This window comes from Heloderma suspectum, chromosome 5, assembly GCF_057233095.1.
Source record: "Heloderma suspectum isolate Gila_16-S chromosome 5, 16-S_ref, whole genome shotgun sequence".
Taxonomy (NCBI): Eukaryota; Metazoa; Chordata; class Lepidosauria; order Squamata; family Helodermatidae; genus Heloderma; species Heloderma suspectum.
Genome location: NC_139462.1, coordinates 62,705,987 through 62,994,344, shown reverse-complemented (window position 1 = coordinate 62,994,344; position 288,358 = coordinate 62,705,987). Strand labels below are relative to the sequence as shown.

General features: G+C 41.9%; 1 protein-coding gene and 1 non-coding gene across 5 annotated transcripts; both read left to right on the top strand.

The window, feature by feature from the left end:
* The first annotated feature begins 85,818 nt into the window (after positions 1-85,818).
* Positions 85,819-85,890, top strand: TRNAA-GGC (transfer RNA alanine (anticodon GGC)). The gene has a single exon. It is a non-coding gene; the product is annotated as a tRNA-Ala (tRNA).
* A 28,748-nt stretch (positions 85,891-114,638) lies between these two features.
* On the top strand, positions 114,639-271,890 carry TTC29 (tetratricopeptide repeat domain 29). 4 transcript variants are annotated; one of them, XM_084860273.1, is made up of 13 exons: positions 114,693-114,880; positions 128,168-128,209; positions 131,189-131,283; positions 133,515-133,598; positions 151,030-151,253; positions 163,779-163,964; positions 180,622-180,834; positions 182,511-182,596; positions 217,328-217,419; positions 225,298-225,421; positions 228,053-228,284; positions 270,412-270,474; positions 270,722-271,890. In XM_084860273.1, exons 3-12 carry the CDS (start codon positions 131,195-131,197, stop codon positions 270,447-270,449), a joined length of 1,368 nt encoding a protein of 455 aa, XP_084716399.1. In that variant the 5' UTR covers positions 114,693-114,880; positions 128,168-128,209; positions 131,189-131,194; the 3' UTR covers positions 270,450-270,474; positions 270,722-271,890. The 4 variants fall into 4 exon arrangements, with proteins under 4 accessions (XP_084716400.1, XP_084716397.1, XP_084716399.1 ...); XM_084860274.1 differs by lacking the exons at positions 270,412-270,474; positions 270,722-271,890 and having other exon boundaries at positions 114,639-114,880; positions 228,129-228,631; XM_084860271.1 differs by lacking the exons at positions 270,412-270,474; positions 270,722-271,890 and having other exon boundaries at positions 114,659-114,880; positions 228,053-228,631.
* The last annotated feature ends 16,468 nt before the right edge of the window (positions 271,891-288,358 follow it).

The following is a 288,358-nucleotide window of genomic DNA, read 5'->3' as shown; positions in this document are numbered from 1 at the left end:
GTTAATACAATGTTACTTCTCTCCACCCACCCCACCCCCGCCTGACGTTTGCTCTGACTATTATGACATTATACAAAAGAACAGGATGAGCATTTGCTAGGCAAATATCACCCACCCACCCTAAAAGTGGTCTCTGAACTCTTCAAATATTAATTTCATTGAACAGATGTATTCTTTACCAGTTGGACTGCAAGTAAAAACAGTGTAATTCCGCTGTTTTTGTAGCTCAGATGCATCACAGGGTTTTGAATGACCAAATAATCACAGTATGATACAGACAATATAGGAACATGTATGGATGTAATACACAATGGTGTTTTTTTAAGGTTCTAGGATCTGAGCCTATGCTAATTGATCAGGAAGCCCTACCTATAATCACAGATACATGGGAATAAGAGGAAGGATTTCAGAGAGCAGAAATTAGTAATGATCAGTTGATGAATTTTAACATTGGTCCAACCATTTTGAGATGAACAGCTCCATCACATATGCACTCACACAGTCATATTCTGTGCCAGTTCCTGGAATGGTATGCTGGGTGTTGCTGAATGGTAAGTAGGTAGGTCCTGGTATGCTCAACCTGGAGGGCCACATTATGTGTGGGTGGAGACATGGGGACTGCTACTTCAGTATCTTGTAGGTCTAGGGTCTCTTACATGGTGCTTGTGAGCACCAATGTGCTTGCAGACATCTCTCTTGGCACCTACCAGGCTCCCTGCGCCTCCTGATTTTTATTTCTTAAGGGGTATGTGTGTGTGTATGTATGCATATGTATGTGTGTATATATATATATATATATATATATATATATATATATATATATATATTAACTGGGAGGCTGGCATGTTGCAAATCAAAGGGCTGCCCTCCAGCACTATCTTTATTGGGGTTCATAAGAGTGGTTTTGTGATTTGGAGCTCAGAACCCACCTCTACCTTGTACTTGGGTTCTTGGGCAAGTGACTTTTCGTCTCACCAGTTTGTCTTCTGGGAAATGAGTGTTTTGCGGCTGGCCATGCCCACCACAGCAGCCATCTTATGAACAGGCAAGCCCCCATGGCAGCCATTTTGTGAGATCACCCATGACACACTCTCAAAATTCCAATTGTGCCCGCCAACCCAAAATGTTGGTAATCTTTCGAGGCACATGGCTGCTGGTACAGCTGCAGGCAACAGGGTCAATGGCCCATGGATTGTAGGGCACTGCTATCCATTCAACAGCCATCTGCCTGCATGGTGCTGAAGTAGCAGCCCCCTGCTGCTTCATGATGCTCTCCTGTAAAGGGCTCAGGTTCCCCTCCACCTTTCAGTGGCAATCAGCAGTGGAAGCTGGTAATCCACCAATAAACCACTGCCTCTGTCACTGCTGTACGTACCTAGGCCCTGCTGAAGTCTAAAATTGGGATGGAGCAGGAGGTGATAAGGAGGAGGTGGAATGTGTTCAAAGAGTGCTAGGGTTTCTTTTGATATTTTGATACTTGAAAATGTTTGCTTGTGAAGTCATGGGTGAGGAGACATATTCACTCAGAGTTCATCAAACATTTCCTGTGTTTCAGGCTACAGATGGCAGTATATTAAGAGAATCTATACCAAATGGATAAGCAAATATTCAAACATAGCAAACCAATGTATATAATATATAAATTGCGAATACAGCATAGTTTATTACAAACCTAGCCAGCACAGTAAGAAGCAGAGACATCACCTAGCTGACAAAGGTCCGTATAATCAAAGCTATGGTTTTCCCAGTAGCAACGTATGGCTGTGAGAGCTGGACTATAAGGAAGGCTGAGCGAGCGCCGAAGAATTGATGCTTTCGAACTGTGGTGCTGGAGAAGACTCTTACGAGTCCCCTGGACTGCGAGGAGGTCAAATCAGTCCATCCTAAAGGAAATCAACCCTGACTGCTCATTGGAAGGACAGATACTGAAGCTGAAGCTCAAATATTTTGGCCACCTAATGCGAAGAGAAAACTCTCTGGAAAAGACCCTGATGCTGGGAAAGACTGAAGGCAAAAGGAGAAGAGGACGGCAGAGGACAAGATGGCTAGATAGCATCACTGATGCAATGAATATGGACTTGAGCATGCTCCAGGAGAGAGCACAGGACAGGAAGGCCTGGCGTGCTATGGTCCATGGGGTCACGAAGAGTTGGACACGACTGAACGACTGAACAACAAGTAACTAAAGGGCATATTTATTAGTCATGTAAAATGAATAAGAAATAGAAATACATGTACATACATTTTGGGATATTAACCTTTCATTTCAGAAGTTGATGAGAGAATGTCATAAAAAAGGCATTAGCTAAAAAGGACATTAGCTAAAAAAAATGACTGGAAAAAAATAAAAACATTCTTAAAGAAAATCTTCAGTTATTCGATTCCATCAGATCTGTGCTGACTTCTCTGAACATGCACTAACATGACAAAAATGGTGATTTGGTATCTCATCAGTCTTATAATATAAGGTGAGTGCTGCTAGAATTTTGTATGTGCAATATTGGAAGCAGGCGAGGAATTTTCATTGAGGACTTTAACATGTGGGGAGGAGATATATACATACATTCTCTGCTGTTTTATTGTATTTATTCGTGTCAGCCTTTTAAAATGGTTATGTTGTTGTTTTAATTTTTATTGTTAATTGCTTTGGGCTCATTGAGAAAAGGTGGGATATCAATGTTTAAAATAAATAAATAAATAAATAAATAGCCCTTTCCACAGTCCTGACAACACACACACACAGACACACACACACAGGGAGGGAGATGCTATTAGACATGGGAGGGAAGTTCCCATTGGTGTCACAGCAGGGGAGAAAAGGGTTAAAGTTCCCTTCTCCACACACTGGGCCGATATACATTGCGCCCGCCATCACAATGAATTCGGTGTCCCATCGGGTTAAACGCTCTCGCAATAAAACATGATTATTCACACTCACCCATTTTCCCCGTTGCCATGCTTCATCGAATGCGCAAGCTCGGTTCACACTTGAGCGCTGTGCTGTTTTCCTGCGTACACTTGTCTGATCTTGGATGCTAAGCGGGGTCGGCCCCGGCCCCCAGTCAGTAGTTGGATGGGCGACCGCCTGGGAATCAGGCTTCCTGCACTGAGCAGGGGGTTGTTCTATCCCTTCAAATGAAATTAAGTTTTACCTCCTCCTATCCCCCACTCTGGATGTGTATTTTAAATTATCCTCGCAGACTTGGGGCTTCCCCACAATGTTTTTTTTTCTAATTCAGGCATGATCTTCAAAGCTTCGAGGTTGTGAAGCTTCATTGGAAGAGAAAAAGGCAATAAGTGTAGATCCAGCCACTGTGTCCTAATGAAAATTTACACGTGCACACACACACACACACTGAACACTTTGGTGTTTTTTTTTAAGAATCCTGATGTGGCTGCTAAAATTGCATTTAATGTCACAACTAGTCATAGTTTGCATTCTATAATATTATTCCTACTCAGCTCACACAGATAATGATAATTCCATGAAACTCCTATATCAAACACCATTTCTGTTAAGCTTTCTGAGGATAGGAGGACAAACAGAGAAAACCCCTACAAAGATGCATACATCACTTGTTTTCATTAAGCTTTGGTATAGGTTCTTACGTAGTCGTTCTGTGTATTCATCTGATAGCACTGTATTTGTTTGTTTGTTTGTTTACTGTATTTTTATCCCACTCCTCAGCCAAAAAAGACTCCCAGAGTGTCTTACAATCAGGGAACAAAGAAGACAGTCCCTGCCCACAGGCTTACAATCTAAAAAAGACACGGCACACAAGGAAAAGGCAATGAGGGGGGAAGAGGGAGAAAAAAGAATTAGGTAGACTGTCAGCAGGGCTGGCGGGAAGGCCCTATTCCCCCCTCTCATCTCCCAAAGGAGGGGCAGTCCAACTGGAGCAGCCCCTGATGTTCCCTTTGCCCACTCCCTTGCTCCTTCTTCTTGCCCACAGGGCCATGGATGTTAGTTAGCCCTGTGGGGCGGGGAGTCCAACTGGAGCAGACCCTGATGTTCTATTTAGCTAGAATATAACACCTCTTCAAGCAAAGCTTTTCGTTTGCTGTTGAAAGACCAAAAGCAAGTAAGATGCAATAGGGATGAATAACCCCAGTAAAATAAACTCCATGGTTGTTGTTTTACTTGAGAGGATGGCAAAATATATAGAAACCTGACCCAATATATTATCTGATGTGTCTTCTCAGTGTTAATGAAAATAACTGATTTATGCAACCTACACAGCTGGAGATAATTTATGCTAGACAGTTAACCAAGTTGCAAATCAATTAACACTAAGGTATTTGAATAATGGACTCTGGGAAAAATAGAATGACGATGGGAAATGCTGACATAATTACAACCAGAGCACTGCAGAGAGTGCTGCTTTTCATAAAGCTTCCAGTTCTAAAGGTTACTATGAAATGTATTCAAGCACTGCAAGTCATGTTCACTATCAGATCAGTTTCAGTAGCTTTATAGACCCCCGATGCTATTATAGCTTTCAACAGGAACTTGATATATATATTTTTAAAGAAGCATATGGTGAGCTCTGTTCCTATAATAGACTTTAGATACTAGACAGTGTATAAATATAGAACCTGGCAGTTCATGTTCATTGAAATATAAATTGTGATTCACCAGGTGTATTTCTCCTCTGTCCTGGGGCTCTCACAAGTCATTCAGTTTCATCTCATGTTCCTGTGATTAAATCAATTTACTCTCTTGGCTAATGCTTTGCTAAGATAGCTTGCTTCCATCCATCATGGCATGTGCAATGAACAATGATCCAGGGATGTCTCACTGCCCCAAGATTTAGATTCCTGTATGATTTTTATTTTGTGTAAATCTTTGTAGGTTCCTATGGACTCTGAGTTGGATCACATACATTTGGGGTGGGGCTGAAGAGAACAGTACTGCACAATATGCTGCTGAGTGTTATATTTTTAAAAAAAAGATAGGTAAAGCAAAAGCACACAGTAAGCAGAGTGCCTTCTTTGTCTAGAAGACTCAAGGTAGCCTGTTCAATATGAGATGCGGATAATAAGTATCACACAGTTGCATCATATGCATCATTATCATTTGGAGACAATGTTAGGTATTGTGCATCTTTAAAGAGAACGTTTTAACAAGACAAGAGTCATATATGCCCCTCATTAAGGGTGGATTTGCATGCGCATATGATATGATAAAGTCCACAGCTTTCTGCATGCAACCGTAGAGCCCTGCTCAAGAATTCAAAAGAGCATGTGAGGGCCCCCTACGTCTCTTGGTGCCCCTCCCCTTAGTTCAGATTTTGCCATGTTGAACCAGCAAGGACTGAACAGGAGTTCTACTCACATTCACTTGAAGGTGAGTAGAACATTCTGCACAATTGTGGACCCTGGGGTTCCAGATCACATGGCAAGTTCTACTCATGTTCAACTGAATGTGAGTAGAACTCCTGTTCAAACTTTGCTGGTTCAATACAGCAAGGTCTGAACTGGGGGTGGGGTGGGGACACACACACAAGAAGATGTGGGGGGGGCAGTAGGCACAGCCTCATCCTAGTACACACTTTAAACCATCACATGTTCTCTTGAATGTCTGAACAGGGCTTAGGGCTCCCTTTCATGCTTGCAAGTGTGTGACTGAAAGGGTTATTCCGCCATTTTCAGGAATATACAAAGGGATGCCAAAGGACTGTTTTTGCATGGTATAGTGTTCCTATATATGTTCCCTTCAGACATGTAGCCATATGTGTATGGACAGACAGACTGAGTTAAGGTTGATTCAAGCTAGCCAGATTAATGCCGAAGGCTACTTTGCATTGATTTGATATGATCCCGTCTCACATGCTTAGAATATTTCTTACATGAGCATCTCATATGTTTTCTTTCCCCCTGGGCATCTTCCAAAGTTCCCATATTAGAAAAATAAGTTTTGGTCTGTAAATACAGGGTTATACTGGACCAGTACCTGGTGATGTATGTTCTTGCTTGGCCATCCACTTTTAGGAGATCATAATGCGCTCTACGTGGGGTTACCCTTGAAGACGGTTCGGAAGCTGCAGCTGGTACAGAACGCGGCGGCTCGCCTGATTAAAGGCAGCCGCCGGCGAGATCACATCACACCAGTGCTGAAGGAGTTGCACTGGTTACCAGTTGTTTTCCGGGCCAAATTCAAGGTGTTGGTTTTGACCTTTAAAACCCTATATGGTTCCGGCCCAGCCTATCTTAAGGAGTGCCTCCAGCAACACCAGACAGGCCGCTTAACAAGATCAGCCTCAGATGGCCTTCTCTCTGTCCCATCAGCCAGGACAGCTAGACTGGTGGGGACGAGGGAGAGGGCCTTCTCTGTGGTGGCCCCCACTCTGTGGAACTCCCTCCCTAGGGAACTCCGTCATGCCCCCTCTTTAATGAGCTTCCGTCGTGCATTAAAAATGTGGCTGTTCAGGCAGGCATTTGGGGTGGGTATTTAAAAAAAAAAAAATGGTAAAATTTTGTTTTAAATTGTTTTATGGTGGGTTGTACATCGCCCAGAGTGGCTGGGTGACCAGTCAGATGGGCGATTAATAAATTTAATAAATAAATAAATAAATAATTTCACATGAATTGTACATTAGTGTGTTGCAATAATGCCACATTTTAAAAAGCATTTTTCATTGAGACACCAGGCTTATTGTGTGCATTTTGTTGACAGGTCAAAACTGCATGCCTTCTAAACTCATTTCCACCAGAATTCAGTGCTGCATGCTGTACATGTCAAGGTGCCAAAGCTCACCACTTAATCTTATGCTGTTGCCTCCAAAATTAAGATCTGCCCATCTGGAGTATAGGGGAGCATTCCCCACCTTTGTAGCCAAAGCAGTCACTGAAATCTTTAACACAGGCCCATTCTCCAAGGTTCTCCTGCAAAAGGAAACAGGAAAAGGTTTGGAGCAGACTGCTCATTAGTTTATTCACAAAGTAATTTATAGTGCCTCTGATTCTGTCACTTTGACTGTCCTGCTAGCCTTGGTGTCAGCTTCCCGGGGCTAGGGTGGCCAGCTGTCCTACTTTACACAGGACAGTCCTCTATTTTGGAGAGCTGGCAGAGGACAGTTCTCTATGTGAGGGTGTCCTCTCTTTGATGGGCTACCCAGCCCAAGCCTGACTTAAAGTCAAAGAACCAGAAGGAGGAAATGCAGCAGGGGCCTTGAAGCACCTGGGCAGCAAACGGGGCAGCAAGCACACAGCTCACCTGGTCAGTCTTGTCCACTATTGTGAGATGCCTTGTACTTCTAAATGTGCACATATACATATACAGTCAGGGCCAGAAATATCGGAACAAGGATAACTGTTTTGGCAGCTGGCCTCTGTACACCACCACATTGACGTTGAAAGGAAACACACCCAGATGGGAGTGAAGTCAGGACTTTCAGCTGTAATTCAAGGGGTGTGACAAAAGTGGGGCACTAACCATTCAGGAAGGACAGCCAGTGGCATACATGCACACCCATCGTTGGTGGCTCATAAGTAATGGAACAAATGGCTGACAAGCAGCTGCATGGCCAGGTGTGGCCTGTTTCCTGGGTACCCCATGACCAATCAAGCAGAGAAAAGGCCTGGAGGTGGTTCTGAGTGTTACATTTGCATTTGGTAGCTGTTCACTGGAACTCCCAACATGAGGTCCAAAGAGGCGACCATATGAGTGAAGGAGGCCATCATTAGGCTGAGGAAACAAAATAAACCCATCTGAGAGATAGCAAAAACAGGGGGAGTGGCCAATACAAGAGTTTGGAACATCCTGAAAAAGAAGGAATTAACTGGCAAGCTCAGCAACAGCAAAAGGCCTGGCAGACCACAGAAGACAACTAAAGTGGATGACCGCAGAATGCTGCTCATGGTGAAGAGGAAGCCTTTCACAACATCTAGCCAGGTCAAGAACACTCTTGAGGAGGTAGGCATGTCATTGTCAACATCTAAAGTCAAGAGACGGCTTTATGAATGTAAATACAGAGGCTTCACAACAAGGTGCAAACCACTGGTAATGCTCAAGAACAGACAGGCCAGATTAGCCTTTGCCAGCAAACACCTAAAAAAGCCTGCCCAGTTCTGGAATAAGATTCTTTGGACTGATGAAACCAAGATTAACTTGTACCAGAATGATGGGAAGAGAAAAGTATGGTGAAGGAAAGGAACAGCTCATGATCCAAAGCATACCACATCATCTGTCAAACATGGTGAAGGCAGTGTTATATGACATGAACATCTATGGCTGCCAATGGAACCGGGTCACTGGTGTTTATTGATGACCTGACTGCTGATCAAAGCAGCAGGATGAATTCTGAAGTGTATAGGGCTATACTTTCTGCTCAGATTCAGCCGAATGCTACCAAACTGAGAGGACGCCGCTTCATATTGCAGATGGAGCATGACCCAAAACATACAGCAAAAGCTACCCAAGAGTTTCTCAAGGCAAAGAAATGGGATGTCCTTCAATGGCCAAGTCAGTCACCTGATCTCAGCCCAATAGGGCATGCTTTTTACTTCCTGAAGACAAGACTGAAGGCAGAAAGACCCACAACAAGCAGCAGCTGAAGGCAGCTGCAGTAAAAGCCTGGCAAAGCATCTCGGGGGAGGAAACTCAGCATTTGGTCATGTCCATGGGTTCCAGACTTCAGGCAGTCATTGACTGCAAAGGATTTTCAACCAGGTATTAAAGGCGACCCTTAAATTTGAAATGATGTTGGTTAGTTCCATTACTTATGAGCCACCAACGACGGGTGTGTGTGTATGCCATTGGCTGTCCTTCCTGAATGGATAGTGCCCCACTTTTGTCACACCCCTTGAATTACAGCTGAAAGTCCTGACTTTGCTCCCATCTGGGTGTGTTTCCTTTCATCTTCAATGTGGTGGTATACAGAGGCCAACTGCCAAAACGGTTATCCTTGTTCCAATATTTCTGGCCCTGACTGTAAATGTGCACATGTAAATTTTATTCAGATAGGTGTCCTCTTTTTTGGTGATACAATTCGTCTTTTTTGACAATGCGTAAGCCGCCACCCTATTCCCCTTTGCCTTCTAGATGCAATCCTGTAGAACCCAACCATTCTGAGCTTCTTGGTTGTCTTGGTGGTGAAAGATCAAGTTTGTTTGTTTACTTACAGCATTTATACCCTGCCTTTTAGCCAAAGAAACTCCCAGAGAAGTTTACAAAGGTTTGTAGCATGACAGTCTCTGCCCTCAGACTTACAATCTAAATTTCAGACATGACACACAAGGAATACAGGATAGAGGGGGCAGGGAGGGAAGAGAGAATTAAAAATGTAAAGGAAGAAGAAGCCTATTCAAATAGATGGTGATCCTGCTAGCTTACTTCCTCTTCCTCTCCTGCCCACGGGGAAGTTGGTTCAAGTGGTGTCTGTGAGGGGAGAAGGAGCCCAGCCCTTGTTTGGTGAAGCAGCAGCAGGCGGAGAAGATGATGATGACCCAGTCTCATAAATTTCCCCACAAACTGCCTTGCTGGTTCCCTCCTTATATAAAGAAATGACTTGGCTGTGCTACAGCTTCTGTTTCAAAGGAACGTACAGTTGGTTAAACGGCCTTTGTGAACAGTACTCTCAGTCTGACATTCTTCAGGGCTGGCCCTGTCATTTGGCTTTGTGAGGCAGCTGCCTCAGGCAGCAGATGCTGGGGGGCGGGGGTGGCAACAAGACGTTGGGGGGCAGAGCTGTGTGTTTCATGCAGCCAGCCCTGCTCCCCTAAGCTATCCTGCTGTCTTCTGGTGTGGTGAAGGGCACTGTCTCCTCCCCAGTTTTGAAGTAAAATTCAGCTGCCAGCCTGGTTGGCTTCTGTTCGTGGAATGGGAGGGCAGCACCCTGTTGTTCTTTGCCTGAGGCAACAAAGTATCTTGTGCCAACCCTGACTGTCATAAAGGATTCTCAAGCTGTAACAATGACTTTGAGCTCTGATTATGTAGCACAAGAGAGTATTACGGGATTGCAAAGACTCACCATTTCTATAATAATTTTGGACATTACTATGGGATTGCTTTACAGTCTCTTCTGACAGCATTGTATTGTCTAATCTGACAGGTGGAAATGTGAGCCTTAGGACTATTAAAATGGATTTTCTATTATGTCTGGTATGTGTAGCAAGGCCCTTGGTGAATGGAAGTCCTAATACAATCTGAAAGCTTACAATTTTCAATAGCTTTCAGCATTTCCCCTGGCTGCCCCTTGGTGAGGAGGTCTGTTGATTATACATATGGGTTGCAGTAGTAGACATTTGGGTCTGAGACTTTAATCTGCCTGTAAGATACATGCTGCATTTCTTTATTTATCTTGGAGTAGTTCCTTTCCATAGTATTTAGATGGCTGGTGAGAAGCAATAAAGCAGACAATCATTGCAGTATATACATACCATACTAGATGGAAGACACTTCCATGAAAAACACTTGTTTTTATGTACTTTCAGTGTCTGCATGAGGACACCATTGGGTATTATTATGCATGTTCAAATGCTATACTGAAAAAAAGGAGGATTAGAGTATTGGCAGAAGAGATATCTCCAATAGGAGAAGGCATGTTTTTAAAAGTGCAACAGGGCACAGGAACAGGAAAATATGCATCCACCAAATAAAGTAGTCGATTTCCACATTTCTAAGGACCATGTTTCAAATTAAAAACATCCTTCTTTCGTATATGCTGCATTAGCCATATTTGTGTTTTTAAAAAATGCATTAGGGCCAAAAAGGCATTCATGCAGCCTGATGCTAGGGTGCCATTTTGGCACCAATTAAGTTGACCCAGGCTAGGCAGGATTCTGTACAGATTCCAGGGAAGGACAGGATCATGGCCTCGCTATTAATGAAGATAACCTGGCATGCATCCCTTGCCTGGAGATTTAAGAAGTGCAGCAACAAGAAAATAGAAGAACTTTATAGGAAGTGAAGCAAAAACGCAGATCTTCAAAACTGTGGGATTTTATTTTATTTTGTTTTGTTTGGGGTCAGCTGTCATGCATTCTGATTAAGCAACCAGACTTTTGAACCTACATGGTGTCCTGCTGTGGCTCTAGCAAATGTTTTGTTGATCTCAGACAAAACGGGCACCCTCAGCTCCCATCCCAGGCAGCCACAATAAGAAAATTAAATTAAAAAGATAATTCTGAAATTGCCCAAACTGCCCCCACTCCTAATTGCAAAAATAAAACATTACCTCAATGAAAGCAATTTCCCTTTATATTCACTCTGGGTTCAGCTCAATTTTCCATGTGTTTTAAGTATGGTCTCAACCCTTATGCCCCTTCATGGATCACTACCTTGTTGTAGCGAAGGGGCTTGTGTAACTCAGTGAAGCCATAAGCTATGCCGTGCAGGGCCACCCAAGATGAACAGGTCATGGTGGAGAGTTCTGACAAAATGTGGTCCACTGGAGAAGGAAATGGCAACCCACTCCAGGATTCTTACCAAGAAAACCCCATAGAACGTATCACAAGGCTAAAAGAGATGACGCCGGAAGATGAGCCCCTCAGATAGGAAGGTGTCCAATATACTACTGGGGAAGAGCAGAGGGTATTTCCAAGTAGTGCCAGAAAGAGTGAAGCAGCTGGGCCAAAGCCAAAAGGACACTCAGCTGTGGATGTGTCTGGTGGTGAAAAGAAAATCCGATGCTGTAAAGAACAATATTGTTTAGGAACCTGGAATGTAAGATCACTGAATCAAGGTAAGCTGGAGGTGGTCAAACATGAGATGGCAAGATTGAACATCGACATCTTGGGAATCAGCGAACTAAAATGGACAAGCATGGGCGCATTTAATTCAGGTGACCATCATATCTGCTACTGTGGGCAAGAATCCCTTAGAAGAAATGGAGTAGCACTCATAGTCAATAAAAGGGTGGGAAAAGCAGTACTGGGGTACAATCTCAAAAACGATAGAATGATCTCAGGACGAATCCAAGGCAAACCATTCAACATCACAGTAATTCAAGTCTATGCCCCAACCACTGAGGCCAAAGAAGCTGAGATTGATTGGTTCTATGAAGACCTACAACACCTTCTAGAACTAACACCAAAAAAAGATGTCCTTTTCATCAGAGGGGATTGGAATGCTAAAGTAGGAAGTCAAGAAATCACTGGGATAACAGGCAAGCATGGCCTTGGTGTACAAAATGAAGCAGGACAAAGGCTAATAGAGTTTTGCCAAGAGAACATGCTGCTCATAGCAAACACTCTTTTTCAACAGCACAAGAGGCGACTCTACACGTGGACATCACCAGATGGTCAGTATCGAAATCAGATTGATTATGTCCTTTGCAGCCAAAGATGGAGAAGCTCTATACAGTCAGTCAAAACAAGACCTGGAGCTGACTGTGGCTCAGATCATGAGCTTCTTGTTGCAAAATTTCGGCTTAAATTGAAGAACGTAGGGAAAACCACTAAACCATTCAGGTATGACCTAAATCATATCCCTTATGAATATACAGTGGAGGTGAGGAATAGATTTCAGGGATTAGACCTGATAGACAGATTGCCTGAGGAACTATGGACGGAGGTCCATAACATTGTTCAGGAGGCAGCAACGAAATCCATCCCAAAGAAAAAGAAATGCAAGAAAGCAAAGTGGCTGTCTGATGAGGCTTTACAAGTAGCTGAGGAAAGAAGGTGAGCGAAAAGCAAGGGAGAACGGGGAAGATATATCCAACTGAATGCAGAGTTCCAGAGAATAGCAAGGAGAGACAAGAAGGCCTTCTTAAATGAACAATGCAAAGAAATCGAGGAAAACAACAGAATGGGAAAGACTAGAGATCTTTTCAAGAAAATCGGAGATCTCAAGGGAACGTTTTGTGCAAAGATGGGCATGATAAAGGACAAAGAAGGCAGGGACCTAACAGAGGCAGATGAGATTAAGAAGAGGTGGCAAGAATACACAGAAGAACTATACAGGAAAGATCTTAATGTCCCTGATAGCCATGATAGTGCAGTCACTGAACTTGAGCCGGACATCCTAGAGAGTGAAGTCAAGTGGGCCTTAGGAAGCATTAGTAACAACAAAGCTAGTGGAGATGACAGTATTCCAGCTGAGCTATTTAAAATCCTAAAAGATGATGCTGTTAAAGTGCTGCACTCAATATGGCAACAAATTTGGAACACTCAACAGTGGCCGCAAGACTGGAAAAGGTCAGTTTACATTCCAATTCCAAAGAAAGGCAATGCCAAAGAGTGTTCAAATTACCGTACAATTGCTCTCATTTCACATGGCAGCAAGGTTATGCTCAAAATCCTACAAGCTAGGCTTCAGCAGTATGTGAACCGAGAACTACCGGAAGTACAAGCTGGGTTTCGAAAAGGCAGAGGAACTAGAGATCAAATCGCCAACATTCGCTGGATCATGGAGAAAGCAAGAGATTTCCAGAAAAACATCTATTTCTGCTTCATTGACAACACTAAAGCCTTTGATTGCGTGGATCACAACAAACTGTGGCAAATTCTGAAAGAGATGGGAGTACGAGACCACCTTACCTGTCTCCTGAGAAACCTGTACGAGGGTCAAGAAGCAACAGTAAGAACCGGACAACGACCAACCGATTGGTTCAAAATTGGGAAAGGAGTACAACAAGGCTGTATATTGTTGCCCTGCTTATTTAACTTATATGCAGAGTACATCATGAGAAAAGCCGGGTTGGATGAATCACAGGTCGGAATTAAGATTGCTGGGAGAATTATCAACAACCGCAGATACACAGACGATACCACCCCAATGGCAGAAAGTGAAGAGGATCTAAAGAGCCTCTTGTTGAGGGTGAAAGTGGAGAGTGCAAAAGCTGGTTTGAAACTCAACATTAAAAAAACGAAGATCATTTTTTCTGGCCCCATCACTTCCTGGCATATAGAAGGGGAAGAAATGGAAGCAGTGACAGATTTTATTTTCTTGGGCTCCAAGATCACCACAGACGGTGACTGTAGCCATGAAATTAAAAGACACTTGCTCCTTGGGAGGAAAGCTATGGCAAACCTAGACAGCATAGTAAGAAACAGAGACATCACCTTGCCGACAAAGGTTCGTATAATCAAAGCTATGGTTTTCCCAGTAGTAACGTATGGCTGTGAGAGCTGGACTATAAGAAAGGCCGAGAGCTGAAGAATTGATGCTTTTGAATTGTGGTGCTGGAGAAGACTCTTACGAGTCCCCTGGACTGCAAGGAGGTCAAATCAGTCCATCCTAAAAGAAATCAACCCTGAGTGCTCCTTGGAAGGACAGATACTGAAGCTGAAGCTCAAATATTTTGGCCACCTAATGCAAAGAGAAAACTCCCTGGAAAAGACCCTGATGCTGGGAAAGATTGAAGGCAAAAAGAGAAGGGGACAGCAGAGGATGAGATGGCTAGATAGCATCACCAATGCAATGAATATGAACTTGAGCACACTCCGGGAGAGAGTAGAGGACAGGAAGGCTTGGCGTGCTATTGTCCATGGGGTCACGAAGAGTCGGACACGACTTAATGACTGAACAACAACCCTTATGGGTCTCATGAGGATCATAGTCATTATTTTAAGCAAGAGTTGCCAGAGTTCCTTATTTCAAAGGTCTGCCCTTTTATTCCAGTTGATCACAATCCCATAGAACATACTGGATGAGCCCTATTTCCATCACTTCACCATGCTTCAATGGAATATAATGGAGTTCCAAAACTCTTGCATATCCCCCATTTTTGGAAATGTTCGCTGGGCAGCCCTTGTGTTCAAATAACACCACTATCCATATTTCCAGATATTTTCCCCTTCAAGAAATAGATGTGTGCCCCTTTAGCATCTGTGTTCTGATAATATACCCATTTTGCCCACTTTACTTCATCCAGGCAATAATAAAATCCAATCCATGCAGCCTTGAGAATGTCCATGTCCTAACCTACACTGAGAAGTTTGGTTTGCAGTGAACATTCATCCCGCTGCTCATTTTATTTTAGAGGTGAAGATTACTCCAAAGAAAGGGCAATGAATGAAGCAGCGTTGTTAAAGTCACAGAGTACCATTCCACGAGACCCTGTTTTTAAACCTGAACTGCTAGCATTTTTTACATTTGTATTTCTTTAAAAAAGAAAGAAAGAAACTTGGGAAAGAAACCATCAAAGATGCTTAAAAAAAAAATCAAACCAAAGGTTTAAAAGGCATCCCATCTTGTTTTACTTTTGAGAGGTGTGTGTGTGTTTGAGTGAGAGAGGCTGGATCTACACTTACCGCCTTTCTTCGCTTCCAGTTAAGTTTCACCACCCGCCTTTCACACTACGCAGTACCCGCCACAAATTGGAACCGGAATTTCCCACTTCTGTGCTCCCGCTTTCAATACCCTAATATCCCAGTATTTCCCCTTAATGTGCTCTGATTTTCCTCCTTCGCTACCGTATCCAGTCGTAGTCCCCTCCCTGTCAGGGTGGAAACTGAGCCCATAGAGCCCCAGAGCAGTTCTGATTCTGAGGAAGAACAGCAGTCTGGGGGAGAGGAGCTCGCTCATCTCTCACAAGCACAGCAGCTGGCAGTGATTCCTCCTGCCAGCATTCCTGGGAGAGATAGTGACCCTGGCAGTGAGAGAGTGCTGGAGAGGGGCTTGCTGGACGCTCGGCGCAGACGCAGGGAACGACGACAGATGGAGGGCGCCGAAAGGAGGCGCTCCGCTCGTTTGGCGCTAAAACAACAGTCGCGTCCCAAGGACCCAAGGGAAAGAGGGAGGATCTCTCCATAGCCCATACGTTCAGAGTCTTCCCGCGGTTCTCCTTCAAACAGGGACCAACTGCCTTACCTGGAGCTTAGGCTACTCTGCTATCTTTCCCCAGTGCTGTTCCTTGCTCAGTTGCTAGTGTTTAGTATCTGAAAGAGTCATAAAGGAATAAAGCCTTGGAAAGAATCCTCATCATCTGTGTCCTGAGTTGGCTATTGGAGGGGACTGCAAGAGGCAGCTAGGGAGCTCTTGTCACTCCCCTGCCTGTCCATATACAGCGGTGTTTGTATTTCCCTCCTGTCCAATCACAGCTCTCGACGGCCCCATGTCTTCTTCTGGCTACTGATCGCATAGCTTCCTCAGCAGCCCCCATTTCCTCAGCAACAAGCAAAGGACTGGATGTGCGCACGCTTGTCTGATCTCGGAAGCTAAGCAGGGTTGGCCTCGGTCAGTAGTTGGATGGGTGACCGCCTGGGTATCAGGCTTCCTGCACTAAGCAGGGGGTTATTCTATCCCTTCAAATGAGATTAAGTTTTACCTCCTCCTATCCCCCACTCCAGATGTGTGTGTTTTTAATTAAGGCGTTATCCTCACAGAATCGGGGCTTCTCTGTGATGTTTTTTTTTTCTAATTCAGGCATGATCTTCGAAGATTCGAAGTTGTGAAGCTTCACAACTTTGAATCTTCAAAGATCATGCCTGAATTAGAAAGAAGAAAAAACATCGCGGAGAAGCCCCAATTCTGTGAGGATAACGCCTTAATTTTAGTATCTCTAGTAGATACAGACTAAAGCTGTAAGAGGTTGGATAAAACTAATTTACTTTTTATACTGATTATCATAAAAATAACAAAAGCAGTTCTTTGGTAAAATGATAGAACAATTTGTTTCAAAACTTGATTTCATACTATGCTATTCAAATAAGCTCATTAAAATTCTTGTGCCAAGAAAAGCCATTAAAGTTAATCAGCTGCATTGTATATTTTTCTGCAGAATGAGATTTCCTGAAATTCATCTTTCCTACATAACTGTGCTCATCTTCCATTATAGATACTCATCACTGCATATATACACTTATAACACACCAGTATATTCATTTTCAGAAAACATGGCTTCTTAACAAATGTCAAGTTTGGGGTGTGGAGAAAACTCCTTGTGGTGTGAGACAATATCTCTTTCACGAATTCTTTTGTCTTCAAAGTAGTTTACGCAGTGGGTTGAAACGCTCACATACAGAAGAGCTGACAGCAAATTAAAACTGTAAAACATAGTGCATGCAACCCGTTCCATTTCAAGATATTGCCTCAAATATTAAAGCAGATTTCCTTACCCAAATGAGGAACTCATGAAATGTTCATGGATATGTCATGAGTATTTATTCTAGGAAACATGCCCATAGTCCAGGACCCCTCTGGAGTTCATGTGAAATTCTGTTTTGTTTTATTCCCTATATTTTTCTACCTTTAAATATTGTAAATCAAAACACTCACCAGATCCAAAACCTATCAGATCTTCGAATTCTTCAGGAAGACCCCCTACCGTGTTCTCTGAATTTTTAACCTGTTTGGTGTCTCATATGACAGGTATTTTTTTCTTAACCTGGACATAAGCTTGCATGCAGGCTGTCAGCTTTTTAAGAATCCCATCATTCCAAAGTAACTTCAGAGTTTCTAATTTATCTGATTTCTGTTTGCTTTAAGTGCTCAAGCATGAATAAAGAAAGAGCCACGCCTCTTGTAGTACAATGAATAAATATGAATTCTTCTCTCCTGCAAGGTAGTCTTAAACAGATTTGTTTGCAGCTATTTTCCTCTCTGCGTTTAAGTTATGAAACAATCCATGTCTTTTTCCGGGTTGCTGTATGCACTCCCTCTAGTGATAACTATGTATAAACACTGTTGCTTTGTGTGTGGGAAATGGAATTTCCCAGGTGGCCCACAAACCATTTAATGAAGTGTATAGCCAAACATTTCATTACAACATATTGTGCACTTTTACCTTTAATAACTACATTCCTCATCCAGAAGGTCTCCATAGTTTTCAGAAATGAATTACACTAGTATTATTTCTACTGGAATGTGGGGTTTTTTTCCCTCTCACTGCTAAGAATGATACTTTACTAAACTATTGTACTGATTATCAAATGTGTTGGCCTCTGACACCACTAGTGTTTCAATCAAACCACTTTATGTGAGCATCTTCTAATCTAAAATCATCCGAAAATTATTAGTCTAGTGTTATTTTGTTGGAGCATTTCCTCAGCTCTGCATTGAACAAGCAGGAATAGTTGGGGCGTGGGATGGTAAAATATTAGAATGAAGGCAAAACAAAGTATTTCAAAAATATTTCACCCAGACAGGCTCTTTGCATGGCATTGAGAGATTAGCCAATGGGTTTCCTTCCTTTCTGGAAATTATCATCATATTCTGCTCTTGTTCCAATACTTTCCAAATTGTCCCCTGGTAACTCTCCATGATGATGCTGTCAAGGTGATGCATGCCATATGCCAGCAAATTTGGAAAACACAAGAATGGCCAACAGATTGGAAAAAAATCAACTTATATCCCCATACCAAAAAAAGGAAGCACCAAAGAATGTTCAAACTATCAAACAGTGGCACTTATTTCACATGCCAGTAAGGTAATGCTCAAGATCTTGCAAGGGAGACTCCAGCAATTCATGGAACGAGAATTGCCAGATGTACAAGCTGGGTTTAGAAAAGGCAGAGGAACTAGAGAGAAAATTGCCAATATCCGCTGGATAATGGAGAAAGCCAGGGAGTTTCAGAAAAACATCTATTTCTGTTTTACTGACTATTCTAAAGCCTTTGACTGTGTGGATCATCACAAATTGTGGCAAATTCTTGGTGGTATAGGGATACCAAGTCATCTTGTCTGCCTCCTGAGGAAGCTGTATAACGACCAAGTAGCAACGGTAAGAGCAGACTACGGAACAACGGACTGGTTTAAGATTGGGAAAGGAGTACGGCAGGGTTGTATACTCTCACCCTACCTATTCAACCTGTACGCAGAACACATCATGCAACGTGCTGGGCTTGATGAAGCCAATGCTGGAGTTAAAATCGCTGGAAGAAACATTAACAGTCTCAGATATGCAGATGATACCACTTTGATGGCTGAAAGCGAGGAGGAGCTGAGGAACCTTATGACGAAGGTGAAAGAAGAAAGTGCAAAAGCTGGGTTGCAGTTAAACCTCAAAAAAGCCAAGATTATGGCACCAGCTTGATTGATAACTGGCAAATAGAGGGAGAAAACGTGGAGGCAGTGACAGACTTTGTCTTTCTAGGCTCAAAGATTACTGCAGATGCTGACTGCAGCCAGGAAATCAGAAGACATTTACTTCTTGGGAGGAGAGCAATGACAAATCTTGATAAAATAGTTAAGAGCAGAGACGTCACACTGATAACAAAGGTCTGCATAGTTAAAGCAATGGTATTACCTGTAGTAACCTATGGCTGCGAGAGCTGGACCATAAGGAAGGCTGAGCCAAGGAAGATAGATGCTTTTGAACTGTGGTGCTGGAGGAAAATTCTAAGAGTGCCTTGGACTGCAAGAAGATCAAACCAGTCCATACTCCAGGAAAGAAAGCCAGACTGCTCACTTGAGGGAATATTAAAGGCAAAACTGAAGTACTTTGGCCACATAATGAGAAGACAGGATACCCTGGAGAAGATGCTGATGCTAGGGAAAGTGGAAGGCAAAAGGAAGAGGGGCCGACCAAGGGCAAGGTGGATGGATGATATTCTGGAGGTGACGGGCTCAACCTTGGGGGAGCTGGGGGTGGTGACGGCCGACAGGAAGCTCTGGCGTGGGCTGGTCCATGAAGTCACGAAGAGTCGGAGGCGACTGACCGAATAAACAACAACAACTATCTATAGTCATTTATGTCTACTTCCTCCTCTCCATCTCTTCTTCCATCTTTGCCTCCTTCTGTAGGAAGTCTTCTATCAGGGTGAATTGTCACATTCACCCATTGACTATACTGCTGCCATTTTTCACGTGGCACGCTCTCCCTCCTCAGAGCAGTTTTGCAATTATTTTTAAACTCTACAAGTGGCAGCCACTTCAGTCTGTTAGAGCGAACACAAAAAAGGAGTCTTATCGCACCTTAATAGGCCCAGAGTCAGCACCCAGCACCCTTGGGCACCTGCCATAGTCCCAGTGCCCAGCAGGACCCACTCTGGGCAGAACCAGCAAGGGCAAATAGCAATTTTAATTCCCTCCAAGGTAGAGTCACTCCAGAGCATTCTGGGAAATTTAAACACCAGGGCACTGTGGGAAATTTACCTGCTGCTGCTTCCACCAGGTAAGCATACAACCATTGACTTTGCAGAGGGCCCACTGTGGCCACTTTGCTGAAGGCCTCCTCAGTCAGCTATGCTGGCTTGAACATGCTGGAAGTTGTAGGCCTTTTCTCTGTCTAACCGTGCATAGGACTGCACCTTTACTGCAGCGTAAGCTTACTGTAGCATAAGCTGTTACAATAAAACTATTAGTCTTTAAGGTTCCACAAGGCTTTTTAGTGTGTGTGTGTGTGTGTGTGCGCGCGCGCGCTAAATAAGGTGATGAACACATATTTAAATGAATAAATGTACATCTGGCAAGTTTAAGAATAATCAAAATGTGGTCAGGCTGCCTGACTCACGGTAAAGGGCAAGAGTGACAGCGGAACCAGCATTTGCCCATATGTATGTCACCATATGTATGTCATTTCAGTTGCAAGCTCAAGAGGAAGCCAAGTTTACAGAGTGGCTGAGAGACACTAAAGGAGAAGATGGATGAAACATCCTAAGGATGGACATATATATATATACACACACACACACATTCTAATGCATGTTGGGAGTAGCGATGCTCAAACATTTAGTTCAGCCTGAAATTAAGTTTGGTCTGAATCGATCTGATTCATGCTTCCTGGACTAATACACGGATCAGAACACAGCCTTCCTACAGTTTGAGAAATTTGTGATACAGTTTTCTGCTCAAAAAACATACCAATATGTGTATAAAAACGCATATTTTATATGAAAATGTATACAAAAAATGTGTACAAAAATGTGTCTTTTGTGAAAAATATGTTTAAAATAATGCAAATGTGCAATGTAGAAATGCGACAGAACAGACATGAATTAATTCATGTGAAAATGACATGGACCAGAAATAGACTGGTCCATCCATCTCTAGTTGGAAATGAATTAAAGGAACAAACATTTGCTGAATTTTTCAGCATTTGCTTTCAGAATAGAGAATGTGTGTTCAAACCATTTCAAGGATATTTAGAATGGCTGTCTGTCTTCAACCCAAGGTCTCAAGCTTGGGTGTTTGATTTTTGTTTTTTGTCTTTGGTATGTGCAGCTAATAAATAATTAATAGGTGGGAAATGTCCAGAAGATATTGAATGGCAGCATGACTAAGACAGATGTATGAAAATCACTTGGTATGTTCAGCTCCAGATTAACCAATCCTGAGGCCACTGGAGGATTCTGACCTTTGTTTCCATAGTGGTGAATGTGAGGTCAGAGCTGCTGCTTCCCACCAATGCCTATCCTTTTGTGCTCAGAGAACATCCACCCTCATTGCTAAAGCACATAAAGTAGGAGACTCACCAACTATGGCCAACCGATTAGGCCATAAGGGGAAAAAAAGTGTTTCTGAAAAAGATCTTCTCCCAGTGATTTATGCGTACTACTGTATTATATGTCAATCTCAGTTTGCACACTCCACTCCAGCTGTAGTCATGCTTAAAAATGTTCTGACTAGTTGCACAGAATGAAGATGGTGATGTGCATGCAGACATGTACTCCATGAAAGTAATGCAATGTGGACAGACAACATTTACATTTGGACAAGTGTTCATACATCCAGTTTATGCCTGCAGTTTCTAATCTGGCATGATACATACATAAATATCTTTATTTGGATTGGGACAGCGATATTTGATTATTTGACATTTTAGTTGCACAGGTATAGATCAAGTTGTAAATTTGTCAACACATCTGCTATCGTGGTTATATATTTTAACTTTTCTTATTAGTAGGGATGGGAGAACCTGCGATTTTCAAGCTCACTTAAATTCTCCAAAAATCACTTCAAATATCATTTTGGTTCAGTCCCATTTTTGTTTTCAACCTGTTTCTTGGCTTATTCAAATGGGGGAAACGTACATTTCAAATGGGAAAAGTGCACATTTCTGTGCATATGCATTTTTCGAACGTGAACACAAATTCAGGAATTTGCAAAAAATTATCTGAAAAAAGCACTCCTGCTTGCGTTCACATTTGGGATTGCAAATGATGCATTCACATAACAGAAATAAAATTCTCACACATCCTTCTTATTATCCAGCTGCTTTGCCCCCTGGCATAATAACATATACCAGGAAGGAACACTGAGAAGAAAGAAATACAAAAATACTCCTTCTGGATCTGGTTCTTGATGAGCTTACTAACCAATGAAGCCTTCTGAATGAGAGATGTCTTTGCTATTATGTCAGCTTACTGGCTGCAGTCTCTACAGAACAAAGGTCGAGGTAGCTTTGTATTCATGTTAAGAAACAGCCAGTTGCTGCTTGACAAACATATGGATTTGCAAAAATTCTACAAGAGCATCAAAAGTGGATAATGACTTGTTATTTGATAGACAGGTGGAAAAACTGACCTATAGGCTTCTGAACATGTCTTGCTGCCAAAGAGGAGGAGAAACATCTTTTTAAAATCTTCAAGATACACATTGCTCCTTTGTATTGTTTATTAATTCTCTAAACAACTGGTCTTCAACTGTGGTTGGGACCCACAAGTGGGTTGCAGTCTGACCTAAGCTATGTCACACCAGTGGTACTATAATATTTGCTTTTTCAAAAATTGAGAAAGAGAGATGTAGAAAGAGAAAGATCAGGAGGTGAGGAAGGAGAAAGAAAGAGAGAGTGGGAGCATGTCTACATTACACATTTATACCAGTTCTATAATTGTTTAAGTTCATGACTTCCCCCTCTAAAATCCTTGTAATTACATCTTTGTGCAGGTACTAAGAATTCTCTGTTAAAGATCTCTAACCCCCTCCTCACAAACTCCAGTTCCCATGATTCCCTAGGGAGAAGGAATGATGTTTACAGTGAAGGTAGACTCTGATAGAGGAAGAGGAGGAACATATATGTAAAAAAAAAAAAATTAAACTGGGTCCCATGTTGTAGGCTGGGGTTGTTGGCTGGCGTTCCAGGACTAAAAACGTTTAAGACTACAGTTCTATCCCCACTTATTCATTAGACTCAGTTCTTTGGTTCTTGCATCAATTAAATGCTTTGAGTTACTGGGCATGTACTACACTTGCTTTTTGCCTGTTCGGTAAGAATTCAAAGAAGGTCAGTGTTACCAGACCATTCCTTTGCGAAGCACTGTTTATATTGCAACTTTGATTGTGAGAACATTTATTTCTCTATTTTTAAAAAATAAATGGGGTAATGTCATAGTTGAAACTATTTCATGTCGTTTCCTCCTACATCGTACATTTGCATGCAACAATTGAGAGAATATTTTATCTTTCCTACAAAATCAGAAATAATAGATGTATTTCCCATGTTAGAATTCTGTCCTTGGGGCATTGCAGTTATTCTGAGTGTACTGCTTCTGGCAGATACTTGAAAAGGAAATCTCTACTGTGTGCATATAGGCACAGCAGCAGCTATGACTCTGGTCTCTACCTTGAGGTATTTACTCTGTCCGAAGAGGTTTGAAGTTTGGCTTATCCATTAAGGCCAAATTTTCACAATCTACTAGCAACGAATCAGTGGAAGAGCTGCCATTTTCCTAAATGAGTCTTGGACTGGACAGGATCTGGGATTTGAATAAGAGAAGGGGAAAATGTTGGGATCTTTTGGAGCCAATTGTACACAAACATCATGGTGTGGAAGTTGAAAACCCATCACTTTATTTCATTCCAAATATTTGGACTATGGATGTCAGAGAAATCCATTTGGGCAGTGGGGTTTGACAGGCTCGGCCCCCTAGGCTCAGCCCCCCACACTTTGTTTCAGTTCCTGCTGCAGCGCTCAACTTGATCTGTAGCGAGTCAGGCCAGTTTGCAGATTTTCTGGGAATTTGTGCATTTGGGGATGGGGAGGTTCTGCCATTTCTGAGCACGTTTTGCATATTATAACCAAATTTGTATAATTAGTGCAAATTCAGCTGTGATTTGCACAAACACTGCCGTAATTTGTGCAAATTCCTCAGAAATTTGCACACATTGCAGAACTTTCCAAAACAAATGCACAAAAAAGTTCTTGGGAGCCGAGCTGCAGGAATTTGGGGAACAGACCACAGCTCGGCTCACAGATGCAAAGCAAGTCATACACACTATGGAACTCCATTGAGCCAAAAAAGAATCAAATTTCCCAGCGACAGACATCCCTAATTTGGACAAATATTAACCGTTTCATAGGTTAATATTTGTCCATTTAAAAATATATATATTTGCTCATTTAAAAAAATATATTTATATCCCACCTCTCTTTCATGATGGAACTCAAGGCAGCTTACATGGGGGTCCCCAGGCAGTTCCCCGACCAGGTACTGACCAAACCCAGACCTGCTTACCTCCACCAAGGTGACTGCACCATGTGCCCTCCAACTATGGCCTCGGACCATTTTACTTTTAGATGTATTGTGAAATGCAACTTGCTGTTTATCATGTCTATCACTCTTATTGTGTTCAGAATGTTTTCAAAGCCTTCTTGATCCTTTTCCTAGCAAATCTGTAGGGTATATCATTCTAATTTTTGAGACAGTGAGCAGAGAGTGAGAGATAACGCTTTGCTCAGGGCTATCCAATAAACCTTTGGCTGAACTGGGGCTTGAATCTGACTCTTTTAGGCGTAGCAGTCCCTCTAGACCTCACTGGCTACCTTTCATTTTCTTATATTGGATAGTATTGCACTTCACTTTCCCTAGAGGCATGTTCTGCTGGACTGCCAATGCCTGGGTTTGAAAGGTGCTCTTGGGCCTTTAATAGCTGAATGCAATGGGGAAGTTCATTTCACGCGGCATCTGCCAACACTGTGACAAGTTGCCGCATCCACTGAACGTCTCCCTTCTGCACAGGTTTTCAAACCTCTTTGGGTTAGGACCTGTCCAGCCTGCAGCTGAAGTAATGCATGAGTCAGTTCCATGGGAAAAGGTGTTACTCGATGCAGTGGAACATACGAAGCTGCCCTATAACAGGTCAGCCTATTGGTCAATCTAGCTCAGTACTGACAACACTGACCGACAGCATCTCTCCAGTGTCCCAGACAGGGCTTTTCCCCAGTGCTACCTGGGAAACGGAACCCAGGATGCTTCTCATGCAGAGCATCAGGGCCAGCCCTGTCACTAAGCAAGATGGGGTGGCTGCCTCAGGCAGCTGATCTGGGATGTCAAGAAAGGGCAGCACATTGTTAGTTGTTTAATTTGGCACTGTTGCATTTTTACTGCCAGGGAAGTGGAAGAGGTATTTGTGGGATTTTCTGCCTCAGGGGATAACTTAGCTGGCCTTGGGTACCGCTTGCCTTGATTTGGGTGCGGGGAGAGCAATATGTCGCTCTGTCGCAGGCACCGAAATGTCTCGTGCCAGCCCTGACCACTGAGCAACGGACCCTCCCCAAACGATGGCCCTTCCTTGTGCAAGTGGCTTTCCTGCAGGAAATGACACAACTGTGACTCCCTCAGCCAGCTGCTATTCTCCTACTATCAGGCCTGCTGTGGGAAGATTTCAGTTTCACAGCATTTAAACTGCTATGTACAGTGGCTGGAGAACATAAGAAAAGCCATGCTGGATCAGACCAAAGTCCATCTAGTCTTGCATTCTGCTTACACGGTGGCCAACTACCTGTCTGCAGGAAACCTACAAGCAGGACATGAGTGCAACAGTACCCTCCTGTCCATGTTCCCCAGCAACTGATGTACAGAGCCATACTGTCTCTGATACTGGAGGCAGCATATAGCCATCAGGACTAGTAGCCGTTGACAGCCTTCTGCTCCAGGAGAAAGGGCTGTCCTTTCTGCCAGCAAAACAGACTGTTGCACTTGGCTTGATTTGGGGCTGGGAGGGAGATGGATATCATTCTCATCGCTCTCAGAGGCCAGCACAAGTACCACACTAGCCAATAGGCTACATTCAACAGCCCTCCAGATTTGATCTACAGAGTCTCTCCAACCCTCCAAAGCAGATTTGGCGGGGGGGGGGGGGCTGTGAAGTGGGGGGAGACCCTGCTCCAATGGCAAATGCCATTCCATCAGGAGATGGACACAAATGGATTTCACCCAATGAAAGCACTTCTTCACAGGTCAAAGACTCACTGCTTGGTAAACTACAGAGAGACCCGTGTATGTATAACTGTTGCAGGATGGAAGCCTCTGTTTTTATTCAACACACTTGCAGATGAGTGTAGAAGAAAATGTTGAAGTGCAGGCGCTCGTCGTGACAGTCCCCATAGCCACGCCTCCAAGGACAGTCCAAAAATGCAGGCAGCTCTGTTGATCCCTATCAACAAACCAGTTCTAGGAGTTTTCATCTGCTAGGAACAGGTCTTTTGTAAAGCGAGTGGGTCTTAATTTCCCATTTAAGACCAAACCACCCAAAATACTTTGCATTACAACTGGGAATATATTGTTGCTGGGAAATTTCATTTCTCCTCAGCTACTGTGAGGATGGCAACTCATGGAGTACAGGGAGACTGGGGGGGGGGCAGATGATGTTATCCTTGGTAACAAAAAAGTGTCATCCCTGCATCCCTGTGAGCCCTGGCTCCATGCACCCCTTTACTTGTACCCCAAGTGTTTTTCTTTCCTGTTGTGATGGGGGCACTAATTGCTATGCCAATGAGACTAAAAGTTATCTACATTTTATTTTATACCATCTAAAATGTACTTCCTTGTGAAAGTAAAGCCGCCCTGTTGCATCAGCTTCAGAGCAAAACAGCAAGTTTCCCTTTTTAAAGTGTAACTCCCCCCCCAAAAAAACTCTATCACCCCTCCAAAAAAGAAGAAGAAAAAGAAGTGTAACAGAAGGAATGATCTTAAGAGTTACATCACTCAAACAGTGCTCCAAAGCAAGGGAGAAGCTCAAACACAATTTTTGCACCTCTGGCTTTCAGAACTCAGTTGGATGTAATGTCTACATCAAGGAACTGACAGAATGAAGCTAACTGGTGTGAAAAAACCACTCCTTCTGAAGAAGCTTCTAAATACCAGTTGTCTAAATCTATTGATAAGCATGGATGCATTATTAATGAAGCCTGCAGCTTTGCCTGGTGCTGCTCAGATGGTTCAAGCATTTAGTAGGAACTATTTCTGTGAAGTGTTGCACAGAATAATGGCGGTGTCTGTCTTAAATCGAACAAATGACTGCAGCAAGCTCTTGGGAGGCTCTGAGCAAGCAGATGCTTTCCACGTGAAAGGCAGTGGGGTACCACCTGCTGTAGGCAGGCAGGCAGGAGCAGGCCACTGGAATATTATTGACTCGTTAATAATTCAAGGCAACAGGAACCCTAGCACTACAAGCATCGCACTGCCCCTTCATCATGGGCTTTTCATCACCCTAATGAGCGACTTGCAGTATTAGATGCTAAAATATCTTCCAGCACTCCCCAAAGACTGGGATTCACACTGCCACAGTAGCAAATAAAAAGTCCATAGTGGATGCAACAAGAAATGTCATGGGCTCCAGAAAGAAAGAAGGCACCCATGGGTTAAACCATTCTGACACAGTATAACTTCAGTATGTATTATATTTTGTGAATCTGCTAGGCAAGAACAACATTTTTGTCACTTTTTGGTATTTATTACAGCATAGAATTAGGTGCTGTTGTTTTTAATGATCCATTTCTCAAACTAGATTTCATTTTATAAAGACAGTATGCCAGTGGGACTTTCAAGTCCACCCTTCCTACAGATAATCACACAGTAGAAGCAACAGTTAACCAGATCCAAACCCCATCCCTGCATGTATAACTCTGGGGGAAGATAGCTTAGTCTGTAGTAATCAAAGCTCTTAATAGCCGAATTGCTGGGTGTTGTGTTGCCAAAGCTATCGTGCTTTCATTCCTGATGGACTACTCTGGAACATGAAATGACTTTCAAGAAGTCAACGCGGAGAACGTTTATTCCTTATGTGCACTCATCTGGTTAGCATGGGCTTCTTGCTCATAGCTCCTTGTCTTACAAGAAGATTGCCAAACATCCCCTTTTATAGAGCCTCCAAGAAGGAAAACATGGAGAGCCTATCCAGTCACTTGGTTATAAAGCCTTAGCCTTAACAAGAGTGACACATTGAATATTTTGGCAATGGAATCTGACTCCAGCTTTGAAATCCCCAGCTTATGTTGTAAAAACATGACAACATTCTGCTACTGCCTTCAGATCCCAGTTCTGAAGGGAACTGAATTCACCTTGCATGTTCTTTGGAAGGGTGAGTCAGTGCTAATCAGTTTACTACACTCAATATCTAAGGCCCTCCTCCAGGTACCTCCTCCGAGGGAGGCTTGGAAGGTGGCCACAAGGGAAAGGGCCTTTTCGGTGGTGGTCCACCAATTCTGGAATGAGGCCCAACAAGGCCCGCCTGGTGTCAACATTGTTATCTTTTCAGCACCAGGTTAAGGCCTTCCTCTTCTCTCAGGCATTTTGCAGCCTGTGGTGAGGTTTTAATCAGGTCCTAGTTTTTTCTTACTGTTGCTTGTTTAAAATTGCTTAGATATGTCTGTGCTCACACCCACAGTGTGAGTACTGTCTGTTTATATGTTTGTATGTAAACAGTTTTTATACTTTGTATAATGCTTATTTTTAAGGTTTTTAGTCTTTGTAAACTGCTTCGGCTATTGGGCAGTACAGAAATGTAATAAATGACATAAAATTGCTAAGGCAAACAAGAGATCAACTTTAGCAATAGCCTGGAAGAAACTTGCATTCATTAGCTTATTAGAAATGCCTAGATCTGCCTTCCCCAACCTGGGGCCCTCCAGATGTCTTGGGCTGCTATTCGTATCACTCTTAGCCAGCATGGTCTGACTAGTAACGATGTAGGATGCCCCCATCTGGAGAGCACCAGGTTGGGGAAGGCTGGTCTAGATAATTGTCCTTAAAAACAGCTCTCAACTTTCACACAACCTGCAAATACACAGATGTTTGTTCAGAAAGAAAATTTGCTTTCCCCATTTCTCTTTTCCTCTTGCATATGTCATTAATCAGCAAGCACCACCACCCCAGCCACGGATATCATCAAATGGTGAGTCTGCTCTCTTCTTCAAACTCCCAAATGCTTTCTCCTCCACACAGACACACTCACAAAACAGATATATCAACTAACCGTTTGAAAGCTCCTCTCAGAACAAAATCAAACTGGAAAGCATCCCATATTTGTAGGTGCTCTTTTTTTTCCAGCAAAGCCCAGCTCATTCCAGCTTTTCCTGAACTGATTCCTTGCAGCACTGAAACTGCCAAAACCTTGCACTGTATCTGATATTGCTAACTATTAAAAGGGGGTGAAAATATGAGAGCGTACAGCTTTGCCCAGCAATACTTGGAACTCCCAAAGGCTGCTACCCAGTATTAAGACGGGAGAGACTTACTTGTGATATTCAAAACAAAATCGACAGGGTCTTTATTCATGTCACTCTCCATCTTTACTCACTGACAAGCCACCATTATCCACCTATACAGCAACAGGATAATACTTGTCCCTTCCCCACATGATTCCAGTGTGAGGTGGCTTTGTCCCCACCCCTGAAGGAACCAAGAACCTAATGGGTGGAACTGGCTCAACTGGCAGGAAAAGGTAGCCAATAGGGAAGAGCAAAGTTGAGCGTGCACTTGCTCCTCCCTTACTTGCCTCTGTGCAAAGCAAAATGGTGGGTGGGGGGAAGCTGTTTCCTGGGTATGAGCCTTGTAGAGCCAGCAGAGGCACAGCTGAGACAAAGAAGAATGGGTGAGCTGTGGCTGAGGACCAGTGGCAAGAAGAGCAGGGGTATGAGTTGGTCCTCTCCTCCGGAGGAGGGACCACATTCTGGCTAGAGGGCAGATGTGATCAAGGGGAAGCAACTGCATTGTGTCCTGGGGATTGATCCTGGGACAGGAGAAGGGCCATGCTCAGTATGTGAGGGCCTTGGGCTGTAAGGGCCCAGCTGGGCCTTTCGAGCCATATCTTCCATTTTGGAAGTGGGGATGAGACGGGGAGGGCCCAGTAGTAGGCAGTGGTTATTTGCCACTGCAATTGTGGGGGCAGGGTATATTGGCTCCATATTTGTACCCTCCATGCATAGTTGGCTGCACAGGACCACTATTCAAAGGTAAATAAAGTGCTAGAAGGAGAAGTGGAGAGATATAAACAGAACAACAAACCACACACCCCTCCTCAATCTTCTTATGCTTAACAGGAAGCCCTAGGTTTGGGTTTTTGGAGCAATGCATGAATAGGGTGGGATACGGGAAGAAAGGCAGGCAGCCCTCCAAGGAACGTGCCAAAGGAAAATATGGCAAGGCTCCTAGGCCTTCCCCCCCGCCAAAGGCTCCCCCTCAGTCATCTTTGTTGGAGGAAAAGGGTGATGGGGTTTAACTGAGGGCCTTGCTGGTCAGAGTGTTTTTGTAGCACAGTGTTTGAGGAATAACGTCTTGTTCATATGGCCTGGCACGTCTTGATCCTCAAGGAAGACATTGCTTGAAGACTGGGGCTTAAAGACAAAGGGACTGCGTGGGTGCAAGAAAACAATGTTGTAAGTAAGCAAAATATGTGAGAATGTAATGTTTACTGCTTACATGGTGCAGGCATTAAACCCAGGGGCCTTAACTTACTATTTCAATGCTTTTTGGCATATGAGTGAATGTATACGTGGCTTAACTTCTCTCTTAAATCAAAGAGTTTAAAATAAAGAATTCATACTGTTTTTACATTTCATTGTATTTTTAGGTTGTTGACATCAGTCTGACATGATAGTGCTGTGACAGCTGCTAGCAGAGCTTCCTTCTTTAGGGAGATTGCTTGTTAACAGCCCATGATAGTCAGGTGATGTTTCCTCAATGGTTAGAAGGTAATAGTTGGGAAATCGGTGAAGGTTGTTTTAGAACATGTTTAGACAGAAGAAATGGCTGGGAATACTGGGAATTATAGAGCTTTCTCCTGTTTAAACATGCGTAGTATTTCTCCTAGGGATGTCAGAGAAATCTGCAATGGAATCAAATGAGGTCAGATTTCTATGAATTCGATCTGCAGATTCCACAGTGGACTGGCTTTTCCTGAGTCGCATGGATTACACAGACTTGTGGACTGTTTGAGGGGTTTTTTACTTTCCAAAATTTTACACACATTTAATTGTAGAAAAATACATAAAACAAAACAAAACACTGTCAGAAAATGTGCATTTCCCCCATAGGCTAAAGCATGAAAATGTGATTTTGGGGGTGGATTTGTGTGATGGGGAGGGTTGCACATTTGAGCAAATTTGGGAAATGGGAAAAAATATGATTCCTTCAATGAGTGGGTGATGGAATGAAAGGCATCTGACAATCAATGAAAGGCAGAAAGGACGGATTTTACAAAATCTGTACATCCCTAATTGCACCCTAAGTCTTTTTGAATAAAACAGTTATCAGAACTTGGAGAAGGTGACTAATTGGTGGGATTGTAGTGCTGATATGAGGGGTATGTATATGAAACAGTGTTTTTTGCAGTCTGGAACAGACAGAAAAGCAAAGAGAATGAAGAAGAGTATTTGTCTCTTTCTGTCCATCTAGTCCAGCATTCTGTTCACACAGTGCCCAACCAGCTGTCGACCAGGAACCCACAAGCAGGACATGAGTGCAACAGCACCTTCCCACCCATGTTCCCCAGCAACTGGTGTACATAGGCTCACTGCCTCTGGTACTGGAGGTAGCACATAGCCATCAAGACTAATAGCCACTGATAGCCTTCTCCTCCAGGAATTTGTCTAACCCCCTTTTAAAGCCATCCAAATTGGTGGCCATCACTATATCCTGTGGTAGAGAATTCCATAGTTTAACTATGCACTGTGTGGAGAAGTATCTTTCTTTTATCTGTTCTAAATCTCCCACCAATCAGCTTCATTGAATGATGCCAAGTTCTAGTATTGTGAGAGAGGGAGAAAAATGTATCCCTATCCACATTCTCCACATCATGCATAATTTTATACACCACTATCACATTTCACCTTACCTCCTTTTTTTCAAGCTAAAAAATCCCAGCTGTTGGAACCTGCCCTCATAGGGCACTTGCTCTAGCCCCTTGATCATTTTAGTTGCCCTTTTCTGCACCTTCTCTACAGTGTCCTTTTTTAGGTGTGGTGACCAGAACTTTACACAGTATTCTAAGTGTGGTTACACCATAGATTTGTATAAAGGCAGTTTGATATTGGCAGTTTTATTTTCAGTTCCTTTTCTAAAGACCCTTACGAGTCCCCTGGACTGCAAGGAGGTCAAATCAGTCCATCCTAAAGGAAATCAACCCTGAGTGCTCATTGGAAGGACAGATACTGAAGCTGAAGCTGAAATATTTTGGCCACCGAATGCGAAGAGAAAACTCTCTGGAAAAGACTGAAGAAAAGCTGGGAAAGACTGAAGGCAAAAGGAGAAGGGGACGACAGAGGATGAGATGGCTAGATAGCATCACCGATGCAATGAATATGAACTTGAGCACACTCTGGGAGAGAGCGCAAGACAGGAAGGCCTGGCGTGCTATGGTCCATGGGGTCACGAAGAGTCGGACACGACTGAACGACTGAACAACAACAACACTTTGAACCCCATTCACCATTTGGATGCCCATTCTCCCAGTTTGGAGAGATCCTTTTGGAGATCCTCACAATCTCTTTTTGTTTTAACCACCCTAAATAATTTGGCATCATCGGCAAACTTGGCCACTTCACTGCTGACTCCTAATTCCAAAGCATTTATGAACAAGTCGAAAAGCATTGGTCCCAATACAGATCCCTGTGGGACACCACTATATATATATCCCTCCATTGGGAGAATTTACCATTTATTCCTACTCTCTGCTTTGTTTTTTAATCAGTTATTGATCCATAAGAGGACTTCTCCTCTTATTCCATGATAGCTAGGTTTGCTCTGGAGTTTTTGGAGAGGGACTTTGTCAAAAGCCTTTTGGAAGTCCAAGTAGACAATGTCTACCAGATCACCCCTTTCTACACATCTGTTGACATGTGGTAGTGGATCTGCTGCTTTTTACAAATTGTCTGACTGCAATACACACCTGGTATAGCAGCCAGAATAAACAATCACAAAAGGGAGCTGTTAACCCAGCAAAGGTCCAGAGGAGATTGAGGGCGTTATATACACACTGCCAGCAACTCCTCTTCCTTGTCCTCTGCTGGTTCATTACTTTCAGCTGGCTCCTTATCCTCCTGAGTAGACCCTTTCCCCTGAGTAGCTCTCTCCTCCCAAGAAGGCCCTGATGACAGAGCCAAACTGGCGCTCTCTGGTGATTCTGACTTTCCAAATGAGTCTGGTGCTGGAGGCCCGGGAGGCAAGAGAGGCGAGTTGGGGATCAAGGCAGAACTTGGGATAGGCTCAAAGGGATTATTGGAGGGGCCAAGTAAGGCATATCTTTGACTGAGACCTCAGGATGCCTTTAGTCTGCTGTAGGTCCCTCCAGGTCTTCTGTGGGAGTGGGGTTTTCTGCAGAATCCTAAGCCTCTTTCTCTGAAGGAATCTCTCCAGAATCTGATCAGATGGAACCTTGATACAAGCACGTTCTCTTTGCCTCCACTTGTGCTCTCTTGTATATTTGCAGAGAAAGTAGATATTATGAAAACTCTGTACGTCATTGCAGTACTCTCTCCTCCAACTCCCCCCCCAAACCCAGATACCACCGCATTGGAAAAGGTGGGGATAATGCAACAATAGACAAGCACTTGTGTACACTAGTGTTTTGTATGTTATTCTTAGTATATGTTAATTGACTCATCATTGCAATGATGTCTGTGTTATCACCCAACACCATTTTGTGAATGGCAACTGTTAAGGTTATTATTGCTGTCTGTATTTTTTTGCCTTTCAATTTCCTCTGACAATACAGTTTACATTCCTACTCCTCACTCCCAGTGCAGTTATGTTTGGATTATTATAGGCAGTGGATTACAGCAATTAACTGCAATACGTGGTCTGGCAGATCTTATCAGTCAGGCTGTGTGAAGCTTAAGCATGTAGTAGTAGTAGTAGTAGTGTATTGATGAGTAACCAAGGATCCCTTACACTCTGGGTGATTCCAGAGTGTGGGACAATAAAGAACCTCTCCCTCCAATACACACATTTCCCTGTGACAGCTTCACAAACTTAATCTGTTCTTCCCTCCATATGTCTCCATATGTAGACTTAAACTATTCCATCTGTAGTATTATTCAATAAGTCTCTCAGAAAAATGTTTTACTGCTGAAGGTGACTGGTCAATAAAACCATTGGCTTGGATCTATATAGGTTCGCATTCCGTCACAACATTTTTACTAGCGAAATCAGAGTCTTCCCTACCTCCGCTTTCTAAAGAAAGAGCAGGTGCATTTTAAGCATATCTTTAAAAAGTTTGCGATTTTGGCGTCTTAGGGTGCAAGAGCCATGAAATGAACCATAAATGAGAAACATCAAAAGTAACTTCGAAAGATTTTTTAAATATTAAAATGATGAATCACAGGCCAAATTAACAAGTAAAGGAATCCACCTATAATGAAATCTTTTTTTCCAACATAACACTTCATTATAAAGGGAGTTTTTCTATAATAGTAGCAAGTGTAATTACATTTTTATATATAATTAGGACATTATTATCATTTCACCATATCAAAGTTCATTATAAGACATCTCCAATGCATTTTTCATAGAGCAAAAATAAAAAGAGAACTGGGGTCCTTCAATTAGATAGTATAAGGACATCCACAGAGACTGAAGAAAGCTGATCAAACAGCTTAGCCCAAAAGGGACCAGGTAGGCTGCTCATTGCTTTTAAGGCACAGAGAAGTTGCATTTTTACATTTCCTGCTTCCTTATTAATTATATTTTTCACCTCACTCATACTTTAGTTTATTCTTTGGAATAAACTATGTTTTAAAAGTTGTCTGGAGCCAAACATTGGCAGGCCACAACTCATTAGCTTTGAAAAGAGGAAATGTTGATATGGTGGGTATAATGGCCTATTTTCATCAGTGTTAGAAACCTGTCAAGTCTGCATGTTTACTCAGAAGTAAGTCCCACTGTGTTCAATTCAGTACTCCCAGGTACGTGTGTGTAGGATGTCCTTTGAGCCTTTTAGGTGTTATCAAAGATGAATCTGGTAGTTTGGGCTTGATCAGAATTTTTCTTGATATATTTGGGGGAAAATATTATTTTTACAGATGTTAAATTTTAAGCCAGGTTTGCTTAGAGAATGGCCTTTGCATTGTACAATTACATATACAACCCCACTTGTTAATAGAATGGTATAAAAATAAGGCTGTGGATTTCCAGACTGTAAAGGCTTGTTTGCGCCATTTTTTTTTTTAAACCATTGTTCTACAGAGGAGCAAAGTAACGCACAACATTTTACTATTAATTAATTACATTAATACAAAAATATGACTACAAATTACTAAGTATATAATTACAAAATCCAAAGTTGGGAAAAATCTTTCTTAGGACCAACCAAACGCCACAAAAGATTGTGCAAGTTTTAAGAGTTCAGAATTTTTCATCAGGTGGTGGTGGGGGGGTTGTTTTTGTTTTTTTAAAAAAAACATGCTGCAGACCTCATGGCCACAACATCTGGCCTTTTCTGTTCTTCTCCCATCCCCAGGTTGTTGTTGTTGCTGTTACCGTAAAGCACACAAAACCTTGTACCTTCTTGTCTGGTGTTTTGGTTGGTCCTAAGAAAGGTATTGCCCAACTGTGGATGTTGGAATTTTTCCCCTCATGGACAAGTGTGCCTATCTTTGTTTTTGGTATCTTTGAGAGGGCACTTGAGTTCCCTGAAAGAACCTGACCCTATCCCAGGACATTCTGCTGCCTGAGGCAGAGCAGCAAATGCACCCCGCCCCGAGCCTAAGCGGTGCATTTTACCCAAAGCCAGTTAAGTTATTTTTGCACCTGAGGCAAAAAGTCCCACAAGCACTTCACTCCCTCCCTGGCAGTGAAAATACAGTAATAATAAATTAAATAACCGACCATTTACAACACCCCAAATCAGCTGCCTGAGGCGTTTGCCTCACACTGTCTAACAGCAGGACCATCCCTACCATGATAACAATGTTACTGAACCTAAAAATACCAGCTACCCTATCAAGAGTTTATTCTCATGATGCTCAGTGAGGTCATTCTTGATGTGGAGGCGTGTCTGCACTGGGGAAGTGTGAAAGACACAGCTTACAAGGGCCCTTGAGGACTAGGAGGTACTGTCTGGCTCTGGGACCCAAAGGAAGTAATAAGGCACGGTGGCAATGGCAGAGTCAGTCACCTGGAGTTGGGAAGTCAAAGGTTAGACAGGACAAATGAGCAAAACGGGCTGTGACTGAGATACAGAAGAAGGTGAGAAAAAAGAGCCAAGAATAAGGAGAATCCCCTCCACTGTCAGGAGTGATGAATGTGGATGGAGGTTAAAAGGGCTGCTGTGTACCTGCCTCTAGGGATGGGGGAGAACTTTGGTTCACATTTTAAGGCAAACTTACCTGAACCAATCTACAAACTGAAACTCATCAAAGCATGCACCTCTCTGAATTTTGCAAAGGAGTTCTCCGATTAAAAACAAAACAGAACATGCACACAACATTGCTTACATTGGGCGAAAGTGCACAGAAAAATATGTAAGTGAAAATAACACTAAAAATGCATTATATGAGAAAAATTGCTTGCAAAAACTGTTCTTATTAGGAAAAGTTGTGCACAAAAAGGCATGTATTGGGAGTAATGTACACAAACATGGATTCAAGTTTTCATGCAAACATCAAAAAATTGTCAAAGTTCAGGATGAATTGAACTTAAGACTGGAAAAATGAGAAATGGAGAGAAAAGAAAATGGGCAAATTTGTTCATCCCTATCTGCCTGCTTCTGGAGGCATCTCCCTTTGCTGGAGCTCATTGGCCTGATCTTTTCCATACTCTCTCTAGCATGGTTAGGATGTATCTCCTTTGCTTTTTCCAAAGAAACAAGATGACAATTACAGCTCACTGTTGTTCAACCCCCCCTTTATTTATTTATTTATTTATTTCTATACCGCCCAATAGCCAAAGCTCTCTGGGCGGTTCACAAAAATTAAATCCAAGCAACACACAATAAAACAATTTAAAATATACAGAACATTAAAACCACAATATAATAATACAACCACAATAAAACCTAGCAGCAGTGCAGGAGTTTAAAATATAGATTTAAAACAGCAAAGATAAAAATTTAGAAAGCTAAAATGCTAAAATGCCTGGGAAAATAAAAAGGTCTTCACCTGGCACCGAAAGGAATATAATGTAGGCGCCAAGTGAACCTCACTAGGGAGTTCATTCCAGAGCCGGGGTGCCACAGCAGAAAAAGCCCTCCTCCTAGTAGCCACCCGCCTCACTTCCTTTGGCAGGGGCTCACAGAGAAGGGCCGCTGATGATGATCTTAAGGTCCGGGCAGGCACATATGGGAGGAGGCGATCCTTCAGGTAACCTGGCCCCAAGCCGTTAAGGGCTTTGAATGTTAACACCAGCACTTTGAATCAGGCCCGGAAATGGACTGGCAGCCAGTGCAGCTGGAAAAGTACTGGCATAATATGAGCTCGCAGGCCAGTCCCTGTTAACAATCTTGCTGCCCTATTTTGGACCAGCTGAAGTTTCCGGACCATTTTCAAAGGCAGCCCCACGTATAATGCATTGCAGTAATCCGGACGAGAAGTTATCAGAGCATGGATAACTGTAGCAAGGCTATCTCTGTCCAGATAAGGGTGTAGTTGGTATACCAGCCTAAGCTGATAAAAAGTGCTCCGTGCCACTGAGTTCACCTGTGCCTCAAGTGACAGTTCTGGATCCAAGAGCACTCCCAAACTATGAACCTGATCCTTTAGGGGGAGTGCAACCCCCTCCAGAACAGGTTGAATATCACCTAGCCGGGCAGACGAACCACCCACTAACAGTACCTCCGTCTTGTCTGGATTGAGTATTAGCCCTCATCCAGTACATTACCGTGCCCAGGCACTGATTCAGAACAGTCACTGCCTCACCTGGTTTTGATGTAAAAGAGAGGTAGAGCTGGGTGTCATCTGCATATTGATGGCACCTCAGCCCACACCTCCGGATAACCTCCCCTAGCGGTTTCATGTAGGTGTTAAACAGCATGGGTGATAAAATAGAGCCCTGTGGAACCCCATGGCACAATTGCCATGGCACAGAGCAGTAATCCCCCAGCACCACCTTCTGGAATCAGCCATCCAAGTAGGAGCGGAACCACTGTAGTGCAGTGCCTCCTACTCCCAACCCAGACAACCTATCCAGAAGGATACCATGGTCGATGGTATCGAAAGCCGCTGAGAGGTCCAGGAGAATCAACAGGGTCGCACTCCCCCTGTCCCTCTCCCGGCAGAGGTCATCCCACAGGGCGACCAAGGCAGTTTCCGTTCCAAAACCAGGCCTGAAGCCCGATTGAAATGGATCTAGATAATCCGTTTCATTCAACAGTGCCTGGAGCTGTCGAACAACCACCCGCTCAAGCACCTTGCCCAGGAAGGGGATGTTGGCCACTGGTCTATAATTGTTAACATCCTCTGGGTCCAGGTTAGACTTTTTCAGGAGTGGTCTAATTACTGCCTCTTTTAAAGCAGCAGGCACCACTCCCTCTCTCAAGGAGGAATTTACAACCTCCTGGACCCAGCCGGACAACCCCTCCTTGTTTGATTTAATAAGCCATGAAGGGCAAGGGTCAAGCACACAAGTGGTCGATCGGACTTGGCCAAGCACCTTGTCCACATCCTCAGGCCTCAGTAACTGAAATTCATCCAATAAAACTGGACCAGACGGTGCTCTGAACACCTCTACCAATGGAACTGCATTAATGGTGGTGTCCAATTCATGACGAATCTGAGCGACTTTATCCTCAAAGTGCCGTGCAAACTCGTCACAGCGTGCTACCGAGGGTTCCACCGTCTCTCTCCCTGGCCCAGAATGTAACAGGCCGCGAACCACTCGGAAAAGCTCCGCCGGATGACACTGAGAAGATGCAATGCTGGTGGAAAAGAACTGTCTCTTTGCCACCCTCACTGCCACAGAGTAGGCTCGATAGTGGGCTCTTACCTGTGTTCGGTCAGACTCAGCACGGGTTTTCCTCCACCTGCGTTCTAGCCATCTCCCCTCTTGCTTCATTGCCCTCAGCTCAGGTGTATACCAAGGAGCTGGCCGGGCTCTGCTCAGAGGGAGAGGGCACTTCGGCGCGATCGTGTCAACCGCCCGAGTCATCTCTTCATTCCACAGAGCGACCTGGGCTTCGACAGGAGCACCAGCCATACCAGCAGGAAAATCCCCCAGAGCCCTCTGGAATCCATCAGAATCCATTAATCTCTGGGGGCGGACCATTTTAATAGGTCCCCCACCCTTGCAGAGGGGAAAGGCCACCAGGAGTCTAAACCTCAGCAGGAAGTGATCTGACCATGACAAAGGGACAGATGTTAAGTCCTCCACTTTCAGAACACCATCCTCCTGCCCAGTCGAGAAAACCAGATCAAGTGTGTGTCCTTTTGTATGCGTTGGGCTGATGACATGTTGGGACAGCCCCATGGTTGTCATGGCGGCCATGAAGTCCTGAGCCGCCCCGGATACAGCGGCCTCGGCATGGAAGTTGAGATCCCCCAGGACCATCATCCTAGGGGTCCTCAACACCAAGTCTGAGACCACCTCCGTCAGCTCAGGCAGGGAGTCTGATGGGCAGCGGGGTGGGCGGTACACCAACAGAATCCCCAATCTGTCCCGGGTACCCAACACAAGGTACAAACACTCAAGATCTGCGCTCGAATGAGCAGGAAGCCTGGACAGGGAGATTGAATTCCTATAGACCACGGCAACCCCCCCTCCCCGACCCTCAAGTCGGTGTTGGTGCTGCACCGAGTACCCAGGAGGGCACAGCTGGGAGAGAGTGACCCCTCCCAGTTCCCCCACCCAGGTCTCAGTAATACATGCCAGGTCAGCCCCGTCATCCACAATCAAATCATGGATGAGGGAGATTTTATTTTGGACCGACCTGGCATTCAGCAGCAGCACCACCAGACCCAAGGGCAGACTGGTAAGGCTGCCAGGAACCTCTTTTTTTCCTCTTCCATGCCCTGTAATTGCTGCAGGTACCCATTATTTGATACTTAATGGGGCAGTGGTGAGAAGGAGTTGTTTCATGTTCTGTCTGTCTGCCTGACTACCTACTTTTCTCCTTCCTTGAGTCATTACAATATGTGTGTGTTGATTTATTGCCCAGTCTTCTTCATCTGTTTCGTTTGTCAATGTATGGCAGGTCCACCACCAGGGAGAACAGCTATTGGCCAAAATCTAGGGAAGACATTCTGTGACTGCCGCTTAATAAATGTTGTGGGAAATTGGAGCATGTACTATCCAGCTCTGGGTCAACATCCCTCTGTTGAGACTGGCTGTTCTGCCTGAAGCCCACCAACTGGGGCATGATTACTCATCCTTCCCATAGCAACTGTGAGTGATTCATCAAGAAGTCAACTAAGAGGACACTTGAATTCTTCCGTACCTCAAACATTTTAATGAAGACATGCACTATGAGCAGTGCAGCTCAATTTTGGTCATAAACATTTTCAAATTCTGATATCAGACAACTCAAATTCTGTTATTCTGTTAAAACCTTTATCCTGAATATTTGGGAACCAGCTCCAGTCATTTTCACAGAACATTTTCTATGTTGTGTTCAAGATCACATCATGCATTATTCAAAGGTGCCAAAGCTTCAGCTGTATCTGTTTTAATCCAATTGCAAATAGGGTGGCCATGAGCAGAATCCAACAGGATGCTTATGCCTCCGCCGATTCCCATCTGCAAGCAGCACCCACCGCTTTAGAAAGGATATTTAGCACTTCCAGGGAGCTCCACCAACCTGTCCGAATCCAGAACCAAGCATTTCAACTTGTTTGGGGGCTTCCTCTGAGAAGCGTTAATTCTCTATTGTGCAAGCAGTGGATCCTGCTTGCGCAACGGAATCAGCGAAGCGCAAAAGAATAGGCAGGGGCATAAGCGCCCTGTTACGTTCTGCCCATCATGTCTTAATTTACAGAGGACAATCCTCGGTTTGAAGTTCTGTCAGAGGACAGTGTTCTGTTTGAAGGCATCCTCTATTTGAAGGGCTGTCCAGTCCAAGTCTGGGTTCAAGATAAAGAACCATAAGAAGGCAGAGCTCTGCCCATAACCAGCTACCACCTGGACAGCAGACTGAGCAGGCGCACAGGTTACCTGGTCACTGTCTACCTCACTATGGTGAGATGTATTATATTTTTATTTAAATGAGAGTAATTATTTCCAAATGTGCATCTACAGGTATAAATTAGTATATGCAGATGTTATGCAGATCTGTGTCTTCTGTCCTCTTTTTTTGGCAATGCCTTTTGCAGTGCTTGCAACCCTAGTTACAAGTTCTTAGCAAGGGATATGGATGTTTTTGGCAAGTGGAAGGAGAGGGATGTGGGAGATGTGGAAGTGGAGAAACAGAGAAGCATGGATAAAACTTTCTAGAAATCCTGTGCAGTAGATTTCTGAGCATTTCTCAGATATTTTCAACAGACCTCCAAGCTTTTTCTGCACAATCATGAGGAACTGAAATCTAATCATTTACAGCAAATGCTATGATTATCAGGGTCTGCATGCATATCACCAGATATTGGCAATACTGCATTTATTTATTTATTTTGCTGCATGGGGCAACTGTTACCCTCTCACTTTCATTGCAAAGGCTGCTCTTTCCAGATATGCATATGAAGAGCCTCTTTTACTGGGGCTAAAACCCATTGAACTCAATGGGACTTATTTTTTAGTAGACAGGGATAGGATTGTGCTGCAAAGTTGCAGCTGCACTGAACCATCAGAAAGTTGATGGAGCAATTCAGTGGCAAGAACGGCAGTGAATATGAAAAAAATTCAGCACAGCACCTGACCCTGAAAAATCTAAAGTAGACTATGGACAATTGCAAGGAGAGTTCGTTGCATGGACATAAGAGTAGGGATGGGAGAGAGTTTTGATTTGTCTGCATTTTTAAGTAAACACACACTTTCCAAACTAATATCCACATTGGAATGCATATCCTTTGGTTTACATACTTCTCCAAATTTTGTGATGCAGCTCAAATATTGCATACAAAAATGTGCATATTAAGGGAAAGTGTATACAAAATGCATATATTAGGGAAAGTTGTATACAAAAATGCAAGGGAAATTGTTACAAAATGCATGTAAGGGTAAAGTAAATATGAAAATTAATGTGAGTTTTCACACTTTTTTTTTAAGATTGCAGACTGATGGAAAAATGGTACAAGGCAGGTTTATGATTGAATATGTGTGAAACTGACATGGACTAGAAATAGTTATTCCACTATCCCTACATAAATGTATATCAGAATACACATTTGCAAGTGACATTCATTAGGCCTTGTTCAGTACATCTGACCCCGGCCATTACCACCTCTGCTGGCAACCTGTAATGGTTATTCTCCTCTGGATCTGCATGTGGATCTGGATCAGATTAGTTGTGTGCAGTATCCTTTCACACAAGGGTACCTAGATTAAGCCCTGTGTGTGTTTTTCATTTCAGTCCCCCTTTGGCAATGTAACTGAGAAGTTTCCCAGTGTATATACTGCAAGCAGTGCTGCTTCTAACCAAGTCATTCACGTAAAAAATTTGCACCTGAGAGCAAGGCTGTTATCAAGCAGTCCAAGCCCCCCAAAGCATTGAGCGAGAGGTGGCTGACTCCCTAAAACCTTTGCTTATTATCACCTTATGCCTAATTATTAGTGATCGTGGAGTTGAGCTGCCAGACATTTTTTAATTCTTTACTCAAGTTCTCTGAACCACTGTGGCAGTGTTGTTTAGATTAAAGTTATTCATTTGCACACAGATGCTCTAGAACAATGTGATGATCTGTGGTTAACACCTAGCAACTTGCTCTCCTGACAAGGATGGAAGTTAAATTATGAAGCCAACGTGAGCTTTGAAGAATTTCTCTTTTCTTGTTGTTTTAATTTAATTTGTATTCCCCTGTTTCATCTGCTCATCCATCCAGCACAATCTGCATCATTATTAACCACACCATATTTCTAAGAAAAGAGTCTGAAAAGTAAGACATCTGCATTCGAACATTAATATATTCAAAGGTTTTTTGCTTTCATCTTCCAGGCATTAACACTATGTAAGTGCGATGTAGCTATGATTTGCAGCATCAGTGAATTAGCCACAAGGTGTAGGGGTGGGGACGGGGACGAGAAAGGTACTTAGTGGCAAAAGAGGGGGGGTGATTGTCATGGTGGTGGTAGTGGGAAAGATAAAAATAGTCAGGGCATTATGTAAAAAGCTGACTTTTATTTATAAATAGAGCCCTTTTTGCCTATTGCTGCTGTGCACCTTGATTTCTAATTGCTAGCACAATTTTAAGGCACTCAGGCAAGCCTCCAGCAGTGAGCTGAAGGTGTGTTTGTGCTGTTATGCCCTCTGGCTTGGCTGCCAGCCTATTCCCTTAGATCAGAGCCAGAAGGCAGACTGTTTTCGAATACCGATCACCTCACCCAGACCTAATCCTTTGAGTTCTCTTTGGCATCTATTCCTTCTGCCAGTTTCCTCTTCTGTTCCTCTCTTTTCTTCTGAAGTTGACAACAAAGACATCCTCAGGGCCCTCCTTAGATGTAAGACCACTCTTGATGTTGTTACAGTGTGTGTGTTTTTGTACCCTAAAGTTGTGCTACTTTTATATTCAGCTAGCACAATATTTGCACACCAGAAGATAAAGAAAATGTGAATAAGTTATATAGAAACAATAGTTTTTCTTTTTAATTTGCACACACCATGGTCATTGGGACAGAAACCCCTTTTGCTTCCTCTGACGTTCATCTCCATACCTGATCAAGAACCTTGAAGGTATCTTTAAAACATACAGAGAGACACACAAACTATGTTATGTGGCTTATATACCTTAAATTGGCCTGTGCTGCCACTTTTAATTTTAAAATGATGGCTGCACGGGATGTGGATGAATATGGAATTTCTATGAAGCACAAAACTTTTGAACGCTTCCTGTCCTCTGTGATAGTGAGTTTTAAAAGGGAAATCTCCAAAGAGCTAATTAGTAGACAAGTAGAGCTCAGACTGAACAAAGCTGAAAAGATAGCAGATAACTAAAAGGACCTGGCCATAGCTGACAAAAATCAAAGTACTGACAGAGAGCTGGTGGTAACCTTGGGCTGGTAACTGACAGGGACAATAAAAAAAACAGCCTCCGAGTGTGGCGGAGAGTGACAGCCTCACCACAGGCTCTCTAAAGAACATGAAACCTCCACCAAAAAAGAAGAGATAATCTTCTGACGGACGATATCATAGACCTCAGCCATCCCAGTGTAATTCTGGAAGAACTAAGCTCCTTTATACGATACCTTTCCATACAGTGATATGAATCAAGGCAGAAAATGTGCAATAGCATGACCTTAAAGATCATTAATGTATGGTCATTAATGTGAGCAAGAGGTTTTGTGTGCGCGCGTGTGTGCGCACGTGTGTGTTTGTGTGTGTGTGTGAAAGGAATTGGAAATGTTTGTCAATTGGAAATGTTTGTCAACTGGAAATGTCCCATCCTATTTTTACTGTCTTTTTTCTTAGCAATATCATTCATGTGCCATGTTTGGGCAGCAAGGGTAGGCAGAGAGGAGTTCTTGTTGCCTCCTCCACAAACTATGGAACTCCTTCTCCAGGCAATTAACCAAGGACAAGGCTGAGAATCTTTTGGAAGTATTGTGAGTCTAACACCCTTCTCTTCAGGCTGGCTTTTGGCAACTGGAGATAAGCTGGCTTTTTTTAAAGCAGTTATGATTTTAGGCTGTTCAGTTGGATTTTAACAGGTTTTTCATCTGATGTTTCATAGTTATGTTCTGATTATACTACATTCCAGGTTTCAAGTTTTCAAAACCTACCTGAGGCTCACAGATAATTCTCTTCATTCCTGCAGCTTCTGGACCCAAAGCAGATATGTTCACTTCTGCATCCTTCCTCTTTTATTGCTAAATGTGTGCTGCACTGAGCAGTCACATCACTAAACTGGTCCTCTCTGCATTGTGTTCACTCTATAATTGTGACCACTCTGTGTAGTCCTCTATGGTCTGGTGGTTTCTCCACTTTGGCACCTCTACTCTACTGCAGTGTTTTCTTACTACATTACCTGAGTCCTTTACACCGGTCCAGATACCTTTACCTTCCAACATCTGGAGTGTATTTATTATGGAGTAAACAGAGAAAATTATAGAGTCTGTAGGAGTCTTCATTTATAGTACACATACACATTATAATTCAAAACTCCTTATTACAGATACCCCTGTAGCAGCTTTGTTTGAATTAAATGTATTGTCCACCTTGTGCTTTTGTGGTCAAGTGGAATATAAATTGAAATAAATGAATGCCCTTTCCTAGTAATGGTTCACTGAGTCCTTTGCAACTATAATTCACATTATGTTGGATATGAGATATTAACTATGTATCGTGTGTGTGCTCATGCAGATGCTAGAGAGAGGTGAGGGTAAGCAAATAACACAGTGAAAGGCATTAATTATTTGTATATAACTTTTTGTGTAACGAAAAATAGGAACATGTTGCTTATGATAGACTAGCTACTCTTTTGTGTCTTGAAAGTGGGCTGAGGCTGCTTTCCCTAAAAAGGCTGAGGTTACCCCTAAGCAAATCATCAACCCTGAGAGGATGATATTCACGGAAGCACTGTTTCTATCTTTTATTATGTGCCAATAATGTAAAGCCTTTGAAATCAGACCATTTTGTCCCACCGATCCATTTCCTGAAAAGTTAAGGGGCAGGGAGTGGGGAGGGGGAGGAACGAGCAACACATACAATGGGTGAGAAACTGAAGGAACCATAAACAGACAAGCTTTTTTCCTCGTGAACACTGACTGAGCAAACTCATGCATTCCAAGCCACTTCTGTATTGAGCTGAGAAGAGTTTGCCCATTACTATCAGACAAGTGAGGTTCTCCTATAAGAAGTGGTGACTAGGGAGCTTTGGAATGATGGGTCCCTCCCCAGGATCTAAGCCACGTAGTCCCTCTGACAGCCATTCCCGATGCTACTGATTTACCTTGAGCACCTAGGTGAGCATCAGATAGCTGGGTAATGGTAGGAGGCAACTTTTACTCTGAGCTTCTACGTTTCAGTGATTGGCCCAAAGTAGCACGGCGCAGGCAAACTAGGATGCCACCAGGGTGACTCTCTAGGCAGTAGCTGAAGTGTCGGAGTCATTCCTGAGATTCGGTTCCCTTCTCCTGTCATCTGATCCTTGGGGAGTTATTCCCACACCACAGGTCATGCTGTCTACTTCAGGAATGAGGCAGCTATAGCAGGAAGCTCAGGCAGAACAGCTTTTTCCTTCATAAAGGAAAAGGTGGGCTTCCTGACTCTCAGGAACTAGAAGTCTCTGCCCACTTGGATCTAATGAGCTGTGCAAAGAGTGAGTAGAATAGGGGTAGAGCTAACTCTTTGTCAGTTGCTGGCATCTAACAATTCGGAAAGCTCTCTGTGAAGTGGGAGCCTCCTTGGCTTATTATAGCCTTGGTCAACCTGGTGCCTTCCCAGAAGTGTTGGACTGCCAATAGCTGGCAGGGGATTGTGGGAGTTGTAGTCCCGCACATCTGGGGGGGCACCAGGTTGGGGGAGCTGGTCTATGAGCTCAGATAATGACCTCCAGTGCAATCCTATAAATGTCTATTCAGACATAAGGCCCATTGCAAAATAAGCCTTTGTGAAGTATCCTCTCAAATATGGCTGGGCAGGAAAACATCTGCCAGGGTTTATTCTTCCACCTGAGTCTCTGTACCAGAAAGCTCCACAAGAAAACAAATCCAGCTTGACCCTACCTTATTGCCTTTCAAATTCTCTGGAAGATCTGCAAAATAATAAACTATTTCTCCTCTTTGCCTTCCTGGAGGAATGTTCACCATCCCCTACCCTAAGTTTGGGAGGTTTTATATTGTAGTCTTGTATTTTTTATTATTTTTGTTATTTAATTTATTTTGTGAGCTGCCCAGATAATATTTTGCCATGGGGGTGGCCTATAATAGATAATAAATTATTTGGGATCCCCAGATCAATCAGATGGATGGGTTGAGCAGGTTCTAGACCAGACTGAGCCTCCTAACTTCACCCCCCCCCTCAAAAAACACCTAATCCTCCCCTACTTATTGTTCCTGGAGCATTTATTTATTTATTTATTTATTTATTTAATTTATTTATTAATTGCCCATCTGGCTGGTCACCCAGCAATATCTCCTTCCTGTTGCATGTCAGAGCTCTGGGGTGTCTGGTCTTTGCCTCAGAGCACACACTGACAGGACCTGGCAAGGCTCAGGCTCTGTACAGTCAGGTTCCCAAAGCTGGCTGCCAGCCCGAGTGGGCTTGAAGATGACGGTGTAGGCCAAAACAGAAGGGGTCAGGTTCCAAGGCTGCAGTCAGAGAGGGCAGAAACAGGTGCAAAGTCACACCGGACAGCAGCTGAGTCTAGGGATGTCAGAGAATCCGCAACAGAATAAAATGAATTCTGAATTCTATGAATCTGACTCACAGATTCTGCAGTGAACCAGTTTTCCCAAGTCGCATGGATTACACGGAGTTGCGGGCCATTTTTTAAAAAAACTTGTTGGAATTTTATGAAAATTTAGTCAGAAAAATATGTAAAATTAAAAAACACCAGCCAAAAATGCACATTTCCCCCATAGGCTAAAGTATAAAATGCGCATTGAGAGCCAGTGTGGTATAGTGGTGAGAGTGTCGGACTGGGAGCTGGGAGATCTGGGTTCTAGTCCCCATTCAGCCATGGAAGCTCACTGGGTGACTTTGGGCCAGTCACAGACTCTCAGCCCAACCTACCTCAAAGGGTTGTTGTTGTGAGGATAAAATGGAGAGGAGGAGAATAATGTAAGCTGCCTTGGGTTCCTTGAAAGAGGAAAAAGGCGGGATATAAATGTATAAATAAATAAATAAATTTTGAGCGGATGTGCACATTTGGGGAGTGGGGTTTGTGCATTTTGGAGGGACTTGCACAATTCCACAAGTGCAAATTTGTGCAAATTCAGGAAATTAGAAAAAATCCAATTCCACCAATGAGCAGACAACGGAACAAAAGTCACCTGATAATCCATGAAACACAGACAGAACAGATTTTACAAAATCCCTACATCCCTAGCTAAGTCTAGAATAGTAATCAAGGATAGGGAGTACTTAGGCAGATGGTATCCTCAATCCAGGATACTCGGTTGCCCTATTATTAGGCAAAGTGAGTTGGCTGCCTCAAGCAGCTGGTTTGAATGTTATGAAAAGGCAGCCAAATGTTAGTTATTTAATGTATTATGACTGCATTTTTATTGCTACGGAGGGGGAGAGGTACTTGAGCAATTTCCTGCCTCGGGCACCAAAATAATTTGACCTTGGGTTTTATGTACTTTGATGTGGGGCGGGAGAGGGGGCACCATTTGGCTGCTCTGCATCAGGCAGTAAAATGACCTGGACCAGCCCTGTTTCACACAAGAGACAAGTTGCTCAAGCTGAGAATCAAATTCTGTGACTAGGGTTTTAGAAGGCCTGGTGGGCAGGGACAGGCCCTCCAAGTCAGAATAAGCTGAAGCTGAACCCTGACAAGACCGAGGTACTTTTGGTGGAAGACAAGAGGAGGCTGGGGGATGTTGACCTGGTGTTGACTGGGGTATGGCTACCCTTGAAAGACCAGGTCTGCAGCCTAGGGGTCATTTAGATTCCCAGCTGTCCATGGAGGCTCAGGTGCCAGCTGTGAGCTGGACAGCGCTGTATCAACTCCATCTGATACGGCGGCTGCACCCCTTCCTTCCCAACCATCTGCTCCCATTGGTAGTACATGCCCTGGTCTCCTCTGATTTAGACTACTGTAATGCGCTCTACGTGGGGTTACCCTTGAAGATGGTTCAGAAGCTGCAGCTGGTACAGAACGCGGCAGCTCGCCTGATTAAAGGCAGCCACCGGCAAGATCACATCACTCCAGTGTTGAAGGAGTTGCACTGGTTACCAGTTGTTTTCCAGGCCAAATTCAAGGTGTTGGTTTTGACCTTTAAAACCCTATATGGTTCCAGCCCAGTCTACCTCAAGGAGCGCCTCCAGCAACACCAGACAGGCCGCTCAACAAGATCAGCCTCGGATGGCCTTCTCTGTGTCCCATCAGCCAGGACAGCTAGGCTGGTGAGGACGAGGGAGCGGGCCTTCTCTGTGGTGGCCCCCACTCTGTGGAACTCCCTCCCTAGGGAATTCCGCCATGCCCCCTCTTTAATGAGCTTCCACCACGCATTAAAAACATGGTTGTTCAGGCAGGCATTTGGGGTGGGTTAGGGTATTTGTAGAAATGTGATGTTTTTAATGTAGTATTTTATTGTTTTAAATTGTTCTTGTACATCGCCCAGAGTGGCTGGGTGACCAGCCAGATGGGCGATTAATAAATTAAATACATACATACATACATACATAATAAGCACACTGAGGCCCAGTTTGAGGCATGCACGCCTCCAGGGCTATTCGTACAGTCCAACCTCAATAGGGTGGGAAGAAAAGGAACTGAATGCCCTCCTGACTACCACTCTATGGGTCCCTGGGGAAGGGCTGTGGCTCAGTGCTAGTGCCCCTGCTTTGCACGCAAAGAGTCCTGGGTTCAGTCCCTGGCAAGTCTGAATCCCTGGAGCGCTGCTGCCCCAGTGCCAGCTCCAAGCTTTGGAGGGCCCTCAGGCAAGACACCCTCGGTGAGCCCACCTTCTTACCAACATTGTCGCCATCTGCTGTTCCTCCTCCTTGCTGTTACTACCTGCTTGTTTGCCAGGCAGGCAGACAATGAACCAATAGGCAGTGGCATCGACTGCTCCTCCTTCCTTCACACCGCCACCATTGTATGGGCCGGAGCAAGAGAAGGGTGAACAAGCAGGTTGCGAAAGTGTGGAGGAGGAGCGGGTCCAGGGCACGCTTGTCAGCAAGGCCCTTGCTGGGGTGTGGGCCCTCGGCAGGTGCCCGAGCCTGGTGACTCTCGATGCCAGCCCTGGCTGCCAGTCCATATAGACCATACTGGGCTAGGCGGACTACTGCCCTAACTCGGTATAAGGTATATGCCGCCAGAAAGGCAAATCCTCAGAGAAAGGGCGGTAAAACATTCAGCGTGGAAATTGTGAGTGAATCAGCCCACAGGCTGTGAGTGAGTCAGCCGGTAAACAGTAGGGCTTCAGCAAGGAAAGAGGGGCCCTATACCAGGTTTCAGTGGCTTGTGACGAAGTCTGTTTCTTATCAGTTTCAAGCAAGAACTGCCCATCAGAGAGCAGTGCTCAATGCCTGCTGGAAAAATGAAATAATATAAAGGGTACCCTGTGCATGATCTTATTTTATGTTTTGTCTTTACATTATGATGGGAGAGACATCATGATATACTTTGTTCTCTCTCTGCCTGTTTTCGGAGAGTTCAGCTGAAGATAGATAGATAGATAGATAGATAGATAGATAGATAGATAGATAGCCCCAGCATTTCTAAACCTAGTGAGGATAATGTTGTGAACTAATTAGCACTTATGCTATGCAGTTTGCTCACAGTCAAGAGTAACGAGATGCAATATGAAATGTTGGATAACTAGGAAATTTCTAGGATACTTTTTTCAGACTTACCGTCAGCAAGGCTATCCATGTAAATATATTCTATCAGGTCTGGGCATTAGCCATCACCATGATCCTGCCCCCAGCTTGTCAGTATAACAACTTGTAGCAATGTTGGCCAGAAAAAAGCATAGGATCTCACTTCCTTTAATTATTGCCAGGGTTGTTTATTCACTGAAAACCAAAGAGTGTGTGTGTGTGTGTGTGTGTGCGAGAGAGAGAGAGAGAGAGAGAGAGAGAGAGGGGACTTTCAATTTAAATTCAATACTTGGGCAAGAAAAGACTGAGAGCATGATTTCTGATATTTCAGAGTTCCCTTAGTATAACTACAGCTTAATAGCTAGGAATCAAACCAATTAAATTAAGTAATCATCCATTTTTGCCTTTGTATGGTATTTTAAAGTCAAAAGTTGTCTTCCATTTGCCAACTTTGAGAACGAAATTCAGAAAAACCAGTTATTAGATTTTTGGGCAGTTATTATTTTCTGCAGTTAGGTATGCCATTAATCACCATGTTGATATTCATTCATTTGCTATGCAGTACCTTGTGCTTTGACAATGGGAGTGGGGAGAAGGTTGTGATTTATTCAGTGTATCTTCTCACATTTCCCTCACAGCAATATACTTTCAGTGGAGTCAAAGCTGCTGACTGTAATCAAGTGACAGAGTAAGCTACATAGGTTTGTGAAGCTTGGAGAATTTCAGCAAGCTCGGACATCTCTGGTTTCCCTATCCCTACTCCAGATGAGGGTCAATGCTGGTCCCAAGACATTTTGCTGCCCAAAGCAGAATCCAAATGCTCCCCATTTCCCTGGCTAGGGCCAGTACTTGCTGCACCATTCAGACATCAATTCCTGCCTGTATCTCTGTCTATACACACACACACACACACACACACACGTGCATGGTGCCACCCAAAGCAGGTTGCTTTACTGTGCTTCATGGCAGGGCCAACCCTGACTAGAATTGTAGTCTGGTCATTTCGGGCAGTATTCAACAGTGACATTCCTCAAAGTCAAACAGCACCAGCGGAGCTCTGCTGAATCTTTCCATTGTGCAAGTGGTTGCCCATTACTCTTGCCCAACCAGCTGTGCAAAGCAGTTGCTCAATGCATTGCACAATGATTGCAAGCAGTTGTGTAGCCCAAGCAGAATGTGCAACTGGTTGCACAATCTGAGTGGCACAAGCAGAATGAAAAATTGCTTGTGCATCCACACTTACGCAAACATAACTTTAGTTGGATTCTTCTCTTGTGCATAGTTTCAGAACCTAGTTTCCATTAGGGCAATGTCATTTGTGCTAACAGAATGACACAAAAGGATACTGCCCTTTATGTAGACACAGTGCACCTTCTAGTATTTTTCGTTGTGCTGCTCCATCAAAAACAGCAGTAACAACTCTGTTCTCTCAGTTTTGCACTGATGTGCCAAACCATTCAACTTGACTTGGCAGTAATAAGGGTTTACTTTTTCCCACGGCTAAAATATTTGGCAACTTTACACGCTATTGTATCTGCTCTGTCACATCCATTCTTAAGAAAGGTGTTTTAACTCACCAAGGTTTCAGTCCATGCCCTCAAATTCTTGAAGTCCTTGAGAGACATGGCATACATTTTAGCCTTGAACTTTGCAGATATATTTGTGTCAGGGGAAAAACAGATGATCTTCCTCATTATGAACTGCACTACCCATTATCCCCTTCATGGATCACTGCCTTGTTGTGGTGAAGGGGCTTGTGTAACTCAGTGAAACCATAAGCTATGCCGTGCAGGGCCACCCAAGACAGATAGGTCATGGCGGAGAGTTCTGACAAAATGTGGTCCACTGGAGAAGGAAATGGCAACCCACTCCAGGATTCTTGCCAAGAAAACCCCATGGAACGTATCGCAAGGCTAAAAGATATGACGCCGGAAGATGTGCCCCTCAGGTCAGAAGGTGTCCAATATATTACTGGGCAAGAGCAGAGGGGATTTCCAAGTAGCGCCAGAAAGAGTGAAGCGGCTGGGCCAAAGCCGAAAGGACACTCAGCTGTGGATGTGTCTGGTGGTGAAAAGAAAATCCGATGCTGTAAAGAACAATATTGTTTAGGAACCTGGAATGTCAGATCAATGAATCAAGGTACGCTGGAGGTGGTCAAACATGAGATGGCAAGATTGAACATCGACATCTTGGGAATCAGCGAACTAAAATGGACAAGCATGGGCAAATTTAATTCAGGTGACCATCATATCTACCACTGTGGGCAAGAATCCCTTAGAAGAAATGGAGTAGCACTCATAGTCAATAAAAGGGTGGGAAAAGCAGTACTGGCGTACAATCTTAAAAACGACAGAATGATCTCAGTACGAATCCAAGGCAAACCATTCAACATCACAGTAATTCAAGTCTATGCCCCAACCACTGAGGCCAAAGAAGCTGAGGTTGATCGGTTCTATGAAGACCTACAGCACCTCCTAGAACTAACACCAAAAAAAGATGTCTTTTTCATCATAGGGGGTTGGAATGCTAAAGTAGGAAGACAAGAAATCACCGGGATAACAGGCAAGCATGGCCTTGGTGTACAAAATGAAGCAGGACAAAGGCTAATCGAGTTTTGCCTAGAGAACACGCTGATCATAGCAAACACTCTTTTCCAACAGCACAAGAGGCAACTCTACACATGCACATCACCAGATGGTCAATATCGAAATCAGATTGATTATGTCCTTTGCAGCCAAAGATGGAGAAGCTCCATACAGTCAGTAAAAACAAGATCTAGAGCTGACTGTGGCTCAGACCATGAGCTTCTTATCGCAAAATTTTGGCTTAAATTGAAGAATGTAGGGAAAACCACTAAACCATTCAGGTATGACCTAAATCATATGAATATACAGTGGAGGTGAGGAATAGATTTCAGGGATTAGACCTGATAGAGTGCCTGAGGAACTATGGACAGAGGTCCGTAACATTGTTCAGGAGGCAGCAACTCAAACAATCCCAAAGAAAAAGAAATGCAAGAAAGCCAAGTGGCTGTCTGATGAGGCTTTACAAGTAGCTGACGAAAGAAGGGAAGCAAAAAGCAAGGGAGAAAGGGGAAGATATATCCAACTGAATGCAGAGTTCCAGAGAATAGCAAGGAGAGACAAGAAGGCCTTCTTAAATGAACAATGCAAAGAAATTGAGGAAAATAATAGAATGGGAAAGACTAGAGATCTTTTCAAGAAAATTGGAGATATCAAGGGACCGTTTTGTGTAAAGACGGGCATGATCAAGGACAAAGAAGGCAGGGACCTAACAGAAGCAGATGAGATGAAGAAGAGGTGGAAAGAATACACAGAAGAACTATACAGGAAAGATCTGAATGTCCCTGATAGCAATGATAGTGCGGTCACTGAACTTGACCCGGACATCTTAGAGAGTGAAGTCAAGTGGGCCTTAGGAAGCATTAGTAACAACAAAGCTAGCGGAGATGACAGTATTCCAGCTGAGCTATTTAAAATCCTAAAAGATGATGCTGTTAAAGTGCTGCACTCAATATGCCAACAAATTTGGAACACTCAATAGTGGCCACAAGACTGGAAAAGGTCAGTTTACATTCCAATTCCATAGAAGGGCAATGCCAAAGTGTGTTCAAACTACCGTACAATTGCGCTCATTTCACATGCCAGCAAGGTTATGCTCAAAATCCTACAAGCTAGGCTTCAGTAGGGATGTACGAAAGTCACTTACCTTTTCACGGATTGATTCGCGGTGGGAGGGGAGGCGCTCCGTCCCTCCCCCTGGAATTCTCTATGGGGGGGAGGCGATCCGGTCCTCCCCCCCGGAATCCTGCCCTGTCTAGCCAGGCTGCCGTGATAGGCTACGTGAGTATTTACGTAGCCTATCATGGCAGGCAAAAAAAAAAAGGCATACGCAAATGACGGCGGCTACAGCGGCCGCCATTTGCATTCCCTATTTTTCACCATTTGAACCTATGTAAATATTTACGTAGGCTATTACGGTGAAAAAAAGGGGGAACTCAAATAGCATAGTGGGCGCTATTTGCGTTCCTTTTTTTTCCCGCCGTAATAGCTTACGTAAATATTTATGTAGGCTAAAACGGTGGGGGGGGGAAAGGAATGCAAATAGCGCCCACTACTCTATTTGCGTTCCCTTTTTTTTTTCCTCCCGTAATAGCCTACGTAAATATTTACATAGGCTAAAAGGGCGAAAAATAGGGAATGCAAATGGCACCCACTACACTATTTGCGTTCCCCTTTTTTTTTTGCCGTAATACCCTATGTAAATATTTACGTAGGCTAAAACGGCGAAAAATAGGGAATGCAAATGGCAGCTGCCGTAGCCACCGCCATTTGCGTACGCCTTTTTTGGTGGTTTTTTGCTTGGCTTGCCGTGATAGGCTAAGTAAATACTTATGTAGCCTATCACGGCAAAGACCAGGATGTAAATGGCGGCCGCGGCTGCCAGTCGAAAGACCAGCCACCGCTGCCGGAGCCACTGCCATCCGGAACATCTGCCCCAGGTAAGCTTCATCCCAGGGGGAATCCGCGGGGCGGGGGCGGGGGGGCAGGCCGATCCACCACGGATTTCGGGGGGCCGAATGCACTGGCATTTGGCCTCACCGAGATCCATGGCGGAATTCTCCGCCATCTCTAGGCTTCAGCAGTATGTGAACCGAGAACTACCGGAAGTACAAGTTGGATTTCGAAGAGGCAGAGGAACTAGAGATCAAATCGCCAACATTCGCTGGATCATGGAGAAAGCAAGAGAATTCCAGAAAAACGTCTATTTCTGCTTCATTGACTACGCAAAAGCCTTTGATTGTGTGGATCACAACAAACTCTGGGAAATTCTTAAAGAGATGGGAGTACCAGACCATCTTACCTGTCTCCTGAGAAACCTGTATGAGGGTCAAGAAGCAACAGTAAGAACCGGACATGGAACAACCGATTGGTTCAAAACTGGGAAAGGAGTATGACAAGGCTGCATATTGTCGCCCTGCTTATTTAACTTATATGCAGAGGACATTATGAGAAATGCCAGGTTGGATGAATCACAGGTTGGAATTAAGATTGCCGGGAGAATTATCAACAACCTCCGATATGCAGACGATACCACCCTAATGGCAGAAAGTGAAGAGGATCTAAAGAGCCTCTTGTTGAGGGTGAAAGTGGAGAGTGCAAAAGCTGGTTTGAAACTCAACATTAAAAAAACCAAGATCATGGCATCTGGCCCCATCACTTCCTGGCATATAGAAAGGGAAGAAATGGAAGCAGTGACAGATTTTATTTTCTTGGGCTCCAAGATCCCCGCAGACGGTGACTGTCGCCATGAAATTAAAAGACGCTCCTTGGGAGGAAAGCTATGGCAAACCTCGACAGCATAGTCAGAAGCAGAGACATCACCTTGCCGACAAAGGTTTGTATAATCAAAGCTATGGTTTTCCCAGTAGTAACGTATGGCTGTGAGAGCTGGACTATAAGAAAGGCTGAGTGCCAAAGAATTGATGCGTTTGAACTGTGGTGCTGGAGAAGACTCTTACGAGTCCCCTGGACTGCAAGGAGGTCAAATCAGTCCATCCTAAAGGAAATCAACCCTGAGTGCTCATTGGAAGGACAGAGACTGAAGCTGAAGCTCAAATATTTTGGCCACCTAATGCGAAGAGAAAACTCTCTGGAAAAGACCCTGATGCTGGGAAAGATTGAAGGCAAAAGGAGAAGGGGACGGCAGAGGATGAGATGGCTAGATAGCATCACCGATGCAATGAATATGAACTTGAGCACACCCCAGGAGAGAGCAGAGGACAGGAAGGCCTGGCGTGCTATGGTCCATGGGGTCACGAAGAGTCAGACACACCTTAACGACTGAACAACAACAGCAACAACAACAACTACCCATTATATGAGAAAGTTCAGAAGTTCAGACTGTATCCTTTATTGACCAGCTGGGAAACCTCTTGACAACACTAAGTATCTGGTCGAAGGTAGTGTGGGTTATTATACAGTTATCCCAGAATTATACAGCACCTAAACAAAGGGTGAAATTTCTTATAGTAGCTAATTTTGTAATAGTTGTACTTTGCAATTACCAAACTGATGGTATGTTTTATCACTGTAGTTAGACTTCGTAACTTAGATTTACTCTCCTTTAATACTCCGGACCAATTTACTATATTGTCATTTGGTTTTATGTAATTATGTGTTTGGATATTGCGTAACTTGCATTTAGTAGTATTTTGTAAATTTGTGTTTTGTATAATGTTATATGTTGCTGAGATTTCTGTTCATTTTATTTAAGTTTTAGGAATGGCCTCTTTCTAGCAAGACCAGCACTAGCAGCCAGAACACCAGGCACATTGGGGCAGAGGACTCAACACCTTTGCCACTCCACTGCATTTCCCCTTTGCTGCTGCCACTGCTTTCTTCCATCATATTCTGAGCATTTCTACATGAGGCTTTTATTGTGCACTCATGATTGGTCACTCGCGGTTTTTTGCGGGCCCTTTACACAATGTCATCAACCTTCAGGGCCCCTCCCATCCCTTCTGGTGATCATAAGAGCTTAATTCTCTATGATGAAAATGCGATATTCTGGTGAAATTCTGGAGTCATGCTATATTGCAGTGCCTTATATAGAACTTGCCCAGAAAGAAAAATAAACAGATGAAACCATGTGAAAAGAAGCCAATCTTAATCCCGCAAGGAATCTGGAAGCAGAAGCCTGGGTAAGGGTGCTGGATTTTAGCCTGGTGTAGACATGCTCTCCGTCTCTTCCCATTTCTGTTCCACTTCATAGCTTTGTGAGATGCTTCAATGCCACTCTGCTTGGCCTAGTGGAACCTATCTAGTTTGCTTTGAAAACTAGATCATATCCCCAGATTGCAATACTAAAAAACCAGCCCCCTGAATTCTTATATGACAGTGCTAAGGATCCTGGAAATTGACCTTAAGGGCATTTCATGTCATATACTTCTGAAGTGCTGTATTTGTCATGCCAAGCTGCTAATACTTTTTAAAAGTATCTATAAAAATACCTTAGGGCCAAAGGAGGTGAGACACCATTGATGCAATTAGCAATTGAAGATTAAATTGCCGGTGTGGGTATTGGGGGATCTGGACTGGAACCACAGTGGGGGCAAAGGTAGAAGACTCCCTACCTCCCACATCAGGGTCCTGATCTGGATCAGGCCTCCAGGCCTGCAATTTAATTTTAAAATGCCACAGTTGCTGATTGTATGAGTGGAGTCTCATCTCGCTTGGCCCTTAGTCCCACCAGGGCTCAGATAAAACTGGGGTTAGACCTTCTGAGCTTGAGGCTGTATTTCTAATATTGTGCATTTAACCTAAACAGTGACTTAGAAATGACATCCTTTTTCTTAGACCTTAAGATGAGTTTTTAAAAAGACAGGGACAGCTCTCAGTTTGTGTAATGAATTTTTATTTTGTATGTGCTCATAGAGTCTGAGAAGCATATTTTATAAATCAAAAAGTAAGACATACAATTGTGTATAGTGCAGTCAAAGAGAATGTGTTATGAAAGCATACACTTAACTGTATCTAATTCAAAGACCAAAATCCCACAGCTTACCACAGGAAATATGAAATGAAAGGGGAAATACTAAACCAGACACATTTAAATGTCCAGCACTCCCCTGCCCCCCAGTCCCTGAAAAAGTGTTTATTTCAGCAAAATTTCAAGGTAAAAATAATGGGCTAAATTTATCCTTGGTATCATTGTCAATGGAGTGACACCAAGAATGAATTTAGCCCATATTTGCTGCAATCAATATTTCTTTGTCACAGCAACTCTGATCTAATGCATAGGAAAGCATAATTCTTATATGCCGCTGGGCTGAATAATGGGCTAGAAGACTCGTGGATGTTTGTCTCTCTCATCTACTTCTGAAAGTTTATCAATCCATTAATCTAACTCCCCAATATCCTTGAAGCTTTTGCCAGCCAGAAACATATTAGTAATCTTTCCCAGCAGGGCTGGTTCTACCATTAGACAAAATGAGGCCGCCACCTCAGGTGGTAGATGCTGGGGTAGGCAGTATCAGCACACCCATCCATTTCTATGTAGTAAAACACAGAAGATCCATCCAATTCTAAGAGCATGTGTTATAAAATCTATTCCCTTGGAACAATTTTTAAATATGCCTGACGTGAAAAATACATTACCCTGAAATTTAACACTGCCTCACACTTTGGTAAATCCAGCAACATACAATTGGTGGGCATATGCTCAGTTATACAATATTTCTAAATGCTTATAGCCACATCATGCATTACATTGTACACATACTAATGAGAACATACATAGACCAACACCCCATAGTGCATAGAAAAACAACAGGTTCACCAGCATGTGAACTAACCATAAATGAGTGGGACAAATTGAACTATACAGCTGACCTCCGAAAGTGTTCGTTCATGCTTGGGCTTAAATCTGCCAGTCAGGGCTCCCACCGTCCCAATTTACTCTGCTGGTGATGGTGTATTGTTTTTATGAGTGGTCACTTACATGTGTAACTTAAAGAGTGTATTTATATGATGTTGTTCACTATTTTGATAGCTATGTTTGGTTGAGGTCAAATACAGAAAGAAGTAGCACAGATGGAGGATAAGCGTACACTGCTAGTCCAAAGCATAACTTTCATGTTCCGAATCTGTATACTGGAGATTCACAAGAAGGGATAGATATCACTAGCCTGTCTCCAGCTTGTGATTGGCCTTGTAACTCTCAATAGACTGTCCTGAGGCACCTGTGGTTTGACCCAGCATGCCCATTCTTATCTGTTGGGTTTGCTTGTTTTTTAAAACTAAATGGATCCCTCTATGAAAATTATGGATAACCTAAGAAGAGGTATTCCCATGAATATAGGAGAAGTAAGAGGAGCTGGGGAGCCATCCTGCAATTTTAGTCTCTCCTTTCCTCGCCTCTTGCCATAGCTACAAATGGTTTATTTAAAGACCCTTTAGACTGGCAGTGACAGCCGGCAACAGCTAAGCTGAGTACACATGCATTGCACCCCTATTGCTAATGAGGTGAAATCCAATTTCTATCAATCCTCTGAGCATTCAGAAACCTTTCCCTCCCATATTGCTATAAAAATAAAAGCCAGCAAGATGTGACACACACTACTTTCCCACAGATGGGTAAAGCAAAAATACCAGTGATTCAAGAGATACTTTGAAAAATATGTGGACTGAACAGTAAGAAATGGGTTTGTTTTCATCTCCTCATTCCAAAAGCGGAAGGGATTGCTATTTTAACAGCCATCTTGAATTTATTTGCACTGGAATATTCAAGCAGTGATGAATAAGCCATTAAAGCAGGTAGAGGGGAGGTGGTGTTTATGACATCTCTGCTCCCCAAAAGGGTTCCTACCTCTTTTTTCTGAGTGAAGTCTTTTATTGATTTTTGTCTGTGCCTTTCTTCTTCATTGCTAATTAGAGATTGCCCTAAAGAGGCCTGGTGTGTGTGTGTGTGCGTGTGTGTGTGAGGCGGGTGGGGGCTAAGTCTCTGCTGAACTACTAAAAAAAATACAAAGTCTTGTAATAGGTTAGCAATTATTTATCACAAATTTGCATATTGTGCTATTTAGTCCATGATATTCTTTGTGTTGTATATCTTGCATTGTAGGTGCATGAAACTGTAATATATTGTGTATTATAGGGAGCCCCTGAGGAAGGAAGTTATCTCCAAAATGTTGGGCAAGCTCACCCTGCTGCTTAACAGACTCCCTGGATCAGCTGACGGAGGTGGTCTCTGGTGTGCTGCTGAGATGCCCCAGACTGTTGGTTCTGGGGGATGTCAACATTCACACTGAGGGCACTTTGTCTGGAGCGGCTCAGGATTTCATGGTCTCCGTGACAGCCATGGGACTGTCCCAGCATGTCATTGGCCCAACACGTGCAGCAGGGCATACTCTAGACCTGGTTTTCTCAACTGGACATGGCGATGGTGATCTGAAGTGGGGGACTTTACATCAGTCCCTTTGTCATGGTCAGATCACTGCTGAGGCTTAGACTTACAGCAGCTTTTCCCCTCTGCAAGGGTCAGGATCCTATTAAGACAAATAGTTTCCAGGGGGATCTGAATAGTTTCCAGGGGGCTCTTGAGGGTTTTCCGGCTGATATGGCTGGTGCTCCTGTCGAAGCTCTGGTCAGCCTGTGGAATGCAGAAATGACCCAGGCGGTTGACACAATTGCTCCTGAGTGCCCTCTCCAGAGTAGAGCTCATATGGCTCCATGGTACACCCTGGAGCTGAGACTGATGAAACAAAATAGGAGACAGCTTGAGTGCAGGCGGAGAAAAACTCCTAGTGGATGCAATCACATCCTGGTGCATGCCTATGGCCAGGTATATTCAAAGGCAGTGAGAGCGGCAAGGAAAAGAATATTTCACGGCCTCTATTCAATCATCCATATGCCATCCAGCAGAACTTTTTAGAGTTGTCTGGGGCCTTTTACATTCTGGCCCTAAGGACACTATGGGACCGTCTGAGGCCCGCTGTGATGCACTGGCTAAGCACTTCCAGAATAAAATCTTTTGCATCCGCTGGGACTTAGACTCCAGTATTACTGCAGGTGAATCTGGTGAGGTATCCAGAGCACAGTCTTGTCCAGTTTTCATGGATGAGTTTCAGTTGGTACAGCTCGAGGACATGGACAAGGTGCTTGGACAGGTTCATGCAACCACTTCCATATTGGATCCTTGCCCCACTTGGCTAATAAAAACTAGCAGGGAGGGAACAGCCAGCGGGGCTAGGGAGGTGATTGTCTTCTTGTGAGGGGGAGTAGTTCTGGGCCACCTGAAAGAGGCAGTGGTGAGACCACTCCTGAAGAAATCCTCCCTAGACCCGGAAAACCTTAATAATTATAGGCTGGTTGCAAATGTTCCATTCCTGGGCAAGTCCTTGAGCAATTGGTTGCCAACCAGCTCCAGACACTCTTGGATGAGACTAATTATCTGGATCCATTTCAGTTGTGGTTCAGGTCAGGTTTTAGCACAGAAACTGCCTTGGTCGCCCTGTATGATGATCTGTGTCGGCAGAAAGACAGGGGGAGTGTGACCCTGTTGAATCTCCTTGATCTCTCAGCGGCTTTTAGTACCATTGACCACGGTATCCTTCTGGGACAGCTTTCTGAGTTGGGAGTGGGAGGCACTGCATTGCAGGGTTTTCACTCCTACTTGGAGGGTCAGCTCCAGAAGGTGGTACTTGGGGAACCCTGCTCAGCCCTGTGGCTTCTCTAATATGGGGTTCCACAGGGGTCAGTTTTGTCCCCCATGCTGTTCAACATCTACATGAAATTGTTGAGTGCGGTCATCTGGAGTTCTGGAATGTGTTGTCATCAGTAAGCTGATGACACGCAGCTCTATTTCTCCTTTTCATCTTCTTCAGAGGAGGCTGTGGAAGGGCTGAATCAGGGCCGGGCTGCAACAATGGATTGGATGAGGGCTAATAAACTGAAGCTCAAGCCAGACAAGACTGAGATGCTGTTGATGGGTGGTTCTGCTGACCTGACAGAAGATGTTCAATCTGTTCTGGATGGGGTAGCACTCCCGTTGAAGGAGCAGGTCCTCCCCATAGCTTGGGGGTCCTCCTGGAGCCATCTTTGTCACTTGAGGCTCAGGTGGCCTCAGTAGCATGGGGTGCCTTCTACCAGCTTTGGTTGGTGGCCCAGCTACACCCCTATCTGGACAGGGATAACCTGGCTTCAGTTGTCTATGCTCTGGTAACCTCCAAGTTAGATTATTGCGATGCATTCCACGTGGGACTGCCTTTGAAGACGGTTCGGAAGCTGCAGCTTGTGCAAAATGCAGCAGCCAGATTGATAACAGGGACCAGACGATCCGAACATATAGGACTGACTCTGGCCCACTTGCATTGGCTGTCTATATGCTTCCGAGTTCAATTTGAGGTGCTGGTTTTAACCTATAAAGCTCTACACGGCTTGGGACCACAATACCTGAAGGGGCGCCTCTCCCAAAACGACCCCACCCGTATGCTACATTCACTATCTAAGGTCCTCCTCTGAGTGCCTCCTCCAAGGGAAGCTCGGAAGGCTGCAAGGGAGAGGGCCTTCTCAGTGGTGGAATGAGCTCCCTGATGAGGTCTGCCTGACACCAACATTATTATCTTTTTAGCACCAGGTTAAGACCTACCTCTTCTCCCAAGCATTTGGCAGCACATGATGAGTTTTAATCGGTCCTGGATGTGTCTTTAGTTATGACTGACTGTTCAGAGTTGTTTTTAGCTATAAGTTGCTTGTGTATATTGTTTGTGTGCTTTTATGTAAATGGCATTTGAACTGTTTATATTGTATTTAATGTTTTAACTTCTGTACACCGCCCAGAGAGCTTCAGGTATGGGGCGGTATAGAAATGATGATGATGATGATAATAGGCCAAAATAAACTGGCACTCTTGTATTACTTTTGCTTTTGGGCTACTTTTGCTTCCTCCCTGTTGGCTGACTTTCCCATACGACCAAGAGTTACAGTTCTATTACATCAGTGCTTCACCCAATTCTACTGGTTCTTGGTCCATTTCGAAGTCCTGGTTTTGAGCTTTAAAGCCCTTCATGGCTTGGATCAAGGAACCTGAAGGACCCCATGTGCCCACCTATACACAAAGTTCTTCAGGGAGGCCTTTCTTTGGGTTCCTTTGTCATCCCAGATGCATTCGGTGGTTATTGAAGAGAGGGCCTTTTCACTGGTGGCACCCCATCTATGGAATACACACCCTAGGAAGGCTTAGCTTATGCCTACCTAGGTGCCATTTCAGTGCCAGGCAAAGTCCTTTTTATTTTCTGAGACTTTAAAAATGTGAATGGTTTTAATTCAATTGTTTTCCGATGCTCTTTTAGAATGGCTGTTTTAGCATTTGTATCACGTGTTTTAACTACGTTATTTCATTGTGGACTCTTGTAAGCCCCCCTGGGAACATGCTGAAAGGCAGCGAAAATAAAACACCTATAATGAATAACCAATAATGTCCTTAAACATATGCTTAACTCTCTCTCCCTCAAATTGAAATAAATAGGATTTCAAAGTGCTTTAGCTTGGCTGGATCCTACTCAATGTAAAATCTTGAATAATGGATCTGGAGGGGCTGAGTTGGAAGGAGCGTTCTGCCACTGGAGGCCCATGTAGCCTGGTATGTGTCTTTCAACATTCATACATTGAAGGACACATCCCTAAGGCATGGTGTGAAGGCACATGAGGCAGCCACCTTACTGAAGCTGGGTCTGCTCAGTGCTTGGAGGGGAGACTGCCTGGGAACCACATGTAGTCCCCTTGAGTTCCACAGTGGAAGAAAGGGGGATATAAATGTAATAAATAAATAAAAATGAATAAATATGATGAATTTTAGGTATGAGCAAAGCACTCATGTGAATAGCTGGCCTAAAGAAGTATCAGGTGACTTAACAGGTAGCCAGCTGACCTACTGAAGCCTCAGATGACATATAGAAACATTATCTGTGTAGGTTTTGTGTGTAGCCAGAGGGCAGAGATATAAAAGGGAGGAGTTTGTTTTGAATTATCTTTGGCCAGGGAGGAATTTCAACCCTGCTTGCTGGACTTAACCTTAAACATATAAACACATCATTTTACCTATATAGATTTTACATGGCCTATACTGGCTGGGGTGGGGTGAAGCTTGAGAAATTTGTATCCTAGGGCTTTTAGACTATGAGTGCCATAGTATCTAAAAATAAAAGGGCACATTGGTTGTCAGAAATGAAATATTTTTTGGCTGTCTTGCCCCACAAGGGGGATCAGGAGGGAAATGCCAGAGCCACTAGGTTCCCATTTTGATGCCTGGTGCTAAATGACTGCTTGTGAAGGAGGTGAGGCTTATAAGTACAGAGAAGTCAAGAGAAGCTTCATAGCATATTCATTTGTTGCCATTTTCGTTTATGTAACGTGCATGAAGTGAGGTTATCATCATGGTGTGTAGCAAATAAGCAACATTGTCAAGCTGATATAATAGAGTCCAGAGATAATTTAAGGCCTCCAACATTCTTTAATAAGTTAAGTACTTTTCTCTATCAGTAGACAGACAGACAGATGTCCTGCCACAGCTGGGTCAGGCCCAGCCCTGCAGCCAACTATGGGGCAAATCTGATAGCAAGTCAGCAGACAGGCAAAAGGTCAAGCACGGTTGTCTTAGTCCAGCAAGAGGGCAGTTCAAAGCAGGAGAAGCCAGTAAGTAAGCAAATGAAGGTCAAGAGTATAGTATTACTGGTCATGAAGGAGAGTTCCAAGAGAAGGGCCTGAGACTTAGTTGTGGTCAAAATAGAGGTAAGCCGTCCAACACGTACACAGCCCAAAGAGCACAATCTAGCAGGAGTCCAAAGGCCAGCAGTACCAAAGGTCAGTCACCAAGTAAGGGTCCAAGGCACTAGAAGCTGAGGCAAGGTGTTGTTCCAGCAGGCAGAATGTCTAAACCGAAAGCTTAAATGCTGGAGCTTCCAGAGTCCCACCCAAGACCCAGCCGCATCCCATCAGAGGCCTGTGAAAGAAGTCTTTTTCATGAGGCGGGACCAAATCACAAGGAGTCCTTTACTCATGAGGAGTCCAGCTGCTGCAGTTCTGGAGATGCATGCTTCGCCTCCATGTGGCAACCTGTGCCTCTCCCTTCTGGTGCTGGCACATTCTAGAGCTGGGTGGATGCTCAGCCTCCTCTTCAGACCCTGTAGGGAATGTATGGCTCTCAGGGACCCCATCCAGGTACTGGGGGACCCAGTATAGCTTCCCTGGAAGCACTACAGATGTCCGTAGTGTCAGGAGGATCCCCAGCGTTGTTGGTCTCCATGGACTCAAAATTTTCATCTGACGAGTTATCCTGAGTCAGGCATAACAGCTAGGAACCCGACAGGAGATAGACAGATTCACCAATACATACATATACACCACAAAGCTGTGTATTTTTCAGTGTGCAACAATAATAAAGAAGCTAGCAAGTATGATACTTTTTCAGAACTTCCCCAGTATCAAAGGTACTTGCTTACAGTATACTATAGAAATAAAATGCATGTATGTATTGACACATACTGTAAAAATTATTGTTCCCACTATCTGAAAAAATAGTATCTTTGAGGGGAACACATATATAACAGTAAATGATTGAACCCAGAGGAATCACTACAAGGAGAAGAAATTGACTCCTCAGCTGCCTTTTAAAGGAACCAATTAATTGTAGTTAAAAAAATAAAATAACAAATGTCATTAAGGCTGACTTTGATGTAATTTGTACTTTTGAAGTAACAAAAGACATAACTGAAGAAACAGATAAACAGTTCTCTCTTTGGAGCTATTTTATTATCTGTATACTGAAGAGAGAAAGGCAATGAGAACCAAATGGAACAAACCATTGCATTTTATTTTATTTTTGCTATGTGTCAAAATAGATATGAGCCTGGCTCAGATTTTTCGGACTAATAATTTATAATTACCATGTATCGTATTTATCACTGAAATTTTTGTCTCTGGCTGTAGCTGCCATCCAACACAACTACTCTCTAAGAGCTTCTCTACATGGGGCTTATATCATGCAATCAAGAGTGGTTGCTCATGGAAGTTTCTGGGTCCTTTACATGATGTCATCAACCTCCAGGACCCTTCCCTCGGTTTATGAGCTTTATCCCACTTTTATAAAGATCAGAGATAATGTGATAACCTGCTGTTAATCTGATCTATCAGCGGTATGTAATGATGGTGTTGCACTATAATCACAGCACCATTTAGTGGCTGTAAACTGAAACATAGAGAAACATACAGACCTTCCTGAGAATGGAAGTCCTCGATTCAAAGCACTTGTCTGCCTATGTAAAGGAGCCAGTCTTAATCCCACAAAGAATCCGGAAGCAGAAAACCCCAGTAATGATCTTGATTGTTTGTTTGTTTATTTCATTTCTATACCGCCCAATAGCCGAAGCTCTCTGGGCAGTTCACAATAATTAAATGATGCAGGATTTCAGCCTTGTGCGATGAACCCTTGTGCCTCTCTAAATGCCAAACTAGACAAGATATTTGTCACATAGATTGCACTTTTGAAGCTGATTTTTCTTTAATAAATAGCTGGTATGAGGGCTCTGAGCTGGATTGAGCCAATCATGTGAGGGAGGGGGGCTTTAACCCTTTGCCCCTGCCATGGTCCTGATCAGAATCATGCCCTCCCTGCCTGCTATTCATAATGGAAGCGGGGGAAGGTGCCTTGATGCTTGTGTTTTCTTTCCAGGTCTGCTCCTTCCATTCAGAATTTGATCTGAAGGGCTGTATTCATTTTTCCAAATGTTGTATCACTGATGCATACTCTTCTTATGAATGTTTTCACTGGATTCCAAGTTGTGGCCATTGATAATTCCGCAGTGATTTTAGTTCTGAAATAGTTTTCCGATCCTTCCTGTATCTTATGTGTCATATCTTATTTCAATAATATAAGGGAATTCAGTATCCATGTGCATGAGGTGGATTATTGGCCATAAATGTTCAAGCATGTTGACATTGGGGAGTGACCCAATAGTTCTTTGCTCTCTATTATGAAGCTTATAATAGTTTGGGCTAAGCTTCCAGAAGTTAAGATATAATCAATGCAAGAATGAGATTGAAATCTTGGAGGGAAATATGAGGTGCCTTCTTTTTTTACCTATTTGTTCCTTTTCGATCTATGTCATCTTTTATCCAGTTAAGATCTCCACCTCTTTGAATTTGTCCAATATTTTTAAAGCTTCCTCTATAAATTCAAGTTGCTTTGTGTTTGCATAAATTGATCCTAGTGAGAGGGGTTTGCTTTCATTCCCCTTTAATTAAGATATAGCGACATTTACAGTCTCTAAGCTCTCCTCGGAGACAACGTTTAGCAAATTAATTATTACCATAGCTACTCCTCTAGATTTAGACAAGCCTAGGGCTGTAACATGTTCACCAAACCAGGGCTGTTGCAATAACCTAGCTTTTCTCCATTTATGTTGTATTTCCTGTAAGAATGTTATTTCAGGCCTTCCTTTCAGTATTAAATTTGACACTCCTTACGGGATTACCTAACTGTCCCACACCGAAGCAGATTTGGGGAACCTATGACCCTCCAAATGATGTTGAATTCTAACCCCCCCCCATCAGCCCCAGCCAGCATGGCCAATGGTCAGGAATTATGGGAGTTGTAGTTCCGCAATGTCTGCAGGGTCACAGGTTCTCCACCATTTCATTAAGGGTAACTAGTTTTATATTCTCCCATGGCTTTCTGCTCTTGTATGTGCCTATAAGCACCTTTCCCCCTTTTTATGTATAATTGTTTTGGTTCTTACAGAGAGAATTTTCAACATATTAGTGTAAATAACATTAAAACTAACAATCAATTCTAAGCAAATAGCCAGCATCTTGAAAGGACCAAAATTCAGGAATCCTTTGCAGGAACACAGTAAACTTTCTGTGTTTGTTTGGCTTAATCTATGTGTGTGTGTGAGTTTGTGTATGTGTTTAAAACAGGCATATTTCACTTTTTCTCCTTTGCCAAGCCACGATTTCTGTGTCTACCTTCATTTTTAAACCACTAAACATCTTATGTTATTAAACCTTTTACATGGTGTATATATAATTCGTTCATATTGTCCTCATATAAACCTTTCCTTTTTCTTCAGAGCATTCTGTCTAGGTTCATGTTTTCTGATTGGCAATGACCGATCTTAGATATCTGCCTCTGGTCTAAGTTCCCCATTTTTTCTGCCTTTTTTTTTCTGTTTGAATCTTGCTTTTACTGGGAATACTGCAACCTCATCTGCAAGTTACCAGAAGGGGGCAGTGCTGCAGTTAGTTAATTAATTGACCACAGCTAGCCTTAGGATCTCTACAGCCTACAACGTGGTGTCCTGCGATTTCTTCCTTTTGCTCCCCACTTCCTCCCGCCACCACACCCCCCCCCCCGTCCCTCTCTCTCTGACCTCCACCATTGCTGGGAGCACTTGTGTTTGCTGTCTTGCACCTGCCTGTATAATGGAACACAAAATGGACTGAACAAACTCTTTTTGAAACTCTACACTGTACCTGTATTTTTATGCAAGAACATTTGTAAGTAAAACCATTTTACCTTTTCTCACCAAAGAAGGGTGTGGTCTCCTTTATCGTGCTAAGATAGCCTTGTGTGTATGTGGGACTGGTAAATGCTCGTTCTGTTTTGCCTTTTTAGTTTTTCTTTGCTAATTGCCTTTCTAACAGGAGGCATCATTACAAAATAATCTGGTAGCTTTTCTATAAAGGGATGAAAGGCTCACCTTTTTCCTCAGGGTTTCTGAACAAAGATCCTGGAAGATCATAACCAGTTTCTAAGGTCTGTGGCCCTTACATGAATGCTTCTGTTACTGCAAATCATGCCAAGGATGAAAAGATGTCCCTGGGATTAGAGTTCTCTCAGACCTTTGGTCCTTGTGCATGGTGGGCTGTTTCTTTATCTGTTATTACTAGCTGCATATTAGGGAGCAATTAATTTAGACAGTTTAAAAGGAACTTATGTTATTATCTTCTGCCGAGTCTAGGATTTCATGGGCTGTAATGTTCAAGTGGCAGCTTCTGTGTTCCAGATCCTCAAGTCTTCATTTCATATCTTGGGTAGTTTGGCTTAATTTTTGTTTTGTTTTTTCTCATGAACTACACCTATTTCCAGTGCTTAATTCACTGTGAATGCAATCTCTTACAGTTTAGAGGCTGCATCACTAATTATTTTCTCTAGTGGCTTGATGAAAGATGCCCACTCTAGTGCAAGGTCTGCTCTGTCCTTTTTTTTTAGCCTTTCTGAGATCTTGTTTACAAGTTCTGCAACTATAATTTCTCCCTTCTAATGCCTCCCTATAGGCACCATATTGGCTTCTCCCCTGATGTCATGCAGCTGCTGGGTCCCTGATGCCAAAATATGTAGTTAACTTATGGATGTTACAGTGCTATAGTACGTGGAGTATGGAACCTCTATTGTAATTCTGCTTTGAAATAGTTTCAAAGAGTTTCAGTGCCTCAGAAACACTGAAGGGTCCTAGTGTGGTAGTATGTGGTGGATGTGTTGCATGCCACACCTGTTGCGGAAGACAACATAGCTATTCACATAATACTCAATGTTGCACTGGAACTCTGTCTTCTGTTTCTGTTTCTTCTGCTCTGTTTGCTGAGATTCAAATGCTTCAAGGAGGAATGCATCATGAATGTTTGGCCAGCAGTGACAATAGGAGGAGCTGAGTGTCGCATTTACCAACATGAGTAGCTCTACTCCCCATTTCATTCACCAGTGCAACTGGGGAGCTTCTTGCATTTGGGGGTTCAGGACCAACACAGCCCCCTGACTTTGCATTCTCTGTGTGGGAGTGGTGTTAAGCCAGTGCATAGTTGTCTTGCAGTTGTAACAAAGGAGAGAGGAAGACACTCTGTGGTTAAACCTGCTGTGTGAGTGTAACAGAGGTACCCACCTACCTCTTTTCTGGGGTGGGGGAAGAGATGCAGAAGTCCTACGTTGAGACATCATCTCCCCTTTGGTAACTTCCTCCCTTACTTACCTTTGTGCGGAGCCTTGTCTCTGCAGCCCCAACTGCAGCAGTGAAATTGAGATTCTTACCAGCTGTTTGTGTCTGGACTCCTAGGACAGAGTATTTGTAAGGGTTTCAAGAAGACAAACGTAAGTAATCTGCACCTCCTATCTTTGTTGCTAGCCCTGGCTCTTTGCACCAAGTGCCCTTCCACACAGTGTCCACTTGTGTGCTCTGCGTTCTCTAGACAGGCAGGCAGAATGACATAGCCTCATCCCACACACCTTGTTCTACGAGATGCATGTTCCTTTGCTGAGACTTGTATACTGCTGGTGGCGGGCTATGATTGGTTGTTAATCATAATCCTGTCCTCCATTGAGGCTGTGGGGATGGGAAGGCAGGAGGTGGGGACTACTGTCTGTGGCTTTCCACTGACTTCAGTAGTTGGTGTTTTGTTTTTGTTTTTTTACATGTATCACCTCATTTCCAGGTATAGCATTATGCTGGCATGCAGGGTGGGACTGAGCTCAGAGGAAACATGGATTCTGATTAAGCTCCATTCCTCTTCCACTATGCCCAAGCAGATCCTGTTATTGCCACTTGTGCCAGCGGTCTACTGTTGCCATAGCAGTGATGACCCGTTTGATGTTACATCAGTGCAATTATTATGCTACCATAATTCTACTGCTGAGCATATCTTTTTATGTTATAGGCCCAAAATTATTTATTTTTTAAAAAGGATACTCTGCCTTTTGACTGAATTGGTCCCCGAGGTAGCTTATCATCATTTAATAAAACAAAATAATCAACATGCAGAGTTACAGCCAGACCTCAGCAGATAAAACATATCAAAATCAGTCAAATGCCACTAAAAGGCTGACCAACAACAAAGTTTTCAGTTGGTGCCTCAAGGAAAGCAAAGATGGTGCCTGAGCCTGACAAAGGTCTCTGATGAGGTCATTCCAGAGTCTCCAGGCCCTTTCCCTGAGAGCCACTTGCAACTCCTTAAAAGGAGTGGGCACCTGGAGCAATACCCTGGCTGAAAATCTCAATACTTGAGAAGCATATATGGTAGCAGGTGGCCCTTCAACCCTTCTTCCAGATTATTTAGGGATTTAGTAGCAAACCTTACCTTGTCCAGTAGGTGGAAATCAAAGAAATTGATTTTGATTAAGTTATATATACCCTGACCTTTAACCATTTCCATTTCCCAGACAGAGGAAAGGATTGCACTGTCCTTTTATCTCTTGTCTTTTTTAGAATAATTAATCATATAGACTGATGGTTTCATAATACTCAGTATGCAACTGTAAAATCTCAGCTACAACTGGAAAGATTTAATTTTTTTTCATACCTCTACTATTACAACTATCTTTTCCTAAACTATCTACATAAATCTGCACATCTTTCATATCACAGTGAGCATCCTTTCTTACTAAGGAAGTCATATAGCTCTTATTATCTCTAATCACAACGAATAATCTAACTAAAAGCATGCGAATATAGAGATTATTTGCTCATAGCCAAGGTTTCTAATACATATTTTAATCAGACCATTCATAAGCAGTATTTACTTCAGTTTCTGTTTTATACTTTTCTTTTTAATTAAACCGTTAGCACCCTCTCTTTAATTCAGCCTGTTCCAAACAAGCTGCAGATTCTGAAGTATTATGTAAATGCCTGTGCAGAATAAACGCCTTTCATGCCATTCCACACAGTGAACCGCCACCCCACCCCCAGAAGGTAAATAACTTGCAAGTATTATTTTTGACTGACTTGTCTTTGAAATGGATGCAACCTAAGTAAGCAGTTCTGCAGGTGCAAAGGTTTTGAACTACAACACTAAATCATTCCATAGGTTAGTCTGCTAATGTCGAAAATGATTATAAACATCTCAGTTCATCATATTAATGAGTTATAGTCAATGGGAAAGGACAAAAATCCATAACTTTCCCACTAACTTAGTTAAACGTCAAGGTTTTTAAAGGCCTAGTTAGCAAGTATATTAGATGAGATATGTCAGTTTCCCAATTTACGACTCTGACTTGTCTCTTGTGATTCCTCATAGCCTCTAGCCATTCTCCTCTTACCTGAGGCATTCTCTGGCAAAAACCTGATGCTTCCAGTCATTCTGCATTCTTGTGTTCCTTCAAAAATAATTGGACAGGCAGCTCTCCATAAACAATCATCATTAGTCATATAAGGTACACAGATAAGGACACCACAAATAAGTTGCCAGAGAATATATTCAGCTAAATAATAATAATTTGGCCAGCAAGTGAAAAAAATATGATTGACAGAGATTTAATGCACTTAACACTTTTCTAGGAGGCTGTTAGAATCGTGGTTGTTCCTTGATGCTCAGAGAGCCCTGCTCCCTGGAAAGTGACACTGACATTGACCATTGAGATGGTTGCTGTTCAATAACATGTTCACTCTCCAGACTGTATGATTAAAGTCATTATGGGAACTGTCAGCAGGGAGAAAAAAATGGGAAATGTCACAAAAAGCGACTGGCAGAAAAGATTTTGTTGTTGTTGTTGTTTAAAAAAAATAATGTTCAACTCAATTAAACCATCTGATTTTAATTTCCTGACACCAAACTAGAGTAAAACTTAAAATAACAAAATTAAATACTATTTACCCTAAATCCTTAACATAGTCACTTATGCATAAGTTTTGGATGCAGCCTAATTCTTCATTAATACTATATGTTAAGTAACAATTTGATCTGTAACCCAGTTAAGCCAAAGCAACTTGGATTTTAGCCAGTTTTGTCCCAGCAATCCGCTGGTTTCAATAGGACTTTGAGATGTATTATTAGGATTACACCTTAAATGAGCTAATACTTGTGGTTTAACTGGTTTCAAAAGTGGGGTTGTTGGTTGTAAAAAAATAAATAAAAAGAGTTCATTTGTAAATAATTAATTGCTTTTTAAAAACAATCTTCAAAGCTATATTTACTAATGCTAGACTGAAGTATGTCTACATTTGGGAGGACGTATGGAAAAACTGAACTGTATAGAATTGAGAATGTGTTTGTTTAAATCAATAGGCTATCATACTGAAGCTCAACAACTTCCAGTCATTATTTACAAGCATTACAGTGTAAATGCTAAAAAAAAAAGTAAATGTGGATATACCAATTCTGAACAGAAATTGTGACTTTAACTAATATGAGCATCTGTATTTAAAGTAAATTTTAAAGAGGTATCCATATTTCTTCATACTAACACATGCACAATAGTAAAAACACACACATACACACACCGACCACCACCTAATTGTGATTAGTTCTCTCTTTCATGTTCTTAATAAATCATAAATTTGGACGGTGCAGATGGTATGTTTATTACTATGGAGAATGTATTGTATAAAGGTACATTGTATTGAATGCAATTTCATCATTTACTTTAAAATCTGGTGCTAATCATTATAGTCACATTAATGTGCTTGAATGGGCTTTAATGTCGCCCTCTGTCAACTCATAAATACTTAGCTGGCAATCTACACAAAGATTTGTTTTTCTTTGCATGTCATTGTAACTGCCTGACCCCTGTTATCTATTATGTTTTGAAATACTTTGTGGCAATCAAGAAGGGCTTAGAACGAAGGGCAGCATTGTTGTTTGATTCTAACACTTATATTTATTTTTCTCTCCTCACCTGCTATGCCCAGGGTTTGACACTGGGAACATTGTGTTTGATATTTTCAGCATTAAATACCACTTTAGGCTTTGGTTCCACTTTACTCCCAGTCAGAAAGATCAGAAAAAGCTCAAGTCACATAGTGAGAAACTTTATTCACTGAATGAGACATTATTCATTCCACTAGACTACAAATCAAAGAGTATCTCTTAGGCTGCTTAAAAATTCATTTTAAAATCTGATCCAGATTGTACTTTTATGGTAATTTCATACCATCAATCATCCTTTTACCTTTAGTCTCTAGGTCCACTGCTTTCCCCATAGATCTCATTCACTCTACCTCATTATAATTCTTTAGGTGAAAAAACAGAGTAAGAAACCTTAACAGAAAATGAGAGAAAGATGTAAATTTCTTGAGAAAAGTCAGGTTCACTAAGAAGCATGGCTAATGATATGTTCTGATCTAGTTTTTTTAAAATTAAAAGAGGAGGAGGGGTAGAGGGAAGGAGAGAAGTGAAAAACATGTTTCCCATGCAAATAACTTATTTGTACTTTGTGTTCTACCTCAATAACATCATTTATAGTACTAAGCTGTCAAAATATTAGATACAGGTAAATAAACAAAAAGAAAAAAGGAGTCCGAACCCCCACCCCCAAGATTTTGTCATTTCTCTGAAATTTCTTCTTTAACGGAAGTTTTGAACTTCTTTCCTCCTGCACAAATTTGTTTCTTAATTCCAATCATTAGAAACAGAAAGTTGCTGTAAATGGATTGATTGAAACCTCAGCCACATTGATGTTACATTATATGCAACTTGCAGGTTTACTCAGAAGTAGGTCTTGCACACTCCAGTGGGCATACTTCTAAGTAAGTGTACAGAGTAATGTAGCCTCAGTTGCATAACTAAGGCTACAATCCTCAGTTACATACAATCCGAATTGTAACTTGGCGTCTTTAATAGCTTGTACCTTCTCTAACCAAAGAAAAGGAAGGATAGGTGCTGGGAATCCGTAAAAGCTAACAGAAGTTTAAGGCTGCAAAGAGGCTTACATCTGAGTATACATTTATAAGATTACGGTGTAAGAATGATACGGATTTGGTTCACACAGAGCACTCTTAAATTTAGGGGGGTTAATACCTTGTGTCCTGCACATCCAATATACTTAAAATTAATGAGAAGAATCACTATTAACCTTCTGGGTAAATAATCCCTCCCGCCCATCTCAGTTGGATAACCTGTATTTCATTTCCTAATGCCTCTAACAAAATGTAGCCATAAACCACTGCATACTAGTGGTAATAGGCATAATCCTTCCAAAATAGGTTGTTACCAGCACTTAGTGACGGGTTTCTTATTTAATAGCCTAAGGGGGAAAGGCTTTAAAAAGGCTGAATGCACTGTTTCATCTCAGGCAATTTAAATGGATGCATTAAGCTGCTTTTCTTCAGTTTTTCAAATATCTGTAACCTTACAAAATTCTAGTCTGAAGAAAGGTAGATAAATCAGCTATGATTTATATCTACTTATAATTAAACATATAGATGGGGGTGAGATTAACAGTTGACATTGCCCAGAGAATTTAGATGGAGTACATTTGTCCCATTAATAAATATTTGTTCAAATATTTCAAGTAACTTAACTGCTAATGAATAACTATCAGAGTCTAACTTTCTAATTAAGTAACCCAGCTTGATTTGCAAGACTTTTAGACAAATCATAGTTAGTGTTTTTAACAAAACACAAGCAACTTTATAACAAGACACTGAAATTCGGCCTGTCATAAAGCCATTGTAAATGCTAAGTTTTAAGCCAATGTGGTGGCAGAGAAACACAGTAAAAAGAAGATTTACTATTTCTTATAAAATAATTTTGAGTTGGCTTTAGCCATTATTTCTAAGGAAACACATAGTGATTTGTTGTGTGTGTGTGTGTGTGTGTGTGTGTGTATATATATGTTATATATATATATATATATATATGTGTGTGTGTGTTATATATACACACACACACACACACAAATGTGAGAAAAGCATATACTAGCTAATTTACCACTTTCATGTCTCATTTTACTCAATAAATTCACATTGTTATGAAGCATTCCAGATCCCTTTCTGATTAACAACCTTGTGCTTAGCACAAGTTATCCATGAATGGAAAACGTGTTTTCACTTGCAGACCTCCACACTTGCTTGTGCAAAGAAGAGAATAAATTCCCACATCCTGCACCCAGGGTATGCATACTGTGGGACACCACGTAACAGACTATCAAGGCCACTTTTAAGCCACTGAGAGGATAAAGCTGACACTGGATTCAATCTGGATACTTCAGGACCATCCAAAAAGGTGCTCACTGAAAAGGTGACCAGCCTAGTGACAACAGTGACCAATCCTTGCCAGACGGAGAGATGGGTATTCTAGGAGCACAACAGTGTGTGTGAAGCCTCCTGATATACTCCCAGTTTCTTATGAAAATATTTCGCATATGTGTTGCAAACTACTTTTGCTCCAGATTCCTTTAATTATTAAATTATTCCTTAATTATTCCTTTAATTATTAAATCTCAAATACTGTTGAGATTTCAACCAATATAATAACCAACAAATAAATAAATGGAAAATATTCAGAAGCTATGAACATATATTATTTTATCTAACATATAAGATATAAATACTTTACCTTACTGTTTGTTGAATAAGGTATTAATCACAAATGTTAACCTGACTATGCTAGTGAAGTCAAATGACTTACCGGCATAAGTTCGAATACTTTGAAATGCACTCAGTGGTTATATCACATCAACATTCTGGAAATGTACACAACACAATTCAGGGTGCTGGTTTTGACCTGTAAATACCTGAGACTGCCTTCTGTTCTTTGTACTATCATGACTGTTAAATTCTACCGCGAATACCAGTGCAAGACTGCAACAGCAAGCAGGGTGCATAGAGAGGGGTTCTTAGCAGCCGCCCCTCAAGGGTGGCACGCACTTCCACTTGAGGTCTGAGCCTGTATGATGTCTGCAAGACCTATCAATGGTCCCTCTGGGACTGGCGTCGAAGACCTAGAATTAAGTGTGCTGTAACTTTAATTTTAATTGGGGAATTTTGTTTTTGTTTGTTTAGTTCTATTTTCAGTCCTGTTATCCACCCCACACTGTTTAGGAAGGATAGGATAGAACTTGAACCAAATAAGAGGCAGGGCAATCCCAGCTAGATCTATGCTATTGCTTTGTAGAGGTACTGAAGTGCACCGATAACCCTTGGGGCACGTGACACATTCTGTATACTGCTATCATAGGGTGTTTACTGCTTTTTATTCCACATTATCCAAAATGCCACAACAAATGTCATTGTGTGCCCTACAAGGTATAAATGCGCAAGAGGGATATAGTGTTACCACAATGGGATCGTAATGATATGGCACAAGGTGTAGACCTGGCCCCCGAGTGAGACCAGTGAAAAGTGCCAAAGCAGATCTACCACTTCATTCCCAGCCTTCCGGGCTTGCACCACCAGGGCAAGAGGTGCTGGTTTCACTGAGTTTTTCAACCAGCACATCTCTGTATTTAGCAGAAAGGCACCAGCATGTCATCCTTACCCGCTTCCTGCCATCAACAGCAGGGTTAGGACTGTGTCCTAATTCTGTGAATTCGACCAGTAGCTTACTTTGGGCTCCTTGATCTACCTGTAAGATATTATTTCCCTAATTCATTTCTTTTCAAGGGTCTTTCTCTATGTTTTTAACAGTTGCCTCAGTCCTCTTACCAATATGTTTTTTTAATATATCTATTTATTATCTATTTTACATTTTGTTTTGCAGATATATTCCAATAAAGATGATACCCTACTACTTTCTGTTTCTCCAGAATCACTGCTCTTCCATGTTCTGAGTGTTGTAGTTTCCACTTAGCCTGAAAAATATAATGATGTAGTACTATTCTTTTTTCATCCCCCAAAGTAATCCTGAATTACATTAGCTTTTCCTGTTATTTAACATAGCTGTCTGTTTTTAGATCAGTTGCTTTCAGTTTTTTCAGATATAGGATCTACTTTTGAGCCCTACTTTTCGTACCTACTTTTCCTCTCTTTTAAAAATAAAAAGTTAAACAAATAAAGCAAGAAAATCTCCAAACTAAATAGCAATAGTGCTTCTGTTGCAATCTACCTTGATTCAGCGTGTGATCTCCTTGTGAGTCCCAACCCACCAGTTGAAAACTAATAGGCTGGATTCTGCTAACGAAATGAGCTTCTATTCACAGAAGAAAGAATGAAACCTTTGGATTCAACTCATTGTTTAGACATTCCCTTCAATGATGTTCTAATAGTTTATCAACAACAATAAATTGATTTAATAGCCTCTTATCAACTGGATTACAGTGCTTGAATCTTGCACAGTTTTATATTATGAATGCATTACCACTAATTGACTGAATTTAAATTATTATAAGAAATTAACAGTACAGTTCTATGCATGTCTACTCAGAACACCAACTGAGTTGAATGGGGCTTACTCCCAGTTATGGGTGCATAGTATTACAGCCTAATTGAATTATAGCCAAATTAGTCTAAACAGCTGCTCTTTTGCTCACAGTCTAATTGAGACATGCAATAAAATAAAGATACCAATTACCTTTCTCCTTAAATAACAGAAATTATTTATTTTTATGTGTTTTATTCACTTCAAAAATATACAGATTGTGCCTTTGTTTAGACAAGGATTCCAGGGCACTATACATTTTTTAAAAGAATAATCCAAATATCAATACAAGATTTAAACAACAATAACAAAACCAAATAACGTAATAAAATCCGGGATATGGATAATAAACAATATGATCAATTCGCTAAAGCAATACAGTATATTTAAATGTCTGGGTGAATAAAAACATTTTGATCTGGTGCCAAAAGGAATACAATGTCAATACCACTCTTGCCTCCTTCGGGAGGATATTGCAAAGTCAGGGTGCCACTGCTGAAAAAGCCGTCTTGTCCATAGGTGCATAATGTGCTACTCCTACAGATGGAACTCAGACAGGGCCTCATCTTACCATCTTAATGCATGGGCAGGTTGGTATGGAAGGAGCACTCTCTCAGGTATGTACATCCCAAGCCATTTAGGGCTTTAAAGGTGAGCACCAACACCTTGAATTGGGCTTGGAAACAAAGAGGGAGTTAGTGTTAATTCCTTCAGGATAGGTGAAATATGGCCTTACCTAGACAGACCAGTCAGAACTCAAGCATCAGAATTTTACACTAGCTGCAATTTCTGAACTGTCTTCAATGGCAGCCCCATATATAATACATTTCAGTAATCCAACTTGGAGGTTACCAGAGCATGGATTACCATAGCCAAAGATATTTGGGCAATGCCTTCGTTATAACCAAGCAAAATGTCAGAATATAGTGAGCAATCTTTCAAGTTCACAGAACACTTCATCGGGCTGGATGGTAAGCAAACCATGAGCGGAGAAGAGAAAGTCCTTATTTTGTGACATTTTGGATGGTCCTAATAAAAGTATTGCCCAACTGTGGGTTTTTGTTTTTAAGTTTTTTCAAACAGCTTGCTCTATTATATAAATTTCATACAGTTAATGAAATACCTCTATACACACATGCAGATGTACACACAGCTGATGTAGTGTGGCATAGCAGCAAAGTTATGAGCTGTGAAGTTCAAATCTTGCCTCATCCACACATGCACTAAGCGGCAGAATCTTTCGGTCTCATTTGTAAAATAGGGATAAAAATAACTGACCTGCCTTAAAATGTTGTTATAAGGATGATTGAGACAATGAACCCCCCAAAACCTTTCTATATATGTCAAGTATTAGAAGAAGGGCCCAATACTAATGGCCTGTAAGTTCAGGAGAAGGGGTTTTCTGAGTGTGTGTGTGGAGCCGCTGTTTTGAGTTGAAATTGGCCAGCAAGGAATGACATATGGCATTATCGATTCTCTGTGAGGTTCTTCTGTGTATCAGAGCAGCCATACAAAGGAGAATAAATAGGAAGGCCCACCTGAATTAGTCCATGCTAAGCATTAGGAACACAAGTATTATGTGTCTGAAAACAAGTGACTTTGGGCACAGAGGCATCCCAGATGAAAAATACAAAATACAGGTGGGAGAAAGAATCAGAAAGTATGCTTGAGGCAAAGTGAGGGAGAGATCAAGGGTGAGTAAGGAGGGAATCATTTTCTTCAGTGTTGCCTGAGATGGATTTTCAGTGAGTGGAACTGTCTCTGCTTGTAAAATGGCTGGAATGTACTTCCAAGTTAAATTAATTAATTAAAAGCTTGTAAGAACCTATGGTTATATGCCATACTGGCTGACTGACCAAATGGAAAGGCAGCTCAATGACTGAGGTGTGCAGTTCTTCTTTATGCTAGCGAGATTCTAAACAATTTTGTATACAAAACAAAAACTGTCCAGATGCGCAGCTCGTCACTCAAAGCAGCAGGTTGCACACATGCTCCTCCATCCAAAGGTCTCCCCCAGCTGAACAGGCGATCAGCACAGTCGACATGGGCATTTGCCAGCTGTGTTGGGACATACTTGGAATCCTGCCCCCCTCCCCAAAAGGTCACTGACACGGCTAAAGATGACAGCCCCTAAAATCTGTTTGTGGCAAATGAGCATTGCAGGAGTGCAGGTTGGCTGTTTCTCCTGATGCTGGATTCGGTCCCCTGGCCCCATTCAGCCAGCTTTAATATATAAAGAACCCTGAACCTCAGAGGAGCATTCTGTCTGTCTGTTTCTGAAACCCTGCTCCCATGTATGGATTGCCCATGCTGGACCAGGATGATAATTTAGATCTCTCATACACCTTACAATGGTGGGATCCAGATTTAGGCATGTGCAACTAGCTAGCTGGAAGAAGCAGATGTCGCCACCCCTTCCTCCCCATGGCAGCTCCTCCAGCCCAATGAAAATGTTACATAGAGGCTTGGGGGAACCTGCTGAATGGGGTGAGTGGTGGTGGTGGGGATCTCTCCAAATTCGGCAAAGGCACCTTTGGTGAGCAGAACCCCTCGATTCACTGATCCTGGATTCAACTCAATATTAATGTCATGCATATTTACTTGACTTGAAGGCTGCTTCAACATCACAATTTACAGATATATAATATGAGCACTCCTGCCAGTCATTCCTTTGTCAGAAAACATCATATGGGAATGATTTTTTTTAATGATACGAGCAAAGATTACAAATCAATTATAATAAATGTCTAGTATAAGAATGCTTAGTGCACAAGTCTTTAGTTCTGGGAAAGAAGAATGTGCTATCTATGAAATTCAAGAAGTGGCTTCACAGCACACGAGTCTTTCTGTGAGACAGATAATATATTAATCATCCCCACATAATGTTTTCAGATGCAGGAACGACTCTCAGGCGCGCTCCCATGTCATTAAACTGTAATGTACAAAGCACTCCTGAGCTGGAAAGTTAGGCTGGTATCACAAGTGTCAAAACTTTATGCTTGTTATGATCACTTTCTTTATCTGCTTTTTGTTGCAGATGACAGAAATGCAGAACTGTGTGGTATGAAAGGTGAAGAGGCGGCACGGATGGTTTTGTTCGTGCTGTTGCTTAGTCAGCATGCAACAATGTGCAAACATCATGTATGGCTAAAGTGTTTTTCTTGGTTCCACTTTTCACTGAATGCACCTTATCTTATCAGCACATGTACCTAATTTGGCCAGTAATTGCCAAAGAAACTTTTATTTTATTTTTCTTTATCTACCCCACCCCCGTGGTCCAATTCCTTCCTTCTCATCTCCAAAGAACTTTCACTTGTATTTCTGCTCCCCAATGTTTTATTTACATTGTAACACTGAGCACTCGAAGGGACCTTATGTTTCTTGACTAGCCCCCTTTTCAAAGCTCCAGGCTCAAACAGAATAACTTAGTATTATATGACCTTTTGCACTGATTTTTCAGTCAAAGCTTAGGCTGTAGGTTGCCAAAAGCAGTCTGCATTATAGCTGTTCTCATTATGTACTACAGTTCCTAGAGTCGACAGTGATATTCAGAAACAAAACCTCTGATTTTCATTTAGTGTTGATAAGGGGATAAATATAGAATTGTTTAATTGTAGTTCTTTAAAAGATCTGCATTGTCATTTCGCCTTCATTTGTAAGACAATGTGGCAAACTTTATCTAAATTGCATGTGCACGGGTCTGTACAACACGACATGTATAGTCAGAAAATCCTGATTAACAGGTACTTGGGGCGGGGAGGGGGAACCCTCTAATTCCACATCATTCCGTTCTGTAAAATAATTTTACATGAAATATCGAAGATTGTACTAATGCAACTTTGTAATGGTAGTTGTTTCAAATTTGACTTTATCATTAATGATTTTTTAAAACCTGACAAATATAACTATCAGGCTACAATCCTAAGCATGTTTTAAATAAATTATTTACACAGTGGGGACTTACTTGCAAGTAAACATGAATAGGATTGCACCATTAACCAGGGTAAAGTGACTATTGTTTTGCTCTGGACCCCAGTTCTATGTATGTGCACTCAGAAGTACATCCCAGTGTCAGGCTTACAACAAACTCAGTCAGGCTTCCTCCCAAGTAAGTGCGCATAGGATTGGGCTCCACAGGAAGACAATAGTACATTTAGTACATTTCTATCTTGCCAATAGAAGACAGGCAGGATAGAAATGTACTAAAAAGGTGTGTGTGGGGATTTCAGACAAAGATGTTAAGGTCTGGGTAGGAACATGGGAAGAGAAGCGATACTTCAGGATGGTACCCAAGCCATGAAGGCCTTTAAAGGTCAAAACTAGCACTTTGAATTGGGCCTGGAGATCAACTGGAAACCAGTGAGCACATGAACTATCTGCTAACAGAACCTCCCTCATCAACAGAACCTCTTGCATCAGTTTATCGGCCCTCATCGTTACATTTTTATACTGCCCCATAGCCAAAGCTCTCTGGGTGGTATACAAAGATTAAAAACCATTAAAAATACGATATACCAAGTTTCAAAACCATTTACGTAAAAATATACAAATAGAGAGTAGATACATAGGCAACATATCTAAAACAACTTCAAGTAATCAAGCATGACCATAAGACAAATCCAGGACCTGATTAAATTCATCATCTGCTGCCAAATGCCTGAGAAGGAAAAAGGTCTTGACCTGGCACTGAAAAGATAACAATGTTGGCATCAGGTGGGCCTCAATGGGGAGATCATTCCACAACTAGAGGGCCACCACGGAGAAGGCCCTCTCCCTTGTTGCTGTCTTTGGAGCCTCCCTCAGAGGAGGCACTCGGAGGAGGACCTTAGATACTCATCCAGTCCTTTACTGCACCCAGGCACGGATATACAACCCATAAACACTCAGTACAATAAACAGGTATTCCCTGCTTTGCAACTTCACAAGCTTATGGTCCTCTTCACCGCTGGAACTAAATATGACATTTCAAGAGAAACACACAGTTAACTTTTTTGCTCAGATACACATCCACCATGGTTCCCCTCTCTTTCAGTCTTGCTTCAGGAACTTTGAACTTTATGACAAAGGGTATCTTCCTCTGCCATGAGCACTGAGGGTATACTCTTAAAATTCCTGATCTCTAGAGAAATCACACTGATATTCTGACATAAATGGTTTGAGGAGTGTGGTTTATTTTCTTTGTTGACTGTGATTTTTTTTTCAAGTCTCAGTGAAAATGACATTCATTTTACATCTGGTTGCCCTTCAATAAAGTCTTGTTGAAACACAATAAAATGTTAGTAATTGGGAAAGCTGTCTTTTAAACATGCTGGGATGAGAACACTAGAAACCCACACTTTTCATATGGAGAGTATGTGTTACCAAATAAGCAATAGAAAGCAGATGTTTCTGTGCTGCCTATTGGGCATCTCTCCACCAGCCTAAAATCCTGCATTTAAAACAGGGCTTTCTGCTTCCATTTTAAATGCAGGATCATGACTCCCTTTTTCACGGGCTTCCTTTCCCCCCACACCTCCCCCTCCTTCTCCCCGCATCTGAGCCTTCCATTATCTTTCACTGATCTTGCTCCTCTTCTTGCCACTTTTACTCTTTCCATGGAAGAAACTGAAGCGGAACACAAGGGGGTAATTTGATAGCTCATTATCTGTGATCTATTTAGAAACGGAACAAGGGCATTTAGTGCAGGAGATGCCTGGAATGACCACAGCGTCATGTAAAGAGCCCGCAAATTTCCATGAAGGAGCAATCTCAATTGCAGGATAAAAGCTCAGTGTGAAGGAGCCTGTTGAGAGTGCTCTGATTCTTATTGCTAGGAGTTTGAGCTGTCTTGGTTACTGTGAATGGGCAACCAACGAGTGGCCAGAAGCTTTAATAAAAGAACTGTAGCTTCCCTTCCTTGATAGATGGGAATCTTTCTCCAGCCTTCAGAATGGAAAGCTCATCAGAATTTCGGTAGGTGACAACCTCCAGGTTTGGAGAACCAGCAGAAAACCAATTTGAAGCTGCTTTAGAGTTTGGATTTAGAGCATGAGGAAAGAAGCAGTAGCCTGAACAGCTTTCTTCCTAAGGCCCACCCACACTCCTCTGCCCTCTGGTTCCACAGCCTTGTTTTACCTGCAGCTGAGCTGTTTCCCTGTCAAGCTGTTCCTCCCTGGGCAGATGGCAAAGGGCAGCAATCTCTAAATGAGGACGTTTTAGCTGGAGTTGGCTAGAACTGGAGGGCATCCTTGGAATTTTATTTTTATTTTCTATTTTAATTTATATTAAATAAATTAATTATTATATTAATTTAATTTATATTCCGTTTTTCTGCCAAAGAATGGCACTCAAGGTGGCTAACTGTAAAATCCAGATTTTAAAAAAAATAATAATCATGTAAAACATAAAAACAAATAAAGAAATTAATTCAATGAATAAATTAACAATTAAAAACACAACAACTGGCTAAAACAGTATATCTTGTTATATGAGGCAGGGTTACCTGCTCTAATGCCTGTTTGTGTCCCTTATTCGCTGCTTGTATATTTGTAAATAAATCAGAGACCCTGTAACTCTCCAGTGTGCGCTCATCCAAAGGAAACTAAACCCTGTGGCCCCGCCCTGAACTTCTTACCCCTTGGGGAAGTGGGGCATGCGTAACCTTGTAGTGTAGAGATTGCTGGTAGGAAAGAGAAGGCACTGATTCCTCTGTAAAGACAACAGAAAGGTTCTATTAATTGTAATTGGGATGGCAGCTTTGTTCTCAGGGAAAACTAAACTCATACTCTGACAATTTAAACAGAGAGCTCTGATGATCTCAGTGTAGCGTTGCAGCTTTCAGTGTCATGCTGAAGGCTTTGATACGTGCCTACACTTCCTTTTTTAAAATTTCAGAACAGGTCTGTGAGTGATAGGCAACCAGTCATAGGAGAATCCACATAACAGGAAGTTTAGAAAAGTATGGACCGCAAAGAGAATTTGAGGAGTCTCTTCTTCCCTTTTTCAAGAAAACTATTCTTTTTGCTTCTGACAGCTTCACTAACGGGGAGAAAAAGCTTTCCTGACTTGTTTTCTGCTGTTTGGGATGATGTATGGAGCCTAAAGAACACAGCTTCACGTTTGTTAGACAGTGGTGAAATGATCAAAAACTTGTTTTGACTGGTAAACTGAGCAAGCATAGAAAGGAAGTTACAAAGCAAACATTTCAGCAACACCAAGGTCTTACTCTTACAGTGTCTGAGAGAGGGGTGTGTCTGTTGGCATATAGCAATTTATGAGAAAAAATATCATAATGTTCAAGGTGATCTTAATTTATGAATCTACAGCAGGCAATCCAAAACATCTGAGGGCACCAGATTGGGAAGGCTTCCAGATCCCAGAAATTAGATGGACATAATTTCTGGGATCAGGAACAATTTCACTGATGCTGGTCTCCCTCAGCCCAGATGTGTGAGGTGCTTCAAGTTTTGCTGATTTGCACTAGTCCACACGGTTGACAGGGACACAGCTGGCTTTCCTCATAGATGGCCAGGAACATATGCCAAGGGGAGGAGAAAAAAACAGCTGCGGCCATTTGTGGCATGGTCAGAATTGGCCACGATCATACATACATTAGTTATATCTTGGCTGGACTACTGTAATGTGGGAGGAGCCATAGCTCAGTGGTAGAGCACCTGCTTGGCATGCAGAAGGTCCCAGGTTCGATCCCTGGCATCTCCAGATAAGGCTAGGAAAGAATCCTGCCTGAAACTAGGGATGTATGAAAGTTCCGCCACAGATCTCGGGGAGGCCGAATGCCAGCACATTCAGCCCCCCGAAATCGGTGGCGGAATGGCCCGCCACCCCTCCGCCACCCGCCAGGATGGGACTTACCTTGGGCGGATCTTCCTGGTGGCGGCAGTGCGGCAGCGGTGCGGTGGCGCCGCGGCGGCAGCTGGTCTTCCGACCGGCCACCACCGCCGCCATTTCCAGTTAAAAAAAAAAAAACAACGTGATAGGCTACGTAAAGATTTACGTAGCCTATCACGGCTAGATTTTTTTAAAAAACACCGTGATAGGCTACATAAATGTTTACGTAGCCTATCACGGCTGACTTAACCCCCCCCCAAAAAAAATGTGTGTGCGCAAATGGCGGCGGCCATGGCCGCCGCCATTTGCGTTCCTTATTTTGGCACGTCTTAGTCTACATAAACATTTACGTAGACTAAGATGGCGAAAATAAGGGGAACGCAAATAGCGTAGACGCTACGCTATTTGCGTTCCCCTTATTTTCACCGTCTTAGTCTACGTAAATGTTTACGTAGACTAAGACGTGCCAAAATAAAGAACGCAAAAGGCGGCGGCCATGGCGGCCGCCATTTGCATACTCGCGTTTTGTTTTTTTCAAAAAATCAGCCATGATAGGCTATGTAAACATTTACGTAGCCTATCACGGCTGACTGCAGGGACGCAAACGGTGGTAGCTACGGCCGCCGCCATTTGCGTCCCTGCTAGCCAGCGGCCGGATGTCCGGCTGCTGGCGGAGCCAGCCAGCGGCTCTGCAGAATCCCTGCAGAGCGGAGCCGGCCAGCCAGGATTCCAGGTGGGAGGAACGGAGCGCCTCCCCCCCTGGCCAGGATTCCGGGGGGAGGGACAGAACGCCTCCCCCCCAGCATCAGCATAATTCGCAGAAAGGTAAGTCACTTTCGTACATCCCTACCTGAAACCCTGGAGAGCTGCTGCCAGTCAGGGTCAACAGTACTGGGCTAGGTGGACCAAGGGTTTGACTCAGGATAAGGCAGCTTCCTATCTTCTTAATGTGCTCTACATCTTCACAGAATGGATAAACTATGGAATTCACTACCACAAGATGTACTCATGGCCACCAATTTGGATGGCTTTAACAGGGGATTGGACAGATTTCTGGAGAAGACTACCAATGGCTACTAGTCATGATGGCTATATGCTACCCCCAGTATCAGAGGCAGTATGCCTATGTACACCAGTTGGTGGGAAACATGATTGGGAGAATGCTATTGCACTCATGTCCTGCTTGTGGGTTTCCCACAGGCAGCTGGTTGACCACAGTGTTAACAGAATGCTAGACTAGATGGACCCTTGGTCTGATCCAGTACAGCTCTTCTTGTTTTCCTATCTTTTTATGTTCTATATGTGGCTGCCCTTGAAAAACCACTCAGGAACTTCCATTGGGGCAGAATGCTGCTGCTAAAATTTTGACCAGTGTTGGGAATCTTGTGACCTCTTTGTTGTATCAGCTGCACTGGCTGCCAAGTCATTTCTGAATGTAATTTGAGTGCTATTTATTACCTTTAACACCCTTAACAGCCTGGGACCAAGCTGCTTGAAGGACTGTCTCCCCCCATGTGAATCTGACCATCTTTTAAGATCAACTGATGCAGCCCTCTTACAGCCAAGACAGATAATACTGTAAATGTATGTCTAGCAGCTACCTCCCCCCTCCTTTTTTTAATCTAGCGTTTTTGAGTCTTTTACTCTGGATTGGGACCCTAGTTGTGGGGGTTAGCAGGGGCTTTAAGATCTGGATTAGAGTCCCTGCACCTAGAGTAAAATGAAAACATATAGTTGCTAGGATCACATTTAAAGTGTGTTTTGGTCCTTACATGTGCCATTGCCTTCTGAAGTGCATTTTGTGGCAATGCATGAAGGCCTCATCTGTGGTGGGACCCCATATGTCAAACTCTATGCCTGAAAGGTTAGATTTCTGTCTTTGCTTGTGTTCCACGGGCATTTGAACATTTTTCTTTTTCAGTGAGCCTTTGGTTTTACTACTGTTTAGGTGAATATGTGTTAGTTCCAGCTCTCTTGGGTTTTTCTGATGCTGTTTTAGTGATTATTATTTATTTATTACATTTCTATACCACCCCGTAGCCAAAGCTCTCTGGGCAGTTTACAAAAGTTCAAACATTAAAATACAGTATACGAAGTTTAAAATCATTTACATAAAACATATGGACAATATATACAAACAACATATAACTAAAAGCAACTTTGAACTAAAAACATTTAAATAATCCAATAATAAAACCACAGCTTAAAACAGCACTGCTTAAAAATAGTATACAAAACTCAGCAAAAGGAACAAGAGTTCTAAAAAGGGAAGGCCTACTTTAAATATGATCCTGCTTAAAAACCTTCAATGAAGTCAGCAGGCGCATTTCAACTGGCAGGTCATTCCATAACTGAGGGGTGGCAAAGGAAAAGGTCCTCTTGCGTGTGGCTGCCAGTCTCACATTAGGCAGCTGCAGCAGAGAGCCCTCAGAGGACCTTAGGGGGTGGACTGGGATGTAGGGGTGAAGGCACTCCCTGAGGTACCTTGGACCTCGATCATGTAAGGTGTTAAAGGTAAGAACCAGCACTTTATATTTTGCTTTGAAGCAAATTGTCAGCCAGTGTAAAGATTTTAAAACCAGTGTAATATGGTCTCCATGGGATGTCCTAGAGACCAGCCTGGCTGCCATAATTTGTACCAGTTGAAGTTTCTGAACTAAATATACAGGCAGCCCCAAGTACAGCGCATTGCAGAAATCAAGGCTAGAGGTTGCTAGCACATGCAGCACTGTTACCAGGTACACATGTTCCAGGAATGGGCGTAGCTGGCGTATCAGCCGAAGTTGATAACAGGCACTTCTCACCATTGCCTCCACCTGTGGTGCCAGGAGCAGGGTTGGGTCAAGAAGCACCCCCAGGCTACAAACATGCTCCTTCAGGAGGAGTTTAACCCCATCCAGAACTGGTTGACATACCTCAATACCTGAATTAGGACCCTTCACGATGAGCACCTCTGTCTTGCCTGGATTCAGCTTTAGTTTGTTCTCCATTATCCAGCCCATTACTGACTTCAGGCAGTCATTCAGAGGAGTCATCATACCTTCCTTGGATAAAGATAAGGAGAAATAGATTTGGGTGTCATCAGCATACTAATAACACTCAGCCCCAAACCTCCTGATGATCTCTCCCAGCAGTTTCATGTAGATATTAAACAGCATTGGGGATAGAATGGAGCCCTGAGGGATTCCACATAGTAGTTCCTCTTTCAAGGAACAACTATCTCCAAGTGACACCATCTGGAACCGTCCTGAGAGAAAGAAGTGGAACCACTGCAGTGCCCCCAACCCCCACTCCCTCAGGTGATCCAGAAGGATACCATGGTCTATGGTAGTGAATGCCGCTGAGAGATCCAAAAGAATCAACAGGGATGCACTCCCCCTATCAATTCCCAGGCGAAGATCATCCACCAAGGCGACCATGGCAGTCTCAACTCTGTATCTCACTCTGAAGCTGGTTTGAAATGGGTCCAGATAATTGCTTTCATTCAAGACTGCTTGGAGTTGAACGGACACTGCCTTCTTGATTACCTTGCCCCCAAATGGTAAATTGCTTACTGGCCTGTAATTACTGAAGTCTAGGGCATCAAGGGAAGGCTTCTTCAGAAGCAGTCTAACAATTGCTTCTTTTAGCCATGATGGAAAATTACCTTCCCTTAGGGAGGCATTAATAATATTCAGCAAAAGTTGCTTTACCATCTCCCCTCCCTGGACTACATGCCAGGATGGGCAGGGATCAAGAGGGCAAGTTGTGTTTTTAACCAAACCAAGCAGCTTATCCACATCATCAGGAGTCACAAGCTGAAAATGATCCAGTTTAATCATGCAAGCAGAGTTGCTGGACACCCCACTGTTGATTTCTGTCCCCACGACAGCATCCGAGTGGGCTCATATCCAAAAGGTTTTACCAGCGAAAAACACATTGAAGGTGTCACAGTGAGCTACTGAAGGCTCTAAGATTGGATTCGGGGGGGGGGGGGCTGACTCAGTTGTCTAACCACCCTGAACAGCTCAGCTGGGTGTGTTTGTGGATGCGATACATGTAGAGTAGAAAGCTCTCTTTGCTGCACAGATCACCACCTCATAGTCTTCAAATGATCCCTATGATGTGTCTTGCTGGATTCAAGTCAAGTTTTCCACTATCAGCGCTCCAGTCATCATCCTTGCTGCTTCAGCTCCCTCAGTTCTTCTGTAAACCATGGAGCTTGTTTGGAAGCAGGTAGGAGAAGACTTCTAGGAGTGACTGTGTCAATAAACCTGGTCAGAACTTCATTCCACACAGAGACCAGGGATTCGACAGGGTTGGAGGTGGCAGCAGCCAAGAAACCCCCCAAGGCATTTTGGAATTGCAATAGATCCATCAGTCCCCAGGGGCAGACCATCTTAATTGGTCCTCCACCCCTGCAGAGGTGGGTAGTAGCTGTGATACCAGCCCTGACCAGACAGTGATCTGTCCATGACAACGTGGAGATGGAGAGAACTCCACCCATGGATCAATCACCTGATTGGAGCAGAAGATCAAATCAAGTGTGTGACCAGCTTCAGGTATTGACCCCTTGACCACCTGGGACAGGCCCATGGTTGTCATGGTCACCATGAACTCCTGGGCTGCACGTGCTAAGCTGGACCCGAGGGGATGTTGAAGTCCCCCAGGACTAAAAGCCTAGATCTCACATGAGCAGCCTGAATGCCTGCATAGGGCTAGAGATGCAAACAGCCTCTGAATGTGTGTAGGCCCCCTTCAGACTGATGCCAATCATGTGTCCATCCAGAGGCATGGCTGGAGAATGCATCAGTGCCTATGGATTGGGGCTAGCCAGGTGCCTTTTAGAGAGCCCCCATGCATTCAGTACCCATGGATGCAAATGACTGAACTGGGATGTAGCTTAATTTTTTGTAATGTGTTATGCAACAATTTGAGTCACCATTGTCAAGGGGTAGTTTATTGTACAGGGGCCTACATGGTTTGTGTGTATATCTCAGCACAGACAGGTTCCCTATATATGATTTGCAAAAGTGGTGGCTACCGAGCACACGTAGGGAGCCAACACACAGTTGGGCGTATATGCATAGGCGTGTGTGCACATGGGCCCTTTAGTACATGGATATTGGGTGCAAGACTAGAAGGCATATCTCCCCCCGCCCCCTGACACACACACACCAAGCATTAATTTCTATCATGGATGATCTTCTGTACAGGGGTCTTGTTAACTACGGCACTGCAAAGGCAAAAATGAGAAATCGGTGATGAGGTGCTGTGTTTATTTTTTTAAGTATTCACTTCCTTTTAATGATTGGATTGTTGTTATTTTGTTTTGTGTGTTAACCGCTTTGAGTGTCTCCATTGGAGGGAGAAAGCATTTTACTATAAATAAATATATAGTAGTGTATTTTGCACAGAAATGTTGCATTGGCAAAAGGCTGAATATAGATTTTCAAAGGAACATGCAAGTGTGTGTCATTTGTAATTATAATACTTGCAGTGTGACAAGCAAAGAATACCTTCTATCAGTCTCCATTGTATTCTCAGCACATATCCCTGGCTTCTTAACTCTTGCTGTGTGATTTTTACACACTTTCCTATGACCTGTTTAGCTCTTCACATGCTTGCCCACTCTCTGCCTCTCACAGTTTTTTTTTTAGTTCACAGCCTTGCCAACCTGATGCTAGGATTGCTCTCCCCATAAATAAAAGCAAATCACTATGAGCTTTTGTTGAACTAAGTCTTAGTTGTCATTAATTTTTCATGATGGTTGTTCCAGACACCTTCACAACGTACTAGTGCAGCCTTCCACAACCTAGTGCTCTCCAGATGTGTTAGACTACAGCTCTCATAATTCCCAGTCAGGTGGGACTTGTAGTTCAATACATCTGGAGGGCATCAGGTAGGGATGTACGAAAGTCACTTACATTGAACGAAATTTGATTCGCGGTGGGGGGGAGGCGCTCTGTCCCTCCCCCCAAAAATTCTGGCCGGGGGGGGGAGGCGCTCCATCCCTCCACCCCCGAATCCTGGCCGGCCGGGGTGCAAATGGGTGCAGCCGTAGCCACCGCCGTTTGCGTCCCTGCAGTCAGCCGTGATAGGCTATGTAAATATTTACGTAGCCTATCACAGCTGAGTAAAAAAAAAACAAAAAAAAAAACGCGCGTATGCAAATGGCGGTGCCCATGGGTGCCGTCATTTGCGTTCCTTATTTTGGCACGTCTAGTCTACGTAAACATTTACGTAGACTATGGCGAAAATAAGGGGAACGCAAATAGCGTAGATGCTACGCTATTTGCGTTCCCCTTATTTTCGCCATAGTCTACGTAAATGTTTACGTAGACTAGACGTGCCAAAATAAGGAACGCAAATGGCGGCACCCATGGGCGCCGCCATTTGCGTACGTGCGGTTTTTTTTTTTACTCAGCCGTGATAGGCTACGTAAACATTTACGTAGCCTATCACGATATTTTTAAAAAATCTAGCCATGATAGGCTACGTAAATCTTTACGTAGACTATCACGTTTTTTTGTTTGTTTGTTTTTCTACTGGAAATGGCAGCAGCAGCAGCTGGTCGGAAGACCGGCCGCCGCCGCCGAACCGCCACCGCCAGGAGGATTCGCCCATGGTAAGTCCCGTCCCAGGGGGGTGGGGGGGCAGACCATTTTGCCACTGATTTCGGGGGGCTGAATGCGCTGGCATTCGGCCTCCCTGAGATTCGTGGCGAAATTCTCTGACATCCCTACTTTTGAGTGGCCACCAAATGAATCCAAGGAGCAGGCAGAGCCACCAAAAAGGCCTCCTGTAACAACTAAACGGAGTGGGCTGCAGTGTAAGAGACGAGACAGTCTCTCAGATAACCTGGTCCTAAGTCAGTTAGGACCTTGTACTCTAGTACTAGCACCTTCCACTTAGCCTGCTAGCATATAGGCAGCCAATGCAACGCTTTCGGTAGAGGTTTTATATGTTAGTAACAGGTTGTCCCCACAGCAACCAAGCTACTGCATTTTGCACCAGCTGAAGAACAGTGTTAAGGTTCTGCAGCACAAAATACAGGATCCCAGATCTATGCAAACAAATTCCTTGTTTAGTTATTTGGAGGGGGGCAGGGAGAAATATCACAGCAACAGGACATCTTCTATTTGAAAAAGGCCAAGGTTGGCTCAATTTATCTGGTAAACTGAAGAAAAGTTAAACAGCAACTAGCAAGTATCTAATTTGAAGTTTCAGGGCTTTGACATTATGCCTCACAGCTGTACTTTATACTTACATGACACATGGAAATCACTTCTAAATGTGTCCACATAGCATAGGCAATGTTAAGATCTACCTCTCCATCTAATTTGTTATTTATGAAACATGGAGGCATGAGGAAAGTAAAAGCAATAAATAAACGTAATGCTAATACAGGAGGAGAATGCTTACAGGGCAGCTTTGAATCAGGGCCGTACACTGGAGCCCTGTGAAAGGGGGAACCAGGTTGCTAGGGTCCTTCTTAGCTTAGAATGTAAAGCCATCATCTGCTATGTTAATACAGTCGATGATGATGAAGATGTGATCGTAATCTTCCCAGCAGCAACATGCGAAGAAATAAATACTTCACTATAGAGGTAGCTGCTCCCTGTTACTCCTGAGCAAACAGGAGAATGTTTAAAAAACAAAACAAAAAAACCAACGTAATAATTAGATCATGTTGCTTTTGCAGTCTTGATGACAAGATTGTATGAAATTAAGAGACCTTTTATACACCCCCCCCCCCTCCAAAAAGATCAGTGGCTGAAGGCAGAGAAGGTAGGGAATGTACTGTAGGCTGTAATAATTGCTGGCTGCCCAGGGAAAAGGCATCAAGGCCAGAGCAGTTGCGGTTCCATGCAAGCACATCCTCTAATTATTGAAAAACCTGTGTAGAGTCTCAATGTTAATCAGTCTCCGAGAGACTTCAGCTTTATGTGGTTAGTGCAGATTTATGGCATTTTTCTTTTCTGGTTATTAAAACTGATATTTCACAAGGAAGGATCTTTCTCCAGACTACTGTTAAAATGCAAAGTTTCAGTCATAAAAGAAAACTGCAGGATTATTCTGAGACTATTCCACAGAGAAACCAAACAAGGAGGATAAAATACATCAAAGGCGGGGGGGGGGGAATAAAAAGAGTAAAAATTAACGGAAGGCTCAACAGTTGGCCTGTAGATTCAAGAGGTTACGCTGTGATTAATTTCAGTGGTTGTTGCAATTACAAAAATAAACATAGCATCCACAAACACAGCATGAACTATGCAAATTTATTAATAGACAGAAACACATTGCAACATTTGAATGAACATGCAACTCAAGTGAGTTGCACTGTTTAACATGTCACATTAAGAAAAATATGGATTTTGAAAATTATGCTGCACAGCCAAACTTTGCCAGTCTTGCTGCTGTTCTACTGATGTTCTACTTAATTCTGTAAGGATGTATAATTATAGATGGTGCCTGATAATTTCATTAGGCCAATAGCACAAAATGATTAGTTCATGTTTTGCCAATTGGGAGCTGACTACAAGAGATCTATCTCCTGATATTTGGGCAGCTCTCTTGAGTGTTTAGAATAGGAAATCCATCAGAGTTTCAATAAGGTGATACTGACCCCCCCACCCCCAGCTGAGCGGGAGAGAAATAGCAGTATTAGAGTTTGAACATTAGGAAACAGAAAGAGGGGCAGAGAGAACTGAGAATTTCTAGTGGAAGTTAGATGAAACAGCAAGGGAGGGGGATTAGGGGAAGACGCACTGCGCAAATTGCTCTTCCGAAATTTGATGCAGACTGTGCCATCTGCTTATAGGAGTTTCTTTGACATTCACTCTGTTCTGCTTGTATATTTCCAAAGGGCGCTTCCAAACAGTGGGCTTCCAATGCTACCAATTGGAAGGCATTATGCAGCTATACTGTCTTTTTCTCCAGAATGGATTTTCTGTGGTAAGAAAAAAGGTGGGAGCAGCAGTGGGAAACATGGGAGGGTTATGAATAGAATATGTCTGGATCATACCAGTTCCTCATTGCAGTGCTGTTTGTTAGTTTTACCTTCTATCTCCAAAAAGGAATAGAACAAAGCAACAAAAGATAATGTTGCTCTACTCCTTGTTATTAAGTGTCCCCCAGTGGACAGAGTGGGTGAGTTTGCATGACACGACAACCCACCCTGCGAATAAGCTACGCAGTGTGCATTGTTCATGGAACCCATGGTGTGCCCAACAGATGATTTGGCTTACTGTGTATTGTTCTCCCCTCTTCCCCCTCGGTCCTTCACCTAGTATCCCATGTTCCTAGGTGGCAGAACCTGTCTTGTCTGCTTGCCCTGTTCCCCCTCCCCAGCCCCAATTGTACCCCCTTTTTGTTCCCTGACTTAAAAAAAAAAAAATCAGCCCCTAGGATTTGCACAAATGGGGCCGTAATTTTTATTTTTTTTTGTTGGTCTTCTGCAGTTGCACATGCACACCATTGTGACTGTCAAATATATATATAGGCTTGCCTTGTCAATACCCTTGTATGTTTCAGCTGCCAAAGGGAACAAAGTGAGATATGAAACCTACAAGAAAATTGACAAGGTGAGACTGCATATAGGCTAATTTGACAGCTGTTGACAGTGATAGGTTGGGAAAAGGGGACAAGGTAGCCCACTTAGCAAGGTGATCCCCAGGGTTTTAAGTGTTGGGCTGACACTTCTGGATGCCTTGCTTCCATTCCACACTTCCCCAGGTCTCCAGCAAGTCCTTTTAAGAGAGATGTAGGGTTGACCCCCTTTTCACAGCTCCCATTCTCAGTAACTGCAGCAGTAACTCCTCCAAATGGGAGCTGTTTGGGTACTGTTGGAGGGGCTATCACTGGCGAGGGAGGCTTGAGGTGGCTTGGGCTGGTGCAATTGGGAAGAGTGGCAGAGAGTTTTGCCACTCTTGCCAAGTGGCTCTGTACCCAATTGCCGCAACACATGATGGTTTGGCTTTGCTTGGTTTCATTGTGGGTAAAACAACACCTAGAATAAGCCATGGGTTGTCAGAGTGGCTGTTGTCCAACAACAAGCCACTCTGCAGGAAGCAGTCTGGATCTGGATGGCATGACAACCCACCATGGCTTGTTTCAAACAACCCACAATGGGTTGCTATGTCATGTGATCCCAGGTAGTGTGTTGTCTAGCCTGGACTCTGGAGCCTTGGTTTCCAATCCCACCTGGGCCTGAGATTCCTTGGAAATGGTCCAATCCTTACATTGGCCTGCTTGTTGCATGTACAGGAATGATGTATTATACTATTTGTTGTTGTTCAGTCGTTAAGTCGTGTCCGACTCTTCGTGACCCCATGGACCATAACACGCCAGGACTTCCTGTCCTCCGCTCTCTCCCAGAGTGTGCTCAAATTCATATTCATTGCATCGGTGATGCTATCTAGCCATCTCATCCTCTGCTGTCCCCTTCTCCTTTTGCCTTCAATCCTTCCCAGCATCAGGGTCTTTTCCAGGGAGTTTTCTCTTTGCATTAGGTGGCCAAAATATTTGAGCTTCAGCTTCAGTGTCTGTCCTTCCAATGAGCACTCAGGGTTGATTTCCTTTAGGATTGACTGATCTGACCTCCTTGCAGTCCAGGGGACTCGTAAGAGTCTTCTCCAGCACCACAGTTCGAAGGCATCAATTCTTTGGCACTCAGCCTTCCTTATAGTCCAGTTCTCACAGCCATATGTTGCTACTGGGAAAACCATACCTTTGATTGTACAAATCTTGGTCGGCAAGGTGATGTCTCTGCTTCTTACTATGCTGTCTAGGTTTGCCATAGCTTTCCTCCTAAGGAGCAAGCGTCTTTTAATTTCATGGCTGCAGTCACCGTCTGCGGTGATCTTGGAGCCCAAGAAAATAAAATCTGTCACTGCTTCCATTTCTTCCCCTTCTATATGCCAGGAAGTGATGGAGCCAGATGCCATGATCTTCATTTTTTTAATGTTGAGTTTCAAACCAGCTTTTGCACTCTCCACTTTCAGCGTGAACAAGAGGCTCTTGTTCAGTTCTTCTTCGCTTTCTGCCATAAGGGTGGTATCGTCTGCGCGTATCTGAGGTTGTTGATAATTCTCTGGGCAATCTTAATTCCAACCTGTGATTCATCCAACCCGGCGTTTCTCATGATGTACTCTGCATATAAATTAAATAAGCAGGGCGACAATATACAGCCTTGTCATACTCCTTTCCAGATTTTGAACCAATCAGTTTTCCATGTCCGGTTCTTACTGTTGCTTCTTGTCCCTCGTACAGGTTTCTCAGGAGACACTTCTTGTCCCTCGTACAGGTTTCTCAGGAGACAGGTAAGGTGGTCTGGTACTCCCATCTCTTTTAAGAATTTGCCACAATTTGTTGTGATCCACACAATCAAAGGCTTTCGTGTAGTCAATGAAGCAGAAATAGACATTTTCTCCATGATCCAGCGAATGTTGGTGATTTGATCTCCAGTTCCTCTGCCTCTTCGAAACCCAGCTTGTACTTCCAGTAGTTCTCAGTTCACATGCTGCTGAAGCCTAGCTTGTAGGATTTTGAGCATAACCTTGCTGGCATGTGAAATGAGCGCAATTGTACGGTAGGCTGAACACTCTTTGGCATTGCCCTTCTTTGGAATTGGAATGTAAACTGACCTTTTCCAGTCTTGTGGCCACTGCTGAGTGTTCCAAATTTGTTGGCATATTGAGTGCAGCACTTTAACAGTATCATCTTTTAGGATTTTAAATAGCTCAGCTGGAATACTGTCATCTCTGCTAACTTTGTTGTTAGTAATGCTTCCTAAGGCCCACTTGACTTCACTCTCGAGGATGCCCGGCTCAAGTTCAGTGACCGCACTATCATGGTTATCAGGGACATTCAGATCTTTCCTGTATAGTTCTTCTGTGTATTCTTTCCACCTCTTCTTAATCTCATCTGCTTCTGTGAGGTCCCTGCCTTCTTTGTCCTTTATCGTGCCCGTCTTTGCACAAAACGTTCCCTTGAGATCTCCGATTTTCTTGAAAAGATCTCTAGTCTTTCCCATTCTGTTGTTTTCCTCGATTTCTTTGCATTGTTCATTTAAGAAGGCCTTCTTGTCTCTCCTTGCTATTCTCTGGAACTCTGCATTCAGTTGGACATTTCTTCCCCTTTCTCCCTTGCTTTTTGCTTCCCTTCTTTCCTAGGCTACTTGTAAAGCCTCATCAGACAGCCACTTTGCTTTCTTGCATTTCTTTTTCTTTGGGATGGATTTCGTTGCTGCCTCCTGAACAATGTTACGAACCTGCATCCATAGTTCCTCAGGCACTCTGTCTATCAGGTCTAATCCCTTAAATCTATTCCTCACCTCCACTGTATATTCATATGGGATATGATTTAGGTCATACCTGAATGGTCTAGTGGTTTTCCTTACGTTCTTCACTTTAAGCCGAAATTTTGCAACAAGCAGCTCATGATCTGAGCCACAGTCAGCTCCAGGTCTTGTTTTTACCGACTGTATAGAGCTTCTCCACCTTTAGCTGCAAAGTATATAATCAATCTGATTTCGATATTGACCATCTGGTGATGTGCATGTGTAGAGTCGCCTCTTGTGCTGTTGGAAAAGAGTGTTTGCTATGATCAGCGTGTTCTCTAGGCAAAACTCGATTAGCCTTTGTCCTGCTTCATTTTGTACACCAAAGCCATGCTTCCCTGTTATCCCAGTAGTTTCTTGACTTCCTACTTTAGCATTCCAATCCCCTATGATGAAGAGGACATCTTTTTTTGGTGTTAGTTCTAGAAGGTGTTGTAGGTCTTCATAGAACCGATCAACCTCAGCTTCTTCGGCCTCAGTGGTTGGGGCATAGACTTGAATTACTGTGATGTTGAATGGTTTGCCTTGGATTCGAACTGAGATAATTCTGTTGTTTTTGAGATTGTACCCCAGTACTGCTTTTCCCACCCTTTTGTTGACTATGAGTGCTACTCCATTTCTTCTAAGGGATTCTTGCCCACAGTAGTAGATATGATGGTCACCTGAATTAAATGTGCCCATGCTTGTCCATTTTAGTTTGCTGATTCCCAAGATGTCGATGTTCAGTCTCACCATCTCATGTTTGACCACCTCCAGCTTACCTTGATTCATTGATCTTACATTCCAGGTTCCTAAACAATATTGTTCTTTACAGCATCGGACTTTCTTTTCACCACCAGACACATCCACGGCGGAGTGTCCTTTCAGCTTTGGCCCAGCCGCTTCACTCTTTCTGGTGCTACTTGGAAATTCCCTCTGCTCTTCCCCAGTAGTATATTGGACATCTTCTGACCTGAAGGGCTCCTCTTCCGGCGTCATATCTTTTAGCCTTGTGATACATTCCATGGGGTTTTCTTGGCAAGAATACTGGAGGTAGGGATGTACGAAAGTCACTTACCTTTCGCGGATTATGTTGATGGTGCGGGGGAGGCATTCCGTCCCTCCCCCCAGAATCCTCGACGGGGGGGAAGGCGATCCGTTCCTCCCCCCCGGAATCCTCCGCGGCCGGCTGTGCCCCACGGCAGCTCCGTGGAGCAGATGGCCAGGCCCAGCCAGGCCAGAGCCATCCGCAGCTGGATTTCCGGCCGCGGAGGGCTCTGGGGGGAAAAAAAAAGCACATACGCAAATGGCAGTGGCTACGGCCGCCGCCATTTGCATTCCTAATTTTTGCCATATTAATCTACGTAAATATTTATGTAGACTAAGATGGCGAAAATAAGGGGAACGCAAATAGCTTAGCGGACGCTATTTGCCTTCCCCTTATTTTCACCGTCTTAGTCTACGTAAATATTTACATAGACTAAGACGGCCCAAAATAAGGAACTGGAGCTGTAGGATAAGGAGCTGTAGCCGCCGCCATTTGCGTATGCCTTTTTTTTTTTTTTACCCAGACGTTTTAGGCTACGTAAAAACTTACGTAGCCTATCACGTCTCGGTAAAAAAATAAAAAACAACTGCAAATGGCGGTGGTGGCAGCCGCCCAGAAGACCAGCCGCCGCAGCCACCGCAGCCCGGAAGATCCGCCCCAGGTAAGTCTTGTCCCGGGAGGGGGTCCGCGGGGGGCGGCAGGCCATTCCGCCACAGATTTCGGGGGGCCGAATGCACTGGTATTCGGCCTCACCGAGATCCGTGGTGGAATTCTCTGCCATCCCTAACTGGAGTGGGTTGCCATTTCCTTCTCCAGTGGACCACATTTTGTCAGAACTCTCCACCATGACCTGTCTGTCTTGGGTGGCCCTGCACGGCATAGCTTATGGCTTCACTGAGTTATGCAAGCCCCTTTGCCACAACAAGGCAGTGATCCATGAAGAGGTATTATACTATGCATAATGTATTTTTAAGGTTTTTAATCTTTGTAAACCACCTAGAGAGCTTCAGCTATTGGGCTGTATAGAAATGAAATGAATCAATGAATGTAATATGTGAGTTGGGGAGCAGCTGTGGCAACTTTCATGAATTCCCCTCATGGAGAAATATACCTTGGCAGGGACAGAAATGGCTGCACCTGAGAACTGAGGCTCATATTTCAGACTGGTCACATGAATGAAAAAGCCAGGAGTCCTGCAAAAGCAAAAAAAATGGCCCAACCTAAGAGCTGAACTAGCCTTAGGGCAAGACATTCTTCTCTCAGTTAAACAAGGATTATAATGTTCTATCTCACAGGATTATTATTGATGAATGAGCTTGTACGTGTATTTAGCAAACTATAAAGGGCCCTAGAAATGCATCGTCAACAGAATTATTGTTATTTTAGTTTCTATCTCCCAACACTTTCAGAATTTAAGAAGAGACAACGCAACACAGCACAAGTCCCTCCAACTCAGTTCTGAATCTGCAAGCCTTCTGAAGGATTCTGCAGGATTATGGGATAAAGGATATGTGCTCTAAAGCAATGAAGTTGTCCCTTCCTGAGCCCAGTGGCAGAAGATAAAAGTCATAGCACTATTCTCTGCATCTCTCAGGATTGGCATGACGCAGTTCTGTGGCATTCCAAAGACATCTATTCATTTGCCAGCCTCAGCAGTTCATTTGTTTTTATTTTGGTTTAGATTTTCTATTATGTGAAAAGAAAATCCGATGCTGTGAAGAACAATATTGTTTAGGAACCTGGAATGTAAGATCAATGAATCAAGGTAAGCTGGAGGTGGTCAAACATGAGATGGCAAGACTGAACATTGACATCTTGGGAATCAGCGAACTAAAATGGACAGGCATGGGCGAATTTAATTCAGGTGACCATCATATCTACTACTGTGGGCAAGAATCCCTTAGAAGAAATGGAGTAGCACTCATAGTCAACAAAAGGGTGGGAAAAGCAGTACTGGGGTACAATCTCAAAAACGATAGAATGATCTCAGTACGAATCCAAGGCAAACCATTCAACATCACAGTAATTCAAGTCTATGCCCCAACCACTGAGGCCAAAGAAGCTGAGGTTGATCGGTTCTATGAAGACCTACAACACCTTCTAGAACTAACGCCAAACAAAGATGTCCTCTTCATCATAGGAGATTGGAATGCTAAAGTAGGAAGTCAAGAAATCACCGGGATAACAGGCAGACATGGCCTTGGTGTACAAAATGAGCAGGACAAAGGCTAATCGAGTTTTGCCTAGAGAACACGCTGATCATAGCAAACACTCTTTTCCAACAGCACAAGAGGCGACTCTACACATGCACATCACCAGATGGTCAATATCGAAATCAGATTGATTATGTCCTTTGCAGCCAAAGATGGAGAAGCTCTATACACTCAGTAAAAACAAGACCTGGAGCTGACTGTGGCTCAGATCATGAGCTGCTTGTTGCAAAATTTCGGCTGAAACTGAAGAACGTAGGGAAAACCACTAAACCATTCTGGTATGACCTCAATCATATCCCTTATGAATATACAGTGCAGGTGAGGAATAGATTTCAGGGATTAAACCTGATAGACAGAGTGCCTGAGGAACTATGGATGCAGGTTCGTAACATTGTTCAGGAGGCAGCAACGAAATCCATCCCAAAGAAAAAGAAATGCAAGAAAGCAAAGTGGCTGTCTGATGAGGCTTTACAAGTAGCTGACGAAAGAAGGGAAGCAAAAAGCAAGGGAGAAAGGGGAAGATATATCCAACTGAATGCAGAGTTCCAGAGAATAGCAAGGAGAGACAAGAAGGCCTTCTTAAATGAACAATGCAAAGAAATCGAGGAAAACAACAGAATGGGAAAGACTAGAGATCTTTTCAAGAAAATCGGAGATCTCAAGGGAACGTTTTGTGCAAAGACAGGCATGATAAAGGACAAAGAAGGCAAGGACCTAACAGAAGCAGATGAGATTAAGAAGAGGTGGAAAGAATACACAGAAGAACTATACAGTAAAGATCTTAATGTCCTTGATAGCCATGATAGTGCGGTCACTGAACTTGAGCCAGACATCCTCGAGAGTGAAGTCAAGTGGGCCTTAGGAAGCATTAGTAACAACAAAGCTAGCGGGAATGACAGTCTTCCAGCTGAGCTATTTAAAATCCTACAAGATGATGCTGTTAAAGTGCTGCACTCAATATGCCAACAAATTTGGAACACTCAACAGTGGCCACAAGACTGGAAAAGGTCAGTTTACATTCCAATTCCAAGGAAGGGCAACGCCAAAGAGTGTTCAAACTACCGTACAATTGCGCTCATTTCACATGCCAGCAAGGTGATGCTCAAAATCCTACAAGCTAGGCTTCAGCAGTATGCGAACCGAGAACTACCGGAAGTACAAGCTGGGTTTCGAAGAGGCAGAGGAACTGGAGATCAAATCGCCAACATTCACTGGATCATGGAGAAAGCAAGAGATTTCCAGAAAAACGTCTATTTCTGCTTCACTGACTATGCTAAAGCCTTTGATTGTGCACATCACAACAAACTGTGGCAAATTCTTAAAGTGATGGGAGTACCAGACCACCTTACCTGTCCCCTGAGAAACCTGTACGAGGGTCCAGAAGCAACAGTAAGAACCAGACATGGAACAACCGATTGGTTCAAAATTGGGAAAGGAGTATGACAAGGCTGCATATTGTCACCCTGCTTATTTAACTTATATGCAGAGTACATCATGAGGAACGCCGGGTTGGATGAATCACAGGTCAGAATTAAGATTGCCGGGAGAATTATCAACAACCTCCGATATGCAGACGATACCACCCTAATGGCAGAAAGTGAAGAGGATCTCAAGAGCCTCTTGCTGAGGGTGAAAGAGGAGAGTGCAAAAGCTGGTTTGAAACTCAACTTTAAAAAACTAAGATCATGGCATCTGGCCCCATCACTTCCAGGCATATAGAAGGGGAAGAAATGGAAGCAGTGACAGATTTTATTTTCTTGGGCTCCAAGATCACCGCAGACGGTGACTGTAGCCATGAAATGAAAAGACGCTTGCTCCTTGGGAGGAAAGCTATGGCAAACCTAGACAGCATAGTAAGAAGCAGAGACATCACCTTGCCAACAAAGGTCCGGATAATCAAAGCTATGGTTTTCCCAGTAGTAATGTATGGCTGGGAGAGCTGGACTATAAGGAAGGCTGAGCGCCGAAGAATTGATGCTTTCGAACTGTGGTGCTGGAGAAGACTCTTACGAGTCCCCTGGACTGCAAGGAGGTCAAATCAGTCAATCCTAAAGGAAATCAACCCTGAGTGCTCATTGGAAGGACAGATACTGAAGCTCAAATATTTTGGCCACCTAATGCGAAGAGAAAACTCTCTGGAAAAGACCCTGATGCTGGGAAAGACTGAAGGCAAAAGGAGAAGGGGACGGCAGAGGATGAGATGGCTAGATAGCATCACCGATGCAATGAATATGAACTTGAGCATGCTCCGGGAGACAGCGCAGGACAGGAAGGCCTGGCATGCTATGGTCCATGGGGTCACGAAGAGTCGGACACGACTGAACGACAACAATTTATATGTAGCAGCTGAAGTTTCCTCCATTCGTGTTAGAAATTCTCAGTAATCCCTAGAGTTTTGTATCTCGTTTTAAAGTCCGTCCCTTGTTTTTTTACCAGTTGTCATCTATTGTGTCTGAGTATTTTACTCATGGGTGTTCCAGGAACATATGAATGCAGGTTCTCCACAGCAGCTACTTTTCATTTGCCATTTAAGTATCTTTGTACATGAACAGAGCAACCTACATTTACCTTCAGAGGCACCAGTGTAAGTCTTTACTGTTAAAAAATGTTCTTGTTGATGATGGCTGCTTTCATTTGATAATTGTGGTTGATTCTTGTCACGTTCTTCAAAAACAAAATTTAAAACTCCTTTTTAAAAGATCCACAACCCCACCCATGCTTGATTTTTGAGCACTTCCAGGTATACGCTGGGAGGGCTATACCGGCCTTGCTTAGCCTGGTGCCCTCCAGAAGTTTTGAACTTCGGGTCCCATCAGTCCCAGCCAGGACGGTCAGATTGGGATAGCTGTCCTAGAGTCTCAACTCAAGCACTCTTGCATACTTATGCTGTTGGCTAGTTTCCCACCCTTGACTCCTTCACCTGTCCGCTCACCTTACTCCATGTTTGTTATTCAAACATGGTCAAAAGAGAGGCTTCGTTTTCAGACTCTCCATTCCAAATTGGCTCTGGGATCCCTAATAACAGCTTAGACAGCTGTGCAGTCTCCCCATCATCACCCATCCAAAAGCTTTTCTTTTGGGTGTTTCTTTTGGATGCTTGTAGACTGGTGTACCCTGTTGTCAACAAGACCAGGATAGCTACCCCGCTGTGAATTTGTAGTTGAAAGCTGGAAGACCAGAGGGTAGCCTATACCCTCTGTGAGTTTCCAAGTATCCATGACCAACCAGGAAGCAAAATCCTATGTGTTCTCCTTTCTCTGGAACAAGATAAATATACCTTTGTCTCTTTTTCCTTCTTTCTCCTGATCAGTGGAGTAGTGGAACCAAGGCTCACAGGGTTGAAGCCCTGGGAATTTCTGATTAGCAGGGATGATGTTGCAATCTGTCTTTCTCCTCAGTCAGGGCCAGACGAAACGTTCTGCAAATCATACTTAGTATTGTTATGCGTGTTTGGCTTCTTTACCTCAGTGTAAGCATCCATGGCCCCGATTTGGAACAGGACCATGGTGCTCCAGGACGGGATTGAAGCTCCCCGCCAGTTCTGTCCTGGAATTCCACCCACCCACAAACACACACATACAAGGGGGTTAAAAAAGAAAAAAAGCATCTCCATTGATTCCAATGGAGATGCTTTTTTTCTTTATTAACCTCCCCATGTGCAGAGTGTCTGTGTGTGGAATGTTGGGATGAAAATGGGGGGGGGACTTAAATCCCCCTCTTCAAGCACCATGGTCCAGATCTGAATTGGGTCCAATGTGTGCCTTTGCCAAAGCAAAGAAGCCAATGAAGAAGATTTAGTTTGGTCCTCAGACTTCCCTGTTCCTTCCAAGTTTAGTTGCAGTCCTCACAGTAGCTGGTCCGGGGGGGGGGGGGTGCACAGAGGGATGGATTTTCCCAGCAACAATAAATTGTTATGAGCTATCTCTGTTGTAACGCAAAGTATTTGGGGGCATCTTGGTCTTCAAATGGCAATTAAGACCCATTCACTTTACAAAAGACATGCTCCTGGTGGACCAAATAGTTGGTTGACTTAGAGATAAAGTGTTTCTCCTTGGTTCTGGGAAAAGAAATTCCTGAAAAATCTTGAGCTGGTAGTCTTATGCTGTTTCTCATGCAATCTCAGGTCACTCCAGCCAAAGTCCAGCACTTTAATCACTGCGCTGCCCTTCGCCAGCTCACTGTTCTATGACTGTCAGCTCATCCCTATAAAGTGGGTTTTCTCATGCTATGTAGTGCTACTCTTTGGTTGGGAGCAGGGGGGCGGGGTGGACACAAACACATAATACACACACATGGATCAAAACAGCTGCCTGGAGTCTGTATGCCTATGTGGGCTGTCATGAATAACACCTTTACTTCAAAAGTTTACCACACCACAGCTCCTCATATTCCTCTGGATCTATCCATTCTGCCCCACCTGTGGTCCACTCCATGCCATTTACACTCGGGTTTCCCTGCATACAGCTTCCCAAGGCCTGCCTTGCCATTTCCCTAGCACCCTCCCAATCCTTATTTTGACAAACGTTAATTCACCACCTCTTTCTCTATCACTGTTACTATTATTAGGAATAGCGCATTGCTCCACAAGGGTTAGGGGTTAGTATACTAAGCAATCTTCTCTTCTGTACAACATTTGTGATAAAATAATGCTTGTGTCATTTACTCTTAATATGCATTCTTAGGCTAAGTTTACCCCCATTTGAAGATATTTCCCTGCTTTGTTGACTTAAAGAGTTTAATCTGCACACCATTGAGAAAGATCCCTTCAGGTTCATCAGGACACATGTGAGTTCACCTGTATGTGTGAACAACAGCATGTGGTAACACAAAGGTTTGATGCAAACAACCTCTTTTAGGACAGTTTCCCAGGCTAAAGCCTGGGGAATGCTGGAAGTTGCAGGACTTTTTTCTCTCTAAACAGTCATATAAGATTGCACCCTTAGTATACTATACTGATGTACAGGCTAATAGCTTTGGAAGTTCATTGTCAGCTTCAAGTCAAAACTCCCAGTGGTGGTATTTCTACTGGGCTATATAGTTCTCCCACAACAATTTTGTGGATTTCCCTTGTAGTTGTCAATTTCCATTTCTTCCCACTCCCCTCCCCTTTACTTGAAGGTTTCTTATACTTCTGAGGATGCTTGTCCATCCTCAGGGAAAATCCTGCCTGTCACTCTACATCCCTTCCCCCAGGTTTCTGGGGACCATGGAAACTAGTCTTTTTGAGACACTGGGTGCTATGACGATGCAGGCTTCTCTTCTGTGTACACAGAGAGGTACAGAATTCCCATCTTATCATATATACTAATAGCAAACTCAGGTACTGACAGTTATGTACCAAAACGTATCCACTGAGAAAGAAGAGGGAGGTATCGCTGGCCTGCCCAGGAGAGCCTTGAAGTTTACAGGAGCAGGAAAATAAACATAAGTATGCAACCCCTCCAAACAGCCCAAAGGGGCCAAGCCTCCTCAGTGGCCACAGAATACTGAGTGTCTGGAGTGTGCATGTGTGTGTGTAGCAATGAGGAGAAATAAAAAACCAGGCCAGGGGGGAATGGAACAAATTATCTTAGAGGACATGGTTGATGGGCTGGAGCACTCCACACTACAACATTTTGTTGCAAATCCCACAGGTGTTTCTTAGTACCAAAAGATCCAGCACCTCTGTATGAGAGGGTTACATTTTAAAAATCACATTCAAATGTGTATTAACTTTGGTCCAACTGAACTCACATTACAAATATGATTTATAGCAGAGATCTGGAGAACAGAAAGAGGTTCCATGAACCAAGACAAAGCTATTATTGTTCAGCGATCTAATATCACACCTGTGCAACATTACCCTTGAGTACATAAAATGACTGTTTGACATTTCGTAACAATTCTTCAAAAACTGGGAATGACTTCTCAAGTCAAATGTTAATCCATGATTTGAATTACAGTTGTGATAATGGGGAAATAACATGAACAACGGACTAAGTAAATACAAGTCAAAAAACATAAAAATAAATAAATGACTGACAAAACAACAGGAAATCCATGGGGGTGGGGGTGTTGCTGTCTTCAATCCTGCTAAAATACAAATTGAGCTTAAGATGTGTAATTATTGGTTAAACTATGTTTAATGAAATGTAAAGACCTTTGTACTCCTGAATGGATAATTTATATGCCACTTTATTGTCTCCCAAGGTTTAATTAAATGTTTGCCTCTTGGCTAATCAGCTACAATTAATAAGAGCTTATATTCATGTCACTTATAGGGAACATTGAAATGGTTAAATTTTCAGTAACTCGTTTGTTGTTAGCCCAGAACAAGAGAGGCTATTTTTCTCCAGCATCTAGTCATAGTACTAGGCAAAATAAAATACTAGTGCTAGACTAAATATAATATATAGTACCAAGAAAGCTAACAAGATAATGACATTACTAATAAATATGAAATGAATAACGTAATTTATCTAACATTCATTTACGTTTATAGCTACCTTATCTCACAGACATGGAGTGCTGGCAATATTATACACATGGTCCTCTACCCAGAAGACCTGCAATTTAATATATACAAAGAGAGTTGGTAGTACAAGATATGTAACTAATATAATCCAAGCGTATGGAAAGCAAAAATGTGCTATGGATGGACACTGACACAAAGACACATACTTTGAACCTCGTTGTTACAATTTTAGCTATCCACACCCCCCCCCCAAAAAAAACCCCAAAGAACCCACCACAAAGTACATGGAATAAACAATATCTTGGCCTATGTTCTGATTATCTTTCTTTCACTCATGAAGGAGACCTTCAAATTCACTTGCCTGAGGCAGTGAAGAACTCAAGGTCTTTCATGCTCAGGAAGGGAAGATAACAGCCATCGTTCCGGAGAGAAATACCTGACTATATGAACTCAATATTTTGTACCTTTGTTGGTTGTTGGATTCATTATTAGTTTATGTAGCTTTCCCTCATAGTTCAGTCCAGCTTTGTTATGGCCAATGTATCTATGAGCTGCATTACCTATGTTTAAAACAAATCTTTTGGTTATAAGCTGTCATTGAAATAAACTTAAGTAATACATCTAGCATCTAGATCATAATACTTATAATTTATAGACATTCTCATATGTATTTAGATGTGGGGTCAATAGGATGGAAAGTAGCATATGAAATGTATTCATCTAATTCCCGCATACCTTGACCACTTTTTACCCACAAATCCATCTACCTAGGATGAATTCTAGGAAGCAAAGGAACACAGGAAGCTGCCTTACACTGGGTCAGACCATTGGTCCATCTAGCCTAGTATTGCCAACACTGACTGGCAGCAGCTTTTCAAGGTTTCAGGCAGGAATTTTTCAAGCCATATCCGGGGATGCTGAGGATTGAACCTGGGACTTCCTGCATGCAAAGCAGGGGCTCCACCATTATGCCACAGCCCTTCCCCTTTGGAATCCTATTCCAATAATATCAGCAGCCACAAGCAAATACTTTCTTCCTTCTCCATCAGAATATATTTTCTCTTTTGAATATGTTAACCAAAGCCACATCACAATACCTGGTTCTGTGAAAAGGAATGTTCTTTCAAACAGTATAGTATCATACATCTTTTTGGATCACTATAAACAACTCACAGCTGGAGAGATTCTCTCTCTTTCTGAAAGTGTCGTTGTTGAACTTTGTTTGCCATTGTTACACCACAGGGTCAGGATTGCTTATGGTATATTGATGGGTAAAAATGGAATCACAGAATCGTAGAATAGTAGGGTTGGAAGGGGCCTACAAGGCCATCGAGTCCAACCCCCTGCTCAATGCAGGAATCCAGGAAGATATACAACAACAAAATTAGAGAACAGCCACAGGCTGCATTTGGACATCACAGTGAATCAGGCCTCTCTGCATGCCCCCAACATGTATGTGGTGCTGAACGATGCTAAGATAATAGCAGACATCAAAGCTTTTAACCAGTGTTTAGGGAAGTGAATAAGTGTGCCTACTTTAGGTCTCTATTTTAACTTCCATCACCATAGTACTTTTTAACATATTTATGAACATGCCACTGTAAGCAATAGATGTCCTATTATCCCCAGTGACTGGATTTGCCCACCACCTGTTCCATCAAACACCTGTCAACAAGCAAATGCCAGAAATAAGGCAGGAAGCATTTTGTCAATGGAAAAGGGAAGGATCCAGGCTTTAACATTAGAGGAATGACTGGATGATGGTGTATTCCATAGTGTTAAGGTAACAATAGGAAACATTTCTTTGTAGAACAATGTTTGTCCCCAAGCATCTTTTCTTTTTTCTACAACAAAGAAACTTGTAAAAATAATAAATAATCATACTAAATTATTTTCAGAAAAAGAAATAGAGAAGCTAGCCAACAAAAATATAATTACCTTTTCTTTCTCCCATTAACATGTTTGAACAAGACCTTGCTCACTACAGTAACTATAATTAATGAATGCTTACCTGTTTGGTGAGTTTACCTGGATAGTGAGTATAAAGAATATAACTCAAGCAAAACTGTACTGTATTCATACTTCACATGAATTAAGTTTGCATGATAAAACACTGCTTTTCTTTAATTTATAGAGCTTCAAATGACATTGAAAGAGAAAAGAATAGCTCTTCAATAAAATGACATTTTAATTAATTTCTTTTCTATACCATCCAATAGTCAAAGCTAGTGCTTCTATTAATGGGCCTAGTGATTCTATTTTAATATTTTTAAACTGGATTTACAACCGTAATCAAACTCTGAGCCCATTCTTACAACTAAGTCACCCCATAGCAGTGGTAGGAAAGTTCCAATTGCTTCAGTGCATGCCAAGTTACCTATGCCCACTTGGCACAATGCACTTTTATCCAACTTTTGACATGTCACAGCTAACCCCAAATTTAAAAAATTGATCCCTACCACCTGATTCTAAACACTTTTAGTGGTTACACCCTGATGAATATGCTGTAGGATCACATCAATTGTGTTTTAAAAGAGAGAACAATAAATGCTGTAAAAGTTCTGGCTTTTTAGACTATTGTGTCTAAAGGAACTTGATATTAACACAGTATATTGCAGGCAGCATATTAATGAAAAGCAAGACTAGCGATCCCTTTAGTGATTTCTACACAGAAAATCTGTTTGATCTTCATTGGCACTACTGTCTCCATCATGTTCCTCAAACAGAACGTTAAAGAAACACATGATACACAGACATTTCTGAGGATAGTTCAATAGCAAATATGTCTATCACTGGAAAGAAGAGACAGATTACTTTAGTAAGTAAGCTGCTGTTTATACAGATATAAACAGGATGGCTAGGTAATGAATCAAAGGAAAACTAGCATGTTTAGTTGAATAAGAAATCAGTATCCCAATAGCTTTTAAGGACACTATATGGGCCTACTCACTTACCTGAGAGTAAGCACCTTTGAACTCAGTGGGGCCTAATTCCAAGTAGACATGTAAAGGATTGTGCTGTATGTCCCTTAAACAAACATGACGCAAACTCTGGGTACTTTAAGTAAATAATGATTTGTCTTTATTTCAGAGAATAAGTGAAGGAGAGAACTTCTTCAAGGTTGCACTAGGACTCCTAAATTGATATTTGACATGATCACATTATTTCAGAACAAGCTCATATCTCCACCCAGTTGTATAGTCTGGCATTGACAAGCACAGAACTGTGTAGGAAGGAGAAGGCTACAATCCCAGTTTTGAAGACTATGGGCATCTCTATACCAGCCTAAAATCCTGCATTTAAAATGGAGCTTTCTGCTTCAGTTTTAAATGCAGGATCAAAACGATTCTCTTTTTCACCCACTTCCTCTCTCCCCTCCCTCTCCCCGTATCTGAGTCTTCCATTATCTTTCATTGATCTCGCTCCTCTTCTTGCTGCTTTGCTTTTCCTCTTTCCACGGAGGGAACTCAAGCGGAACACAACGGGGTAATTTGATAGCTCATTATCTGTGATCTCTTTAAAAACAGAATAAAGGGCATTTAGTGCAGGAGACGCTTTGGAGGTTAATGGCGTCATGTAAAGAACCCACAAACTTCCATGAACAAGCAATCTCAATCGCAGGATAAAAGTTCAGTGTGAAGAAAGCCAAAGTGATTAAAAGCTAAAATCCTTTCCACAGCTACTTGCAAGTAAGTGCAGGTGAACTCAGTGGAATTTACGTTCAAGGAAATGTGCATAATAATAATAATATTAACTTTTATATAATGCCTTATCTTCTAAAAGGCTATCAAGTCAGTGCACAATTTTAAACAATAAAAGTGTAAAATTATTTTAAAAATAAGTATAAAAACAGCACATTAAAAACTACATAATTTAAAAGGTTAAATTAAAAAAAATGTGTCTTCACACCCTTTCTAAAAGCCAGGAGAGTGGGGCCAATCATAGTTCTTAACAGCACATTCCACAGTTTGGGAATGACACAGGAGAAAGCCCTTTCATGCATGCCTGACAAATGAGCTTCTTTGGGTAGTGGTGGCCTCAAAAGCACCTCTTCTGCAGATCTTAATACCCGGCAGGTTCCTAATGAGACAGGCAGTCCCTTAGCCAGTTCCTACGCCACTTAGGGTGCAATCCTATGGGATGCCCTCTGGGTACTCCCCAGTCTCCTCTCCTCCCTGCCCCCAGGAACACCCCTCTTTCACGTTGGTTTGCGAGCTTGTAGCAGCAGCCAGTGTGGTTCTTTCCATGCTGGCTGAAAGGGGGCGGGGAGTATGCCTTCCTGTCTCCGAGCTTGGAGCCAGGAAACCGAAATATCTTATGTCCCCCAGGGAATGTCTAGGGGGCATAGGATTGCTCTGTTAGGGCTTTAAAGGTTAAAAGCAACACCTCAAATTGAGCCTGGAAAGCAGCTGGCAACCAGTGCAGGCCTTTCAAAACAGGTGTACTATGGTCCTGAGACCATACACTAGTTAGCAGCCTAATTGCTGTATTCTGCACCAATTGAAGTTTCCAGGCAGTTTTCAGGGGTAGGTAGCTCCACATAAAGTACATCGCAGTAATCTAAGCATGATGTAATGAAGGCACAGATAACTGTTGCCAAGTCAGACCAACTCAGGAAGGGTCCCAGGTGCACCAAATGGCCACAGGATTCTTTTCCAAAGATCTCTACAGGCATTTATATAAAACTGATCCTTGAAGAAGGCCCATAGGGCCAAAATGCGTAGGGCTACTTCTGAGAATAAAACCACATATATTTTTTCAGCTTCTTTATTCTACTGGATCATTTTGGATGTCCTCCAGTTCTGTTTTATCCCCGCAAGCCAAAAGCCAGACTCCAACAGTAGTCCTCCAGCACCACCTTCTAGACACAGTCTGACAGAAAGGACTAGAAACATGGGTCATTGATCGTAACAATAAATGACTGATTGACTAGAACCACTGCAAAACAGCACTCCGAGGCGCCTGCCCAGCAAATACCATGGTTGATAGTATCGAAACCCACCAAGATGTTCAGGAGTACTACCAGGGTTGTGCTCCCCACCCCCCAATCCAGTCCCCAGGGCAGATGATCTACCAAGGTGACAAAAGCAATTTCAGTCCCATATCCCACCTGGAGGCCTGATTGAAATGGGTCCAGACAATCAGTATCATCCAGATGCGTCTGAAGTTCAACTACCACCATCTTCTCAATCACCTTAGCCAAGAATGGCACATATGAGACTGGCCTATAATTAAGACAAATCTCCTGGTTCAAGATTTGCGAAGACTAACTAGTTCTTGTCAAGTGATACACACCGTGGAGCTTCTTCTTTCATTCAAGAATTTCAAGAAGCTTCATTCTAGCAAGCTGCTTGTTTTGCCTTCTGCCTACATTCAGCCTTTTGCCTGCATTTAAGTCTCACTGCCTTTGTATGAAGCTTGACTGCAGTTACTTAACAGTAAGATGATGTCTTTCTGTATATGCTCAAAGGCACCATATTTGACATATTCATAGACTTGAACCCTAACTTTGTACCTCAACTCAGGGAACAAGCTCAGACTCTCAGTAAGTTCCACTGTGAAGAAGATTTATGCAGTCTTGCGGGGAGCTGAGATTGTCGAAAGGATTCTGTCTTGTGATGAATGGAGGTGAGTGGCTTCTGGTTCCTCTTTAGCCCTTTATATTTAATCAGTCCAACATTCAGGGCTAATTCTAAGCTTCCCCCACCACCATCACCACTATACAAGCAGCCAGCCCACAAAGCTCTCCTTCCCCAGATCCATGATACGCTATTGGTATAGAACCAACTGGGATAACCGTGCTGATCCTTGAGAGAGAAAAAAAAACCCAAACCCACAATTGGGGGGTTAGTCCTTTATTAGGACTAACCAAAATTCCACAAAAATGTGAAGCTTTCAAGTTCTCCAGAATTCTTCATCAGGCTCCCCACCATGGGGTGGGGAATAAGAAGCTGAAAGACCCCGAAATTAGGCCAGATGTTATTGCCATGAGGTCTGCAGCTTGGATATATCTAGTCTCAAAATGGAGATTTGCAGTATGAATTAATCAGTGTCGCATGTTTTAGATTGCACCTAGCAATGAGGTTACCAAGACGGGAATGAAAGCCGTTTCCTTTTGATTTTCTATTTCATTTCTTCCTCGATTTTCTGTTTTCTATCTCCCCCCGCCCCCAATCTCTTTTTAAGAGAAACAGTATAGTTCCTAATGAAAGCCCACGCGCCCAGCTGCACAAGTCCGTCTCCCACTCCGCGCACAGAAAGCAACATAGCAAACTCTTATAGTCGGCCTGGTCTGCTCCAACTCCTTCTAGGGATGCTGAAATAAGCAAGTGAAGCCAAAGATGCTGCAGCTCAAACTGCTGTTAAAGGGACAGCCACAGAAATCCGTACAAGCGTTGGCAACTAGCCCTGTTTCTGCTCCAAAACGGGATCCTCATCCACACCCACGATTAGCCCAAAGCCGCCCGTGCAGTTCCGGCCCACGAGGCATTGGCGGCGGTCAGGAGAAGGCGCAGCACAACAGAGTGCGAAGCCATTGCGTGACGTCATGCTGCCAGTGGCGGGAACCCGGGTTCTTCCTTTCCGCAAGGGCGTGTCTTGGGCGGGAAGGGCGTGTCTTGGGCGGAGCGCTCGTTCGCTCGCTTTCCAGGCAACCCCGGCGCCGCCTGGTTACCATGGTGACGGCCAGGCGTCTTTCTGTCCCGGAGCCGCAAAGCCTGAGGCCTACGAACGGGAGCAAGCCTCCGGAGCTGTGCTTACGTGGGTCGCCTCGGCCCCTTTCGTTCCTCCGGGGCTGGACTGAATGTCTTTATTTAAGTTGCAAGGAAAGCGAGGCGGAGCAAGAGGTGAGTGTGTGCACACACGCATGTATCTCGCGAGTGGGGCGGGTATGCGCGTGCCAAGCCACGCAAAGCCGATCGAAAGACGCGTGTCGACCCAGCTTTCGGTGCAGCCAGCGAGCAGCGCTTCCCCTTCGTTCTGCCGAAGGGAAAGAGAGGTGCTGAGCCGTACTTCAGTCCCTGGGAAGAGAGTGGAGCACCGCACTCTGGTGAGAGTAGGGATGCAATACAGCCGGTGCGGTGACGGGTGGGTCGGTGGGCGCTGCGCTTCAGAATTGCCCCACCGGCGCTGTTAAGAACTTCCCTCCCCCGAACCCAACCGAACTGAGTGAGAGAGGACTGGAGGCTGCCCTCATATGCGCACCTACTCAGCGGGTCTGGCTTCCCAAGTAACCTACGTAGGATTAGGCTGCGAGTGGCCCCGAAGGCGCCTCCCGCCGACCCCACCTTTTTGTAGGGTTTTCAAGTAGGCGGTGGGTTCTGTGGAATTCGTCCACTTCGTTCTTCACAATCTTTCCCTTCTTCTGTACCGAAGGGGCAGGAGTGACGCAACGCTGGAGCTGATTTGCAAAGAGAAATAGCGCGGACGGGAGATAAGAGTTGGGGCGGGAACGTGGGGCGATGGACGCCCCATATCACGGGGTTGGGTGTCTTTCCGCCACGGGCTGCGCGTGCGGGGGCTGCTGTCCCGTGTTTGAAAAGTAGCGCCAAAACCTGATTCTGACACTTATGGGATTCAGAAACTGCTGGACGAAGCACACGGGGTTTTCAGAAGCCCCAGCGACAGTACGATTGCGGACGTGTTTCTCTGATCCATCCAGTAGAAAGCGCGGCAGAATAAGAATAATTATCATCAGATACGTTTCGGTTCTAGAAAGATCCTTTGCCAGCTGTCAAGGTTTCACTTTAATAGCAGTTGATCCTCTGAAATGTATAAACACAGCGGCACGAGATCACACCAAGGCCTTGCAAGAACGCTTTAGAAAAAAAGGAGGGAACGCAATAGAAACACAGCTTCTCTCATGGACTGAAGAGCAAGATCCTCATCCGATTCATGTAGCTGTCAAATACTTTTAAAAGTGAGTCAATAAAATATATCAGAACTCCTTCCCAGGCTGCATTTCTGTATATGTATTCATGCTGGTAGAGGTGCCTTGGTGGTTTGCTAGTATAATAGTCTGAAGCTACTCTACATGTGGATAATTAAAACGGATTTGACTATAGTAAAATAATGGGTGAGGAAGCGCCTACCTTAGCTTTTATTAAGGGACAAAATAAACTGCCTTTGTCAGAAACCCATAATATTTATTATTGACATTTATATACTGCTTTATTTGCAAAAAAAGCCATCAATTTAAAACAATAACCCCTTAGAACAATAAGAACAGTAAAGCATAACATTAATACAACTACATAATTTCAAAGCCTAGATTAAAGAACTGTGTATTTATACCCCTTCTAAAAGCCAAGAAAGTGGGGGCCAGTTGTAATTCTTGAACAAACGCATCCCAAAGTTTGGGACTGTAATGGTGTCCTCGAAAGCGCCTCTCCTGCATATCTTAACACCTGGGTAGGTTCATAACAAGACAGGCAGTCCCTTAGATTTCCAGGTCCTAAGATGTTTAGGGCTTTAAAGGTTAAAACCAGGTGTGGAAGCATGCAGCCCTTGCAGCAGCCCAATGTGGTCCCAACAACCCCCAAAATTCAGGGGAACCGAAAAAGAATTGAAGGGAAAAAAATTCTGAACAAAATGGCATCTGTAGCTGCTCCGGAATCCCCAAAGGGTAAAAATTAGCTTGCAAACAAGCTAATTTTTGAACTTTTTAGCACTCTGTAGCAGCTATGGACACCAGTTTGTTTATTTGTCCCCATTTTTGGCAGCCATGGGGGCGGGATGTGCAGCTTGCCAGGGGGTGGTCTGCAGGAGCAAAAATGCCCCCTGGACCTCCTGAAGTTGCCCATACCTGGTTAAAACCAACACCTTGAATTGAGCCTGGAAAGCAATTGGCAACCAGTGCAGATCATCCAAGACAGGTGTAATATGGTCCTGAGACTGTACAGCGGTTAGCAGCCTAGCTGTTGCATTGTGCACCAATTGTAGCTTCTGGATGCTGTTCAAAGGTAGCCTCACATAGAGTACATTGCAGTAATCTAAACACTATGTAACCGTGGCATGGATAACTTGCCAAATCAGACCAAGGGCAGAATCCAATGGGGTCCTTATGCCCCTGCTGATTCTTTTCCGTCCTGCCGATTCCCTTCTGCATGCAGTGGGTCCCACTGATCGCACTGCGCAGGCAGGACCTTCCCCATACACAAGGGAGATTTAACACTTCCTAGGGGGAGCCCCAGAATAAGTGGAAATGTTCATTTCTGGAAGGAGGGAGATCAATGGAGCTACCTTATGTGAGCTCCCCCAACCTGCCTCCTTCCAGAAACAAATGTTTCTGCGCATTTTGGGTTGTCCCAGAAGTGCTGAATCACTATTGCGCAACTGGTTGGGGGCCCTTGCACAACGCGATCAGGGGGGCAGAAGAGAATCGTTAGGGGCGTAAGCGCCCTGTTGGATTCAGCACTGACTAGGAAGCATTGCAGCGGGTGCACCAAGTGTAATTGCATAAACACACTCCTTGGCTACTGCCATGTGAAGATCCAGGGCCAGTGTAGGATCAAGGAGCATTCTAGAATTATGGACCTGATCCTTCAGGAGGAGTGCATTCCTTCCAGAACAGAACAGGTTGAATCCCAATCCCTGAGTCAGGCTTTCCACTGACTAACAACACCTATGTCTTGCCTGGGTTTAACCTCAGCTTGTTCCCATCATCCAACCCATTATCGAAGCCCGGCAAAGTTTAAGGGGTTTGTTTCCTTGGTATTAGGTGAGAAAGAGCAATAGAGCTGGTTATCATAAGCATATTGGTGACACCTTCAAAGCTCTGAATGACTTCTCCCAGCTGTTTCATGTAAACATTAAATAACATGGTGGACAAGATAGAACCCATGAACTAACAGCACCAGCTACAGACAGGATCAAAATCACTGCAAAACAGCACATCAAGGCCTAGCCATACCAGGCGGTCCAGAAGGATATCATAGTCAATATTGAAAGCCGCCATGAGATTCAGGAGAACCAATAGGGTCACATTTCCTCCATCTGCTTCCCACGTAGGTCATGCACCAAGGTGAACAAAGCAGTCTCAGACTATATCCCATCTGAAAACCCTGATTGAAATGGATCCACCTAATCAGTATTATCCAAATGCATCTGGAGTTGCAATGCCAGCACCTCTATCATTTTAGCCAAGAATGGTTCATTTGAGACTGCCTATGGTTAGACAGATCTCCTGGGTCAAGGGAAGGTTTCTTTAGTAAAGGTCTTATTATTTATGGTCTTTCAGAAAGAATTCAGCATGTTGTGCTTGCTTTCATATTAGTCTTTACTTGTTTTTAATAGCATAGTTTTCTTGTTGTACTTAAGGTTTTATAGAAGAACAAAGAAAAATGCCTCTATAGTAAGAGACTTTAGGAATATGGTCTTGTCAGCTGTCTCCCAGTCAGTAAACAGTTTGAAGCTTTCCAAGTGTAGCTGAAAGAAAGGATCCCAGGATATCAAAATCATCACAAAAAACAAGAGTTATTCCTTTGAAACTGCTTGTGCCTCTGTTGGGTGACATGCCTTGCACTTTGGGATTAAGTCACTTAGGACGCAGTCCTATCGGAACTTGGAGGCGACTGCCTATCCAATGCAGGGCAGGAGAAGCGCAGAAGGGATTGCATTTACGACTAGACAGCCAATTTTACCTGTCTAGCTATGGGACCTCGGAGCGCGGGAAGTGGCAGCCAGACGACATGTAGGATGTGTCATACCAGCATTTCCAACTTCCTTGCCCCGACATGCTCCCAGGAACACCACATTTTTGCTGCTTCATGCTCCTCTTCCGAGCACGGGTCTGTTCCGCGCTGCCTACGAGGCAGCACGGGAGAGGGTGGAGCACAGGCTCCAAGGTCAGTTCTCGGGAACTGACCTATCCTATGGCCATCTAGCCGCTGACTAGCGGCCATAAGATTGCACCCTTAGGGTGCAATCCTATGTATGTTTAGATAGAAAAAAGTCCTAGAACTCCCAGTATTCTGCAGCCAGTCATGGAAGTTCTAGAAGAACTAGAAGCCACTCTGCAGTAGCGGAAGCAGTAGCACTATGGAACCATTTCCAGGTACTTGAGGATGAGACTGGAGGACAGCCTGCAGAGGAAGAATTACAGGGGAACCTGCATGAGAGTGAGCAAGAGGCTGAAGGTCACTCAGGCAGAGGTGATGAAACCAAGGCCTACAACCACAAGAAGAGAAGAGTAGTAGTAGTGGGAGACTCCTTGCTGCGTGGAATCGAAACACAAGTATGTTGCGAAGACCCATGGACTCACCAGGTATGCTGTCTCCCAGGCGGACGGATTAGAGATGTGGCTGAAGGGTTGCCTGCATTCATAAAGCCCACTGACAGGTATCCCTTTCTTTTCATCCATGTGGGAAAAAATGATACTGCCAAGCAGAGCTATGAAGAAATCACATCAGACTTTGAAGCTTTGGGAAGGAAACTCAAGAACTTTGGAGCCCAGATAGTTTTCTCATCCATCCTTCCAGGAGTTAGAAGAGGGCTAGAAAGGGAAAGAAAAATACTCCGGGTGAATGACTGGCTATGAAGGTGGTGCTGACGAGAGAGATTTGGATTCTGGGACCACGGGCTATACTTCCTGGAAGATGGACTGTTGGCCAGGGACGGGTTGTACCTCACAAAGGCTGGGAAGAATGTGTTTAGCCACAGCATGAAGAACTTTATCAGGAGGACTTTAAACTGAATCCTACAGGGAAGGGAGATGTAAAGTTGGGGATGGATGGATGAAGGCTCATGCATTGCAACGAACAGCTCTAATAGCACCCAATAATAGTCTTCACAAAGATGTAGGAAGAAAGCCAGACTATGAAGCACATGGTCTTCAATGTCTATATACTAATGCCCAGGGTATGAGAAACAAACAGAACGAACTTGAACTCTTAATACAGGTGTCAGGAGCGCCCTAGCTGCCTCTTCCAGTCACCTCCAATAGCCAACTCAAGACACAGACGAAAAGGATTCTTTTCAAGGCTTTATTCCTTTTATGACCTAATGACTCTTTCAGATGCTAATCACCAGCGACTAAGTAAGGAACAGCCCTGGGGAAAGATAGCAGAGTAGCCTAAGCTCCAGGTAAGGCAGTTGGTCCCCGTTTGAAGGAGAATCACGGAAAGACCCTGAACTTATGGGCTAGGGAGAGATCCTCCCTCTTTCCCTTGGGTCCTCGGGACGCAACCGTTGCTTGCGTGCCAAACGAGCGCTATGCCTCCTTTCCGCGCCCTCCATCTGTCGGCGCTCCCTGCATCGGCGCTGAGTGTCCAGGAAGCCCCCCTCCAGCGCTCTCTCGCTGCCAGGGTCACTATCTCAGGAATGCCGGCAGGAGGAATCTCTGCCAGCTGCTGTGCTTGTGAGAGATGAGCAAGCTCCTCTCCCACAGATTGCTGTTCCTCCTCAGAATCAGAACTGCTCTGGGGTCCTATTGGCTCATTTTCCACCCTGACAACAGGAGGGAAATTATGACTTGATAGGTGTAACTGAGACTAGGTGGGATGACTCTTGTGACTGGAATACAGCAACTGAAGGATATAACTTGTTCAAAAAGAAAAGGAGGAACAGAAAGGGAGGTGGGGTTGCACTATATGTGAAAAATACATATCTCTGCACAGAAATACAGGAGGGTGAGCTTGGTAGCCTCATCGAGAGCATCTGGGTTAAAATAAATGAAGCAAAGAATAAAAAGAACCTAGTAGTCGGAGTCTACTACCAGCGACCCAATCAAGGAGAAGACAAGGATGAAACTTTTGAAAAGCAAATAGCCAATGTTTCAAGGAAGCATGATGAAGTAGTAATGGGGGACTTCAATTTCCCCGATATTTGTTGGGAGCTGCAAAACATGTCCCTTCCAAGAAATTCCTGACTTGTGTTGCGGATGACTTCCTCCTACAGAAAGTAGAGGAAGGAACTAGAGGATCGGCTATCCTTGACTTGATCCTAACCAACAGAGATGACTTAGTGGATAAAGTAGCAGTTACAGGAACTCTGGGGGAAAGCGACCATGTTGTACTTGAGTTCTTGGTTCTAAGGGAAGCAAAAGCCGAGTGTAGTCAAACACGTACCCTGGATTTGAGGAAAGCTGATTTTAATAAACTCAGAACAATGATAAGTAAGGTCCCATGGCAAGTGACTCTAACAAGAAAAGGAGTCTAAGATGGGTGGGAGTTTTTTAAAAAAGGATATTCTCAAGGCAAAATTGGAAACAATTCCAACAAGAAAAAAAGGTGGAAGACAACAGAAGAAGCCAATGTGGCTTCACAAAAAGCTTAGAGATGAACTGAAAACAAAAAAGCACACACATAGGAAATGGAAAGGAAGGCCAAGCAACAAAGGAAGAGTACAGGCATGTAGCACAGAATTGCAGGGATGGCGCCAGGAAGGCTAAGCTAAGAACGAGCTAAGGTTAGCGAAGGATGCTAAAAGCAACAAAAAGGCTTTCTTCAGATACATGCATAGCAAAAGACAGAGGAAAGAAATGGTGGTTCAGCTATTAAATAAGGATGGCAAAATGATAACAGATGACAAAAGGCAGAAGTGCTCAATTCCTACTTTGGCTCAGTCTTCTCCCAAAAGAGGGTCTATGACCCCCCTGGCAAAGGCGAAGTACAGGCTGAAGACGCAGGATTGCAGCTTGAGATTGATAGGCATATGGTCAAGGAACACCTAATTACTTTGAATGAGTTCAGATCTCCAGGGCCAGATGAACTGCATCCTAGAGTAATAAAAGAACTGGCAGAAGAACTCTCAGAACGACTGTCTATTCTCTTTGAGAAATCATGGAGGACGAAGGAAGTGCCAGATGACTGGCGGAGGGCTAATGTTGTCCCTATCTTCAAAAAGGATAAAAAGAAGGAACCTGGGAACTACAGACCAGTCAGTCTGACATCAATCCCTGGGGATCTTCTGGAGCAGATTATAAAGCGATCCATCTGGAAGCACCTTGAAAACAATGCAGTGATTACTCGAAGCCAACATGGATCTGTCAAGAACAAATCCTGCCAGACGAAACTGATCTCATGTTTTGATCAGGTAACCTTCCTTGTGGACTGTGGGAATGCTGTGGAAATAATTTACCTCAACTTCAGCAAAGCTTTCAACAAAGTGCCCCATGATATCCTGATGAGCAAACTAGCTCAAAGTGGGCTAGAGGAAACAATGATCAGGTGGATCCACGGTTGGCTACAGAATCAGACTCAAAGAGTGCTTATCAATGGGATCTTCTCAAATTGGGAAGAGCTAATGAATGGGGTACCACAGGGCTCGGTCCTGGGCCCAGTGCTCTTCAACATGTTTATTAATGACTTGGAGGAGGAGGTGCAGGGAATGCTGATCAGATTTGCAGATGACACAAAACTGGGCGGGATAGCTAATACTTTGGAAGACAGAAACAAAATTCAAAGTGACCTTGATAGGATGGAGCACTGGGCAGAAAACAACAGAATGACATTTAATAGGGATAAATGCCAAGTTCTGCACCTAGGAAAAATAAACCAAATGCACAGTTACAAGATGGGGGATACATGGCTCAACAACACTACAAGCAAGAAGGATCTTGGAATTGTTGCAGATCACAAGCTGAATATGAGCCAACAATGTGATGTTGCTGCAAAAAAGGCAAATGCTATTTTTGGTTGCATTAATAGAAGCATAGCTTCCAAGTCCCGGGAAGTACTAGTTCTCCTCCACTCAGCATTGGTTAGGCCTTATCTGGAGTATTGTGTCCAGTTCTGGGCACCGCACTTTAAGAATGATGCAGACAAGCTGGAGAGGGGTCAGAGTGGGGCAACGAAGATCAGGGGACTGGAAACAAAGCCCTATGAGGAGAGACTGAAAGAACTGGGCATGTTTAGCCTTGAGAAGAGAAGACTGAGGGGAGATGTGATAGCGCTCTTCAAGTACTTGAAAGGTTATCACGGAGAGGAAGGCCAGGATCTCTTCTCGATCATCCCAGAATGTAGGACACAAAATAATGGGCTCAAGTTACAGGAAGCCAGATTCCGACTGAACATCAGGAAAAACTTCCTGACTGTGAGAACAATACGACAATGGAACCAATTCCCTAGGGAGGTAGTGGGCTGTCCCACACTGGAGGCATTCAAGATGAGGCTGGACAGCCATCTGTCAGGAATGCTTTGACTTAGATTCCTGCATTGAGCAGGGGTTGGACTTGATGGTCTTAATGGCCCTTTCCAACCCTACTATTCTATGATTCTGTGACTTTTTTTTTGTCTAAATATGCATAGGATTGTGCCCTGAGGGCGCAATCCTATGCATGTTGAGACAGAAAAAATCCTACAACTCCCAGCATTCCTTTCCCATTATGGTTGGCTGGGGAATGTTGGGAATTGTTCAGAGAGCTTCGGCTATTGGGCAGTATAGAAATAAATAAATAAATAAATAAATAAATAAATAAATAAATTGTTGGACTTTTTCTCTGTCTAAACATACATAGGACTGCACTGTAATCCTTACAAGAGCAACAGTATGGTAGGAATTCCTCCCTTATTAGGCCAATTTGGTAGGAATTCCTCCCTTATTAGGCCAATTCACCCCCAAACCTTGATTTCTAAAAATAAAAGAAAAGAAAAAGGAATTGGCTGGTCCTTTGTTAAATGGACATTCTGGACATCGTGTTACTTTCATGTGCTAATTTTACTATTCTAAATCATATAATCATAGAATAGTAAGGTTGGAAGGGGCCTATAAGACCATCGAGTCCAACTCCATTTTTGAAGATAGGAACAACATTAGCAATGTACTCTTGCTGTGAGAGAAATTACAATTATGGCACGATACTCCTGTTTGTGCACGTAGGTCCTTGGCTTTTTATACTGTAACTTTTTGTACATATAGCTATCTGATGTGTTGGTTCTATGCATGGCATAGTAAATACTGAGGCTCTGGTTCTTTCCAGATTATTGTATTTTTCATTTCTTCTACACTTTTTTTGCATCTTCTGTCACACACTGTTCCCCTTGTGAAGGTCTGAGGCCTACAGAGGCAAGGAAAGGAAAAAGGTCAGGCCTGACTTTTGGGGGGGGAGGGGGTGTCCCTGAGAGGAGTGGTTTCATTTCCCCAGTTAAGTTTCAGTATTGTTTCCCCAGTTAAGTTTCATTTCTTCAGGTTTGAAACAGAGCACAATCCTATGGCCGCTAGTCAGTGGCTAGATGGCTATAGGATAGGTCAGTTCCCCGAGAAATGACCTTCCCCCTACCCCGCACTGCCTTGTAGGCAGCACGGATGTCAGGTTTCCCGATCCCCCCAGTGCACACGCTCAGGCAATCTGACACTGGACACCCAAATCAGTGAGATTTCTTTATTGCAGGGAAACCTATGGCAAAAGCTTAGTGGTTACACTCTTCAGAAATCATATAGCTGATGGTCGGTAGCTATAGGCTCTATGTAATTCCAGAACAATCCAAAGCTAAACATTACTACCGTGACTGAGATCCTCAACATGGCTTCTCCATTGCCATCTCCACTGTTCTGAACACAAGGGAAGGGACTCTGGATTCCTGGGTACCTAACCCAGACAATCCTTTCATGAGGCACCAACCCCGGACATGGAAAGGGAATGATTCCTGGATGATCCCCTGATCATCAGGCTATCAGGGGATAACTTCTTGAAAGACCTAAACAACCCACACCCATTAAGAGTCCAACTTTGAATTTTTTGTTGATAACTCTAGGCTACATGGTCAAGGCCCATCAAGATCAAGGGAAGGGCATACCAATACATGCAAGGAGTTCCAAGCCACCACTTTCACATTGGCAACTCCACGCTGCTTGAGTTCTGGCAGAGGGAAGTCGAAAAGCCGTAGATCAAACCCAGCCTGCCTTACACTAAGCTGACTACAAACACAGACACACAATCCACAGTAACGAGAGTTCAAGTCTATGAAACGCCTCACAGTACTTTTCATGGCAAGTCCTTAACAATCCAAAGTTCCAGTCCTTGTGCAGAGTGCTTCCAAAAGCCCAGACGATGATGGATCCAAACAGAGAAGGCTTCGGGCAATGAAGACGAGATGTACCTAGCAAAGGCTCTTTGCCTTTGCATCAGCTTAAAAGGCAAGGCATGACTGTAAGACACCCCCTCCAGATCCCTTGACAGACAAGGGCCTTCAGCCTTTCAGCAAGGCTTCTGTCTAAACAGGGCATCACTGCTCAGCCCTTCAGCAGTGAGGCTACAACCTGGGTGACCCTTATGCAAACCCCACCCCACCTTTGTCTGGTTCTCATGGACAGCTTCCAGCCTCCCTGCCTGCCAAGGCCAGACCAGCACGTGGACAGGGAGTTGGGTGACTCCCCCTGGCTCTGCTCTGAGAACACTGACAGAGATAAGCTCACACAGACTCTGACATTCCAGAAACTGAATTAGGCCCAAGCCTTTCCAGGCTACTTCTAATTAAATCCTGGCTATAACCTACAAGGCCCACTGCAGTACTAAAGCTGGGCCCTGACAGCGGAACGGCCCCATGCTCCGCATTCAGAAGAGGAGCACAGAGCGGTGGAAACGGGGCGTTCCTGGGGGCATTCCAGGGCGAGGAAGTCAGAAATCCGGTACAACGTATCCAACGTGTCGTCCGGCCACCACTTCCCCTGCTCCACCTTCTCGTGGCTAGACAGCTGAAATCGGCTGTCTAGCCGCAATTGCAGGGTGGCTGAAGTGTGGCGGGGATGATCCCATCTGTGCTTCTCCTGCCCTGCATTGGATAGGCGGTCGCCTCCAAGTTCGGAGGTGGCCACCTATCCCAGTAGGATTGCTCCCTCCCTTTCAGTTTTTAGGGAGGAGAATATATAAAGAGAGTGAGCGAGCCAGTAAGAGTCAGAGTCTGAAAGACCAGAGCATGAAGAGTGAGCAGGAAGAAGCAGCCTAGAAAAGTCTAAGAACAGCTAGGGTAAAGGAACTTGTGTTTTGCAACTTTTATTTTCTCTTAATGTCTGTGTATCACTCAGTTCTATTGTGTAAATACCTTTAGTTGTGATTAGCTTGCTTCAATTTACCAGTAAACTGTTGTGGTTAAACCCTATGTCTAGAGTGTTTATCACCCCCCCACACACAGCCTAAACCCCATGTTATTAGAAAGGGGAAGGTAAAAGAAGGAAGGTGGGCCCCTTAAAGAGGCAAGACAGCCTTAAGAAGTTGCTCAGGGGGTCCAGGTCATAAGGGGAACCCTGACACCCCTCTTATCCATTGTATAAGGGTGGGATATAGCATTGCTAGCACTGGAACAGTGCAGTTATAGTTCCAACACCAGTTTTTGTGGGCTTCTTGTAGGTACATTTGAAAAGGCCTTCAGCAACAGACAGGGCCAAACTTAATCCTGCATTTGCCAAGATAACAGGAATAGGGTGGGAGTACATACAGGAGAAAGCTGGTGGAGAGAGGGTGCTTTTTTTTTTTGTACATCCATTAAACCTCCCCTACAAATCACCTCCCAAGCTATTCCAACCCCCGAACTCTCAATCTGGGTTCACTTTCAGTTTCAGAACCTACCTGGGGATTAGGATCCCGGCAACCCTCATATTGAAATTATGAGGGAAAATGTATTTCTCTTATAAAAGCTCATTTAGCAAAAGCTAAGTCCCATGTACCTGCTATACACTGGGGGGACGTGGGTATGCTGGCCACTCATGACATATTTAGACACTATGTTTTCTTGTCTTGAACAGAATGGGTGTTATTCAGGCTTTGAATAAAACAAGTGATTTTTTGGGAATATTTTTAACAATCAGAGCAGCTGATCATTCTTTTCAGGAGCAGTTGATCATTCTTTGTCACTCAACAGTTTTAAAAAGTGAAATATTTGAGGGAAGGTGGATAACCTAATCCAAATGCTGCAGAAATGGAAGTGCTGATTTAGGAAGCATAAACTTTAGGAAGCATAAGCAACAAAGGGTCTTGTAGCATGTTAAAGAGTAGCAAATGTATCACATAAGCTTTTAGGAACATTTATTTTTGTTACCGCGAAATCTTATCCATGTATACTCAGAAATAAGTCAAATAGAAGTCAGTGGGGCTGACCCCTAAGTAAGCGTGTATAGGATTGCAGTGGGACTTACTTCTGAGTAGACATGTACAGAATGGATCACACTGCTAAGAGTATCTGTCTCAGCCAGTTCCCAACATTTTGTTAACAGCAGTGTGGCCGAGAAACAGAACGCATGATGGATATGCAGATAGGTGCAGAGTTTATTTCCAATGGCTAGGAGCACTGTGGGTGGGACCAGGTTTATTGCCCACTCCAGTGGTACGCTCCTTTACTTTTTCATGTATAATGAATGATGGTGTCAAGGGCTCCTTGGCGACCTCTCTCAGTCTAATCCAGTAGCCAAGTCCAGACACAGACAAAGGGATTCTTTTCAAAGCTTTATTCCTCTTTTACAACTTAACAACTCTACTGTTAGCAACTAGATATGAGCAGCAGAGTACCTATGCCCTAAGTTGGAACAGTTGGTCCCCATTTGAAGGAGAATCACTGGCAGACCCTGAACTTATGGGCTAGGGAGAGTCCCTCCCATTTTCCCTTGGATCCTCTAGGCGCAACCGTTGTTTGTGCGCCAACCGGGCACTACGCCTCCTTTCTGCGCCCTCTATTTGGCGCCGCTCCCTGTGTCGGTGTCGTGCGTCCAGCAAGTCATCTTCCCGCGCTCTCTCACTCCTGGGACTGCTATCTATGCCAGGAATGCCGGTGGGAGGAATCTCTGTCAGCTGTTGGCCCTGGGAAGGATGAGCACGCTGCTCTCCCAGGAGCGGCTGCTCTTCCTCAGAATCAGAACTACTCTGGGATTCTATGGGCTCAGTGTCCACCCTGACAGATGGTCATCCACTCCTGTGTAGACAAGTAAAGTGCTATGCTTGAGTACGGGGTAGTAGTGAGGGCAGTCCTGCCTTCCAGCAGTGGTCCAGCCCACAGTGACAAGGATTGTGCAGCAGGGTGAAAAGTGTGTCTGTGCATAGATCACACAGAGATGTACTGCTCTCTTCGGAGATTCTGGCAGTATATAACCTTCCCACACCATGCGTCTCACCATGATGGTCATCTTGCTACTATTTAACAATTCATTATAGAAAATAAAACTGTTTGTCTTGTCTTTAAAGTGTGTTCTAATTTGTTTCTTTTTAGACATCTTAAAAGAACAAGCACAGAATTACCTGCCGCTAAGCTGTAAGTGTTTATCATCTTGGATTAATTACAGTTCAGACTTTGAATACCTTTTATTGTTTTAATTGTTAAGGACTAGTTTACATGATGTGGCAGCAAAGCTTGTGGGGATCTGCTCATGTGTAGTTGCTCATCACGTGGACCGAGCAGTGTTCACCAAGTTACCACAAAACTCTGTGACATGGGTAAAAATTGCTCAGTCTGCATGATGAGCTGTTAGACTCAAATGTCTCAACATATTCTGCCATATGAAAATGAATTAAAGTGGGCTTTGGGTGGTGGCTTTGTCATGTGTCCTTGCTTATTAGCCATCTTCGGATGCTGTTAATGAAAATAATTTCCATTCAGTTGAGTTTTATTGTGATTTTTTTAAATATATAGTGGCCCATTTTCATTGATATGACTAATGATGGCTTTGAGTGGTATTTTGCATAACATTTGATCATATGCTATAAATTTTGATATGTATTGTTTTAATGAGTTTTCCTTTAAATAAATAAATGGCATTGTATTTGGCTTCGTTAAGAACTGGTCAACTTTTCTGTGATAACATACTTTCACTCATCCTCTCCATCTGCTGCCATGTCTACCTGTATTTTGAATTGAACCTGAATATATCTTCTATAAATTCTTCTACTTGGTCCATGCTCCCATGGCAAATATCCTGTCAAATGGACTTTCCCTACTGAAAGGCCTAACTTATATAAATTACCCTGTATCTTGACTAATGGTGGGGAAGCTTCCCTAGGCTTATTTTGGAATTGTCTCAGTTCAGATCAGGCCCAGATTACCTCGTTTTTAACTCCGATTCATTCTCAGTTGTGTATTGGTCACACGATAACCCCTCCATGCCCCCCTTGTGATTGCTGCCACATTCACCAAAAGTTACATGGTGGTCGTGCAACAGCAGCAATGATGGCAGGGCTGCTGCTGTTGCTACCTTGATTAAGACCTAAAGTGCTGTAACAGTCACACCCCAAATGCCAGGATCACTGGGAACTGTGGTGGAAAGTAATTTCTCAGGGCTCTTGAGAAGTACAGTGCTGCTGCAGGGCTTAACAAAGGTTGTAGTAGCAACCTTTTAATCACTGCCACCAGCTCATATTGTATTCAGAGGCCTGGGACTGTTTGAAGAATCTGGATTCATACCAAGCTTAGAAGATGTACAATTCATTTTGTAGTTCTTTTCTTGAATGCGGCCACAGGCAGATTAGCCTTTGCCTTGCCAGTGTAGTATAAATCCTGGGGTGAACCAACCTATACTTAGGCCAGGACATTCTGAAATCCTGCCCTGGGTCAAGGAATGGATCTACCACAAACATCACAGGTAAGTTTCAGCAAAAAAGGGAGGGGGTGGCTATGTTTGCAGGAAGGGGTGGTGCTAGGGGCAGGATTGAGTTAATGAGATACTGAGCCAAGACTCCAGGGATGTTTGCAATTAGCTTGTAATTCACTCAGAAGTTCTAAATCGAAGAAGTTCGTATTCCAGATCCCCCAATTCCGAACTGGGGGCATCACTAGTCTTGATGTAACTTAGCATAGTTTCCCTTTTTATCTGTCAATTGCTGCCATTACTTTTTCCTCCGTAAGCTCTTCTGCACCTTTAAAGCAAAGTAAATTTCCTTGCAATAGCTCTAACAATTAGAGAACCTTCTCTCTATTTTTCCAATGCTGTGTTTCTGCCTCTATTAAAAGTGTGCCTTGGGGCCTGCCAGCAGGGCTTACAATACCTACAATAAACCAAATTTAAGAGCAAGGGTGCTCCTGCTGCTAACATTCTCAGATCATAGACGTGCAATATGAAGGAACTGGCAGCTGTAACTTTAATGGTGGGAAGTGTAAGCTGGATATATGGGAAAAAGAACACAGGGCTCTATATGACAAAAAAGTTCCATTAGCATTTATGAACTTCAACATGACAAGGTAGACTTCTTTGTCTTACAGCCTTTTTTGTTCTACTTAAAAGAAATAAAGCTTATAGTCATATAAGTCTAATTCAGTTAAGTTATATTAAGTTCATATCATACTGTCATTGCAACTCTTTAGCTAACAATATGCCATTGGTATATTAATTAAGTTATTAATGATATGTAAGTCGATTTCATTAATAAATTATTTGCTTTTGTTAGACAGAAGACTCCAATCTCAGAGCCCTCTGTCTATCCTATACTCTGCTGGCAAGAGCCAAGCAGGGCAGGAGGAATGAGGAGAGGATTTGCCCCCCCCCCCCACTCATAGGAGTGTCTATGGCCTTGGGAGAGGGATTCTGACAAATCCTGTGGTCCCTGGAATGCTATCTCAGGAACCATAAGATTGCTGTCTCTCCCTATCCAGTTTCTCATTAAAATATTCAGGAATAGAAATTTTAGGCCACACATTCCATTTTGTGCAAGTATCCACTTATGCACAGTGTACAGTGAAAATTCAAACTTGCAATTAAATACCAGCAGATACTGATTAGGCAAGAAAACATTTGTTATCCTTAACTGTTTATTACAATAAAAACTATGTCAATGCATACAGTTCTGCAACATTCCAAGCATTATTTCTAAACACAGTGAATATAACCAAATCTCATATTGGTAGATCTGGAAATATTTCAAATGTTTCTGAAATCTCTCTCTCTCTCCCTCCCTCTCCCTCTTCCCTTTTAATAAACAAAAAGGCTTTGCTATGCATTGGGTATTCTTGGAAATTTACAGTTACAGCATGGTTATTGAGTAACATCTCAGCACTCCTTCTCTTGTTATTCAAGTGCTAATTGATTTCAAATTGGCATGTGCTGAGCCTCATTTACTACCGTGGATATCTAATGAGTCAGTTTCATAAGGATTGAAAGTGCTGCTGATAACCTGGTGCTGCAAAGGCTTTGAATGACGGGTGTAGTTTACATTGGATGACACACATTTGTAGTGAATGTCTAAGAAAAGTGGAAACCATATGGGATGAATTTCTTAACATAGTCTGTATTCATTTATTTAGTTCAAAATGAGTCTATTTCCTCCTGTGCCAATGCAAAGTCCCAAAGGGCATCCAAGTATGGAAGAGATGAGATGCCCTTCACCAAATCTTGCAAGGTGTGAAATTTATTTTCTTTCAGTTAACTAATATATTTGACTGTGGCTCTTGAAAGCTGAAATACTGAAGCGGCGAGTTCTAATGCCAAGCTACAGAAAGAGTCAGAATTGTGCACTCTGTGATAAAAACTCAAACCTTGGGTCCCGAAACTCAAATTAAGATAAGGGGGCATTCCCAAAATTCAAAATGGCAGCTGATTTTGTAAGTAGTTGGGGGATAATTACAAATAATGCAGTATCTCAGGTTCTGTGGGTCCAGTTTGCATTTTCTGTTGATCAGGGTAGCTATTCTTGGGGGCAGACGCTTAAGGCGCAATCCTATGCATGTTTAGGCAGAAAAAACTCCTACAACTTCCAGCATGCCTTAGCCAGCCATGCTGGGAGTTGTAGGATTTTTTTTCTGTCTAAACATGCATAGGATTGCACCCTTATTCTATTAGTCTTACATCCTTTGTCTGGGGATTGGGGCTGGTTGCTAACTGTATTTTTGTGAGGGACACTGTATCCAATTAGTGTGAGATTTGAGAGTATTTCAAAACTTTGTACTAACTTGCACGTAAGCACTAACTTCAGCTATTTTTATGTACTGTGCTATTAAGTTGTACTAATATTATGTTACAGTAATGCTACATTTTTAATTACTGTCTGGATACTGCTCTTTACACTCATACAAAGAAAATGCAAATCTGAACATGGGAGATCACTCTACTGATAACTATAATTATAAAATCATCCACCGTTTCGTATTCTGAGAATATGCAGAATGCCTCTCTATCTTGATTTGAACTTCATATCTATCTTGATATCTCTATCTTGATTTGAACGCTTGATAATATACCAAGTTTCATGCTTTTATCACAAAGTGTACAATGTTTTTTGTTAAGATGCTGTATTATATGTTTAGTTTTGTCAGATTATTTAAGATAGTAAATATTTAAGGCAAGAATATCTTCCCTTAGCATAGAGTGTTATGCATAATGGATAAAAAGCAGGAGGAAATGGGAAATGCTTTGGCTTGTTGTTGTGTTAGCACAGAGTGATAAAATTTAAAGTGGCATTCTCTTTAAATTGAGAAGTATTCTTATAAATATTTCTGATTAAATCTGACTTGTTTTTTAAATGAAGGAAGCAACCCTATGCTCCCTGGGAGAGCTGCTGAGGGGCCACTGGATGCTGCATGCCTCCCTCTCTGTGGGTGGGAGGGAGGTCCATGGGTGGAGGCATCCCTCTGGTGCAGCAGAAAGTTCTGCAGCTGTTGCTGTACCATCTGTGGTGCTCTACAGGCAATATGCCCCCAAATGGGTCATTTCAGGGTCATGTCAGGGGAAGTTTTGGATCCACTGGCTCCAAAGGCCCCTCCTTACCCTGAAATGCCCTTAGAAAGGCTGAAAAAGTATGCCAGCCCTGGAGCTGGCTTATTTTCTTTCTCACCGGTATCAGTGAGAGTGAAAAGTCTGAAAAGCCCAGATGGGGACGGGGGGAATGTGGAAAATCTGTTCCCCTCCCTTTTCCCTAGTCAGTGTGAGCTGGCAGGTCTTAAGAAGTAGTGCTTCCTCTATCACTGATTCTTTCTTCCCAACCCCTAGGATTACTCTGCCCATATATCTTGCCTAAGGTAATATTGGGCAATATCCAATGTGACATGGGCAGTAACGCCAATTACATTGCACTAGCGTAAGGGACCTCTAGCATAACACCCATAGCATTAGCTGACACAACGGATTTGCAGGGGAATCCCATTGTGCTAGCTAATTCTATTGGCATAGCGCTAGACGTACCTTTCTCTAGCACAACATAATTTATGTTAGCGCTCATGTCACATTGGATACTACCCATTGATACCATGTCTTGATCAATTCAAGCAATGCACAGTTGTGATGATCCCACTTAAGAGAAACTGAAGACACACATTTATTCCCTAATCCTTGCAAAACATTAATGGTCTAACAGGTTTTGTTACGTGGGCATTGAAAGTGAAAGCCGTAAATTATAGGAAACTTCTTCAAAAGCCACATGTACTTTTCTACAAAAACTAAAGGTCTGAAACAGCTAGAGATGAAAAAGTTAACATTATACTTGTACATGTTTATAGTATATGTTTGATAAAATACTTCGTCAGTATTTTAATATATATCTGTCTTTGCTTGGCAAAGGTTAATACATAATATATGTTGCAGGTTTTGACATTAAGTCATCTCATGGTGTTCTCTAATTTTTTAATTTAAATTTAGGATGCATTTGATCAAAGGCAAAGATGCCATAGATCATTATTTGGCCATGCATATCAAAGGACTGTCAAAACAAGAGGTTGCTGCGTAAGTAAGGTCTTTCTGAAGCATTTTTATACTGCAAGTTTATTGTTTTCTTTGTTTCTAGTCTTATTCATTGAAATCTAAAGTTCCTCAGGCAATTTGCTGAGAAACATGGTATTTAAAAATTAAAATTGATATTAAATAATTATGTTTCACTGCTACTTATCTTGCATATATCAAAGCATTTAGTTCAACGCCCATGTTAATTCACTGATTTACCAAAGTATTAGCACATTTGCAAAATGTAATTGTTTGCCAATAATTAAAACTATCTATTTTTCTTCCTTTGTTTTTTGAAATCCTCTCACTTAAGGCTGAAGGGGTTTTTCTCCCAAAATACTAATGTGATTTTCAGTGCTGACTCTAATGTGCACTAATTCTTTGAAAGGCACTGTCCAAAAACAGCTTGCGGGAAGTGTCATTTCACATAAAAATGACACAACAGAATTTCTACTATTTCTATATAATATTTTTAAACAGTTGTATGCATGGTAACATTTTGGTGTTGGCCTTTATCACAAATCTTTGTTCCTTTTTTGTTTGTGTCATTGAAATTAGCATATTAATTCATAGCTTTTGTTCAGGAATTGCTACTTCGGGATCAATCTCTTAGTTGTAGGCAGCATTTGCCACTGACTCATTCCATTACGAAAGAGTATCATCTCAATGCAGTCTAAATGTGATTCTTTGTTCAAGCATGAATATCTGAAGCAGTTATTCTGACATTTCCCACTCTCCCCCTCACAAATGTTCTTTGTTGTATTTAACAGTATCCTCTTATTGTGCAGGCCTATTCACCAAAGGTACCCTTTAGTAGTTTTGTCGTTAAAACCAGACAGGTGTTGTTGTTGTTTTAAAAAGAGGCTACTATTAAAAGCAAAAGAACTTTCCAAAAGCACTGGTTTGATGTAACCCATCACATGAACTCATTCTGAAGGTCCATTTCTTTGCTGGTTTGCTTGGTTCTTGTCATCTATTTAGGATTTCTGTGAAGTCCAATGCCAGAGCCTGAACTCTTGCCTCCTTGGTCTCTGGAGAAGATAGCTTCATTGGGTCCATCAATAAACTATGGAACTCTGACCCTTTGTTTCTCTCCTCGCCCTTTTTCTGGAAAGAAAACCTCTGGTGCACTCCCAAATGATTCCCTTTGATCATGCTTCTGATTGGTTAGTATGGAAGGGCAAAGAATCTCTATAATTTGGTGGGGAAATCCCTTCAAAACATTTAATGATAGATCACTAAGGCTGCAGTCGTATACAGTTACCTGAGAGTAAGTCCCAATGCATTTAGTAGGGCTTATTTCAGAGTATGTATTTATGGAGATGGCACTGTAAATTGTAAAGTGCAGGAACAAGTTCTAGAGCACACTGCGCTATTCCTCTTGTCCATTTTTATTATTATGGGGCTACAGCAAATTCAAGAACAAAGGTGGGGATACAGTGGGACCCTGTTCAAGTGCTGCTTTTGCAGAAGGGAAGTTGCAAAAGTAGATTGAAATACAGCATTGGGGACTAATGCTCGAAAAACAATTTCAAAGGTTCTTTGCGCAAAGTTGTGCTGTCCTTTTAAGCCTGGGCAAAATAAAGATTGCAAAGTATTTTGAGCACTGTAAATTAAAAACTGATAAATGATTATAGAAGAACTAGGTCAGAGTTTTGTTCTTTTAGTTAGAACAAAAGAAGGCAATAGTACTTGCTGGTGGAGCAAGTTTAGTTTCATTTATGTCATCTATCAGGTCAGTCATCTTTACTTACATCCTGATTTTAAAAATATTAAATCATTTACAATATACAATACAGATATAGAAAAAAAATCGGATAAGTTGATACTGTTTTCCAGAGAAAGAGAGAGAGGAATCCTTAATAAAATGAGATGTAATTCCAGGGATACTAAATTCTCCAGACAGTGTCCATAAGATAAATACATATAACTTGGGGATGGTGCAGTGGAGAAATAACTGCTGAAGTTGCCTTTGTTTTAGAAATCTACAAAACTTTAGTACAAGAAGAATGGAAGACTGTTAATATCCAAGCAATTGCAATTCAGCATATGGTTAGGAAAGTTGTGCCAGCCTTCCTTTGTGGTATGATGGGTGAAATGCTATACATGTCTTCCTAGAAGTAAGACCCATTGCATTCAATGGGACTTGCTCCCAGGTAAATGTGTAAAGGTTTGCAGACTTAGAGGGGCTTCCTCATATTATATTGAAATATCTAAAATGAGGTCTTTTTGAAAATGAATTTCTAGAATCAGAAATGCACAACTTTCCTCCCAAATCTGTATGCAGTGGATGTCTACCTAGTAATTTTCTTATTGAAAAACAAATTACATGTGGGCTAAGAGGGGAAAGCTGATTATGCTAAGCAGATTTTTTAAGACTTAAGGACTGACAGCTATTAAACTCAGGACCATAGTTTACTTTTGAAAATAATTTGAATTTGCTAAATGAACAAATTAAAAAACAAACCAACAAATCCATGACTAAGACATCAGGAAGAGTGTGTGTGTACAGATGTACAAAACTAAGGGCAGTTCACATATAACCTGGTTATAAAAGCTACAAGGCAAGGGAGCAAGCCTTAGACTTCCGAATCCTCTTCCGCTTTATGTAGACTCTTAATGTGAACTGGGGCCTAAGCATTAGATGCCTTCTCAGGTAGGCCCTGCCTACTGAATATACCTCCCTATATTGAAATATTTACAGTGCAAACCCATACAGGTCTTCTCAGAAAATCTGTTCTGTCTCCTGCACCCATCCCTAGCCCACTCAGCTCCCTGCTACTATACTACTTTTCCGTACCTTCCTTTTATTTCTCTTACCTGCACAGATTACCAGTATGCCTTCACAGATGTCTCATAAATCTGTAAAGGCATGTTGTGGCTGCATCCTAAACACACTTACTAGAGAAACCTGTTGTAAACAGTAAGACTTCTGATTAAACATGCATGGGATTGCACTGTAAGTCACTTTAAGACCTGTGCCAGGCACCAACAAATTTAAAGCATACGGTGTGGTGTGTTCTTTTTAGAAACAACTATTTTTGAAAAGTATTTTTAAAACCCACTGAAAAATCCCAAACTGAAAGTAAACCCAACCTGCAAACATAGCTTTGGTTCATCTTTGTTGACACCCTTACTCATGTATATGAAGCTTGGAGGAACTTCAGTATGTAAAGGCAACAGCTGGAACATCTAAAAGTAATTTTAAATCTTGCTGATCATGTCAGACTATTTGATGGATACATCTATAGCTGTCTACTTCAGTTGAAATATATATATATATATATATATATATATATATATATATATATATATAAAATTTCTATCAGAAAAATAAATTATAATAAAAACAAGTGGGACCTGGAACAAAATGTTGCAGTATGGAGTCTTCCTGTTCAGTGTGCTTGCTATCTGACCAACCATGCCCTCTACCAGCATAAGTCATTCAACTCTTCCTTCACCCTGATTTTCCATTTCTGCACCCAACAATTAGTCAACATTCTGTGGCCACTGAGCACGCTTAGTCCTCATTAGGCAGTTAATGAGTTTTTTCCCCTGCTAAGGTTTTTTTTTTCCTAAAGTTTTTGTACTTCTGCAAACTTTGGAGTTCCTCTGCTCCTGCTAATACCTCCCTCTTGTGTGTGCATGGTACCATTTTGTCTGTATAAGAATCCCCACTTGGAGAATGAGTTTGCTATTATTATATAGGATGTTTTTCATAACAGGAGACATTCACAATTAAAACTTATTTTCCTCTAAATTACCTGCTGATGTGATTCTGTTCAGAAGAAAAACTATATAAACTATACACTATATTGTAAGGTACATTTTGAATTTTGTGCTACTGCTTTCAGTTTTATTATTTAAATATGTATTCTTTTTCAGTCTAAATAATTCCTAATAATCTTGCTTGTTGTGACCAAAATTCTGTGTTTTTATTAAGCACTGTTCTCTCTGAGTTACATTCTCTTCGAAAGAGAGAAGGGGAAAGACTTTTTATTCAGATCAATGGGCTCTCTACACTTTGGTTTCATTTGATATATCAGTGTAATTAGAGAAAGACAAAAGAATAGGGATGTTTGAGAAATGAATAGTTTACCTTTCATGAAAAAGCTACTGTATACACTTGTGTAATATGGAAGACTTTTCTTGAAAAGGCTAAAAAGTTATAATCAACTTCTGTACATTATGTAGAAGTTCCATTTTCTAAACTCTGCAAAAGAAAGTTTCATATTTAATGGGATATCATGAATAATTCCATTTATTATCTACTTCCTCCTTTCAAAGACATGATCTGGATAAAAGGCGGGGTGAATAATTTCAAAAAATACAATACATTTTTAATGGGAAGGTGCAAACTACAGATTCTCATGACTATTAGCAAGTGTAGAGGAAACAGAATTTTACTTGCAAAACTCATCAGATTCTTGCAAAGATGAAACACAAGACATACTTTAATAAAGAAGACCACTGAACTGAAGTTTTACTTCTTTATGTAACTTGTTGTTTTTGCTAAGTTTAGTCCTATGTTTTCTAAACCTTTCCTTTTTCAAGAGTTCAACAATACTAAGTAGGGAATAGAGGCTACAAGTAAACAACCGTGCCTTATTTAAGGTGTACACCAAGTTACTATTGAAATATTCAGTGTGTAAAATGATACAAAATGCAAGTGGGGATTTTATTGCCCTAGAACTTATAGAGTGAATCTTCTGGACTGTACACAAATCTTCTGCTTTTTAATCTAGCCTTCAGGCTGACTTTTTCTCTTAAGAATCTGTATATTATAAAAAGAAAACAATGTGGAAACCTGAAATTAATTGTAACTTTGATGTGCTGCATGTGTGGCACCTAATGTTTTTCTTTTGACGTTCCCCTTTTATAGTAGAGAAGGCCAGAAGTGGCCCAGTTCAGATACAATAAACTTTGGGCTTTCATGCCCTTCACTTATCCTCCTATTTCATGCACAAGAGGTGTTAGAACAAACCACAATTCCCTGAGTTGAGACATAGTGAGGGACTGCATTTAGTTCAAAAGTGAACGCTTTTGATGTCCTTTTGCATACTAAGGAGAAGGGGTCTGCAAGCTGGTGCAAGCTGCTTCTCTCCATGGAAAAAAAGTGGTTTGTCATTGTCTAAAAAAGGCCAGTGAAATGGATCAACAAAGAATATAAGGTCCTTTTCACCAAATCATGCCCTTAGCCTTTCATAATCAGAAGGCAAACTATGGGCATTATCCAAAGCTGTCAGTGACTTTCCACTAGCATAAACCAATGCTAGTGCAACGTCAGTTCTTACTAGGCAAAGGGAAAAAGCAGGGATTTGCTGCCATTTTTTTTCTTTGTGCCTAGCGAGTACTAATTACATTGTGCTAACATGGGTTTACGTTAGTGCAATATCATACGTTCTAGCCTGTGACATTGGATACTGCCCTTAGTTTTCAAAGTGCTACAGGACTCTTTTTTGTTTTTACTTTTGTCGAGTTACTTTGCATTAATGAAATAGATTAATAAAATACAGTGGGTTCCTTTAAGTGAACATATTTAAACTACAGAAAGATGTATTTGTCACACCAGCAAACAGAAACAGTGAAGAAGTTGATTTCGGAGAACAGCATTTTTCACCCACTGTTGACAAAGAATAACATTCCCCTCCTCAAAAAATAGCATTCTGAATTGGCTTAAGTGTTCTGATAAGAGCATTTTCCTGTGCTAATATCACTTATTCAACCCAATTCTAAACATACATAATTGAGAGTAAGTATTGTTTCTTACTGGGTCTTTCTTTCACATAATGAATATATGCCAAATAAATATATTTCAAAACATGAATTTCTATTACCTATGTTGGCAAGAAGAAACTTTTTAAATTTGCAATAATTTCATCAGTGTCTTTCTTAGGATGGTTATAATTGCTTGGTTCTTGTATTCTTGCATTAGTGATTGGGTTGCATGGTATTAAACAAAAAGGGCTGCATGTATGTATTGATTAAAACATTTTTACTGGCGTACTGTGAGTGCACACTTGATTGCACAATTCAGTTAAATACATTATTTGATAACAAAGGCAAGGCAGGACAGGAAAGAAATTGTTTACTGATCAAGGCTATAGTGCTGAAAAATGTTTGCAAATTCATATATTTAGTTTGATGTGTACTATGTGAAATGATAACTTGGTTATATCTGATAGCACATGTTTAATATAAGCATCATTGTTCTTTTTAAAATTGAATCCATAAAAATAAACAAACAAAGGAACAAGTTTATAGCTATGTAAGAGGATCAGATTTTGTTTGTAATAAAATGGTCAGAATTAAAGCATAAATATTTGGAATGACAGTATTCAGAATTCCTTAATTTCTTTTGAATCCAATAATGTAGAATGTGTGAGATATAGCATTTTACTATAATGTCTCAAAGTGTGGTGATACTGCACTAAGGCTGAAAGTGTTGTTTTTGCTTTTATGCCAACTAAAAGGGCATAAGATTTGGAAAGGAAACTGGATGCTCAGATTCAGAAGAGCATCTCTCTTTTTAATTGCTCAGTTATGAAAATAGTCAACGTAGTATGGAAGTTGAAGCAACTGTATTAAAATACTGTATTTGCGTAACAGAAAGCATTTTAATCTTATAGAGTAGAGCACTAAAACATTTAAGCAATATACAATACATAGAATTTTAAATACAGTTTATAACGGCTCATTAACTATTTAGTTTCATCAGAACTGTCTTTCAAAAATAACAGCTCCAGATTTTCTACAAGCTTAAAATTGGTCTAAGAGTACAGCATTTCAATAAGCAGTAGGTCAAGCTAAGAATAGTTTTCCTGGACATATTTCTTTAACTTACACTGGTTAAATCTTTAGCTGTTGAGCCATCCCTGGTATACCACCCATGTATTATGGCCTGCTAGGTACTCAGATAAACAATGGGCAGTATCCAGTGCTGTCATAGTGCTAGAACTAACCACATAGCACTAGTGTAATCCAATGCTAGTGCAATTTCATTAGTGCTTGCTAGGCAAAGGGAAAAAGAAGTGACTTGGCAAAATCACTGCTTTTTCCTTTGCTAGCAAGCATTAATGACATTGCACTAGTGTTGGTTTATGCTAGCACAACGTCATTAGAGTTAGTGCTGTGACAGCATTAGATACTTCCCCATATGTTTCTAAAGTAGTTTTTATCTAGCACCTGCCTGACTGGCCGGTATGTTATGGGGGCAGGGGCCACAAGCTTTATGCTCTTAACAAGCCCTCTTTAACTAGAAACATTGTGTTTTTTATTATGTCAGTGTTAACTTGTAAAGCAGTACTTGGTAGTTTCTTCAGGCAGAGGCCCTAATGGAGTGCAGTTGAGGTCTCCTAATAGAAGAGGCAAAGGCCAGCTCCTATGGAAGATAGGGCAACAGGAACTGACTTGCTCAGGCATTTCTCAGGTGAGAGATAAAGTGGCAGAGATCAGCACCTCTTCTTGCAGCTTCATTTATATCCCCTGCTGCTGGCTTCCTCCTACCTTTTTTGGTCCTGCCTTTTGAATCCTCAGGTTCTGCTTCTGGTCCCAAAGTGGCCAATCATTATGGAGATAGATTTTTTGAAACCTTGCTGAGCTTTTGCCTGGGTGTGGTTCTCCATCATCGAATACATCAACTGAAGATCCCCTTGGGCCTTGCTCATGTCTGGACTCCTCTTTCCATCATTGACTTGGGCAGCTTGCAGGGTCACAGTCAAGCAACATTACACTACTCTTCCATCTTTCTGGGAGTAATAAATAAATAAACCCAAGCCAAACCATAATCCTTTGGGGGCCCAAGGAGATTATTCTTCCTGACCTGTTTATTCAGAAATCAGCCTTACTTCATAATAATTTTTATTAGAAAATCACAAGCTAAATATGGGAGGAACAGGACTGAAGATTTGTTTCAAACCACCAGGAGCAGTTTGAAGTCAACTAGAGGGGGCAGGACATCTCACTGGGGAGCACAGCGTATGAAGAAAGCCCTGTACTGAAAGATATTTGTGTCTGTTGAAGAGTTCTTTTTTACAGGCCTGCCTTCCTCTCCCTCATGCCAGGAGAACCAAAGCCTCCACCTTAAACTAGGAATGGCATATCAAAATTATATACAATTGTGTTATAACATTTGCCATAAAATGTCTTTGCAGTGTCATAACTTCACAGTTTTTAACAGTTACTGCATTATTTTTGGAGTAATCAGACAATTCATTGCTTTATAATTCCAGAAATAATCACTTCGTAGGCTTGGTTCGCTTAGATATTCAAAGTGGGTGCAAACCACATCCCATTGAGGTAAATAAGAAAACTCCCATTGATGTTATAGTTGAGGATGCATTTAATTATATTTTGTATTGGCTTTTGCTCACCAATTTGTTATTGTTACAGTGGGCATTGCTTTAGTACCAAGATTTTTAAAATAAATGAATATTATTTATACATAAAACAATATACAGTATATCAATATTTAATACAATCAATGTGCACACTAAATTACTATCAATCTGTCACATCAAATTATCTGAGAAATAACAAGATTTAAGTGCAATATTACTAAATTTCCAGCAGATGCCCCCAGAGGCCATTCTACCTATTGAAAAGCTGTGGAGTTGTTTTAAACACTAAAATCTGTGAATTTTGTTGGCTCATAGAACAATATACTATGGGTAGAATTTTCAAGTTGGAACAGGCAGTGTGGTTATAATGAACAGGTTGCTAACTCTTGCAATTTGAACATAAATTCTCATCACAAATATGTTATTGGAGATGGTCAATGTAAGATTTTTAAAGTCAGAATCTCACTTGTACACACACTGTGTCAGCAGGTGTTTTTACATTTGGTCACAACCTGCACTTCAGAGGCCAGATTATCCCAATTCTTCATTTAAATAAGTATATATGAATTGAGATGAGCATTTCATAAATAGCACACAAATGCATCTGAACATCTGATTGTTCAAATATAACCAGTGTGTTCTCTAAACCTTTAAGAGTAAATCAGGTTATACTTCTCACGTATTAACAGATTTCAGTCTCATCATGTTAGACAGTGTGAGCTAATATTGGGGCTATGTATAAACACTTCCCATTCTATCTACTTTAGATTTGTGTTAAGCAGTAACATTAATATTATGTTAAGTAATCAATAAATATCATGGGGATAATTTAAGCAATTTATTTTACTAAGGATGAAATCCTTAGTAAGATGGTTACCTGGGAGTCGATCCCATTGAACTCAGAGTGGCTCAGTTCTGAGTAGACATGTAGAGGCTTGCACTGTAAGTTTTTAAATTAATCCATACATTAGAGGCAGTAAAGGCATTAAAATGTAAACCTCATGTGTAGGGTGGGATGGTGGGACATATCATAGCTATAAATTGGCCAAACAGTTGCCCCATAAGAAGGCTGATCTATTCTTTATTGCAGATCTTATGTTTACCACTTGGAAAGAGGCCTCATTGAGAGATGGCTGGAATTGGACCTTATTAGTCTTAGCTATGATATCTGTCCTCATAAAACAAATAACTGCATTTTCTTATTAAGGATGATACCAATGTGCCTCCTGCCTTTTACTTGGGTTCTTTAAATATTAAACCAGAAGCACAGGGAGAAAGCCCCTAGAAAAGTTATATGGCCTGGTAGAATGTAGAGCCAATATTGGTGTTTATGTTATGTCATATTTGGCTCCGCAGCCACTCCATATGAAATGCAGGTGGCAACATGGAAACCAGCACAGTCATTATGGATGCCATGTAGCAATGTGGTATCACTGGAAATACACATCTGATGCAAAAAATAGCCCATGCAGATGTGCTTCTTTAACGATGCTGCATGTGTCATTATGACTTGAAGAATACAAAATGCACCACTTCCTATGAGTCCTTTAGAACAGTTTGTTTTCAATGTGCTTTAGCTGTGATATACCAAATGACTTTGCCTCTGCTAAGCAAATCTGTTTTTCTTATTCACGTACATTCTTCCTCTTCCTATCTTTTTTCCTAGTCTGAATTGTCCTTTCTTTTCTCATGCTCATTTTGCTTATTGTATTGATAGGATTACATCACTGTCTTTTTCTGCTTCTATAGATATTTCATTCAGCCACCTATTTTTAGTTCTTTTTTGCTCATAACTGTATCTGATATTGCTTCCCTCCTTTCTTCTTATGTTACCATATGCTCTTCTGACCCTGTTCATTTCTTTGAAAAGCTCTAGGTCCTCCATTTTTTTCTGTTGATAATTTTTCAATGTATCACTTTCTCCGTCTTCTTTTGTTACTGCTTTTAAATCGCCTGTGCCATTTAAAAAGATCCCTTTGAACCTTCTGATTTAGTCAACTATCTGTATTATGTTTCCTTCTGTTTCTAAGCTTCTTGAGCACCTGGTCCTTTTCCAGTGTCTGGCTTTTTTTCCCTTCAGAATTCTATTTTGATTCCCTTCCAATTGGATTTCCATTAGCATCGCTTTAGTGAAACTGCTTTCACTCCAATTTTAAAAATATTTTCTTAGCTAAATCTTACTCATTCTCTCCTTCTCTTAGAGCTCTTGCCTGCTTTTAGATATTATAGATCACTGTGTTGTATTCTGTTCTTGCCTTAGGTTTTTGCAATCTTGTCTTGCTCGCTTTTTGTTCTTACTTTCCTTTTTCTGATTTTAAAGGCCTTCTGCCTGGCCTCCCTGTTTCTTATCAACCAGTGTTGCATGAGCCAAGACCCAGAATTGAACACTGCTGCCGCAGAAGAGAAGTCCTGGGACATCAAGGACCCTGAAAATGGAAATGTTCTGTCCTTAGCCCATGTCACTGAGGCAGCTCCTTTTGCAGAGATTTCCGTTGGTAAAGAAGAGGAAGAATATGCTTTCTCAATCCCCTGTCCCCAGTAATATTTCCCTGGCAACATTCTCATGCACCAAAGACTTCTTCTGAAATTTGGTGGTTCCACTTCTACTACTGTGACAGTCCCAGAGGCAGCACAAGATATACAATCCCTGCTAGGATAAAATGGAGAGGAGGAGGACCATGTAAGCTGCCTTGGGAGGAAAAAAAGACAGACTATAAATATAGTAATCCTAGTACTAATAATAATAAAATAAATGTTGCAGAAGTGGAGTATGACCCATTTAGTAGAGTATCTGGGTGAAGTCTAGAACAAAGACCTTACAGAGCAGTGCTGCAGACCTAGGGATGTTAGAGAATTCCACTGTGGACTCCAATGAGGCCAGATTCTAAAGAATCCGGCCCCTCGGTGTCCGTGGCGGAATGGACCACCCACCTCCACCACCCCGTGAAGTTGCCCCGGAACGGATCTTACCTGCCACCGGCCGGGTCCAGTCTGTCCGCTGCCAGTCTGTGGAAGAAAATGGCATCCAGCGTAGCGGACACCATTTATGTCCCTTCTCTTTGCCATGATAGGCTATGTAAAGATTTACGTAGCCTATCACAGCAAAAAGACAGAAGTCCGCCAGCAGCTCCACGGACTCACCACGGAGCGGAGCCAGCTGGCAAGGATTCCAGGGGGGAGAGACGGATTGCCTCCCCCCCCCCCGTGGACCCTGCATGGACTCCAAGTAAGGGGGTTTTGTACATCCCTATGCAGACCAGTAATGGAGCAGAACTCGAGGTTACTGGTAGGGCTGTGCATGGACCCACCCGCTCCGCTTCGGATGTGACTCTGCTTCAGGGTGATTCGGACCCCCTCTGGTCCAACTCGGATCCAGATCTGGAGCGAGATTCAGACAGCTGGATCACTCATTTTTGATGTTTTCCCATTGACCTGCATGGGAAAACACAAATGGCCATACGTTTTTCACTTTCTACAGTATATACATGACATTTGGGGAACTCCCCGCCCCCTTGGAGGGCATCTCTCCTGGCCAACTTCAGGCAGTTTTGCCCAGTGGTTGCTGCGCTGGGTGCAGCTAAGTTTGATTTTTTCCACAAAAACTCTCAAAGCAAAGAGCTGTACCTCATCCCCGGTTTCACAGAAGTGCCTGGAATCATCTGGACTGCCCTCTTCCCACCCCCCATGGAGGACATCTCTATATTTAATTTTCTTTTAAGGAAAACACATAAAGTTCAATAAATACAGGATAGCGGAGGAGGAGAGATGTTAAGAGCCAAGAGCAAGCAAAGAATAGAAAAAAACACTTTTATGTTTTTGGAGGATCAAGCCAGAAAAAACACAGTTCACTTCTGAACTGCGGGGGTGGGGGAGTCAAAAAATAAGGTGAGGCACAAGCTGGCTGCTATATTTCCTTATTTTAGAATTTAGAAAGAAAGGAAAAACTAAATGGTTGAATAATAATTAAAGGGGCGGGAGGGACAGAGGAACAAGCCCAGAGGTAAATGTTTGTTTTGTAAGTTTTGCCCTGACGGCAGCTTGTTCTGTTATTCCTTCCTCCTCTATTCTTTCTTTCCTAGATTTTTAAAAACACAGTCCTATCTAGACTTTTAAAACAAACACAGCCCTCTCCAGAGGCCCCAATGGAATGGCAGGGGAAGGGGTGGAGCAAAGGAATGAGAAAAAAACAAGCAAGCTAATAATAATTACTAATTGTTTGTTTTTAACAATCAAGGAAAGACAGAGTTAGATAGAGATAGATACAGAATGAATGAGTTGGAATAGAACAAGGCAGATGCAGCAACTGCCAACCTTAGAAAAGAAATGTACGCAGCCCTCTCCCGAGTCCGAACTGACCAACGCAAACAATGGAACGGCGGGGGGGGGGAGTGAAGAACAAGTGAGCTAACTACCTACTACTAACTGTTTGTTTCTAACAATGAAGGAAAGACAAATCTCAATGGAGAAGAAAGAAGAAACTGCAATGTGTGCATGCGCACACACCCCAGATCTAACCAGACAAACAGCCCTCTCCCAACCAACCACCTCATGCAATAAACAAACACAGACTTTTGCCAAAATATATATACCCCCCCTCCTCCACCACTGTTTCTGATTGGAGACTGCTGGATTAAGCTTAGCCCTAGAGTTCCAATTTGCTAAAGCACACTCCCTCCCCCTCCTCCTCCTCCTGTCCATCTGTGTGATCTTTAGAAGTTGATACATTTTGGAGACAGCCTGTCTCGGCTGCTCAGAAAGCATAAGTAGAGCTACGAATCTCAGAGCAGATGAGGCGCCACATGGAGGGGGTGCTTCGCTTAGTGGTGCCTTGGTGCTGGGCTGATCCGCTGCATATCACGCCGAGGAACCTCCAAAACAACCCACTTTACCTTTGGGCTTATTTATTTATTTATTTATTTATTTCATTTCTATACCGCCCAATAGCCGAAGCTCTCTGGGCGGTTCACAAAAATTAAAACCAAACAACACACAATAAAACAATTTAAAATATATAGAACATTAAAACCACAATATAACAATACAACCACAATAAAACCTAGCAGCAGTGCAGGAGTTTAAAATACAGATTTAAAACAGCAAAGATAAAAATTTAGAAAGCTAAAATGCTAAAATGCCTGGGAAAATAAAAAGGTCTTCACCTGGCACCGAAAGGAATACAATGTAGGCGCCAAGTGAACCTCACTAGGGAGCTCATTCCAGAGCCGGGGTGCCACAACATAAAAAGCCCTCCTCCTAGTTGCCACCCGCCTCACTTCCTTTGGCAGGGGCTCATGGAGAAGGGCCGCTGACGATGATCTTAAGGTCCGGGCAGGCACATATGGGAGGAGGCGATCCTTCAGGTAACCTGGCCCCAAGCCGTTAAGGGCTTTGAATGTTAACACCAGCACTTTGAATCGGGCCCGGAAATGGACTGGCAGCCAGTGCAGCTGGAAAAGTACTGGCGTAATATGAGCTCGCAGGCCAGTCCCTGTTAACAATCTTGCTGCCCTATTTTGGACCAGCTGAAGTTTCCAGACTGATTTCAAAGGCAGCCCCATGTATAACGCATTGCAGTAATCCAGACGAGAAGTTATCAGAGCATGGATAACTGTAGCTAGGCTATCTCTGTCCAGATAAGGGTGTAGTTGGTATACCAGCCTAAGCTGATAAAAAGTGCTCCATGCCACTGAGTTCACCTGTGCCTCAAGTGACAGTTCTGGATCCAAGAGCACCCCCAAACTACGAACCTGATCCTTTAGGGGTAGTGCAACCCCCTCCAGAACAGGTTGAATATCACCTAGCCGGGCAGACGAACCACCCACTAACAGTACCTCCGTCTTGTCTGGATTGAGTTTCAGTTTATTGGTCCTCATCCAGTTCATTACCGTGCCCAGGCACTGGTTCAGAACAGCCACTGCCACACCTGGTTTTGATGAGAAAGAGAGGTAGAGCTGGGTGTCATCTGCATATTGATGGCACCTCAGCCCACACCTCTGGATAACCTCCCCCAGCGGTTTCATGTAGATGTTAAACAGCATGGGTGATAAAATAGAGCCCTGTGGAACCCCATGGCACAATTGCCATGGCACAGAGCAATAATCCCCCAGCACCACCTTCTGGAATCGGCCATCCAAGTAGGAGCGGAACCACTGTAGTACAGTGCCTCCAACTCCTAACCCAGACAACCTATCCAGAAGGATACCATGGTCGATGGTATCGAAAGCTGCTGAGAGGTCCAGGAGAATCAACAGGGTCGCACTCCCCCTGTCCCTCACCCGGCAGAGGTCATCCCACAGGGCGACCAAGGCAGTTTCCGTTCCAAAACCAGGCCTGAAGCCCGATTGAAATGGATCTAGGTAATCCGTTTCATTCAACAGTACCTGGAGCTGTCCTACAACCACCCACTCAAGCACCTTGCCCAGGAAGGGGATGTTGGCCACTGGCCTATAATAGTTAACATCCTCTGGGTCCAGGTTAGGCTTTTTTAGGAGTGGTCTAATTACCGCCTCTTTTAAAGCGGCAGGCACCACTCCCTCTCTCAAGGAGGAATTTACATCCTCCTGGACCCAGCCAGACATCCCCTCCTTGTTTGATTTAATAAGCCATGAAGGGCAAGGGTCAAGCACACAAGTGGTCGATCGGACTTGGCCAAGCACCTTGTCCGCATCCTCAGGCTTTGTACTGAAGCAGTGCACAGCCCTAGTTACTGGCACTAGTTAGCTTAGTTTCAGTGTCAGTGCACTGTCTCTGGTCCTGATAGATTCAAATCACATAATCCACATTACAGCCTATCTGCCATGGAAACTCTCCAAGCCATCTATGGCTGGGACTGCAGGTACTCTACAGCTCTACCCCCATCTAACGCCACTGGCTTCAGTAACAAATAGGAGAACCATTCTCGTCTCACATTTTGTAACTCATTTGGGTTTGTGTGTGTATGTGTACCCTTCTTTCTACTCTACTTTGGCTTCCATTTCCCTAGAAGATTCAGTTGGAACTTATTTTGTTAGATTGTAAATGTTATCATTCTTTGGCTCCTTTTCATCTTTCTATTCTCTTATCTCTTCTTACTCGCTTTTGGCTACTTTACTTATTCCCAAACCTAAAATCTCATTTGTTATATCTTATTAATACTACTTTTCCCCCTAAATCTGGAATACCCTGCCTTATGGTAACTAAAATATCTCTGTTAGTTTTAGTTTTTAAACAGAGTTTGAAGGCATGTTTGTTCTACCAGGACTTCTTGTGATAGTTATTCTTTTCCATTTTCCTTTTCTTTTCCTATCTTTCTTTTCCATTAGCCTGTAAGCCTGCAGGTAGAGTTTGTCCTTAACATTTTAAAAAACTGCTTTAGAAATAATAAGAATTATTATTATTATTATTATTATTATTATTATTTATTCCCATAGTAAAAATATAGTTATTGTGTCTCTAGTGTGTATATCTTATACTTCATATGTGCATTTTGAATGAGTTAGCTAGTAATTATACACAGTTCAGATTAAAACTGTGCTATTTATTATATCTTAATATTTTAATTAATTTATGTATTTAGAGTATAATACCCCATCTACTAACCAAAGTTCTTGAGGCTACTTACAATATATTTAAAATATAATAAAATAGACAAGAATTACCAAGAAGCAGCAAAAGTGTATACAAGTTTCCCCTACTCGTAAGATGTTCCGCTTACCACTCTTCTTCTGAATTTCCAGGCCACTGCTGTCTCTTGCACCTCCTGGCTACTAGAGGTCGATGCAAGAGGCACTGAAGGAGCCAAGGTGTTTACAAGCTTCCCCCAATTCCTCAGATGTTCCAACTTCCACTCTGATTCTGAATCATCTGATTCTGAACCACTGAGCCTCAGCAGGCCTTAGAAGAAATACCCCTGGCTCAGAAATAGGTGCTGGAGAAGTCAGATATCTGTCATTCACAGGGCAGGGCTTTCTCATGTGGGTTGCTGCTGCTATCTCTCATAGCTTCTGGCTTATGTTTTATAAATTAGATTTATATATTTAAATGAGATGATGCCTTTATACAATTATAGCTACAGTGACACTCTAGGTTAATTATGTATTTTATAGATCTGGTTTGAAAGTTATGGTAGTAGCTCATACAATGTTTTAGAGGAATATGAAAATATATTAGGCTTGGTGATTGGTATCCAGTCTTTCAAACTTTTATTCATGATGAAATCCTCAGGGGAGAATTGCTGGTCACATACATTTGCCCTCTTGTTGGGATTGCATCAGCTGAAGTGGACTGTGTCGTGCCACCTCTATCATACAAGTCCCTTTGGGTTCATGGACTGCCTTAATGGAGCTCTGAAAGTGTTGTCTGTCATTTGAAAGACTATCTGGATAATTTCTTTAAATTATGCCTAAAAGATGTGCTACCTCTTGATGGGATTTAATTATACATGTTTTAATATGTATATCTGATCCATGTTTATTAGTGGAATTACTTTGATATACATTCTTCATTGTATCTCTGTGGATATGTCATTTGGTTTTAAAATTAGGTAGAAATTATGAAACTTCTGTGTTACTAAATTAGTCCCAGCTGAAGACGGTTATTGAGCACAGGCAAACAATATGCAAGGAGCCTAGTTCTAACAAATACTATGTCAGACATTTTAAACCAAACCACCATAACCTCCAGCAAAACTACTTAACATATACATTGTTTTGACATGCTGTATATGCTTAGTTTTTCCCACTGCTCTCTATTTTAAGCAAACTGTGAGCTTATGTTCCTGTGAACAAATGCCAGCAAGGTTTGGGTGTGTGCTTTTTTCGTTTGTGTAGGTTAACTCAGTTGACCCTCCTGGCTGATTTCAATTGCAGAACACTGTTATATTTATAATGCAGTTCTTGTAGACATAGTATTAAACTCATACTGCAGTTTTCTTCTGTTCTGTGTTGACAGTGTGCTGGCATTTTACCATGAGAAAATGAGCTGAAGAAAAGAACACTTGTCACCTTTTAATTGCTATTGTATATTGGTATTTTTTGTTGGTGTGCATCTTGATCTCTTTCATTGAAAGAGCATAATTCACATTTGAAAGATTAAATTTGGCCTTTTTAAATTCCCAGTTACCGGAATTCATATAAGAAGAATGTCTGCATAGACATGCTGCGACAGGGTTATCACAAGTCTTTTGCTGAGCTGTTTACTCTGATAGAGAAGTGGAATGCCTTGAGGGAGGCTTCAGGGCCTGGGTCAGCCATATGGATGCAGAAGTCCCTAGAGGAGCAGCCTGATAAGCTGGATCAGCTTCACTACTTCCTGACCAGGGCTGAGGCGGCCCAGCGATCAGGTAAATAAGGGAATTCTGGGTAATGGAGCAGCAATGTGTGCCTCAGGGAAGATTCCAAATTGTTTCATGTATGAATCTGAAATATTACTGGAACTTAGCACATTTCAGCTTTAGTCAAATGATCTGTATTTATAGAATAAATGATGGGTCACTCTGAATGATGAGACTTAAAGTTAGAATGAGACATTCACGTGACAAAATGATAGGCTCTAATGTGATATATTTACTCTCATGATAAATAACATCTCAATTACTTCCTCTCCAGAGTTTTTCTAGTGTTTATTTTTTGTATGTATTGATTTTATTGACTTTCTAATGAATAATTTCTATTTCTGTCATTTTTCCCCTAACAAATAAGGTCACTGAAGCCAGTTTTTAAATTTCTTAAACATTTTCCTACAAATCCCAAGCCATGCAGTTGGATAAAGCTCTTATCTGTTTGCACTTAAAAATGGAACTATCTCTCTTAATATGCCTTTAGTAAAGAGTGTACCAGTGTACCAGTTGTATTACTCTAATTGCAATAGTAGTGTTGAATTGTTGTCCTTTTAGGCTGCAGTGCTGCATCCCGTCACACTTGTTTAAAAACACTAACTTCAGTGGAAGTAATTTATGTGTAAGTAGTGAAGGGTTGCAACCATAAGATAGGACGATCTGATATTCATTTATTTTTGTATTTGAAGCATTTCTATACCACCTTTCTAGAAAAAACAGTCAAGGCAGTTTACAAAAATTATCAAAAAATAAAAACCACAAACAGATAAAACATAGTAAAACCTTGAAAACAGCCTTAAAAACCATAGGCCACATGGATTTCTGAAAGGAGGCCCTAAAACATGCATCAAGGTCCTTTGTGGCAGGGCTGGCTCAAAACATTTTTCTGCCTGAGGTGGAACAGCAAATGGCATGTCCTGCTCCCCAAGTCAAGGTCCATAGCATCCAATGCTGGCCAAGTTATTGTGGCACCTGAGGCAGAAAATTCCAGAAGTTCCTCCCCCTGCCCCCCTGGCAGTAAAAGTACAACATTTGTTTGTTTGATTGATTGATTGATTGATTTGATTTGTACCCTGCCTTTCTACCAAGAAAATGGCACTCAATGTGGCTTACAATCATAGCAACTAACCCCGCCCCCAACAAACCTTGATTAAAACAATAAAACAAATACATTAAAACACAGTTAATAACACAACAATAACAGAATAAAAACAGCACTTCTGGCTGTTCCCAAAACCTGAGCATCCAGGTTTAGGGCTGAGTTCAGGAGTATACCCAAAGTGCAAGTCTGAGTCTTCAGAGAGAATGTAACCACATCCAGCACAGGTTGAGTCCCTGTTCCCTGATCTGCCTTTCAACTAACCTGGAGTACCTCTGCCTTGTCTGGATTAAGCTTCAATTTGTTTGCCCTCATCCAGTCCATTGCTGGCACCAGACATCGATTTAGAGCTAAAACAGCTTCCTTGGATCTAGATGGAAAGGAGAGGTAGAATTGGGTGTCCTTAGCATACAGACTAATGATCTATTGAGAGAACCCCATGGTTGCCATGGCAGCCATAAAATCCCAAGCAGGCCCTCCTAAAATAGTCCCAATGTGGATATTAAAATGCCTCAAGGCAGGTGCCTTGGGGTTTTGCAATACCATGCCTGAGTCCACCTTAGTCAGCTTGGGTAGGAGGACTGATAGGTAGTAGGGAGTCTGGTACCTCAACATAATTCCTAAGCTGTCTCTTTGGCCCAACACCAACTACAAACACTAAAACCCAGCATCTTAGTGAACCGGTCTCCTGGTGAGAGAGATGGATTCCTTTTAGATGATAGCCACAACCTGTTCCCCAGCTCTCTCACTTATGTTGGTGATGCACTACATAGCCAGGTGAACAAAGCTGGGGCAAATCCATTCCTCAACCCAGGTTTCAGTTATACATGCCAGGTTGGCCCCTTCATCCATTTTCATCTAGGAATTAGGGAAGTTGCCTGTTCTAGATGGGATTGCCCTCCCTCTGAAGGAGCAGTTATGTAGTCTGGGGGTGATCACAGAGCCACCATTGTCCCTGGAGGCCCAAGTGGCAGCAGTGACTAGGAGTGCCCTTTACCATTTCGGCTGGTGCCCCAGTGACAGCTGTTCCTGGGCAGGGATTGCTTAGCCAGGATAATCCATGCATCGGTAATATCACATCTTGACTACTGTAATGCACTCTTAAGTGTAGCTGAAATGGTCCTGAAGCAGCAGCTAGTACAGAATGCAGCAGCGAGGTTGTTGTGTGATATGCCTAGCTACTACCATATAAAACATTGTTGAAAGAACTGCACTGGTTGCTAATTTGCTAGTGGGCCAAGTTTAAGGTTTGGGTATCAACCTAAAAAGCCCTAAACAACCTGGGAACAGGATATCTGGGAGAACACCTCCCATATAGATCTGTCTGACCACTGTGATCATTATTAGAGGCTCTCCTGGTGTGCCAAATCCTGCAGATATCCATCTTGCATATCCATCAGCCAGGAAGAGGGCTTTTACAGTGGTGGTGCCCACTCTCTGAATACCCTCCCTATAGAAATAAAACCCCATTACAGTTTAGGTGCATGTTGAACACGTTTTAAATTCATCTCAGCTCTTGTTGATTTATAATACCGGTCTTATGATTTTTTAATTCATGGCTGCTGGTTTTATTGTATAATTAATTGTTTTAGCCTAATTTATATTTGCACCATAGTTTTAGCATTGTAAACTGCCTGGATATGTTGTACATGACAGGTGATATAAAAAATGTATAACTAAATAAATAAAATCATGGATACTGGATTTCTCTTGGATGCTAGGTTGATCCATCGAAAGCAGTACCACAAGGCAAGTTGATAGGGCAACCCAACATTTTCAGGGTGGGGGAAGGACCAGAAGAAGGGACAGCTCTTAGATGTCTCACCACTCTTCTTATCCAACCCCAGCTTATCCAACCCCCAGGACCTCCCTGTGCCCCTGACTATTGAAACGGTGTGACCTGCTCTCCCAACTCCAATTATTCACTGCCAAGCCAAATACTCGCCAGACTATTTGAATAAAATGCACTGGGGCTGGGGGGGAGGGGAGGAGGCTGCAAATTGCAATAAAATTCGGCCAGGTCTTAAAAACCCTGAAGTTCAGACAGAATACAATCTATAAAGTGCAAAGTCGATATGAATGCAAAATGAATAAAGTCCAAAATAAAGTGCAAATTGAATAAAATGCAGCATTAGTACATTCCAGCAAAAATGGTCTCTTGCTTTAAACCTGTAGTTCAAACTACCGCACAATTGCGCTCATTTCACATGCCAGCAAGGTGATGCTCAAAATCCTACAAGCTAGGCTTCAGCAGTATGCGAACCGAGAACTACCGGAAGTACAAGCTGGGTTTCGAAGAGGCAGAGGAACTAGAGATCAAATCGCCAACATTCGCTGCATCATGGAGAAAGCAAGAGAATTCCAGAAAAACGTCTATTTCTGCTTCATTGACTACGCTAAAGCCTTTGATTGTGTGGATCACAACAAACTGTGGCAAATTCTTAAAGTGATGGGAGTACCAGACCACCTTACCTGTCTCCTGAGAAACCTGTACGAGGGTCAAGAAGCAACAGTCAGAACCAGACATGGAACAACCGATTGGTTCAAAATTGGGAAAGGAGTACGACAAGGCTGCATATTGTCGCCCTGCTTATTTAACTTATATGCAGAGTACATCATGAGAAATGCCGGGTTGGATGAATCAGAGGTCGGAATTAAGATTGCTGGGAGAATTATCAACAACCTCCGATATGCAGACGATACCACCCTAATGGCAGAAAGCGAAGAGGATCTCAAGAGCCTCTTGTTGAGGGTGAAAGAGGAGAGTGCAAAAGCTGGTTTGAAACTCAACATTAAAAAAACTAAGATCATGGCATCTGGCCCCATCACTTCCTGGCATATAGAAGGGGAAGAAATGGAAGCAGTGACAGATTTTACTTTCTTGGGTTCCAAGATCACCGCAGACGGTGACTGTAGCCATGAAATTAAAAGACGCTTTCTCCTTGGGAGGAAAGCTATGGCCAACCTAGACAGCATAGTAAGAAGCAGAGACATCACCTTGCCGACAAAGGTCCGTCTAATCAAAGCTATGGTTTTCCCAGTAGTAATGTATGGCTGTGAGAACTGGACTATAAGGAAGGCTGAGCGCCGAAGAATTGATGCTTTCGAACTGTGGTGCTGGAGAAGACTCTTACGAGTCCCCTGGACTGCAAGGAGGTCAAATCAGTCCATCCTAAAGGAAATCAACCCTGAGTGCTCATTGGAAGGACAGATACTGAAGCTGAAGCTGAAATATTTTGGCCACCTAATGCGAAGAGAAAACTCCCTGGAAAAGACCCTGATGCTGGGAAAGACTGAAGGCAAAAGGAGAAGGGGACGGCAGAGGATGAGATGGCTAGATAGCATCACGGATGCAATGAATATGGACTTGAGCACGCTCCGGGAGAGAGCGCAGGACAGGAAGGCCTGGCGTGCTATGGTCCATGGGGTCACGAAGAGTCGGACACGACTGAACGACTGGACAACAACAACAACAACAATAAGACAGAAACATCCTTCCAAGAATAGCCATAAGACTCCTCCCCACTTCCATCACACTAGGATGCAATCCACAATTCACACATCTGTCTCTCACAGAAGAAATACAACCTAAATCGACGGTCCAGATCTTTTTTAAAAAAGATCTGCCCTCACCCTCATGAGCACCTGAAGTAGTAGTACCCAAAGTTGCATGAATTCATTCCCAGTTCCCATATGAAACTCTTTGAATGGGGTTTTGAAGGACTGAAAAGGGAAGCATGAGTTCAAATTTTTATATTTTATACAATATTGAAGTCCAAGTTTGCTTTCCATATAATTTTTATTCAAATTGCAAGGCCACAATACAAAGTTGTGTGTAATAGTTTCATGGCTCAGTACCCCAGGTTGGAAAATAGAACCACTTTACAGGCCAGTTTAGAGCTGAGCAGTAGAACAACTAGCATCTTATTCCTCTATCATTCACCCACCCCAAGAGGCCTATTCCACTGTGTAGCTCAGGCCCAGCACAAGTTCCCAGTGCCAGGGTGCCTCCCAGGCACACACCCCTCAGTTCCTCCCAGGTGAGTGATTAAGCTCCTCCACCAGTGCCTCCCAGCCAGGTGATTCATTCCCCACACACACACACCTTACTGGGGGATGGGCAAGTGGTAGTAGACAGGAATCAGCTACAGGGAGGCTGCTGCAGAGCCAACCAAGCTGGTGGGCCAGTTTGCATGTCACACTTAGCCACTGTGAGTTAATTAGCCCACATGGCTTAGCAGTGTGTGTGGGCAGCCATGCTGATTATTCAAGCCATGACTGTGGCTTGTCATGTTGTGTGAACCCAGCAAAGGTGGGTTGTTAATGTGGTTAACAAGCCACCTGGAACCCATGGACTATTTTAAGATTGTGGGTGGTTTGTTAACCATGCCAACAACCCATCCCTGCCAGGTTTGTACAACATGACAAGCCACAGACACGGCTTGAATATTCCAAAGCCACCTTGCACACACCAGCACATGCTGCAACCCACCGTGGCTGAAATAAATGAGCTACAGTGGGCTGCAGTGATTGTGCAAACTGGGTCACTTTGTCTCCTTTCAGCAGTGTTGAGTCCCTTAAAGGAAAAAAAAGTGCCAGCCCAGGCAGGATGCTGGGCCAGCAGGACTTTTTTTTGCCTCTCAAGGACTCAGGTGAGCCCTCTAGAGCCTGTGGGACCTGGCATTCACCCAACCATAGTAGGTGCTGGCGTTGGACTTAGTGCTTCTGTTTGTTCCCAGAAATCCCCTTATTCATATTTTAGTTTCAAATGAATTTTCCACTGTTTGATGTAAGATGGCCTAAATAGTATAACTGCTGAACTATAAAATTCTGAATCTAACTAGTTCCTCAGAATCTCTCCAGTTGCTCACTGGGTTCATCACTGCTATAACATTTTGGTTTCAAGCTTCATGCTAGTTTGAGGTTTAATTGACTGGGTTCAGACGATCGCAGGGGTGAAAGCACCCATCGTGGGTTCTTCCCCTGTCTCCACATGTGCTACCACGATTTGCATAGTTACCCGCGATACAGTGCGGGTTGCTGTGTTGTCCAAACCTGGCACGGTGCATGGTAGGGGTGGCTTCTTACCCATGGCTTGCAGTAGGGATTGTGGGGAGGGTGAGAAGCTGCCCCCGCCGTGCTGCGTGCTAGGTTCAGCAACACAGCAACCCGCACTGCAAATCGCAGGTAATTATGCAAATTGTGGTCACATGCACAGCATGCAGGGGGGAGGGGAAGAACCCATGATGGTTCTTTTACCCCTGCAGTTGTCCAGATGTGGCCATTGTGAAATGGACGGGGAGAAATTTGAATGATTGTATGGACAGTTACTGGAGAACTTTGTTTTTCTAGAAACTGGCTTAATCCATGCTAATAGCTTAATATGGTAGACAAAATTTTGTTTTTGAACAGAAAAGCACCCTGAAATGTAATGTGGGCAATGATGTCTGAAACCAGTACTATCTCTCTTTTTTGACAACTATCTCCAAATGTTTCTGGATTCTAAAAATACAAAGAAACTCTAAAAGAGAGTGTCTTAAATTGCCCTGCTTTATTCATGTGACTCCAGCCTATTTGGCCAGTTCATGTCCAATACAATTATACTGAAATGGTTGTCATTGTGCACTACTTATTCTTATTCACTGAAAGGATAGACACTTGAGGGTCACATTAAAGTTCATTCAATCAAGGCTGCGACAGTAACAGTAGTGAGCCTCAGGTCACTTCCATCTCTTGAGAATTGTAGGGTACTTACCTCAAGTTATTTGCATAATTTTATAGAACTCTACTGCTTTGATTTTCAGCACCAAAGAGAGGTTAAAGCCATTGTATCTGTAGGTATTACTTTCTCCTAATTAGCAGTCATTCAGTTTTTCCCTTTCTTTTCAATTTTTATCTGTTTACATGTACTTTATAATACCATTTAATAGGTTTATTTCTATTTGTGGACACATACTCTGTTGAAATTGATGGGATATACTTCTGGATGGGATATATGCTGAGGAAATAAAATATTGAATGTAACATGTAATATTTTAAAACTGGGCTTCTATATATGTGTGTGAATTTTGTTTCTTCTAAAGTGGGCTTATGGTCACAGCATTTGAGCTAATATTTGAACAGTAGACCTTAAGAGCCCCTTCATGGATTCGCCTTGTTGTGGCGAAGGGGCTTGCATAACTCAGTGAAGCCATAAGCTATGCCGTGCAGGGCCACCCAAGATGTCCAGGTCATGGCAGAGAGTTCTGACAAAATGTGGTCCACTGGGGAAGGAAATGGCAACCCACTCCAGGATTCTTGCCAAGAAAACCTCATGGAACGTATCACAAGGCTAAAAGAGATGACGCTGGAAGATGAGACCCTCAGGTTTGAAGGTGTCCAATATACTACTGGGGAAGAGCAGAGGGTATTTCCAAGTAGCACCAGAAAGAGTGAAGCGGCTGGGTCAAAGCCAAAAGGACACTCAGCTGTGGATGTGTCTGGTGGTGAAAAGAAAATCCGATGCTGTAAAGAACAATATTGTTTAGGAACCTGGAATGTAAGATCACTGAATCAAGGTAAGCTGGAGGTGGTCAAACATGAGATGGCAAGATTGAACATCGACAACTTGGGAACCAGCGAACTAAAATGGACATTTTATGTCCATTTTAAAATGGACATGGGCGCATTTAATTCAGGTGACCATTATATCTACTACTGTGGGCAAGACTCCCTTAGAAGAAATGGAGTAGCACTCATAGTCAGTAAAAGGGTAGGAAAAGCAGTACTGGGGTACAATCTCAAAAACGACAGAATGATCTCAGTATGAATCCAAGGCAAACCATTCAACATCACAGTAATTCAAGTCTATGCCCCAACCACTGAGGCCAAAGAAGCTGAGGTTGATCGGTTCTATGAAGACCTACAACACCTTCTAGAACTAACACCAAACAAATATGTCCTTTTCATCATAGGAGATTGGAATGCTAAAGTAGGAAGTCAAGAAATCACCGGGATAACAGGCAAGCATGGCTTTGGTGTACAAAATGAAGCAGGACAAAGGCTAATAGAGTTTTGCCAAGAGAACACACTGATCATAGCAAACACTCTTTTCCAACAGCACAAGAGGCGACTCTACACATGCACATCACCAGATGGTCAATTTCGAAATCGAATTGATTATGTCCTTTGCAGCCAAAGATGGAGGAGCTCTATACAGTCAGTAAAAACAAGACCTGGAGCTGACTGTGGCTCAGATCATGAGCTTCTTGTTGCAAAATTTCGGCTTAAATTGAAGAACGAAGAGAAAACCACTAAACCATTCAGGTATGACCTAAATCATATCCCTTATGAATATACAGTGGAGGATAGGAATAGATTTCAGGGATTAGACCTGATAGAGTGCCTGAGGAGCAATGGACGGAGGTCTGTAACATTGTTCAGGAGGCAGCAACGAAATCCACCCCAAAGACAAAGAAATGCAAGAAAGCCAAGTGGCTGTCTGATGCGGTTTTACAAGTAGCTGAGGAAAGAAGGGAAGCGAAAAGCAAAGGAGAAAGGGGAAGATATATCCAACTGAATGCAGATTTCCAGAGAATAGCAAGGAGAGACAAGAAGGCCTTCTTAAATGAACAATGCAAAAAAATCGAGGAAAACAATAGAATGGGAAAGACTAGAGATCTTTTCAAGAAAATCGGAGATCTCAAGGGAACATTTTGTGCAAAGACAGGCATGAAGGCAGGGACCTAACAGAAGCAGATGAGATTAAGAAGAGGTGGAAAGAATACACAGAAGAACTATATAGGAAAGATCTTAATGTCCCTGATAGCCATGACAGTGCAGTCACTGAACTTGAGCCGGATATCCTCGAGAGTGAAGTCAAGTGGGCCTTAGGAAGCATTAGTAACAACAAAGCTAGCGGAAATGACAGTCTTCCAGGTGAGCTATTTAAAATCCTAAAAGATTATGCTTTTAAAGTGCTGCACTCAATATGCCAACAAATTTGGAACACTCAACAGTGGCCACAAGACTGGAAAAAGTCAGTTTACATTCCAATTCCAAAGAAGGGCAATGCCAAAGAGTGTTCAAACTACCGTACAATTGCGCTCATTTCACATGCCAGCAAGGTTATGCTCAAAATCCTACAAGCTAGGCTTCAGCAGTATGTGAACCGAGAACTACTGGAAGTACAAGCTGGGTTCCGAAGAGGCAGAGGAACTAGAGATCAAATAGCCAACATTCTCTGGATCATGGAGAAAGCAAGAGAATTCCAGAAAAACGTCTATTTCTGCTTCATTGACTTCGCGAAAGCCTTTGATTGTGTGGATCACAACAAACTGTGGCAAATTCTGAAAGAGATGGGGGTACCAGACCACCTTACCTGTCTCCTGAGAAACCTGTACGAGGGTCAAGAAGCAACAGTAAGAACTAGACATGGAACAACCGATTGGTTCAAAATTGGGAAAGGAGTACGACACGGCTGCATATTGTCGCCCTGCTTATTTAACTCATATGCAGAGTACATCCTGAGAAATGCCGGGTTGGATGAATCAGAGGTCGGAATTAAGATTGCCAGGAGAGTTATCAACAACCTCAGATATGCAGATGATACCACCCTAATGGCAGAAAGCGAAGAGGGTCTCAAGAGCTTCTTGCTGAGGGTGAAAGTGGAGAGTGCAAAAGCTGGTTTGAAACTCAGCATGAAAAAAACGAAGATCATGGCATCTGGCCCCATCACTTCCTGGCATATAGAAGGGGAAGAAATGGAAGCAGTGACAGATTTTACTTTCTTGGGCTCCAAGATCACCGCAGACGGTGACTGTAGCCATGAAATTAAAGGACGCTTGCTCCTTGGGAGGAAAGCTATGGCAAACCTAGACAGCATAGTCAGAAGCAGAGACATCACCTTGCCGAGAAAGGTTTGTATAATCAAAGCTATGGTTTTCCCAGTAGCAACGTGTGGCTGTGAGAGCTGGACTATAAGGAAGGCTAAGCACCGAAGAATTGATGCTTTCGAACTGTGGTGCTGGAGAAGACTCTTATGAGTCCCTTGGACTGCAAGGAGGTCAGATCAGTCAGTCCTAAAGGAAATCAACCCTGAGTGCTCATTGGAAGGACAGATACCGAAGCTGAAGCTCAAATATTTTGGCCACCAAATACGAAGAGAAAAGTCACTGGAAAAGTCCCTGATGCTGGGAAGGATTGAAGGCAAAAGGAGAAGGGGACGGCAGAGGATGAGATGGCTAGATAGCATCACGGATGCAATGAATATGAACTTGAGCACACTCCGGGTGAGAGCAGAGGACAGGAAGGCCTGGCGTGCTATGGTCCATGGGGTTACGAAGAGTCGGACACGACTTAACAACTGAACAACAACAAGACCTTAAGAGAATAGTTTTCTGTTGTCCTCTTTCTCTCCCTCGTGCCATACTGCTCATGGAGATCGCACAAGAGTGCCCTCTGTTGTGGCTTATATTGAAACCACTATTTCAGAACAAATTCCATTCTTGTACTTGTATTTCAAATATGCATATATTTGATGATAATACTGGACTTTTGTTTAATATATGTTACATTCTTATAAGATACTTATACTGTCACAAATTTACCGTCATTATGTTGTGATCATAGGGCATAAGTTACAACCTTGTAGCACAGTTTCAAGCCTCAACATTGATATCCCTCTGATTTCAGAATATGGTCATGATGCCCTGGACAGGACAGTTTTATATAAGCCACAAAATTGTGGTGTTTATGAACAACTATCAAAAACGCCCATCATTATGACAGCAGGAGGGGTTCTATAATGCAGGGGTAGGCAGAAAGTAGATCTCCAAATGTTTTGGAATGTATCTCTTAGCATTCCTGACCATTGGCCGTGCTGGCAGGGGCTTCTGGGAGTTGTCTAAAAAATCTGGAGATCTCCTTTCTGCCCACCCCTGCTATAATGCAGAAACCTTTGGTTGAGGGTAATGCATCTCTGTGCATTACACACACAGAGATCCATATTGCTCTTGGAGTTGCTTTTGGTAGTGGCTGAATCACCCAGGAAAGGAGAAAGTCTAGGTCCAACCACAACTGTGTGTGCCAACCCAGTACTTTTACTTTTTCCCATAAGAGTGTATTCCTGCCATTCATTTATAGAGGAAGAAAGTAAGGTATGTACTTAAGAATAATATTGGACTTGGGTCATGATCAGTCAGGGTTTGTATCCCTGTGGAAGGAACCTACACATACACATCCATATGTGGGTAGGGCCTCCTTCAGTCTAACCCAGCTTGTATGTTGGCTGGGGGCATGGCCAACATGTGCATCAGTGTCTAGGGGACAGAGCTAGCCTACTTGTGCATGAGAGCCTCTTCATGTGTTCATACTGAATGCCTGAAGAGGACTATAGAGTTGTTAAAAAAAAAAGTAGTTTAGTTGTGTTCCCCGCAAAGGTAGTGATTGGATGAACATGAAAACAGGAATGGCTTTTTTGCTGTAGTCCTTCACTCCTCAAAGGACTAGACCCAGATTAAAAGCTGTCACCCCCTTTCTCCATGCTACAGTAAGGCTGCCTTGTTTCCCATGCACCTGCATGGTTATCTGCTCAAATATTTGTTTGGACTTTTATTTTTAAACTTAAAAAATACTTCACAATGTAGAGGTGGGTGGGGGAGCTTCATGATTTGGTATGAAGGCCAGCCAGTCAGAGCTCTGCAAATCTGACTTCTGCTTTGTACTGGAAAAACAGATTTCTCTTGAACTCAGTCTGGGGTAGAAGATGGTAATATGTCTCCAATGTAGTGAATGTTTGCTTTCTTCTGACCCTGTATGCCTATTGATATCCAAAATTGGCTAAAGAAAAACATGAAGTAAATGTAGGCCACAGTCTTTGAAACTTCTGTAGCTATTGGTATAAGTATTTTGTCTTTAGTATATTGAAATGGTAAATACTACATTTAGTACTGAAATACTAATACTACATTGGCTTGGCTATTGAGTTGTTAAGAAATACTTACAAACATTCCAACTTATCAGAAATTAAAAAGAACTGCCAGTACACTAGGCCATGGGAACAAATGGAGGTGTTGGTGGAATAGGATGCAGAGAAGGTAGGAGTTTGCACTGTCACAATGGTGGCCACCTGTTACAACTGGATATGTAAGTGGTGTGTGAGAGAATGGGGCATGAATAGAATGTTGAATAGGAATGTATGGGATAGAGTAAATGGAAAAGTGACATAGGAGGTATTATGGATATAATACAACTGCACTGTTCCTGTGTCTCTGTGCAGTATATAGATTAATTCATAAGTGTGTGCATGTGCGCGTGCATATGTAATTATGTTGCTTATGTACAATACATAAATATAAAATATGCATTTAACTTACATGTTTTATTATATAACAATAACATAGCGAAGTATATTTTCTTATCTCTAAGATATAACTGTTTTCTTTTCACTGAAGAATACTATGAAGAAATGTATTCTAACCAGCTCAGTTTGGCCTATTGCTTCAACAAGCCTGAAGACAAATGGTTAAGGAATTACTTCTATGAACAATGCTATAAAACTGCTCAGCTGATTAAAATTGATGGTGGGAAGAAAGAAGCTGAAGCACATTCAAATATGGGCCTTGTTTATGAGGAGCAAGGTAAGTTATTTACAGCTTATACCACCATCAAAAATTATGGTCAGAGTCTCTAGAAATCGGTAAGGCAGCAATTAACTTGTAGAGTGCGGAATGTGGCATCTGATGCAGAATCTAACAGTTTGGGTATACTTCTGAGAATCCTGATGGTGTTTGCTCAGAGGACCAAAAATATCAAAATTTGATCGGATCAGAGATTCCAGTGATCTGAGGTGGTTCCAGACAGCTGGGTCCTATAGGCATCACAAGGCATTGCACAGGTATTCCATATTTTTCCCTATTCATGCTGATAGTTTATAATAGATTCATTGACAAATTTGGAATTACAGAGCCCTAACAAACCCAGTTAAAATAGATTTAACATTGAAGAAGACCTCCTGCACCCTCCTGCTATAACGAAGTCACACATAGTTGTTTTCATAGTAAATTTACAATGCTGCCTGTTCCGTTTTATTTAAGTACCATGTAGAATTAACCACTCAACAGTGGTAATCCTTAATTGGGGTTAAAGCTGATATTGGGAATTTGTACCTTAGAAAAGGAGGAATTGTGGGGAAGGACTGCACAATTCTGCTACCTATTCCTTCCCCCTGAAGCATGGTTAACTGATCTGGAGTTATATCTGTATGAGTACTTTGCTGTGCTGCTTTTGCTATTGGAATTTGACCTGTGGAATTTATCATTAAAAAGCTTCTGTCAGCTGATCATATAAACAATAATAGGACATAAGGGAGATGTGGTCCTATAAGGTATGACTTTGGTTCTGCTTTGAAATTCTGTTCTCAACAGTTGTGCAGTCAACAAATTCATTGACTATGTAGCTCCTTTCTGGCTTTCATCACATGTGGACAATCTTTTTGCTCCTGAGGACCACATGCAGTGGTGGGCGATGGGGTGGGAGCTGCATGCTGGTGGTGAGCGGGGCCTGGGCCCTTCCCCCACACCCTCACACACACACTCATATTCATTCTCATACACACACAGCCTCCCTCTCCCCACTCAGATATAGACATAGCCTTCACCCCCCTCCCCCTCCCCCTCCCATCTCAGCACATGGGAATGGAGAAATGTTAACTTTCCGTCACAGCACATTGGGATCCCATTACGTCCCCTCCCTGTTTCCTAGGTGATTACCATCAGGAACAGTTGAGGAGCATGCAGATTAATACACTCTCAGATGTTTCCATATCAATCAGCAGGGAAGAGGAGGCGAAATAGCTGGGGAGCAGGGAGGAGACCTGTGGGTTGTATAGAGGTTGGCCAAGGGCCACATGCAGCCCATGGGTAGCAAGTTGCCTATATGTGCCTTATATTAATTCAGAGTCCACATTTTCTTGTGTTGATCAGCATATGACAATGTTATATGTATTTTAGTCTTATAATTTTTGTAATTGTTTATAATTTTTAAACTCTATAAATCTATAAACTGGATGCGCTATCGTTGGTAGTTTGGTTCATTTTTAGTCTGTTATGGCTACAGTATTTTCTAGGAGGGCAAAAACAGAGCAAGATCTTGTTTGGTTTTTAAGCTTCACTTTGCCTTTCGGACATAAAAAATGAAGCTGTTTTGAGAAAATAATATAAAAATTGATATCTTCAAAGTCTCTTGCTGAGTATGACTCACTATCCTTATCAACACACTGCCTATTTAATGCATCAAATGAGAAAGATAATTTAATACTAAATACCTTTAAATCTATGACGGCATTGCAAGAAACATTGCATGATATACTCAAAAATGTCTGTGTGTATAATGAAACTTCACTTTAAAGAAGTCTACAAAAGCCTCTAGATATCTGCCATACACTGAAAACAGGCAGTGGTGTTCAGCCTGATCTGCCTGGAATAAACACAAATCTATTTTTTAACAAACGTTTTATTTTCACAGGAAAGTGACATATTGTTAATACTGTTTCACTCTGAGGGAGTAATTTGTAGCTGGAGAATCCAAAGGATTCCTTCATTTAATGAAATAATTCAACTACAAGGCTTAACTTTTGGAAAGGATCAAAGGAATGTGGATTATTACATTTCATGTAGGTTACTCTTTTTAATGTCCTTGCAATATGCTGTACAACAGAGTGAGATCGATTTGTTTCAGCAAGGAGTACTTTTATGTAGTAAACAGTGCTCCTTCATAGAATGAAAATTCTAGATGAAAAGTTAATTTTATAAATGGTGTATATTAGGTATACGGAATGTTTACTGTAACTATATTTTTCTCATATGCCATTATTACCTTGTACGTTTTAAGGGCTTGGGATCCCAAGCTCATTGAAAACATTGGAGAGGGCATTCCATTTATTTATTATTTATTATAAATATTTATATCCTGCCTTTCCATGAATCATGCCCAGTGCAGCTAATAATAAATGGTTCTGAACTGGTGTCTGGAGCAGGTAAAGGGCTGCATGAGAATGAACAAATTGAAGCTTATTCCAGACAGTACAGAGGTGCCCCGGTCAGTAGAATGGTTTTTCTGAGAAGAGGAATTTGGTATATTTTGGCTGAAGTTGCACTCATTCCCTTATTACTCCATGCTGGCTGGGGAATGCTGGGAGTTGTAGGACATTTTTCAGTCTAAACTTGCATAGGATTGCACCCTCAGGTTTTTAAAGGTCTCATTAACAGCAGTTTGAATTGTGCACTGGAATGAACCACAAGCTAGTGTACTGTTTTAATAAGGGACTAATATGATCCCAATAACCTGCTCCAATTAGCAATCAGGCTGCTGCATTCTGTACCAGTTGAAGTTTCTGGACATGTTTCAGAGACAGCCTCACATTCAGAGCATATTGAATTAATCCAAACTAAAGCATGGATCACCATGGCCAGGTCTGCCATCCCTAGGAACAGGTGTAGATAGCATACCAACATGGTCACAACTGCCACTTCAGCATCCAGCTTCAAGGCTGGATGAAGATGGGACTACGGACCTGATTCTTCAAGAGGAGTGCAACTTCAGCCAAAATATACCAAATTCCTATTCTCAGATAAACCATTCTACTGACTGGGGCAGCTCTGTACTGTTTGGAATAAGCTTCAATTTGTTCATTCTCATGCAGCCCTTTACCTACTCCAGACACCAGTTCAGAACCTCAATAGTGTCCTTGGAATCAAATGGAAAGGAGAGAAGCTGTATGTCATCAGTATACACATTTTCAAACAACCTGTGCCAGCAGTTTCATTCAGTTGTCAACAGTCATAGGGGATATGATGGAATCCTGCGGGACTCAATAGTCTAATGCCAAAGATGAGAAGCCCAGTAGCATGCTGCCCCCAAGTCTCCTCCTGACCTGAAAGGATACTGTGGTTGATAGTATTAAAATCAGAAACAACAGGGACACACTCCCCCCTATTGGTTCTGGTGTACAAGATCTGGTGTGGGACATCTACCAAGGCAACCAAAGCTATCTCCATTGCATAGGTCAGCCTAAAGCTGGACTGAAATGGTACCAGCATTAACTATGGATTCCAAGTTGAAATTAATCCAAACAACTTTATCCACAAAATATCTTCAATGTAATCACAGCATTGTCATGAGTACTGGGACAATTCCACTGGACAACTCTGTGCAGAAATTATAGCGATGGAAAAGTATGATCTCTTTGTTGTCGTCACTGCCACAGAGTAGGCTCTAAAATGAGCTGTAGGCCATGTTCAGTCAGATTAATTTATCTTCTGCCAACAACACATTAGTTGTCATCCCTCCAATTTTATCATGCTCAATTCTCTGCTACACCAGGAAGCTAGGTTGGCTCTATTGGGTAGGATTGGAAGCGTGGCACTGGCAGGACCTCTCCTTGAAGTAAAAGCTCTGGGTAGTACAGTTGGTAGAGTTACATCTGCTTCCATGGAGAGCAAAACTCCATGTTTTGATCTCTGCACATGGTGTACGCAGGATTGTACCTATTGATAACAAAGAAATTACTCACATTAGTTATGAGTCAGTGTAATGCACTTCCAAATTTAAATGCTGACATTTAAAAAAAATTGTGAGGCACAACCAAACTAAACATGAAGTTTCCTGAAAGTTAAACACATATTAAACTTCACCACAAGTCACCTTAAGAGTTTCCTTTAGTTTTAGACACAATCTGACATTATACTTTATTTGAAGCCCATTTTAGAATTTAACTTTCACTTTTGAGACTTGCTACCCAGCACTTACTCCTCCACCATAACACAAATGACCATGTCATCATTCCCATTGTATTAAAACTCATAACCATTTTAATTAGCCAATGAAGTTTGACTTGAGAGGTCAATGTGAGAGTTTCTACAATGAATGTGGAATGTCTTTGACACTGGTGCATTTCCCTGCCTTTCCATGGCCAGGGGGAAGCACCCATAAATCCAAAATGACAAGTCTGAAGAGCAGTGTGATTGAAAGACTTATCAGATAATTCAGTTCATCTCTGTGCAAGCACAGGATTTTGCTTCCCATACAAGATGTAATCTTATTACACTGAGTTAATATATTGCTATAGGTATTTAACTGACAGTTATTAGCTCGAATTGATTTCATGTTGATTATTTGTATCTTCAGCTCAAATGAATAGTATGTTGAAATCTATAAATAGCACTGTGTATAGTACATGACAAAATGATATGCATGTTAAATAGTGGTCATCATATTAATTGTAACCATGCTAAAATATATACATGAATAATTAGGACTGAACTTCAGTGGGAATTGAATACATTGAAAGGATTTTCCTGCATCATTCATTTATACTACTGCTTTGCTTCTTGTTAAAACTATATATTTACATTTTTAATATCAAAGAAAAAATAAACAGGAAAAATTACATTGAGCAAATCTCCAGTTTTTAGGCAAACGTCTGTTAAGCCAGTCACTTGGAAGCAAGCATGCATAGCTGAATCAGCCCAACATGCATGCTTTTTCAGCTTTCTTGCTTATACACAGAAATGGTAATAGTATCTTATAATTATTTTTGTTTTACTTATTTTTAACATAGTATCAAAATTCTGGAATATAGTTGAAAGCTATTTTCATAGGACACAACAATAAAATAAGTGATGAAGCATTTCTATTACACCTTGTATCATTTTGGGCTTAATATATTAGACTGGTGGCCTGCAGCCAAAGGCTTATAAGTTCCAATCAGTATTTGAACTCCATCACCCTCTGCTCACCTCTTTGGGTTCCCTGACCCACAGCCTGAAAAGTTTCTCCTCTGTGTTCACCCAACTTCAAAGATGCCCGCATCCCAGAACTACTCCTGTGACTAGATAGTGACCTGGTTCGCATGATCAAAATAAGCCACTGTGGCTTATTTAAGTTTAAGCTTATTTAAGCCATGGTGACTTATTTAAATCATGGCGTGTGCCTGATTGCCATAATCACCGCCTGAGCACGGCTTCTCGTGTCATCCGAATGCGGGCAGCATGACTTGTTGGAGGGGGAAACAGCTCTCCAACAATCCTACAACAGCCCCATGGATTATTGGAGGGTTGTTCCCCCTCCAACAAGCCATGCTGCCTGGGTTTGGACAACACAACAAGCCGTGCCTGGGCAGTGATTATAGAAATCATGCCCTGGATATGCCCAGCATACACCATGATATAAATAAGCATGCTGCATGCTGTGTTTTGGCCCAGTGTGTGAGTTTCCTTCGACCCCATTTATATGCTCTCCCAGTTGCTCCTTTTAAGGAAGTAAGGTTCTGTGGTATGTGTGCATTGGGGTGGGGGGGGCACTGCTTTATTGTTGAGGGGATGAAGAGAGAATCCAGTGGTCAGCAAGAGTCAGCCTAGACAAGAGAAGACAGGAATAATTTATTTAATGGAAAGGCTACTCCCAGGGCGATGTACAATAAAATCACTTTAAAAAGTACAATAAAACACAATATAAAATCAATGCAAATTACAGAAACAGAGCCAAGAACCAATAAAATCATCTGACAAACGCTTGCTCTGATGAGCTAACTAGATGTTTTTGGTGGGGAGAAATGTCTGGCTGCTACTCCTAGCAGAACTGAGCAAGGTTAAAGGAAGATGGCAGCTGTTTGGGGCACACAATCTATATATGCTTTAATCCCATCTTCCTGAGCTTCTTGCATGGCAACAGCAGTTTCCATGGCTTCATCTAAAAGGAGAACAGAAGGGATAGAGGCAGCCCTATTTTGTGTGGAGTGTGTGGTGGGGGAAGCCACTCAGTTTATTTCAGCCTCCTCTGGAGCGAGCACAGCCCCTTCTTGGCTGAGAGTTGAGAAATCCAAATTGTAGGGAAATGGCAGCCATTCCAGAGCAACAGAGTATTTTCATTGCAAGGCCCAGGAAGTGAATACACCTCTGTCTCCTCAAGAAATATGATTATCTTTCCCTCCCCACCTCAGAATATGTCATTTCCCACCTCCAGCTTTCTCTTGCCCCCCTCCTCTTCTCTCTGAGGTAAGGCAAAGTAAGAAGGAGATTGAATAAGTAATAGCATTGTGATAAGTGCATGCTCTAAATAACCCATGCTCTAGCTGTCCTTGCATTACACAGCCTCTTCCTTCCTGACACAAGCTTTGTTCATTGAAAGTCGTCATTGTCACAGGTATAATACAATACTGATTCCTTATTATCATGTCCAAACTGATTATTAGTTAACATGCTTTTAGGTATACTGTCTGTTATATACATGTTAATATGTACATAATTAGAATAACAAATGGAAATATATTTACTTCATTAATCAAATAAATATATGTTTGGTATAAGCACTAAGGGCGCAATCCTATGGTCCCTGGAAGAGTGTCCTAGGGACAAAGGATTTTTTGGATTCTCCTTTCCAAACTCGTAGACATTCCTAAAACTTCAGGAGGAGGACTTTGAGATCCTATCCCTCTCCTCATTCCCTTGCAGCTAGGGATGTACGGATTCCCCACTGTCAGTTCTGGTGGGGAATCCGCGGGGGGGGGGAGGCGATCCATTCCTCCCCCCGGAATCCTCGCAGAGCAGCTCCACTCCACGAGGATTCTGCAGAGCCAAGGGCCGCCCCATTCCACCATCTGCATGCCCCAGATTCCCCCGGGGGGGGGGGGTTCAGTTCCCTGAACTTAAGTAAATAATTCCATAAGTACCATCGAAAAATCCTTTTTGCACGCCCGCTGTCGGTCTCCGTAAGCCTCGGGTCATAGGGAAAATGCCTATTTATTTTCGTAAAAAGGGTAAAGCCCTTCGCAGGGATTCCCCATGTAACTTCCGGTCACCTCACCTCACCAGACCTCACCTCACCTCCACAGACAATAAACAGAAAAGATGGAGGATTTCCGTGGACTTCGCGACTCAGCCCCAGCGAAAGAAAGCCTCGGGTCACAGGGAAAATGCCTATCGTAAAAAGGGTAAAGCCATTCGTGTTCCTCTTCCATTTCCGATTTACGGATTTCTTTTCATTATTATTTTCATAAAATCCGCCCTTTGGCAGACCAAAAAAAAAAGGGTCCACATGAGCTCCGGTCTGGGTCGACTGGGCCACCCCATTCCGAGGAGGATTCCGTGGACTGGATTTGTCAGACTTCGATCCTGTTTAAAATTCGTACAGAATTCTCTGACATCCCTACTTGCAGCTGCCATGGAAAGAACTGCAGCACCTCCTTTCCAAGGTCGCAAAAATGACGTTGGATGACCTCATAGAAGTCAAACAGGAGATATTCTGGTGGGAGAGGAGAGGATCTGCAGAATTCTAACGTCTCACCAGCCCTGGCCCCACCCCTGGCAGTGCAACTTCTCTAGACAGGCTCAGAGGCAGGATCTAGGAATCTTGGAAGCTTCCAAGATTGGAGGCTGCTGTATAGTGGGCAGCAACCTGATAGGGCTGCACCCTAAAATTTAAGGTCTTACAGTAGAAAAACATGGGCTAAGATCTAGAGTACATGTTTTGTCTTTTCTTGTAAGAAATTTATTGTTCTGAAGCTCCCTCCACATAACCTCCAAGCCATCCTTGGAAATTCACTGAATTCAAGCACCAGTTTGGTGGTTTGTCACAAGAACACTTTAAAGGGGAAAACTGGGGGAGTGAGGTTGGAAATCCTTGTGGGTGCAGCAGCTGTTTCCCTGTGAATTGCCCTCATGCTAAATCCCCAAACTTCTTTTTGAGCTCAGGGAAGTTTTAAAAGGATCCATGAGAACAGCTTTTGAAAAGGAAACTCTGTTTAAAAAAATTCATGTGCCCATTTGGATCATAATTAGGTCCCATCCCTAAAGTCTAATATATCTTTAAACAAGGTTGCAAATGAAATTTATTAAAACTTCAAATGAATTATTTCATTGCTTTTTTAAAATTCATTTCCCCACTTTTCTCTTTTAAGTCTATTACTGACTCTGCTGCTTGTATTTTACCTATCTATTTCCATGGTACTTCAATTATTTACTGCCTAATGAGTGGTACTGAGATGAAATTTCATTCAAAGCTACTTTCACCAAAAAAGTTTTTTGCTTCAAAGCTTCTCACGGTCTTGGAACACTGTATTAGATCCTAATGTTCTTGTTCTGCAGAACAAACCTTTGGAGAGACAAAGTTACTTCCAGTAGTGAGCAGAGGACGCCGTTGTTTCAGAGATCCTTTTTTCAGTGCAGATGATATTAATGTCTACAGTTGTTGTTGTTGTTCAGTCATGTCCGACTCTTCGTGACCCCATGGACCATAGCACGCCAGGCCTTCCTGTCCTGCGCTATCTCCCGGAGTGTGCTCAAGTTCATATTCATTGCATCGGTGATACTATCTAGCCATCTCATCCTCTGCCATCCCCTTCTCCTTTTGCCTTCAGTCTTTCCCAGCATCAGGGTCTTTTCCAGAGAGTTTTCTCGCATTAGGTGGCCAAAATATGTGAGCTTCAGCTTCAGTATCTGTCCTTCCAATGAGCACTCAGGGTTGATTTCCTTTAGGATGGACTGATTTGACCTCCTTGCAGTCCAGGGGACTCGTAAGAGTCTCCTCCAGCACCACAGTTCGAAAGCATCAATTCTTCAGCGCTCAGCCTTCCTTATAGTCCAGCTCTCACAGCCATACATTACTACTGGGAAAACCATAGCTTTGATTAGACCTTTGTCGGCAAGGTGATGTCTCTGCTTCTGACTATGCTGTCTAGGTTTGCCATTGCTTTCCTCCCAAGGAGCAAGCGTCTTTTAATTTCATGGCTACAGTCACCATCTGCGGTGATCTTGGAGCCCAAGAAAGTAAAATCTGTCACTGCTTCCATTTCTTCCCCTTCTATATGCCAGGAAGTGATGGGGCCAGTTGCCATGATCTTCATTTTTTTAATGTTGAGTTTCAAACCAGCTTTTGCACTCTCCTCTTTCACCCTCAACAAGAGGCTCTTGAGATCCTCTTCGCTTTCTGCCATTAGGGTGGTATCGTCTGCATATCGGAGGTTGTTGATAATTCTCCCGGCAATCTTAATTCCAACCTGTGATTCATCCAACCCGGCATTTCTCAGGATGTACTCTGCATATAAGTTAAATAAGCAGGGTGACAATATGCAGCCTTGTCGTACTCCTTTCCCAATTTTGAACCACTCGGTTGTTCCATGTCTGGTTCTGACTGTTGCTTCTTGACCCTCGTGCAGGTTTCTCAGGAGACAGGTAAGGTGGTCTGGTATTCCCATCACTTTAAGAATTTGCCACAGTTTGTTGTGATCCACACAATCAAAGGCTTTAGCGTAGTCAATGAAGTAGATGTCTACAGTAATGTCTACAGTAGCTGTGGGCAATTTGTGGCCCTCCAAGTGTTCTGGCCTCCAGCTCCCATCCACCCTAGCCACTACAGCCAATGGTAAGAGATCATGGGAATTCTAGGCCAGAACATCTGGAGGGCCACAAGTATCCCACCCCTGCTCCAGATGTTTTGGTCAACAACTCTCATCATCCTTCACCATTGGCTATGCTGGCTAGGGCTGATGGGAGTTGTGGGCCAAACATCTGGAGGGCCACAAGTTTTCCACTCCTGTTCTACAGAATAAATTTTTCTGTGAATTGCCTGAGCTGCTAGGTTTATATTTTTGATATTATAAATTAACCCAGAACACAATCCCGCCAAAGTTAGGCACTTCAAATTCAATGGGAGAGTTCAACCTTAAATCTTTCCTAATTCATTCAAATTGATTTAAAATGCTTACTTTTGGCTGGATTGTGTCCCCAAATTCTTACATTTAATGTGGCTGAATTTGACAGCATTTCTAAATTAAAGCAATCATTAATATGGTATCTCAAACAGGTTCTCTGGTAGCCAAACCAAAATGCCTTGCTGTCTTCAAAATGACAGCAGATCACCAGAAGAGGGAGCCACTGACCTATCTGCTACAGTTTGAATGTCACCAATGTAGTTCACTGCAGTTGCTAACGTGACACAAGGGCCAATAGCATTTTACCTGGTCCTATAAAATTTCTGATTGTTTGGCCTAATTGTTCAGTCTGAGCAACATCTTACTTAGAAAAGGGCAGGTTGCTGCCATAATGCAGATACATGTTTGCCTATCTAGCTGCCTGTTGCTTGTTCTCTGATTTACATCATTAGCTAGCATAATTTGAAACAATTAGCCTGGCACATAGATTATTTATTTATGTACTTATTTTAGGGATTATTTCTTACCCTTCAATACCATTCACAGGATGACTTACAAAGTTTCAAAAAACAAGAAGATAAATTAAAAACATACATACAAAAATATATTTTAAAAAATCACACTCGGTAGGAGCAGCATAAAAACAACTAAAGCAGCCAAGATAAAACAGATGAAATTTAATTAAAAGACCTGAGAAAATAAGAGTATTTGCCTAGCATGAAAATGACATCACAGTAAGTGTCAGGTGGCCCTCCCTCTTCTAACAGTGTTAATTCCCTTCTAAGATATTCCTGCACAGAATTTCTCTTCTGACAACAGTCTCACTTAGAAATCGTGCAGTATGCTTCTATTTCATGAGCTTAGGTAATATACTGTATGAATGTTCTTGACTTTACTGATATGAGTTCCTGATGGACATGACCTGGACTGCTAGTGGTCTTGGGGAACTCTAATATTCACACAGAGGCTAAGGAGCAGCTCAGGATTTCATGACTGGCATGATAACCTTGGGCCTGTTGCAGCTAATATCTGGCCCAACACATATGGCAGGACATACGTTAGATCTAGTTTTCTGTATGGGATTAGGGGTAAATGATCTTTGGGTGGGGTAGCCAGAAATGACTCTGTTGGCACTGTATGATCATTTAACCTTTTGGACCTCTCAGCAACTTTCAATACCATCCATCAACCATGGTTCTCTTCTGGATTGTTTATTTGCATTGGGCTTAGGAGGTATGGCATTTTGGTAGTTACAGTCATTCCTAGAGTACTGGTCTCAGAAGGTTGTGTCAGGGGACATCTGTTACACCCCATTGACATTGGCCTATGGCATACTACAAGCTTCCATCTTGTCTCCCATGCTTTTTAAATCTACATGAAATTGCTGGGGGAGGTTTAGGCTGAAGTATCATCAGTATGTGGATGATACTGAGCTCATCCTCTTATTTCCATCTACCTCTCTCAAGGAGGCTACAGAACTCTTGAACCAGTGCCTGGATGTGATTTTCGGATGAGGGTGAACAAGCTGAGACTTAATCCAGACAAGATGAAGGTGCTCTGGTAGGCAAATGGACTATTCTGAATGGAGGTTTACAACTGGTCTTAGATGGGATTGCATTCCCACTGAAGAAAGAACCAAGTGCACAATTTAGGAGTTCTCCTGGACTCAGTGCTATTTGGGGAAGCTCAGGTGGTGGTGGTGGTGGTGGTGGTGGTGGTGGTGACCAGTAGTGCTCACCAGCTTAGGCTGGTATGCCAGCCATAGCCTTATCTGGAGACATCTGACTTTGCCTCGGCTATCCATACACTAGTGAAGTCCAGGCTGGACTATTATAATATGTTCGGTGTGGGGCTGTCTTTAAAGACGGTTTGGAAACTTCAGCTGATGCAGAGTGTGGCCTTCCAACTATTGGTGGAGGCCAGACGGTTGGCTCGTATGACAGCTAAATTGTGCCAGTTGCACTGGTTGCCAGTGTGTTTCCAAGTCCAATTTAAAGTACTGGCTTTAACCTTTAAAACCCTAGGGAACAATCCTATGAATATTTAGATATGAAAAAAGTCCTATAACTCCCAGCATCTCTTCAGCCAGCCATGCTGGCTGGGACATGCTGGGAACTGTAGGACTTTTTCTGTCTAAACATTCATAAGATTGAGCCCTTAAACAGTTTGGGACTAAACGACTTGAAGAACCACCTTCACCCATATCAGCCTGCTCACATTTAAGATCAGCAACAGAGGACCTTGTCACATGCCTGTCTCTGAGGCCAATTAGGTTGGTGGACACAAGGGAGAGCTCCTTCTCTGTGGTGGCCCACATTTGTGGAATGTTACCAGTTGGGGTGTGTCAGGCCTCATCATTATAGGCTTTTAGAAAATTCTTAGAGATCCATTTGATCCTGGTGTTTACTGATATTTTTTTCATGAGATAGATTTTATTAGGCTGCTGATGGTTTTAGCTGCAATTCTGTTCTAGATTTCAGTATTTTTCTGGGCTGGAAATGTCTGTTTTTATTATTGCTGATTTATAGTAACTTTTGAGATTTGTTTGTATTTTCTTTTGGAAGGTGACCTGGAAGGGTTTTTGCCCTTAAAGTAAGCCTATAGATAGTTTAAATTAATACATATGAAGCTATTTTTAGGGCTGGCAAAATGAAGGTCAATCCATTTCATAGTAGGACCTTTTTACCAATATAAGAGGTAGAAGAAGTAGGCACTGTACACTTATATTGTGCTTTCTCAACCCCCTCCCCATTTTTTTTACCTTCTAGGTAGGGACCATCTGTGATCCTAGCTATAACTAAATTAACGTAAGAGGTTAAATAGAATATAAATACCTCAAGCATGTAAATTGAGTTCAAGCCCTTAAACTGAATTCAGATCAGGATGATATTGTTCTCTTTTGGTTATTACTGAATAGCACTTCTGACTAGATTTGATGGCTGCATTGTACAGTATAGTAACATATTGCACAAGATAGCCAGTAGTTTAGATTAAATTGTAATAAATAATGTACATAAAATGTTATTGGGACTCTCTCAGTTTTAGCTTCTTTAAAGTTCCCTGTACACTGTGAACAATATACAATTAAACGAGCTTTCGATCATAATGCTGCTTGCTGAACAACTGTGCCTTATAGACTTGTCAGATTATTTTTATACTGTTGTTTTCTGCAGGGATTTTTCATTGCAAATATGAAGTCTGGCAGAAAAGAAAATAATTAGTTGCTTTCAATATTGTTGAGACATAGAGCTAGAACAGGTCAGTCAAGTGCATTTTGCAGATTGTAACACTTTAAATTACCTGAATAATACTTGAAGAAATCTTTGGACCTAATTAACAACCCACCTAATTAATGTCAGTTTGTTGCATACAGACCTAAGAAAGATTTGTATTTATTTACTTTTTAAATATCACATTTTTCCAATTGCCTGTCTTTATTTTTCTGTATTGTAAACTTCAAATTTCTGTACTGTTTTCTTAAGTGGAGTAACTCTTCTTTTGCTTCCCCCGCCTTCAAGTAATCAATGTGCTGCTGAATGAGTTCATTTTAATGCATTCAATCATGCCTCTAATGTTTGTAGCTTACGGGCGCAAGCATCAGTAATGCAGGAATGTTATATGGCTTTAGTTTGGGCTATTTCATAAAATATTCATGGAATCAAAAATGTGCATCAAAATAGCGTCTAGGAGAATTACATTTATGTGCCTGCTTTTATGGCAGCTTCACATTTAAACCCATTTGTGTTAATATCTAGTCAATCTTTCTGCTCAAAAATAGTGCAAAATGATAGAGATCTTATACATCCCTTTTTCATTCATATTTGCCTACGATAGTTCTTGCTTAATAAAAATATACACATTTGGAGTTGTTGTATAGGAGAATAGATGTAAAGAAGAATAGTATTTGGGAAACAGAGAGAGATGTGGATCATGAATTTCCATTTATACCATAAAGATTTTTGTGGGGGGAGCCCCAACCATGTCCACCACTTTCCCAAACCAGGAAGGATACCTTTCAGTTTTGTTATAAGTGTAGGTAACAGCTGTATACTGAGATTCATATTCAAAACATAACATCTGTTTAAAAAATAAATCTTTTGCACCTCATATTTTTAATTTGTATGAAAAATGTATGATTTATTATGTTTAATTGATTTCAAAGTATGAGTATTATCTGTGCATTTATATAATTGTTTAGAATGGGACCCCCTATTGAAAGAAACATGTAGCTATACAGCATCTTTTCAGCTATTAAAATATTATTGATAGTCTATTTGATGCTATATCCTGGGGACCCTTTTACTTATTTTTAAAAATTATTAGTTTAGCTTTTTTTACTGACTCACGCATGTATGTGAAAATGCTGCTAATTTCAAATTTCTGGTGCACTAGTGTAGTTTTGGACAGTGGTGCAGCTAGGTGATTTTAGGCCCTGGATATTATGATCTTTGGGGCGGGGGTACTTTAGACAGCCATGTGTATTATTTAAGTTGTAAAACGCACAACTAATATTACTCTCGCCCCTCAACCATCATTCCATGCTTCACAACTGTTTCTACATTCCTGATTTGTCACAACAACAACAAAACTGTTTGCCAATTCTGATTTTTTTAAAAATACTCTGAGCGTGTTTGGTTTTGCATTTTAAACCCACATAAATCATTACACCATCATGGCTATAGGAATAAAATGGAGTTTTCTTCTGATGTCCCCATCACCTGCTATTCTCTGAATCATCATTTTGGGGGTGTCTGGGCTGCAGGGCCCTGGACCTTGGCCCCAGTGTCCCGTCCAAGCTGCACCACTGGCTTTGGAGAACATAGCTCTGGAGAGTATACAACCAGCTCCTTTTTGAACAATAACGATGGGGATTCCCTTTCTGTTTAAGGTCTTTCAAAATGTCCTACAAGTATAATTATTTTCCTTATTGGGGGTTGGGGTGGGGATAATCCAACAAAGACTTAGGCACAGTGAGGCCAATGTGCTTAGGCATGCCTAACTCTGCACTGCTATTTCTGTTGTGCTAGCAGGACCCACCGCTTGCACAACAGGAACTAGTACTTCTGACAGTAATCCCAGAAACAAGCGAAAATGCTCAATTCTGGATTGGGACAGGTCAGTGGAGCGCCTTTCTGTAAGCTCCGCTGACCTGCCCTGTTCTGGAAATGAGTGTTTCACTCATTTCTGATTGCTGCAGGATCTGCTAGCTTCCTGTTGCCCTAGCAGTGGGTCTACTACTGCACAGGCAGCATTGGATATTGCCTCTAGTTTCTTACCCTGTGATTACCCGGTACTTTTGCAGTTTTTGATACTTTCTTTTTGTCAGTTACATTTGGTTTTATTATCAACTACTACTGCAACAGAATCATATTAGAAAGTCATAAGAACATAAGAAGAGCCCTGCTGAATCAGACCAAGGGTCCATCTAGTCCAGCATTCTGTTCACACAGTGGCCAACCAGCTGTCAACCAGGGACCCACAAGCAGGGCATGAGCGCAACAGCCACTTTCCGCAGCAACTGGTGTACATAGGCTCACTGCCTCTGGTACTGGAGGTAGCACTTAGCCATCAAGACTGGTAGCCATTGATAGCCTTTTCCTCCAGGAATTTGTCTAACCTGCTTTTAAAGCCATCCAAACTGGTGGCCATCACTACTTCCTGTGGTAGCAAATTCCATGGTTTAACTATGTGTTGTGTGAAGAAGTACTTCATCTGTCCTTCATCTGTCCTTTACCAGTCCCTGTATCATTCGATTTATGCTTTGCTCTCTAATAGCTGTTCACAGTTCTGTCTATATCAGATCAATGGCTAGTTTAAGCTTTACATTTGACCATTGCTTTAATTCTCTAAAATAGAATCTCAGATTGAGAGAGGATGGAATCAGCACATCTAGCATCTCCTAACAGGCAGTCAAAAAGTCACAAGTTTGGGGGTTTCCAGTCACTGAGGGAGCAATCAATAGGATTATGCCCCAAATGATTAATGATCTACAGCTGATTCTGATCTCCAGTGTTGACAAAGTTTCATGGAGGACAAGGCTATCAATGGCTACTACCAGTTCTGGAGTACACAAGCAGGAAGTTGCTATTGCACTCATGCCCTGGGCTTCCCACAGGCAGCTGATTCACCACTGTATGAGCAGAATGATGGACTAGATAGGCCTTTGGTCTGATTCAGCATGGCTCTTTTCTTTTTTTCTTTTTGAAGTTGTCTAAAGTAAGAGGAGCATGAATTACAACATTAGAACATCTTCTGCAACAATTTTATTTGCTTTGAGAACTGAAAATAAGAATAAATGTCTAATTTCTTTAAATTTTGCATGCCAGTCCTCACCATTAATGCTAAAGTTATCTGCAAAGTAAAACATGCATTATGATATTTGTCCAGTGTAGCTATGGGCACACCCCTCCCTTCAGTCGTGGAATTGACCTGTCAAAACTTTTCAGTTTTTCACAACTTTATTATCAAATAGAATGCCTTTAATCATTAAGTAATATCCTTTGGGGAGTGTTTGATGATGAGGTATGTTGTTTTTTGGAATGCTTTGTCAAATACATTTCTTATTATTATGACTGACTTGTATTCTTCAGGTCAGTTCCTGAAAGCTGTAGAACATTATGAAGCATTCTATCAATTGACAGTGGGACGGATATGGAAAGATGATACAGGCCGGACTTTCAACTCTCTAGCCTGTGAACATCTCTGGAGAATTTACACATTACTAGCAGACAAAATGCTAGGAAATAAAGAACACCAACAGGCCATCAGAACTCTAATAAAAGCTTTTGAAATGGCAAAAGAAGGTGGGTAGAAAATAACACTCCTGCATTTCTTTCTTTAATGTGCAGGCCTGGGCTTTCCCAGGAGTAAAGTAAAAAACATCGTCAAGTGTTTGGTGATTATTTTCTATGAAATTCAAGACAAATGCTATCAATATATTTCTAAATCTTGTTGTAAAACAGAAGTACCTACTTGCTGACAAGTAGGAATCCATTTATTTCTTGAAAGCTTTTAACTCCAAAAATGCAGTCTTTTGGGAGTACTGTTGTAAAACAATGAGTCCATAATCGGAAGTAAGGTCACTGGCAATTCTTCTAGTTGTGGTTGCTCACTGATTATTCACTACTATTTGTCTGATGTTGCCTATTGGACAAAGTGTCCAATAAGACTGTGAGCTAATTATGAAAATAAGATCATTTGTTTATATTTTAGAGCTGATTAGCGTTTTCACCTTATTAGGTTTCTTAACCATGACTAATTTAAAAGCTTAATTATTAATAAAAATTTTTGTGAAGGATGTCTGTGATAACTGTTTCAAATTCATGGGAAGATTTGAACACTTCTGTTTTATGTTGTTGAGTAACGTAATGGCTGTAAAGATGTCCCCATTTGGAGAAAAGTGTGTCTGGGGGCACGGGGGAGGGAGGGAGTCTCATGCATGTACATATATACATTTTGACTTACAGAGTATCAAAATTATTAGGGTACTTTCTCAAAAGCATACACTGAGCAATATGGAAGCTGCTTTGCTGTAGTGCTCTCCTATGCCACTGGAGTACACAAGGGAGTACAGCAACCATCAATGGTGTGGCCATTTACGTAGGTCTTTCCCATGTGATTGGTACCCTTTCTACACAAAGATGCATTTCCCACCTGCTTCTAGCTTGCAGCCAAATAATGGAGATAGTTAGTGAGTTGAGAAAAACCCTTGATGATCAGTGGTTGTAGCACTGCAGCTCAAAACATTCTGGGAGAAGTAGGGTGGGCTTCATGCTGTACCTTTATTTGTCCAGAAAACCAGTTATCAGGAAAACACCTACAATCACCAAGCTCCTGACTAATCAGAGCATTGGTGTAGCTTTCACATCCAGCCAGTGCTTGGTATGTAAACTTGTTTTGTCTCCCTGTGTTGACTCTTTCACACTCAGGCTGTGTATTTCCCCTGTGTTCATGATCACCAGATTATCTGAAAGAAAATAATTGTTTACCTTTTTATTTCAACATGTGGCTGAAGATATGCTCTTTTTAAAGATTGCAATAGTTGGTCTGAAAGCTTAGACGGTTTTTCTGTGGGAATAACCCTGTAAGAACTCCACCATGAGAAATGTTCTTCAGCACTTGTCACTTACTCTCCTTAGCAGCACAATTCTAACTTTGCCTTGCTACACACTACTCCCTGAATAAAGCAAGTGAAAGATGAATAAAGTGAATAAAGCAAGTGAAAGATGCTTTGCCTTGCCACAGAGTTATTTGCTTATCTCCCCCCCCCCCCGCGCAAAAACCCCACACAAAATGAAACACTTCAACGAATACATTATCTTTTTTTTTTTGTCTTCCATGATGTTTATATACATTGAGGAGATGTGTTAAGTTCAAGATACTAAGAAAAAATAATATTAAAAACTGCATGTAAAATTAGGTATAGTCAAATTTGTTTTTAAGCTTAATTAAAATTGTAGCCTTCATTCTTCTTCTTTAGCAGAGAATAAGCAGATGGAAGGAGAAGCTGCCTACTGTTTAGGTCTAGCATATCATTCAGCTGGAGAAGAAAAGACAGCAATATCTGTAAGTGTAATTTATGAATGTTTTATCATTTTTTCTGCTGTAACATTAATGTGTTTGTAGAAATTACAAGTGGGCCCTGCAAAAAATGTTGCAGTTGGAGTGCTCCAGTTCAGATTTCCAGCCAACTAGCAATGTTCTCTTTCAGGATACTATCCCCTCCCTTCCCCCTTGGATTTCTATTCCACCCCACCCCTCAACAGCCAGTCTGCATTCTATGCCTATTGAGCATGCTCAATCTTCACTGGGCTGCTTTTGAGGTTCCCCCTCCATTAGGGTTTTTTATATACTTTCTTTTGTAGTTCTTCTCACCTTTGGGTTCCCCTAACCCTGCTGATATCCTCCCTGTTGTCCATGGATGGTTCCATTTCCACTATATAAGGAGTGGCTCTCAGAGAACTGAGTTTGCTATTAGTATACTTGATGTAATCCAGAGAGCTCATTTATACCTTGAACATTAGACTTCCAATGTTTTAATCTCTGGGACTTCGTATATTATTTTGAGCAGCAGCCCCTGTGCAACATTGCAAACTTCATTTGAAAGCTCATTCTCTATATAGAGATAACCTAAGATAATTAATTAATAATTAAGATAATTAATACACTTCATGGATCACTGCCTTGTTGTGGCGAACGGGCTTGCGTAACTCAGTGAAGCCATAAGCTATGCCATGCAGGGCCACACAAGACGGACAGGTCATGGCAGAGAGTTCTGACAAAATGTGGTCCACTGGAGAAGGAAATGACAACCCACTCCAGTATTCTTGCCAAGAAAACCCCATGGAACGTATCACAAGGCTAAAAGAGATGACGCCGGAAGATGAGCCCCTCAGGTTGGAAGGTGTCCAATATACTACTGGGGAAGAGCAGAGGGTATTTCCAAGTAGCGCCAGAAAGAGTGAAGTGGCTGGGCCAAAGCCAAAAGGACACTCAGCTGTGGATGTGTCTGGTGGTGAAAAGAAAATCCGATGCTGTAAAGAACAATATTGTTTAGGAACCTGGAATGTAAGATCAATGAATCAAGGTAAGCTGGAGGTGGTCAAACATGAGATGGCAAGATTGAACATTGACATCTTGGGAATCAGCGAACTCAAATGGACAAGCATGGGAGAATTTAATTCAGGTGACCATCATATCTACTACTGTGGGCAAGAATCCCTTAGAAGAAATGGAGTAGCACTCATAGTCAACAAATGGGTGGGAAAAGCAGTACTGGGGTACAATCTTAAAAACGATAGAATGATCACAGTATGAATCCAAGGCAAACCATTCAACATCACAGTAATTCAAGTCTATGCCCCAACCACTGATGCTGAAGAAGCTGAGGTTGATCGGTTCTATGAAGACCTACAACACCTTCTAGAACTAACACCAAACAAAGATGTCCTCTTCATCATAGGGGATTGGAATGCTAATGTAGGAAGTCAAGAAATCACCGGGATAACAGGCAAGCATGGCCTTGGTGTACAAAATGAAGCAATACAAAGGCTAATAGAGTTTTGCCAAGAGAACACGCTGATCATAGCAAACACTCTTTTCCAACAGCACAAGAGGCGACTCTACACATGGACATCACCAGATGGTCAATATCGAAATCTGATTGATTATGTCCTTTGCAGCCAAAGATGGAGAAGCTCTATACAGTCAGTAAAAACAAGACCTGGAGCTGACTGTGGCTCAAATCATGAGCTGCTTCTTGCAAAATTTCAGCTTAAATTGAAGAACATCGGGAAAACCACTAAACCATTCAGGTATGACCTAAATCATATCCCATATGAATATACAGTGGAGGTGAGGAATAGATTTCAGGGATTAGACCTGATAGACAGAGTGCCTGAGGAACTATGGACGGAGGTCCGTAACAATGTTCAGGAGGCAGCAACTCAATCCATCCCAAAGAAAAAGAAATGCAAGAAAGCCACGTGGCTGTCTGATGAGGCTTTACAAGTAGCTGAGGAAAGAAGGGAAGAGAACAAGGGAGAAAGGGGAAGATATAGACAACTGAATGCAGAGTTCCAGAGAATAGCAAGGAGAGACAGGAAGGCCTTCTTAAATGAACAATGCAAAGAAATCGAGGAAAACAACAGAATGGGAAAGACTAGAGATCTCTTCAAGAAAATCGGAGATCTCAAGGGAATGTTTTGTGCAAAGACAGGCATGATAAAGGACAAAGAAGGCAGGGACCTAACAGAAGCAGATGAGATTAAGAAGAGGTAGAAAGAATACACAGAAGAACTATCCAGGAAAGATCTGAATGTCCCTGATAGCCATGATAGTGCGGTCACTGAACTTGAGCCGGACATCCTCGAGAGTGAAGTCAAGTGGGCCTTAGGAAGCATTACTAACAACAAAGCTAGCGGAGATAACAGTCTACCAGCTGAGCTACTTAAAATCCTAAAAGATGATGCTGTTAAAGTGCTGCACTTAATATGCCAACAAATTTGGAACACTCAACAGTGGCCACAAGACTGGAAAAGGTCAGTTTACATCCCAATTCCAAAGAAGGGCAATGCCAAAGAGTGTTCAAACTACCGTACAATTGCGCTCATTTCACATGCCAGCAAGGTGATGCTCAAAATCCTACAAGCTAGGCTTCGGCAGTATGCGAACCGAGAACTACCGGAAGTACAAGCTGGGTTTCGAAGAGGCAGAGGAACTAGAGATCAAATCGCCAACATTCTCTGGATCATGGAGAAAGCAAGAGAATTCCAGAAAAACGTCTATTTCTGCTTCACTGACTACACTAAAGCCTTTGATTGTGTGGATCACAACAAACTGTGGCAAATTCTGAAAGAGATGGGAGTACCAGACCACCTTACCTGTCTCCTGAGAAACCTGTATGAGGGTCAAGAAGCAACAGTAAGAACCAGACATGGAACAACCGATTGGTTCAAAATTGGGAAAGGAGTACGACAAGGCTGCGTATTGTTGCCCTGCTTATTTAACTTATATGCAGAGTACATCATGAGAAACGCCGGGTTGGATGAATCACAGGTCGGAATTAAGATAGCCGGGAGAATTATCAACAACCTCAGATACGCAGATGATACCACCCTAATGGCAGAAAGCGAAGAGGATCTCAAGAGCCTCTTGTTGAGGGTGAAAGAGGAGAGTGCAAAAGCTGGTTTGAAACTCAACATTAAAAAAACAAAGATCATGGCATCTGGCCCCATCACTTCCTGGCATATGGAAGGGGAAGAAATGGAAGCAGTGACAGATTTTATTTTCTTGGGCTCCAAGATCACTGCAGACGGTGACTGTAGCCATGAAATTAAAAGACGCTTTCTCCTTGGGAGGAAAGCTATGGCAAACCTAGACAGCATAGTAAGAAGCAGAGACATCACCTTGCTGACAAAGGTCCGTCTAATCAAAGCTATGGTTTTCCCAGTAGTAACGTATGGCTGTGAGAGCTGGACTATAAGGAAGGCTGAGCGCCGAAGAATCGATGCTTTCGAACTGTGGTGCTGAAGAAGACTCTTACGAGTCCCCTGGACTGCAAGGAGGTCAAACCAGTCCATACTAAAGGAAATCAACACTGACTGCTCATTGGAAGGACAGATACTGAAGCTGAAGCTCAAATATTTTGGCCATCTAATACGAAGAGAAAACTCTCTGGAAAAGACCCTGATGCTGGGAAAGTCTGAAGGCAAAAGGAGAAGGGGACTGCAGAGGATGAGATGGCTAGATAGCATCACTGATGCAATGAATATGGACTTGAGCACGCTCCGGGAGAGAGCGCAGGACAGGAAGGCCTAGTGTGCTGTGGTACATGGGGTCACGAAGAGTCGGACACGACTGAACGACTGAACAACAACAACAACAACAAGATAATTAAAGACAATCATGGTGATTGAAGCCATTTTGAATTAATTTTTCAGATAACCTTATAATAACTTGTAGACCAACTCAGACGTATGAGGTCTTTTGCTTCCTGATGGTTTTAACAAAGTTTCCTGACTCCCATAAAAATGTATTAAGATAATGAGCAGCAAATATTCACACAAACAGATAGAGCAAAAAATAATAATCTGTGTGGACCTTTTTCAGCTCTAGGAAGTTCTTGATCCAAACATGAATATAGTTTTCCATATTATGAGTGTGGAAACCAAACTGAGAAGGTCTGATGTTCTGAGAAAACTATTGCCATTACCTAAGGGTTGCTATTCTGCTTATGGCTTATTAAGCATAGGGCTGTATCCAATGTTGTCACTGTGCTGGTGCGAACCAGGGAAACAGTGGTGCTTTGCTGCTAAAATTCAGTGGCAAACTGCACCACCAAAATTCGGTGGCACTCACTGCTTTATCTCTTTGCCTAGCAAGCAGTAATGACGTTGTGCTAACACTGGTTTGCACTAGTGCAACATCGTTATGCTAATGTTGTAGTAGCATCGGATACTGCCCCATGCTTAAAAAGCCATAAGCAGAATAGTAACCCTTAGTTCTTCACTTTATGGGATTAGGAAGTTGATGATGCTTCCTTTTCAGTAGAATAAGGGAAATAATATAAAGAAATTTAGTTAAAATAGCTAGTCTTTTTTGATAGAATATTTTTACTGTAAATAATGTAACCAGAGTTAGAATATACCGAATTAGTAAAGTTATGTATTACTTTTATGTGTAATACTAAATATGAGATATCTTTTGGGTATAATATCTCTGTGGAAGAAACTTTCAGAATCATTGCAGAAATAAAGTATACTTTTTAACTAAGCTCAAGTGCACAGTGCATCCAGGACATTAGTGTAGGAATAAAAAATGTTCTATAGATTCCTTTAATCATGAGCAGTGATCAATATATACAGTGGTAAAATATCAGCAGTTTACAGTTCCACTGAGCACAAGTGAACTTTACTATCTAATTAGAAATCATTGGCTAAAATTTCCCCTTCTGTTCTCAGTTTAATGGTTTCTTTATCCAAGGGGAGCTCAGATGCTTATAGAGATGAAATCATTGCATCCTGCTCCCAGAGGACTACTGGTTATCATTACTTGTAACAGACAATGCGGCTAGGAGCCAGTTTGCCACATGGTAATGTGTAGGTGATCACCAGCTTCTGTAGCATGCTAAAAGGGTCTTGCCACACAGTATGGGGCTATTTGGATGTGCACTTGGGGGTCTTGGCAGTTATTTTCTTGCTTTGCATCGCAGTTTTCATTTTCTTTATCCCTTTGTTCTGTAGCTCACCTCAGGCAGCCTCCTTCTGGGGGAATCTAAAGGGAGCAGTTTTTTCAGATACCATTGCCTCCAATTGTTGCCTGTTGGTTCCTTTTGCTATTTTGTTTATTATTCTCCTCCCTGCACGTGTTCAAGATAATCCCCTGTTGGAGCTGTTTACAGCCATTATTTAGAATATTTGTACGCCACTTCTTCGTATCAATTTCAGAAGGGGTTCATAAACTAAAAAACAAATCACAATAAAACATGCATAAAATAATATAAATTAAACCAAACTAGAATTTAAAAAAAAAATCAGGAAGAAACAACACAGCAATAAAATCTATATAAAGTGCAGGAAAAATCTAATTAATCTTCAAAGACCAACCGAGACAAGACATTTTTTGCATGTTTGGGGAAATTTAGCGAGGAGGAGGATGTCCAGATCTCGCTTAGTAGAATGTTCCACAACACTGGGATCACTAGTGGAGGCTAACTTAACCTTCTCCCAAGATGGACTTTAGAGCAAGGCTTCATCAGAAAATCTTAAATGTCTAAGAGAGAGGGAGGGAGGCTCTTACGGGAGAAGCCGTTCCTTTAAATAATTAAGACTCAAGACATTTAGGGCTTTAAAGCTAAAACCAGCATTTTGCTTTAGGGCACACCTGCTTACAGATGGACCACCACATTCTGAACTAGCTGAAGCTTCTGAGCTTCAAAGGTATCCCCACATAGAGTGCATTACATTAGCCATACCCAAGTCTCTATCCAGCTTGCAGGGTCCATAGCTAATCATATTTCCCTAATTTACAGAGCCATGTTAGTCTGTTACAACAACAAAAAATAACAAAGAGTCTTGGGGCAACTTTAAATTAACAGATTTCTTAGGGCATACATTTCCAGGCTCTCACTAGCCTGAAGAGTTATTTATTAAGGAGAGAGTTATTTGGAATATGACTTCAGGTTCTAGACAGGAGAGCTCCTATCTTTGAAACTCACTCCTAATATGATGGCAGCTTGTACCAACCAGTCACAGTGGGGAGATGGAAATCAGAACACCAGGATCCAGTTCCCCAACTGGTCAGGATAGAGACTATAATATTTTCTGATTTCAGCAGTCGTGTTCTAAATATCACCTACTATCCATAGCCCAACATGCCTGAAACTCAGTCCTTTCTAATTTTATTTCTATTCATATTTGAGCAGGGTATGCATTAATACATGGGCTTAATGTAGGCCAGCACAACATGTGACCATGAAGCCAAATGCAGCCCATCAGCCATGTGTTGTGGCCTGTCAGGTGTTTAATGATCCCCTTGCTTTTGCAGTTCCAGGCAGGTGGCAAAAACAGGAGACTTAACCGAGACCCTAATGGAGCTCGGTTAAAGTCACATTGGTTACTGTGTCCATTTTGTCCTCTGTTAGGTGGGGTCAAAATTCCCGGACAGTGCTGGGGGAGCAAGGGAAATACATTTTTGTGTCAGTTTTCTACAAGCCTATGCTCCAGGTGTTCTTCAGCCATGATGAGGTGTGAATTGCTATGTGGTATTTCAGGGGGGCTTTCCTAAATCTAGTGAAAAATGTATGTTTTATTCTTACAGCCTTTCGTATAAATTCTACCCCTATTGGAATGACTGAGAAAACTGAAAAATCATACATATAAGGTACTACAGTTCAAAGTGACCCCTCAACATGCTGTTCAATTATTTAGTTACTCTTCATGGGCAGTAGTGCTAGTGGAGCTCAACTGAATCTTACCATTGTGCAAGCCATTGCCCGTTACGCTTGTGAAACCTGTTGTGCAAGCAGTTGCACAACTGGTTGCACAATGCATTGCGCAGCATGTTGCGCAATGGGTGCAACCAGTTGCACAAGTGGAATGCACAACAGCTTGCACAATGGGTTGCACAAGAGTTATGCAAAACTGCTTGTGCAACCACGCTTGCGCAAAGGTAACTTTAGTTGGATTCTTCCCTTGCACATAGTTCAGAACCTAGTGTCACTAGTGCATCATTTGCACTAACAGAATGACACACTTGGATACTGCCCCATGTAACTAAGTAGACAAGAATCTGTTGTTTCCATGTCTTGTGAGAAGGCATAGGGAGTGAAAATACACTATTTTGTTTTTTTCATAATAGATAAATCACTCACTTTCCTTAATATTACTGCAAATGGTTTTAGGGGCCAGTAGTACCCTACAGTTGTACAAAATTCTTTTACAAACCTAACCTGATTTTTTTAAAACATTTGTTTCTCAGTTAAAACCTTCCTTGTAATCCAGCCAAAAAAAAAATCTTCATAGATATTTCCAGAGCTGGTGTTGAGCAATACTTACTAATTCTGCTTTTGGGCTCACTGTGACCCCACTTGCATCTGCAAATGTTTGCAAGCAATTTGCATCCTCACCTCAGCAGGTGGCCAGATATAATGGGAACTCTCAGTCAAGGACTTTTAGATGACCCCTTTCCTCTGTTTACAGAAAAGCTTTTGCAAAATGTGTTGTTGAGGGTTGCTGTCAGGCATCTTTGTAAGCAGCCACCCCAGAGCAGTAGTGTAAGCGAGGCTGCAATTCTATACCCGCTTAGCTGAGATTAAACCCCACTTAGTTCAATGGAATTTGCTTCTGAATAGACATGTATAGAATTACACTCTGATTTTCCTTTCTTCAACACATAAAGATGCAGCAATCGCAGACAACAAAAGCCTGTGATCATTTTTTGTTGTAATAAACAATAAAATATAGTAATGTTTTATTTATGTTGCAATTGCTACAAATAGCAATTAACAATAAAACACAGTCAACACAGCTGTTGACAGCTGTGACCAGATGGTCTCCACATACATTTCCAAATGCATGATCAAGGTGACCAATGGTAGTTTCTTCAAATATAGTAGACACTTCCTGTTTAAATCCTTATATTGTTTGGAAGCTGGAATGAGAAAGACTTCTCTTCCAGGTAGACCTAGATCTTAATCAAATCCTGAGTTGAGTCTAGAAACATAGCCGGCTTATCTGGGATGTTGAAAGAGGCAGCCTCAGAACTGGTAGGACCAAGAAAAGGGCAGGTGTCATCACTGTGATCTATACACTGACCTGGTTCACACAACATGGCAACCCACACTCAACCCATATTCAAGGTTGAGTATGGGTTGAGTGTGAGTTGTTGTCAAAGTGTGGGTTGTTGTGTTCTGTGAATCCAGGCACACTAACAAATCATGGTTTGTTAACCATAAACAACTCATGAAGAGAACCAATGTTTGTTGTTGGGTTGTGAACTGTGAGTTGTCCATGGTTAAACCATGATTTGTTAGCATGGCCGCGTTCACAAACATAACAATCCATGATTCATCAACAACCCACAGTTCAGTGACAACCCATACTCAACCTTGAGGATGAGCTGAGTGTGGGTTGTCGTGTTGTGTGAACCCTGCTAATGGCCTAGTTTGCATATAACAACCAACTATGGGTTGTTTAACCCATGGTTGGTTGGGACTCCCAACCACTCACCCCTTCAACTCTGTTTCTGGTTTATAAAACAACCCAGGAACACCTCATTTCTGGGTTGTGCTCCATGATGTACAAGCCCAAAACTCTAGATTTTTGAAGAAGAGTGCCATTTTTCTTGCTAGAAAGATGAGGTACAAATCTAATAAATAAATAAATAAAGTTTAACCCAGCAACAAACCATGGGTTAAAACTCTATGTTGTTTCTTCCTCAACAAACCCAGAATCCAGTTTCTTATGTCATGGAGCACATCACTGTAGTTTTGTAATCCAGAAACAAAGCAGAAGTGGCAAGCAGTCAGGAGGCAGCGCAGTCACTCATTCCCACACAGCTTTGACAACCCATGGGTTGTTGTTATGTCCAAACTGAGCCAATGACAAAAAATCACAGCAACAATATAATCATTTTTGTCTGTCCAACCCATACAGTTGTGAAATGTGGTACTTGTGCACATGCCATGTGCTATGGTTACAAGTTCTGTACAATTTGTTCTCGCTAGTGGTAAGCCACAACTCATGATTATTGCACTGTTTACTTGTGTAACTATTATCACATGATTATTTGTATGTTCGTGGCAAAACATGTTGTTTTATGTTTAAAAAAACTGTGGGGTAGGTGTGTGTACTTTACATTGTGGGGTATTACGGATTCTGATTACTTGTTTGCAACTATATTGTTTTACTGAAAAAGGAAAGTTCTCAAGTTGTTTGGTTTTTTGTTTTACTTGCAAATGGCATCATTCTTAATACCATCCCCCAAGTGCTTTATTTTTATGGTTTCTCAGGGTACATTTCACCCCAAAACTGGATTGATACAGTACTTTTTTTTTTAATTGACCAAGGGTTAAACTCAGTTCTGCTAAAATGAGAGTGTACATATGATTCAAATTTACTGGGTAATTATTAAACGCCTCAAGGAAAAAATCAATTTCCTTAAGAATTGGTCCATTCTTTAAACAATGTGGACACATTTAATATTTAAGATGATGCAGGATAATAATGTCAACTTTTAAAATTCATATATTTGTGAGCATCTAATTGAGCCTTTCATGCCACAGTATTGCTGTGATCCTTCTACCTACCATTCTCTGATGTCTGATGTTAGTGGCATCTAGGTTTGGTTCTGCTAACTTTATATGTAGAAGAAAGCACAAAGCAACATGGGAGGAAGTACTGTGTAAAGCTGTGCTAGGGAACCTTTTTCAGTATATAAGGGCCGAATTCCAATCTGGGAAAGGTCTCAGGGGAGTTGGGGGCATATTCCATTTTTGGGCAGAGCCCAAAGCAAAGTTGGTGTGGCCAAAGGCAGTATGGATGAGGCTAAAATGTGATTCTTACTAATTTTAAGCCTACTCAGAAGTAAGCAAGACTGACTCAATCAGTAGCATTTTGAAATAGCATCCCAGATACCAAGCTTCTGCATGTGTACTCAGAAGTAAGCATGAGCAGCATGTCTACACAGAAGTAAGCAAGACAAGCCTCTGCATGTCTACTTAGAAGTTGTCATGGCCAAGGACCAGGAGCGCTTGGAGACTGAAGCCCCCAGAGAAAGTGACTGTGAGAAGATGCCAGAACTAGTCCTTGGCCCTTCAGAACTGGGCCCTCAATCTCATATTCTATCCACATGACCCCTAGGAACTGCTACTGCCCCTACTCCAAGGAATGGGCCTCAGACTCCCCTAGTGAACAGGGAGACCCTGAGAAGCAGTCCCCAACTGGCTGCTCATTCCTCCAACTTTGTCTCCCCAAGAGAAGCCAGTGCCTACAAAACCAAAAAAAAGGCCGCTGGCCCTTTAACAACCAAATACAACACCTGAGGGACTTGAACTTCCAGAAACACTATAAATTCCTTGCCAGTTGCTCCTATCCAGTGCTTGGGTAACTTGTTGTTAGTCTAGCTGCAGGACTGGATTGTGTTAGGTTGATTTGTGGTGGTTTATTGTTATATAGGCAATTGTGCCTGATGGCAATGAGTATTATAAGGAAGTAGCTTAGATGAGCAGAACATTTTTTGTGTAAGTAGGAAGTTATTAGGAAATATGTACTTCTTGTCTCTCTGAATGAATACTTACTATGCATGTGGCTGTGGAGGTGGTTTACTGTTCCATGTATGTATGTGTGAATTTAAAGATGTCTAAACTGCCTTTCAGGGCATAATAGTCCCCACAAGGCAGTGGGGAAATTTCCAAGATAAAACATAAGATGAAATCATCATTTTAAGATACATAAACCCTTTAAAAAAGAACAGTACAAATTAATCCAAAGCACAGCAATTGATAAAATTGAAATCAAAATGAGAGGGTTTTGTTTGCTGTTTAAAATGATAATAATGGAACCACATGAATTTCCAGGGGGAGTAAGTTCCAGAGGTGCAGATCCACCACCAAAAAAAACCCTGCCCCTGGTACCCAGCAGCCTATCATCTTTCAGTGATAGATCAGACAGCAGGCCCTCAGACATCATCCTGACACCCAGGCAGGTTTGTACAGCTGTAGGCAGCACTTCAGATAACCTGGTCCTAATTCATTCAGAGATTTAAAGCTAAAACCAGCACTTTAAACTGGACCTGAAAACAAACAGGCAGCATAATCAGTACAGAATCAGTATAATCTGTTCCATTTGCTTGGTCCCAGAAGCATCATTGCAGCTGCATTCAGCACCAATTGAAGTTTCTGAATTGCTTTTACAGGCAACCACACCCACATACACTGCATTACAGTAATCCAGCCTGGATGTAACCAGAGCATGAGTCACTGAGGCAAGGTCTGCTTTCTCCAGATAGGCCTGCAGCTGTTGACCCATTAGAAGCTGGTAAAAAACACTCCTGGCCATTGAAGTAACCTGTGCCTCCATTGGGATTGCTGAGTCCAGGAGTACCCCCAGACTTTCCAAATCACCCCCAGACAGGTGATTTGGAAAGCTGTAAAAGCTGAATTTCTGCCTGGTCATTTATCTACTACTACATTCCAGATCAGATATTTTTGCAATGGATGTCTGTACATTGGGTGATTCAAGCCATCTTCCTCTGTTCTCCCTGTCTCGCTTGCACATATAGATCCACTACTGTGCCTTCTGTGTTTCTAAAACAAGCCATTAATACTTTGCCCTTTCTTCACCCCCTTTTCTTTTGTAAAGGATGACTCTTCTCCTCACCCCCGCTCCCTGCCAAGACTTTTTTTATTGGATGGAGAAACCTTAGAAATAGAAAATAGACTAGCTGAATGCCTGAAAAACCTCAAGAGTTTTTTTTAACGTTCAATATACGCACTCAATTACCATTTTTCCTGCTGTTCTCCATTCCCTGCTGTACCTCCCTGACCTTCCCCAGAGCTAAAAAAAAAAAATAGTCTTACCTTGGGGAATACAACTGGCAGAGGGCTTCCCTCAATTCAAGAGAGGCCCCATGGGGCCTCTCCTTGACTTCAAATGATGCAAAGGAATATGCTGCCTGTCACCCCTCCCTGTTCCCCAGAGCAATGCTCTTTTACTTTGGGAAGGCAGGGCAGGGAAGCAGTGGAGACCAGGTCTGAGCCCCATTTTGAATAGGGCCCAACTCAAGGGTGACTGGTCTCAAAATGAAGCCAGCCTATTCATGTGTGCGTGTTGGGCAGGGGTGTTGCATTTCAAGGTCCTCCCTTTTGAAGTATCAGCCAGTTTCCACTTTGTGGTTGGATTTTGAATATCCATCAATCTCTGTTTTAGAGTGGTAAAAGGACAAGTAATTTGTTGGAACTCAGTTGTCATAAATTACACTGCCTCAGTCCTAGCCCTACTTCCCTGTGATCATTTCAGGGATAACAATACTGGACTACATTGCAGGCTGTTGTAAACCATTGTCTTGGCATCACCCCCTCCCCGGGCAATGGGAAGATAAAAATGTACTACATTTCAGAATTGTTGTATGCCTTGACACTTACTTTTTCTAACCGTTGGACAAACTAGGCAAATAATTTGGGGGTAATAAAAATGGCAGACCTTACAGGGTTGATTACTGAGTTAAAGATCCATGGTAAAGTTAAATGTTGATGCTTGTCCCACAAACACACGTAAGCTTCGTGTAGTTCATGCATTTTCTTTAAAACAACAAGAAGAAGAAAATTGTAGGAGCAAAGAAAAAAGCCTTTGGGTTAAGCAAGGGGTTAAGACTCTTACAAAATCACTTATACAAGTATGGAATACGAAATGCAATCCTATACATGTCTAATCAGAGGCAAGTCCCATTGTGTTCACTGGAACTTACTACCAAGTAAGTATGTAAGTTGTCTATACTGTCAGGCTACAATCTTATACCAACTTTCCTCAGACTAAGCCCCATTGAACTCAGTGGGGTTCAGTTCTGAGTAGACGTGTATAGGATTGCACTGTAAATTGCATATAATTATGCTTCTTGTATCCACACTTTCCCTTGGTCACTTATCTTCAGTCCTCTTTGTCATGGTGCACATTATTTCTTTTTCTACATAGTTATACTCGATGTAGGGAACATTTAACAGATGATGTATAATATATACCAATATAAAATCAAGTATTAGGATGCTCAGATTCTGACTAGGTTCACCTTACTTGCAAGCACTTTTAGAGAGTGTCTTTTAAAGGCAGATAAATAAAAGTCATTTAATAGTATTTTGAAAATAACTGAAGTTATTTAGGCCTAAATCCAGCAAATTTCTTTAAAATTTTACTTGTTTGGCTTCTAAGCATTGTCTTGAGAAGGGTAGTCTGAAAATAGAAGTGTTTCCTCATAATGCTCAAGTTTCATAGGAGGAAGTCCAAAGAGTTAATATCTGATCTCATCTTTTAAGAATTTAAACATTTTCTTTCTGATGTGCAGATGAATATTCCTTACTCAATAAAACTGGGAGAATTGGTTGTCCCAATTCATTCTACCACTCTATTTTCAGCATATATATTTATATATTTCATAATTGCAGTTCTGATCAGAAAGCTTGGTAGTAAACTGTGAAATAAATCGACCTAATGTTTCCTACTGTGAATGTAGTAATATCAATATTTAAACTATTACTGTCTAAAAAATTTTTATGATTATATATGGCAATAATGCTGCTATTACATTCCACTGTGGTACACATTATGATGTCAGTTAGCAAACATTGTAAAAATACTGTATTTCAGCATTTAAATATGCCCAGGTTGTCAGTGTTTATGTATATGTAAATGTCTTTAAAAAAAACCACCTTACAGTCAGTATGTGAATACATTTTTTTTGTAATTCTTTGGGCTTAATATTAGCAAATATAAGACTTTATTGACTGGGATTTTTTAAATTTTAGTATTTTTAAAAAAGAAAGTGTCTACATTTCATGTTTAGTTAATAGTTTTTATGTTTATAATACAAACTTGTTTTTTAGCCCCATTATCCCCCAAATTGTATTCATATTAATTGGTAGCAATATAAATGTAAGTATTAGAGTATTGAAGTAAATCAGCCATTGAAAGTTTTTCATATACACATACACACATATGTGTAACAACTTCTAATAGCTGATTTACTTTTATACTCTTAATACTCACATGTATATTTCTACCAATTAACACACACACACACACACACACACAAACACACACACACAATAACAAGATTATACGAAACAACATCCTGACACCCAGGTATATAAGTGCAAGTGTATCAGCAATCCAGACGTCTGGTTCACAGTGCTGCTGTACAAGAGCATGCATTTCTACTTACCCAAATCTCCAGTCTCTTTATTCACATCTGGCTCATTGTTTGCTCCACTGTCTTTGAATAATCTATTTCCACCTTCAAAGGTCTTCTCCATCTGCTTGTGTGTATCATGGTAGCCCTTACGTTACACATTATATTGGAGAATCCTGAGGATGAAGAAGTGTATCTTCATCCTTACTTCTCTCTCTGCACTGTTTTCAGGCTTGACACTGCTCAGTACTCAGCGCCATACTGGCTTGTTTTGTCAATAACCATTTATTTGTTGCTGGAGTAGTAGCAACCATTACATCTGACCTCTCTGTTTCATCAATTATGGATAGATTATTGGATGTGAACATCTGCAAAAGCTTGCTGCTGAATTCACCTCCTGGCTGGGATTAGATAAAGTATTAAACTGTTGTTTATTGTCAGGCCAAACCTCCACTGGGAAGCCAGGGAATTCCAAGACCAGCCGACCCCCATCAGCAAGCACCAAAAATTGTTTACTATTGCTACTGTTTCCCATAAGATCTTAGGCATTTATTATTTACACTTATTACTAGTTGTTATAACATACTTGATAAAAGCTCTTGGCAGGCATAGCATTTTGAGTCATTGTCACAGCTGTCAGGATAGAAGGGATACAAAAATGTTCTTTGCCTCTTATATCACTTCTACGGGGTAACAGACAAAGCTTCTTCAGACTGTTGCACCATTTGTACTTCAAAGAAATATTCTCCACATATGTTGGTTGGAAAATATTATGTTCTGGTTTCTCATTTAGAAAAATGCTGTTAAGAGCTTTACTTTTATTTAAAGAAATTAAAGCCAAATTGTTTGAGATTTAAGTGGATTTTAAGTTTTCCTGTTTAAATTGATCTAATGTACAAAAGCTGCTGTGGGTTGGTTGCTCAAAAATCCATGTTACTCCTGACAGATGATCAGGTACACTGCCCTTTCCATGGGTTGTTTCCCCTTTAGTCCTCCCTCCCACTCCTACCACGTATCCCAGGCACCATTGCAGCAGAAATCCACATTTCCTCATTCCCTTTGTCAGCACCCTTTCTGCAGTTGGTCCGCTGGTGTTGCCAGCTCACGAGGGAAACTCCCTCCCTCCCCACATCAGATTGCCAAATCGTATAATTTCTGAGCCCTTATGAATGTGCTAACGTGTTCACAAACTTCTAAAAGTATTCAGGATCTTGCGCAGGCATGCAAGACCACTTGTCTGCTATTTAGCCCAGCAACCGAAATCCTTCCTCTTGTCAATGTCCTTTTCAATTTCATCCTTCACTTCCGCTTTCCTTGCTAGCAAACACCCTTAAAAAAAAAAAAAGCCTTCACATCCTTCCAAAGAAATTACACCACCCCAAAAGCTCCTTCTCTTGCAGCTGCCAGCCACTTTCAACTTCCCCGCCCCCTTTTCATGCTTGTCACTTACATCCACTGGTCTTCATTGTTAGCTGTCAGATAATACATATGGGTTGAGAGGTGAGGTAGGTTGGTAAAGATACACAAATTTAAAGCAGAGCAATGATGGGATCTGTAAAGATATGGAAATTTCATGGCAGAGCAGTAAAGTGGTGGGGGAAATTATGAAATTCATAATCATTTATGAAAAAAACAGTTTGAGAACGCATTCGGGACACTCTCCGGCGTCCTTTCTTCTGATTTTTAAGAGCTCTGGACGGAGGACACTGACGAGATGAGAGAAGATGGCGGTGGCACTAGCAAGATCGCGAGGAACAGTAGGGGGGGTTGCCGCTCTTGCTGAGCGGCTTTCTAGGCATTCCCAACAACCCACAATGACATCCCCCCTCTGGGTTCGGATGTCACGACAAGCCACCCTGAACAACCCAACAACAAGCCATGGTTTCTCAGGGTAGCTTGTTCATGAAAAGCAACCCACAATGAAAAAACAGCTTCCGAGACAACCCATGGTGACAACCTACCATGGCTTATCGTGTTCTGCAAACCAAGTCAGTAACAGCAAATGGGATGAAGGACAACAACAACAAGGTGGGCTGTAATGATGGAGGGAAAAGTCCAGCTTCGCTAACTTCAGGAACATTGTGTTACTGATAATGGGTAGGGTTGACAGCATGTATAGGACTCTTGCAGTGCCTGCCCTAGAAAAATATTCAGCATGGAAGAGAAATGCTTGCTTTTTTCTGCTGAAGTGCAGGAACATACTCCTATCAGTTAGCTCTTATGCTGTCTCCAACCAAAGGAAGCCATGTTATGGCATATAATATAATAGCACCACCTCCTCTTCTATAACACTAAATCCTTCAGGTTGTTGTGGATATTTGCACTGCACTGGAAAAAGGGGTGGGGTGGGGGGAGCCAAGCATTGGATCCAAAATTAGTCATTCTTCAAGTAGACCCATTGAAATCAATGAGGCTTATGTTAGTCATGAATAATGTAAGTCCCAGTTATTTCAATGGGACTACTGTAAGTATGATTAGATCTGGATCCTGCCCAAAAAAACTTCAAATGTCCCCCATACTTGGAACAGTTGGCATGGAACTCCATCATTTGTCATTGGGTTATTGATATTCTTGGTATATCATGAGACAGAGCTGTATTATCTATCAGAAATAGAATGCGACACTTCTAGAAATCCAGAATGTCAACCATTCCACAACTGAAAACTCAAAAAGGAAAGAAGTCTTGTTTTGAGAATTTTGATAAGGTACCATTGCCAATTTTGGGATATTTTTCTGTTTCAGATGTGCAGTCAAAGGAGAAAATTCATGTATGTGATTTTAACATGCCAGTACATATGCTAGGAAACTCAGCCTTTATATTTATGTCAATTATTAAAACAGAGAATAGAATTGTGGATGTATATTGAACAATGTACAGTGCATATACTGCCATTTCACACATGACAGCTGGAGAAGTATATTTTGAACTTTTGATAACATCTTACAGGACAATTATGTTTTTCTAGTATATCTTTAAGCAAAAGAACAAATACCTTCTTTGCTTTTAAATTAATACAAGATAGGCCATGTGGGAGTGGGTATATTCTGCAGGTGGAGAAGAGCTTTCAACAATGGTTGTTGGAGAATAGAAGTATTGCCAGAGTATCCCTCTTTTCACCTGTGAAATGTTGGAGAGCACAGCATAGTAATTAGCAAAATTCCTGTTAGTGTAAATAATTTATATCTGAGTGAATATAAGAAATATATTCAAACAACTAATAATGTCCTAAATGAGTTTGATATAATATCAATGTTTTGCTATGTAGAAACCATCTCATTTAAATAAAAATGGTTCATATTAGAGAACCACTGCAGGACATTTTATTTTATTAGATATACAGATAAGGAGCAAAACTAGATGTGGTATAGCTATATGGTTTGACCTTACATGGCTGGTTTCTTTTAACTAATAGCCAGAAACAAGGGGTGCAAGCTGAACTGGGACCAAGGCATGCCGGGAGTGGGAGGTTTAATCTTTTGTCCCCACCACAGTCCTGATCAGCATCAGACACCCACCCCTCTCTTGCTATTCACAGAGGGAAGAAAGACAGGAAGGTGTCTGATTCTGATTGGGATGGGGACAGGGACAAAAGGACAAAGCCTCCCTCCCACAGATGCCACCGTCTGTGTAAGGGCAAACCAACATCTGCTGCTTCATTATTCTGCTATTCCAAACATATATAAATGGCAACCGGTAATTCACAATGGAATTTCTTTCCTCTTGCCCATGTTTCACTCTTGTATAATTAGACAATTTAGCCACTACAGCATAATGTAACAAATTATTATTATTATTATTATTATTATTATTATTATTATTATTATTATTATTATTATTATTGTTATTATTGTTGTTGTTATTTTCATTTCTATACTGCTCCATGGCCAAAGCTCTCTGGGTGGTTTACAACAATTTATAAAATGCACCAGCATTACAAAAACACATAATAAAAACAGTCTAAAATTTTTAACACAAAAAAATTAAAACAATGTAAACAGCAAAAAGCAATTTAAGTAAACAATATTTTCCTAATAGACTGTTAAAAAACAGCAGATATAGATGCTCCATCATATACCATTAAATACTGGAAGTAGAGAGTGGTCTTTATGTGATAGTGAAAAGATGATAGTGTTGTCGCCTGGCAGGCCTCAGTGGGGAGCTCATTCCAACTGGGGGGGGGCCACCGCTGAGAAGGCCTTCTCCCTTGTTGCCACCTTCTGAGCCTCCCTTATATTCCCATTCCTTTTACGCACAGCACTTCATTAGTTATCCATTACATTGCATATAAGTTCCTAGTTGCGCTAATCATTTATGATATCAATTTGCTAGGTTATATCTCTGGTATCTGTAATAAGAAACAATAAGGGAGCATGTCCAATACAGGAGATGTGTGCTCCCAGAGTTAGACAGTTGCAACAGGTCTGATGGAAGCAGGCTTTGCTACCCACTCCTTCCCACAACAGCCTCTCCAGCCTGCCCCCAAATGCTACACAAAGGGTCAAGAGACTCTGCCCTCACCCAGTTTTCAGGGGTCCTGCCTTCTCAGCCTCCCCACCACAGCCTACTCCATTTAGCAGGATCCCCTAATCCTCTGTGTAGTATTTTTGGGTGGCTGGGGGTGCTGCCATGGGAGGATGGGGCAGGGAAGTCTGCTTCTGCCAGATCCATTACACACACCTAAATCTGGATCCAACCCATGGTATTTAAGCAATCAGCAGATATCTGGGGACACCCTCATTCAATTTTTTCCCCACCAGTGGATGTATTCAAGAAAACATTTAGGCAATGAACTTGCAAAGCCTGAGGAGATTATGTTTAGTGCTGTAGAAGTACAGAGCACACTAAATAAATTGATTTCAATGAAATTCCAACGTGGGCATGTTTTCTGCTAGATTTATTGCAGTTTCAATTGTGTTTCTTCGGTTTAATTGTACTAGATGTATAGAAAAAAAAGGAGGTTGGTTTTTTTAATGCAAGTTGGAGGCCTGTGCTTTTTGTACAAATAGGCATTTCACTTTCTCCCCCCATACATCAGTTTGTCCACTAAAACCTTTCTGACTCCAAGAAAATGTCCTTGGCTGCTGCTTCCCAGTGTGGTCTTTAGTGTGTTACCACAGCACTTGTCACAATCTATTATCTAGTGATGTCTTTGACTAACGTGGCAGTTGATTTTCTGAATCGTGTTCAAGAACAGTAAAGGAACATCTTAACTGTTCACTGACTGTGAAATATCTAAGCAACATTAAATGGTTAGAAATCAAAATAAACAAATTTCCTATAAAATTGGTCAGTTATTTAAAAGACAAGGGGTTGTATCCAGTGTTAGTCTAACTTAAGTCCCATTCATTTCAGTGGGTCTGCTCTAAATAGGACTAACCTTGGATGCAATCCAAGGATTTAAAGAGGGTGGGTGGTACACAGTATGTTTTATATGCACCTTAATATCAGTATATTTTTTTTTTAAAATGAGGTTTCTTATAAATTTGACATTTCTTATAAACTTACAGTAACTTTCCTTTGTATCCTTGGATAATAATTTTCTAAAATATGTATTCATCTAGCTTCTCCATTTTTACTTACGTTTTTCTTCTGTATATGGTTGAGATGGTGACTGACATATTAGGCTTCAGGATCAGATTCTGTGTTAAGTATACACACACACACACACACACACACACTGCAAATATTAAGTTAATGGCATAACACACTATATAATAGATTGGTGTACAGTGACTAACATATAGACTTGCTAATGTGAGATAATTATCATATTCATAACAAACTTGTGTTTAGTTAAAATATGCATAGTTCTGCTGATATCCGTATTAAGTCTATGTAACTCTTGCAGGTATGCAGCTACTATTTAAATATTCCAGTTATACCGAAGCAAGGAATACTACTGTGTCACCCATTAGTCCTTGGACTGTTGTTTGGACTTGTATGTATCAGGGATTGTCACAAGTCTAACACAATAGGCCTCTGCCTGGAAACCATAACAATTGCCTGTGTATAGTGTCCCATCAAAGCCCCATGTCACGTTGCTCTTTGTAGCGCATAGGCTCTTAGAATCCAGAAATTCCCACCTTATACCTCTCCAGGTTGAATATATTTTGAATATGCAATTGCAAACATTTCCAGTGTAGTTCTCTGTGCCATACAAGATTGCTGTGTTACACCATTTTAGGTCACAATGATACACCAAACCTTTGCACATTTTGGGCTTTGAATGTAAATATCCTGTATAGCTGATTCTTATATATATTTAACATAATAGAAAATTTCTGTGTTTAAGATTATCATATGCCCAAGGATGTTCAAGGCTGTTTCCAGGGGTTGATTGTGCAGAGAACACCTAAGATAAATTCAGACTTACGTCTACAGGATCTGTGGCTTGATGGTGATTATTTGAATCTTGGAATATCTCCCTGAGAAACCAGTCTTGCAAAACAGTAAAAATATCCAGGCATTCAAAGCTTTCTGATAGCATTCTGAAAATTTAATTGTTTTGCTGTTTGTAGGAGAGAGGGGAAAGGTCAGTGCAAACAACAACTTGCTTTAATTCAGTACACTGAAAAGTATATATTTACATTTTCTGTGCCCAGTACAGTACAAAATCTTTCTACTGTTGTCACTATTTCAGTAGCCCTTTTCAGTTTCAGCCTTGGAGAAAACAATAGTATGACTCTAGAGGAGCATCATTTCTCCCCTATGTTTATATGTTTATGTATGTTTTTCACTAATACATATGTATCTGATATCACATGTTGGTGGTTATGAAAAAAAAATGTAAAATTCTTTCCTGTTATACCTTATAGAGTGTGTATACTCACACACAAAGGACTTATGTTGCATCAAAGCACTCTGAGGTTGGAGCACTTCAACATTCTCCTTCGTGGTCTCTATGTATCACACATATGGGCTCTGAGCCTGTGCAGAGCCTCGATTTGGGAAGCTTCTATAGCTGAGGATGTTTTGGTGGGAACCCCTCCCCTGCTGTCCAGTGTGCATGACCCTAGCAGGTTCCCACTTATTCCCTCAGTTCTCTTTCGACCGCCATTGCGTGCACATAAGGAAAGCTCTCTTGTCATTTCGCATTTCCAAAATGCATAGAGCACAATAAATTCTCCTTTTTCGTAGGGATGGCGGAGAATTTCTCCACGAATCTTCGGGAGGCCGAGTGCCGATGCATTCGGCCCCCAGAAAGTGTTGGGGAAATTCTCCGCCGGCCCCCCGCCCCCCCCGGATGGGACTTACCTTCGGCGAATGTCCCTCTCGGCGGCGGTTCGGCGGCGGTTTGGCGGGGGTGGGGGCGGCGGCCGGTCTCCTGACCAGCTGCCACAGCCGCCATTGCAAAATAAAAAAGTAAAGTAAAAACAAACAAACACCTGTGATAGGCTACGTAACGATTTACGTAGCCTATCACGGCTAGATTTCCAAAGTCAGCCGTGATAGGCTACATAAATCGTCACGTAGCCTATCACGGGTGACTTTGAAAAAAAAAAAAGCGTGTATGCAAATGGGCGCCGCCATTTGCGTTCCTTAGTCTGGCATGTCTAGTCTACGTAAAGATTTACGTAGACTACGGCGAAAATAAGGGGACGCTATTTGCGTTGCCCTTATTTTCGCCGTAGTCTACGTAAATCTTTACGTAGACTAGACGTGCCAAACTAAGGAACACAAATGGCAGTGCCCCATGGGTGCCACCATTTGCGTATGCGCTTTTTTTTTTCCAAAGTCACCCGTGATAGGCTACGTGACGATTTACATAGCCTATCACGGCTGACTTTGGAAATCTAGCCGTTAATCGTTATGTAGCCTATCACAGTTTTTTTTGTTTTTTTCCCACTTTTTCTTTCACGGCCGGGGAGACGGGGCGCTTCTCCCCGGCCTGAATTTCGGCAGGGCAGGGCGCCTCCCCCCCCGGCCTGAACTTCGGGGGGAGAAGCGAAGCGCCTCCCCCCCACCGCGAAGCAAGCTGCGGGACAAGGTAAGTCCCTTTCATCCATCCCTACTTTTTCGAACACCAGAGCCTGCCTCCCCCTTCTTTGTTGTTAGTCCATGGTGCTTCTGCCCTTTTCACTCCCATTTCGCTGTTTAAAGCGGTTTTTGACAACAACAACAACAACAAACGCCAAGGTTTTCCCTTCTTTTCTCTCTTCTATCAAGTATTTCTGTCCATCTCCTTGTGATTTTAATTTCCTTTGTTTTCGTGATTTTCGCGATCGCCCTCATGGGCATATGGCCCCCAGGGCCCCCTTTCAAAGGTGCACCTGCTGTGGGGCAAAACTGCTGCCCGCAGATGGGCACTCTCTCTGCCTGTTCAGCCTTTGTGAAGGGCACATCGTTGAGGCTTGTCCTCACTGTAAAACTTTCTCGAAGCAAGCAAGAAGAAACAGGTCAGCTCAGCTAAAAGCCGCACTTTGGAAAAGGGTGCTGGAATCGGTAGGAGCCAAAGATATGGCAAACCCACCAGCTTCACCCTCTTACAACCCATCTGTTGTGCAGGAACCTGCAAGTCTCTAAGCAGACCTAAAGACTTAAAGAGTTGCATGATTCTGCTCGGGATCAAGCACCTGGATCTTCGGGTCTTTTTGACTCTGTGTGAGCATCTCGTGACCAGTATTGGTCCATATAGGTGGTATTGGCCAGCACTCTGACTCGAGATGAAGAGCCGACCATACTGTTCCTTTCAGTACAGACTTCATGGGATCAACAGCACCCACCAACACTGGCCGTGTCTCTCACTGTTTCACCAACTTATACCATTCGAAAGTAACTGCCTGTACTGACAGCCTTACTCACTGCTCCGACTATGTTATTTTCACCCATTCTGATGGTGAACCCTAGGCAGGAACCTAACCTGATAATGTCCACATCAGAAGGTGAGATCCAGGATCTGTCCCTGATGGAACTGATCCCTCAATCACATGGTACAGGCCGTATTCAGTGCCCACGTTCCCCAGACTCTGTGGGGGCATTTGCCTCAACTTCTAGAGGTTATTCCCCTAGTTTTTACGAGTGAAGTCAGTTTCGTGAGCAATCCAGATTGCTATTCTCTGAACGGGACAGGCATTCAACATGGGACATGTGGTACAGGAGACCCCAAAATAGGGTTGACTACCGCAATGAGCTTTATGGCCAGTATCACCCTCGCCATCCTGATGCTCCCTATTGGGAAGAACGTTGGTGTCGCCAATGCCCATCAGCTATGGTTTCAAGACCCCCTAGACCAACCAGGCAATCCTTGCCCCTGGGCATCATTCATACCACCATTCAGCAGCCACTGCCTGCTCAGCAGCAGCAGGATCAACCAGGTTTACCACCTATTCAGCATCCACACGTGGTTCAACAACAAGGTGTTGTGCCAACATTGCTGTAACCACAGAATGTACAATTACAAGCTGTTCTGCCAGCTATCCGGCTTCCATCTGCACTCTCATTTGGTGCGCCGCTCAGTACCAAGGGTGTGCAGTCGATCTCTGGTGAGCTACGGGAGAAGCGCTTCCTATGTACAATTCCTTCACTAGAGTGCCCCATGACAGAGGGTTACCAGTCAGACACTACATTCCAAAAGTCTTGTCCTCTCTCCATCTCTTTACCAGATGCTATCATTGGCTCCTATGAAGCCATATCGCCGTTGGAAGATTTAGGTAAATTCTCCAACCAAATCCTCAAAATGGCACAGGCCTTGGGCCTAGAGACTCAGCAAGTGGCGTCTGCAGTGCAAGACCCTGGCTTCAACGCTGTAAATGCAGAGTCATTCATATCAGTAGCTATTCATCTATTACTTGCACTAGAGGAAACTATTAAACAGTTTTGGAAAGTCCCTCCACTTTGCCACCAACATCCAAGTGTTTGGAGGGCATGTACCGCCTGCAAGAGGTTCATAATTACTACATTTTCAAATGCACTGCTGCAAATTCAATGGTCATCAAGGCCATGCAGGGCAAGGCCCTCAGGGCATACTCCTCTCCAACTGACAAGGAGGGCAGACCCCTTGATTTGCTGGGAAGGAGATTGTACTCCACTGCAGCGATGGGTCTTACATTTCCAATTACCAGGTGGCGATGTCCAGGTACCAGCTCCTGCTATGGGACAAAGTTTGTTGTCTTCTTGAGCATCTTCCAGATGTCAAGAAGGAATTTGGTTGTCTCTTCCAATCAGAGGCTCTAAAGCTGTCGAAGCAGGAGATAAATACACTGCACCACCAAGTTGATTGCGATTCGAAGGTGCTAGTTGGATCCGTAGCCTTACATCACCACACCTATTTGAGGTCACCCAGTCTTCCTCAGGAAACCAGGAACTGCACTGAGGACTTGCCCTATGGTGGACACAGGTTTTTAATACTAAGACTGATCACATGCTCGATTTGGTACAGAAGAGCTGTACCATGGTGTGTCTTATGAGATTCATATCCCAACAGCTTCCAAGACACTGACGCTGGTTCCAGTCATGGGCCACTCAGTACCAATCTCTTCAGCAACCTACAGGGCAACATCAGCAACAGCAGGCACAGGTGACCTAGTTGGGGAAACCATTTCCATCTTCAACATTCCGCATTTATCGAAGGAAACCTGTCAGGGTGGAAACTGAGCCCATAGAGCCCCAGAGCAGTTCTGATTCTGAGGAAGAACAGCAATCCATGGGAGAGGAGCTCGCTCATCTCTCACAAGCACAGCAGCTGGCAGAGATTCCTCCTGCCAGCATTCCTGGGATAGATAGTGACCCTGGCAGTGAGAGAGCACTGGAGGGGGGCTTGCTGGACACTCAGCGCAGACGCAGGGAGCAACGACAGATGGAGGGCGCCGAAAGGAGGCATTCCACTCGTTTGGCGCTCAAACAATGGTCGCGTCCCGAGGACTCAAGGGAAAGAGGGAGGATCTCTCCATAGCCCATACGTTCAGGGTCTTCCTGTGGTTCCCCTTCAAACGGGGACCAACTGCCTTACCTGGAGCTTAGTCTACTCTGCTATCTTTCCCCAGTGCTGTTCCTTGCTTAGTCACTAGTGATTAGTATCTGAAAGAGTCATAAAGGAATAAAGGAATAAAGCCTTGGAAAGAATCCTTGTCGTCTGTGTCCTGAGTTGGCTATTGGAAAGGACTGCAAGAGGCAGCTAGGGCGCTCCTGACAAAACCTGACAGCAGGAGCAAGCAGCACCTTTCGCTCACTCCCTGCTATTTTCCCTCACTTTGTAGCCCAAATGCCTATCTTTGGAATGCGCCTGTCTGCTTACCATCCAACATGGTGCAACATCACATTGGATTCCTGGGTCCTTGCCATAGTCTGGAGGGGCTCCTGGATTGAGTTCAATACCATCCCTCTGGTCAGTACCATGTTAGTGACCACTCCATCCCCGGTCCTCCATACAGAAGTGCAGACCCTCCTCCAGAAAGGGGCTATCAAGCCTGTCCCATGAACTCAACTTCAGGACAGTTTCTGTTCAAGGTACTTCACTGTACTGAAAAAGGATGGAGGGCTTCAGCTGATCATGGACCTTCAACAGCTAAATCTGTTCATCTCGCCCAGGAGGTTCCATATGGTTTCCCTGATGTCTATCCTATCTAGGGATGTACGAAAGTCACTTACCTTTCCGCGGATTATGTTCATGGGGGGGGGGGAGGCATTCTGTCCCTCCCCCCAGAATCCTCGACGGGGGGGGAGGCAATCCGTTCCTCCCCCCTGGAATCCTCGACGGCTGTCTGTGCTCCGCGGCAGCTCCGCAGAGCAGCCGGCCAGGCACTGGCCAGACCCGTCCGCAGCCGGATTTCCCGCCACGGAGGGCTCTGGGTTAAAAAAACAAAAAGCAAAACCGCGTATGCAAATGGCGGCGGCTATGGCCACCTCCATTTGCATTCCTTATTTTTGGCTGTCTTAGTCCTATTACTATTACGGCGAAAATAAAGGGGAACGCAAATAGCGTAGCGGGCGCTATTTGCGTCCCTTTTTGATTTGCCATTTTAGCCTACGTAAATATTTACATAGGCTAAAATGGCGAATCAAAAAGGGATACAAATAGCGCCTGCTACGCTATTTGTGTTCCCCTTTATTTTTGCCATAATAGTCTACGTAAATATTTACGTAAACTAAGACGGCCAAAAATAAGGAACGCAAATGGCGGCGGCCATAGCCGCTGCCATTTGCGTACGCATTTTTTTTTTAAACCCAGCCATGATAGGCTATGTCAATCTTTACGTAGCCTATCACGTCTCTGTAAAAAAAAAAAAAACCCTCCAGACTGCAAATGGCGGCGGCGGCCGGTCGGAAGACCAGCCGCCACAGCTGCCGCAGCCGCCACCAGAGCCGCCGCCACCTGGAACATCCACTCCAGGTAAGTCTTGTCCCGGGGGGGATCCGCGGGGGGGCGGGTGGCAGGCCGTTCCACCACAGATTTCGGGGGGCCGAATGCACTGGCATTCAGCCTCACCGAGAACCGTGGCGGAATTCTCTGACATCCCTAATCCTACCTCTCCTCTCTTGAGGAGATTGGTTTGCCTCTATCGACCTCAAAGATGCCTACTTTCAGATTGCCATAGACAAATCACAGCAACACTACCTCCACTTTGCCATCTGTACCAACACCTACCGGTTCCAGGTGCTGCCCTGCAGTCTTGCCACCATGCTGAGGGTGTCCACCAAGTGCATGGTAGTAGACTGCTGCCACCTGCAACTGCCGGGTGTAGAGGTCTGTCCATACATAGATGATTGGCTGTTGGTGGTGTCAACAAGAGATCAACTCCTTCAGTCAGTAGAGGTGACTTGCATTCTCCTTCAGGAGCTTGGACTTTTCATCACTGCGGAGAAATTGCATCTAGTGCTTACACAGCGAATTCAATTTATAGGGGCCTTATTGAACTCCCAACTGGGCCATGCTTTCCTACCCAACCCCAGGGTAAAAGCGCTGACCTCCCTGGCGTTAGAACGGCAAATTAGTAGATCTACCATGGTGTTCAAAATCCAATGCCTCCTGGGTTTTATGGCTGCAGCAACAGCTGTCGTTTTCTGGGCTTGGTTGGATATGGAACCACTCCAAAACTGGATCATACGCAACTTTGATACTGATCGGGATGCCCATTGAACCAGGCTTTGTCTGCCCCTGGACATCAGAGACTCCCTCCGGTGGTGGTCAGTACCAAGCAATCTAACCCAGGGCATCCCATTCCTCCATCACCCTTGCCATCCAGGATTGTGACTACAGATGCGTCACTCTCCAGATGGGGAGCTCACTGTTTAGGCCTCATGGTCCATGGACAATGGGCGGCCAATGAGGCCACACAGCACATCAGTCTGCTGGAGTTAAGGGCAGTAGACAAAGCGCTTCTTGTGCTTGAACTGGATCTGGTGGGAAGACTGGTCCAGGTTACTTCAGACAACATGACTGTTGTTGCATTGAAGAAACAAGGGGGTACCAGATCCCTTCCATTGCTCAACCTTATGCTCCAGATCTTCTAATGGTGGATAGCCTGTCAAATTGGACTTATGTGGCTGGTGCCAACAACGTCCTGGCCAATCAACTCAGCCGGACCATGCTGGCCTCCCACAAGTGGGAGTTGGACAGAATGGTTCTGAAGAGCCTCTTCCAAATTTGGGGGGCACCAGAGGTCAACCTCTTTGCCACAAGAGAAAATGCATTTTGCACAACATTCTTCAGCAGAGCAGGCCAAAGCTCAGACTTGATGGGAGATGCCTTTATTTTTTCAGTGGAAAGGAGCACTGTTCTACCTGTTCCCTCCCTTTCCACTAATAACCAGGGTCCTAGCAAAGATTACCGCAGATGATACCAAATGCATTCTAGTGACACCATGGTGGCCACACCAACCTTGGTTTGCCCCACTATTCAAAGTGGCAAAGGGTCAATACCGATGGCTCCCATTGTGTCCGTCTCCTCATAAGAGAGAAAGGCAGAATCCGACACCCAAATTTAACGATTCTCCACATGACAGCATGGAAGATCGGGTGATGGATGATACTTCAGCTCCAGCAGTGATCCAGAGGATCATCAATGCCACCCGTAAGCTGTCTACATAACGTTCCTACTCAAGGAAATGGTCTGTTTTTTCTGTGTTTGCTCGTGAGCAAGGTTTTCTCCTATCCCTTTTTGAGAAGGGACTTAAACTGTCATCTGTACGAGTTTACCTCTCTGATGTTTATGCGTTTCACCTTCTTGTTGAGGGGTTTTCCATGTTTGCGCATCTGACAATGAAAAGATTTCTAAAAGAGATCAGGAATTTAGCACCACTAGCCCGTCCTATGGTACCGAGTGGTGCCTAAGGCACTATCATCAAAGCCCTTTGAGCTGCTGGCAACTACAGACCTATACCTCCTCTTGTTGGGGGGGGGGGGTTCTAATGGCTATTACATCTGCACATTGGGCCAGAAAGTTGTCTGCTGTCCGAGTAGACCAGCTTTATCCCACCTGTCACCGAGATAAAGTGGTGCTCAGACCTGACCCTGCCTTTCTGTCTAAAGTTGTGTCTGAGTTTCATCTAAATACAAAAAAGGGCCACAGTTGTAGAAACTGATAGGAAATTAGCGAACAAGCACACAACTGTAAATGGGTCAAGTAATACTCATGTAATGTTGTAACAATACAAAAACACCCAATGAACATAGTGGGCGTTAGTAATCTATTTAAAATAGGATTGTTGTTAGAACAATATAATTTGTTATAATTTCATATAATTATACATATGAAAACAATGTGAATACAATTGTACATATATTGGAAGATAACAGAAGCATCTATATCACAGGTATATACATATTATTATTATAATTTGTTCAAAGGATCTTCAAATCCATTCACAAAGTCTTTACAGGAATCCAGTGTAATCCTGTTTCGCATATGAGTTGCTTCTTCAGATAAATAATAACTGTAAAGATATTAAGATTATAAGGTCTATAGTCATATATATATACACACACGTGTATATACCTGTATCACAGGTATATACATACTAATAATAGTATGTATATACCTGTGATACAGATGCTTCTGTTATCTTCCAATATATGTACAATTGTATTCACATTGTTTTCATATGTATAATTATATTGTTCTAACAACAATCCTATTTTAAATAGATTACTAACACCCACTATGTTCATTGTGTGTTTTCATATTGTTACAACATTACACTAGTATTATCTGACCCATTTACAGTTGTGTGCTTCGCTAATTTCCTATGAGTTTCATCTAAATCAGGACATTGTTTTGCCTGTCTTTATCACTTCTCCATCCACATCTCTGGAGTCAACCTTACACACGCTCAATGTCCATCGTCCCCTGGCCTTTTATAAGTCAAGGACTGAACAATTTTGGCTGTCACCTCACCTTTTTGTCTACTATGGCGGCAAACACAAAGGCCAGCCTCTCTCTATGCAGCGCTTTGGGTCATTAAGACTATCAGGCTGTCCTGTGAGTTGGCTGGGCTCGAACTGTCTTCCCCAGTCCGAGCTCACTCTACTCAAGCAGTAGTGACATTTGTCACATCTGACAGGGGTGTTCCATCTCTGAACTGTGCTGCCATGCAACCTGGTCCACACTGTCCACCTTTGTAAATCATTTCGGACTGGACATTTGGGCTAGAGCTGACAGTGCTTTTGTTCATGCCATCCTTTCCTCTCTATTGTAGTAGGACACCAACCCACCTCCATTGTAAGTTAGCTTGCTATTCACCCATATGTGTGATACCTAAAGACCACAAAGAAGAAAGTCAGGTTGCTTGCTACCTGTGACTGTAGTTCTTCTAGGGATCCTCTATGCATTCACACAACCCACCCACCCACCCCCTTCGGGGTCATATTTGAGTTCGACGTTGGGTACTGAAGGTATTCTTTCGTAAAAAATTTCTCTTGGTTATGAGGCCGCAATGTCGGTCTCAGGGAACTGAGGGAATAAGCAGGAACCCCCTAGGGACACGCGCATTGGATGGAGGGGGAGGGCTTCCCACCAAAACTTCCTCAGCTATAGAAGCTTCCTGAATCGAGGCGCAGGCGCAGAGCTCATATATGTGAATGCATAGATGAACATTCAAAGAACTACAGTCACAGGTAGCAACCTGTCATTTCCAAAGCCCTGTTGGGCTCACACCAACAAGGCAAAAGTGAGGAAGGAACACTCTTCCTCATTATTGTTGGTGGGGGGGGGGTAACCATTACCCTCCAAAGCTGATCTAAATGTTTCTCTGTGTTGGGAAGCATAGTTAGGGGCTGAGGGGGATTTGGATCCTCCTCTGCGCTATCCATACCACTCTCCCTATCCTCCATCTTCTTCTCTCTGACATTAAGGGTCATGGATCTTTCCACTGGGGCAAGGAGGGAGAATCTGAAATCAGATGTTTCTGATTTCTGATCTCTATAGTGCCTGGGATGCTGTCCAGGGAACCATGGGATTGCCCTGTAAATGATCTAGTAAGAGTTTATTGCTCTTGTATATTTTGCCAGAAGACTACATTCTGAGATGTACATTTTTGTTTTCCAAAATAATATTTTTCTCTTTGCACAATGTGCATATTTTAGTATAGATAGATAGATGATAATTAGCATATATTTACTACATCCACATTCATACAGCATAATGAAATCAGTGAAATTAAGAGGGAGAATGAGTGTGAAAACAAGCCAAGAGATTTGAAAACTGAAATGACACTTTATTGCTGTACGTACCACTGCAGGAAATTCTGCAATAACAGTGGCAGAAATTTGCTAGTTATTAAAGACTAGCATGTTTTTATAAATCCACGGACTTTTGACATGGGAAGTTGGCTGGAGTAAAGCTCATGAAGTGTCTAGTAACAAGAAGTTTGAACTGGAATAGATGTGGGGATTACAATGCTTTGTTGAGGAATGGAAGCAGGTGGTAGTTCTGCACAAATGAGAGAGATAAAGACAATATTTTAGGGAGGCCAAAATAATTGTGCTAGTCATGAACAGACATTCATGAAGACTTCAGCAAGAGATGTTTTAAAGCAGAAGACAAATAGTATATTAGAAAAAATGTAGTACAGCTTGGCATATTTGTATATTGGCTCTTATAAAATATAACAGAAGTAAAATTCAAAGTCGAGGATGATGATGACAAATTTATGGATAATGGTATGGAAGAGAGTTTCCTTATCTGCTATAAGACAATGCCCATAGCTCCAGTGTTGGATTGAAACTGACCTCCATCTTGAAGTCTGACCTTTGGAAATACATATTTAATGCTACGACAACATAAATACAATTTAAGCCTGCTGTTTGGTTTGAGTATTCCAAACATTTCTACTAGAACAGTTTTTTTTCCAGTCCTCATTTTATATCACCTCTGTACATCAGTTTTTCTTTTTGTTTCATTCAGCTGGAATGCTGTTTCAACATTTGCTATGATTTCTTGATACTGCAAACATTTCCACTGTAGAATTGCTTCCACTACAGGAGACAAACAGAATAGTTTATGCCTATGCATATACACTGGAATGTATCTTTTTGCCCAACATACGTCTTTAAAACCTATAAAACACAGTCTCTCTCTATCACAACTGGGGGTGGGGGGGACGCAATCATATTGACAATATATGGATTGCTGAAAACAGAATATCCGCACATTTCCATTATTATAGAAATGTTTTTGTTCATCCACATATGCTTCATACGCTTCAAGAGTAGAAGGTGGTAACATTTGTGATATGCAGGAGAATTGAGACTAAAAGTAACATCCTGTAATGAATTAGATCCATTGTAATACCCAGAGAATAGCCATCTGAGTAGCACACTTCTCCTGCCACACACACTTTCCAGACCACCAATTTCCATCTTTATAAACAGAGTGTGTATACATTTATTTGCCATTCATGCAAATATAGTAACATATTCCTTTGCATGAGTATTTTGGTTACTGAAGATCCTGTTATATTCTTGGAAAGGCCATCTTGAAATGAGGAGTGCATACTCGTATATGAATGACTTGGGATGAAAGGTTGGGGCGTGGGGAATAACAGTATTTTATCATATATGTTCTGTCAACAAATGCTTTGAGAATAATCACATGCTTTCTTACCTAATAATGAAACAGAGAAAAGTTATTTTAAATCTTAAATAACATTGTGTACCAGAATATTAAACCCACATATATTTGCCTGCATGACAAAAAGTTTCTATTATAAGTCAAGAAACTCCATAGGCTTGCATTGAAGTGTGCCTTTTTGTCCCAAATACTAATAAAATACAGATCTATGGAAGAGCTAGAAGCCTTGAATTAGATTTACTGAACTGGATGCTTCGGGCTGTTGGCAAATTCTAATAGACTTTAATGCATTGGTAACACCTGAGTCAGCTTTGCAGCGCTTTTCTTTTTTCCCTTTAACAGTGATAAGGAAGAGACTTCAAAAAATGTTAGGATTGAGTTTTAGATTATTATTAGTTTTTAAGCATTATCTATTTTCTTTCTGATGTCCTGACAATATCAGTAGTTCCAATCTGCATTAACTATAGGGTACAGGTAAGAAATCTGCTACATGTATAAAATGGGAAAAATGATACTGAGGTATTAAATTGTGCATACTAAGAAGTGCTTTTAATACATATAGCACATATATTCCAAAAATGGGAACATCATTCTAACATTGCTGTACCTAAACCAGAGACTCATGGTGGATACCAAGAAAACAGAGTTATGGTAATAGAATATGAATGTGTTAAAAATGACATTATGAACCATAGAACAGAAGAGCTGAAAGAAATGAGACAATCTGTTCAATAAAATTCTTTGAGAGTTGTGTGATGCTCTAGTCACAGCAGTTTGGTCTTTTCTAGGGATGACCGAATTACACTATTTTTGATCTGTGTCAGTTCCACATGTGTTCGTTTATAAGTTTGCCCTGTTCCATTTCTGCTTTAAGCTGCTTGTTTTTTTAAAAATCCACAAAAAATAGTATGCATTTTATCTCAAAATATGCATGTTTACAAGCATTTTATAGTAAATTATACATTTTATATGCTTTTTATGGTAAAATATACATTTTATATTCATTTTATCATAAAATATGCATTTTATACACATTTCGGTCCTTTTTTAAAACTGAAAACTGCATTGCCAAATTCAGAGAAGTGCAGAATTAAAAGGATAACTGCATTCTGATCTAGACATTAGTGCAGGAGGTGCAAATCAGGTCAGCTCACTTCCAATGCGGATCAAAGAAAATCCTCAAGCATCCCTCATCTTTACCTCTATTTGAGGGCCTTTTGAGTCACTTGGGTGCTTCAAATTTCCCATTCCACATCCCAATAGAGGCTGTCCAGTGTATCATTGCAGTCTTTTCAGCAGAAGTAGCTGACCCAGGTTCCCAACATTGCAAAGTAATCTAGTGACCTGAATGAGATCCTGTTCAGCCATGTCTTTAGAAAAGACTGCCTTATCACCTCAGTTGAATGATGTGTAATCAGCTCTAGTCAAGGTTACTTTGGCCTGAGCTGCATGTGTTCCACTTAGGGTTTATCTGAAGATCCGGTGAAGCCTTACGGTTTGCATAGATTGATCCAACGTGGTCTCTTTCACTTCCCATCCCCCATCAAACCTGGTAAACAATATTCACCAATTCTTTCTTGAAAATGTGCAAAAAGGATTTCCATAGATAGTCTTTGGAGAGTTCTTGTGTCCTCATGTGTGTAATAGATTGGGTCAAGAATCTTAAGAGGGAGCAAGGAAAGAATGAAATTTCATTATATATGCATGCTTTCCTACTACTCATTGAAAAAATTGATGGAAAAAGAAATTATGCAATACAGATGATGTCATTGTTTAAATTAAATTAAGATCATATGTTTCACTGTGGCAGCTGTAATCCTTTGCTTACAGAAGAGGTCACATTAATAGACTGTATTCCAAATGAATATTAACAAATCGCTTTTGTGCAAAGATAATTAGAAGTACATGCAATAAATCTGTATACAACAGCTTGTTGTCAAGATTACCCTTCTTTTAAATTATATACATTACAGCTCATTCCTTTAAACTATTATAAACCAAAAAAATCTCATAGTAACTATTACTACAAGACTATGCATTTGAATGAATGATGCCATACGTGAGTACAGATAATGCAATTTTGGTATGTTAGCTCATAATTGCCATGGAAGTACGCAAAACTGGTAAATTGTGTAAATTGCTTTGTTAACCAGAATCCATTTATTTGGCTCCCTAATATGCTAAAATAGTGATACATTTTTATTAAATCAGACAGGTTATGTGTATGTATAATGTTTACAGTGAAGTGAAACAATTATATAAAAATCCCCTGTGCAAATACTTTCAAATGAATGTTGCTGTCAACAAAGCAGCCCATATTTGTCCCACAATGTGGACAAAAGGTTTCAAAGCAGAAATGTCTAATACTGTTTTATCTTCCTTTGTTTTACAGAAGCTAAATGCTTACCTGGAAATATCCAAAATACTGGGAGACTATGTTGGTCTAGGGAGAGCATATCAAGCAATAGCCCAGATCCTGGTAAGGTAGGTTAGCACATCCTTGTCTTGGTGTCATTGTAAATCCATTCAGCTGTGAAATACTGAAATTGTTAGATGTCTGTTGCTTCCTATTACTGACTGCTTAAATTTTAAGCAATGCCATTCTTTACCGGAAGTGACCTTTTAATTGTAAGTTATTTAAATTAGGGTACCTTAACAGATTTACCATCAAAACATGTATTTGTAAATGGTAATCTGTGGTATTAAACAGAAATGGAAGTTGCTTTGTTTGTTTTTGCTTTTCAGAAAACTTAAGACATAGCTGAAAAATAGACATCTTCTCATATCTTGCAGGTTAAAAAATAGAAAGCACAGAAAATTATAGCATGCTTCAATAAGCATGTCACAATGTAACCTTTCCAGAATTCTTCTTTTGAAGTTCTTTTATTGTTTTGTTCTACCTCACTTTTTCAAGGAAGATAGATTTCTTGCAAATATAATGCAGGTTTCATTATCCAAAATTATAGCTTTACACCATGAAAATATGGATTATGAAAATAATCAGAACATGCATTGGGCTGGATCCAAACTTAGTCATAATTAGAATAGACCTATTGAAATAAGTTCCGTTGATTCCAGGGGGTCTGTACTAAGCATGCCTAAGTCTGGATCCAACCCATTAGTGGGAAAATCACTGATACAAGCAAATGTTTTTGTCAGTAAATTGAGGTGATTAATTTGTACTGATTTTGAATGTTAAATTATGTGCATTCATCCCAATCCAGAGTTCAGCATATTCTCTAACATGCATACAGATGCCATGTGTGCACAGCAGCCTCTGTTTGTTTTAATAAAAGGAGCTAATCTGGAATACATGGGTAGATCAGCTCTCTCTATTGAAATGCATGGAGAAGCTTTTGTTTATGGAGAACCCAGTGTGTGTATTGGAGTTCCCCAGTGCATTAGCAATCAGTATTAAGGGAAAGTGTATATTTATTTAAAACTCTATATTGCCCTTTAATATCAGGACAGTTTACAAAATTGTAATTGTCACTATATTTCATCATTGCAATTTTTACTCTCAATCTTCAGAATTTCACTTGCAAGAAAACTGAGAACCTTCCAAAAGGAGATATCTAATGGGTGCCTGGCAGATGTTTAATGTTTCCCTTTCCGCTTGGGAAGATATTGAAAAGCTTATCCTAATGAGATTTGTTTAAATGATTGCAATGTTTCCTTTATTATCAGTAGAGCTCCATCACTGAAAGCAATAACAGCAATGCTAGCGTTCATTGATCAATGCTATTTTTACTAATTTTCCACTTAGGGCTATTCTGAGGAGCAAGAACATTGTAATAAGATATACATTAGACCTGAATCCAGAGGCTGAAGAACAAGCTATGTGTGTGACATCAACTGCATAACCATCTTAAAAATCGCTGGGTCAGAGCCCATACATGTTCCCTCAATATTTTCCAAAGACCGAGACTACTGATAGTCTGTTGGCCAAGTTCTTTTGCTTCTAGAGGTTGTGAAAGTAGAGGTGATAAACCAAGGATGAGTGCATGGAAGGAGAATAGTGTTGTTATAATTGGCACCCCTTTCTTTTTATTGAGATTGCTTTGGCAGCATCCATTTTAAGGTACCATCTGGCAGTGATCATATCCTGAGGAGATGAGAAAGTCTGCTATTTGAACAATGATTGAACTACTGCTTTCTGAAACTAGTATTTCTTCTTGAAATCAGAAATTTCTGTTTTCATTGTCAAGATAGAAGTGGTTCATGGAATATAATAGAAACAGATTCTATGAATTTTCAGATTCATACACACCAGTAATCCCATAACTTCCAATAGCTAAGGTCTCACATTTGTCTCATATCTGAAAAGATTTACTTTTAGAGTTTGTAAGAGCAATTATCCACCCTCGGTGAAGCCAACACACCCTAAGTTTCATTGTTCAGGGAGTGTGTCCTGCTTGGAAGGAGACAAGCCCAAAGCGGTAACATGCAGCGAGAAGCCTCTTCCTGTGGTCTGCCATTTTTCCAGGTCACTACATCAATCACACCCAGTACAGTATTACTCCTTTCCCAGAAGAGGCTGACTAGATGGCTGCAAGGTTAGAGAAGTTAATTTTGCAGAGGTACAACAGAAAGACTCCTTTGGAAGTAGGTATGTTGAGCTCGGTGTTCAGTCATGCCGGCCACATGACCACGGAAGCGTCTTCGGACAGCGCTGGCTCTTCAGCTTAGAAATGGGGATGAGCACTGCACCCTAGAGTCGGACACGACTGGTTGGGGACACCTTTACCTTTTATGTTGAGCTCCCAGGAGCCTTTAATTATGAATTAATTTTTCACTGCATAATTACAGATCTCTCACAGCACAAAGTTTGGGAATTGCTGTTGTTTACTGTTGATTTCTGCCAAGGATATCATCGTGTTCTCAGCAGAGTAAGCCTTCAAGGTGACCAGTATATACAATTACCGTTGTTGCCTTATCTGCTTACCTGCTTTTTAAAAAAAGTTATTAATTTGAATGAATGCCAGCTTACCCTGTGTATTAATTGTGTGTTTGCTACCAGCCACTGATTATGCATCATCTCAATTAATTTCAGAGTGACTTATAGGAGAGCCATGCACAAACCCATTAAAATAAATGGAGATGGTACAGCACAGTGCCTGGAGGATTGCACCCACTGCCTGAAGTTAGCTCTGTGCACTTAATTCCATTGAAATAAGGGAGAGGCTTATGTGCAGTCGGGCACTGGATTGCAGTCATTGTGATCTGGGCAACTCCTAACTTGATTCTCATACCAATTTGCCATGATTGGGTTTATGACTTGCCAACTACATTCTCAGTAATATGTGTATCCCAGATTGGATTTAGGTTCTCAGTTCCAGGCTGCAATATGACTTCCTGTTCCCTTACCAAGGCATCTGGAATCTGTGTCAGAGGTGGCCCCACGCTACAGTGGGCTGTTTCACATGATCAAACAGCCCACCATGGTTTATTTAAGCCCAGTGGGCTGCAGCACAGGCACCCATCTTGAATATTCATGGCTTTTTAGGGTTATGCGACGATTATTTAACCCTCCCACTACCCACCCCCACTGGGTTCAGACAGCACAACAAGCCACAGTCGCAGCTTAAGTATTCAAAAGCCACCCGGCATGTGCTGGCACACACCACAATCCCTGGTGCAAACCTGGCAAACCCCTGGCAGACTCATCAGTCTCAACCTTGAGGGTAATTTAAAGGCTCATATAAAGGTCAGAGATGAATGGAATAAGGAGTTGGAATGCTCTATCCAGTCTAATCAAGGGAAGGTTGCCTTAGCTTCCATATGTACTATTTCTGTAGATTTAAAACTGAGAGTGATTCAACAAAAATTGACGTTTCATATATATTGGACACCACAAAGGCTTATGAAGAAGAAGCTGGCTGGCTTTGCTAGATGATGATGATGATGATGATGATGATGATGTAATCAGGACAATGCCTCATTGAGGCATATGATGTGGGCATGTCCTGCAGTGGCTTCTTTTCGGTTGGAAGTTATTGCTCGCATACATTTTGTTCTTGAAAAAATTGTGATAATAGCAGATGTACATGCAATTTTAAATTACATCCCTGTGATGTGGGGATTAACAGATGGGCAGCAAAAGTGGATCGTGAGTTGCAAAGGAAGGAAGGAAAAACACCCACCCCCTATCACTAAATGGACTGAAGATCTCACTGCTCTTGCTACATTTGAACATATCTCATATAACAGTCAGTCACATGGATGGCTATTTAGATATATGGACTCGCCTATATTAATGTATATATTTGAAATGAAAGGATTAAAATATATTTTAATCCTACTTTTCACCTTTTAGTGTTTTTTCCTCCTTTTTTCTCTTTTCTATATCAAGAGTGATGTTAATGATTACTGTATATTTAGATGTTTTATGATACAATTCCCCTCTTTTTGTGTGTTTTGTTGTTGTTGCTTCTGTTGTTATTACTGTGTTGCAAATACAAAGTTTTTTAAAATGTGAATATCAAAAGAACTAAGCTGCAGATGTTATTATTTTGAGGGAAAATGGCAGCATTTCCCTCTTAACATTGCCATTATACATGCCCTGGCTGTCTTTACATGAGCCATTTATAGTGCAGTCATGATTGGTCACTCATGAAAGTTTGTGGGTCATTTACATGACACTGTTAACCTCTAGGGCACATCTGGCTGTTTTTTATCTTTATCCTGCAAAATAAAACCTGAGATAATCCATTATTTAAATGTACATCCACTTTAATGGTTGTGTGTAAATGTGCGGTTCTGCTATAACCACAGCCTGGGAAGAAGAAGCCATTGAGAAGAGCAGGAAAATCACAATCCCACCCCCGCCGCTCCTCCAGCCTGTCTGCCTGTTGACCTGGGCTGGGAGGAGAGTTTTCTTGGCTGGGCTAAGGGAGGCTCAAAGTGAGTGCGGATCTGACTGGAGGAGGAGGAGGAGGAAGAAGGCAGCAACCGCCCATGTAAACAGCTGACAGCAATGAAGCCACCCCTCTCCTGTGCTGCTTTGCAGAGAGAGAGCACAAGTGAGAGATACTTGAATCCCTCCGGAGACCCACTGATTCACTGCTTACTCTCTGCCTCGAGGGTGTGAAGAACTTGCCTGTGTAAAGAGCTGATCTTTATCTCGCTTAGAATGTGGAAACAGAAGCCCTGGTAAATTGCAAAATAAAAAGCCTCTGGTGGTAAACCCCAGTGTGACAGCTTTTCAAATGTTATGGAGTGTGAGGAGAGGTTTTGCGGGGCTGGGAGCTGGTCCAAAAAGTGAGGGGAGTCACACTCCAATATTGGAAGCAGGTAGAAGTCTACATCCTTCAAAGAAAATATATATATTCTGAGTAAGCCATCTGGTGTATTTTTGTAGAAAGTTGGGGTATAAATTCAGAAAGAGAGAACTATTGGGACATTGCTGCAAGGAAAGGAATAATTGTGCTCAGGTTAGGATAGTTTAGAAGCGCAGGAGCTGCCTGAGTCCAAAATGTTTGAGAAACAGGAATCTGTGGTTTTTCTAGTACAAACCATTGGGCCAACAGGATATTCTGTGACTAAAATATATATAAGTGCCTGTATAATGTTCCTTTGAACACTTTAAAGGACGGAGATTGCATCCATCCCCAAATAGTTTGTTCCAGCACTGAATAAGTATTGGAATTTAATTGGTAAGAGTTTCAAGCTTCAAATCAAATGGTTCTTACTGGGAAGCATCAGGTCTGTTAGATTATTTTATAGTTGTTTCAGTGATTCAGGAATAATCCATTCTTCCTTAAGATGACCCATTCCCATCTTACATAAGTAACAGAACTCTTTTTTCTTTTCTTTTTTTACACATCAGCCCTATGATATGTAGAAGCCAACACATGAACATTTTCTAGGGAACATGCATCCATTGTGATGGCATATGTTGTTGTTTTTTCAACAAATCCTAAATGTGCTCTTCATTTTTTAAAGGACCGGTTTACCTTCCACACCTGCAATAATGTATATCACAGTGTTGTGTCAGCAATCACTTACAGGGTTATTTGTATGTTTAAAAAATTGGATTGTACCACTATCAAAGGGGAAAATGGGGAATACATTTTGATTCCCATAATATCATGTAATTTAACCAGACTTTGTAGCTGGATCTGCAAAACAAGAGTAGAGGATAATGAATAGTAAGTAACTCCTGTATTCTGAAGCTGGGAACTTATATTTTCCTTTAAATATGGTTCAAGTTGCATATTTTGTTTAGCTGTATGAATAAAATATAAAATGAAACAAATTGCTATTCAAAAGAACAAATAAAAGTTTTGTTAGACTAAACAGATGTTAATCTGATAGTACTGTTTGTTTAGGGTTTGTTCCCTGCATAATCATTTTCAATCTTGTTTTAATCTTGTAGCAGAGTTTTATTCGCATGGCAGAAATAAAGCTCTCTGTCTTGGCATACCACCTTTTGATTATAGTTCAAATTAATTCTTTTTTCTTCTTTTTTCTTTGTTTGGTTTAGATAAATGATATGACGTAGTAACTTCCTTATTCTATGTAAATGAAATATAGGATCTTACTGTGCAATATCAAAAAATTACCAAAAATACATCTAAAACATTTCTATTAATTCATTACATTAATAAAATCTTTTTACATTTTTATCTTGTCACTGATTCCATTTGACTTATTACTTTCAGCCTCTAACTCACAAACTTGGTGGCACAATCAACAAAGCCCTCAGTGGCTGTTTCATCTCTGCTCTATTTGATTTCTCCACTCTGAGTAAATGATTAAGATTTCATGCATTGGTTCAACCAAAATCTATGTTCACTCAACCACATCCTTTATTGATTACTTCTACTGCAAACAGTAGGCCAAGTGTGATATACATAATTGGACAGTTGTCAGGGGATGTGGGTGTTAACAGTCCTGTTTTCCCAGTTGGAAACTGGAATCACCTTGATACACAAATATTCTGCACAGTTTCATTCTCATTCTTTGGACCGAGGAGTACTTTTCCCTCAGAATATATGTTTTTAACTCTCTAAGGTCTGGTTGAATGAATTTAATGATTATACCATATAATATGCTGTTCAAGTTGCACCTGTGCACTGCATATAGAAAACTAGAAAAACTGGAATTAATATTTGTCTAACATTTTAACCTTGTCCTTTAACTTATATAAATCAGTTCAGTTCTTCTGTGTGGAAATGTTTGATTTTCTCCCCTTGGAAAGAAAAATAGGCTTCAAAATGTGACTCTTATTTTAAACTTTAGAAACCTTTTGACATGTGGTAAATGTTTGCAAGACATTTTACATTCTAGTAATGTTTGATTGCTGTCTTTTCTGAATTGTAATAAAAATAGGCCCTCAGGCTGATCAGCAAAATTTCACCATAAAATGGTAAAACAGGCAATTTTTAACCTTGTGATTGTTTTAAGCTTCAGTCCTAAAATTAAATGAGTGGGTTTACTTCTGAGTAGACATGCATAGGATTGTGCTGTTCGATAGGATGCAATCCTATGCATGTTTAGCCAGAAAAAAAGTTCTGCAACCCACGGTATGACCCAGCCAGTGATGCTGATGCACTTCAGTCATGTTGAGATTAGAGAAGATTAGTTGCCATATTTGGGGAGATATATTTCATATGCATGTTATACCTTTTTATTTCTTAAAGCTCAGTATTTTACTGCATGAAGTTAACTTGAAGCTTGTTCTTTAAAACAATAAGAAAACCTTTCCCTGTGTCATTACGTATAAACTTTCATTTCCGCACATTTCTGTATTAGGACTTGAGGTTGTGGCTCACTGGTGACTTGACATTTAGTTTTCTGCACTACCACATTAGACACTCAAGGTTCACAGCTAATATTAAGGTCACCAGCCAAGACACAGACTCAGAAAGAGAGATGGTTTACTACTCACAAACAAACTTGAGTATCTGGCCATGTTGTAATGGTAATGCGGAAATGCTTTGTTGTTAATATAGTTTGCTTTATTAAAAAAATGTGCAAATGTCTTATCAATGTGCATTGGCCAATATTCAGCTTAGATTTCAGAATGACCTCAGGTTGTGTATATTGAATTGGGAATTAGAGGTGACACCTGCAATCCAGTGCAGATCTTGTAGGTAGTGGACTCCAGCAACCCTCGGCTTACAGATAAAGAGCTGCAATTACATCTTGAAGGAGGCCATCATATTTATGAGCTTCAGCCTTCACAGTGTGCAGTAATTGCTGGAGTCTATGATTTTTCTTCAAATCACACTAAAAATGCAAGTTACAGAACTTTATTTTACAAAGGTAGATAGACAGATTGATCAATGAACCTTCAGCTATAGTCAGTCATAATGCATTTGCTCAGGAAATGTACAATGTTTTTTTCTTTGTTCTTAGCCAGGGAGAAGTAGCTGAAGCTATTGAGTACTTGGAAAAGTTCATGAATATTGCCAAGAGAGTTCAGTTGAGCCAAAGCCTAGTGGATGTGTGTACGTTCCTTGGAAACATTTACAATGAAAGAGTAAGTATTAATTTGAGAAGTGATATCTTAGCTGGTATAAAGTCAGCCAGAATACATATTCATATGACCTGATCTGGAACATTTGTACCAGCACATATCTATAGTTCCAACATACCATTACTCTAGGTTATGTTTCCTGACTTTATGCCTTATTGTAGCAAGTAATGAAAAGGGAAAGGTACTAAATGCAACAAATGAGGACCAGGGAGTCAAACTATTACGTATCCTTTCTTGTTCTGTTCTGGTGCAAATTCAGCTATGACTGAAGCTACTCCACTCTAGCAAGCAGAAAGACTGTTCTCTAAATCCCGGCTGTTACATTAGATGTCAGCCTTAAAATTGCAGCATCTGCCCTGCTTGCTGCTTCCCAGCCTTTGAAGAGGGCAGAGTACAAAAGCCTGGACAATTAGTTTTATGTGCTCATGATTCACTTTGATTGGGGCTAATGAGTATACTACAACATCAGGAGGGATTTGGGTTGGTTGGTTTAGTAAAATCTTTATTCAGAATTAGTAGCTTCCAGTACCTGTTGAACAGAGATCTTCAAATAATGGCTCAGGTTATGTGAAAGTTTTGTCTAGCTTTTTCATTGAATTATAGAGTTGGAAGGGGCCTTGAAGATAATCTAGTCCAATTTTGTTCAAGTTTGGTTCAATTCAACTGTCTGAGTTGGATTTCAGATTCTTTATTTTAGTTTATTTGAAGATCTATCAGTGCCAAGCATGGCAAAATAGTACGCATATGTGCCCAGTAAATTTAAATTCAGCTTGCACTATTTTGGGGGGAGGGGTGGTGGTGGAGGAAAACCAGTAGAGTTAGAACATTCAGTGTTCCTAACTAACTTTTTCCATTCGCTTATTAAACTATGGTAAATGCATGCATACCATACATGTAGTGTTAGAAAGCACAGCCAATCCAGGCTCCTTGGCAATACATACCCAGTATTATACACATGGTAGTAACTCTGCAGTAGTTGCACAACTGTCTTATGTTTTTGAATATACAGACAGGGCCAGCAACATACTTCTGGTGCCCTTGGGCATGGTGCTGCCAAAGGCCTGCTCCCCCTCCTCCTCCCTGCTTTTGCTGTTGCCACCTGCCCCCTCCTTCTGCCGCCTACCCCTTCCACTCATCTACCCACCCATCCCCTCCACTGGCCTCCCCCCTCTGGTCACCTGCCCCCGCTCCACCTGCCTCCCTCTCAGTCACCTCCCCCCTCTGCTCACCCTCTCCATTCATGCTAGGGAGAGCAGCAAGGCTAGGGAAAGCAGAGGTTAGCCTGCAAGGAGGCTAGGGCGGGACAGGGAAGCCTGCAGAGGGCCTGCAGGGGGGGCTAGGGAGGGTAGTGGGAAGTTGGGGGGATGGAAGCAAATTGTGGGGTTGAGGAGGATTGTGTGCTTGTATGTTTGAATGAATGTAGGTGCATGTGTGAGAAGGAGAGGATTTAAATAAGGATTTAGGGATGATCCAGAGAGAAGGGATTTGGGGGAGAGTAAATGAAAGCGGGTGAGTGTGGTTTTTCATGCATTTGCAGTGAGGAGAAGAAAGGAATGTGGGTGTGAGTGGGTGTGGGTATATGTGTGTATGCATGATGATGGGAACACGGTGTGTGTGTTTGTGAGAGAGAAAGGTGGGGTTGTACGAATGAGGAAAAAATGAGAGACTGTGCGTGTGTGTGTGTGTGTGGTGATCCAGGTGAGAGAAAAACCGAGATGGGGGAGGGAATAAATTAGCTGGCAGGGGGAGCAGGAAAGAAAGCATTGGTCTACTGCAGAATAGGTTTCTGTTGGCGCAGAAAACCATGGCTTTAAAAGAGTTGTTCTGTGTGTTGGGGCTTAGACCCCACATCTGCCTTGTATGCAGTCAGTCAGATAGGTTATTTGACCTTTGTGATTAGGCACACACACCCACACACTCACACACCTATGGCAGCCATTTTGTGGTGGTGCCCATGACAGTTTCTCAAATTTACAAATTTCCCCATGGGCCCAGAAAGACATGTGTACTAATTATCTACCTATCTCTGGTCACAAAAGCAGGTTTGAAAAAAAAAATATTGTACACTGCTTCCAGGAGTCACACAGGATTAGGCTTTGCCAAGTCTCTTGGGGAGAAAATTCTAGACCACCAAGGGGCGACCCTCTCTGTGCACCATTGCAGTCCTGCTGTGGTGCTTAAAGATCATGGTGGAATGTTTTACAGTAGAGAAGGGGAAATAACAAGAGCGGTAATGCAACTTTCCAGAAATTCACTGAGGTGATCCAACTCATAAAATTCAGTCCCTCCCCTTGTGTCTAGCTGTTTTGGAAGTATAGGCCTCCTGCTTTTGCAAGAGGTAGAAAGTGTGATGTCAACATTCTTCCTCTTTCCTTTCTTGGGAGGTGGGAGGCTATTGCAAGGGGATAATTATTCCTTTTAGTTACACTGCTTCCAGTGTCTGCTATTTGATGTTCTTTCCATTTTACATGTTAGGAAACTGAGACAGCGAGATGAAGTTGTATAACCAAGAGTAGGCTAGATAGTTTGCTACTTTGTTGGTTTGTTCAGCAACAAACCTTTAAAGACTGTTAAGTAGAGAAAATTGGGAATGCTGAAATATTTAAATACTGGAATGTATATATATTTTATCAGGGGAACTACTGCAAAGCCCGTGAATACTTCAATCAAGCATTTGAAGCAGCAAATGCTCTTTCTGATTTGGCCCTAGTGAATGAAACAAAGGTATACTGTGGCATCGGAAAAGCTCATAACATGATGTTGAAAGTTAACAGTCATACAGAAGCTGCGGATCACGTCAGCATCAAGTACCTGCTGGCCTGGAAGGAGAACAGAAGTGACATGTGCATTGACCCTTTTACAGTTGGTAAGACACTAGTTATGAAACGCATTAGCGTTGCATTGTCCTTATGGTTAAGTCATTTTTCTTGTATAGTTTTATTAAATTATTTGCTGAGTTTAATCCTATTGGATTACCCTTGTCCTGTATGGAGGTAAGATTTGCTACTGTGTGAGTTTTTCTTAATGTATTAAATAGGTTTATTTAAAAAATAGAAAATAAAATAAAATGGTTATCTTTGCTAGAACCTCACTATGCCCTTTTTTTAAAAAGATTGCAGTTCTAAGCTTAGAAAATGTCTGGTTAAATTGAAGTTTTAGAAGACTATTATTATAAGAAATACTTGAGAATAAACTTTCATTTATTACAACCCTATAATGCTTTCTTTTGCATCCTTAGCTTGGTGGATGTAATCCCGTTAACTCAGAGTATTCTGGTAGCCATGCCTATATAGCATCAAATCAGAAGAGAAAATTGAAAAAGAGCTTTATCTCATTAATTCTATGGAATGCCTGAGGGTCCGGGTTTTGCATCAGTATGCTAGAACTTAATGCAGCATATTTGGCATCATGAGCTGCAATCCTTATCATGATATGTGTAGTGGGCCACATTCTCACAGACATGCAACATCACTGTATAAAAGCAGTTTTGAATCTCAGTTAAACTGTAGGCATTTACCTGTTTGAAAAAACTAATTCTCTTGCAGAAGCTCTGAAAATGTCATGTTCAAAGAAAGTGTTTCTTAAGGGCATTACTCGGGAAGAAAATATGTGAAATTGTTTTCACATACATACTAGAAATATAAACTGGAAAATGCATTTAATTAATGTGTCTGTATAGTAACAGACCAAGTGTTCTAATAAAAGACTAACTGTTGAAGAACCCTAAGCTTCTAATGCTAGAGGTATGTATTGCTGTGAGAGTACATATTAGCCTTCCCCAAAGTAACTTCCATGGCATACTGTAAGGATAGGCCTGGCTTACTGTTTTACCAGGTTTAACCTTGTCAGTTGGGATCCCAATATAGTAAACCACAAGGTTGTGGTTGACTCTTACATTGACTCTGTAATCTTTAAAAGGTCTTTTAGGATGCTGTATAAATATATAGTACTTTCCATACAACATTTAGTACTTTCCATAAGACATCTAAGGGTCCACCCTTAAAGGTGGCCTATAAATAATTTTAGATAGATACATAGATTTAAAAACATAGTTTTTAAGTTATCCTATCTGGTGATGATAACTACTGCAGTAACATGAACATATACCATTGCATCAGTAGAGTGTGCCATATCATTGTTGCAGCTCATATGTACCAGCTCATATGGCCAGGCCCTAAGAAACAGAAGAGCAGGCATGTATAGAGAAGTGAAAGCCTGGGGAGGGGAGGCAAAATGTGGGGGGAAATGGTTTTTTTCTGAGGACCATTTTTGTTTTTTTCTGAAAAACTGGAAAAATTGAACAGTTTTGGATTATGAAATATTTTCTTTTAGATTTTAAGACAAAGTGTTTATATTGTTACCCAGCCTTTACTCCCCCACCCCCAAATGATTTCTAAAAACTGTAATAAGAACACTTTTATAGAAAGACTAGAGTTTATTATTATTATTTTATGTATTACATTTCTATACCACCCAATAGTTAAGGCTCTCTGGGCAGTTTACAAAGATTAAAAACATTAAACATTAAAGATATAAAATGTCTGGAGATAATGAAGCCATCGGGGAAAGTGTTTTTTTAATCCTCTCTGTAAGATTCTCAGTATAGTTATGTCTTTCATTCCTTATTAAAATTATTGATCTAAAAAATATTTTACTGATAGACATTCCTAACCTGAGTCTTTCCTGGCTAAATAAAATCCCCATAGCTTTTCCTTCAGATCAGATTTCCCTAAGATCCACCCCACAAACAGGAACAGGTTTAGGAATTTTCCTAAACTTCCTTACAAATAGGAATGGATGCTGTACACCAGTCTTCCTCTGCCTCCAGTTCTTCCTGCATCTTCTGGCTTCTAGTATGATTCAGGTGTTTGAGAGACTACTTGCTGATGTTCCCTCTCGTCAAACATTAAATAGGAACCTAAAATATATTATGTATATCTTGGTTTGCTCATACAATTATCATGTTTGGTACATTAAATGTAAAAGCATAGGTTATTTAGACAATAATTACAAATGTACTAAGGGCACAATCCTGTGGAGATAGTCGTCAGCCTCCAAACTCAGAGGCTGATGACCATCCAATGCATGGTGGCCGGAGCATAGAGGCAATCCTTGCCTTTGTGCTCTGGCCGCCCTGCATTTTTGGCTAGACAGGCGATTTCACCTGTCTAGCCAGGGAGCTTCGGAACAGGAGGGGCAGAGGCCGCATGGCACATAGGGAGCTGCATAACGCAGCTTCCATGGTCCCCTTCCTGCCCCCAGGACCGCCCCCTTTTTGCCATCTCCACGCTCCGTTTCTGTGCACAGAGATGTAGCCAGCACAGAGAGAACTATGAAGGGGCAGGGAGAGCAGTTTCTGGGCTCTGAGACTGGAGCACTGCTTCTGATCTTGGAGCCCAGAAACCAAAAAATCCAATGTCCCCCACTATCTAGCGGACATAGAACTGATCCCTAAATGAGTTTACATTTAAAAAGTTTAAAATATAATGATAATTTTATGAGGAAACCAAATTATATATAAAATAACTTTAGGCACTGAAAAGCTGCTTTATGTTCCTAAAGCAGCCTTCCCCAACCAGTGGCCTCCAGATGTTTTGGATTACAATGGCCAGCATTTCTGACCACTGGCCATGCTTCCTGAAGCTGATGGGAGCTGAAGTCCAAAATATCTGGATGGCACCAGGTTAGGGAAGGTTGTCTTAAAACAACAAAGTGACTTTAGATCTGTAAAGAGTGCTTAAAAAAAAGTATTGCTTATTTTTCAATTTTCCCCAAAATTTCTGTTTTTTCCCCATGGCCTCAAAATTTCCAGAAATTTTTCATCTCTAGGGATATATAATGTCCCCTGATTTGTTCAGGGCCTGCAAAATACCTCAGAATTCCATATTCTTGCACTTGATTACAGAAAAGTGATAGCTCTATACAGAACCAAAAGAATGATGCATTTTCTATATCCTCTAACCATGAGGGGTAACTTTCTTCACATATGGAAGAAAATGTTTTCCTTAAGAGAACTTTGATTCTTAGCAGCAATTTAATACTAATCTTAGAACTTCATTGAGGTAGTTTTCTGATTTCAAAGAAAAATTGGAAGTTGGCTTGAGACTTTTTTGTTGTTGTTGTTCAGTCGTTCAGTCGTGTCCGACTCTTCGTGACCCCATGGACCATAGCACGCCAGGCCTTCCTGTCCTGCGCTCTCTCCCGGAGCGTGCTCAAGTTCATATTCATTGCATCGGTGATGCTATCTAGCCATCTCATCCTCTGCCGTCCCCTTCTCCTTTTGCCTTCAGTCTTTCCCAGCAAGGTTCTGTGGGTAAAATTACATATGGGAAACAGTAGTGCCATTTCACACAAACTGCTTCCCATGTGGAGTAGCACCCATACAATCCTAATTTAGGGTAGCCTCCATGCCATTAAATTAGTGCAAGTGGAGGACATACAACCTAATGTTGCAGTATACCTCCAGTCCCTGAGAAGAATGCTCCTGTTCATGCCTTCTGCCAGCCTGGAAAGGAGCCTTGTAGCACTGTTTGAGACTTGCAGAGAGGGAGGAGGTTTTAGGAGGGAGAAGAGGAAAGATTTATATCTTTTTCTTTCCTGCCCTCCTGAAACTTTCCCTGCTGTGCTATAGGGTGAAGAACTGGTTGCCAAAAAAGCACACAAGTGCAATTTGTACTTAAGGGAACAGAACTTAACAATAATCAGTATGCAGATCAAAGATGTGTCACCACAAACTGCTGTTTTGCATTCACCACAGACTGACTTAAGTAAGGCTGCAATCCTAAACAAAATTACTAGGGAGTAAACCCCAGTGAACAGTCTGACTTCTGAGTAAACATGTGCATAACATCTCCTGCACTCCATTTTAAGATTGTTACAAATTATTACAGTGTTCCATCATAACCAGAACCTGCTTTTTCCCCCTCCTCTCCCCTCACACATTTGGGGTATTTACTTAACGTCCCATCTGAAGAAAAGTTCTGGAGAACTCAGAAACTTGTTCACTACATTGTTGCATTTTAATTAGTTGTAGGGATGCTGGAGAAATCCACAACAGACTCAGATGAATTCCTATTTCTGTTAATCTGTTCTGTGGATTCCACAGCAGACTGGCTTTTTCCATGTTATGCAGATTCTGCAGACTTGAAGACCAGTTGTTTTTCTTTGGGGGGGATTTGCACAAATTTGCACTTGCCAATGTATATTTGCACTTGCCGATGCACATTCGTGCAAGTGTACATTAGTGTTAATGTGCATTACCACAAGTGTGCACTTGTGCAAGTGGAATGAAAATCTTTTACATCCATTTAAAAAAAGTCAGATTCTGTCAATAAGTGGATATGGAATGAAAGACGCCTGACAACCTGCAAAACAGACAGAACAGATGTAACAAAATCCGTACACCCTTAATTGGTTGTAAGCAAAGGAATACTGTTACTTAGGGACCAGCACCAACAGTTTTTAAGTAATCTATACAGACAAAAATGACAAATCCTGATTACATATCTGAAGAATGAGCAAACTAATATTATAGACCCCAGTATAAAGAGAAGGATGTATACATATTAAGCATAACCCGTGTATAGAATTTGGTTGTTTAACAGAGTTAAAATACAAAAATAAGGAAAGATGTATTGCAGGAGAAGGGCTAAGAAGAGCAAAGAACTGAGTGTGATATCTCTGTTCTTGTTCTATATTTTCTCTTGTCTTGATGTTCCTAAATTTCTATCCTATTTTAATAAGATAAAAAAACACAATTGCAATTTAGTACTTTCAGCTCATTAGATGCATTCAGCTGATTTAATGGAGATGGCATAATACAGTAGTTACGTTTTGACTTCAAATGGCTAAAAAAAGTACCAGGTCCCTTTGTGGTGATGCAAATAATTCATGCATACTTAATGAATTAGCAAAATATTCCAGCCAAAAATATATATTTTTAATTATCCTGTTCTCCCACCCCACACATGTATACAATAGTAACTCTATTTAACTGAAATATTCTTCATTTTTAAATAGGTACTATTTGCTGCTTTTTCAACTGTCTAGATCTTTCTTTTTTTTAAATGATCTTTGGATGGGACCTTACGCTTTTCTTAGGGCGCAGTCCTAACTAGATAAGCGGCCACCTCCGAACTTGGAGGCAACTGCCTATCCAAAGCAAGGCAGGAGAAGCATGGGGAGATCGTTCCCGCCGTGCCTCTCCTGCCCTGCTTTTTCTGCTAGACAGATGTTTTTGGTTGTCTAGCTGCGGGGGGGGCAAGCGGGAGAGGAGGCTGTTGTATGACACACAGGATGTGTCGTACATGCAGATCCGCTCTCCCGCCCCGGAATGCCCCCCGCCCCTTTTCAGCCACTCCGTGCTCCTCTTCTGAGTGTGGAGGATGGGGCTTCTCTGCACTGCCTCAGGGGCAGCGCGGATGTGGGAGGAGGTCGGTTTCCTCAGAACTGACCTCGGAGCGTGGGCTCCTAGGTTGGTTCCCAGAAAACAGCATATACTATGGCCATCTAGCCGCTGTGTAGCGGCCATAGGATTGCTCCCTTAACTGCCTTCCTAGCACCTTTGATAAATAAATCAATGCTCTTCAACAGTGACTGCTAAAGCAGGGCTTGTGAGAAAATAACCTTATACTTTTGGCCCCACTTTACACAGAATTGTTGCAGCTATTCAGTTGATAATACATAGTATTTATATATTATATCTTCAGTGTTCAAAGCATTTCACATACATTGTTTCACTAATCTGTACAACAGTCCTTTAAAGGAGGCCAGAATGATTATTTCCATTCTGCATGTGGGGGAGTCTGTGAGATGGTGGTTGGCTGAGACCACTAAGTGGTTTGAGAAGCGAAGTAATATTTGAATTGAGGACTTTATGGCTCACTACATACACTTTTAGACATTGACAATGAAATTTTACATGTCTGCACAGACGTAAGTCCCATTCACTTTAGTGGGGCTTATTTCCAGGTAAGTGGTTATAGGATTCCAAACCTACAGAAGAGATCATCTGATCCACATGTCTGTTTGGGTAAAGCTCATATGTATAGGCAGTCAACAAAAACATGGGTCTGGAACTTTAGCAGGGAGGAAAGCAGCTGGAGAAAGAGTGCATAGGGAAGGAGAAAGCTTCTGCACTGTTTATCCCTGGCAAATACCCTGTTCCTAATGCTAAGAACCAGCAGCTATGGTTTCAGAACATGAAGTGGCAGTGCTACATAGAAGAACAAGTCCAGATGAGCCTTGTTGGGGGAGTGTAGGAAGGTGAGGACCCTTGTGTAATAAATGGAGTTAACTCCTTTTGGAGTGACTTAGTCTACTATCAGAATGCCTGTCTTCCCCAAAGATTCCCTAAGTAAGAAACCAGACCAAGTAGAAAGTTTGAAAATGCTTTTACTATTTCTAAATACATAAAATATTATGTCTCACCACTTGAAAGATTTGCTTAATAAGGAAATAAGAACATACATTATTACAACAAATAAATTTTAAGAATAAACCTTAACAAAATAGAGAAATATAATTAACTGGCATGACATGGTAACTCAGAAGTCTAACTAACAGACATAGAGTTCCTTGGTAAATTAATAAAATTATGAATTTCACAATAACCTGGCCAAGTTTTAATACTTACCAGAGGCAGCTGCTGATATCAGTGGATATTACTTCTAGGAGGGTCACCCTTGGTGGGTCACTGGTTACTCAGCAGGCATTCCCTGGCATCTTTTTAAAGGAGATAGAACTGCAAATCTAGCATTCCATATTTTGAATTTTAGTTAAGTTGATCTTAATTTAGAGTTTTATAACTAGTCTAAATCAGCTTTTCTGGATTTGATAATCAGGCCAGCTGCATCCCATAATATCTGACTAACTTTTTACTTTACTGTAGAAACTAATGTCCGGTTGCTAGGTTCACACAAGCCCTCTTGCAAAACATTTAGTGTCTCAAAAGCATACATAAAAATCAAAGGTAGCCATATTGGGCATAAGCAAAATTCCAAAAACCATATTATTGTAATACCTTTATTAGGCCAGCCATAGGATCACAAAAAATGTACAAGCTTTCAAGATCTCCAGATCTCTTTATCAGCCAAGATGTTACAAAAAGCGGGGGGGACGGGGGACTGACATCATGTTGAGGTCATGGTGACTGCATGATCACAACCTTGAGTTGTATGAGTTCAGCTAGAAGTCCCTGGTTTACTAAATTTATGATGCCGTCTGAAAGTGCTTCTGACTTGCATGTACTGTCCCATTGCTTGAAGCTAAACTGAGAACTGTCCCCTTTGAGCCCTGAGGGGCATGTCAATTTAACTGGGAATCCATTTGGTGAGTAAGACAGGCCTAACTTTCACACAGCAGCATCAGTGTGCTATAAACAATGTAGTTGTCTTACGATGGCTCACTAGGCATCTTAGCCAACAGAAGAAAAAGAGAGGCAGACTCAGGCTGCTAGCCATGGAGACTAGAAAAACTGAAGGAAAGGCCAACCAAAAAGGTGAACCTGGGAAGAGGGTGTTTAAAGTGACACCTAAGACTGTAAACTGCTGAGATAGCATATCTTAACTTTTTGAGCTTACATGACAAGGACTGGGAGTTATTACGGGGAAAACACTAGTACAGCAACTAGAAGCCAATAGCAAGGAAATGTTTGGGTATATATGTATCCATCAGTCAAAAATTCATCCCAGATGAATTCATCCCACTCAAAAAAGGAAGAGGAAGAGTAGCCAAGATTTTGCTGCTGTTGGTATAGGGGAGAAATTCCTGATATTCCGTGTTCTGGGGATAAAGCATTGTTTTAATTCAAAATCATTTCTTGCACTCTATTATTCTACCTTGTATTTAATTAATAACTAGTTGTATAATTAAGTGTACCCAGCAAATGTGGCATTTTTATGGTGCTTTTATGGGAAAATGTGCAAACAGTTACTCTCATTTTTGTCTTAATTGCCATTTATGCCCCTTTTGCTAGTTTTCATATGAACATTAAAACATCACCTATACCTATTTTATACTTTTTAATTAAATACTTTGTCCCTTTGGTTTGGCATGCATTTTTAAAGTTTCTTTCATCTATTTATATACTTCATTTATAACTTTGTCTTTACATGGTGGATCATTAGTACATTTCTTTAATAGTTTGATGCCCTCTGAACTTATTGGCACTGCACACTAAAAGTAGGAAATGAAAAATCATTAATTTTTTCTCAACCTCTATTTGAGTACTGATTTGCTCAGTGATAAGCTAGACAAGAGCTGGAGAATTTTTTTCTATGGAGGTCCACTAACCCACAGAAAAAGTCAACTGGGGGCTGCATCTGGCTCTGGGCGGGGCCAGAACCAAAAGTGGGCAGAGTCAAGGCTAAAAGTTGTCAGACCAGCCCTTCTTCTCTTTCTGATGCCTTTCTTCTCTTTCTGCTATTCCCTTGTCTCTTTCTGCTACCCCTTTCCTCTCTCCTCTCCCAAGCCAGGGCCAGCTCCACCACCAAGAAAGCAGTCAGTCACCTTTCCATTCCCCCTACCCTTCCAAGGGATACCTTTGAAACGGATACCTTTCAAAGTACTCTGCTGTCCCTGAGCTGCCCCCCTCCCCACCTGCAAAGGGTTGCCTTTAGAAAGCACCTGTCTGGCCTGATCTGTAGTTTCAAAGCACTCTGCTCTTCCTCCCCAACAGGGAGAAAACTCTCCACCCAAATAGGGATACCCTTTGCAAATGCACATCCAGCTGAACTGCACTTCCAAAGTGTTCTGCTCTCCCTGCTTGGGCAGGGAGGGAGCTGGGATGCCACAAGCTGCTTGAAATTCAGCCATGGGCTGCAGGTTCCCTACCATTAATTGAGACTGTTATAAGTTGGACAGAGCCAAAGCCTTGGTCCACACCTGCTACTTGCTATTAAAGTGTTGCTAAATGGGAAAAAAAAGATGAGGAATCTGATGTCCCTACCCCATCATTCCTTGGCATCATTCCTCTCTCCTGCTCTCACCTCAGCTGAAGAAAAGGAAGCCCTCTGCTCCTTTCTTTTCTCTTTGAGCTGTCCACCCAGCACCTCAGGAGATTCAGAAGTCCTCCATCCTAGCCAGCCATCCTTCAGGGCTCTTGTAACTAGCTCCTAGTGGCTCATGATCTCATGTTCTCCAGTTTTCTTCCCTTTCCTGTGAGAGTATCATGGTTATACTGAAAATTCTGGAAGCTTTATTGTAGAATTTGAGAACATTCATGAAAAACATTAACCAATTTGGATGAGAAGCTAAGTGTGTAGAGCCTATGCACCTTGGGAGAGCAGGATTATGCCTGTCCAAAGCACTGGGCCCACCTGTACCTCTTCTGGGCTTACTGTACTTCCACGTATTTGGTGTAAAGTGTGCTTTGGGCCTACACATCCAATTTCCTAGATGTTATGTGGGTTAATAGCTACACTGTTCAGGTCTATAGTCATTGGACTATAGACCTGAACATGAAGGCCTTGTGCATATATTACATACAACAGTGAATGTCTTGCAGTACCTAGAGATGATACAAGCACACCAAGTGAGCAGGGCAGGTAGTATTCCACTCTACAGACTCTACAGACATAGATCATTGTCTGAACTGGCCCATAGTTTTACACTGATGGAGTTGCATTGGTTAGCCCATACATTAAAATGACAACCACCCTTACCAGTATCCTGGCTTTCTCGTTTCTGTCCATTTTTAACCCAGGGAAAGTTTCAGGTTAGAATATCCTAGAACAAAGAACCATAGCCATCACTTGATGATGCCAAAACATCAGAATTCAGAGTGAATTCTGAGGAAAACAGCATTTTGAACTTCTTTTCCCAGAAGCAGACTATCACCTTACAAGTATGAAATAATAAATATTCTGCTGCTACCCACTAGGCACTTCCACCTCAAACCCCATACCAGTTTCATCCTGGTATTTCAACCCCAGAGCACATTGGGTGATATTTAATATTTAATGATAACTGTGTGTTAGACTGAATGCACAGTGCACACATATATTTTATTTATGCCTCTTTTACTATATATAAATTATATTGGATGAACCAGAACAACTGAGCTGGATGTCTAAAATGTGATCTCCCAAAAGGCCTTGTTAAGAAAATGTAAATTGTTTGGATATTATTATTTTCAAAAGTCAAGTCACCTGAGCCAAAATATGCCTGGGATTTCTTACAATTACTTGGTTTCCTAATTTCTTTATGGTTAAAATAAAATATATGCATATAGTGCATGGTGTTCATACAAAATTGCAAATATGATGGCGAAATTTCTCTTAAAACTCAGGCTAAGCAACAGACTAGACACTTCTATTTGCCAGCCTTGTTTTGTTAAACCACAGAGGACATGGTTGGAAAGCTGTTAGTATCATATTGTCATCACGTGGGAATCACCAAGCTTCTTTAACAACTAATTCCTATACCATTACTAATACTAATATTGAAAGCAACAGGTCATTCAGGATCTATTGCAAATATTTTTCCCATTGTTAATTTGAAACTTTTCCTGTTTGTTGTTCTCTACAAAATCAGCAGCATAAGTGTGTGAAAAGGAAATGTATGTGATCTGTAACAAATTATTACTTCATGCAGTATACATTTTATATAAATGGGTGCCTAATTTGATGAAATGATGTTCAAGAAAAATTGAAGATACAATTACAAATGAAGAGATAAAATGCACATATGAGAGGTTAAATTTTGCTCTGATTACAAAATTTAATGGGTTTGATTATACACAGGGAATCCAATTTATAATGATTACATTATAGATTACATGTATCTCAATCCCATTTTCCTCAAAAATGTAAAATCAAAAATATTCAGATAAACGAGGAATTGAACTATGAGGCTATTATTGACTGCGAGATTTGTGCTCAGGATGTAATCTAGATACAAGAAAGCATTTCAGATGGGACAATCTGGGATAAGTGTGCAAGTGTATAAGTGTACAAGTTTATGTACATACACTCTGCATTGTATTTAAAGCTCTCATGAGCTGGCACTGAGCACTGCTAGTGTGAGGTGTTAGAAAATAGCTTACATACTAATTTTATTATGGGTGCATTGAAGAAATAATCTTGCAAAAATACGCAAGTGAGAGTCTCGAGTGTCCAGAGGAAAACATGGGGTTAAAGTGGACTGTATTTTAGGTTGCATTCAGTTGACTTGCTGTGTGGGGAGAAACTGAGCAGTCCTGGCTAATGACTTGTAGGTACTGAATCCTCAGGTCTCTCAGGTGGTTTCACTCGACCAGTTTCAACAGAATGATGAAAAGGCTGAGATAAAATAAACTGACAGTTGCTACTCATCGCAGGCAGCAAGCTGTACCCCGGCAGCTGAGACCCTGGGAGCCCTCTTTTTTAAACAAAGACTTTCACTGCAGTGAGCAATGAACTCCACACACAAAAAAAGAGGAGAGGGAGATTGGCAGCTGGTGGCCAACAGGAGGAGGGAAAGGAGGAAAACTGGGAAACACAGCAATTGTTGGCTAATTAGAATCCATTCCCACCTACTTAATACCAACCCATTAAGCAGAAAACACTTTTTCATCTTACTCTCGCTGCTTCACATGACATTATATTCCAATCAATACCCTCCCACTGGCTGCCTCAGTGCCCACAAATGAATACATTGCAGTTCAAGAATGCAGTAATTGAGTTGGGGCAATGAAATTGGAGCTCTCACAGACAAGATCGTTCTCTGAAGATACTAATGTTATATTTGTGAAGCTTGGATAAAGAAATCAGATCTCCTTATTGACAGCTGTCAGAAATGGGCAAATAAAAAAAAGACAGTGATTAATATATTTTAACCTTCATGTTTAAAAACCAATGGAGCAATTTTTATTTTTTGTTACTTGTTTCTGTTTGACAAAAATATCTTGATGTAAGTTTACACAAACAGCAAGTCTTGCCATTTCAAACGTTAATTTATTAGATGCTAAATTAACATCTTACTTGCAGATATTCGGAGTGGAAATAGCGAACCTCTTAATAACCCATTCATTCAGTGACAAGCTCATCATGTGGGAACTTTCTTCCCATTTATGACTACTGTATTGTCAACATGCAACAAAAGCTTCAAACAACCAGGCTGTTGTGATAATTGTGAAAATGACATTGACTTGTCTTTCTATAAAAATCCAACGGAGGCTCCCACTGGAGGGAGGGAGGAAGGCGATTTTAACCAGTTTCTCCCTGCAACCCCCCAGTTCCACTTCCCATGCTGCTACAGAGGTACCCCCAATCCTCTAGAGAAGATTTCACAGAAAGCAGCAGGAAAAAGGGGAATTGGAGAAAATCACCCCTCCCCTTCTGCCAGTGGGAGTACCCCATGAGTGGAGTTCCACTTAAAGGAAATTAGGATCCAAGCTATTGTCATCTGAATCAACTCTTGGGTGTAACTCCTCTCAATTAATAGAACTGTTTATTATGTTTTTTTCTTTATGTGGAACTATGATGAATAATGATTTACCCATGAAAATGTACATTGTATATTTTTATTGTTGTTTTTGTCTTGCTTTGTTGTGAACCACTTAATGTACTCAGAAAGTGACTATATACAAGCAAAGGGAGTATGACTAAAGTGGCCTTACATTGAAGTAAGTCCAATTGTTATTAGGGGACTTGCATCCAACTAAAGCTGCATCCCATGCAACAGGGAGAAAGCTGTATTGCACTTAAGTGGTGATTGCTTCTGAGAACACATGCTTAAGATCACACTGCACTTGCAGTTAGGATTAGGTACCAGAAAAATAGGAAGAGCACTGAAGTTTGCAGGTTTAGAAATTCTCTGTGCCAAAATGTGTGATAAACATGAAGTTACTCTGAAACCATTTTGGCCATAAGCTTCTGAGAGTTTTGTTTCCCCTGAATTCTGGAATTCCAGAACTCTGTGTTGGTATAAAGGGAAGAAAAATTAAGAAGGAAGAATTATGCTTCAACTATATACAATTTCCTTCATAGGAAAAACAAAACTTTTTTCCTCAAAACCATGAATAGAAGGTATTTCAATTGTTCAACCCCCCTGTATCTTTTTTGCATGTTGGTCTATCACTCATTCCCTTTCATCAAGCTTTGTTACATGCCCTAGTCCACTTCTTGTATTGGACTACACCCATCTTGTAGTGTTGTTTCATGCAATCTATTGTATTACTATGCATTGTACTATACCCTTCCTGTGTTGTATTTTTTAGATATTAATGCCTGTTATACATTAAACCATACATATTCTGCATCCATAAGACTCTTTATCAGATTTTTATTTTAGTTCTAATTGGAACCCTTCTAGAAAAAGAATGTAGGCATTTTATATGATGCTGATCCTTCTTTCTAGACAAATGAATTTCTCCATGGTCATTGCACCCAATCTGTGGCTTAGATCCTAACACTTTTCATGCCTCCCCCTTCCCTTTGCAGCATCAGTATCATGTCCAGAAATCTGCTCTTGGGGGCTGGGGGACCCTCTGGAACAGCATGGCATGTGAAGCAGGGGGCTACAGTAGGAAATGGGAATTGGTGAAAACCACGGATGCCCCTTGGTGAGCGTAAGCACGTTCTTCTCATGCAGTTTCACCTTTCAATACAAGTCTATAACTCTGGTTGCCATGCTTTAAGGAAGGATTTGACACTCTTTTATTCTGGATTCATATTGTAGTAATTGTGCCCCAACCTTTTCCAAGCTAAACCATGCATAGCTAAATTTAGCTTTGTAGGGTGATTCACTTGTACTCTCTAAGGCTTGCCATATTTATGTTCAGGTAGTAAGAAGCAGATATGTTGCAACATTCAGACTAGTTGATCTAATGATCATTATATTATGACCATTGAGGGGCTATGTGACAAAATCACAATGCTTGCCATATATTGATGTTTATATGTGTTTGCTGTGTTAAATAGAACCCAAGTAAGTTAGGGTTAATCTTTTGGTAGAGAGTGAGTGTTAGGTGAGAGGGGCTTGTATGTGAGGAGACTGAGTTTATACAAGGCAGGAACAGACAGTTGTGGAGATAGGGCCTTAGGGTTTGATGAAGCTACATCTATATAGTGGGGTTGTGGGAATAGGAGTTAGAAGGGGTAGAGTAGGCAGGGTAAGACCAAGAACTGAGTGATTAATTATAAGGTATAATATCTCTTGTATTAAATAAACTTTAATTTGTTTGTTTTAAAATTATAAAATCCCATGTCTTGTTTATCTTTCTGCACTAACAACAGTGATCATATTTGCTAGGTACTTCTCCCAGTTAGGTAAAAGGAACCAATTATATTGGGTGTCTCTTTTACCTGGTGAATTTAGGCTGAAGCTTGTGGGACAGTGAGGACAGCTGTCCCAAAGCAGAGACAGATGGACCTGAGGGAGGATTATGTCACAAGCTACTTCTCTGATTCTACCAGAGGATGTGGCTTTAGTCTTGTGTTTGGCTCAGGATCTTGGAGTTCTTACACACACACAACAAAAGAAGCGTCTCTGTTCTTAGGCCTGGCCAAATATTTTCACTACCACTACAAAGTTTTTAATCTGGATACAAGGGAACTTATCCTTGTATGTCAGGACATTGGGGCTGAAGAGGAATGGAAGATATTTGGAAGCATTGCTGCCCCAAAATTCTTATGTCCTGCTTTTTGCACTCCTGAATCTCAAATGCACTTAAGCTGTCTGTTGACCCAACACAGATCTGCAGTGGGTCAGGACAGCGAATACAATGACCCTTTATCATGCTGAATGCTATTGACAATTGCATATTCATTACTACAACAGGGTTTTACAAAATGCAGCATAACTGTAGTTTAAATTGTGTACTGTTATTAGAAATGATATGTATAGCAAGGCTTGCTCCAGCAGAAAAATCTCATAGTTAAATTAGTAATTTGCCTTGAAAACTGAAATAATGAGATACTCAACAGGAGAAGCCCCTGTTTTGTCATTTCTGAGTCCATTTTTAAGTAATTTAAATAGGAAAATAGCTGAAGTTAATACAGCTTCCTACATACATCTTATTTACACAAAAGCTATATTCTGCCACCTGGATGTTTTATTGCACCATTCAACATCACAGTACTTCAAGTCTATGCCCGAACCACTGTGGCCAAATAAGCTGAGGTTGATCAGTTCTATGAAGACCTACAACACCTTCTAGAACTAACACCGAACAAAGATGTCCTTTTCATCATAGGGGATTGGAATGCTAAAGTAGGAAGTCAAGAAATCACCGGGATAACAGGCAGACATGGCCTTGGTGTACAAAATGAAGCAGGACAAAGGCTAATAGAGTTTTGCCAAGAGAACACGCTGATCATAGCAAACACTCTTTTCCAACAGCACAAGAGGCGACTTCTACACATGGACATCACCAGATGGTCAATATCGAAATCAGATTGATTATGTCCTTTGCAGCCAAAGATGGAGAAGCTCTATACAGTCAGTCAAAACAAGACCTGGAGCTGACTGTGGCTCAGATCATGAGCTGCTTCTTGCAAAATTTCGGCTTAAATTGAAGAACGTAGGGAAAACCACTAAACCATTCAGGTATGACCTAAATCATATCCCATATGAATATACAGTGGAGGTGAGGAATAGATTTCAGGGATTAAACCTGATAGACAGAGTGCCTGAGGAACTATGGACGGAGGTCCGTAACATTGTTCAGGAGGCAGCAACGAAATCCATCCCAAAGAAAAAGAAATGCAAGAAAGCCAAGTGGCTGTCTGATGAGGCTTTAGAAGTAGCTGAGGAAAGAAGGGAAGTGAAAAGCAAGGGAGAACGGGGAAGATATATCCAACTGAATGCAGAGTTCCAGAGAATAGCAAGGAGAGACAAGAAGGCCTTCTTAAATGAACAATGCAAAGAAATCGAGGAAAACAACAGAATGGGAAAGACTAGAGATCTTTTCAAGAAAATTGGAGATATCAAGGGAACATTTTGTGCAAAGATGGGCATGATAAAGGACAAAGAAGGCAGGGACCTAACAGAAGCAGATGAGATTAAGAAGAGGTGGAACGAATACACAGAAGAACTATACAGTAAAGATCTTAATGTCCCTGATAGCCATGATAGTGCGGTCACTGAACTTGAGCCGGACATCCTCGAGCGTGAAGTCAAGTGGGCCTTAGGAAGCATTACTAACAACAAAGCTAGAAGATATGACAGTCTTCCAGCTGAGCTATTTAAGATCCTAAAAGATGATGCTGTTAAAGTGCTGCACTCAATAGGCCAACACATTTGGAACACTCAACAGTGGCCATAAGACTGGAAAAGGTCAGTTTACATTCCAATTCCAAAGAAGGGCAATGCCAAAGAGTGTTCAAACTCCCGTACAATTGCTCTCATTTCACATGCCAGCAAGGTGATGCTCAAAATCCTACAAGCTAGGCTTCAGCAGTATGTGAACCGAGAACTACCGGAAGTACAAGCTGGGTTCCAAAGAGGCAGAGGAACTAGAGATCAAATCGCCAACATTCGCTGCATCATGGAGAAAGCAAGAGAATTCCAGAAAAACGTCTATTTCTGCTTCACTGACTACACTAAAGCCTTTGATTGTGTGGATCACAACAAACTGTGGCAAATTCTTAAAGAGATGGGAGTACCAGACCACCTTACCTGTCTCCTGAGAAACCTGTATGAGGGTCAAGAAGCAACAGTAAGAACCAGACATGGAACAACCGATTGGTTCAAAATTGGGAAAGGAGTATGACAAGGCTGCATATTGTCGCCCTGCTTATTTAACTTATATGCAGAGTACGTCATGAGAAACGCCGGGTTGGATGAATCACAGGTCGGAATTAAGATTGCCGGGAGAATTATCAACAACCTCCGATACGCAGACAATACCACCCTAATGGCAGAAAGTGAAGAGGATCTAAAGAGCCTCTTGTTGAAGGTGAAAGTGGAGAGTGCAAAAGCTGGTTTGAAACTCAACATTAAAAAAACGAAGATCATGGCATCTGGCCCCATCACTTCCTGGCATATAGAAGGGGAAGAAATGGAAGCAGTGACAGATTTTATTTTCTTGGGCTCCAAGATCACCGCAGACAGTGACTGTCGCCATGAAATTAAAAGACGCTTGCTCCTTGGGAGGAAAGCTATGGCAAACCTAGACAGCATAGTCAGAAGCAGAGACATCACCTTGCCGACAAAGGTCTGTCTAATCAAAGCTATGGTTTTCCCAGTAGTAACGTATGGCTGTGAGAGCTGGACTATAAGGAAGGCTGAGCGCCGAAGAATCGATGCTTTCGAACTGTGGTGCTGGAGAAAACTCTTACAAGTCCCCTGGGCTGCAAGGAGGTCAAATTAGTCAATCCTAAAGGAAATCAACCCTGAGTGCTCATTGGAAGGACAGATACTGAAGCTGAAGCTCAAATATTTTGGCCACCGAATGCGAAGAGAAAACTCCCTGGAAAAGACCCTGATGCTGGGAAAGATTGAAGGCAAAAGGAGAAGGGGATGGCAAAGGATGAGATGGCTAGATAGCATCACTCCGGGAGAGAGCACAGGACAGGAAGGCCTGGCGTGCTATGGTCCATGGGGTCAAGAAGAGTTGGACATGACTTAACGACTGAAAAACAAAATAGAAGATTAGCTTGGGAAGAGCTATGGCAGAAAAGGTCATTAAAAGAATGTGATATGCCAACAAGAAGTCTAAACTTTTAAATAAATGTGGTGCTTTACAGGCAGCCCTTTCTTGTTTATCTAATACTGAGGAGCGCCATACCACACTGAAAATTAGCATTTAAAGGAATACTCCTTTAAAGCTGAGTTGGAAAACTTACTAATCTATAACCCTTTACCACAAGTTTCCCAAGATAAATAATTCCTTGCTCTTATTTTTGTTATATTAAATAGTATGAGCTGTAAATTGTGATCCTTTCGAAGAATTGCAGGTATTCTGTAGACTCCAGAAAGCATGTGTTCCTCCTTGCCTGGGTGAGTGGCTCAGTGGCAGAGCCCCTGCCTTGCATGCAGAAGGTCCCAGGTTCAATCCCTGGCATCTCCTGGTAGGGCAGGAAAAACTCCTGCCTGAAACCCTGGAGAGCTGCTGCCAGTCAGTGTTGACAGTACTGGGCTAGATGGACCCATGGTCTGACTCAGTATAAGGCAGCTTCTTATGTTCCCTTGTTCCCCACAGCTTTGTCTTAAAGATTATCACTTTTTGTATACTGTGTATACAGTATACACAGCAGTGTTTTAAGTCAAAACTGAGTTTAAAATTCTAGAATTAGAGATGTCAGGGCTTAAACCTGCTTCAAAAGTCATACCCTTTCATTTGGAGATATTTCCCCATAATCCCAGTTGAATCAGAGGCTATGTACAACTCCTCAGTAAGACACTTTTTTCTGCATTAATATTAAAGGCTCACAAATATATAATGGCATAAGCTTTTGTGGACTAGAGCTCTAGCCCACAAAAGCAGCTTATGCCACAATAAATCTGTTAATTTTTTAAGGTGTCACAGCCCCTTTGTCGTCTGCTGTGATAGATTAAAGGAGCTACCCTTCTGGATCTATTCTTTATAGTTAAGTGCATTTTTCAGAGCTGTGTCCTAGCATTTGGCACAAGCCTTGGTCCAAATTAACCCCTGGCCATATCCACTTCGTAAAATTTCCAGAGAAGAAACCCACTGTAAGCATAGTGGCAAAGAGATTGAGATATGAATCAGGAAGTTTGAATCTTGCCTAGTGCTTGAATTACAGGGGAGCTCTCCCCTGTTACTTTTTGTGGTAGCCCTTTATCTGCTGTTTTTAGAAGGGTGAGTATGATTTGTTTAAAATGAATGGGGTTGGGGCCTGTAGCTTGTGACTTGCATTAAGCTCTCCCCCACCCCCAAATTTAATCTCCCATTATTCAAGCACTGATCTTGCCTCTCCCATGAATTCACTGGATTACTTTAGACAAGTTACTCCCAGACTTGCCTCCCCATCACCACTTCATGTGCAATAGGGACATAATCATCCAGGTAATGATAAGGAAGGTCCCAAATCAACACTCTCTCAAACTCAACGGTGTGCATGAAATGGCATCCATGTGAAGCCATTTCACATGTCCACCATTCTGTGCTATAGCCAAACATAGGTCAGTGTGTGGCAGAGACTCTGAGGCTTGAACTAGGAACCTCTCTAGAATCTAGCCCAGTGAGCTAGCTTGGACTCTGCATGAAGTTTCAGTCCTCTTCAGGAGCAAAAGGAAACAAGCACTATGCAGCATTGGCCCTTGCAATTGGCAAACATCCTTTGGATCCGCAATAACTGATATAAATACCAAGAGTCTGGTCTTGCCTGGACAATAACGCAGTTATGGTATACATCAAGCTCTAGCTTCTCCACACCCTCCAGGACTATATTTGATCCTGACAGTGTGAGTCACTACAATGGTTATTATGCCTACACACTCACATTATATGCATGCAGCTCTTATCTGGTTTTCAAGTTTGCTAATAATATAGCAGTAGATCCATAACAGATCTCACACAATTATTTGGCTGAGCAGAACACTATATGTAAATGCTTTGTCTGAATTAGCCCTTATTCAGTTGAATGTCTTCTGTATGGGGTTTTATCTTGATTCCTCTTGGCCTCATTGTGTGGCAAGGACAACTGCAGCTTTGGGGGCAGGTGTTTAATGCAAAAACAGAATCCTAGCATAACAAATGCTCTTTTCCTGCAATAATCCATTTCAGAGTCTATTCTGCTAAGAGATGAAAGTTGCTGAATGATTTCCTTCCAATTTGTTTTGCTTTTAGAAGCTGAAAACATATATTGATTCAACCTAGTGCCTGTCCTGTTGTGTATAATTCTGTATTTTGTGCTCTGGTCCTAGAATGCACTTGCCAGAGTATATAAAGTGTGGCACTTTCAGGTACATGCTTTTCATTTTTGGTTGTGTTTTATTTCTTGCAAGTAAAAAGGTTATCTTCAAGAGTGTTGCTTATCACATTGTGGCTTCTTTGTAACATCACAACTCAGTGTAGTAAAAAAAAATACTGAACATCTAATAGTACATATTAATTTGGAAAGGGATGAAAACCTTGTAGTATTATTATCTCCAGCTGAAAACAGCGAAAGGTAGCTGCCTGCGAAATCCAATATGAAGCCTTAGGTGTGCATGAAAACAAACATTTTGCAACTTAAAACTAGAGAAGGTTAATATGATAATTTTTGTTTATTGAATAAGAGCAACCAGGTTGATTGATACAGTAATTTCTGCCTTTGCTATGGCAAATATTTAGCTCATTATCAATTTTAATAGCATTTTGCAGAACAAGCCTTTTCTTGATATGCAGGAAATACTATTAAATTTCCGTGCATAGATACATTGTTATGACATGCAATAACTACTTGAATATAAAGGGGGATTAATAATTTAGGAGGTGTTAACAAATTAGGGCCATCATTAAAAATACTTTGAACCATTTTATAGAAAAATCAGATTGAGGTAATGCTTTGCTCTTATGATAAAGAATTACAGCATTAATTCTGCAAAGTGAACTTATTGCTCCTATTCGTCTCCAAAACCCTGGAGCATTAAAGGACAGGAAGAATGAAATGATCATTGCTTTTTTTTCCAGGCATAACAGCTCTAATATTTCCATCACAGTTTCATAGCTCAGCTTCCACAGATGTGCTGGAGGAAAAGCCCACCAACGTCATCATCTCCTTTGTTTTGCTATTGCTGTTTTATGAAATCGAGTCACAGTTTGTAATAACATACTGGGAATTTTGCTTGTACAGCATTCTACACAGAATATATACGGAAGTTTCCTTTTTTTAAGTAGTTTGTTTCAAATTATAACCTGCTTAGTTTTATTTGCATACTTTGCCTTGATATATTCCTCCTGCCAGACTTCAAAATCAGATATGTTTTTAAACTGAATATTTATTAAGTATTATGGAGGAAGGGAAACAGGAAGCTTCCTTATGCCGAGACAGACCATTGGTCCATCTAGCTCAGTAATACCTATACTGACTGGCAGCAGCTTTTCAGGGTTTCAGACAGGGCATGTTCTCAGCCCTCCCTGGAGATGGTAGGGATTGAACATGGTACTTTTTGCAGGCAAAGCCTGTGATGTGCTACTGAGCTACAGCCCTTTCCTTAGTAATTATTTTCTCCGTTCATATGAACCGTGAAGGAAATGGTGTTTTCAGATATCTTTTTGTCACCTTTATCATTTAAAGCAATGTTGAGGAGTATATGAATCTGCTTGTTCCTTTGATTTTCATCAGGTGCCCCTCCCCCCACTACCTTTAGGGATTTTGCAAGTAGCAACTGGGACAGGGCCTTTTCTGTGGTGATATTTCATATTTGGAATACCCTCCCTAGAGACGTTCACTTACCACCTATGCTTTGTCTGTTAGGCATTAGGTAAAGACGCCTTTGTTCTCCTCAGCTTTTTACCTAACTGGATATTTACTGCTGCTGGGTTTTATGCAGTTTTGCTTGTGATTGGTTTCTTTGTACTTGGTCAGTATTTATTATTGTTTTAATGATTATGTTACATTTTATACTGCGAGCTGCCTTGGGCATGTATGTGCAAGGATCCACTAATGATGGCTTAGCTTCCTATCCAGCCATTATTTGTGATTGTCACCAGTCCCCTCCCCTGCATCCTCTGGCACACGCCCACAGAGCTTGAGAGAGATGCTCTTTTTTGTACAGGATATAGGAAATGTAAGAAAGAATGGAAGGGAATCCTGCTGCTTCTTACCTGATTGAAAAATGCAGTGGAAATGAGAGCTGCAGGGTAAGGATCTGTGCAATGCTGGGTGTCTCAAGGGCAGGGGGCACTTGCCCCTGGTGAACTAGTAAGTGGATTTTTGGATGCCTCTATATGTCGAAAGGTGCAATTATACATGTTTAAAATAAATATAGGTTGCATTTTGCAAACATAAGTTCCAGAATACTGCTGAAAATCCCTTCTCTCCCAACATAAAGATTTTAAAAACATAAGAAGAGCCATGCTGGATCAGACCAAGGGTCCATCTGGTCCAGCATTCTGTTCACACAGTGGCCAACCAGCCAGTGACCAGGAACCCACAAGCACGACATGAGTGCAACAGTGCCGTCCCATCCATGTTCCCCGGCAACTGGTGTGCATAAGTATACTGCCTCTGGCACTGGAGGTAACACATAGCCAACAGGACTAGTAGCCTTCTCCTCCAGGAATTTGTCAAACCTCCTTTTAAACTCATCCAAATTGGTGGCCATCACTACATCTTGTGGTAACAAATTCCATGGTTTATGTGCTGTGTGAAGAAGGACTTCCTTTTATCTGTCCTGAATCTCCCACCAGTCAGCTTCATGGGATGACCCTGGATTCCAGTATTATGAGAGAGGGAGAAAATTGTCTCCCTCTCCACATTCTCCACACCACGCATAATTTTGTACACCTCTATCATGTCTCCCCCTTACCCTCCATTTTTCCATGCTAAACAATCCTAGCTGCTGTAACCTTCCCTCACAGGGAGTTGCTCCAGCCCCTTGATCATTTTAGTTGCCCTTTTTTGCAATTGTTAAAGTATGTGAAGGGAAAGTCCCATGCATGTGATTTTTGTGCCATTTTAGGACTTCAGTTTGTGATTGCCAGTACAAATCTCCTCCCTCAGTCTGAAGTTCTTTGTAATTTCCCATAGCCAAACATTCCATCACATCTGTGCCCCAGCTTGCTCTGCTCTGGAGGGTTTGTTTCTATTATGAGACAGTTTACATGTCCCACATTTTGAGGGAGAGAAGTAAATGTCCCATCTTCAGACGTTTCTGATAATTGGGCTTGTTGGACTTACAGATGTAGTAAACTTTAGCATTCTGTGTATTCCTGCAAATAAAGACCTCAACAATGGTCAGTTTCCCCACTCCATCAGTGACCCAGTTACACACTTGAAACAACCTCAGAATGGGGGAGGTAGGAATTTGCAGTGGCAGCCAAGAATATAACTATGCTTGCAGAATACAAGCTGAATGTACTAATGTGCATATATTCTACAAAGTACTGTTATCTTTCCTCATTTCTACTTGCTCCTAGTATGATCAGATGATGTAACACTTAAATTATTGAAAACCGGAATATGCCCAATTATTAGCATTTTTGCTGTTGGAACTACCTTCAGAGTTCCACTAGTGCGATCAGTGGGAAAATTTAGGAGGAAGTGGTGCTACAGTAAAACAGAAACTCTATTGAATTACCCCCCAAAAACAACATTGCAGTTTATTTTTATAGCATTCTTTACGTAAAATAAAATGCAAACTGGTCTTCAGGGAGTAGTCAGCTAAGTTCAGTGAGCTTTCCTTTTGGATGACAAGTCTGTGAAGTGCCAGTTTTCTTGAGTGCAGAATATTACACAAAACCCCTTTTTCTCTGATCTGTAGTGTGGCGCTGCAAAACAGACTATACTTTGCTCAAAAAACCTAAAAATGTTGTTCCCAAAGCTGCCCCCTGTGACCCTTAATGCATTGTCTCCTAGAACTTCACATACAGTACAAACACAGCTATCTTTGCGGCTCTTGGAAAACACTCTCTTCACATTTCTTCTCCCAAGAAGAGGATTTCATCCTAAGTATACATTAAGAAATGTCATGGCATCACCCTATAACCTACCCATGTGTCCTGAGTCCTCAAAAATTCTCAGCCTTGGAGGTTACACCCCCTGATTATTTTCTGTGATAAAAGATGCTGGTACTCAGACCTGCAGGAAGCCACATCCTCTATAAGTGCTTTTTCCATGATCAGGGGGAAATACACTGCACATGTTCAGAAGCATTCATGTATTCAACTCCCTTTCAGCTACAGAGGATAGTATCCCCAGTTAATGCTTGGCATAGGAGATTCCATGACAGCAGCTTTTGAAACAGAGTCTGGGCTCCAGCACTGACCAATCCTGGCTAAAATTAATTATTGTTACTAGTTCTTTCTATCTGTGAAAGTATCCTGGCTATTTATTATTTTACTTATTTTTATTTAAAACATTACCAGGCTGCCTTTCTGAGCAAGAGCCCTCCCAAAGCGGCATACAACAATAAAATCCATATAATAAATGGATTCCCCAAAATATTCCCCAAAACAACAAACACCAGCATAAGCAAAGCCTACAACACAAGTGCAGCTACAGACCAGAACAGTCCCATGAAACATAATCAGGGGAGGGCCAGAGCAAACAAGTAGGTCTTCAGGGCTTTCCTAAAAGCCAGCAGTGATGGGGCCTGGCCGACCTCCATTGGCAATGCATTCCAGAGCTGTGGGGCCACTGCAGAAAAGGCCCTTATCTGGTGGTTGCTCTGGGAGAGAACCATCCTTTTCTGTTTGTAAATCCTGTCTATTTTGTATTTGAAATGTGAATATAAAGTAGCTTTGTCTGGAAAAGATGTAAGTTATTGGGTGGAAGGCCGTACTATCAAAGCATCAATTAATTTTCCTTAATGTTTTCATTTCAGATCTGTACCTAGGTTATTGTGGCCACCACCAGCATCCTCCTCCTACAGGAGACGTACAAACCTGGGTGGGGAGCATTTCAGGTTTGGGGGGGGCACAAGGGTATTTCAATGGCAGGGAATAGACTCACAAGAACTTTCAAAGCCCTTCAACTTTCAAATGCTGTTGAATATATTTGAGATTAAATTTCCCCTAACCATTTTATTTAAACAGCATGTGCGGAGGTTAATTATTATACCTTATATTATAAGGCTTATGATAACTAGACATATAGGGGCTTCTGGGGAATAATCATTCTATGTGAAATACAGGAGCTGCTTTGGCCCCTCCGTACATAAATGGTGCTGCTGTATGAACCCTCCCCGATCCTGTATGGTGAAGGATAGGATTGCAGGCAATAATGTCTGATAGGGAGGTGCATTTATACAGGTATATAATGGTGGGCTCCCCTTGGGTTCTTTTTGGCTATGTCGGGGGCTGTGCAGCATATCTAAAAACACTGGGTAGCTTCTTCCAATATGTCCTTTTTTGGGATCACTGGGAATATTATAGTTATTCAACTCAAAGCTGCAGAGCTTCCCCAGGTATATCCCTTTAGGAGTATGGATGGTTGGATATGTACCCTCTTTCTTGATGATGTATGGATGTACGTGAATGGGAGACTATGGCTGGATGTGTGTAAATGTGGTGTGTATCTGGCTTTGGCCCTTCCCACTGCTGGCATGTAGCCCTCAGAAGGTCACCCATGATGGAATGGGTCCCTTGGGGTAAAAAAGGTTCCCCACCCCTACTTTAGGGCTTGCCTACCTGAGAGCCTCCTTCCTCCAATGTTGGGAAAGTGCTCCCCTTGAAATAGTCTTGAAAATATTCACTTTTTGCATGGGTTTCTATAACCCCTTTGTGTTCAAGCCGGCTTTTGGTGATCAGCATAAAGTTAGTTCATAACATTTGGGGTTTGAATTTTGGTGGATGGGTGGTTGGTAGGAGACATTATACTGGTGACAACTTGGTTATCTCATATAAAGAAGTGTGATGTATTTTTCACTGTAAGACTGTCATGAGTTCTAAAAGTGAACAAAGCTGAGATCTGCACATGTGAAGTGTGCATGGAAGTTTCATGGCTATAAAAATAAATCTGTTGAACATTTCTGATATAATTGTACTACCTATAAGAAGGAGGGTGAATTTAGAACTGTGATAGATGAGAGGTTCAGATGGAGATCTATAGCAGTAATGAACAGATCAGAGGGCACCACATCAAAGGATATTGGGAGGTGAAGAAAATGAAATACCTGAGGGAGAACCACCTTCTCAAAAGAGTGTACAAATGAGAATCAGAAGAGATGGCACAAAGGTAGACTGAAGATGTACAATCCATAGCAGTGTTGTTCAGAGCAAACACGTTTATAGCTAGAATAGAGTTTGGTATCCTCAGCTCTATCACTGACTTCATGCATGGAAAGCCATGCTACTTTACTGTACATACCTCAGTTTTTCCATTTGCTGTATTAATAAACTAGCAGTTACATGTTTTTCCCCGGTTCATTTTTTCTTCTGCACTTTTTAGCAAGTCCTTTTGGCAGCAAATGTGAAAATGCCTAAGGTTGGCAATAATGCCTGTTGTCCTCAAAGGCAAGTATAAGGCAAGCATACCTAAGGAGCTATGAACAGTGACTGAACAGTGAAAGCAGGAACTTCTCTCTTGCCCAAGCCCAGTTGTTTTGCATATGTTGGATGGCTCATGAGGCCAAGTTCTGTATGTGCACCTTATAATTATTGCTAGTGATTTCTCTCCACTGCTGTATCCATTCTTCTACACACTTGTTTTGGTTGGCTGGCTGGCTGGCTGGCTGGTTGGTTGGTTGGTTGGTTAAGAAAAACTTTACAGTATATATGGATCTGTATACTGGATCATGGTCTTTGTCTTCACTCAAGCGGACTAGGCTTGAGAATCCCTGCTGTATACAGCACTGTAAATATATAGGATGCTGTCATTAGTGTAATTGGCATTGGTTATAAATATATGTCAGGATCCTATTCATCCCCCAATACATTCTAGAATTAGCACATAAAAATGGGTTGGATCTAAATTTAGTCATACTTAAAGTAGACCCACTGAGATCAATTTCAATGACTAAATCTGGATCTTGCCCATAGTATTCTAATGCATTGTGCTACTAAAACCAAAAATAAGCCTGTTAAAAGAGTAAACTCCCCTCTAGGATTGTGTATTTAACAGATGTCTACTGGATACCTTATCTGGGGAGTTGATTCTTTGTTTAGTGTAAGTACCAAAGGGATCACAGTAAAAGAAATGGCTAGCCTTCTTTGCTTTCTTCAGAGCAGATTGCCTTAAGAGACACTGAAACCAGAAGAGCAAAAGAGAAATTACATAGATCCAACAGGCTGTGAGGTTTCTATTATATTTCTACCTCGGAGATTATACCACCATTAAATTCATACTTTAAGGCCATGGGAATCAGGCCAGCATGACAGAGAAGTTTGGCTAAAATGAATCTACAATATTAGTTTTTGTGAAAATGATTAAGCTTTCTGGGTATCACATCAGTACTATTTTTCAAACAGTCACTGTTTGGAAGCTAGGCAAATAATCCCTAATATAACAGAGAAAATGAGAGGGAACCAGATAGAGATAAAACTGAGTAACAGCATAAACAAACTACCTGAATATATTATTTGAACTAAAAAACAGTACAAGGTCATTTATTTGAAATTACAGCAGGGAGGGGAATCTTTTCTAGGTGGCAGGCAAATATTTTTAAAGTATTTAAGGTAGAGGGCCCATCAAATAAGCATAATTATAATCAAAATTCTTAGAACGTTCACAAAAATTCCTGAAGGCAATCAGCTCTACTCAAATTAGTAACTCAGATAAATCACCATTAATTAGCTAATATAAGCCAGCAGGTGGTTTCAAGCCCAGAGACATTCCCTCGTTATTTAAATTATGTATACTACACTACACCAAAGATAGAGTAAGTGAAAGGGGAACAACAGACATGAATGTGTAAAAAAAACTGTTTAGAGGTAATGCTTAACTAAAGTCTCCTGCAACTCCCAGATCCAACCCAAAGGAATACAAGGCAGCTTTGACCCTCATGCTCAAATAATATAATCCTTGAACACTCCATGCAGCTCTTATTTCAACACTGATTATGCATGCAGTGAGTAAAATCTGCATTGGAAGCTAACTTGCATATATCTGTACTAGGGAGGAAAAAAACATCTATTAATGGTAGTAACCAGCTTTTAAAATGATGTCACAGGTCTTTGAAATATAAGGCCAACACAGTATAGTTGAGGAATCTTTTTCATTTGGATTTCCCAAGAAAATTATTCTGACCTTAACTTCAATGCAATATGTTAATACTGAAATATAAATCACAGGTGCTAACTAAAGCTGAAACAAATGTAGAAAAGTGAATTAAAATTCATATCTAATGCAAGTGTCACATCATGAAATGTTGCCTAAAAATCTCAAGAAAATAGTTGCATGCTCCAGCTGATTGTAAAATAGCTGATAACTGGAGGGGTTAGCATGAGACACTTCATAATTTCCCATGCCTTTCAGTGCCATCTATACACTGATGACACCCAGCTTTACCTCTCTGCCTCAGATCTTTCACCCTCCATCCTGCAGCTCCAACCACCTGTCCTATATTTCTGCTTGGATGTTTCTAACTGTCTCAAGCTTAATATGTCCAAGACTGAATTTCTCATCTTTCCTCCTAAGCCCTCATCTCCTTGTTTACTCTCCTTATCCATTGACAGCTTCATCATCCACCCTGTTGATCAGGCACAGAGCTTTGGGCTGTGTTTTTTTCTTTGACTCTTCTCTCCCCTTTGCCTCTCAAAGTTAGTCCTTTAATCAAGTCATTTCTCCCTGTACAATATTACAAAAATATGGCCCTTCCTCTCCCTACAAAAACTCTTGTACATGCCCTGATCGTCTCTCATCTTGACTGCGGCAATCTTCGTCTCTGGCCTTCCATTTTCTCACCTTCATCCACTCACATCTACCCACCAGTCTGCTGCTGAAATTATTCACCGTTCTGACTATGTGACTCTACTCCTTAAATCCCTTTGCTGACTTCCCTTCCAGATCCTGCACAATCTTCTTATCCTTACCTTTAGGGCCTTCTATGGCCTTGCCCCTTGCACACTAATCAGGACACAAGGCAGGGATCTGTATTCTCTGGACAGCCAAAATGTTTAGTGATGTAGCACCCAGGAAGCATGATGAGCACAGAGGAATATGGGCACAATGGGGATTCAATATTGCATGCAGTAAATAGGAGCAGGGATGATATGACAGTGAGAAAAAAAAGCCAAGCAAAATGTATTTTTTCATGGCACATGTCTAGCAGTCTTGTGCCACACTAGAGTACTGTAGCAGGCCCTTTGGAAATTGCTGGTTTAGAGACATTTCCTGCTAACACAGAAGTCATAAAATAGACTCCAGACTCAATCTAAAGTGCTGCCATTAGGGTGGCTGTGATGTCACACATATGTAAATACTGAACCTGTGACTATCGAAATCTATTCTGTTAACGTTCTGTGTCTGTGGTGAGTATCTCTGGTGTGAGAGGGAGATGAGTGACAGGAAGAATGGTGGATTTGCATATGTGCAATGATTGGCTAAGACAGTGAAGGGGGGTGAAGTGTGTGTGCTATATAGACGGTATGCTGTGTTTGTGTGGGTCAGATGGGGTTTGTAAAAGAGATGAGATAGGGACTAGATGAAAGTGGGTTTAGATTAGAGATAGGATTTTAGGACTGAGAAGGGGGGCTCTGCAGTAATTGTGAGGTGACTGAGAGTGTGATCTAGAGTATTGTGTATAAGAGATTATGTATTGATAAAGCCATTGAAAGTTACTTAATTACTGTTCAACAACTTAATACTGTAATTAATAAAGTTTTCTTTGTTTATAAAATCCTATGCCTTCTGCTCTTGGCTATGTTAAGGTAATAAAGGGAAACAGTACAGGTTATAGAATAAAAGTCTGTGTGGCTTGAGGACAGAGTAAAAAGGGTTGGACCCAAGCCTAGGTCCTGGTGGCAGCAAAACCAAGTGAGTGTGAGAGAAGGTGTTTCTTGCTTACAGGGAGAAAAGCCTTAGAGAAGGGGAAATCTCACTGAGAATAGGCAGGAACCCCATAGTGGCTACATATGCAACACTAGAAAAAAGAAGTATGCACCATCCAAAAAGAGGATAATGGAGGACACAAATGTGCATATGTTAATATGTATGTATAGGAGCACATTTAGGAATAGTTACTAGAATGTAAACTTCACAGAAGGTGCCAATTAATTTCCCATCCAAATCACCTCAATAAATTCTTCAGTTAATTTGCACCCCAAATGTTCCTCTTCGATTAATTTACCAGCCCCTGATTAATTTCCCACCCAGGTCTTGTTCCACATCAATTGTATTTCAACTGCCAACCCACATTCATCATTACCCCCACACACAATAAATTAAATTAAAAATAAATAGGTTGCTCAAATGTGAGAGTGGTGATTGTTTGAATTATGGCCGAACCGTGGAGGGGGTTACAGGGATGGGAGTTAGAACCTCCCAACTCATCTGGAGTTGAAAAGGTGTGTGTGAGGTACGAGTATCCTGCCTCCACTGCCACTACCAAACAAAAGTCATCTTGCCACCTTTTCTCTCAATCTGGGTTTTTTTTCTAGAGTTTTGTTGTTGATTGGAGAAATCTCCCCCTCCACACTCTTTCTCCAAAGTGGAAAGTTAATAAGAATTGAGGAAGTTGGCAAAGACTGGGAGAGGGGTCTTACTATGAGATGAGGTTGCCTTTTTTCCTCTTGCCCCCCCCCCTTTTTTTTTACTTAATTGATTCAAACGGCAATCTGGCTGTTCAGCTGATGCAGCTAGCATGCTGTATGAACTGGTCTAAAATACATGCCACACAGTGTTCACTCCTCCTCTCTTCCTCTTCCATTCTTCCTCCCCGCAGCCAACCCTGATGGTCAGCAGCTGCCTCACCACCAATAAAATAACAGCCAACAGCCCTGCTGCAGCCACAGCAGCTTGAGATGGCCCAGTGGACTCACCGCCCCCTCTCTCCCCCAGAAAAGCCATACAGTGAGCAAAATGAATGAATGAGTGACACCCGCCTTTCAAAATCCTGGACGAACAAGGAACTCAGAACCAGAACAGAACTTTAAAATAGAGGGATAAAAACAGGCCTCCTGACCTTCCCCACTTGTCAGCCTTTAAAATCCTAAATGGCCTAGGACCAGGTTACCGCACGAATTCCCTGCTCCTATAAGAACTTGTTCAAACTTTAAGATCAAGGAGAGAAGCCCTACTCTCTGTAGCACATGAGTTCAGACAGAGGTGTATGAGAATCAGGGCCTTCGTTGGTATTGCCAAACCTGTGGAATGCCCTCCCAGTGGAAATTCACTGCTCTCTCTCTCTTTTTCTGTCTATTTTCAGAAATCTATTGAAGAAATTTCTGTTTCCACGGGCTTTTAATGTCTAATGACTTCATTTAAGTTTTATCGCTCCTGTTTTTGCTGTTTTATATACTACTTTTGTTTTTCATTGTATCTTTGTAATTTTTGTTGTTTCTATTTTTATATACCGCTTTGTATAATTTTCAGAAAAGCAGGAGAAGGAGGAGGGTGATCCTATACTAATGGAGAAGTTATACATCTGGCACCACTTCACTCTTATTTCAAATACTCTAGAGTTTATGGCTGATTATTTATAGTAGTTTATGCAACTGTGCAGAGATGGTATGTGGGGGGTTTAGTGACCCCAATGTTAATTAGCATACAGCATGCCAAAGATATTCAGAGTATATGTAATTCCATATTTCAGAAAGATACATAAATACCAAATTTATATGTATTAGTAACAATAATGCCAGAAAAAAATGAAATGTTCATGGAATATTGGTAAGGACAGAATGTTTCAAACTGAGGCAGTTTTAAGAAACAGTTTAGGGAAATCCTTCATGAAAAAAAATAAGGTTCTCCCTCTCGATCACAGTTATTGAAAGGGACCCAGAATAAAATATCTTACCCTTTGCAAACCCAAGTCAATACCAAAATGATTTATCTGGTCAAATGCAAGATTTTCTCATAAGGAAGAAAAAAATAACATTAATTGTTAGAATACAGTGAACTGATGGCCAAGAACTGCTATCCAGCCATGACTCCTTCTAGAGGTGAGTTTTATTTCAAATAGTCCTCAGCTGAACAGCTGGAACAAATGATAACCATATTTTACCATTTTCTGGCTTTTAAGACTTGTCACTTTGTTTCTTTTTATGACAAGCATTATACCTCATAGGTGTAATTTTTGCTAGATGTAACATAAAAAGCATATCTATTTTGTGTTTTGTCAGGAATTAGCAAGAATGACTGGACTTAAGGCATGCAATCTTTACAGCTTTCTCAGTAAAGAAGGTCACGGGGGGTCATTTTTAATGCAATACAAGTACAGTGTGTCTGCTGTTCTGTAATAGTTTCTTTCTGCTTTATGTTGCAGTTGTATACAATCCTATTACATAAGTAGGGGTATAGTTTTGTGCGTCAGTATTCTACATTGTGGATTCCTAGCAAAGCTGCCTTTGCTGACCTGAAGCTGAATTGGTCTATATTGATTTTTTTTCTACATGTATTTATGATGTTTATTTTTTGAGATATTGGGGATTAATATCAAAATTAACAACTGGTGAAGAATGTTTCCTTAGTATCTTGGATTACATTCTTCTAAGAAATAAAGAGAGAGAAGGAGATGGTATAATAAAGGAATCGATTTATTCCATCACTGGGTATAAAAACATTAGCCCTGGGAAAGAGCGTTCCTCCAAGAGCTTTAGCTGCCTGGTCTCACTTGCATGGCACAAAATGATTTGCATTTTTAGAGAAATTCAGGTCTTCGGTGAGCTCTAGTGAAACATGAATAAATTGCTTTCTTTTCCTCTTTTACAGACTTTATGAAGCTGAATCCATTAGGGGCTGAGTCAAAGTGTAATGAAATAAAGGCAACAACTGACATGATGGAAACCCTGGATTAGGTTTCCTGGTAGTCGAAGCTTAGCTGTCATGGCCTACGTGTCAAGTTAGTGGTCTTTGGGGAGGCTCATGAGTACATGTGGATTTTTTTTAGCTGCTGCATTACAGCAGAACTCCAAAGCAGGGAGAAATTAAATAGAGAAGCAAAGATTAAGAATTAAACAGAATTGCAGCAAGCACTTCACTAGAAAGAACTGGATTTGGTCATGCAATCCTTTCCTGGCCTGCCAGCTAGTGATCATCCACTAGCTATTTTGCATGAGATCTATTATACTACTTCATGCCAGTAGAACCCAGGCTAAATAGAAAAGAGTGATGTAGACAATGCAGAACACACTAGTCTGGTTGTGAACTAGAACAACTGAGCACAAAGGAACATCAGGGAGCAGGGAAGCATTCAGCATTTTAAATGTGTAAATGTTAAATTGCTTACAGTATCTGCAGTACTCTAAATGCAGGTCCAGGACTAAGCCTGTTTGTTTATCTAACAGAAACTTTTAGGACCTATCAGCAGCAAGCCATCTGGTTCTGGAGATCTCATTCATAGCAAAATCCATAGCAAGATAACCTTAACTAGTGGTACAGACTGGTTCCTGGCATGAAGGACCTGGAGGCTGACACCTGAACTTCACATATATGGCAGTGTCAGCTGCAGCGGTGCACCATGTAGGACACTTTACCTGTTTGGGTATTGAAAATGGAATATAGCAAGAGGATGGAGGCAGAGACTTGGAGAATTAAACCAGACTTGTAAATAAATATAAAAATAGTTAACTCATCTGCACATACCAGGTGTTCCAAAACATCTTGAAATGGGGATCTGGCAAACTTCTAATGCAGAAGGAGTTGTTACTTCTAGGTGAATTTGTAACTGCAAAACTGAATTAAAATAAAGGCTGCATTCAGTAAAGAAAAAAATCCTGCAGTTGCTACAGGACATGACTGTTCTGACCACTTGCTCATTGAGTTCTTGAAATGACACACCACTTACTATGGGATATGGATAGGTCTTGAACCCAGAGCTCTAACCACCTTAAAATAATAGCCTTTTGACTTGTTTTGGGCAGCCACTTCATAGTTCTATGTCTTCTGTTTCCATACCAACTGCTATCATGACTCTCAATTATTTCCCTTGCAGCAGAAGTGTCCATGAAAAAATATGTGGCTTTGGAAGTAATGCTTTTTTCCTTCCTCTCCTCTAAATGGAGACTTGCACATCCATTTACATTCCCTGTCCATATTAAGAGAGAGAGAGAGAGAGCTAATTGGTCCTTCTAGGAAAATGATCCCACCCTGTGCAAAGATGCACAGATACCAATGGAACAACTGGATGACTTTGAAGGGTGGTTTTTTTCCTCCCTGAGGAGCTTACCTGCAGTAAAACTGACTCTTCTGTGAGGTTCAGTGACAAGAATGCTGTCTCTGCTCTGAAAGCATCAGAGCCTTCAACCTGCTTTTCCTACACTTCCTTACCCTGAAGAGATGCACTCAAGGCTAATGCCCCTTAAAAGCTTTAAAGCAAAACTCAAGCATTACAGAAAATCTCCCTGGCATCCTATTTTGTTGCAGATGCACTGCTGGATTTTCTCTGCTTTGCTGGCTTTGGTTTCTCTGGCCAGAATATACCTCTGGCTAATATCTTGCAACATCAGTTTCCAAGGACAAAACTCAGTGTAATCTACATAGTCATGTGGCACATAGTTCATAATCCACTTTTCTAGCATCAAAATGACATCAGAAATTGTTATTAATATTTTGTTACTGTTTATCAATAAACTATAGGAAGGCACAGGCCTCCTGAGGCAAATACAGTACAGAACCAGATTTTAGAAGAGACTTGTGCAAATAACAAATTCTGCCCAAATGTCAGAAAAACAAAATGGAGAACACACACACCACTGTGTAATATGCAACACTTCAGAATAGCTGTACCAGTTCCATAGCCTCCACTTTGGCCGCGCCTCTGTTCCAAGGATGTTCACAAAGGTCCTGATTGCCCAGTGGCTTTCCCTGGGTGTCTCAGTGCACCCCTACCTGGGCAGTCATCTCATATACACAACCAGCTTTTACCAGCTTTTCCCCTCTTCAAAAGGAGTAGCTCAAAGCGACTTACAAACTATAAAAACAACAGTAATCTGCCATTAAAACACCATGATCAAACTAGAAGCAGATATTAATAGTGCCAGTAAAGGAGATGCCATTACGTTTTCTATCTCGGCTGAAAGATTGTACTTACCATGATCCCGAAAGACTTGAGTTCCCATTTCAAGGTGTGTAAAATAAATCCTGCTTCCAATTCATAAACTGGTCCCCAACAATCAAGCCTTTTGCTCATATAAGCCTACCTATTCAAAGTCAAACATTCAAAGTGCTGTTCATTTAGCATTCCCTCATGTGCTCATAAAGACTTACATATGGGTCTGTATAATACATTGCCTCAAAAGAGACCGAAATAAAGCATCTTTACAATCTACATTAAACAACTTTGTATTATAAAAGCAGAGGATTCTCTGTCTTAACTCTTCTGAAAGCACTGAGAGACTTCCATTTAGTACTTCATTTTGTCCAAATTGGACTTGGAAGAACTGAGCAGTAAGCAAGCCAAGCTAATGCAGTTGCTTTGTCTTCAATGCCAGCTCAAGACTGACAGAAACACATAGAGAGATCAGCACAAAAATGACTATTTGTAATATAAGATTCAGTAGAAAAGGGAATGGAAAAGGAGAGGTGTATTTTGTATTCATTTGCAGATAAACCCTTGCAGTGAGGAACTGCCGTCTCCACTCGCTGCTGTTTTTACCAGCTGGGCTGGGCAACTCCAGCAACGTCTGGCTGCATTACAGCCATTTCGAGGAAGGTCAGGCCATCCGGCCATTCCTTGGAAGCCAGGCCAGCTGCAGCCTGTGTTTGAACTGTGAGCGCCCCATTTCCATCACAGCTGGCCATTCTAAGAACGAAATAATATTAAGAATTGGTGCCTTTCTTGTTTCCCGTTTCCCTTCCCATCCCTTTTTCCTTTATTTCATGTATATTTAGATTGTAAGCCTGAGGTCAGGGACTGACTTGTTTCTATAATGCTCTCTATATTTGTCACGTTCCCTTGGCCCCCACCTTCCTCATGCACACACACAAGAAGAGAGGCTTCAGCCTCACTTCTTTAATTCACTGTCAACAGGTTCATTACTGATGCAAATCCCGGGCTACAAAGGAGGAACAGCAGAGAATCCAAATGGGAACTAAGACGTTGCTAGCAGTTTGAGCAGGGAGGTGCTGGCTAGAATAACTTGGGGAGGGAAACCCCTCCCATCCAGTGATGCTCCCCTGCGTCGACCCTCACACATCGCCAACCAGGTCAACTGTCTGAGCTCCACCTCTGACTTTTCCTGCTTTGCCCTGTGCCGCAGTCTAGCATCCCTCAGGTCATGCCCCGCGCTCTCCTCCTCCTCCTCCTGGATTCTCATGGGGGGGGGGGGCTCCAGGCCCAGCCATCTGGGTGCTAGCATCTTGAGAAGCATGCCTAACCATATCTGAACTGGCTGGGGAAGATGCCTCACCCTGTTCTTGCTGTGCCCCTTCTGAATCTGAACTGCTAACTATCTCCATACGCTCAGAATCAATCCTGACAATATTAAAGTGGTTTTTATAAATATTTCTAATCTGACAAAGTAGGCCCTAGCCCAGAAAAGTTATTCTGTAATAAATATGAGAGCTTTGGACCTGGAAGGAGCAATCCTATGGCCACTAGACAGCAGCTAGATGGCCGTAGGATATCTGGTTTTCCAGGGACTGACCTCCCCCCACTTCCACGCTGCCTCAGAGGCAGCACAGAACAGCCCCGTCCTCCACGCTCGCAAGAGAAGCATGGAGCAGCCAAAAAGGGGCGTTCCGGGGGGCGTTCCAGGGCAGGGAGAGCGGAAATGCCTGTACAACACATCCAATGTGTCATACAGCAGCTTTCTCCCCTGCTCAGCCCTCCTTCAGCTAGACAGCTGCAATCGGCTGTCTACCTGAAAATGCAGGGCAGGAGAAGCGTGGAGGGAACAATTCCCTCTGCACTTCTCCTGCCCTGCATTGGATAGGTGGTCGCCTCCGAGCTCAGAGGCGGCCATCTACCTGAATAGGATTGCACCCTAAGACTACTTAACTGGATGTTCACAGAAGGACAGTGCCCCATCCCGTGCTTCCCCAGTATCCACCTGTTGGGGGACCCTCCTGAATAATGTGGGATGGGACACAGAATTATTTATCCCTTGTCACTATATGAGGTTTGAGTCCTAGAGCAGAGGTCCAGAGGAGTAGAGGTGAAAGGAAGGGATAGGGAAGACAGAAAAAAGACAGGATCGCACAGAGGGCAAAGATGAAGTGATGGGCCCTTTTGAGTCACACTCACTGGAAAGTAGTATGCATCTATAATAGGTAGATAGGTCATGATTTCAAATCATGGAGGACATGTTTCCCAAACATGATTGGTAAGACCTGGTCCATTAAAAATTAGTATGTACTTTAAAGCAAAAAAACTTTTCCTAATACTCAAAGTTTTCATTGTTCAGAAACACCGCCTTCGATGGTCAGTGACTTAGACGTTCTCATGCAAAAATAGCTGCAGCCCAATCAGCAGTAGTTGTCCAGTGTCACAGGTTTCCAGTTCTCTCCACCCTCAGCAGCAATGTTCAGTGGCTGAATCTGAACGTGTTAGGCTGCAGACACAAAGCCAGTGGGAGCTGTAAGGCTACATCTCTGTCCTGCTGCCCTCACAGTCTCCTAGCAAGGGAATATCTGGGCTTTAATCATTCTGTTCTGGAATGCAGCCAGGATGACAAAAATTCTAGTAGTTCTGTAGGTCATTGACATGCATTATATGCTTGTGTTTAAGCTTCTCCCATTGATACCTGAACTACCTATTGATGTTTAAGATGTAATGTTTCTTTCAAGCTTAACAAGATAAGTCTCTGCTTTGTAAGGTTTTCTCCAGTCCAGTCCTAAACCTGATCATTCAGTGTGGCTTACCTCTAAGTAAATACACTTAGGACTGCAACCTGAACAGATTTATAATTATTTTTAACTACAATGCTCCTATGCTTTTCTAAAGCACTTCTCATAGTTTAACACAGTGTCTAGCCTTTTTACATTATATGATCAACTTTTTGACAATGCAGGAGTGGACAAGCACAGCTAATGGAATAATAGCCTGCAGGGTCTAGCTAAATGATACACGAATATAATCAACTTTTGTGATGACTATTCAAAAGTAATCCCTTTAGCTTTCAAGTGCAACATATATTTCAGCACAGCAAAGCTGTATGAAGAAAATCTCTGCAGACTCCACTGATACAATATGGCTTTCATATCTCCACAGTGGGTTTGCCATTCATTGTGAGGTTTAAATTTAAGGTAATGGCTACTGTATATTCATGTAAGCCAAGAACAATACCTTTGATTTGTTGGAGAAATGTTATTCTAGCTATCAAGGGTCCTATTCTGTAAACTTTGACACAGCCCTTATATGCAGTTTACTGTGTACTTTTTTTTAATGGAAAGTGCTGGATAAAAATGGTTTGCGTAGCCAAATTTTACAAATCCATTAATTTTTATGTTCATAAAACTATCTTTGTTTCAAGGCTATTACTCCAGATAATAGTTAACATCAGTAGCAATTAGTAGGATTTTAAAATATTATGTCAATCTTGGTTAGTAGCAGTATAAAAATATAAAATATTGAGAATTATTCCAGGAAGTTTTCCTGCACATGTCCCATTGAAATGCATGAGAACTGTGCAAAAGCCCACCTGTGTCAGGAGTACGCCTAGGGCAAGGCTGTGTGACATGATGCCTGTGGGCACCAATGCGCCTGATGACACCTTTGTTGATCCCCACCAATATGCTCTGCCCCTCCCATTTTTTTTTATCACTGAAAGAGGTTTCTTTGGGTGCTAGAAACTGTGAGTCTGAAGGAATTATTTAGTATGTTGGGTCTCAGACCCCACCTCTGCCTTATACTTAGTCTTTTGGGCAGGGTACTTTGCCACATCTCCCATGGCAGCCATTTTGTGGTGGTGCCCAGGGCAGTTTCCCAAATTGCCAATTGTACCCACAGGCCCAAAAATGTTTCTTACCTGTGTTCTAGGGATATTGTGCCCATTTTTAATGATGGTCATTTCCCCAACATTTTTTAAATTTTATTTTGCTAAAGCAAAGCAGAAACATGACTGTTCAAAAATTTAAATTAACTTCCAAACAGAATAAGGAAATGGATGTTTTTATTTGAATTATGCCAAGGTACAGCCAGCATATCCTGTCAACTCCTGGATTTTTTTGTATATTAGTATAGAAATAGCATGTATATGGTTTACACTTATGCTTATTGAAGTGATAACTCACATGTTGACAAATAATATAGAGTACATTGCAACAAATGGAATTATGTAAAATCAACATGAAAATCTAATTCTAAGGAATACCACCCAAGTTTTCTTTTATGTACTATACTCAAATATTTCAAATATATCATAACAAGCAGAATAAAAATGGGCATTGTTATTGTTCTAATTTCCATTGAAGTCTCTTCAGTGCAAGAAACTTGTATGTATAATTTTGTGAATATCCAGAGTGCCATATATATGTAATGGGTTAAATTTTCCAAAGATCTTTAATTTGGGGATGTTATATTTGTCCAACAGTTGAAAGTTAGATCAGAAGACAAACTAGTGGACAAAGAACGGGGGGGGGGGGAGATTTATATATCCATTAAAGCAGCAGTTCAGTGTTCAGCCACTGGTTATCTTAAAGTAATCATCCATTAATTATTTCCATCACTTCTTTGTTATTACTATTATTATGATTGATTATTTACAGTGCCATCAGTGTGCATGACACCTTATAGAGTAAAGAGGACTGGTTGCTGCCTGAAGGAGCTTACAACCTAAAATTTGGCACAGTCAGAGAGATGAAGGCAGGGGTAAATATGTCAGAACAGGGGAATTCAGGGGAGAATATGTGTCAATTACACATGCTTAGTTTTGTTTCAGTAGAAGATTATGACTAAGGGGTTGTGCCAAAGGCTCAAATCCCTCTCAGCCATGAAGCTTGCTAGGTGAGTTTGAGCCAGTTACTATCTCTTTGCCTAACCTACCTCACAGCGTTGTTTTGATGATAAAATGGGTGGAGAAACATTTACACTGTCTTGAATTCCTTGGAAAAAAGCAGGATACAAATGTAATGACTAAAGTAAAAAGGAGTGCTGTAATCAGAAGGAAGATGCCAGGATGGAGAGTGCTATAGAGGACCCAGACTCCAGGAAAAAGCTGAGGTGAAAGCAAAGAGGCTAGAAGCTGAATTACCAATTCACTAGGATGAGCTGAATTTGCTTTATTGCTAGATCATGGTTTAAGTAGAAAAGAAAAACAGTCTGCACTAGGTTCAGATGGATGCGTTTTCATACTATTTTCATATTCTAAATGCCCTTGTAGTTACCTGCTAAAACTGTTTTAAAATCTCCCCCCGCCCCCTAGATATATCATCACAGTTTAATTGCAGCGTCTAAAATCGAAATTTATTATTGGTTTAGTCTTGGTTGTTCTCTCACCGCACATCCAATTGTTTTACCACACTACCCAGGACAGTGACTTGGCTGGGTAAATAAGCAAGTCACAGAAGTTACAGGGCTGCTGTAGCGGAGGCAACACAGAAATAAAGACTTCCATTTAGTGGCATGGTGAGAACTACAGGCAGGATTAAGTTAGCTTGCTCCCCTCCCTCCTTACGTTGCAGGCTAAGCCCATGCTATCACAAGGAGCCACCACTGTGAGAGCAGCAACATCCCTTTATCTCATTTTATTGTAAAATGCTTTAAGAGCCATTATGGTTCTTATACCAATATTTGCAAGATAAACTAGTATGCAAGCAACCCAGTTTATATGTGATATTGACTGTGGACCTCACACAGGTGAGGTTTTTTGTTTTTGTTTTTACACCCCTAGCATTGCATTTAAACCAGTTATGACTATGGACAGCACAGTGGGATCTCCCCAAGGACCTCAGTAATAGAATTGTGTTCCCAGCCCCTGTATGGCAGAATGGCACAGCTAAGCCATGCGAGGAGCTGTGTGTAGAGCTCTGATTGGCCCATTTGCAGACAAAAGCCCCGCCCTGCCCATTTACAGAGAAGCTTATAGGGCTTTTTGGCCTGTTCAAAATGTAGAGATTGGTGCAAATGTACACTAGCCATATCTAGCAACTGAAAGGATACAGGATTCTGAGCAAGGAAGTCACAACCAACCAGCCCTGCCCACTTCCCAGGCATAGGATTGTACTGTTTGCACTACTGTGGGTGAAGCTGAACCCTATAATTCAGGAGCCAGATTTCTACATTAACATTAATTAAGTAAATAACTCTTGATTGCATGCCCACTTATACAATATGCAAGTAAAATCTTATCTGAAATGTTATGTAGGGTGTTGCTATGTTGATTTCTTATAAGCCTTTGTCACAAATATGTCATCTCTTGCCAGTAACCGTGCTTTTTGAGGTAAAGGTTGTTAACGTTGAGCTCAGCCAACTCCATTTCAGGCCGGTTTGGCCTGTCTGTCATTTCCATGTCAGCTGCACACTGATGTGATTATAATGCTCATGTGAAGTTGTAGTCTTGTAGGACAGCCACATGTTTTCAAATATGTTGATAAAACTGACTTCAATTTCTGTGCATCCTAGAAAAATTGGCTAAATTGATATCTACATTCACAGACACCCCTGTCTAAAGAAATCTTTTAACTGAATGCAGTTCAGTTAGTTGATCTGGAAAGAATTGCTACTCTTTTTTCGCTTTATGATACAACATATTGCTCAGAATTACCAGTATGACTCCAAAATCAGTCACATTACGAAAGACAGATGTAAATCAGTTTGATCTCTTTGAATTATACAGTAAGCTTATGTGTGCTTCCAAATCGAAGGCTCCTAGTACTACCCAATTTAAAGGCATTATGCAGCAGTTCCGTTCTTTTTGTTTGTTTGTTTCTTAATGGAATTTCTGTGGCAAGAAAAAAAGATTGAAGAAGTGATGGAAAAACACAGGAGGGTTATGAATGGAAGACAACAATGTCTGGACCCCACTATAAAATTCCATGAATGTGTGATAAAAGCCTCATCCTGAAGCACTCTGTGACTGCAATTTCCCTTGTCCCTTGTGCAACCGCAGGGTGTGGTCTGGTCCCTGGTTGGTGGAACTTCTGTTCTTGCCAAGAATAGGACTGTTTGGGGGCTTCTTGAAAGTACAGGTTTCTGGATGCTTCAACATGTAGTGCCAAAGGGCTTTCCTGGAAGTGGATACTCTGGTCACAATGTAGCATGTGCAGAATGTAGTGGTGGTGCAGCATCAGGGGAGGGCTGTGCTGCCTTCCAACAGAGCTACTCTGCATCCTGCTCTCTATGCCCAGGGCAAGTGGGATTGCAGCCTATAATCTGTATCACAAGCGAAGTATCTCAAGTACTGATGTGTGTGTGTTTTACAGATGCCAAGAAAGAAGAAAACACTGAGGAAATACTTTGATCCACTCCTGTATCTGAAGAAACTGGTACTTTATTTTACCTTCCTTAAGCTATATGCGGAACACACGTTCTACAGCTTGTAGTGATGTCAATGAAAATAGTTCAACTTGACTTTCAACTCAACATGCCTATAATACACATTTTTCTTTCCAATCTAAGCAGTTTTCATTCCTGATGAAACCAGGATTGGAAATGTTAGTACTTCATTTAAAATCAACAGGTTTTTCACAGCTAACTACTTAACTTCATTTCACTTTGTTTTGCATTCTACAGAGCTTTGGGAGAGCTTCTGAAGCTGATAAATGAGTTTGAGAAGATGTGTGTTAAAAGAAATCTTGGAATGTTAATAGGGGAGCATAATAAACACATGCCAAGGCTAATCAAATACACATTTTAGTGTGTGTTATCTGTCATATCTACAATTGTCAGTATAAAACAACAAAAGAAAACAGGTCCAATTTGCCTAATAGGAACCTATTCTACAAGGTGAACAGTAATTAAGTGCTAACTGCTGTCATTCCCATTGAAACAAATGAATATTGTGAAATTCAGAATCTTTCAGGACTGCTCATTAAAGATAAGTTCTGCCTTCCTTTGTCTCATCTTAGAATATATTTGTCTGACTGGATACTGCATTAAAAAAACTTCTCATGTATATGTGTCAGGTTGACTACATTTTGTGAATAAATTTCTTCAAGCTTGGGGGCCAAATGCCAAGACACCCAGTAAAATGCAGCTGATACAGTTTTAGACTGAGTGCCGTACCGCCCAGGGAACTTCCCACATGCTTCACTCATCCCTTTGCTCTTAGTTGCAGATATTACCATGGTGGCTTGGGGATTGGGCCACACAGAAGCTCCAACCATATCACAGCAATGCATATTAAACTGACATACCCTGAATGATTGTCAGTTTGAGGAAACAAAAAGATCTGATTCCACTTTTAGTTTCATTTATGGAAATCACTCTCCCATTCTTACTTCTGATAAGCTTTTGTAGTCCTTGTGGCCATGCTTCAAATATATGGGTTCCTTTGAGATCACAGCATTTGCTGCCAGAAAAATCCACTAGCATGAATCAGGATGGGAATAGCAAATCTCTCCAGTCCTGCCTTACTTTTCTTCCGTAATACATCTGAAATTGAAAATGCACAATCACCACTATATTTAAAGCATTAGACTTTGTAGAAAGGGTTTGTCTCAGTATTCAGTACAGCTCCTTACTCTAGATAGTTAATATTATGTTTGTAACAGATCAGTACAATAATAAGTACCTAAAGTAAGAAACAGTCAGTGTTCCTGGCCCCGTATTTCCAAACACTTTGAGTGCTGTAATAATAAAACCTCTATCTCAAGACATGTATTCTGCTAAATAAAAATAAAAGATTCTGTGCCAAGAAAATCTGAATTCTGTAATCAGAATAAAATTACTGTCTTTTCTTCTGAGGAATGGGTTTTGTTTCTTGATATGATGATCGACCATGGAGCTATGCAGGGTACTACAGGGTATTTTTTGGTGTGTTTGTGTAGAATTTTGGAGTACACAGTGCTGCTATTACACTTCTATTTGGCATCAGTCTTCTTATCTGCTTATGGGAAGGGTGTGATTGCTGCTCTACTTACGATGCCAACATGCAAAATAATCACATTATTGGTCCTTCCCAAATAATCTCCATGTTCTAACATCACTAGGGTGGCATGACTGAGCCATAGGGGAGCAGAAAAACTGTGACATAAGGAACAATCTTAAGTTCTCTCAAGGGCATTACGGAATTCACAGATTCTAATGAACAGGTTCTTCGGCTTTTACTTCTCCCAGGATCCATCCAGAAAGTGGTATTGCCAATGTATTCAAAATCTTACAGTATACATTTTGTGGCGATGGCTGAAGAAAGCTTGAGGTGGTAACATCTAAACAGAATAAGGCCAAGATTTATTACTTTAAAAATTCCTCCCAGCAGGTTGCAGTTCTTGGAGAACTCTGAGCTAATGCACACTAAATGCTCTGAGAGGGATGTAAATATTAAACACACTTGCTCATGCATATTTTTCAGTAATGTTAATATAAGCTACACACTCTTATCAAGGGAAAATAGGCACCTTTCTGATTCCATATAAAGTTTAAGCATTTATATTTGAACTGCACAGATTTCCATAATAGCAGTAAATAGATCCTTAACAAAGACAAATACTTTCCAATAATTGTGATGCTGAGCCATTTTGTTATAACTTGCCAACCTTCCTGGGACAACTTAGGATGACAGAAACACAAGAACCGACTCTAAAGCTTCTATCGGCAATCATTCCAGCAAATTCTCACATAGTGCCAAAATATTTGCCTGGAACAATAAGGCTGCAGTCCTATACCCACCTACCTGGAAGTAAGCCTCATTGAACTCAGTGGATCTTGACAAAGGATTACACTATTAAATCTTAACATAAACTTTACGTCAGGGGTGGGCAAATTCTGGGAGTCGGGGTTGAATTGCCCCCTCAGAACCCACTAGGGGGAGCACCCCACTGTTGCTACATTTGTCACTGCTGCCACCAAATTTGCCATAGCGGGAGCAAAAATCGCAGCAATTTTTCAGGAAAACAAAGTGCATGGGAAGAATGCGCCTCATTTCCAAGCAGAATTGGGCTTCCAGGAGCATGATTCTGGTTATAAACAAGTTACATGCTACCCGAATGCCTCATTTCCCTGCACAACTGCTGTGATTTTTGCCACTCCAGTGGCAAACTTGGCAGCTGTGGTAGGAGAGCACAGAACGCAAAAAGGACGATGGCTCACAGGCCACCTGTTGCCCTCCCCTGCTTTACATGAAAGAACAAATCAAAATGGCGGTGCAGAGTGTCATCAAGGAGATAACATATCATGAGGACAAAACTCGGAGGTTTACAAGGACTTACTGGTGCAAGCTATGTACCTATTTGACACCAGCTGCTGCTTCCAAAGATATAATAGGGGAGTAATGGCAGAGCATGAGAAGCTGCTAAGAATTCTGAGTGCAGAACCACATGCAGAGTCCATTGCTTAGGGCTGAGCTGAAAGTTATTGTTACGTGCTTCCTTCTTCCATGAGTACTGAGAAGTTCCAGGGGCAGCACTACCTGGTGTTGGTCTCCTTTGGAGGAAAGAGCACTGGAGGTTTATGGTGTTTTTGTAATATCCGCTATATTTACAAATAAACAAGTAGAGCATAAATGGAGGCAAGCAGCATGCATATTCCTATCAGGCAGTAAATCTGTTACCTCACATATTTCCAGAGAGAGGCACCCTGTGTCCCAAGATGCTTCCAGACTTCAGCTAACTCTCTGCCTCTGTCTTTGCTTCCATCTCCCACTGTCTGTCTCAAAACTACTCCTGTACCTTCCTACACACATGTTACATAACATCAGTCCCCTTGCTTTGACTCAGAAGGAATGTGTCACCTCCCAAGCTCTGATAGTAACCCTGCTCCAGACATTTCAGAGACACGTCCAGATATCTTCCAAATAATCACTCCAATTAATAGACATCAACTGAATTTCCTGGGCCATTAACATTCTTTTGTTCAAATCCCAGACGCTTGAGATGGCATCTCTTTATGGCAAAATCATAGTGGCCCCATCTACACAGAGACGGTTTCTGAGGTGATTCCATTTAAATCTGGATTTTCATGAATTTGGGTTTGCTCCTCTGGTGGCACACATAGCCAGTAAAGCAGTGTATACATTTAAAAAAAAACAACCTGCTTTCACAGGGCAAACGGCAACTGAAACCGCATTAATTTAGGGTTGGGTGGGCGAAGTTCCCCAAGTAGAACTGAAAGTCATCAACTGCGTAGGTGCGGATCAGTGAACGAGCGGAAGCTTGCTCCCTGACCCTTTTCCTCACTCTCGTGATCAGTGACGTGTAATGGAAGACCATGAGTTACTTCTGAGTAGACATGCTTAGCCAACACTTCTCCTTGTGTCCACCCTTTCATGGTGCAACTTTCGCTTCCATCTATCAGCGCTGCTCCCCCCAGCCCACGCCAAATCCAATTGAGGTCACACAAACTTCCAAGCTGCACCAAAGCTGCCGCAACGGGAAAATCTGGTGCAAAACGACTTTGCAAAAAAATGGTTTTTCAGACAGGAAAACCCATGTCTGATGCGGAGTGGGGGTAACGTCATCTGCCATAGTCATCTGTGATGTGCGGTAGAACCAGAGTAAATCTTCTGTGTAGATGGGGCCCAGTGACGGTCCCACCCAAAGCCATCAGACAGCCCACAATATTGATGTTTGCTTTTTGACTCAAAAGTAGTTATTTGGGGGAAGCCCTCCAAAAAACCTTGTCTTTATACCATTTTTCACTACTGTTCAGAGCCATCTCTCCCTTTTGCTGCTGCCCAAGTTGCTATTTTTTCCCTCTTTCATTACTGCTCAACTGATCCCAGACAATCAGGGCTTATATACTGGTTGTAATGATATTACCAAGCTAAGTAGTCTATCAGATTTAGCTGTTTGCTGACATCACTGTGAGAAAATTAAGTCAATTTAGAGTGAGGATGTTTCCTAGGCAGGTCACATGAGCAATCTTAGCCAGTCAAGGATCAAAAATTTTCAGGGATCCAACACACACACAAAATCACTGAAGAGGCTGTTTCAAGTCTGATGAAGATTTTTACAAAATCCCCCCTCCATGCTGCTTCAGCCCTACTTTTGTTGCATATGTGTTTTTCTGGATAGGGGACAGGAAGTGTAGAAATAAAAGCTTATGAGTGACAGCTGCAACAAAATGATGCAGTATATCCTCACTTCCAAACAAGAGTGCTCCTGAAGAAAGTCATACTTTCTTCATGGATAGTATAAGTTGTTAGGGGTTTCAGCAATCTCATTCACTCCACCACCACCCCAGCTCTCTGTTTTTCTTTTCCAACTGACACTGAACATTTAATGCCTCCTAGTGTCTACTGTGTGTGCTCAGTCCTAATTGGGTTGTTTAGAGAGGTGCCTTTGGGTGTTTTACACACACACACACACACACACTTATGTGAACCTTGTGGTCACCCCAACCATGCTGATATCTCCCTCTTGTTTCTCAGTGGCCTCATTTTGGCTTCAGTCCTGTTGGTGCAGAGCCTCGTGTGGCACAGAGTGGTAGGCGGCAGTATTACAACTGAAACTCTCCCCACGACCTGAGTTCAATCCCAGCTGAAGCTGGGTCCCAGGTAGCTGGCTCAGGTCGACTCAGCCTTCCATCATTCCCAGGTCGGTAAAATGAGTACCCAGCTTGCTGAGGGAAAGGTAGTCACTACTGGGGAAGGCAATGGCAAACCACCCCGCTATAGTCTGCCATGAAAACACCAGTGAAAGCGGCATCCCTCTAGGGGTCAGTAATGACCCAGTGCTTTCATAGGAGGAACCGTTCCTTTCCTTTTGGTACAGGGTCAAAGAGTTTACTATTGTAAGGTTCAATATTCAGTGAAAGATTCTCTTTTATTTACCCATCGTTACTTTCAGCAACACATTTATGTCTATTTATGCTGCCCTTATCGATTTTAATCAAGATGACAGTGACCTGGTTCACATGACATGACAACCCATCAAGGCTTAATTTACCCACGGGGGCTGTCACCATTTTTACATGTCATGGCATACCAGCCCAGGTGGCAGGGGTTGTTTGAGGGTTAGACAACCCTCAAATAACCCCAAAACAAGCCATGGATTATTTGATGGTTGTCTAACCTCCAAGCAACCCCTGCACAGGACAACAGACCCTGCAAGTAAATTAACTCATGGTGGGCTGTTGTGTCATTCAAACCAGGTCAATCAGTTGGATCCAGACTTCAGCTCAGATGAGTTCTGCTTGTGTTGGAGGAAGTGGGTGAGATGGCAATTTGCTTACTCCTCCTTCCCCCTTCCTCCATTTGCAGAGGGGCAAGTCTGGATCCAACCCAGTATAATTTCCTTTGGAAATTGCTAGTTTGTTTGTTTAATCTCACCATGTAATTCATTTAAGTAGAGTCCATGTTGTAAAATTCTTAGTGTTATATTAGTACAAACTTTTTAGAACTATTTTTGGAAGTGAACTTGTTTCTATTTATTTTATTTTATGGTGAAACAAATGCAGGACTAAAAGAGGAACAAAACGTTCTGACCTTTATTCATCCAATCAGCACTGAATTACCAAGATGCAGAGTGATGGGAGATTTTTTTTTTTTCCAGTTCCACAGTAGTAGAAGATTGCTACCCCCAAGATCAGTTTTCCCCAGCCTGGTGCCTTCCAGAGGTTTTAGACTACAACTCCCATCAGCCCCAGCCAACATGGCAAACAGCAGGTTATTATTGTAGACTCTGGGGTTCACCACACAAGGCTTTTTATTTCACAATTTACTGGGGCTTCTGATCCTATATTCTAAGCAAGATACAGATCAGCTCTTTACACAGACAAGTTCTCCACAGCCTCGGGGCAGAGAGTGAGCAGTGAATCAGTGGGTCCCAGGTGGGATTCAAGTAACACTCTCTCTCTCTCTCTCTCTCTCTCTCTCTCTCTCTCTCTGCAAAGCAGTGTGTTGGGGGAGGCTTTGTTGCTGTGAGATATTTACATGGAGAGTTTCCATCTTCTTCTTCCTCCCCCAGCCAGCTCCACGCTCGCTTTGAGCCTCTCCTGGCTGGACCAAGAAAACTCTCCTCCCACCCCAGGTCAACAGGCAGACACATGGGTGGGGGCAGGAACTGTGATTCTCCTGCTTTTCTCAATAGCTTCTTCTTCCCAGGCTGTGGTTATAGTGGAACTGCACATTTACACACAGCCTTTAAAGTGGATTTGCATTTAAATAGTGGATTATCTCAGGGTTTGAGGGTTTTTTAGCGGGATAAAGATCAAATACAGCTGGATGTGCCCTGAAGGTTGACATCCTCATGTAAATGACCAGCAAACTTCCATGAATGACCAATCATGAGCCATGATAAATGCCTCATGTAAAGACAGCCCAAAACATCTGGAGGGCACCAAGTTGAGGAAGGCTGCACCAGATGGGTAGCATACTATCTAAGCATGGTCTGGAGAAGCCAATTCAGTGCTAAATAGAAACAATATTGTTATCAGCCCAATGTTTTGCCTAGCTCTGCACAGGGTCAGACTGAAGGTGTCAAAATGTACTTTTATTCTAGTTTGGAGCTTGTATCTGTGCTACTAAGTAGACGCTATGGGTATATTTTTATCCACCAATTTTCAAATGGCATTCCCCATTATATCTCCTAGTACATTTTAGGCACTATAGAAATAAGTAATAATACTTACTAGTGTTGTTCAGTCGTTAAGTCATGTCCGACTCTTCGTGACCCCATGGACCATAGTACACCAGGCCTTCCTGTCCTCCGCTCTCTCCCGGAGTGTGCTCAAGTTCATATTCATTGCATCAGTGATGCTATCTACTTACTAGTGTAGCCTACATTTAATCCTAAATTTTCACACACCCTATTCCCCACACACTGTGCTTCCAAGTTCCACCTCTCTCTCTCTCTCTCTCTCTCTCTCTCACACACACACACACACACACACACACACACATCACTCCTCTGTGCCAGCAAGGGCCAATTGAGTCTACACACAGCTCAAAGATTTCAATCCTCCCTTCTCTATTTTTGGCTTGTTTCCCCTCTAAGAAATTTAGAACATATGTGCACAGACTGCTGTGCACTTTTTCTTCATTTGAAAAGAAAAAACAGAAGAGTGCAATAGTCTTTCTTCACAAAGACTAGACACTAATCACCAAGTGGGAAATAAATTGTACTGGCATGTGCACTGAGAGGCAGCCTTCCCCAACCTGGTTCCCTCCAGATGTGTTGGACTACAACTCCCATCCCCGTCACCCAGCCTGGCCATTGACTCTTGTGGTTGGGGATGGTGGGGACTTGTAGCCCAACACATCTGAAGAGCACCAGGTAAAGGAAGGCTGATGCTGTAAGGAATGTGATATGCTGCAGCTCCTGGGGAAAGTCAGCTGGTACAGAATACTATTAGTAAGGTGGATTAGGGCACAAATCTTTAGGACATACTCTGGAGCATGCCCCATTGAAATTAGCAGAAGCTGCACATGAGCACTACTGCTATTGTTTAGGCATGATCCTCATCCCTTTCAGTGGATAAAGTCTACTTCCTAGAAGATTTTTGCCCTTAACTGCTAGCATCAGACTAACATGTTTAATTTCCAAGGGATCACATGCTAAACTGAAATGTGGCTAACAGTGTGATCCTATGCATTTTACCTTGGAAGTCATAGAATCATAGAATGGTAGGGTTGGAAGGGGCCTACAAGATCATCGAGTCCAACCCCCTGCTCAATGCAGGTAAGTCCCGCTATGTTCAGTGAGGCTTACTTCCAGGATGGTGAGCATAGGATTGCAACTGTAACAGTGCAATCCTATGTATGTCTACTCCAAAGTAAGTCCGACTGAGCTCAATTGGATTTACTCCCAGGTAAGTGTGCACAGGATTTCTGGCTTAAAGTGCTTAACTGGCTGGATCATGCTCATTGTATTTGGTGTCAAAGATTCTGCTTCTACTCAACGAGTTTTTAAAGGGTTTCCTCATTTCTGGTGGCAAATGTTTATACCCGAGTGACAGTGATGCCTTCAGAAGCACTCACAATTATGACTCTGTGCTGTGCTGATCATTTTATAAAGTTCTGTTTGTATAATTTAGCAAAACTATACCACATAATTTCAAAATGTTCTACAACATTTTACAGCATTAATGGGACATTTTAATGTTGTCACTGGATATCTTTGTTCATACATGCATGAACTCGCATGTGCACACATGTGTCCGACAAACCCAAAAATATAGGGATTCTTTTTTTTACAGAGGTGTGGTGCACACACAGTAGGTCATGCACAGCACTTCAGCAAAATGGGGAAATTAACTCTCTGACAAAGATTGCAAAGAAATAACCCAGCTTTATTTAACCACAAATATGTATAAAAAGAAGGTTAGATTAGTATACCAGCCCCCTAGCACTAGACCGGCAGACATTCCTAACAGCAATAATAGCGATGAGGCAGGGTGTGAAGGTTTGAGGCCTACATAGGCAAGGAAAAGAAAAAGGTCAGGCCTAGAGGCCTGGAGTGTTTTTTTGGGAGGGGGTATCCCTGAGAGGAGTAGTTTCATTTCCCTAGTTAAGTTTCAGTTTCATTTCCCCGATTAAGTTTCATTTCTTCAGGTTTGAAGCAGTACTTTTGGTTTTGTAGGAGGAGAGTATAAAAAGAGAGAGTCAGAAAGATCAGAGTAGTAAGAGCAGAGTCAGGGAGACCAGAGCCTGAAGAGGGAGCAGGAAGAAGCAGCCTGGAAAAGTCTAAGTATAGTAAGGTAAAGGAATTTGCATTTTGCAACTTTTATTTTCTCTTAATGTAGCAGCCATATCGGGGGTCAGACTAAGTAGCCTCATGCAGTCTCATGCTTCATGTTCTTGCTGAGCTCTTTCTCCCTTGAATATATTGTTGTAAGCTGACGAGACACAGGAATTCCTTATCTTGTCAAAGGTCATACAATTGTATATCTTGTTCTCTGCTGTTCTCTTCTGTTCTCTCCTTATCATGGCTACCCTATAACCCAGTTCTCGTATTATAAACAATAGTGCTAAGAGAAGAAATGTTGAGGATTGCAACCCCATGCGGGAGGGGGAGGAGGAGCCGTTTCATATGTGTCACAATGTCTATAAAACCAATGTGCTAATGTAAATCGGGGCTTCTGGCTCTTTGGAAACGATTCCAGCCTTAAGCCCGCGCGTTAAATAAAGAATCTCTCTTTCCTTCACTCCGTGGTCTCTCTGACTCTGGGTTCTGCAACATAAATGCCTTTTGTATCACTCTGGTCTATTGTGTAAATACCTTTAGTTGTGATTTGCTTGCTTTAATTTACCAGTAAACTGTTGTAGTTAAACCCTGAGTGTCAGTCACCCCAGGTCTACAGCCTAAACCCGACGTTATTGGAAAGGGGAAGGTAAAAGAAGGAAGGTGGGACTCTTAAGGAGGCAAGAGATCCTTAAAGAGTTGCTCAGGGGATCCAGATCATAAGGGGAACCCTGACACAGGGAATTAAGAGTTTTGCCAAATTAGGAGAGTGGATGGTGCTAGGGAGATGGCAAGGCAGGGCTTGGGGGGCTGTATGCTACAGGTGATTCTTCAGGTTTTGAAGGCGCACGGTAGGTCATGTGAGGAGCAGAATGGATAGATTTAGAGTGATTTCGGGAGAAACAGGAAGAAAGGGAGTCAAAGTTGTTATAGTAACTTTGTTTCAGAGTAAGGGGGCCTCACTTCCTGATTGGTTATGGATATTTGGAAACTTGCAGATGGCACAGGCTACTCTCTGTTCACAAGCTTTTGGTTATGAATTCAAAACAGGATAATCCCCCACTCAGATCTACCATATCTCAAGGTGTTCTTGAGACCACCCAGGCTGGGCATTGTGGTTTTAGACTCTCAGTCATAGAAACACAGATGAAAATAGGAGGACCAAACGGCTGGCCAAGCCATTTTTAGAGTTGTTGGAGCCCTGCAAAAGGGGTGGAATAATGTTCAAAAACAAATCTTGGAATGGAGAGCCTGAAAACATATCTCCTTGGATCTTTACCAAACCAAGGAAAACAACAAACACAGAGAGCGGCAAAGGAACTATGGGGAGAGAGGCAAGAGAGGGAAACTACCTAAAAGCATGGGGGGAGTAGGTGGTTGTGCTTTAGTCAAGACGCTGAAAATCCTCAACAGTGGGCTCCCAGTTTATCCATGAAATGTGTCAGCCGCTGGGCTTAGAAGCAGCAACTTGGAAGAAGTGCACCACTGTCTGTCACACTACATAGGCATTGATCCCTGGGATTTTGAGGAGCCCACAATAAGGTCAGCGGACCCAAGATTGCAGCCACATGCCCAGAGTAGGGAGGCCTGTGAGCATCCCAGAAAGAAATACCAAGCTCACTGTGTAATTAGACTATGTTACAAAGAGAGGCTGGCTGTAAAATGACACTGGTTGCTTAACCAAAGGGTGAAGCTCTGTTTTGGTATACAAAGCAACAGGTCTCTCTGGGCATACAAGGCAGCAAGGTGGTCCAGGCAAAACAGGAGATAGGAACTCTGGCCCTGGAAATGTGGGCTGGGCACCACAACTGGAGAGGAACAGGGTTAGGGAGGGTCATAAGCAGTGGGCAATGAGCCAAGCAAACACTAGGCAATTCCTAGAGCTGAGTGACAACCTGTCCATCAGAGTCCCACAACCAAAGAACATGGTGCCTGAACTCAAGGGGACAGTTTGCATGATCACAGCAAAGGAAACAGGCCACAGTGGTTTATTTTCCTCACTGCGCATGCCAGTCACATACCAGCCTAAGTACCCTCATTGGGACGGCTTGCCATATAGTTGGAACTTAGGCGACATGGTTTGTTGGGGGAGGGGGCAGCAATCCTCAAATAATCCAACAACAGCCCATAGGTTATTTGAGGGTTAATGGTCTGTAGTGTAACTTCTCACCATGACAACGGATGAAAAAAGTATATTCAAAACATTCACATAAGGTGTAATGTTTGAGACCATGCACAAGGTTTTACTCCCATTTATACAAGATCATTTGAAATCTATCGAACAGATGTTTTAATAATATGGTGTACATAAACCAGAGGTGCAGAACATTCAGAATAACTTTGGGGGGCTGCATTCCAGTGGTGGACAGCACTGAAGGAAAAAGAGGCGGTGACAAAAGAAGACCAGAAATACCCATTTATTTTAGCATAAAGCTTACTACCAGTAGCTAAGCCTTAAGAGAGGCATGTCAATCTTTTAGAGTGTGTGTGTGTGTGTGTGGTGGGGAGGACAGCTCAAAAGCCAGGAAGCCATCAAATGAGTGATGGCTGAGCAGAAGTGGGTGGGGCCTGGGGAGGGGCGAGTGGCCATCTGGCAAACCCTGTTGTTGTTTATTAGGTCAGTCGCTTCCAACTCTTCATGACTTCATGGACCAGCCCACACCAGAGCTTCCTGTCGGCCGTCACCACCCCCCAGCTCCCCTCGAAGGTCGAGTCTGTCACCTCCAGAATATCATCCATCCATCTTGCCCTTGGTCGGCCCCTCTTCCTTTTGCCTTCCACTTTCCCTAGTATCAGCATCTTCTCCAGGGTGTCCTGTCTTCTCATTATGTGGCCAAAGTACTTCAGTTTTGCCTTTCATATCATTCCCTCAAGTGAGCAGTCTGGCTTGATTTCCTGGAGTATGGACTGGTTTGATCTTCTTGCAGTCCAAGGCACTCTCAGAATTTTCCTCCAGCACCACACTTCAAAAGCATCTATCTTCCTTTGCTCAGCCTTCCTTATGGTCCAGCTCTTGCAGCCATAGGTTACTACGGGGAATACCATTGCTTGAACTATGAGGACCTTTGTTGTCAGTGTGATGTCTCTGCTCTTCACTATTTTATCAAGATTTGTCATTGCTGTCCTCCCAAGTAGTAAACGTCTTCTGATTTCCTGGCTTCAGTCAGCGTCTGCAGTAATCTTTGCACCTAGAGAGACAAAGTCTGTCACTGCCTCCACGTTTTCTCCCTCTATTTGCCAGTTATCAATCAAGCTGGTTGCCATAATCTTGGTTTTTTTGAGGTTTAACTGCAACCCAGCTTTTGCACTTTCTTCTTTCACCTTCGTCATGAGGTTCCTCAGCTCCTCCTCACTTTCAGCCATCAAAGTGGTATCATCTGCATATCAGAGATTGTTAATGTTTCTTCCAGTGATTTTAACTCCAGCCTTGGCTTCATCAAGCCCAGCATGTCGCATGATGTGTTCTGCGTACAGGTTGAATAGGTAGGGTGAGTATACAACCCTGCCGTACTCCTTTCCCAATCTTAAACCAGTCCGTCGTTCCGTGGTCTGTTCTTACCGTTGCTACTTGGTCGTTATACAGATTCCTCAGGAGGCAGACAAGATGACTTGGTATCCCCATACCACCAAGAACTTGCCACAATTTGTGATAATCCACACAGTCAAAGGCATTAGAATAGTCAATAAAACAGAAATAGATGTTTTTCTGAAACTCCCTGGCTTTCTCCATTATCCAGCGGATATTGGCAATTTGGTCTCTAGTTCCTCTGCCTTTTCGGAACCCAGCTTGTACAGCTGGCAATTCTCATTCCATGAATTGCTGGAGTCTACTTTGCAAGATCTTGAGCATTACCTTACTGGCATGTGAAATAAGTGCCACTGTTTGATAGTTTGAACATTCTTTGGTGCTTCCCTGTTTTGGTATGGTGATATAAGTTGATTTTTTCCAATCTGTTGGCCATTCTTGTGTTTTCCAAATTTGCTGGCATGTGGCATGCATCACCTTGACAGCATCATCTTGAAAGATTTTAAACAGTTCAGCTGGGATACCATCATCTCCTGCTGCCTTGTTATTAGCAATGCTTCTTAAGGCCCATTCAACCTCACTCTTCAGGATGTCTGGCTCTAGCTCACTGACCACACCGTCAAATCTATCCCCGATATTATTATCCTTCCTATACAGATCTTCCGTATATTCTTGCCACCTTTTCTTGATCTCTTCTGCTTCTGTTAGGTCCTTGCCATCTTTGTTTTTGATCATACCCATTTTTGCCCAGAATTTACCTCCTATGTTTCTAATTTTCTGGAAGAGGTCTCTTGTCCTTCCTATTCTATTATCTTCTTCTGCTTCCGCGCATTGCTTGTTTAAAAATAATTCCTTATCTCTTCTGGCTAATCGCTAGAATTTTGCATTTAATTGGGCATATCTCCCCCTATCACTGTTGCCTTTTGCTTTCTTTCTTTCTTGGGCTGCTTCCATTGTCTCAGCAGACAGCCATCTTGCCTTCTTGGTTTTCTTTTTCTTTGGGAAGTTTTTTGTTGCTGCCTCCTGAACAATGTTGTGAACTGTCCATAGTTCTTCTGGGACCCTATCTACTAAATCTAGTCCCTTAAATCTATTCTTCACCTCCACTGCATATTCATGAGGAATATTCGTGAGCTCATATCTAACTGATCTGTGGGTCTTCCCTATTCTCTTTAGTCTGAGAGCTAGATTTGGCCCCTAGACCTGAGGTTCTGCACCCCTGATATGAACCAGGTTCATCATATTATTGAGCACTTTGAATAAAAGTTTAAACACCATGTGTTTCTTTTAGATCATTACATGGTCCAATATGTCTAATATCTATACTGACTGTTAATATTTATACTTGACATTTTTTTTCCAGTTAGGATTTGTGATAGCTTCATTGCCTTGTTCACCTTATCTCTGTATTCTACGTAAATTGGGACATACGTATACAAATAAATTCAGGTCACCTTTGGATAAGCAGGGCCTAGTTAAGCTAAGCTCCTGAAAGTCATGTCATGCCCTCTGGGTCTTCAACAAAAAATGTTGAAGGCAACTGCATGCCATGAGGGCAGCTACAAGCCTCTGCAAAGCTGCCGTTTCCAAAATGTATGAGTTTGACTTGCAGACCTAACCAAGAGTCAGATTGATTATTGGTCTTGCTGTTATTTATTCTATATATTTAAAATATTTTTAGACCACCTTTAAAGGTAAAACCCCTCTCAAGGTGGCTTCCATAATAAAACAGTGCTAATTATGGCTTGAGGCCAATGTCACATGAGTGGAAGTCAGCTTACACAATGGTATATCCACTTGTGCAATGGGACTTCCCCCTCCTCTTCTCTCCTCCCCTCTGCAGCCCCCCCCCCACATAAATCCAAATCTGCTCCAGGGGGCTGGGGGACCCTACAGAGCAAATTGGGGGGGCAGTCTCCCTTCCGCTAGCAGAATGACACCGTTGGATACAACCCATAAAATGCAACAAACATCCAGCTTCCAGAAATATACAATAAACGATTACAGCTAAAAATAATCACCAGTCCAATAAAACACATTTCATGAGAAAGTCACCAAAAACAAATGAATCTTTAAATCTTTTCTAAAGGCCTGGAATGATGGGGCCTGATGGATGCTAGCTGGTAATATAGTCCATAAAGGTGGGGGGTCACTGCAGAAATATCTCTTTTCCTTGTTATGCTAAGACATCTTTGTCAAAATGCAAACCCCTATTATCAATATGTTTGCTACACCACACTAAGTACTGTCTCTACAGGAGATGCTTGTTCTCCTGGTTGGGAGTTATATCACCCTCAACCAAAAGGACAGGAAGGATCTCTGGGGAATGTGGTTCCTTAAACATTTTGCTGTAGTAAGTCAACATTAACTGCCTTATAACTATGTTATTATGTTAATCGTGCTCTAAGTGCCATTTGCTTTCTGTATTCTTATTTACAAAGTTAATTTTAAAAGAACAAAATTAATTAAAATAATGCTGTGCCTTCAAACCTGATGGCAGCCAAAACTGATCTAGCTATCATTTGGGACAACCACAACAGCTGAAGGCAGTTGTTGCATTCCACCCATCTGTGGCCTTACAGCCAATCTACACAGTAGAGTTTTCGTGGAACTGTGTCAACAAATACTATCAATCCTGTGGTAAATCTAGCTGGAGAGAAAAAAATGTGCTGGGTGATGTGGAGGTCCATAGGCCCACAAGGAAGGTGTATAAAGTTTTTAAAAATGTTTTGAGTGTTTGAATGTACATGGTGTTTCCAATGTTCCCTCTAATTTAAAAATGGACAGCCACACAGAAAACCAGCATGTTAGGAGATGGCTAGGCTGAAATGTCTCTCCCTGATAAGCTAGCTTCAAATTGGTGTGGCAATTCTGACATGGGGGAAGCACCCAGTGATGTTAGGCCAGCTGTACTGTTCTGAAATGGTTCCATCCAGTGGATGCTGGTGGCTCCAGTTTCAGTGGGGCTGTAAATCCATTCAGGGTTTCAATCAGAACTCTAAAGAAGCTATCTAAGGTGCTGAGCCTATTTTGGAGATCAGGTTCAGCACCTTGGGTAGCTCCTCTAGCATTCTGGCTGGTTCTGACTGGAACCCAGAATGGATTCACAGCCTCACCGAAATCGGAGCCCCCAGCCCCCTCTGGTACCAACCTAAAAGAACATGCTTCTTCTAAGAAGGTGAAGCAGCCCGTCACCCCATGACCTTTTTCTCTTCCAAAAGTTAAGCACCTATGGCTTCTCTTTGACCTCCATGGCAGCCAACTACCATGGTATAAAGCAGCCTTCCCCCATCTGATGTCCTCGGATGTGTTGGACTACATGTCCCATCCTTCCCAGTCAGCACGGCCATTGGCTATGCTAGCTGGAAATTATGGGAGTCACAGTCCAACTCATCTGGAGGGCACCAGGTTGGGGACTGCCGTTATAACAGTATCTTTAAAGAACTGCTACAAACAACTGGGCACCTCTACAGCAGCTGTGCTTCCCATAAATATGGCACGTGAAAAGCGAGTTTAGTGCAAGCAGTTATTAGCTTTTCTGCTTTAGCATTTAATGTGACTAACTTTTCACTTATATGAGCCCTATTGACATTGCGATGTAAATGAGCAGGCACACAGCATGAATATGATCCAGTCAGAGGCTTCTTTTTATTTGTTGTTCTGACAAGGTAGCTTCTTATGAATGTAAAACTACCCTGGGAGCCATGGCAATTGTTATTTCAAAAATGAGATAACAACTGCTCTGTGTAAAACCTGACTACCAGTGTTTAGTGCCTGTCTCCATCCAAGAGATTCCATTTCATCAAAAAGCGCATCAAATAGCTGCAAGTTGCATTTAAGCAGACAGAATTAGAACAGCTGTAGCAAAAACTGCTTTGAGTCAAAGATGCTTTACAGGAAAGCAGTATGAAAGAATCTCTAGAGAAACATGTATCTTTGCCCGAGCGCTCACCATTGTCCAAATAGATCTATAATTGTTTTATGAACAAAAGATCAGTTGGCTGTTAGCTTTCTTTCTTTCTTCAAAATCAAAAGTATTCGAGCATAGTAACTTGTGTATATTTCATAGCAATATACATACAGTATAATAGTATACAGGCCATGGCTTGGGTAATGGCAGTTGTAGTCTGACACTTCTTGAGGGCTGGGGAATGCTGCTGTATATTACACATAAAAAGAGAATCTATTAAGGTTATAACTTAGTAGGTTATTGTGTCTGTGACATTGTGACATGGTATAAACCACTGCATTGGAATGGATTCAAATTTGTACAAGTTACACCAAATAAAATATAGTTTTAACCCTTGCAACATTGTTGAGTAACCTTGATTCTAACCTCTTTCATGCTCCATTAATTCAGCAGTTGTGTACAATTAATTTTAAAGGGAAATGTCTCAGTACATAACACGCCTAATCTTAGGCTAGTTGATACCCTACTAGGGCCAACTTACATCACTCACTGCAATGGTCCACTTGGGTGAACATAAAATGTGAGATGACAAGTTACATATCTCAGCTGAAGACAATTTTGAGGACTTCACAATGAACCTCTGGTTACAGCAGTTGCCCCAAGTGACACCTGAGACTTTCCTGCTCATATTTTATGTCATCCATACAAGTAGATGACACATACAAATGAAGAAAGAAACTTAAAATTGAACTAGTTCTTGCAACCTGATTATTTGAGCTGGCCAACCTGTGCTGTTGCATCATGAAAGAAAACTATGATTCTAATCATTCAAAATGCTTGAATTTCATCTGGTTTAAAATCCAGCTCTCAGCATGTCGATAATAATGGAAACTATTTATGTTTATGCATCAGTTTGTGCCTGTATAGCCATTTTTTAACATGTATTTTCATTGCCCTGCCCCTTCCTTTTGTGGTTCAGGGCAGGGTTAGTGGGTTGACTGCTGTAATGCAAATGGTTTAGAACCTTGGCCACAATCCAGCAAAGCTAAGCATGTTCATTTATTTCAGTGGGAAAACTAAGCACATATTTAATTCTTTACCACTCAAGGTATTAAATTTTGACTGTGATCAATGTCATTTTAGGCTATACTTAA

Coding starts and splice junctions, on each gene's coding strand:
- TTC29 (XM_084860271.1), top strand. CDS start 131,195: ATGAGTCTATTTCCTCCTGTGCCAATGCAAAGTCCCAAAGGGCATCCA. Junction 163,965..180,621: donor CCTTGTTTATGAGGAGCAAG/GTAAGTTATTTA, acceptor TGTATTCTTCAG/GTCAGTTCCTGAAAGCTGTA. Junction 225,422..228,052: donor GAAACATTTACAATGAAAGA/GTAAGTATTAAT, acceptor ATATTTTATCAG/GGGAACTACTGCAAAGCCCG.